The sequence below is a fragment of the Schistocerca nitens genome, chromosome 9 (genome assembly GCF_023898315.1).
Source record: "Schistocerca nitens isolate TAMUIC-IGC-003100 chromosome 9, iqSchNite1.1, whole genome shotgun sequence".
NCBI classification, from domain to species: Eukaryota; Metazoa; Arthropoda; class Insecta; order Orthoptera; family Acrididae; genus Schistocerca; species Schistocerca nitens.
In genome coordinates, this window is record NC_064622.1 from 235,073,124 (window position 1) to 235,361,481 (window position 288,358).

Here is a 288,358-nt window from a genome sequence, read left to right on the forward strand (position 1 = left end):
CGTCGTGTACGGGCTTACATGGAGAGATGGCGCTCGACGTGGAGGAGGTTTCTCGTTGCAGATGGTCGAGTTTGACATTGCAAGCGTACTCGGCGGCAGCATTTTGTGGCTCGATAAAGTAGAATACGATCGATGCTAAGCGCTTTTAGTTGCTGACACAATGGGAAGGCGTTATGCGCTGATAGGAAGTTATTCTGTGCGGTGGAACAGAATTAAGCTTTGTTTCGGCATGATATGGATGAGCAAGTCTGTAGAATCTTTGTTCACTCCCTGTGCTTTAGTTGTTTAGAGTGTTTTAGCGTACACTTAACAGCATAGAGCTCGACTATCATTTCATGAATTCGGTGTATCAGAGTGCTGGTTGCTTAAAAAAATAGATGTATGTGTGCTGAAGTTCCATCAGAAGCTTTGGTTTGATTTAAATTTTATTAACGTATCTTCAGCGGGCCGAGGTTATCGACGCACACTCTTGTTTACTAATTGTTTACTAAACTTAAATTCGCAATTATTGTTCCATGAGCTTATCAAAGCTACCGTTCACTGATGGTTTATTATTGGACAGCTCTTGCTAGAGTGTATCGTATTTTTCAGTTAAAGCAACTGGTTAGTAATTTTGCGTTGTCATTAATTGACGCTGTGTATACTTTATTTAAAGTTGGATTTTAATTTTATTAATTACTGTTATTAACGTTATTTAATACAGTCCCGAGCTTGGGGCCAGTTGTGACCTTGTTATGTTTCTTCTTACATGTATGCTCGTTTAAGTTTTCTGTACCAACGTGTAATCAGAGTGTTCACGATACGGCAGGTGGCCGCTGTTGGCATAATGTAGGACTGGGTGCGTATTGTGCCGTTTTTAACAGTCTTTGTAATTAACAATGTGTTTTGGTTACGGTACTACTATTTATTTGAATTTAAAGATTTTAGTAAGTGTTGAGAATTTAATATTGTAGGTTGTGGATTGTGGTCCTATGTACTGCCGAGTTCGAACGTAGTTTTGCCATTTTGCCCTTTCCTTATTTTCGTGATCGTTCTTTCGAGGAAATTTCAAATTTTCTAAATCTGTTCTGTTAACGGAAGGTGACAGTTCAGGTTTCGCACATCTTACGCCCTGTCTACAACTTTCCTATTTTGGGATAACAAACTTGAAACCGCACATCTTCTTTCTTGAAGCATATTTACAGCTCGTGCACCACCAACACCACTTGATCAATTCCGTTTGGAGTTTGTATCTTACTACTTTTACTATTGTTTTCTCTCTCCAGATTGTGAACGTAAATATTTAACATAATATCGATTCCACTGTCAATAGTTGACGGCTATGTTTGCATGGGAGAGTCGTTTCTTAGGGCGACTTTATTCGGCTGATGAAACATATTAGTATTCAATTACGTATCTCAAAAATGGCGGAAACTGTTCGTATACAGGCACGATACTGAAAGTGTTTGAGTTCTGCTGACGAAATTGAAGCAGAAGAAATGGTGAAGTGCACATTGTGTCCATGCAGTAATAAAAGGGGAGATAGATGCAGCAGGGCGTATGTAGAACTGAGATCACAACCTTCGAAGTTTGGTGTCTACACCAGAATCTCAGTCAACACTTTTGATACTTTACTTTCAATTATTTCACTTCATATTCCGTAACAGAATGTCATTCGTGATAGTTTTATAAGTTAAGGAAGTATTTTAGTTTCCTAAGGACAATGATACAGGATGTCCCAAGAGGAACAGTCAGTATTAAGAGATATCGTGTTGTTCTCATTGTCATATATATTATCCATCTTGCCTTTGAGGATTTTCAATCTCTCTACGACAAAAATTTAGTGATATGAGAGTAAAAGCAAAAAAATCTACAAGGGCTCTAAATAGCATGTCTTAAGAGCTGTGGGCGTTACTTCTTCGATACAGTGCAACAGGAGCCTTCTATGGCAAGCTCCTTCTTTCCATTTTTTTTGGGAGGTTTTGTGGATCGAACCGGAAAAAAATTGCCTAGTAACCATGTCTGTAAAATGCAAACCTTAAGAGCTACGAAAACGTTTTTGCAGCAGAAGAGATATGTTTCACAATAGTGAAGATGATGTGCTCATAGTTCCTCAGGTATGCACTTTAGAGTCGTATTTACTGGACATTTTCACTTGTATTAGTCAATAGTACCTTCTCTCAATATATGGAAAGCAAAGATCTTTCAGTAAAAGAGATTTGTTTCATAGTATCGAAGACGAAGAAGTGCTCCTAGCTCTTAAACTACAGGTATGCATTTTAGCGTATTCGTTTATTAGATGTTTTTGCTTTGAATGATAGTTACTGTCATATTACTTAATGCTCAACATTCCTTCTGCGACACCTTGTATATAGGAAATAATTTTTGTGTGTTATGTAAACATAGATTTTGTTTACTTTAAATAAGAAACAAAATTCGGTAAGGTCAAATCTTTTATCTTCCATGCACGTACATATAATTAACACTTATCTAATCTTCGTTACATGTGGTCATTCCATTTTAGGTCAGTCTGGATAGTTATAACTAAGTATTTTACAGTATTTATTGCTTCCAGTGATCTTTTGTCATAGTATAATCGAACAGAAATGGATCACTTCGCTGTTAATTCTTAATAAGTTTCCTTTGATTACGTTTCGAAAGAATTGCCAGCCCATACACCATTCATCTATCGTTTGCAGGTGTTCTTGCATTTCGCTAGCGTCTTTTGGTGTTGTAGCTTTCAACTGACCACATCACTGGGCCTCCAGTGTTGTTTAGCAGATTGGTAAGATAAACTGTAAATGGTAGTGACCCCATAACATCCCCTTGGACGAATCTGAAAATTACCTTTGTATTTTCCGATTTTGTCCCGTTGTGAACACTGTGTAAGGTTGAATCTGCAAGGAGGTCCTGCATCCAACCACAAATTTTGTGCGATACTGGGTAACCAAGTATTCTTTTCACTAAACGGCAGTGTGGAACCAGATAGAATGCTTTGCTGAAACAAAAGAACACAGCATCTACCTATGAGCCTTTACATTCTTATATAACCAATTCGTATCAGTACTTTACAACAATGCCTTAATAACTCATTATTCGATTATATTCACATGTTATAGTTTGCCTACTTTGGAATAAGGTCGATGAAATCCTAACTGGAATCTGACTCTTTTTTTTTTATGTCATCAGTCTTCTGACTGGTTTGATGCTGCCCACCACGAATTCGTCTCCTGTGCCGACCTCTTCATCTCAGAGTAGCACCGATGTCCTCAGTTATTTGCTGGATGCATTCCTATCTCTGTCTTACTCTACAGTTTTTGCCCTCTATATCTGCCTCTAGTACCATGGAAGTCATTCCCTGATGTCTTAACAGATGTCCTATCCTCCTGTCCATTCTCTTTGTAAATGTTTTCCACACATTCCTTTCCGATTCTGTGCAGAACCTCATCATTCATTACCTTATCAGTCTACCTCATTTCCAACATTCACCTGTAGCATCACATCTCAAAGGCTTAGATTCTCTTCTGTTCTGGTTTTCCCGCCGTCCATGTTTCACTACCATACCATGCTATGCTCCAAACGTACATTTTCAGAAACATCTTCCTCAAATTAAGGCCTATGTTTGATGCTAGTAGAATTCTCTGGACCAGGAATGCCCTTTTTGCCAGAGTTTTTGTACTTTTTACGTCCTCCTTGCTCCGTCCGTCATCGGTTATTTTTCTGCCTATGTAAAAGAATTCCTTAACTTTGTTTACTTTGTGACCATCAAATCTGATGTTAATTCTCTCGCTATTCTCATATCTGCTGCTTTTCATTACTTTCGTCTTTCTTCGATGTACTCTCAGTCCATATTCTGTAGTCATTAGATTCTTCATTCCATTCAGCAGAGCTTGTAATTCTTTTCCACTTTCACTCAGGATAACAATGCCATCAGTGAATGGTATCATTGATATCAGTTCACCTTGAATTTTGATTCCACTACTGGCTATTATTTCGATCATTGGTTGTTTTCTGTACAGATTAAACAGTAGAGGTGAAAGACTACATCCCTGTTTTACACCATTTCTGATCCGAGCTCTTCGTTCTTGGTCGTCCACTTTATTATTCCCTCTTGGCTCTTGTACATATTGTACATTGCCCGTCTCTCCCTATAGCTTACCTCTATTGTTTTCAAAATTTCGAACGTCTTGCACTATTTTACATAATCGAACTCATTTTCCAGAGCAACCAAGCCTATGGATGTGTCTTTTGATTTTTCTTTACTTTTGCTTCCATTACCAACCGCAACGTCAGAACTGCCTCTCGAATTTCTTACCTTTTCTAAAGCCAAACTTATCGTCATTTAGCACATCCTCCATTTTGTTTTCCATTCTTGTGTACATTATCCTTGTTAGAAACTTGGATGCACGAGCTGTTAAGCTGATTGTTCGATAATTCTCGCACTTGTGAGCTCTTACAGTCTTCGCAATTGTGTGGATGACATTTTCCCGAAAGTCAGATGGTATGTCACCAGACTCAACATTCTGACTTAATAACTCATTATTCGATCACATTCACACCAGTCATCATTTTCCTACTTTGGAACAGGGTATGTGAAGTTAGAACTGGAGTCTGAGGTAATTTTGTGTGTTTCTTACACCTTTTATACCAGTTGTAAAAGTTTATCGTATGTGGTTGTAGAAAGGATGTAAATTTTTCGGAAAAAATGTCGTTTGCTAAAGGCGACATCTTTCTACCTACAGGTTGTAAACCAAAATATGGAAACTCCAAACCATTGATGAAGGTGGATAGCATTTACGCACTCTTCTCTCTAAAGTAGACCACAAAGGATGAAAAATATCGAAATTTGGTGACTGATATATCCAGCGGAGAAGCGGCAATTCATCCTCGTGCGCACAAAACCAGTCCTGCGAGCTATGTAAACAGGGGCCCCTTCGTCTTCGGCCACAGCGTCAGCAGTAAGAACCACACATTGTACCATGAGATGGACGTGATCAGCGAGAAGGATCACATAACTCTTTGCAATAGTGTGACCCTGAAGAATAACCATGGGACCGATTGAATATCATGATGTGGCTGCCCAAGTGGGCATCAAACCATGACCATGTGTCACCATTAGGTCTTAAACTCGGCCAAAGGTTGGAAAAGGAGTGAAGGAAGACTTATACGATCAAATTACTTTCTTCCATCGCTCCATGGTCCAGCTTATATGGCTTCGGCACCTCGATTTCCTGTAACGATCGTTTGCGTGACTGACGAGTGCTTTCGGAATTCTGTTTCGCTCTGATGTTCCCTGATTAGAGAGCTCCCCTCGTGTGTTTTGGTGATGGTGGGGTTCGTGATTATGAAATTCACTCCTTCAGTGACTTAGCAACTGTTGTCCTCCTTTTTTCATCACAATTCTCTTCTGGGACTGTTTGTCACGATCACTCAACGCACAGTTTCGTCAAAGTTGTGACTTAGCGGATAATGCTTTTCCTCTTTCCCTGAAAGCGACATAATTCTCTGATATTGTGCCTCTTGAAATATCAAAATATTCAGCTACCTTGGCTACGAAGCACACACCAAACGAGCACCAACAATTTGTCCACATTGGAAGTCACTTAGCTCCGACATAATGCAGTCACAACCACGCTGATGAGCCAAAATATTACGAATACGTCCTTAGCTTGTTTGTCCGTCGTTGGGGCGAAATACGTCATTGATTCTGCGTATCAGCAATCAGACAGTTTGTTGGTACGTCGTGGCATTAGATGTTTACTCATAGATCATGTAATTTGCGTAAATAACAGGCCGTTGATTTGCGTACGCGATGGTGGCGCCCGGAAGTGACCCAGAAGGGTTCTAAAGGATTTACATCATGCGAATTTGGTAGCCGACTCATCAACGTGAGTTCACTATAATGCTCCCCAAACCACAGTAGCTCGATTCTGACTCCGAGACAGTTATACTGCTGAAAGATGACGTCACCGTCGGGGAAGACATCAAGCATGAAGGAAAGCAGGTGGTTCGCAGCTGTCAGCGTGTCTTCGATTACTACCAAAATCCCATGCAAGCGCAGGCGAATGTCTCCCATAGCTCAATACTGCTCCCACCAGCCTGTGTCCGTGGCGCGCTGCAAGTTTCGAGCCGCCGTTCATCTCGATGGTGGCGTCTGTGGAGTCGACCATGTACCTAATGTAGCAAAAATGTGGTTCACCCGAAGAGGTGACTCGTTTCCATTCATGGACGATCGAATCCTGGTGGTCCCGTGCACTCTAGTCGCAACTGACGATGTCTTTGGGTCAACATGTGAACCAATAGGGGACGTCTGCTGCGGAGATACATTTTCAACAACATACGGCGAACAATGTGCTCCGAAACACTTGTGCGTGCACCAGCATTACGCACTTTCGGCAGATATTACAAGGATCACCATCTATTTAACTTTACAGATGAGAATAACCTCCGAACTCCACGTACTGCGGTCAGTCGTGGACTTCCAACCACTTAGCGCCTAATGGCAGTTTTAGTGTCCTCCTACCTCTTTCCATAGATGCTCAAAACAGGAGCACGTCAACCTTCGACTAGCTTAGCCGTTTCCGATATACTCGTTCACAAGGTCTGCGTAATAATAATCTGCGCTTTATCAAGGTCGCTTATCTCAGTGTCTTTCCCCATTTGCAGCCCGTATATTCGCTATGATGGGGCGGTGTCCTTTCCCGCTCCGCTTACGTATTTTTGTTACCGCGCCACCTGCTCGCAGATCGCCAAGCTGCATCCAGCGGCGCGTTGAGCAGTGGTCATAATGTTTTCGCTTTTCACTGTACAGAAAACACTGTTCAGGCTGCGATCTTGACAAGCAACGTACATACCTTGCTTAAGCGCCGTTCGTGGTCAAATACGTAACCTGCGCACTTGACTAGCTTCTGTATACAACAGCTACATATGAATCAACATTTAATAGCAGCAAGAATGTGTTGTGATGACTGTAAGAAATGTTGACATCAGGTACCAAGAATATGCAAGGGGCATTGAAGAGTGTGTATACCCACTATGCGTACGCTGAACATCTAATAAAAGAAAATCGCCATCACACTGGAATAAAAACGAACATGGCTATCTAATGCTATAACAAAAATAGAAACGGAATTCCCAGTCTACGGGAAGAATATTTCGTACAGAAGGTCATTAATAAAGCTGAAAATATTCTCAATGACCAAAAGAGCACCAACAGAGGGTCAATATTCAAACTACTTCACGGTCTACCTTGAAGATATATTTGCAAAAATAAAAGAAGTTCAATTTACCAAGAAAATTAATTTTAAAAACTAGAGGAATTAAAATAAATAATAAACAAATAATAAAAATTTACACACACACACACACACACATTGCTTCAACTTCCACTATTCCTTCATCTCCGCCTCAACACTGAACTCCGATCTCCCAGTCTGCCTCAGTCACTTCCCATGAACCCTCACTCAGCTCTATTGCATGTAACCAAGAGCAGTGCCAACATTTGCAGTTCTCTGCCGTATACTTTATGCACAGAGAACTACTTACTGGAAGTAAGCTACACCATGTGCATTTAGCACATAAAGAGCAACATATCGCTGAATGAACAGATCACAAAAATGAATGTAAGCAAAAAACTCAAACATATAACTGTAAATACAAATATCTAGATTTAAAGGAACTTTCAAATCTCACTTTAGAATGTATAATATTCACTGAAGATGGCTTACGCGAGTAGGCGAAATACATCGAGGTGACACATGTCATGGGATAGCGATATGCACATCAGAAATAGCGTTAGTATCGCTTATGCATTGGCGGACCTGCCCATTGTACTCAGAGAAATCACTAAAACAGGTTTAAGACGTGATTATGGTCGGACGACAGGAATTAACAGACTCTGAAGGTGGTAATTGGAGCTAGACGCATGGACCATTCCATTTCGGATATAGTTAGAGAATTCAGTATTCCGAGATTCACAATGTCAAGAGTGTGCCGAGGATACCAAATTTCGGGCATTACTTCTCACCATGGACCACACAGTGGCCGACGGATTTCACTTAACGACCGAGAGCAGTGTCATTTGCGCAGAGTTGTCAGTGCTAGGAGACAAGCAACACTGCGTCAAATAACCGCAGAAATCAATATGGGACGTACGACAAATGTATCCGTTCAGACAGTGCAGTGAAATTTAGCGTTAATGGGCTATGGCAATAGACGACCGACGCGAGTGCCTTTGCTTAACAGCAGGCTGCCGCGCTTCTATGTGCTCCTGACCATCTTGGTTGCACCCTAGAGGACTGGAAAACCGTTCTGTGGTCAGATGAGTCCAGATTTCTGGTGGTGCAGCTGTGATATGGTTCTAGTGTGGCACCAACGCCACGAAGCCATGAACCAAAGTTGTCGACTGCTGGCTCGATAATGGTGTGGACTGTGTTTACATGGAATGGACTGGACCCTCTAGTCCAAATGACCTGATCATTGGCTGAAAATGGCTATGTTCGGTTACTTGGAAACGATTTTCAGCCATTTATGGACTTTAAGTCCGCAAACAACGATATAATTTTTATCAAACACTATGCGCTTCCCGATTAGTTTGGAGAACATTCTGGACAATTCGAGCGAATGATTTGGCCACCCAGATCGTCGGATACGAATACCACCGACCATTTATGAGATATAATCGAGAGGTCAGTTTGTACGCTACATCCAGTACCGGCAACACTTACTCAATTAAGGACTGCTGTAGCGGCAGCATGCCTCAGTATTTTTGCAGGGGACCTCCAACGACTTGTTAAGCCAGTGCAACGTTGAATTGCTGCTCTACTCCGAGCAGGAGGAGGTCCGGCCCTATATTATGAGGTGCTCCACGACTTTCGTCACCTCAGTGTTTGTCCGGCACTGAGGAAGAAAGTTTAGTTGGCAAAGACAGAAGTGTTCTTTTCTTTATGATAAAACGTAAGCTACCTGCACTTTCGTTCATGTGTTCATTTATCACGGTGTTTCGACGCTTTCGTCCTAGCTCTGTTATCACCCAGTGCTCTGTCCGATTTTTCTCTTGTAGGTGCGTAATTCTACATCCAGCCCCGACTTTACCGGACACGGGAACTCGGCCGCGTTTTCTCGCGCGGCTGCCGTGACTGACGCCCGGGGCAGTCGGAGTGCACGGTGTCTGCTGGCCATGCGTCAGCGGCAGGTGGGCGCGCTGGCAGCCGTGTAATGCGCTCATTACGGCGCGTCCGCGCCCCGCCGTCTGACAAACGGCGCGTCCGGTCACCGCGTCCGCAGCCTCACCCTTTGTCAGCAGCCGCGGTCAGCACTACGTCATAGCGCGCTGCCCTCCCGCGCACCCTCAAAGCACTTACCCGCCCGCAAAATTGTCGTGGCTTACGAAAGCGAGTCCACTGTGGCTGGGTGTGGAGGTATGCGATTCCCTTCCTGGAGACACATGCAGTTTCATCTATTGTAATTGCCGGTAAGGGGTAGGGAGGCAGTGGCGAACATATCTGCTACTGCATCTACATCTAAATATTCATCTGCCCTCTTCGAGGAGAAGATCACTTTATTGACTAATGAGGTGACAGGTATTTCATAACTGTATGAATATGTGACAACAATTTTAGATCAAATGAAACACACATGTCCCAGTAAAGGGTGCCCAGTCAATCGTATCAATACACAGGGTAGCACCCTCCCCCACGTCCTCAACGCAGGAGAGTATTCATGCATGCAAACGACCATAAAGGCACCGAACGGCAGTCTCTAATATTTTGTCCCAAGCATATCGCTACTTTTGTTCCATTTGGGGAATGGTTCTTGCAGACCTTGGAGTACTTATAGATTCCCTCTTCATGTTCCATACGTGTTCAATTGGCGACAGTCTTGCTGGCCAGTCTGGTTGTACACGAGGAAGAGAACGTTACATTACAGCAAAGTTATGTGGATGTGCATTGCCTTGCTGAAAAAGCACATCACCTTCCTGTCCAAGATATGGCAGTAGAATGTGGATAGCAACCAGTGGAATGCAGGACGTACTGCTTACTTTATCCTGTAAAAATACCAGCTGATGCCCCCTGCAGGCACCCTCCCCCCCCCCCCCCCATACGACGCACAAATCATGGTGGCTGCTATGGGACCTGTGTGTTGTGGAAGAATACACTCTGGAATAGGCAGCTCACCAGGACTTTGACATACGCATGTACATCCAACACGCATACAGGCAGACGCTAGTCCTGTCACTGAAGAAAAAAGAGCGGAATTACATTCCCCAGTCAATTGTTTCACAAAACCATATTAGCAATGCTTGATGCTATCGTTGCGTTAGTGATAACAATCCTGCTGCTAGAAGACCTTTCCTGTTGTCCCTGACGACACAGCAGGTGCAGGATGTGCCTAGATTTCGACTTGTCTGGATTTCGTTCCTTGATGATGTTCGGTCGCCCATCGCTGTTCGCACAATGCATCGGTCTCAACGTACGTCTGTACCACACGGACGTCAAGAACCTGGTACACTCTTATGTTAATATTAAACACACCGTTGTGCTCAACATGTGCTACGACCCTTCGATTCGCCTGTCCAGATCTGATGGACAACCGGCTCCGTGCAGAGAGAGTAGCTACTTGTCTCGACCAGGTGATAAGTTACAGATTTTGGGGAGTGGTCGTATCCGTTTCACTTTCACGTGGCTTGGAGCTTTGGCGCTCTAGAAACCTGTTGCATGCCAAAATGCACTGGGTTACAGACATTTGATAAGCTTCCCATTTTCCGAGTTTACTTATTATTCTTGGTGAGAGATTTTATATTAACTTGCGTGACCTACTGAATGGCCGTTTCTGTGGGTCCTTTCAATAACGTTTGCAGTTTTTGGTCACTGTTCTTTTATAGCCTGGTTTTGTACTACTGCGGTTTCCTATAAAGTGTTGCCTCACACCTCTGGTTATACGATTTGAAGTTAGTTTTGGGTAGCTACCAGCCTTAATTTGAAATTATATGTGAGTGTTTTTAATAGCAATGTTGTTTCAAAACGGAGTGTAGGTTGATGCTATAAACCTACGTTATCGAGACTATTTCTGCCAATTCTGGTCATGACAATTTACTATTGTAAGAGTTTAAATTTTTGTAAAGTTTTTAGAAACTGAAACTAAACTCCGTCCGGACAGCCATGAAGGCCCAACAATACTGACCGGCCGCCGTGGTATGCTCAGCACACAGGCGTCACTGGACGCGGATATGGAGGGGCATATGGTCAGCATACCGCTCTCCCTGCCGTAAGCCAGTTTACGAAACCGGAGCCGCTACTTCTCAATCAAGTAGCTCCTCAGTTTACCTCACAAGGGCTGAGTGCACCCAGCTTGACAACAGCACTAGGCAGACCGGATGGTCACCCATCCCAAGTGATACCCCAGCCCGACAACGCTTAACTTCTGCGATCTGCAGGGAACCGGTGTTACCACTGCGGCAAGGCCGTTGGCGTAAAGTTTTCAACTACCAGTAACAGTGGTGCTGTTATACATGAGAGCAAAAATGTGGCAAGGTTAACTGTGGTTTCCTCTCTTGACTGGAATTTTTTCAGCGCATGCTTTTGTGTTGACATTTCTTTCTTGAATGTTGTTTTTGTGCACACTTTTCAATCCAGAACACTGTCTAAAAACAACCTTGCACAGTAACTGATACTTCTTTTAAACCCTGATGTTGCTGCTGCCACAGGTACGTTTTAATTAGGAAGTTAACTTACCCTCAGGTACTCTAGTATTCAAACTGACGTTAGTAACTGCGATTAGTAGCTTTTTCACCCCAAAAATAGAAGCCATCTGCAGCTTAATTACTTCTTTGTTTTTGTAAACTTTTATTGAACAATGAGTAAAGAAATTACTAGACTTCTATTTACGAGAAATAAATTATTATTAAAAAAGAAAACATGATCTTATCAATAACTATCTTACATTGACATTGACCTTTTACGCAGAGTTTTTGGAATTAACTTAAAAAAGAAAGGAAATCTAATAGAACATTATTCATAAATATGTTTTGATTTTAAATAATGATCATTTGAATAAACTACTTTCCAATAGAATAATGAGAGCAATTACGTGAAACAAATAACTGTGATCTTATTTTCGACAAATACCTTGTTGTCAACGGAATACATTTTGAGCATTTATTTTTTGTATTTGGAATATATGTTGTAAGTTTTTGTGTCTTTTTATGTGCATATATGTGGCATCATGACACCTGTGACTACTTTCACCGACTCGGTCTTACTTACACTTCTAGCGCAGATTCGTCAACTCTGCTGCCACTTTCAAAATTTTGGCAAAGAGCTTCGTTCCTTGCAGTCAGCAAGTCGTTATAAAAATTCGAATTCATTTTCCTTTCTCTGTTAACGCTTTGAACAGTGCCACGTACAGATGTTTTATAAAATCTCGAATCATCAGCTTGTTCTTATTTACAATGATTTCCTCCATAAAACTCAGCAGATTTTCTGTACTATTTCAAGCTTTCCCTTGTAAACATTCTCTTCTTCCCAATTCAAAAATGGTTCAAATGGCTCTGAGCACTATGGGACTTAACATATGAGGTCATCAGTCCCCTAGAACTTAGAACTACTTAAACCTAACTAACCTAAGCACATCATACAAATCCATGACCAAGGCAGGATTCGAACCGGCGACCGTAGCGGTCACACGGTTCCAGACTGAAGCGCCTAGAACCGCACGGCCACACCGGCCGGCAACTAACAATTATTCCAAAATTTGTTCTTCCATCTTCCGTGGCACCATTCTGTCTAAAACATTGAAAAGCAATTTGTGGTGACAAATAAGACAAGTAACGTTTGTAACTTCGTGGGGTAGATTTCGACCACAACTGTTAAGCAGCTATTGAAATACTGTAATAGTCGCTGCTTAGCACATGTCCGCACAAAACAGAGGCGCAGTTGATACTAAGACTGCATCGATGTGGAATGGAAGCTTTCCAGTGGGAACAGAATTTTAAGCAAAAGGCTGATGCACGGGGTATTAAATTACCCCACGAATGTAATTAAGGGTTAAAATGACATAGAAATACTACTGTGATCGTTCACACAGCTATTCCAGTGTTAGGGTTAACCGTAAAACATATCCTAGCCGACAGTGCCCTACAACATACCTATGTGTTTATAATTAATTTGCGGGCTGATATTGCCGAGCGGTTCTAGGCGCTTCAGTCTGAAACCGCGCGACCGCTACGATCGCAGGTTCGAATCCTGCCTCGGGCATGGATGTGTGTGATGTCCTTAGGTTAGTTAAGGTTTAAGTAGTTCTAAGTTCTAGGGGATTGATGAATGGTTCAAATGGCTCTGAGCACAATGGGACTCAACATCTTAGGTCATAAGTCCCCTAGAACTTAGAACTACTTAAACCTAACTAACCTAAGGACATCACACACACCCATGCCCGAGGCAGGATTCGAACCTGCGACCGTAGCAGTCCCGCGGTTCCGGACTGCAGCGCCAGAACCGCTAGACCACCGCGGCCGGCGGGATTGATGACCTCAGATGTTAAGTCCCATAGAGTTCAGAGCCATTTGATTTTTTTTTTTTATAATTAATTTCACGCCGCATCCTCAGTTCCTCTATGCAGTAACTATTGCCTTTCTTGTGAAGGGAAACTTGCTTTCAAATGGAAATGAGACAATGGAGAAGTTTTGTTGCCACTTTTGATGTCTGAAGAGCGAATTTGGCTGTGCAAAGCTAACGTCAGAGGAAAGCGAGCCTCGGCACGGCACGGCACAGGGCGGCTCGCAAGTCCGCGGACTTTGGCTGCGGCCATAACGCGGATCCATGCGGCGTTAGCGGCCGCGCAGCACAGAGGGTTCCCTCCGGAGGCGGCGCCGGCCCCCGCTAGCCGCGACTACTGCCGCCACTGTCGCCTGCTAAATATTAAACTCGCATTAACGGCCGTGGTCGCGGCGGAGCACTACCCGTGACGCGGCCAGCTAGTTTGCAATGCATGAGCCACGCTAACGTTGCGCCGGTCACTTCCCGGCAGCCCAGGGCCCCCCTAAACATCCCTTTCAGCGTGTTCGCCCGCCGCTTACCCGCACTTAATGCTGCAAGTCAGATGGCCGCCGTCACGACTCGCATCTTAATGTGACAATGCTCTTCACAGCGTGAGCTAGGTTGTCACGCGGATGTCGAACGTTAGAAACGGATGTGGAAACAGTCGACTGTGGAAGGAATGAAGGGTAGGAATTTGTTTAGTTATGTATCATAGTCAATTTTCTACATGACAGAGTAGTCCGTTACGTACAGAGTGGTCCAAAAAAATATGTCAAAAATGTAACGGCAGGTAGAGGGGGCCGAAGTAAGCAGATGTCGTATAGGAATGTGCGTGCGGTAATGGCGGCTTGAGCCGGTATAGAGCACTGAAGACTGCGGCGTATAAAAGCGCTACGCTAGCTGGAATTCATCATCTCCCCCACGGATCTCGAGGAGCATGCATCGTTTCACCGATTCGGAGCTTTCCGACATGCATATCATTTATGAGACTGCACAAGGAAATGGATTAGCTGCTCAAAGGATGTACAGATTCCTGGATAAGATCTGCCGGATCGCCGAACATTCGAGCGTCTTCATTCGGAGTTACGCACGAGTGGATCGTTTTATGCTTCCAGGGGTGGAACTGGCGTTGGAAAATATCGCAAAAATTCTGCAGTGGAAGAAAGAATACTAAACACAGTAGAGGATAACCCTTCCACAAACTCGACAGCTGTAGGTTGCCCGTTGGGTGTGAGCCATCAAAGTATTTTGAGGACTTTACGTGAAGATGGAATGCATCCCTATCATTTGTAGAGAGTGCAAACGATGACCCCTGACGAGTATCTTCCACGTCTCGGCTTAGCTCGTTGGTACCTACAGCAGACTGCAACCAATGAATTCTTCCCTGCATATGTTTTATTTATTGATGAGGCTACCTCCACGGGGTCGGGTATGTCGAACATCCGTAATTCTCACCTGTGGGTTCTTGGTATCCCACATGGCCCAGTAGCACACGCCTACCAAGATGGATTTTGATTAATGTTTGGGCAGGCATTGTGTATAACACCTTAGTAGGACCGTACATGCCACCTAATAGTTTAACTGGCCACATATACAACATATTCCTACAGGAAGTCTTACATGAACTTCTGGGCGATGTTCCTCTAACTGTCCGCACAGGAATGTGGTTCCAGCAAGATGGAGCCCCAGCTCACTTCTGTCGGAACGTCAGGAATCATCTGGACGCAGTCTACATCCAGCACTGGACAGGATATGGCGGTCCAGTATCCTGGCCACCGTGTTGTCCCGATTTAACCTCCGTGGATTTTTTCTTGTGGGGGTCATATGGAAAGCCTGGTGTACAAGAGTCCCATCACATCTGAAGGAGATCTAATTACCCGCGTGTCTGCTGCTCTTGGACGTGTGAGACCACATGCCTGCCATGCCTGACGTCTTTTCTAATGTACGCTGATCCATGCAGCGTTGCTGTGAATCGTGTATCCCTGCTGGTGGCCGCTCTTTCTAGAACTTGTAAACTATTAATAAATTTATGATATCACTTGTACTTATATGTTTTTTTCAGTTGCCTGTGATTCATATTGCTGCACAAGCTAGCGCTGTAATGAAGTCATTTCTGCACACTAATTCCTATACGAAATCTGTTTATCTAGGCCCCCTCTACCTGTCTTTACATTTTTGAGATATAGTTTAGGATCACCCTGCGTACAGCGTGATTCTTATTAACGTTTAAAAACCATCGAGGGCGATATAAATGAGGCTGAGACAAATACTTTGATATGCGACACACTGGACCGCAAATGGCCTGAAATTCCCCAAAAGTGGGTGACAAAACCAGAACATGTGACGTCTCCAGGTGACGTACCTCGGCGTACATGCCCACGCCTTAAAGTCGCGCACTTAGGCGGGGAGCCCCACCAACGTCAATACATGGATTGGGTTGGGATGAAGTATCGAGTCTTGAGTCTGGCAGTAAATATTTTATTTTCATTGTGTTACACCGAGATAATATTTATTATTTTGTTTACCAGTTCTCGCGTGCTTACCAGGTTTATTGCAACGTGCAGTATAACAAAAGCTTGTCGTTTTGCGTCACAAGTGAACGAGCATTAGCTTCCGAACTGTGTCGTTACCATTAAATGGCCTACGTTATATTTACTAAATGAAGTCTGCAAAGAGAAAAGATGGGACAAAAGGAAAGAAACCATAAATTAAAAAAATTTCTTTCTGTTTACATCTGGTGACGTCACATCTTTCAACATCGTCATCCGCTTTTTGGGGCATTTCTCGACATGTGCGGCCAAATTTGTCATATATTAAACTATCTTAGTGCCCTGGAATTTGGTGTTAATGGGCTACGGCTGCAGACGACAGACACAAGTGATATTGCTAACAGCACAACATCGCTCATGGGCTGGTGACCATGTCGGTTGGACCCTAGGCGTCCGGGAAACCGTGACCTAGTCAGATGAGTCCCGATTTCAATTGGTAAGAACTGATGGTAGAGTTCGAGTGTGGCACAGATCCGACCAAGGCAGGGACTCTAGTTCTCAACAAGGCATTCTGTTTGCTGGTGGTGGAATGGACAGGGCCCAACTGAACCGATCATTAACTGAAAATCGATGCGTTCGGTTACCTGGAGACCATTTTCTGCCATTTGTGGATTGATGCACCGTCAACACTTTCGGAATTAAGGACGGCTACAGCGAAGCACGGCTCTGTAATTTGCAGGGAACTTCCAACGACCTGCTGAGTCCGTGCCACGCCGATCTGCAGCTATACGCTGAGCTAAATGAGGTCCGACTCGATATTATGAGGTATCCCATGGGTTGTGTGACATCGGTGTAGAGATTACTTGTCTCAGAGTCATCTACATCGCTTAGGAGGTCTTTGAACATTGATAACAATCGCTCTATAGAATAATGTTTATGTCTTGCTCTTTTGTCTCTATCCCTTACCTACTGTGGGTCGGCATGGATGTTATTTGGTTTGGTACTTTAGTTGTTAGTGTGTGGGCGGGTGCTCCTTCTGTCGCCACCCTGATACTTACCGGGACGGAATTTATGTATACCAAGTATTGCGAGTAGAATTGTCCGTGAAAGTATGCGAACGTTTTCTAAACCTATGCGAATCGTGTACTTAAGGCTGGTATTCACTCATTTGGACAGGGGAAACCGCGTAAAAATCACATCCCAGCTGGTCGGCGCACAGATACTTGTCGTTCATCCGCCGGACCGCCAGAGTCCAGGAAGCAGGGCGATAACACGCTCAGGTCTGTGGGTGGGTAAGGAACAATATTAATGTGAATTTTCTTAACAATCTATTTCCCTCTCTTCTTTTTGTATTCTTAATGAAGTACTAAGATCACACTGTTTTCCCTTATGTTTATTTCTTTTTTCTGTTATCGCCCTGACATTAAGATGGCCAACTGTAGGATACAGTACACATAGTTTTCCTATGGCATACTTCATACACTGAGCTGGGTGTTCCTTTACTGTGACAGCAAAATAGTTACACGTTTTCGTTGCTTCAAAACATTGTGACTAATGTTAGTACTGTCTTCTTCACCTACTGCCCTTAACTGCGTATACTAATAACATATCAAGTAGAAATACAAATATTAAAGAGCCCTGTTGCCTCGATTTTGCTACAGCAACTACTTCTGCTGCAACTTATGTTACTAACACTATGTCTAGTACTAACACGTTTACTACGATTTTGATGGTATGACTAGGGTCACCGACCCTCGGAGAACAGTTAAACAGCATTTTGTCTTTAGCATCACTGTTTCCCTTTACTGTACTCACACATTCACTCACTCACTCACACACACACACACACACACACACACACACACACACACACACACACACACACACACACAGACACACACACAAATGTTTTCTACTTAAAAAAAAAAAGTTCAAATGGCTCTGAGCACTATGGGACATAACTTCTAAGGTGATCAGTCCCCTAGATTTAGAACTACTTAAACGTAACTAACCTAAAGACATCACACACATCCATGCCCGAGGCAGGATTCAACCCTGCGACCATAGCAGAAGCGCGGTTCCGGACTGAAGCACCTAGAACCGCTCGGCCACAGCAGCCGGCGGTGAGGACGATGTTTGACTGATGCAGAGTGCACAGAGGGACTTTTCTTTGTGTCCGCCACAAGCGAATGTAGTGGGAAGAAAACCCAATCTGGCGTAGGATGGGTATTACATTGTGTCGTGCACTCTGCAGTTGACTTCAGAGTAGAGTAGCTGATACTGAACATGGCTTTAACAGAAAAGGCTAGTCCTTCGATGCAACTACGTAGAATACCTCCATTCAACACTCAGAACCTGCTCCTGTGCCAGTAACACTGTCACAGATAAGTCATAGCTGCTGCTCTCTCACTCCTGTTTTGGGTATGGTCTTCTACATCCTCGTTTGTACTGCCATGTGAAAACTATGCTCAAACGTTTTGAATATTCTTTCAGAACTCGAGAACGACTAATGTGTTTACGAAAGCATATGGACTATTTTACCAAGGTATGACTTTAGATTAGATTTACCTTTCATTCCAATAAATGCCTAGCGAGGAGATGCTCCAGGATGTAGAACATGCCAGAATAACACGAATACACAATAAATATTTGCAAAGGGAAACTAATATCCTAATGTACTTTCCGCAGGCCCCAAGTGAAATAGTCGACAAGAATGTGGAATTAATAAAAAAAGTCTTAAACACATTTTCATTGAAAAAGTAATAAAAGACCTGTCAAGCGAGCGAAGTGGTGCAATGGTTAGCACACTGGACTCGCGTTCGGGAGGACGACGGTTCAAACCCGCGTCCAGTCATCCTGACTGTTTTCCGTGATGTTTCTAAATGCCAATGCCAAGACGGTTCCTTTGAAAGAGCACGGCCGACTTCCTTCCCCATCCTTCCCTAATCCAATGGAACCGATGACTTCGCTTGTTTATCCCGTCCCCGAATCATCCGACCAACCAAAAACATGTTAATAATCAATACACTGAAGTGCATGTGATAAATCTTATGCTACTGTAGTCATACATTATCAAATAAAAACAATCATTTAACAGTGCTTATAGAAAATCTGATTACTGCACCGAATTCATACAGAAATCAGGTCGTAGCAGTACTTGCATTACTTCATATTTCTAGTAACATACCTACTAGTGTGCTCTAATAAGAAATTCATTATTGGAGTAGAAGGATTTTGACACTAGAAAATCCTTTAGGGTTCTCTTAAACTCAACTTTATTAATAGTTCAACTTCTTGTGGCTGCTGGTTAGTTTTTGGAATTGTGTGTTCCTGAATATAGAACACTTTTCTGGACCAAAGGAAGTGACTCGACAACTTTGATAAGATGATCTTTTTTTTTATATCGATCCCATGAATAGAGCTATGTCCTAAAAACCTGACATTCTGGGGCCATTGTAAGTAGACTGTCTTTGGACACATATTTTTATAAAACGTCCACAGATGATATATGTATTATTCATGATTGATGAAGTCGTATAAATTTCATTATACAATAAAATGAGGGCACATCCAGATTTCAGGATAACAGTCCCATCCTCAGGTGCAAATAATGTCCAAAGGAAACATCTAACAACAGTTAATGTAGTTATTCTCCGATACATGGCCCATGAGCAGAAAATCCGTCTCATATATTCCTAGGCATCACAAAAAATCTCTCTAAGAATATGCTAGTGGTACAAGTTTTAGGATGTCAGTACCGTAAGAAGAGATAACCGAACATTCGCACAAGAACATTCGCTAAACGGTACAGTACCACAAAGGGTTTTCCCAGTGCTTTTCACATCAACCAAAATCTCTTGTGGTTTTATGACACGTTTCTTTTATGTTATCCACTGAAGGCTCCATAAACTGCCCTTTTTAGATCCTAACGTATTTCATTCAGCGTCTTCTTATAGCCACATGGTTTGTAATGTTTGTTTCTTTAGTACGCTCTTTATAGAGAATTTATAGCATGGAAGGTCCTTCCCACCATGAAGTGCTCTACTAGATACATTCCTATACGTTCGATGGTCAAATATTCTGTTAAATTTGAGCCACAGGCTCTGTACAAGATCCAGCTTACTGATAAATGATACCCCTTGAGATAAAGACATTGTTGACTCTTGTTGTGCCTACCTAACAAGTAATTTATCTATTTTACTTTGTTACCTCGTGTACTTTGCTACTAGTGTTGCTAAAACTGCCTCATGGCCACTGTTACCAGTTTCTCTTCCAACAACCCCAAAGAAGTCAGGCCTCAGTTGTTATCACTGTATCTATCTCAAGTAAGAGAGGGCTTAAGAAAAAAATCTTTCTAAATTTAAAGGCTGAGTATCGACACAGATGATATTAAAATTATTCGACTTGATTCAGAGAAAGGAATTAACGGCCTGTTATTCTTCAAGAAGGATATATTATGGATCAAAACATCTTACAAATTTGTTCACACAATAACTAAATAAGGACTTTGCTAGTTATCACTATTTATTCGATGTAACTGCTCACCAATTTTATGCGAGCTCTTGAGACCTTAGAAATCACGTTGTTTTTAAGCGATCGTTCATGTGAAATATTTAGGCACACCGAAAATTAACCTTGTCTCTTTCGTTAGGTTTCACACCATCCAATTTCTTTCATTCGGTCTTTGTGGGGGGTGGGGGTTCTGCATTCTGTTAACAGCTTGGGCGTTCTGTTACGTGTTCTATTTACTACCGGAATTACCACGAGATGTACGAATGAATGCAGGGACGTGGTACAGGACACTAGAAAATGTGATTCCAGGGTTTTAGGTTACTAAAGCCCACATCTACATAATATTATGAGAAGTACTTTTACTTACTGTATGGTTCTACTACAGTCTAGACGTGTTACTTCTCTTCCAATGTTGTTTGTAAACATTTTAACTTCTTTGGTGATACTCAGTAACTGAAGATGGCCTTGTGAGCCGAAAACAGGTTAACAATAAAAGTAATTTTACAGAACAAAATCAAACTGGGACTTTTCATTTATTACTTTTACTGACTTTGGAAACGGATTACCCACGTCTTTACAAGAAAGGAGTACACATACACACTATAAGTCATCCTTACCTTGTAGAATTCTGAATACACATGGAAATGTTCATAAAATATTTCCGTGCTTGAAATGCCCTCTTACACATTGACGCATCAAAGAAACTGCTGTAGGCATGCGTATTGAAATGCAGAAATATGTAAACAGCCAGAATACGGCACTGTGACCGGCAACGCCTATATAAGACTACAAGTGTCTGGCGCAGTTGTTAGATCGGTTACTGAAGCTACAATGGCAGGTTATCAAGATTTAAGTGAGTTTGAACGTGGTGTTATAGTCGGCGCACAAGCGATGGGTCAGAGCATCTCCTAGATAAGTATGAAGTGGAGATGCAACCCTTCCGCAAATTGCTGCAGATTTCAATGTTGCGCCATCAGCAAATGTCAGAGTGCGAACCTCTCAATGAAACTTCATCGATATGGGCTTTCGTAGCCGAATGCACGACACAAGGCTTTACGCCTCGCCTGGGTCCATCAACACCGACATTGGACTGTTGACGACTAGAAACATATTGCCTGGCCGGACGAGTGTCGTTTAAAATTCTATCGAGTGGATGGACATGTACGGTGAGGATACAACCTCATGAATCCATGGACCCTGCATGTCAGCAGGGACTATTCGACTGATGGAGGCTCTGTAATGGTGTGGGGTGTGTGCAGATGGAGTGACATGGGACCCATGATTAGGTATCACGTTACGTAAGCATCCTTTCTGATCACATGCATCCGTTCATGTCCATTGTGCATTCCACCGGACTTGTGCAATTCCAACAGGAAAATGCGACACCACACACTTCCAGAATCGCTACAAAGTGGCTCCAGGAACACTCCTCTGAGTTTAAACACTTCCGCCTGCCATCAAACTCCCTAGACATGAACATTACTGAGCATATGTGGGATGCCTTAAACCGTGCTGTTCAGAAGAGAGCTCCACCCCCTGGTACTCTTAAGAATTTATTGACAGCCTTGCCGATTTCATGGTGACAGTTCCCTCCAGCACTACTTCAGATATTAGTCGAGTCAATGACAGATTGTTGCTGCACTTCAGCGTGTTTGCGGGGGCTCTACGCGGTATTAATTAGGTGTACCAGTTTCTTTGCCTCTTCAGAGTAAGATGCAGTTTGTAAACACAAAATTTTATGTAACGCTATCTAAATAACTTTTTCAAGAACAAATTCACTAGAGGAAAGCTTACATTGTGCAATGTATCGATCTATGGGCATAAATTAATATTCAAACAAAACTTTATTGGTCATCTCACCTCTCAGTAAGTTCATGATCTGGTTTACGGAAATTGTAAATCTTACAGATAAATACATGTGCATGAACTTACGTGACTTCGTCGATTATCTTAACATTTTCCTACAATAAACCTGAAATAATAACCCACTAGAACAAATACTGAATTGATCATGAGGTATCGTCGGCTCCAGCAAAGATCTCGAAGCCACAAACTTACACAAACTTAAAAATAATTATGAACAAGAACTACCCAAACGGTAATGTTGAGTACATAAAAACTGACAGTGAAAATAGCTCATATAAACATACCCGCTTCCTGAATACTAACGGCCGATGCTGAAGTTTTACTGTGGCTTAAGCTCAGAGTGCAATAACGCATAGCATGTTACACCGAATTGTTATATTGCAGTTACAAATCTGTCAGTGGGAAGGAAGCGTTAAATGACAGAAATACTGCAGGTTCCATAATTAAGTCAAAACCAAGTGAACTAATTACGCTTGACATCCTGCCAACACAGAACTCATGGCAAGCAAGTAAACCAGAAATGCAAGTATGAGATGAAACCATTCTGTACACGATATAAAACGTCTGTTAAGCTACACTGAATAGGTTGGCTGAAATACTCTTCAGACTCAGTAACTGAAGTAGTATTCTGCATCAAGCGCGTGATTACGCTTCTCGTAACGGAAAGAACTCTCAACGGCACGCCGAACATGCATCTTTCATAGCAATGTCACTACGAATGTCAGTCAAACTTCGACCATGTAATACAAATGCCTCGCGAACAGTTAACGAAATAGCTAAGCATAAAGGCAGTGCCTACAGATAAGCCAAACTATATGTATTTCTTACCAAACAACAAACACAGCAGCTGGCTTCACGTAACAGCATACGTCTCTCCTACTTCGTGATAAGCATATCACACTCTTGTCAAAAGATTTTACGAGGAGTACACACCCTGCAGGGAAGTGTTGTGATTGGCCCGCTGTCGTGGAGCCAAATCACATGCTTTCACGTAAGCTTATGTCTGCTAACCAACCTGCTTGCAGTAGATCCTCGGTGCAGAAGACCATCATTGTATAGCTCTAGCAATAAACGATTCACGAAATAAAGTGATATAAAACTGAAATTTGAAAGTGGCTGTATTACAGCAACTTGCAACACATCACAGAAAACAGTTCACTTTTAAGTTATTAGAAAAAAACGCTTTTGCAAATATCTTAACTCCCACAAAAATTTCATTTTGAAACAATTCCCGATGCACAGTTCTTTTAATTTGGTTAGTTCCTGTTGCTCAAATTTTTGTTGCGGTTTGCCCCATTGCAGATATTAATCTACTTCACTCCTCTTGAATGTGAGGACGTACCGACTGAAGTAATTATGAAGTGTTTGCCCATGTAAGTACGGGTTGTATTCGTCTCCTGCAAAACGTTTTTTGACATACACTTGGTGTCAAAAGGCATCGCCTACATATGATAAAAAGTTTCTGGCACAGTTGTTAGATAGGTTACTGCCGCTACAACGGCAGGTTATCAAGACTTAAGTGAGTTTGAACGTGCTGCTATATTGGACGCACGAGAGATGGGACACAGCATCTTCAAGGTAGTTATGAAGGGCACACACTGTCTGCAACGACAAAGCCTTTACGGTTGCCTCCAAACAGGTAGCGCATAGTTCTGAGGCACCCTCCTCGGTGTACCAGCGAGCCATAATTTGTAATTAGCGGTAATTACCAGGTACATATACCTGCGTTTAGCTATTATGAGGCAGACCGTCTGTGTTTTGTACCACAAGCAAGTGGTTGAACTTTAGAATTATTTAGCTGCAGGGTACGCTAATTAAATGAGCAGCCTCCCGTTTCGACAATCCTTCTTGCCATAAATGCACGCTAGTTCTAGATTAACCCTTTCACGTATATGGGACACATTTGTCCCACACATAAATCACCTTACTAATTGGACTGCAATCACAGTTGATGTGCTGCAGATGCTCTGCTTGAAGCAGAGATATTTGTTTTCTTTAATATCGTACATCTTTGGTGGCAACAATTACTACAACTACCATTAGTCGTCGGTTATTGTTGGTGGTTCTCACTTCGAGCAGACACACAAATTTATTCACTTATTGTGTGCGTATTGTGTTCTCTGACTTACTGTCAAAGCTTGAAAGTATATTCAAGTAAGTTTCTCTTTTACTTTAGACCATTCATTTAGAAAATAACTGTATTTCATCAGTGGAAATATTTATTTTCATTCTTTGGGACATAGTTGTCCCAATGTACCACTATGGTCATTTGTGTACTTGTTTTTGAATGTCATGAAATCGTTACTATTACGTAAAAAAACGAGCAGAATGATATTTAAAATTCAGTTGAAAATATGTTATCTTTCATTTCATTAAATAAGCGGAAAAAATTTGCACTGGTATAATTTCAAATCTGCTTTTAGGTTATGTGCTCCAGAAAAAGAGAATTTTTCGACACTGAAGAAAGTGTTATGCAGATTTTGGAGGCTTGCAGTAGTGATGACGAAGATAATCTGTTACTGGATGAAGAAGATAAAATTTTTCTTGAAGGAGATATGGAAGATGAAAGAAAAAATGTTATTATAGAAGATCCTGGAAAAGAAATACGTAGACCACCTAGCAAAAGAAGGCATCCAGACGAAATATCAGAACCAAATGCTTAGGTATCTGATTCCCTTCCCGATTTACCAGAATTTAAATGGTCCAGAACTTACCAACCAAGACAGTTCAGTGTTAACATGAATCATGAATTTGGGAAAGTACTTTTGTTTAGTGTCAGTGAAAATCGTGAAATGCCACAGCCATTTTAAATTTATTCTTCCACTGTTGGTCTAAAAGATTTGGTGCATGATATATTAATTCCTGAAAGTATTCGGTATGCAGAACAATCAGGCAACGCATTCAGGACAAATGAAGAGGAAATCAAGGCATTTCTTGGTATGAACCTGGTTATGGGGTACCATATTTTGCCTACATTTAGAAGCTCCTGGGCAACTGGAACCGATTTAGGTGTTATTTATATAGCTCAGATTATGCAACTACATCGGTTTGAAGAGATTCGAAAGTACTTACATTTTTCCAACAATGCAGATCAGTCAATAAAGGAAGACTGCACATACAAAAAATGGCTCTGAGCACTATGGGACTCAACTGCTGAGGTCATTAGTCCCCTAGAACTTAGAACTAGTTAAACCTAACTAACCTAAGGACATCACAAACATCCATGCCCGAGGCAGGATTCGAACCTGCGACCGTAGCGGTCTTGCGGTTCCAGACTGCAGCGCCTTTAACCGCACGGCCACTTCGGCCGGCACTGCACATACAAAGTGAGACCTGTAATTACCCATTTGAACAAAACATTCCAGGAATATTTTAGTGCAGTAGATGAGCATATGATCAGATTCAAAGGACATAATATTATGTGATAGTATGTCAAAAATAAGCTAGTCAAATGGGGTTTCAAAATGTGGTGCAGATGCGATTCGGAAACTGGCTACCTATTTGAGTATGTTTTATACACTGGCAAAAAGAAAATCTCAGGTCCTGAAGTAGGGCTTGGTGAGTCAGTAGTTCTGCAACTGACAAAATCAATATCCAGACTGGTATGTGAAATTTACATATATTACTTTTTTAACTCTCCAGCTTTGCAGTATTACCTTGGTTTACAAAATATTAGATCATGTATGGGACACTACGCACCAATTGTAAAAACATCCCAAAGACATTCCCTCCAGACAGGGAAATGAAAAGAGGTGATTCATACAGTCTCAGTAGCAATGGTCTGACAATCCTCAAATGGATGGATAACAAGCCAGTTATTCTACTGACTAATTTTATTTCCCAATACCACGTACGACAGTGAAGAGGCGTCAGTCTGGTTCTTCTGAAAAGATCAGTGTTCAGTGTCCTCTTATGATAAGAAAGTACAACAAGTGCATGGGAGGGGTGGACCTTATGGACCAGATGAAAGTGACTTATGAGATCGACAGGAAGGCAAAGATTAAGTATTACCTCAGAATTTTCTTTGATCTTCTTGACATTGGTGTAAACGATGTGTATGTAATATATTCAAAATTGGCAGAAGAATCAGGATTCCAATCAACGCCACCATCCCTAGAGTTCAGACAATGCATTGCGAGAAATCTAATTGGAAATTATTCAAGTCGACAAAGGAATTTATCAACAGTAGTGAGAACATCAAGTAGGTTGCAGACCAGTTGCAATCCACAGAGTCCAGAGCACCGAATGATAAAATCAGACGTAAGGAAGAGATGTGTTCATTGTGCTTCAAAGTGTGTTACAAATCGCACTTACAATATTTGTGAACAGTGTGGTGTTAATTTAGGCTTCACTTCAAGCAGAAACTGTTTTGCAGAATTTCACATCAAACAGACAACATATACGAAACAGCCTCTGTAATTTTTCGATGTATTAATTGTAATGTGTTCTGTATCTTTCCTTTAAGGAGCACAGGGACAAATACGTCCCACCTTTTTTAGCAGTACAAATAAAATGTTTGATATAATAACATATTTTGTTTATAAAACCTCCAGTTACCACAGAGATACAAAAATTGTCATCACTAGCACTTTAGTTTTCTTATGTACCTGAAGGGGTTAAATAAATGTTTTGGTAACACTAGTTGTGAAATAATTTCTCTTAGCCCGATAATGACTCCTAGCAACACATGGATCTAGAAATTTGTGACTGTGACTTTTTAATAACTACAAAGACATAATTTTATAACGAAAAAGTGGAACATTTGCTGTAGGTGACAGGAAGTGCAGTAGCAGTGCAAAAATTGGGTATCATAAGTGCCCACGATTTTCGTTACAAATTTTGCAAGTATTTTCATAGCTATTAAAATACACGAGCTCTAATTTTGAGGACTATGAAGAATTAAGAATCAGTATGGGGCTAGGAGACATTATTTGATACGTTTTAGCCCGGTATAAAAACGTGTTGTATTAAAAATTTATGTTTATTTAAATCATTATTTTCTGTTTATTTCAAACATCTTGATGAGATTACAACACCTACAAGTTGATGTTTATTTCACTGTCTCTTTAACTAAGTCTCCATATGTACGTATATCTCTTGGGGAAAATCGCGAATATAAAAATTAGACAGATTGAAGCTCGGCAGACAAGAAAGTAAGTGAATACTGCATTGCCATCCACTTCTGAGCTATATTGAAAGCATCAGATCTGTAGATCATCGCGAAGTTAATGTAAGGTAATTTTCAAAATTTCTGACAAACATACAGTCAAGAAAGTCGCGTAATGAAAACGTCTGTAAAAGAATCTTTGAAACTGAAAAGTGTGTACGAGCCACATTGCCCCACTAGTGACTGAAGTTACTGAATTCCCAATGCACTGAGAATACAACTTTACTTTTACCTACATTACATAATTACCTTTGAGAAAAAATGTATTCAGAAAGAGGATTAAGAAAAAAGAAACAGATTATGGTAATCATGACCATGGTGCAAATAATTTTTTGAGCGGTTCAACAGACCACCACCAATATTATTTCGCACCGAGTGTAAAATTTACAGTTAATTATGAGACCACTGCTATTGAATGTGAAATAAATAATGCGATGAATGTAGTAGCCCTTGTTACTCGTTTCTAGTGTACTCGTATGTTGGCGTACCTGCAAAGTACCCTACACACTCTGTACAGATCGCTCAGCCAGGCTGAAGTTTGTTTTGAATTATTCAGTAAAATATTCTCGTGTGATCTTCAGGTATAGTTGTTTGTGACATAGGTGCCAAGCAAGATCATAGCATCAGCAGAGATAGGTAATTCCTGTGTAACGTTAGCTGCCGCGCGGGGTAGCCATGCGGTCTCGGGCGCCTTGTCACGGTCCGTGCGGTCTAGGGCGCCTTGTCATGGTCCGTGCGGCTGCCCCTGTCGGAGGTTCGAGTCCTCCCTCGGGCATGGGTATGTGCTGTGAATAGCGTAAGTCATTTTAAGTTAGCTTAATTAGCGTGTAGGCCTAGGGATCGATGACCTAAGTAGTTTGGTCCAATAAGACCTTACCACAAATAAAAAAAAATTTAAGTTAGTTGTTGACGACCTGCCAAATATACATTTCATGTGTGTATTAGTCCATCACGACATTACTGAATCTGGGAATGAGGGCACTTTGTTTGGCTTATAGTGAGCTTTATCGTCGTATTTCACGAGGACGTGCTAAAATATTTGGTAGAATATGCCTTGAAGTAATCTACAATGAGATACATTTTCCTAAGTCACTGTGGTATTTCCGATAACAGCCATGGAAGACCAAGTGGAATAACATCGTGGACAGGATCTACTGATGACTGCTGTCCACCACTGGAGAGCGTATACCTCAAGCCATTAGCTCTCTCAGGCAGCGGCTCCTCGCTATCTAGGACGCGTTTCCTTCCCATCTCATTTGTGCACTTTCATTCTACATTAACGTACATTTCTAAATCATTACATCCCTGCACCACCGTGACTGGCTGGCGCCTTACAAACCAACATAGTAGCGCCCTACAGTATTTTGTGTAAGGAATATACTTTATTTTCTCGTAAAAATTTACACCTTATTATTTAACGCCCCCTAAAGATGCCCACACTTTTACTACCCTAAGTAGGCTCATTTTGCAACTGGACAATTCACACAAAGCAGTATACTTCAGCCAGGTCAGTATGTGTTAGATATCTGCTATACAGATGGTGGAGAGAGTCCGACTAAATAATACTTCAAATTTATTGACTTGAAAAGCTGTGTAATCTTCAAAAAAGAAAGGAAGATTAATGTTGAATGACCCATTGACAACGGGAATCATTAGAGACGAAACACAAGCTCGGATTACGACAGGGGGGGGGGGGGGGGAAGGAAATCAGACGTACAATTTCATATGAACCATCCTGGCATCTTCATTCGGCAATTTAGTAAAATCAAGGTAAATGTAAATCTGGATGCCTGGACAGTCATTTGAACTGTCTTCCTGCTGAAGGCGAGTCAATTGTGCCAACCCCTGTGTGATCTCCCTCGGTTGCAGTTGTCTTCCGAATTGTTGACACAATATAACTAGCGGCATAACGCAATTTGCTACTAGGGTCATGTCTAAGAGCCACAATCACTTTCGCAAGACGACTTTAGGCGGTATGCTGCCATCACCAGTTGAACATACACTGCCTTCGTAAGTTTGGAAACACCAAGTGATTATGGGCAATGGAAAGGAAATGCATTATAAAATTTCATTTCATTGAGTTCTAAATGTTTATTACCCCCCAATAATATAATGATCAATTATATTATAAAATTTTAGATTACTCAAAATAGCCACCCTTTGCTTTAATCACTTTCTTACATACTCTAGGCATGTAATGGGTCAATTTTCATAGGGTTTCACTTTAAATTGGTCACAATTCTTGGCGTAGGACCTCCCTCAAGTCTGCCCCACTCACGATTCGCCATTTTAGGATCCTTCTATCCAACTCATTGCGTAGCATATCGTCTGGGATACAAGCAGGAGCATTGGGAGACGATTCCACGTTTCCCGAAATTTTCTGAACCTCTGGGGACTTCACGTGGTTCCAACACAAGCGGAAGTATGTTTCGGGTTGTTGTCTTGCTGTAAGACAAACCCTATGCCACTGAAATGCCAACCAGATGACTTGGCATGACGCTGGAGAATGTCTTTATAATCCTTTTCTTTCATTTTGCTATCTCCTTTAAACAGATATCCGACTTTATTTACTGCAAAAGATTCCCAAACCATCACAGAACGCCCTCCTTGCTTCATAGTTGGAATTACGCACTGAGGATTCAAGCGTCCATGGAGCAAAACGCGTACAAATTGACGGAGTTTACGTCCAAATATTTCAAATTTGGATTTATCGGTGAATAAGGCTCTATCCCAATCCCCTGCTGTCCAATGTTGGTGTGTTGTAACCCTTGAAAATACTTTCTTCTAGTTAACCGAACTCTACAATGGTTTACTTGCTGGTACATGACCCTGGAGGTTGTTTTCCGCCAGGCGACGTCTCACTTTTGGCACACTTACTGGTGTATCCCTAGTTATTTTTAGTTCAGCAGTCAGTTCACGGAGAGTTGCGACTGCATTACGTTTACTGGTCAGCATGAAATACTTTGTCTGGCGTTCTGTTATTTTCCTGCGTGTTCCTGAGCAAACCCACTTTCACCGTAGGAGCCTGTACCTCGGTGTTATGTATGTTCTTGAGAACTTCATTGATTACAAATGAACAGAACTGTAAACAACGTATCTTTTCATAGTCTTGCCGTCTACTGGCACCACCTGGCGTGTTTAGCGGAACTGCTTGGACAGGTAAAGCAGTTTACATAAAACTAAGCATTGTCTGTACGATAATGTGTCGTTATTAGTCGTTGCTTGGGCATGCTATTTTCTATGCTGACTAGTAATTCACATAGATCGCTTCCATAGTGTTCCTTTGTAATATGCAGCATGGTTTTCCAAATCTATGAAGTGTAGTGTAATTAATAGACATGCACCTGATGATGACAGCATTCTATCGAAACATATTGTGCTAATGTGAACCCTTCTACTGAATGGACCTGAAGTTGAAATTTGTGTTATTTAGAAAGCCGCTATTAGTTTTATGAATTTAGTGTATTGCTTAAAATCCTTTTGCATCAAACTTCACTAGTGAACAATAACAAAAACATGAAAGAAGTAAATACCAGTTCTGCCCCAGAGTAGCAGTGCACAAATTAAGTTGTCTCTGAGACGCATATTGAGTGATGGGAGATGGCTGAATCAGTTCCAGCGATGGTAGAGCTTGCGCGTGTAGCAGGCGACCCCGGCAGGAGGCGCAGACCGAGGAGCTGCGGTGCCGTGTCGTGCGGCTAATTGGCGGGCCCCGGCTGCCGGAAACCTTGTTACCGGCTGCAGACTGCCGGCCGCCTAATTGAGATGGATGAACGGATTACTCCCGCAATCGAATAGCATATTCACGAGTTTGGATCGAAGAATACCTTCGTCTGCTTCTTTGCCTTGTTATCTTCTCTCATCTGTTTAAACTGGACTGTTATTCAGGTCCCCTAATTTGTTGGCGTTCATTGACCTGTTATCCTTATTATGTGCAGAATCACTATGACGACACAAACGTAGATATGTCACTGTTTTCGTAGCATTGAATCACAAATTAAGATTGTTAAGTGGAATTCAAAATGGGTAGTAAAACTGAAAACAATACTCATAATAAATTTGGTGTACAAAGCATGATGTTTTCAGTATAAGGCCGTCGGCCAACATCCGAACAGCTGTGAATGTAACATCACATACACTATTAATAATCATTTATCACGTATACACTAAATATTTTCGGGTTTGTTACTCCTTATAAAGACACTTATGAATTATAGCATAACTTGAACTTGAATGTATAAAAGAAAATGAAACTCCGTGATCGGACCCTGATGACGACGTGATGTCGAACAGCCACTGTGTTATCTTCTCCCATGTCGTGTCACACAGATGTGGTATGGAGAGGCATGGGGTCAGCACGCCGGTCCTCTAGTCCTTGTCGACTTTCAGATCTTTGAGCCTCTACTTCTGATTAAAGTAGCTCCCTAATTGGCATCGCTAATCTGAGTACACCCAGTTCTAGTCTTCTCACCAAGGAAAAATCCTTGGCAGAATTTGGAATGAAACTCTGGTCGCTCGTATGGGATTCAGACTGGCTCAACACTTTTTTGTTTCTTCCTTCCTTTGGATCATTGTCTCCGCTGTTATATCGTCAGTGGGTCTTTGCGGACGTTGCATGAAATCTTTCACATAAGCTCGATGAAAACTGCATATGGTCTTTTATCCAGTGCAGTGGCCAGTTCCCTGACTGAACATGCTGAGGTTCCATGCTGTTCCACCCGGCTTTGGAGATGGTTGCTTGCGTATGAACATAAATTTGTTCCTCTTTTTATTGTCCCACATTGGCGCACTGTCGGGATAGTTTAAGGTTTAACCGGGTTCTCTTTCTGTGACTACCCTGTTATTCCTTCAGAATGGAATATGTGTTCCCGCACTGTCTTCGAGTAGTATTATTCGTGTCAGTGTGAGCGGAAGTTTTACTAGATGTTTCCAGATCGTGTAATTGAGGCGGGATTTAGGTATCGGCCTGGTATGCACCTAGTGAGACGTGCGAAACAAATCTCACTGCAATTTTCTGTGTATACGTCTTTATAGCAACGTTAATATCCTGGTTTTCTGGACTTCTCTGTCTTGAGTTGTTTACTTCCTCACTCGGATTCTGCCACTCAGAGAAAAATAACCGCTTCTCTTGGACGTCAATGGATTCCAGTAGAATCAAGCAAATGTCCATTACACTGACGAGTTAAGTAAAACATATCTTTACAATTCTTTTATTTTCTCTTCGATGAGTACATGTGCAACGGATACTACATTTAAAATGCGGGTTTCGCCACAGATGAATTATGTTTTACCTTTAATGCTTGCCTTCTACTGCAACCATGTCCACCAAACGATTGACGAACAACATGACGAGATATCCATACGTGTCAAAAAGCCACAGCTACCTCCCTTTTTTGAAGTGTAGCTCTCCGATGGCGTAGTCGAAATGTGTATTTTGCCTTTTTCACACGACGGGTGATTTTTTTTCTTTTATTGTGAGTAAAGTGATTGTTAATAACGAATGTTATTAGCAAATCTGTATTCCAAATGCGTATTTTCCAATTTAAAACTGATACTAATAATAATTTTTAATTTTTAAGCGTTGGTTGTTCATTTCTATATCTCTTCCAGAGATATAAGATAACTATGTTAAATTCTAGCTGTGATTAAAATGCCACAATTACATGCATTATTATATGTATTGCCCAACAATTTTTCTAGAGTACCACCTTTTCTATCACTAAATATCGGAATCTGCAGTCAGCTGTTTGGAACGACCATTTAGGTAAATCAATCAGGCTGTTACACTGCCGAAAATCCTGTAGCCATCAGATTACAGTCTTACACTATTCTGTCAACATTTATTTTCTTTTATATTATGCCTTGCTCTCAGATGAAATGGAGAAATGTCTTGTGTCATTATTCATAGCACCTTTAAAATGCTTTTTAAACATGTACGTTGAATCTCTTCATTTCCGAATAAGTCCTACAACCTACATCCTTCTGAATCTGCTTACTGTTTCCCTCTATAAGCCCCCCTCTCCCACCCCTCCCCCTCCTCCAACTCTCCTCCAGTAGTAAATTGGTGATCGCCTAATGTCGCAGAATGTGTCCCGCCAAACAATTACTTCTTTTAGTCGGGTTTTTCCACCAGTTTCTTTTCTCCGCACTTCCATTCAATACCTCCTCATTCGTTACGTGATCTACCAATCTGATCTGCAGCATTCTTCTATAGCACCACATTTCATATGCTTGTGTTTTATTCGTGTCTAAATTGTTTATGCTCATGTTCCACTTCCATGCAAGGCTAAATTCCATACAAATAGTTTCAGAAAAGACTTCCTAACACATAACTCTGTACTTGATGTTAATAAATTTCTCTTTTCCGGGAACTCTTTTCCTGTCATTGCCATTCTACTTCTTCTCGCTACTTCGGCCATCATCAGTAATTTGGCTGCCCAAACAGCAAAACTCACCTACTATTTTAAGTTTCTCGTTTCCTAATCTAATACCCTCAGCATCTTATGATTTAGATCGACTACACTTCATTATACTTCTTTAACTTCTGTTGAAGCTAACTTTCCATCCTCCTCAACACACTGTCCATCCAGTTAAGCTGTTCTTCCAAGTCCTTTGCTGTTTCAGAATTATAGTGTCATCGGTAAACCTCAAGGTTTTATTTCATCCTCTTAGACATTAATTCTTACTCCAAATTTTTCTTAGGTTTTCTTTATGGATGCTCAGTTTACAGACTGAATAATATCGGGGATATGCTACAACCCTGTCCCACTACCTTCTCAGCCACTGCTTACTTTTCATAGCCCTCCACGCTTATAACCGCCGTTTGATTTCTGTAAAAGTTGTAAATAGCCTTCTGCTATCTGTATTTTACCCCTGCTACCTTCATAATTAAAAAAAATCCAGTCAAAATGTCAAGTGTACGAATGCTATGAATGTAGGTGCTCTACCGACACAGCTAACCAAGCACGACTGGCGACCCGTCCTAACACCTCTACTTCCACTAGTACGTCGTCTCCTACCTTCCAAAAATCACAGAGCACTTTTCCACACAAGGCAAAAGGTTCAGACTTCGAGTCTCGTTCCGACACACAGGTTTAATCTGACAGGACGTTTAATATCAGCGCACACTCGGCTATCGAGTGAAAACTGCATTCCGTTTATAAACGTAGATTTGCCATTCCTTAACCTACCTTCCAAGGTAAGTCGTAGGGTCGGTATTTCCTCACGTGTTACTACATTTCTCAGGAATTGGTTCAAATAGCTCTGAGCACTATGGGACTGAACTTCTGAGGTCATCAGTCCCCTAGAACGTAGAACTACTTAAACCTAACTAACCTAAGGACATCACACAGATCCATGCCCGAGGCAGGATTCGAACCTGCGACCGTAACGGTAGCGCGGTTCCAGACTGAAGCCCCTAGAACCGCTCGGCTACAATGGCCGGCTCTCAGGAATTCAAACTACCTTGCCCGATATCCGCTTCTATCAGTTTTTACATTCCGTGCACGTAACAACTGTCATATAGCTTGTCATAACACTGTTGGACGCAATAACACCAAAGTAACAGTCAAGAAGAAGTTAATGGACTGTAGTGCCTTTGATGAATTTTTGCAGCTTAGAGCTCTGAGCTGCGGATAGTTTAATCTGCAACCTTTTTATCCGCCAAGTACCCGACTAACCAATAGGCACAAGTTGGGCAGTATCACATATGACTTGATGGAGCCGTGCGGGCGGTTCCCCAGAGAATGCCGACCCGTGTGTTAATTACTGCCACCGCAAGAAAACCCGCGCCGCGTCGCTCGCACGCCCACCGCCGCTCTCGTAATTAATGGAAAGCGCGTGCGGCCGCATCCGAGTGGAAGGCGACGAGAACCCCTGCCAGCGAGTGTGTGTGGAAATTTTGCATCGCCAGGTTGGCGACCCTGCCCTGACGGAGGAGATTAATTTCGGCGGCCGGCTGGACGTGACGCGGTGGAGTGGATTGGAACGGAGTGAGTATCAGCGCTGATCGAGTTGGGCGCCCTTGGTCCGTGACGGCATTCATCACTTAACTCTGCGGCGCAGCACCACGGGCCCGCCTGTCGACGTGCGCTGCGGGGCTGCCTACCAGGGGCGCGCCGAAAGCAAGATTTTGCCTCACGGTGTAAGTGGTGAGCCTGATCTACTCTTCAAAACACGCGCAAAATGTCACTCTCCATAACTCCTCCATGTGTCGTATTTTAGAGTTTTGATTACGAGATTGTTTACAGCTCGTCTACGGTACTCCCTACAGAAAGAGTAATAATCAGTTGGATCTTATGTGTGACGGTTGCAAAGCTTGCTTTGTTACAGGTATGTGGAGTTATGAAGGTAATTTTAACGGAGACCTAAAAGAAGTTACATTTATTCTGAACTATCCGAGTGCCTGGCGTTGCCAGGATATATATTTCTTTCAGTTCTTTTAGTGAATCCTCTCTTCTACAGCCCTCCCTCCCGCTACTCCTTCTCCCCACTCTCTCTGTTCACACCCTCCACTCACCATTCTCTGTCAATCTTCTTCTTCTCCTCTCTCTCTATCCATCTACTACTCCTCCCTTCCTCTATTCATCTTCTCTTCCCCCACCTTCTCCATATCGCCTCCTTTTCCCTTTCCGTGTCCCTCTCATTTCACCCTAGTCCATGTTCAGTTTTTCATCTTCACCTTCTCTCTTTAACTCCTCCACCCCCTCTCTTTGTGCTGTACAGTGATATAATTTTGTAGGTACAACCAGCGGCGTAAGTGTGTAATCTGCTAAATGTGCTGCAAGTGGTGTTGGTAACAAACCAGTAATAAGTTTGAACTTCATGCACAATGTGACAATTATTCACTTATCTCAGTGTTTTCTGCGCCAATCTCCTGAACTATGAGTCCTACAGTGATACAATTTTCCATATATATTCAGTGCTGTATGTGTACACTGGCTGAAAAATGTGTCGTGAACATAGACAATACTGAAAAAGCAATGAACTAAAGCGTCATGCCTGATACGATAGTTGCTGTGAGCAGTACACGTTTTCCTTCCATGTTGTGGGGGACCGCAAGCGAGAAAATGTTTCCTAAGAATTTGACATTATCCTCACAGTTCGTTGCCATTAACTAAGTGCTTCCGTTCTAAAATACTGACTAGTACACATAATAACATTGTGTACTTCATCCAACAATTGAGCGGAAGTATGATTTAAATACATTGAAGATTGTATGAGCATTGTCTTCATTAGCTTCAGTCTTCTTACGGAACACATATCAACGAAGAAAAGTGTTTTCACAAATGTGATAAGTTTGAAAAGTCGAAGAGTAAATAGCTTTCACAAAGAGAAAATTCTTCCCTAATTCGCGTAGTGTTCTTAAAATAAGTATCTTATACTATTCACTTTCTAAAGTAGCCTATCTTCTTCCTCGTTGTTCAATTTGTCTCTTTCCAAATTTCACTGAAGTCGGTTCAGCGGATTAGTAGTGATAAATATAAACGTCGCGTATGACGTGGCAGTTTTTCATGCATCTCAGTTTATGACACCATATATTCTGAACCATGTGTTGTTAAATGATATAATTTTGCACGTACATTCACTGGTATATTGGAACACTGTCTACAAAAACTGTCGTGAATAAGGCAAGTAGTAAAGAAATAATATATTAAAACATCATATTTTATGCGAAAATGAGCATGGAAATGTAGTAATGGGTAATCTTTTTTCCTTTCACCATTATGTATGGAGTATTAGTGACCAAAAGTTTCATATAAGTCTTAAGTTACAGGTAAAGTTGGTTACAAGTCACTAAATGCTTTCGTTCTTAAATACTGAACGAATAAACTTCCCACCGTTACCCCTCTCACAGGTACGTGGTTCTTACCCACACAGTGACTCATTTCAGACAGTAAGTGATATATGTACCAGGTTTGTTTGAAACTGATCTAGTGGTTCGGGTGTGATGTGGAACATACATACATTACGATAATAGGCATGAATGTATTTTTCGTGATCCGATTTTGGTGAAATATAGTCTATATTGCTCCCCCAGCAAGTCTTTAATTTCCAGTGAAAAACCCCCTAAAAGGCTCAGTAATTTTGGAGATTAGAGTGTACAGGAATGCAGTCAAGAAAGCTTTAGTGTGTGTGTGTGTGTGTGTTTTCCATGTTCGAATTTTGATTAACGAAATCATATACATTGCCCAAGCTATGCTCAAATTACCTGCGAAAACCTCATGAAAGAAAATTCGGCTCGTAGTTTTGCTGATTAGTGTCTTCAAAGACAAACAGAAAGTCACGACGGTGCTCAGGATTTATTGTTAGTATGGATAACTTCAAAGAATTGTTAGTTACATAAATAAATAATGCCTGATGGACGATGCAACTTGTTCTAGATCGGAAGTTGATTGTTACGCAAGGGGGATGCTACTGCTACGGCCCCTAACGACTGGGTGCTCTCTCAAGGTGTATTTGAGTAAGCTGCGCTCTACCGAGGTGGGTCACTGTCGCCTGGCGTTTGGCCTCTATGTTCCAGAGATGGTTGGCAACGGATACGAGCGTTACGGGTCCGAGGTGTCGCAAGTAAGGACTCCGTGGAACTACGACTTACCGTACACTGCCCTCCAGTCTCATCTGCTGTATCTCTAACGTTAACTGTGGAGCAGGGGAAGAACAAACATTTTGGTCGGATGAGCCTTGCTGGACACCGTTTCAGACTTCTGGCAGAGCTTACTTCCCAAGAGTGAATCAAGTGGGGCTTCGGTGATGATTTGTGCATCCATGTCGTTGTACTTTCTTAATAAATGACCTGTTGACACCTGCAGATTCTACAATGAATTTCCACAAATAACCAAAAAAATTGTGTACTATAAACTGTAATTTGACAACTCTACCATATTATTCAAATGTAGTGAAGCTGAACGAAATGATTCGGCGTGGATATTAAATGCAATGCACCAAAGGCAACTTTCACAGTTGAGAAGGAAGTAAATGACTGGTTCATATAGATTTGACTATAAAGAAAATTAGAGGTCAACATCAAATACCCATTTTCAGAAAGCCTTCGACACCGACCCCATATCATATTTTCGTTTTATGGCCACTGCAATTCTCGAACTCTTGCTGACTGAAAATAAATTAACGAAGGAACTAACACTTTAAAACAAGTCGCGATAAAAATGGTTACGGAAGCAGTCATGTGACATCACCGTACAAGAAGATAAAATAAAACGTGAAATTACAACATATGCAAACACCACTAGTAGGAAGGAGAAGTAACTCTATTGGAGAGAAAGGAATGCCATATATGGTAATGACTAATTATGCGCAGGCATCCGATAAATTTACAAAATACACTATGTGATCAAAAGTATCCGGACACACCCAAAAACATACGTTCTTCAGATAAGGTGCATTGTGCTGCCCCCTACTGCCAGGTACTCCACATCAGCGACCTCAGTAGTCATTAGACATCGTGAGAGAGAGGAATGGGGAGCTCCGCGGAACTAACGAACTTCAAACGTGGTCAGGTGATAGGGTGTCACTTGTGTCAAATGTCTGTAAGCGAGAATTTCACACTCGTAAACGTCCCTATGTCCACTGTTTCCGATGTGGTAGTGATGTGGAAACGTGAAAGGACACGTTCCGCACAAAAGAGTACAGGTCGACCTCGTCTGTTGACGGTCAGATAGCGCCGACATTTTAAGAGAGTCGTAATATGTAATAGTCAGACCACTATCAAAACCATCACACAGCAATTCTAAACTGCATCAGGATCCACTGCAAGTACTACGAAAGTTAGGTAAGAAGTGAGAAAACTTAGATTTCATGGTCTATCGGCTGCTCATAAGCCGGTAAATGACGAACGACGCTCGCTTGGTGTAAGGAGCGTAAACATTGGACAATTGAACAGTGGAAAAACGTTGCGTCGAGTGACGAATCACGGTACACAATGTGCATATCCTAGGGCAGGTTGTGTGTATGGCAAGTGCCCGGTGAACATCTACCATCGTGTGTAGTGCCAGCAGTGAAATTCGTAGGCGGTGGCGCTATGGTGTGATAGTGCTTTTAATGGAGGGAGCTTGCACCCGTTGTTGTTTTGCGTGTCACGCGGGAAAAGCGAGCGCTTAAATTTTTCTGTGCGAGCCCTGATTTCTCTTATTTTATCGTGATGATCATTTCTCCCTATGTAGGTGGGTGCCAACAGAATGTTTTCGCAATCAGAGGAGAAAACCTTTGATTGAAATTACATGAGAAGATCCCGTCGCAATGAATAACGCCATTGTTTTAATGATTGCCACTCCAATTCACGAGTCATGTCTGTGACACTATCTCCCCGTTTTCGCGATAGTACAAAACGAGCTGCCCTTCTTTCTACTTTTTCAATGTCATCCGTCAGTCCCACCTGATGCGGATCCCACACCGCACGGCAATACTCCAGAACAGGGCGGACAAGCGAGGTGTAAGCAGTCTCTTTAGTAGACATGTTGCACCTTCTAAGTGTTCTGCCTATAAATCGCAGTCTTTGGTTTGCTCTACCCACAATATTATCTATGTGATCGTTCCACTTTATGTTATTTGTAATTGTAATCCCTAAGTATATAGTTGAAGTTACAGCCTTCAGATTCATGTGACTTGTCGCGTAATCGAAATTTAGCCGATTTCTTTTAGTGCTCATCTGAACAACTTCACAATTTTCTGATTCAGGGTCAATTGCCACTTTTCGCACCATACCGATATCTTATGTAAATCATTTTGCAAGTCGTTTTGATCATGTGATGATTTTACAAGACGGTAAATGACAGCATCATATGCAAACAATCTAAGACGGCTATTCAGATGGTCTTCTATGTCGTTAATATAGATATATAGATCGTTAATATAGATGAGAACGTTCCTTGGGGAACGCCGGATATTACTTCCGTTTTACTCGACGACTTTCTGTCTATTACTAAGAACTGTGACGTTTCTGACAGGAAATCACGAATCCAGTCGCAGAACTGAGGCGATACTTCGTAGGCACGCAGCTTGGTTAGAGGACGCTTGTGAGGAATGGTGTCGAAAGGCTTCTGGATATCTAAAAATAAGGAATCAAGTTGACATCCCCTGTCGATAGCACTTATTACTTCATGAGTATAAAGAGGTAGTTGTGTTTCACAAAAACCATATTTTCTGAATCCGTGCTGATTATATGTCAATAAATCGTTTTCTTCGAGCTACTTCATAATGTTCGAATACAGTATATGTTCCAAAACCCTACTGCAGATCGACGTTAGTGATGTAGGCCTGTAATTCAGCGGATTACTCGTACTTCCCTTTTTGGGTATTGGTGTGACTTGAGCAATTTTCCAGGTACGGATATTTCTGTGAGCGAGTGGTTATATATACACTACTGGCCATTAAAATTGCTACACCAAGAAGAAATGCACATGATAAACGGGTATTCATTGGACAGATATATTATACTAGAACTGACATGTGATTCCATTTTCACGCAATTTGGGTGCATAGATCCTGAGAAATGAGTACCCAGAACAACCACCTCTGGCCGTAATAACGGCCTTGATACGCATGGGAATTGAGTCAAACAGAGTTTGGATGGCGTGTACAGGTAGAGCTGCTCTGCAGCTTCATCACGATACCACAGTTCATTAAGAGCAGTGACTGGCGTATTGTGACGAGCCAGTTACTCGGTCACCATTGACCAGACGTTTTCAAATGGCGAGAGATGTGGGCAATGTGCTGGCCAGGGCAGCAGTCGAACATTTTCTATATCCAGAAAGGCCCGTACAGGACCTGCAACATGCGGTAGTGTATTATCCTGCTGAAATGTAGGGCTTTGCAGGGATCGAATGAAGGGTAGAGCCACAGGTCGTAACACATCTGAAATGTAACGTCCACTGTTCAAAGCGCCGTCAATGCGAACAAGAGGTGACCGAGATGTGTAAGCAATGGTACCCCATACCATCACGCCGGGTGGTACGCCAGTATGGGGATGATGAATACACGCCACGATGTCGCCAAACACAGATGCGACCATCATGATGCTGTAAACAGAACGTGGATTCATCCGAAACAATGACTTTTTGCCGTTCGAGCACCCAGGTTCGTCTTTGAGTACACCATCACAGGCGCTCCTGTGTTTGATGCAGCGTCAAGGGTAACCGCAGCCATGGTCTTCGAGCTGACAGTCAATGCTGCTGCAAACTGTTCGTGCAGATGGTTGTTGTCTTGCAAACGTCCCCATCTGTTGTCTCACGGATCGAAACGAGGCTGCATGATCCGTTACAGCAATGCGGATAAGATGCCTGTCATATCGACTGCTAGCGATACGAGGCTGATGGGATCCCGCACGGTGTTCCGAATTACCCTCCTGAACACACCGATTCCATATTCTGCTAACAGTCATTGGATTTCGACCAACATTAGCAGCAATGTCGCGATACGATAAACCGCAATCGCGATAGGCTACAATCCGACCTTCATCAACGTCGTGGTGTGGTGGTGTGGTTGTTAGTGTTTAACGTCCCGTCGACAACGAGGTCATTAGAGACGGAGCGCAAGCTCGGGTTAGGAAAGGAATGGGAAGGAAATCGGCCGTGCCCTTTCAAAGGAACCATCCCGGCATTTGCCTGAAACGATTTAGGGAAATCACGGAAAACCTAAATCAGAATGGCTGGAGACGGGATTGAACCATCGTCCTCCCGAATGCGAGTCCAGTGTGCTAACCACTGCGCCACCTCGCTCGGTCATCAACGTCGTAAACGTGATGGTACGCATTTCCCCTCTTTACACGAGGCATCACAACAACGTTTCACCAGGCAACGCCGGTCAAGTGCTGTTTGTGTATGAGAAATCTGTGGGAAACCTTCCTCATGTCAGCAGGTTGTAGGTGTCGCCACTGGCGCGAACCTCGTGTGAATGCTCTGAAAAGCTAATCATTTGCATATCACAGAATCTTCTTCCTGTCGGTTAAATTTCCCGTCTGTAGCACGTCATCTTCGTGGTGTAGCAATTTTAATTGCCAGTAGTGTAATTGCTAAATAAGGAGCTATTTTATCAGCATACTCTGAGAGGAACCTGACTGGTATACAGTCTGGACCGGAGGCCTTGCCTTTATTAAGTGATTTAAGCTGCTTCGTTACTCCGATGATATCTACTCTTATGTTTCTCATCTTGGCAGTTTTTCTGTATTGGATTGGATTGGATTGTTTGGGGGAAGAGATCAAACAGCTAGGCCATCGGTCTCATCGGATTAGGGAAGGACGGGGAAGGAAGTCGGCCGAGCCCTTTCAAAGGAACTATCCCGGCATTTGCCTGGAGCGATTTAGGGAATTCACGGAAAACATAAATGAGGATGGCCGGACGCGGGATTGAACCGTCGTCCTCACGAATGCGAGTCCAGTGTGCTAACCACTGCGCTTTTGATTGGAATTCAGGAATATTTACTTCGTCTTCTTTGGTGAAGGAGTTTCGGTAAATCATGTTTAATAACTCTGCTTTAGTGGCACTGTCATTAGTGACTTCATCGTTGTTATCGGGCAGTGAAGGTTTTGATTGCGTATTGCCACTGGTGTGCTTTATGTACGACCAGAATCTCTTTGGGTTTTCTGCTAGCATCTCGCGTTGAAGTACGTGCCATATTTCGAACTTCTGTAAAACTTTCCCAATCTTGGTGATTTTGTGTTCTTTTAAATTTGGCATGCTTTTTTCGCTGGTTCAGCAACAGCGATCTGACCCGTTTTGTGTACCATCGGGAATCGGTACCATCACTTACTAATTTATGTGGTATATATCTCTCAATTGCTGTCGATACTGTTTCTTTGAAAACATTCCTAAACTTTTCTACACATACATGATCAAATCGGAAGGAGTGAAGTCTGTCTCTTAAAACGGCGTTAAGAGCATTTTTCTTGGCTTTTTTAAATAGATATACTTTGTGTTTCTTTTTGATGGTTGTAGGGGTTGCGGTACTCAGCCTCGCAGCTACTGCCTTGTTGTCGCTAATCCCTATATTCGTCACAATACTCACTATTTGTCCAGGATTATTTGTTACTAGAAGGCGAAGTATGCTTTCGCAACCATTTACGCTTCGAGTGGGCTCATGAACTAATTGTTCAAAATAATTTTCTGAGAAAGCATTTACCAAAATTTCGGACAATGTTTTATGCCTGCCTCCGGTTTTAAACCATAATTTTTCCAGCATATCGAGGGTAGATTAAAGTCACCACCGACCATAATTATATGAGCGTGGTACTTATTTGAAATGAGACTCAAGCTTCCTAGGAACTGTTCAGCAACTATATCTACTGAGTCGGTGGGTCGGCAAAACATCCCATTAATAGTTTAGTCCGATTGTCGGGTATAACCTATACTCATACTAATTGACACGAACTGTCTACTTCAATTTCGCTACAAGGCAACCTACTTCTGACAGCGATAAATACTCCACCACCAACTGTATTTAAACTATCCTTTCTAAACACTGTTAGATCGTTTGAAAAAATTTCGGCTGAATTTATTTCCGGCTTTAGCCAGCTCTCTGTACCTACAGCTATTTGAGCATCAGTGCTTTCTATTAGGGCTTGGAGCTTTCGTTCTTTCCCAACACGGCTAAGACAATTTACAACTACAATACCAACCGTTTCTATAACTACCTTACTATGTTTTCCCTGCCCACCCGCCTGCTGACCTATTAAACGAAACCGGGAAATCCACCACCTGATGGCCAAGTGAAGGAATCTGCAGCCTACATGGTCACAGAACCACCTGAGCCTCTGATTCAGACCCTCTACTCGGACCTGCACAACAGTCCGATCTATCGACGATGTTGCAGATGGTGAGCTCCGCCTTAATCTCGGAAGCAAGACTGGCAATCTCTACCATGTCCACTAGCTTCCAGAAACCAGACAGAATTTGCTCCGATCCAAAGCGACGCACGTCATTGGTACCGACATGAGCCACCACCTGCAGTTGGCTGCACCCTGTACTCTTCATGGCATCCGGAAGCACCCTTTCCACATCCGGAATGACTCCCCTTGGAATGCACACGGAGTGCACACTGGATTCCTTCCCCTCCTTGGTAGCCATGTTCCTAAGGGGCCCCATTACGCGCCTAACATTGGAGCTCCCAACCACCAGCAAACCTACCCTCTATGAATGCTTAGACCTTGCGAAAAGAGATGGTTCCTCTGGAACAGGGTGGACGACTGCATCCGGCTCAGAGACATCCTCAGCCACAGATAACGCCCGAAACCTGTTCGTGAAACGAACCGGGGAGGCCCTACAATCGCCCCTCGGAAAGTTTTTCGCTGCCTGCCAGGCTTTGGAATGATCTCCCACTCGACCACGGGTGAGAGATCAACCTCAGTTCAGGTAGTACCCGGGGCGACCACAGCAGTGGACCGATCGGACACGTTGGACGTGTTTGACGTCCCTCGCATCCCCGCGCTCGATCCCACACAGTGAGCACCTGTTCATAATGCACGGCCTGTGGCGGAGTGGTTACATGACAATAACATTCCTGTAATGGACTGTCCTGCACAGAGTCCTGACCTGAATCCTGTAGAGCACCTTTGGGATGTTTTGGAATGCCGAATTCGTGCCAGGCCTCACCGACTGACATCAATACCTTTCCTTAGTGCAGCACTCCGTGAAGAATGGGCTGCCATTCCGTAAGAAACCTTCGAGCACGTGATTGAAGGTGCGCCTGCGAGAGTGGAAGCTGTCATCAAGGCTGAGGGTGAGCCAACAGAATATTGAATTCCAGGATTACCGATGGAGGGCGCCACGGATTAGGAAGTCATTTTCAGCCAGGTGTCCGCATACTTATGATCACATTGTGTATTTTCGTGACCACAAAGTTAACAGATATTTCTGTACAGAAAAACCGTTAAAAACACAATTACGCCACAACAATAACAAGAACCGATGTGGAAGTTTGGGAATATTGTACCAGATCAAATGTAGTACAAACGTTATGTTGACGACTCAGAAAAATAATCATAGGACAGACGGGACGGTATTTTGATACTAGATCCGAAGAACACTCATGGCTCCATAACAACAAGATAGCTTTCGGTTCACGCTTAGTAAACTGTTAACAGTTCGCTGAATGCCAACAAATGAATCTGAAGAGTTAATATAGAGCAGATAGGTGACGGGCGGCCCAATAGTGGGCACTGCTATCTATCAACACTGTATTTTATTGTAATTTCATTTTAATAGTAATCAATAACATTTCATTTCGCTGTTTTACTATAAGGCCAACGATTATAATTTCTTGTAGTATCTTCTACATTAACGACACATGTTGTAAAATGTACATAATCATGGATCAGTTAGTCCTTTAATTGTACACATTTAAGCGTTTTTATGAGTACACGTTTGATAACTTAGCTCTGATTGCTAAGCGAGATTGCGAAGCATATACGCTTCATATGATTTTAAGATGTGATAGTGACCGAAGCGTGCATATGTTTCTAATTTTTCATATTACCTTTAAAATTAAAAAAAAAAATTGTTTTAACTTTAATTTGCACTGTTTGCATTATTTTTAAAAAAAAAACAGTTTTACTTGATTGACCACAGATAATATAAGTAAATGCAGAGTATGCTGTTATGTTTCTATTTAGAATATGTTTTTCCTCCTCTCTGTCGTCCCTCCTGCCCCCCTCTGCTCCACCAGCTTCCACATCCGTACACAGCAATGTAGGACATTATTATAATCTCAGTCATTTATCATGTGACTACATGTACATTCACTTAAATGTTGTATTACTTCACGATGTTGAAAGTGCCTAAGTAAATTTGTTTCAATTCACAAGGCTTTTGTGGATTAATCACATCTGAAAATTTCTACTATTTACCAAAACTGGTAATGTGAATACTTTTTAAACATCTAAGCGATCGTTGACGAAATAAAATAGTGCATAAAAATGATGTGATATTACTGTAAAATCGTTTTACTGGCAAGGATAACGTGTGAAGTAACCGGAATTGGTCAGGGCCAAGAGACACTGGTTGACCAGCCAAGGGCGACGGCTGTGAGACGACGAGAACCAGGGAAGACAACAGCGATAAATGAACAATGAGGCAACATGACAGAATGACAAGTCCAGAGTGCAAACCAAATGAGGGACGTCTAACGTAGCAGTATCATCGGTCAGTATAACGAACAAATGCAGAGCACTGTCAGAACACGAGTGAGGTCCTGGTTTTTTTTTTTTCCTTTATTGTAGTTCAATTCCCCATTGGGGCGGTCTGGCAGCAACATATGCACTGCTCTTCAGCCGAAAGATATAGAACAATAGAAGACATTGAAAAATAAATGGTGATCATAGATACAAAAAAAGGGAAACATCATGGAAGACAATATACAAAAAAGGGGGCGACTCAAAAATGGAGATAAGAACGGTAAAAAAAGTAGCACACACAAAAACCACACACTGGAACAATTAAAAGAAACAATGCGCAGTGTGACCGGAGCATAAAAGTATCGATGGGTGGGTAGCACATAACAAACACTGACAGTAACTCTAAGTACACGGCCAGCACGCAATTAAAATCACAACTCTTGTTGCACAGGAGAAATAGCACTAAACACAACACTGACTTGGCACGATGATCAAAATGGACGATCTGACAGGCGCAAGGAGAAGAGGGAAGAAGGGAGGGAGGGGAAGAGAGAGGGGGGAGATGGTCTGGAGGCGCACCAGAGAGGGCCAGGTATGAAGGGACATGTGAGGGAAAGTGGCAAGGATAGCGGCAGGGGTTCAGGGGGGGGGGGGAGGAAAATTCGCTCTGGGAAGAAGGAGGGGAGAGGAAAAAAGGGGGCACTGGGGAGTGAGGGAACAAGGCTACGTTATAGTTGGAAGGAAGGGTATATGTCACGGCGAAGTTCACCATCTGGGAGGAGGAGGTGCTGGAAATTTGCCTTATGAAGGAGATGGAGGGTGTGGTGGTGGAGAGACAGAGGGATACAGCTATAGAGGCGCGGCAACTAGCGGGGGGTGGAGAGGAATGAGGAAACCAGGAGATGGGGGGGATCAAGCCTGCGGACAATGTAAAGGATGTGGAAATGTTGGAGGAACAGGAGGAAGTGGGGGAAGGGGATGCATTCATACAGGATCCGTGTGGGGGGAGGAAGGTGGATATGGAAGGCAAGGTGGAGCACATGGCGTTCAAGGATTTGGAGGGTCTTGTAAAAGTGGGTGGGTTCAGAGATCCAGGCAATGCTGGCATAAGAGAGTAGAGGACGGATGAGGGATGAGGGATGAGGGATTTGTAGGTGTGGAGGATGGTGGAAAGATGCAATCCCCATGTCCAGCTAGACAGGAGTTTCAGGAGGCAGAGGCGGGAATGGGCTTTCTGCTGAATGGTGTGGAGGTGAGGGGTCCCGGTGAAGTGATGGTCAAGGGTGAGGCCAAGGTATTGCAAGGTGGGGGTGATTTGGATGGGACGACCATAAAGGGCGAGGTAGAAATCATGGAGACGGAAGGAGCCTGGGGTGCGAACTATGATGATTGCCTGGGTTTTGGAGGGGTTGAGATGGTGGAACCACTGGTTACACCAAGTGGTGAAATGGTTGAGGTGGGTTTGGAGGGTGCATTGGGACCGTTGAAGGGTAGAATGGAGAGCCAGGAAGATGGTGTCATCAGCATACTGGAGAAGGTATGGGTGGCTTCGGCATATCAGCTGCATACAAGAGATAAAGGAGAGGGTAGAGGACAGAGCCCTGGGGGACGACAGCAGTGGGATAAAAGATATGGGATATGGTGTTGTAGAGGGTGACATAGGAAGGACGGCGTGTGAGGAAGGAAGCGACCAGACGGACAAAACTGATAGGCAGGACGTAGGTTTGGAGTTTAAAGAGGAGACTGGGCTGCCATACACGGTCATAGGCGTTTTGGAGGTCGAGAGAAACAAAAATGGTGGAGCGATGGGAGTTGAGCTGGAGGGAGAGAAGGTGAACGAGGTTAAGGACATGGTGTTCAGTGGAGAAGGAGGCTTGGAAGCCTCACTGGGTAAGGGGGAGGAGGTGGTGTTGATTAAGTTGTTGATGGGTACGGCGGAAGAGGATGGATTCGAAGTCCTTAATGAAGACGGAGGTGAGGCAGATGAGGCGATAGGAAGAGGTGGCAGAGGGGGGTTAGGTCCTGGCCCCAGCGCTACGAGCTTTATGTCAAGGCCGCGTTCGCCAGTAAGCTGGCCCGTGGTGAGTCGACTGCGCCTAGTGCTGAGGCGGCGACGGTAGCGCTCGCAAATATTAGGTCAGTGCGTTCTGGCGGGCTTTTGAACTCGTCGGGCCGGGAAACCAAAATGTGAACATTTTGGCTGATTATGTACAGCCCACGGTACAATGTTTGATATGGTGATGTGTTGTAACACGACAGAGCCCATGTCGGCACATCTCGCATCGTCCTGGACTCCTTTTGTGCACACAAGGATGAATTTTTGCATCTCCACTACGAATGCTGATTTTATTTGGTGAAAAGACCGGTACTTCATTTTAGATACATAAAATAATAAATACCACGACAGACCTACGTTTATACACTTCCTGCAGTGCTGCTGAGAATGTCACATCCAGGTGTGAGCCTGTAGCATCTACACATTCATAGAGTGCCAAGTAATGTGCAAAGACCATTTAAAAGATTTTTCAAATTGTCTCTGAACTCGTAATGCCATAATCTGTGTGGTATACCTCGCGCAAGATACGGTGGCCGATGCGCAGTGAACAAATTTCGTCCAAAGTGATGCGCTAGTTCATTCGTTTTTTCAGAAGGGGAGGCCGTTACGTGTTTTCCACCTTTGGCCGATCAGCGAATGACAGAATCGAGGCGTGCACACTGCTATCTTTCGGAAACGATTTTACAGAAAATGTTAGGTAAAAAGGTTTAATTTTCGCTTTATTTATAGCCTTATATGTCAAGTACATGATATGATGTGGCCACCAATTCTTTAATGGTCATATTTATTGTGATACTTCTGTGATAGTAAGACACTACGAGCAATTCTGCAAACTCAGCAATGAAAAGTAGAGATCACTAGAATTTTTCGTTTGGTGTATATTAGATAATATGTTGTTGCATTCGCAGTTTAGCTAACATATTGATTTTTTCTTTACATTTGGATAGAGGTGTCCATCTGCCACCAATCGCGAGAAAATTGATCAGATGTAGCCACTCATTTGCGATCGTGCCGCGCCGGTAATAAAGCCAGAGTGAAATATTAACAACATTCTTGATATTTCATAAACGCTTTCAGATAGTGAAATTAGATTTTGGAAAATAATAGCACGCAAAGAGGAGAGTATTTTACCATATCGTTATTACGTGAAACTTCATTATCTACGTCGTTATTCAAATAACTAGAAACTTTTTCAGTGGAAGACTGTAATTTTTAAGGGCCATCGATAGGTGGTGAAACGAGAAATGCTATAGGTTTTGGAACAACATAAGTGAAGACATTACACGTTTATTTTGTATTAAAGATGTGATTTTTCATGAGCTACTGACTTTAATTTTACACATTTGTGTGTGCACAACATGTTAGTGATGTAAGTCAGTGTAAACTCCACCGTGTTTTGGCAAAAGAAGCAAATTTTCACATGGCAACCAGAGAAATGGGTAGATTTTACTCATGACTCTTCTATGAAAGTTATAAATGGTTATCAAATCGTTCAAATGGCTCTGAGCACCATGGGACATAGCTTCTAAGGTCATCAGTCCCCTAGAACTTAGAACTAATTAAACCTAACTAACCTAAGGACGTCACACACATCCATGCCCGAGGCAGGATTCGAACCAGCGACCGGAGCGGTCGCGCGGTTCCAGACTGTAGCGCCTAGAACGGCTCGGCCACCCTGGCCGGCGAAATGGTTAACAAGCCAAGCCAAAATAAATAGTTGCATTTTCGGCGAAATTCTTTACGGATACTAATGAAAGAATAGGTGACAGTAGACCTTTTTGAATGGTCAACATGCAAGAGTGGGTGTGGAGGGGCTCCACTTAATATTTACCAAAAATGTGAAAGCAGGCTACAGTTTTGAGCGGCACTTTCCCCTCCAGCTCTCGGAAATTCCCCTACAGCGTTCAGAGCGACCCCCACACTACCGCTCTGCCCAAATTTCCCCAGCCGACTGCGCGCCTAGCGGCCACGGCATATTGCGCGCACTACACACGTACGTCTCATCTTTGAAAACGGCGCCATGCGGAATGGTTCTACCTGAAGTGAACATAAATGTTCAGCTCCACCTTCAAGCATTCTGTTGTTAAATCACCATCCATGAAAGGATCCAAAGACTATGCCAAAAGTAGTGCCATTTTGTGGCTCATCCGAGCGGTACCTGTACTTGATTTTTGTTCCCCTTCTATTAAGGTAACTTCCTTTTAAAAGTTTTAAAACCTCTTAAGGCGATCAGGTCCTTCACATTTTTCATTTACGCATTTTTAAAGGCATAAGACACGTAGAGCCGTTGTAAATTGAACTTCGTGAAACTTTTTAATGTGTTTGATATTTTGAATACAAGTCCTCGTAAGAAAAATAAAAACGTTGCTGTACTGCGGATTGAAATGCAAAGGCATTGTAGGTGTTACACGATGCCGACTCGCTATTGCTGCTCTTATATGGGACCACTATCAAAACTGTCTTTCCCCTGTTTCGCAGCTGGCCCTTCTCCAGCGCTGTCGCGACCACAGTATGTGCGCACGTTGCCCACCACGCAAGCAACAGCTCGGCTCGTGTGAATGAGCCCGAGCAGGCGGTCACGCTCAAAACGATCGCGTTGCTAACAGGCAAAATTCCTGATGTCTGGAACTCTGATCGGTACCAAACATTGCATGTAGATAGTGTCAACCAAAGCAACGATTTACTTCTTGGTACTTGATAGGAGAACATTTTCCTGACATGTAAATGGACTTTGTGGAATTTGTAGCGATGTTGTTATTGAAGACTGCTTTCGCTATGTTAGTTGAAAGTAGTAAACCTATATAGTACTTTGTATACATAGGTGTGGCATTCAGTCGGATATGTGCGACAGAACCGACACAACTCGTGATGAAGCAGCTAGCGCATTTGCCCGCATCTCGTGGTCGTGCGGTAGCGTTCTCGCTTTCCACGCCCGGGTTCCCGGGTTCGATTCCCGGCGGGGTCAGGGATTTTCTCTGCCTCGTGATGACTGGGTGTTGTGTGATGTCCTTAGGTTAGTTAGATTTAAGTAGTTCTAAGTTCTAGGGGACTGATGACCATAGATGTTAAGTCCCATAGTGCTCAGAGCCATTTGAATTTAGCTAGCGCATTTGTTGTTCCACAGTATAAACACAAACAATCAGAACAGTAGAACAAAGAAACAATTGCATCACACGCGCGAAAATATTAATGGTTTCATCTAACGCTTTCCCACATAATACAGTAAAAATTTTCATTATCGGGATATTAAACCCAGGACCCTTGGTACGACGATCCAGCGCTCTACCAACTTCGCCAGCCGCGGTGGTCGAGCGGTAATAGGCGCTTCAGTCCGGAACCACGCGGCTGCTACGGTAGCAGGTTCGAATCCTGCCTAGGTCATGGATGTGTGTGATGTCCTTAGGTTGGTTAGGTTTACGTAGTTCTAAGTCTAGGGGACTGATGACCTCAGATTTTAAGTCCCATAGTCTTTAGAGCCACTTTTCTACCAACTTCGCCACGGAAGCTATACACGTTAGTTAATGACGACTATGCTTTTCCTCTACTCTGAAGTTCTGACCTTGCTTTTAATTAACGTTTACGCCCGTTCTGCTGGATGGCAGCACATAGTATGAACTACATCGGAGTCTTATTTGATACTCTATCGACATACAGCGTTTGGCAGCATCTTATGCAAATGGCCATGTCCATAAATATGCCGCTTCCAGATGACTGTTATGAAACAATAACACAGTACACAGTAGCACAAGGTGCTTTATGTTTTTAAATGTTTTAGTTATGACAAACATTTTATAATGTATGTTTTCATCTTCATGAGAAGTTGGCGTGAGGTCTAACTTAAAATGAGCATGTTCTATAAAAAGAGATTTTGTAAGTGCTGAAGGTGACAGCAAAGTCTGCCGAAACTAGCTATTTTAAACATAGAAATATTTACGCGATCTGGGCTTTAGAAAGTTTTTAACGAGTAAAACAGATCGCTCCTATTGTCTTCTCTAAATAAGAAGATTCAATCAATATTCTGACGTCTGTTAATGGGGGTAATAATCAGCAGTATTAAGCCAGCCCTCTTACAACTAGTGGTTCTATCTCAGGGCTTACATTTAAAAACGCAAAGCACCTTGTGCTACTGTGTACTGTGTTGGTGTTCCGTAACAGTCATCTGGGAGCGGCATATTTGTGGACATGGCCATTTGCTGAAGATGTTTATACGTTTTTAAATAGTGTACATATGACAAACCTTTTATTATGTGCTTTTTTTAATCCACATGACAACTTGGCGTGAGGTCCAACTTAAAATGAACACGTTTCGTAACAGCAAAAATTTTTAGTACCTGAAGATAACAGAAAAGTCTGTGGAGTATTGTTGTTTTAAATAAAGAAATATTTATGTGTTCTTAGCTTTAGTAAGTTTTTAGCAAGACGTCATAATAGCTCCACTGGCTCGAGCTTACTTGACTATATAGTCGGGTGGTTTGTCATAAGGATGAAAATTACATACAATTCGCTTTAAAAACCTGCTTTTATTACTGTCTATGTCACACAGTCGGAAATGATAATGTTCTTTAATACGTGGAGTGACTTTCACACATTTGATGTGCTACCACGTATTCATGCAGCCACCATGGCTCAGGTGCTTTCTCACGAGATGTAACTCATGGATGAATAGCTGTAAAAGCTGTAAATACCGTATTAAGGGCACGGGCTAAAATATTAGTTACTCGTTTGAAAGAATAGCCTGGTCGATTTGAAGCACTTTAAATCCACATCCACATCTATAGTCCGCAAGCCACCTGATGGTGTGTTCCGGAGGAAGCTTTCTGTGCCGATGTCATTTTCCCAGTTTTCCAGATACAGTTGCGTATGTTTCGCGGGAAGAGTGGTTGCTGGTAGGCCTCGGTGCGGGCTCTAAACTCTCTAATTTCATCTTCGTGGCCTTTTAAAGCGACAAAGGAAAGAGGGAGCAATATATTGGTCAAATATTCTAGGAACTGACCCTCTCAAAACCTTAACAGTAGACCATAACGTGATGCATAGCGCCTCTCTTGCAGCGTCTGTCAGTGGAATTGACTGCAACTTCGCGACACTTTCGCAACTACTAAACGAATCCCTGACGAAACGTACTCTACTCCTCTGGATCTTCTCTAATTCCTCTAGCATTCCTACCTGGTACGAAACCCATACTGAATAGCAGTTCACGATTACTGGTCAATCGAGTGTTTTGTAAGTTATTGCCTTTTTTGATCATTTTCCGACCATTTTGTTTTACGCCTACCATACTCGCGATTAATTTAATCTGACCTTTCCACTTCGAATTGCTCCGCACGCGTACTCCTAGATGTTTTATGGAAGTAACTGATTCCAGTGACTGTCCTGTAACTTTGTAGTCTTACAGTAAATGACGTTTCTGTCTATGTATTCACAAAACGTTACATTTGTTTATGTTAAGGGTCAATTGCTGTTCCCTGCACAAAGAATCGATCCTCTGCAGGCCTTCCTCCATTTCGCTACAGTTTTCTACTGTCGCGATTTCTCTGTATAGAACAGCATGATTTGCGAAAAGCCTCATAGAACTTCCGACGTTATGCACTAGGCCATTTATAGTAGTATATATTGTGAAAAGCAATGGTCCTGCAACATTTGCCAGGGGAACGCCCGAAGTTACTGTTACGTCTGAAGACTTGGTCCCGTTCAGAACGTCATACTGTGTTCTCTTTGGTACAAACTCTTTCATTCAGTCACGAAGTTCGTCTACTGTTCCACACGCTCGTATTTTCTTCTTAAGGCGGCAGTGCGGAACTGTATCGAATGCCTTTCGGAAGCCAAGGAACACGGTATCGATCTGATAGACTGTGTCTACTGCTTCCGATGTCTCGTGCACGAATAGAGAGTGAGATGGGTTTCAGACGATCGTTGTTTTCAGAATCCATGTTTGTTTCTACAGAGAAGATTTTCGGACTCCAGAAATGTCATAATAGGTGGTGTGGGTCTGGCACCGGCCGGTCGTTTGATCCTCCATTGCTGACGAAAGCCAAGGTAGTAAACTGGTGTGTATGTGCCAGTGGGTTCCATAGGAATTATCGCAGTAAGATGAGCTGACAAGTGGAAGTGACAGATCGGTTGAAAGCAGCTACGGTGTTTGTAGGTATACAGTTTGTATATCAACGCAGACTGTACAACATGTCTACAAGGAATGGTTTTCCACTGTAAGCAATGTACCGTGACGTAACAACGGTGGTCGTAAAACGATCTCAACTGTCACTAACCGGTGATCATTACCACGCCTTGTGAAAACTAGTCGCCGGCCAGTGCGGCCGAACGGCTCTAGTCGCTACAGTCTGGAACCGCGTGACCGCTACGGTCCCAGGTTCGAATCCTGCCTCGGGCATGGATGTGTGTTATGTAACTAGGTTAGTTAGGTTTACGTAGTTCTAAGTTCTATGGGACTGCTGACCTCAAAAGTTAAGTCCCATAGTCCTCAGAGCCATTTGAACCATTTTTTTTTTTTTTTTGAAAACCAGTCGGTTACAACCAAGAAATTTATTGCTGTTGTCAGGGAATTCATGTCCATCTCGACCAGTTTCCTCAAAAATGCTATTTCTCTCAGCGGCACACAAAGCTACATGCCTTCAGAAGACTAAACAACACATAAAATGACCTGCATTGGACTACAAGGGTCTAGTATGGACCCGTGAGCCAAAAATTTACCTCTTATCAAAACGCGTCGAATCACCGGGGGACCAACGAGGCCTTTAAGCCGCAGTATGTGAAACGTATAGTTATTACTGAAGGTGGTTCTGGGAAGTTTTAAGGGTGTTACTCGTACTGTGACTACGGTCCACTCGATTAGGTTACAGTGAACCGCGCAGAATACTTATTTCAACATACACGGTGACGAAATACTGCTCTTTCTTATACATTTTCAAGATGAATGAGCTAAGAAGATTCCCATTCCAAGACGACGAAGGCCTTGGTACACTCATAAGCTCTTGGTTTCGCATGTGAAACGAACCAATGTCCATCCTTGCAATGTGGTAGCTCTAAGGGACGTGATAATCAATGAATGGCTTCAGTTAAATGTGGCATACTGGAAGAAAGTTGTGAACACTCTTTCTGTCCGAATCTAGGCCATTAATGATGCTACTATAGGATTTTTTACTATGGGGACTCGAATTTAGGCTGTAATTACAAGGAAACCACTAGGCCTATCACAAAATGAGTAACGTAGCAACATTTTTCTTGTTTCATTCTGCTACATGGTGCAATTTGATTTTAATGTTAAATGTATATATTTTTGTTTTAGATTTTAGTACGAATTGTCCGGTTTTGGTCGGCTTAGTTAGGAATTCTTCAGTTTAAGACTATATAGCTTAAAATGCATTTTTCCTGTGATAATGCAATTTTAATACGATATAGGCACATATACTGGTAGTGGAAATCTCAAGTTACAGATTATTTCAATCACCCAAAAGGAAACTTTTATGATTTTTCTAAAGTAACTTACGCTCTGCCCAGGATAAATACATAAAAGAAAGCGTGGATTTATTTTAAAGGTCTAGTTTGTGGCTGTACGAAGCTGCAACCGCTGTGACCGAACAGTGTGATAGTGATTTCATAAACAGTAGTGTTAAAGAGTGATTGTGTGCGCAGGACTTTGCGGTTGTCAGTGCGCATGGCTGTAAAAGTGTATGGAATGTTCCGCATATCTTACCTGCCCTGGGCGTTTGGGAATCGGAATACCTCTAACCTTGCTTCGTCTGTTTGCTATTGTTACTAAATGGTGGTCTCCACCGTGCTACCGACATTATATCATGATTCCCTAGAGATCACCGTTGTCAGCAGGTGAACTTGTAATAGTTTTCGGTATTATTTATTTCCTTCGAAGTTGGTTTCCTAATTATCAGAAAAGGCCTCACTGTCTTTGAATATCGTTGTCGTCAGTGAAGACAATAGGAACCACTTCAAAGGAGAACGATGAAAATACGTCACCCAGATCAAGAAAACGTCAGAGAATCCAACTCGGTGATTTTAATTTGTGCGCAATACCAAAAATTTGTCATTATGTTTTCTTGAATAAGGTATTACCAACAAATGAAAAACTCCACATGAAACTGATGGAAAATGTGGCAGATTTTCCCTATACTTCAACCTGTACTGTTCTGAAAGTAGTTAAAAGCTTGGAATTCCGTTTCAAAAATCTCATCGGGAAACCAGAGATAATGGAGCTTGTAATAGCTGCTGCATCCCGACGTACATTCCTTAGAAGTATGAGAGAGCTAGAAACATGTGGCTGTAAGATCTTCTTTACAGATGGGATCTGGTGCGGGGAGAATCACACAATGAAGTCTGCTTTGGAAGATAACGTGGCTGATTCTTTAGAAAGTACCTCTGATAACTACAGCCAACACTGACGGTACATTCATCAAATTTATGGATGGCGCTCAGGGTTCAAGGCAACTTCCTTGAGATGCGGAACGTATCATGATTCTACACATCGGAAATGAAGAACGAATTCTTGTCAGCACAAAAATTTTGTTTGGTGGGAAGAAAGGAACCGGAGATTACCACAATGAAATTAACGCGGCACTTTATTAAGTCTCGTTTAAGAATGTCCTCAGCTTATTGCCTCCTAGTTCAGTCCTTATTATAGATTAAGCAATGGTCGATCCTTAAAATTTCATGGCTGAAAGATGAAATTATACCTCAGAAAGCATCAAGGAATGTTTAACTGCCACCTGCAGTTGAAGATTTCGGAACACTGACTACGGCATAGTTGATGCTGTTGGCCAGGTAATTTTCTAACACCTATATATGAACTGGAATAAATAACTAAACAACTTCGACACGACGTAAAACTTGTTTGGTTGCTAGTGGCTTATTGCGAGCTTCACGTAATCCAGCTCAGATGAGTTTATATAATGGGAATGGTAGGAAAATCGAATACGGCGAACATATTAGGACACGATAGGAATATGGAAGCACTTACGCTTTATGCCGAGAAGCCGTACATACTGTAACTCCAGAAGTCTGGAAAAAGTCAGCTAAACGTATCAGGAGAAAGAAGACAATGCTGGGAGAAAGATAAACTGTGTGCATGTGTCCCCCGTAATATTCCAGTTATAATCAACATGATTGATAGCAGTTCCGATTCATATGGCTCTGAGCACTATGGGACTTAACTTCTGAGGTCATCAGTCCCATAGAACTTAGAACTACTTAAACCTAACTAAGCTAAGGACATCACACACATCCATGCCCGTGGCAGGATTCGAACCTGCGACCGTAGCGGTCGCGCGATTCCAGACTGAAGCGCCTAGAACCGCTAGGCCACATTTGCCGCCAAGAAAGCTGAAGTAAACCTTTTAATCACTATATATATATATATATATATATATATATATATATATATATATATATATATATATATATATTGTTCAACAACCTATATGAACAAGGTTTGCAGACACTGACGAAAGCGAAATCAAAAATGAAATTTAGGGAGGGAATCTTTGAACCCCTTGACATCAGGATACATATGCGTCAAGGTAATGGTCTCTCATCACTACTCTTCAACCTAGTGTTGGACAAGGGCATTAAGGCATGGGAGAACAGCTGTAATTACAAGGGTACTGAAAGCCAGTGCAACTAGGACGACCCATGGATGAACTAGAAGTTGGCTGTTTAGCCTTCGCGAACGACCTGGCACTACTTGCAGACACGGAACCACAGCTATCATGTTGGTCAAAGTATTCAAAGAGTGCGCAGAAACGTGAGGGCTACAGATCTCCTTTCCAAAAAATAGAGTTCTTCTGCACGAAATTAAACATACAGTGGAAGAAAATCATGTAGAACACCAGGTTACTGAAGATGAACAGAGGCTTGTACGTAAAATATTGTATGGAACTGGGGACCTGAAAACGAATGAGAGGCTTCGTCCTCGCTGTAGCCCTCAGTGGTTCACAACCCCACAACATGCTACTGTAGTCCACTCACCCCTCCGCCGCCCCACACCGAAGCCAGGGTTATTGTGCGGTTCAGCTGCCAGTGGACCTCCCCGGAAACGTCTCACACGAGACGAGTGTAACCCCAATGGTTTGCGCAGTAGTGTAATTATGGTGTACGTATGCATTGAGCGAGTGCTTGCGCAGCAATCGCCGACATGGTGTAACTGAGGTGGAATGCGGGGAACCAGCCCGCAGTCGTGTAGGCGGATGGAAGGCCTCTTTAGGGGTCATCCACAGGCTGGCCGGCACTCCGGGCCTCGACACTGGTCCGCCGTTCCTTCCCGCCCGGGGGGGTAGTGCGTTGGGCTGCACGGCGAGCCGGGAGGGCGCCTTGAACGTAACACAGTGTATCTACAATAAAAAATGTTTGTCCACCCCTATCAATATTTGTTACTACAGCACTGTAATCTAACCTGAGGTGGTATTCGCCTGTGAAACACTGTCGCTACACACCAAGGGCGACCTTGAGAAGATCCTCACAGGGGAAAGAAAAATTATCAGGAAAATTATTGGACCAAAACTCACAGACAAAGGATGCAGGCTTTGCTCCAGAGACATCACAGAGAGGTTGTCCAACCCCGCAGCGGACGTAAAAAGAACGACGAAAATTTTACGGCCACATCAGCAGAGTCCCATAGAACAGACTCACCAACAGAATTCTCAGATACATACGGAGGCTCAAAACCACTACTCCTTGGATGGCATAAGGCAAAATTTGTCAGGAAAAAGCACAGTTAGATTCAGCGGACATCACAGACAAAAGCGACTATAGACACAAAATACACAAGTGGGAAGTAAAGTCAGAGAAGACAGTACCTAAAGCCCAAAGACCAAAGTGGACCGAAGAAAGGAAGAGGGCCTCTAGCAAACGAATGAAAGAGTACTGGAGGGACAGGAAGAAGAAGTAGTCATGAATGCTTTGCAGGGGCTGCTAAAAGCCTGTAACGTGTGTAATTATTAAATGTCTACGTCATTATACTTAGAGATCGTTTTCTTATTATTGCTACAGACTAGAGAAGACAGCCACAGTCCACAGCTTTGGCGCATGGCATGGAGATGAGGAAGTGTTGATGCTCAAATCGGCGAAGTATTACATTGCCAACAGTCTCAGGTGTAATACGCCCTTACCAGCAGTGACACGAAACTGAGGCTACGTTACATGCTATTAGCATGATGCCTCCTGGAGTGACCAAATTTTTCGTATATTTCAGCTTATGTTACTTAATCAGTGGACGGTATTGAAATTTAACAACTAACAAGACTAAGCAGGGAGTCTTATCGATACCCTTAGTCATCTATCAGCTTTCATTGGTTGTGTACTATGGCGTTTCACTGCACCGACAAAGCTCGTACCAACGGATCTATGTAGACATGCCTTTCCATTTCAATTGTGTACTGTGTCGCGTCTACATAGTTCAATCGGTTGAGTACTCCTGTGAAGGGTAAGTTCCGCGTTCGAGTGCAAATCCAGCACACAATTTTGATCTGAAGAAGTTAGCAGTGCCCACTCCTCGTTGGAGGTAAAGATTCATTCTCAATTTAAATGCGTTTGTTCCCTTAAACGACAGCCCATCTCGTACAAAATAACTCGAAACGATGCGCGAACACTGTATTTGAAAGAAAAATGTTTTAGCGTGTACAAGAACGTGAAGACAGCGCACAAAATATGCTGAATGCAGACTAGTCTCGCACGGCAAACAGGGTCTTTAATTGCCGGCGGGAGCGCAGACCGCCGGCACTTTCATGTATTTCTACCTGGCTGTTTCCTCACCTTCCCTGGCCCGCAGCCGTGATTAAGGTCCGCGTCCTTTGAAGAATTCCGACAAAATTACGGTCTGGCGCGTCCAAAGGGGCGGCGAGGGGCGGCGAGAGGCCGCCTTTAACTTCCGCCTCCTAACGAGTTACGCTCTCTCCTGCGCGGGCCGACCGACGGAATAAATCCAGGATGCTCCGCCGTACTTCTGGCAACAGGCTTTTTCCGACATGCGTCACATATTTACTGGAGGAAGTGCGCCAACAATTTCTTTGCTGTTCCCTAACAGAAAATGCGTCCTACAGCACACATTACTCTTCTAAACAAGAGGTGAGGTGGTTGACAAAATATGAGTATCACTATAAAAATACGTACTAATAATGTGAAATATGACCCTGCAAGCTGAATTGCAATATGCCTTGCTTTGTACAACTTCGTAGGCAGTCCTGAAGAGACGAGGGCTACAGAGTGGTGTAGGAAGGCTATACGGGAGCAGAAATGATAAGCGAGCAAGATATCACAATAAAACTAGCTATCTCAAGGTCCACTAGGATGAAGCACAAATGAAGGTATCATAGCGTTGTGGCTCTAAGTGCAAGTGGGATGAGGCCGCTGTGGCCGAGCGTTTCTAGGCGCTGCAGTCCGGAACTACGCTGCCGTTGCTGTCCTTAGGTTAGTTAGGTTGAAGTAGTTCTAAGTCTAGGGGACTGATGACCTCAAATGTTAAGTGCCATAGGGGTTAGAGCCATTTGAACAATTTTTTTTTCAAGTGAGCTGAGTAGTTGCTGCCGGCCGTCCTGTATTGAGGTGGCAGAGGGCGTTCGTAGTACGGTGATGCTGGACGGAGAGGGGGGGGGGGGGGGGGAGTCAGAGGATGAGCATTACTGGGTCAACCAGATACTGCATTACTGCTGTCGGCTACAGACAGAAACTTGCCGTTCAGTTACCAAGCTTGATACGCAGGGGGAGGGGGAGGGGGAGGGGTGTCAATCTGCTCATTTTTTTACATGTCTTACATTTTCAATAGGTCAGAATAATTTACAGCTATATTAGCTTGCATACGTGCACGGCTGAGGGAGTATCATGCACAAGAAGTGGATCACCCTTCTTCCCAATACAGGAGGAACCAGTCGGTGCATTTCTGTATAAGCGGGAATTTCTCAGACTCTGTCGCAGTCATCTGTACCGATTGGAGGACGCTGTTTGCTTCCCCACACAATCATCGAATGTCTACTCTCAAAGTTTTAGTATTAAGCTTTTAGCAAGTGGAAAATTTCATTTCTGAAATGTATGTCCGAACACTGGGGTGCAGATGAAAGACTGTGGACAGCATTTCATATCCTGTCCTGCCATCTACGAGAGGAATTTCTTAAGTAATCCAACATATACATGTAACACTCTTGCACAGACTACAGTATCCCTATGCGAAACGCGCCAACCTGGTAAGGGTCCCACAATGATGAACAATAATCAAGAATTGTTCTTACAAATAATTTGTAAACCACTTATTTGAAGGATGAATCCCGTTTCCACCGAGTAGTGTAGTGCAAAAGTTACCACGGTGGACTCGCACTAGGGAGAGAAACGGTTCAAACCACGGCCAGCCATCTTGATTTAGGTTTTTTTTTTTATTTCCATAATCACTTAAGGCGAATGTCGGTATGGGTCCTTCGAAAGAGCATTTATTTCGTGACTGCACAACATTTTCCATATGTAGAGGTATACTAGACGTAGTAAGCGGAAGAAAGCATATAAAACTTTGGGAACCGGAAATAATGGTTGATGAATAGGAGAAACTAACAAATGATAACATTCGATGACGGACGGAATCACACATTACTTGGCACTAAGGATAAAATAATGAAATCCCGTGCCACACAAGACGCAGAGAGGAAAGATCGAAAAATAAAAAGAGTAGTACTCAGTGTTAATCACTGGTCTTCCGCAGCCTTACATCAAGATGCATTTTCACTTAATTTTAATCATTTTCCTGCCGAATTGATGCCGTTATCCGCTTAATCGCACGTCATCGAGAAGTAGAGCAGTATAGTGTTCACTATAACATATTTAAACGGGTTTTCCCGTAGACAGCGCTACCTTCGAAACCAAACCAAACCACGAGGGAACAACTTTCGATTTTGAAAAAAATGGCTCTGAGCACTATGCGACTTAACTTTTCAGGTCATCAGTCGCCTAGAACTTAGAACTAATTAAACCTAACTAACCTAAGGACATCACACACACCCATGCCCGAGCCAGGATTTGAACCTGCGATCGTAGCGGTCGCTCGGCTCCAGACTGTAGCGCCTAGAACCACACGGCCATTCCGGCCGGCTTTCGATTTTCACTGGAGACGATATTTTATTCATGTAGTCGATGAACATTTATAATGTAACATGCTCGTGCTGTTAGAGATCCACATGGAATAATTTAATTCCGTAAATATTTCGCGCAGACCAAGCGCTTTGATGTGTGCTGATAGTTCGTTTAACTTTGTTTATTTCGACTAATTTGGTCCCCTATTAGCCACTTCTCTGCTTGAAATACTTCACAAGTTTATAAATTTGATTGTTGTTGATTTACTGCATTGGTATGGCTCCCACCAATCATTAAAACAGATGATAGAATACGAGAGAACATAGATATTGCTGATAAAGTACGTGGCGAAATTGTGACGTAAGTTGCCGACGTTTTGTCGAATGGAAAGCAATGTACCAGTGTGTCAGTCGCACGATATGGAACGTATTAGAAGCCGGCTAAGGAATATATAATAAAAGATCGCTTCATAAATATAATGAAAACATTTCGTCACATAAAAGGCAAGATCAATAGTGTCTCAGGTTACTGAAAAGAGTTTAATATTATTAGAATAAAAATGTTTGACTTTTAAAATAGAATTAGTGTTACGAGTAACACATTTGGATTAATATATAATCTGTATAGCATAGCTCACTGAAAAGAGACATGTAAAGTACCGCCCGAATGTTACTATTAGGGATCTCGAAGTGTGAAATGGCATAGTGTTGGGTCCACTAAATCCATAGATGTCCTTCCATAGTGGACCAAGCGTCATCTTTAAACTTGAAACTTGATGCGTGAATTCATCACCTTCAAGTTACCACTATAGTTAAATTTTAAAATTTGACACAAAAATGTGTGCAGTCGCTAAGTTGCCACGTTTTCTTCCAAAGTACAGTTATGCAGGGCAAAAAGTTTACATTTGCTTCTTACTGTTCTAGTGAGTTCCAAAATTTTACTAAACTGTATCATTCTCACAGCAGTTGACAGAGTAAAAATTGCATTAAGGTGTGAGAGTATCAGCACTTCATAAACCATTTAAGTTGGATGCTCAGAAATATATCACAGAACAGTATCGGTTATTTTTATCTGACTTTTCATTATTAAAGAAGTTAGTAGGAAGAAAATTTTTTTCACATATTACGAGAATATATGCTGTCTAAATAACTCTAACTTGGATTTACGTAGTTGTCGATGATAGTTATTTCAAACGAACAATATTATTTTCGAAATTCTGAGAAACGCAGGTGAATTGACCACTAAAGGTACAGTGAAGTCAACATCTATATTCGCAGTTTTATCAAACATCTGGGCATTGTGGATTCAGACACCAAGTTGAGTAATAGAGTAAATCGTAATGCCGTGGTTTCCAATCTTTCTTAGACTTATATCGCAGAACAAAATTAAATATCAGCTAATGCACCAAAAACACCTTGGTACCTAACAGAGCTTTCGTTTGAAAAGACTAGTCTTTTTAAAATGACGAAAGGTAAAGAATAATTACCCAATGTTTTGTGGCAGCCAATTTACATAGTAAGTATTGTTGCAAATTCATTTCCTGCCTCGCTTGTGTTTCCATTGCTATTATTGTTGAATAATCTACTTTCATACATGGAAGTTATAGTGATTGGAAACTCTGTTACGGCTATGTTTTCGTAGTAAAAATAGTTACTCGCCATGAACACTTAGGCAAAACTTTTGCCTGTTAGTTTTACTATAGTATATGATCAGAGCACTCTCTATAACTAGTCCTAAGAAACTGTAGTTCATCCCGAAATTGAGTGTAGGCAAAACATTCGTTCCTACACTAAATTTATTACGGGTTAGGAGAGATGATTACTACTTCTGCATTGCAGCAAAATAAATAGAGAAATTACTTTTAATGGTCTATAATCCTTTGCGTAAACTATTTTTTTTAAATAAAGTTTCCTGTGTATTCACTTCCAACAGATGTCAGTGAGCAATAGACCAGAAACTCAAAATCACTTTAAAAAATGAATGCTAGTTCCTGAACAACGGAGAGATACACGTTGCGAATTAGTAATGTGAATCATGGAAAAACGAAGTGGCTCAGGGAAAAGGGAGTAATGAAATTGGAATAAAGGTGTGCGGGACACGTAGTTCACTTGATGCATGGTCGATAGAGTAAGGAAATTTATTGTGAGACTCCAAGAGGTTAAAGGTAAATTTAAGATAAAGATCTTACGGAATGGTAGTAGTTTTTAGAAAACATGTAAAACTAGAGTGAATATGTATGGAAATCTGCAGTGGAAGTTCAATAGTGAGTGATGATGGTGGTGATATAATAAATACTGTAGTATCGTGAATGAGCTACAATCGAACACTGCTTATTGCTACCCAACTTCAGCGTCCCCGTTGAATCACTAAGCCCAAGCTGAAAAACTATTTCCCTAGCATAAGACAATTGTTTTATGATCTATCATCTGTTCCGTATAGGTTTAGAGTGCTAGAGGATCGAAAAAGAAGAAAACAAAACCGAGGGAGGTGTTACACATGTGGCGAAAACGCTGTGAGCAGATAGAGTAGAACTGCCGAGATATTAATATAACAATGCAGAACGCTGTCGTTCGAAAGAAAAAAAGTCTTGTTAAAACTCAATATCCTGTTTCAGATCAGCTGGACAGAGTTAGGAAAGCGGTAAGCATCTTTTCACCCTGCAGACCTAACAAATGATTTTTAAACCACTGGTACTTGACCAATAGCCTCTACGAGCGGACTTTCGGGACCCAGAAAGCACCAGTACGTTTCCAGTCAAACGTGTCGCATTCTCACAGTAAACTATCATTTATGAACAACAACTGTTGGTAAGTAATGTTTGAACAACATTACAAGGCCTGAGGCAGATCATGCAGAGAGATAATGTCAGCATGAGAGACTAAGAGAGAAGACAGTATGATAACGAGAGGCAGAGAGGGAGAGGAGCAGGGAGTATACAGTATACTGAAGACAAGGCAACCGCAGTGCAGTGAGGAGAAGCTGAGAAACGTTAATACGGCAACTTTAGCTGTTGGAATTCCTGGCAAAAACAGCCCGCTAATGAAACTGGGTGTAGGGTGGCCAGTGGTATGGAGTGGTAAGGTGTGGTGCGGTGTGCTATGGGGTGGAGCGGGGAATGGAAGGGTCGTGGAACCTGTGACCCGTGTGCCACAGGCTGCATCCACCGCGTCTTAATGGGCTCGCCGAATTTAATTAAATCTTAATCATAGGGAACATTAGGCGCTCGGCACAAAACCAGCGCGCGACCACAGCTCCCAGAGTGCATTCGATTTTCACTCCACTACGTTGGTAACAGTGGTTGCTGCTGCGCTTCTCATGTGAAGCAGAGTACATACACACTCAGTGAAACAGACACAAATGATTTAGGTCTGTTATCTCCCTGCGCACACTCGGGTGGACGTCATACCATTGCTGGCAACTGTTTGTATAGTTGTCAGAAGTTACTACGGGAGTATGAAGCGAGAATAAACACATGATAATGAAAACCCAGAACATAGCGTTTAAAATAGATTCCATTGTGGTAATGCTTCTCAAATTTCTGTGCCAATGCTCGCTGTATATTCCAACAGATTAAACTATTCATTACCTAGATATGTACGCAATAATATCTAAACTTTGTTTGAAACAAGCAAGTGGATTAAGAAGAAGAACTGACGCAAATATGCATGTACAATATTCAGATACGACTAACAATTTGTAGAAGATATTAAATTATTTTATGGTAAAATGGGGATACTGTGTTAGGTAATATACTGTAGACACCTCATTATGTTCTATCTGCTTAAATTTCAAATTATTGGACAACATAAATCGCATTTGCATAAAATTGCACGACATTCATAAAAATTCGGCTGCTGTTGAGCTTTACAGATCTGTTTGGCATGTGACCACCTTCGGACCAAAAATACCAAGATAATAGGTGATGGCCGTCAAGTATTATTGCTCCACAAACGTCAACTGCAACTCTACCATTTACTTTCCGTAGTCTTACAGACCACGCTGAAAGTGAAGTTGTCTACAGGACAGCATTGTTGCTGCGTAACATTAAGAAAATGCAGAATGTTTAGAAAGTACTTGTACATTTTATACAGAATCACATCAGTTTTTAAATTTTGATAAGTAAAATATAGTGCCAGTAAAGAAGAGAAAATATTTGACAGAAATTGGTTAGAATGTACGCTACTCACTCAAAACGATAGATGTATCGTTTTATAACGCCGAACTGATTACTAAATATCATGCCAGGCAGTCACTCCAGTCTTAAAGGAGGCTCGGAAAATTCTGTTGTCAATAGAGAATCAATTACGCGTTGGTTAGAGGATCTCAGTGAATTAGAACATGTATTAACCACTGGATGTCATATGAGTCACAATTCATCATAGACCGTTCAGTGCCTCTGAAGTTCCCCAAATCGACTGTTGGTGATGAGATTGTGAACACGAAACGCTAAGAAACAAACCCAGCTAAATCAAGACCGTACAGATCTCGTTTACTGATGGACAATGACCGCCGATCACTTCGGTGGGTAGTTCCTAAACAAGAACTATATCATTGGAAGAAATCAGCAGTCAGTTTCAAATGCTGCCAGTAGTCCAGCTAGTACAATGACTATGAAAACGGCATAAGAAAGAATGGGGTACAATGGTGGAGAACGTGTTGACATGCCAGTCATTTCTGTAGCCACTGGTAAGCGAAGCTTGATGTGGTGTAAAAAGCGATGTCATTTGACACAGCACTGGAAACGAATAATTTGGAGTGATGAAGCACTCTGTGACCTATGAAAACTCGATGGAAGGGATTGGTTTTGCGAATTCCTGGATAAATTACCTGCTGTTACGTATAGTGCCAATAGCGAAGTAAGAAGGTCATGGTATTTCGGTATGGAGGTGTGTTTTGTGGTAGGGTGTGGTCCCATTAATGCTCATAAGAAAACGGTAAATCTGGAATGATGCGAACAAATTTTAAAACATTGTGTACGAAGTCGATTACATCAGCGTAACGATGCAGCTTCTCATCAGCACCTTTAAGGCAATGATTTGTGGACGATAACATTCATGGAACAGACTGGCCTGCTCGGAGTCCTAACCAGAACCCAATGGAAAACCTTTGGGATGAGTTAACACGTCGACTTCGCTCCAGACCCCACCGTCCAACAACAATAACATTGGCTTGTCAGGAAGAATATGCTGCCATTCACACAAAGCCATTAAGACACCACACTGAAAGTGTCCCCAGCAGATTTCAAAATCATCCGAAAGGCGAATGGTGCGCACACTCCATACTAACGTCCACTAATAGATGTCGGTTGGTTGATTTGGGGGAGGGGATCAAACACCGAGGTCATCGGTACCATCGAGTAGGAGAAGGATGGGGAAGGAAGTTGGCCTTGCCCTTTCAAAGGAACCATCCCAACATTTGTCTGAAGCGATTTAGGGAAATCACAGAAAACGTAAATCAGGATGTTTGGATGCGGGTATGAACTGTCGTCCTCCCGAATGCGAGTCCAGTGTGTTAACCTTTACGCCACCTAGCTCTGTCACTAATAGATATTGTACATGGGAAACTCATGGAGTCTGTCATATCGATTAATTATCTGTATTCTACGAATAGGTCAAACTCCACCCATCTCTCTTACTATTAGGCAGATTTGTTTGTTCCCATAGCTGAAACCATCCGTTCGCTGTCATTTGCCATCCCCTTGTAACGTGACCGTACTGACTGATACACAGAGCACATTAAGATATTGTAGAACTTCATAGTTTAGTTTAGTCGACAATTCAGAGACGTAATCTCTTTTCGGAGAATTTATCCTTCGGTGTGTGCTGGCATCAGTCCTAAAATATCACTAACCAGTGAACAAGAATGGGTGTTTGTGTGGAGGTGATGATGTTGTTGTCACTTCCATTGCGTCTTTTCAAACTCGAACTGGAGTCACATCAATCCTGATATACTGCTGGAAGGAAAAAGGAAACGTACATCTTTAAAGAGGACATCGAGTTTGACCTGACGACAGTATATGCCACCAGGGGTATAAGAAATGTAGTGATAATGGTTTCAACGTCAAGCACCAACAGATAACGCTGTGGCGTAGCCAACACAGCGCCAACTATGTTTATCCTTTAATAGCGAATGCTCAAAGCCAGAAGGCAAATATGGAAGGCAGTAGGCAACCATGCAATGCAGACACACTTGTGTTCCTAGAGCCAATGGAAATAGTTTCAAAGGGGTCAAATTGTGATCTTCCGGGTGACGGGATAATCCTTTGCGAGAGATGCCACACAAGCTGAATGTGCGGCTTCAGTTGTGCTACGACGATGGTATCAGTGGTCAAGTGAACATTTTCACACCCGTAGACGAGATTCTGCACGTGTACGCGGCACAGACGCCCGCCAGGGTCGTCACATTGCAAGAACACTGTCAGATTGGACAGCAACCACAGCACCGATAGGAGGGCTTGTGGACACAGATGTATGAACACGAACTGTTGTGAACAGGTCATTAGCAATGAGACTACGGGAATGTACACCGCTAGCCTGTCTGCCGTCCACAAAACAGCAGCCATATACACCGCTTGACTGGTGCCGTGAAACTCAACGTGGTTTACAAAACGAGCAGCAACTTCCCTGACCAGTACGATTTCCGGACTTGTCTCCAATCGATATGATAGGACTCGTCAACCAATATTCCTTATAGAACTATGTGAACATGTAGAGCAGTCATAGAGTAACGTATAGCGTAACACTATTCGACATCTATTCGACTTACTGAACGCCAGAGTCAGCGCTTACATTGGCGCCCGCGGGGACTACACCACTTACTAATATGAATGTTTCGATACGTATCAGTTCCTCGTACTTTAGAACCGCTTGTGATATCGATAGATAAATCTGGTCATCTCATGTATTCCATATGTATTGTTGCAGCAATAAATCTTGAGTAAGTTGGAAGCCTATAAAAGGGTGTACTCATTTTTTTCCATTGTAGTTTCATCAATAAATTTAAGGAAGTTTCAGATTCTTGTAGTTTCTTTGATCAGACGGAAATTTTTGTACAAGAAAATGCATCTACAAAATTTAGATTGGATATATATTATCATAGTGAACTAAAACTGAAGTTTAGAATGCAGCATTAAATGACAGATTTCAGGGACAGATAAGGTAGAATATTTGTAAATCACTACTGAAAAACCTTCGGAATTTCTGTTTCCTTACCATATAAAGGAGAAGTAAGCTGGCACATGTTTTTCACATTACAAGAGATTGAATCTGTAGAGATTTGTGAGGCAGGCTCTGACAGAAAAAAACCTCTTTTGTCATGACAGTTTATAGAGGGAAAGGTCATAGGTTTGTCCGGATTTTGCCCTGTGTCTACACTTTAGATATCAACACCTTGATTGTGACACCCAGAGAGATGTCACAGATAACTAAACTATTGAAGACAGAAGTGATCATGTTAGGCAATTATTAATCTTTTCAGGCAAAGAACTCTAGTCATCCTTCTGAGAAAATGTGCATAGTTCGTGCAAAATATATCTGTTCATTACTTAACAAGTTTGATATATGACGTTGCTGATCACTATTGTCTGTGCGATATTGGAATATTTTCTCATAATTTTCGGACATACGTTGTATACTAAACTATGTGGAGTTTCAGCTGTAAAAAGAAGCTAACAGTTCTATCAGAATCACCGTTTCAGTTTAATATAGATACATAATTCATGTAAAACGCTCTAAGCATTTGTACCGTTTAATACAACAATCGACTGTCACACGTTGTACATCACACGTATGTCAGACTGAAAACGCAGGGTGATGTGAAAGTCACAAAAATAGTAGATAACCGTTAATAATTCTCTTGTAGCTGTACATCAGATAGTTCGATACCTTTCCTGTTGAAAGGTGATTAAGACTCCTGCTTTCATCCGAACATTAAAAAGGAAATGGATACCCCAGCCTTAAACAAACAGAAATTTCTTCAAAATCTTCTGACGAAGTCGATTTGATATAATAAAGAAGCATCACGTCCAATGTTTTCACTAAAATTTCACCGACGGAGGTGAACTTTTAAAAGAGTGTCTTCTTACAGAAAACTGAAAGTAAATTGCGTAAAAGACTGGATCTAATAGTTCAATTTCCTGAAAATACGTGTCTGTACTTGGAGTGTAGTTGGAGGGCGGTTTTTGTGTCCTCTTCAGATCTTATGCCATCAGAGTTATAAGCAGTGTGTTATATACATAATAATCTATGATCAGTTTCTTAAACCACGAATATATTGATAAAATATCACTTGACGACTTTTTTTAAATCTGATTCAGGCTGCAACACGTCACTTCCATCACTGATGGCTTAATCACTGGCTTGTGTAACAGAAAAAGTGCGGGGACATGATGGTACTATCCAGCGACTACATGTAATTAATTTTTTATTTCGACAAAAGTGATCACAGCATTAATTAAAATGCAACTACAATACGGTTTGTTCTTAAAACATCTGATGAAAGCAGTAGCTTACAGCTAACTGCGAAGAGCTTCAGCAAGAAAGACCAAATCCAGATGGAACATTCCATTTGAAAAAAAAAAAAAAAAACTATAAAGGTTATTGGTGAACTAATATTGTTACATTGTGGTAGATAGCTGCATAGTGTCAGAACAAAAAAAAACAAATTTTAAACAACTTCACATGCTATGAATGTAAAATAGCACCCTTGTCAGTACCGAAACAAATCATGAATACTTTGGCACCTATGTGAGTTATAGTCATACACTGGAATATCAGTGCAGACTACGGATGTGATTTACTCCCATTGTACTGAGCCACAAATGAAAATGAAATTTAGAGATCCCTCAGTAAAATGCATAGTAATGACTAAAAGGATGGATTGAACGTGTTGGTACTTGTAACGTCTGTGTGAAACCGGCATCGTCAAAGAGATGTCTGTCATTCCATTCTCTGAATCATTCCTGTTCGTTCTGCTTCGTAGGCCTCTGTATAAATGATCACGTCCACAAACGGATTCCTACATAATTGAAGCCCCGAAATTATCGCCGCGTGTAATTCGAAATTAATGAAAGACATCGTTTGCGTTTGAGTGACGTTTGCACGCTCTGGGACGAGGACGAAACTCAACCACCGGTTTCTGTGAGGCGAGGAACAAACGCTTTTGTGATCCAGTCGTGCTGTGCTCCCAGTGGCCGTCAAAATAATGAGAGTTCTGTGTGCTAGGGTTGCAGCTAACGAGAACACTTAGAGACCTGTTCAGCTCTGTAATGTAGAAATATTTTATACAATGAGTACTACTGGAAATATTGTAGATTATTGAAGTGCAGGGTATTTTAAATGTAACAGAACGTCAGCATAACTAGTTGAAATATTATAACGACAAGTGACTAACAATTTGGCTCGTTTAGTTTGGCGTGGCACTACAAATTCTACAAATTTGGACTGATATCTAGAAATATACCACGGCCGCCTTAAGGCAGTTTATTAAGGATTAATCTCTTGAAGGCCAACTTATTTTGCGAGTAAAATGTTACAACTATGTAGAAATTTCTGAATTTTTTATTTTAGGTCTGAAAAATTAGATAAATCTCAAATTACAGTGTGAATCGAAACTTCTCTGCTTGGCATTGCTCTACATACTCTAAAATAAAAATAGGAAACCTATCTATATTTAAATACACTTCTGAAGAAAACTTAAAAATAAGTAATTTCTACTACAAAAACAATTAAATTTGTTGTGAAATGACCTATGTAACAATAAGAAATAAAATAGAGAAGCCTTTAATTAGTAACATTTTTTGTACGTGATTATCAGCAGCATTGAAAGTCCCATCAAATGTATGTCAAACCTATTTAATTTTTTACTTTTAGGAGAAGTATTTCATAAAATATTTGACCGTTCTTTTTTCATTTGGGTGCAAGGGGGTGACTATCTACAACAAAGTAATTCCAATAGAAATATATTAATGAAATTGAAGTTTATGTCAAGGGTAAGTGGAATTTCTCGTAACCGTTATTCATGGGAGCAAACTGATAGAAGATTTATAGGAAGTTATGACCTAGTACAACTGTTTTTAGTAGTAAAAATATTTGTGAGTAATGTGAAAAGTAAATCATACGTCAGGCGCAAAGCTAAAATTCATTTTACTGAAAATAGCAATTTCTCGAAATATGTCTGAGGCATTTAGTGACAATATGTTTTACAAGGTGAATACGTCACGGTGGTTAGTTTAAGCATGTTCTGTAAATACGAACCTTTCTGTCCATTACCCATGGTAACATATTTCGTATCGGACATATAAATTTCTCCAGTGTTGTTTTACTTTCCCCGCTATATGTTACAGATACTCCAGTCGAATATAGCGTGGAGTCACCTAGATGTGCAAAAAACTGAATAGGAATAAAAATTTTATGTATCAGAAAACAGTGGTAACAAACACAAGAATTATATGAATTACGTGAGTTTCAAAAGTGATACATTTAATACTGTGTATTTATGAGATCACTATATTCTGAAAGCCAACAGGTAGCCACTGTTCGTGAAGTAAGTATAGTGAGACACGCTTTCTGCGGCGGAATCACTGTAGGTTGGTCCGATATGTTTACTTTTGCCACTACATCGATCACGGCTCTCACACTTCCTAGATACAGTGACGTCAACGTAGATTACCTCCTTACCTGTGTTCGCTAGCCACACCCTTCGTTGCAGCTGTGTGACCGCCCCTGGAATTTTGTCATTCGTACAGCAGAAGTGGTCTCGCACACACAGAAACTAGTGACCAACATTTGGAACGAATAAATAATGGCAGATGAATGGAAAGAAGCAGTCATGGTATCGTCAGGCCCAGCCGCCTTTCTTCTGTTGAGCGATTTCAGTTCCTTTTCTATCCCATGAGACTATTAAGTTGCAAAAAATGATTTTTCAATGAGAGCGGGCTACTATATCGGAAAGATCATTGCGCAATATCTCCACGAATGTTATCAGCACTAGGTTAACTTTAATGTACGCAACTGGAAATATCTGACTGAGATATTAAGTAGAGTATCTATTTCTACAGGAACTCATACGTCATTAGGTATCCTGAACTTAAACAGGAATATCCCCTCGGATCAAATACAGAGACAACTTACGTACCCTTAATGCTAGACCTATAGGTGAAATTAATGATGCGTTGGCACTTCGCGAAATCGTTTTGACATATAATTGCTTTCAATTTGCTGACGAGACATATGTCAAAAATTGAGGTGTTGGCAATGGGATCACAATTAGTCTATTATATGGCAAATATATTTATCCCCACATTTCAGTTGTTGTGGTCTTCAGTCCTGAGACTGGTTTGAAGCAGCTCTCCACGCTACTCTATCTTGTGCAAGCTTCTTCATCACCCAGTACGTACTGCAGCCTACATCCCTCTGAATCTGCTTAGTGTATTCATCTCTTGGTCTCCCTCTACGATTTTTACCGTTCACTCTGCCCTCCAATACTAAATTGGTGATCCCTTGATGCATCAGAACATGTCCTACCAACCGATCCCTTCTTCTAATCAAGTTGTGCCACAAATTCCTCTTCTCCCCAATCCTATTCAGTACCTGCTCATTAGTTATGTGATCTACCTATCTAATCTTCAGCATTCTTCTGTAGCACCACATTTCGAAAGCTTCTATTCTCTTCGTGTCCAAACTAGTTATCGTCCTTGTTTCACTTCCGTACGTGGCTACACTCCATACATATACTTCCAGAAACGACTTCCTGACACTTGAATCTATACTCGATGTTAACAAATTTCTCTTTTTCAGAAACGCTTTACTTGTCATTGCCAGTCTACATTTTATAGCCTCTCTACTTCCACCGTCATCAGTTATTTTGCTCCCCAAATAGCAAAATTCCTTTACTACGTTAAGTGTCTAATTTCCTAATCTAATTACCTCAGCATCACCCGACTTAATTCGAATACATTCCATTATCCTCGTTTTGCTTTTGTTGATGTTCATCTTATATCCTCCTTTCAAGACACTGTCCATTCCGTTCAACTGCTCTTCCAAGTCCTTTGCTGTCTCTGACAGAATTACAATGTCATCGACGAACCTCAAACTTTTTATTCCTTCTCCATGGATGTTAATACCTACTCCGAATTTTGCTTTTGTTTCCTTTACTGCTTGCTCAATATACAGATTGAACAAAATCGGGGAGAGGCTACAACCCTGTCTCACTCCCTTCCCAACCACTGTTTCCCTTTCATGTCCCTCGACTCTTATAACTGCCATCTGGTTTCTGTACTAATTGTAAATAGCCTTTCGCTCCCTGTATTTAACCCCTGCCACCTTTAGAATTTGAAAGAGAGTATTCCAGTCAACATTTTCAAAAGCTTTCTCTAAGTCTACAACTGCTAGAAACGTAGGTTTGCCTGTTCTTAATCTAGCTTCTAAAATAAGTCGTAGGGTCAGTATTGCCTTACGTGTTCCAATATTTCTACGGAATCCAAACTGATCTTCCCCAAGGTCGGCTTCTACTAGTTTTTCCATTCGTCTGTAAAGAATTCGTGTTAGTATTTTGCAGCTGTGTCTTATTAAACTGATAGTTCGGTAATTTTCACATCTATCAGCGCCTGCTTTCTTTGGGATTGGAATTATTATATTCTTCTTGAGGTCTGAGGGTATTTCGCCTGTCTCATAAATTTTGCTTACCAGATGGTAGAGTTTTGTCAGGACTGGCTCTCCCAAGGCTGTCAGTAGTTCTAATGGAATGTTGTCTACTCACGGGGCCTTGTTTCGATTTAGGTCTTTCAGTGCTCCATCAAACTCTTCACGCAGTATCACATCTCCCATTTCATCTTCATCTACATCCTCTTCCATTTCTATAACAGTACCCTCAACTTCATCGCCCTTGTAAACACCCTCTATATACTCCTTCGACCTTTCTGCTTTCGCTTCTTTGCTTAGAACTGGCTTTCCATCTGAGCTTCTGATATTCATACAAGTGGTTCTCTTCTCTCCAAAGGTCTCTTTAATTTCCCTGTAGGCAGTATCTGTCTTACCCCTAGTGAGACAAGCCTCTACATCCTTACATTTGTCCTCTAGGCATGTCTGCTTAGCCATTTTGCACTTCCTGTAGATCTCATTTTTGAGACTTTTGTATTCCTTTTTGCCTGCTTCATTTACTGCATTTTTATAGTTTCCTTTCCTCAATTAAATTCAATATATCTTCTGTCACCAAAGGATTTATACTAGCCCTCATCTTTTCACCTACTTGATCCTCTGCTGCCATCATTACTTCATCCCTCAGAGCTACCCATTCATCTTCTATTGTATTTCTTTCCCCCATTCCTGTCAATTGTTCCATTATGCTCTTCCTGAAACTCTGTAGAACCTCTGGTTCTTTCATTTTATCCAGGTCCCATTTCCTTAAATAGACAAATACGTAATCAGTGCCATTTGCTGCATTGTAAAATGTTGATTACATCCGGAGGTATTGTAACCTAAAGTTGACGCTTGAGTACCACTCCTCCGCTGTTCGATCGTGTGTATCGGAGATTACCGAATTACGTAGGGAACCAAAGGAAACGGTGATGGACCTTAGGTACAGAAGAGACTGGAACAGCACATTACGTCCACATGCTAACACATTTTTATTGGTCTTTTTCAGTGAGGCACATGTACATTACCATGAGGGGTGAGGTGCACGTACACATGTGGTTTCCGTTTTCAATTACGGAGTGGAATAGAGTGTGTCCCGACATCTCACGCCAACAGATGTTCAATGTGGTGGCCATCATTTGCTGCACACAATTGCGATCTCTGGTGTAATGAATGTCGTACTCCGCGCAGCACATCCGGTGTAATGTCGCCGCAGGCTGCCACAATACGTTGTTTCATATCCTTTGGAGTTGTAGGCACATTACGGTTCACATTTTCCTTTAACGTACCCCACAGAAAGAAGTCCAGAGGTGTAAGATCAGGAGAACGGGCTGGCCAATTTATGCGTCCTCCACGTCCTATGAAACGCCCGTCGAACGTCCTGTCAAGGGTCAGCCTAGTGTTAACTGCGGAATGTGCAGGTGCACCATCATGCTGATGCCACATACGTCGACGCGTTTCCAGTGGGACATTTTCGAGCAACGTTGGCAGATCATTCTGTAGAAACACGATGTATGTTGCAGCTGTTTGGGCCCCTGGAATGAAATGAGGACCAATGAGGTGGTCGCCAATGATTCCGCACCATACATTTACAGTCCACGGCCGCTGTCGCTCTACTTGTCTGAGCCAGCGAGGATTGTCCACGGGCCAGTAATGCATGTTCCGTAGATTCACTGCCCCGTGGTTGGTGAAACTCGCTTCATTTGTAAACAGATAGAACTGCAACGCATTCTCTGTTAATGCCCATTGACAGAATTGCACTCGATGATCAAAGTCATCACCATGTAATTGCTGATGTAGCAGCACAAGAAACGGGCGAAAGCGGTGACGATGCAGTATGCGCATGACACTACTTCGACTCAGTCCACCGGCTCTCGCAATGTCCCGTGTACTAATGTGTGGGCTCATAGCAACAGCAGCTAACACACCAACTGCACCCGCTTCTCCTGTGACGGGCCTGTTACGGACCCGTTTGCGTGCTACGACCGTACCAGTTGCATACAGTTGGCGGTAGATGTTTTGCAATGTGCGGCACGTTGGATGCTCTCTGTCCGGGTACCGATCTGCATACACCCTGCAGGCTTCAGCTGCATTTCGTCGACACTCGCCATAGATGAGTATCATCTCCGCCTTTTCAGAGTTCGAATACACCATGGTCACAGTTCCTACAACACTAAACTATCACAGACGTCTGGTAACACGGTGTACCACAGTTGGTCTGCGTGCGGAGACGAATGCAGAATAACAATAGCAGCAAGCGCTATATGCGGACACTGCGACAGCTAGACCAAACTACAACAGTGCACTACAGCCACACTCGTAAACACGGTCGTCATCGTAAACATGTCCCTGCAGATGCTGCTCGCCGACCGTGGCCCGTGTTTGTTACAACACGCAACTGAACGTCTGAGGTTTCAATCGTCAACTTTAGGTTACAATATCTCCGGATGTAATGAACATTTTACAATGCAACAAACGGCACTGATTACGTATTTGTTTATGCATTCAGATGTGCTAACAAAACTAACGTGGTTCCATTTAAAAAAACGTAGGTTTGTGTTAAAAAACATACTTCCGTGCATTTTTGTATGGTTTGTATTAAACAATTACACTAGCCCCTCTCCTCACGTTCGGTCTGTGGATTCGGTTCGTCAGTATTTGATGTGGTTTACGAAATATATCCAGCGGTAACGTTAGGTGACTCACCCTGTATATTTGAGGAAATTGAGATTCTGCGGTGTAGAAACTGCCAGCCGGAATACAGATGAAACAGCCAACCGGTATTAAGACACTGCATTGTAGTTGCTAATATCGCCAGTCTACATCGTAATAAAAATTTTTTACTTCTTGTATTTCATTTATTATCATTTTACTTCCGTATGTTTTATTACCATTTCTACACAACACTTTGAATATAAGGGCGCCTCCCAAGACTCTTATATTTATTTTCTTTCTTTTGCCTTGCTGCGCCGGCCGCGGTGGCCGTGCGGTTCTGGCGCTGCAGTCCGGAACCGCGGGACTGCTACGGTCGCAGGTTCGAATCCTGCCTCGGGCATGGATGTGTGTGATGTCCTTAGGTTAGTTAGGTTTAAGTAGTTCTAAGTTCTAGGGGACTGATGACCTAAGATGTTAAGTCCCATAGTGCTCAGAGCCATTTGAACCATTTTTTGCCTTGCTGCGCCTCCTGTTTCCGTGTGTGCTCCGCGCTTCCCTGTCATCTTCGCTCTTCTCCGGGTGCTCTGTATTCAGCAGGTATAGCTCCGTGCTCGTTCTCGGATGAATACAGTTAAGATCCGGGAGTTTTGTCTTTGTATGCATTTATTACGTTTTCCTTTCAACGCGTTTTATTTTCCACCCATCTCAGTTTTATTACGGGTTTCCCATATTTCGGTCTAGTTTATACGCTTTCAGTACTTTTATAGTACAGTCCATTTCACAGCCCTGAATGTTATTATGGTTTATTTTCTATTGGATGAGAATGATATAACAGTCTTTACGAGTTTTAGGTAGTCATTGATCCGTTTGATATATTTTAATTGCGTTACTCCCCATCTCTCTTTTAGAATTTGACGCATTTAACATTTCACTGGCCTTCACTCCACCGCCACTGTTTCCGTTAAGGACGTTTCAATGTAAAATTACAGATAGTCACGGAAGCTTCCAATAATCTCTATGTTTCGTTCTAAATGATTTGAATGTTAGTATTCTGTTTATTGCGTAGCTCTATTTTCTTGAGTATTTTTGTCCATTTCTTGTGTTTAATATCTAATCATCACCGAAGCTGCATATTGATTTTACTTGTCCCTTGTCAAAAGATTTTTAATTTTTCCTCCAATCTCCTTTGTACTTGACGTTGCAACTTCAGTGTTGTGAAACTGGTTGTACTAATAAAGGATTATTCAACAGTTGCTGTGGTTTTTGTTCAACAGGAGTGCATTCTTACACCTGTGGTTGCCCACAATATAACGTGTATTGCCTTGGGTACTTATTTCGATAACAGTCATTTTGTCGTTCGTGGGACGATTTAATGGAGGAACTACAGTATGATCTTTCTCTACGAAACAGTTTTAGAAAAAGGTGTTTTGTATTTCAACACTTTCTGGGTCATCTTTCGCTTCAGTGCCATAATGGACACAGAGCGGACAGATTGATTCCATCCGTTTATTGACTTAACGTGCGACCACCACTTGTTAGTATTTCCTGTCAGGTCAAAAGATAGAATTTTAATTTATATTTCGTTGAATAACGGTAGGAAAATCTGTTGATGTCTCAGTTCTATGTGTGATACATTTGCTAGAGGGTGAGCGCTAGCGCAACGAGTTGCTCACGTGATATTCATTGTACTATTGCCTGTAAACACGTGCCACGTCAGTGCTCTTGGAAGAGAGCTGTGGCGGTGACGTGGCTCTATAGTTGTTAACGTGTAGTGATTTGCGAAGATGGAAAAATCGAGATTAAAGCAATGATTAAGTTATTCGTAAAGGAAGGTATGACAGCAGACAACATTGGAGTCGATTTCCAGAATGCACTGGGGGACTCTGCTCCTTCATATTCAACTGTTGCCAAGTGGACGAATGAATTTAAATATCTCTGGGAGAGCTTGGAAGATGATCCGCGCAGTTGTTGGCCAAGATGTGTCACTACTCCAGAAATCGTTGTAAAAGTGCACAAAATGGTCATGGAGAATTGCCGATTGAAAGTGTGTGAAATTACTCAAGCTTACCAGATGCCATCTGAAAGGGTATATCACATTTTAACTGAAGAAATAGAAACGGAAAAGTTATCTGCAAGATGGGTACCGCGACTCTTGACGCTGGATCACGCTCATGTGCCGTCACCATGGCAAAATTACACGAATTACAAGGTATGAATTGTTGCCTCACCAGCCTTATTCAAGTGATATGGCTTCGTCAATTTTTCTTACTGGGCGAAGATGCACTTCAAACGAAGAACTGATAGCCGGAGTTTACGCAAAATTCGCTAATGTCTGAGAAATTACGTTTTTGTCGACACCGCTGCTTCTAGAGAAGTGACGGAACTGAAAAGACGTACCTTCATACCAAACCTGCGTTGATCGACTAGTCATTGGTACAACATACAGTCCACGTCTTGTGCTGGACCGAAGGAGATGCCGGTCGACCAACATGGCCTGCTCACTGATGCTACATTAAATTTAATTACTTGCCGAACTACTTCGAAGTAAATGTGTGCTCTGAAGGTGATTCTAATTCTCGCCCAATGTAACCAGATTTCTGTAGCCCCATGAGATGACAGTATGGGATTTTTAGGTTTGATCTCAGGTCGAACACAGTATGTCGGAGTACATAGTACACCAGCACTTCACGATCATTATACCGGGACGCGCATGTTAATCCCAGTTTTCAACCAGTAACTCGGAAACCTCGATGAAGACCCTTACAATTAATTTATAATGCTAATCTCCCGCTGGCAAGCTCGTAATGATTAGTCTATTGATCTTTCCGATTTCAAGCAGCACAGTTCTGAAGAACACAATTTACAGTCGAACACCTTTCAATACTGGTATAGCACCGTTCGCCCCTTGCGTCTGGCCGTTCTTCCGCTAGAGAGTCCAAGTAAGAGGTTGTAGTCACATTCAACAATCAAACAGTTTGGCATTTGCATTAGAGTTCCACATACTAGGACTGAGTAATCGGGAAGTACGTTCATATGGGCTCGAGATTTACCGATACGTCGTAGTCCTCAGTAAAGTAACAACCCTGTTCGAACACTAACCCGACATTTGATCCGAACAGCGCGGTTGCAACAGATACTCTAGAAACTAGGAACTAGCAACTATAACAACAAAATATGGACATACTTAAAATTTGACACTTTCGTGCACCAAATGAGGAAGTAGCATTGAAACCTACAATAGTACGAACTCTTGTGTTTGAATGAATTTGTAGAACGAGGTTGTATACAGTTTCTGAATGTATGGATATGTAAACATTTATTAATACACTGTAGGAGACGCTGCAGCCATCCAAAATTTCTTTCCTTTTTTTTATGATTTTATTGTACCGTTACTATTTTCGGGCCTGAGCTCATCATTCGACCATAGCATTGACTTCTTTTTAATTTTATATTTGTGTCCTAAAATATAACAAAGATTTGGTGCTTGCATATACATGGTGGTCCATTAATCGTGACTGGGCCAAATATCTCACGAAATATGCGTCAAACGAAAAAACTACAAAGATCGAAACTTGTCTAGCTCGAAGGTGGAAACCAGATGACGCTATGGTTGGCCCGCTAGATGGCGCTGCCATAGGTGAAACGGATATCAACTGCGTTTTTTAAAAATAGGAACCCCCATTTTTTATTACATATTCGTGTAGTACGTAAAGAAATATGAATGTTTTAGTTGAACCACTTTTTTGGCTTTGTGACAGATGGCGCTGTAATAGTCAGAAACATACGGCTCACAATTTTAGACGAACAGTTGGCAACAGGTAGGTATCTTAAATTGAAATACGGAACGTAGGTACGTTTGAACATTTTATTTCGGTTGTTCCAATGAGATACATGTACGTTTGTGAACTTATCGTTTCTGAGAACGCATGCTGTTACAGCGCGATTACCTGTAAATACCACATTAACGCAATAAATGCTGAAAATGATGTCCGTCAACCTCAATGCATCTGGCAATACGTGTAACGACATTCCTGTCAACACCGAGTGGTTCGCCTTCCGTAATGTTCACACATGCATTCAAAATGCGCTGCCGCATGTTGTCAGATGTTGTCGGTGGATCACCATAACATATATCCCTCAACTTTCCCCACAGAAAGATATCCGTGGACGTCAGATCCGGTGAACGTGCGGGCCATGGTATGGTGCTTCGACGACCAATCCACCTGTCATGAAATATGCTGTTCAATACCGCTTCAACCGCACGCGAACTATGTGCCGGACATGTATTATGTTGGACGTACATCGCCATTCAGTCATGCAATGAAACATTTTGTAGTAACATCTTTAGAACATTACGTAGGAAATCAGTATACATTGTACCATTTAGATCGCCATCCGTAAAATGGGGGCCATTTATCCTTCGTCCCAAAATGCCGCAACATACATTAACCCGCCAAGGTCGCTGATGTTCCACTTGTCGCAGCCATCGCGGATTTCCCGTTGCCCAGTAGTGCATATTATGCCAGTTTACGTTACCGCTGTTGGTTGACGACTCTTCGTCACTAAATAGAACGCGTGCAAAAAATCTGTTATCGTCCCGTAAATTCTCTTGTGTCCAGTGGCAGAACTGTACACGACGTTCAAAATCGTCGTCATGCAATTCCAGGTGCATGGAAATATGGTACGGGTGCAATCGATGTGGATGTAGCATTCTCAACGTTTCCGAGATTCCCGATTCTCGCGCAGTTTGTCTGCTACTGATGTGCGGTGTAACACTTCTTATACTAAATGTAACTGGGTTTTCTCTTTTGATGCTAGTCAATTGTCAGGATGAGCGTGACTGCAATGGGCATTTAATTCTAAAGCATTATGTCAGGGTGAAAAAACTAAATAAATTAAGTATTCTCTCTTAACAACATGTGGGCAGGGGGGTTCCTTGGCTCGGGTATGAGGTAGAATGAAACAGCATTTTTACATAAGATGACTTTTTTTGAAATTTTGTACAACTGTTCCCTTACTCGATGTTCTGGCACGGTGAGCGGCAGCTGTGTCGTTTGCGAAGCCTTCTGCTGCGGCAGTGGCGGCGTCTGATTTCGCGTGGCAGTGTGTATCTCGTGTCGCCGTCTCGCCCAGTTGACTAGAGACTCGCAGCGTGCTGTGACCCGTTTAATTATTGAGAGCGAAGTCGTGCATCGGATGGTGATACCTCGGATGTGGCGTCCCAGTGTTTCTCTTTTCTAAGCGGCCGCGTGTGTCAGTGTTGTGCGTCGGCCAGCGGAGCGGCGCGGCGGGGGAAGGCCAGTGTCCCGGACTCGAACAACGGACTCCCGATTTCAAGTCTTTGGCTGTAAGATCTTCATCCCAGTTCACAGGTGACTGCTGATGCGAGGCAGTCTCCTTCCCGGGTACGTAAAAATCAGTCATCAAATACCTTTTACTTCTGGCTTCTGGCGGCGAGGCTGCGGCTTGCTATTCCATTACAGCGGCGGACTTGGTGCGTCTGTGTATGATGTAGTCTCTTCTTGCATGACGGTCTTCTGGACCGAAACTGACTGAAAACTACTGCTACTCTTCTCTTTTGTTGGGCCCACTGCGTCTTGCGTATTTATTCACTTCAGTTCACTGGAGATGAACGACTTCACGGTCATTGGCTCTTCTGTCACGTTGAAAAGCTTTTCAAAGAATGTTCTTAACGTTGGTCATTGGCTCTTGGAATGTAGGCGAGGGCCTTTGCTCACATGTGACAACTGAGAAACACGTGAGCCGGTCGGGCGATGCCCTGACGGCAGAATCGACAGCGTCCGCTTATGTGGAACTTGCTGACTTCACGGTCATTGTCTCTTCTGCTCTGCCCACTGTTTGCCAGTATGTAACTCTCTAAATTAAACCAAGTTTTTCATTTATTTTCTAATTTCTACTTCACTCTGATTTCACTAATTTATTTACTTATCTTAAATACCACTCAACATTCCTACACCCTACGGAGAAATTCGCCCTCGAATTTAACACTCAACATTCCTCCATCCTTCACACGGCAAAAGCAGTAACACAAGCAATGAAAACTCTCGACTTAGACGATTACACACGTTTCACATTAAGTATGTTGAAAATACTTTATCACTTTGCTAAAGCACTGTACGCTCATGAATCACATAGTTCACACATAAATGGTTATAATAGGTGTAAAAAATCTTGTTGACAATGAATTAACAAAAATAGATTTTTCACTTAGAAAATTACATAGTAACACCTGTATAATCTACCCTATATTAATGCAAGAATATCTATTCTACACTATTGTTTATTTTAACATGAGAGTGTTTAGTAAAGACCGAAGTACAATAAACAAAATTAATACACTAATGCTCACAAGTAACCACTGAAGTACATCAGTTAAGAGTGTGGTATCCAATTAACAGGGTTTTAATGAAATGGTATATTATTATTAGGCTTATTTTTTCGTCTTAAATAAAAGTAAACTGTACAAAGCAGAAACGCCAACAGAAGGGTTGCAGACATACCTGTTCCTAGCATTATAATTTTATTTTGTGTTCACTTTTTAATTTTAGGACATGTTGCATCATAACATTGGCATCGATTTTGCCTTGCTGTGAGTTTATGAACATATCTAATGACTTCAGAAGGGAACTGTCAAGGGAGTCATTGAGGTAGGACAGGGTTTGTGTAGGAAATGCTTGCATGGCGTTTTCTGCCTATAAATTACAGAGAAGGATGAATTTACATTAGTTTTACCAGTGATTGTTGCTACAGGACCTAGCTACAAGATTGTTTACTACAAGATCTACATGTATCTACATTCAACTTATTTCTTAAAAAATAATCCATTATCATTTATTAATTATTTACATTTGTATACTATCCACAGCCTACTATGATTCAACTAGGACATTCACAACCTTCGTCGAAGATTGTATGGAGCCATGTCTGGATGTTGTGCTGCCGTGGCCACTCTTTTTCCTCTTCGGGAACTTCCTCCACCCTTTGGAAAAGCAGACACTATTGTTGAAGGAATTACATCTGGAGCGCCCTTAAAAGGTTTTAAACGACTTACATGCTGAATGGTAGTTCGGGTGGGCAGTTGCAGTTTAACGTTGACTGGTGACGTGATCTCAATAATTTGATAAGGATCTCTGTAGTTTGTTACAAATTTCTTCGTTTCTCCTTTCGAAATGTATGGGGTTGACAGCATCACCCACTGACCGATTTTGTAATTTGGATATTTAGTTTGGACATTACCTAATCATTCCTGTCGTTCCAAAGCATTTGTATTAGATTTTTGAACCTTTTTCCATACATCCATCATCCGACAGAAATATTTTACTGTTTCTCCGACTTTTCCGTTTTTCTACCTGATTACATCAAAAGGGGACGGAATTTTTCTCCCATAGGCCACTTCATAAGGTGACATGCCAGTTGCTTCGTACGTTTTGGCGTTGTATACCTACACGATTATTGGTAAATACGTATCCCAATTAGAATGTTTGTTCGTTAATATAATAACTAAGCATCTTGCCAATTGTCCGATGAACTCTTTCTGTGCGTTCGTTGCACTGAGGGTGTAACGGAGTTGTGCGTAATTTACTTATTTTTAGTAAGTGGCATAGCTGTTTCATTAATTAAGACATAAAATTAGATCCCTGGTCTGTGATAATAGCTTCAGGTACGCCAAATTTAAGTATCCAGTTGTTAACTAAAGCTTGGCAACTGTATTTGCTTGCTGATCTGGGAGACTCACCATAGCTAGATAGCGTGAAAAGTGATCTATAATTGTAAGAACATACTTATTACCAGCAGGTATTTTACGAAATGGCCCGTACAGATCGAGTCCTCCGATTTGAAATGGACATGAAACCTCGGGGAGCCTCTTTAAGGGTATTTTTAAACGAGAATTTTCAGCTCGTTGTGGGCACGCAATGCAATTACGAACGTACTGAGCAACATCTTGCTTTCTGGTTTGCCACCAAGATCGCTCTGCTACACATCTTTCGGTTGTCCGCTGTCCACCGTGTCCTGCAAGGATATGATCGTGGCCTCTGCCATTATTTCTTGTCTAAGGTGTTGGAGAACAACAATTCATGGTCCAAGTTTTGTTTTACGGCATAGTACACCATCTTCAAAGCCTGTTGCTTCCTAAAGTGCTATATTCCGTCTTAGGCAATCTGCATTCGTGTGTTTTTTGCCTGGTTTATGGATAACTTAGAAATCCATTTCGGAAAGACATAGGGCCCAACGGGTAAGACGACTAGATGGATCTTTTAACCCAAGCAACCAATTTAAAGCTGCGTGATCTGTAATAACCTTGAATTTACTACCATACAAGTAGCATTTAAAGTATTTGATGCCATAAATAACACTTAACAATTCTTTCTCCGTTGTGGAATAATTTCTTTCTGCCATTGTTAGTTTCTCGAAGCGTAACCTATGGGGTGTTCCGCGTCATTAATATTCTGACTCAAAACAACTCCTATTGAATGACCACTTGCGTCACAGGATAAAATAAATTCTTTATTATAATCTGGGTAGGCTAATACTGGACTGTGTGTTATCTTATCTTTAAGGGTTTGAAATGCAGTTTCACAACCTTCAGACCAATGAAATTTGGCACCCTTTTTCAATAATTTGGTTAAGGGTCGGGCAATTTCAGCTAAATTTTGAACATATTTTCGGTAATACGATGTGAGACCAATGAAACTTTGTACTTCCTTAAAGCGTTGTGGTGTTGGGAAGTCCTTAACTGCCAATATTAATCGAGGATCTGTTTTAATTCCTTGTTCATTAATGACATGCCCTAGATATGTAACCTTTGTCAATGCAAAACTACATTTTTCCATATTTAATGTTAATTTAGTTTTTCTAAGTCTCTGAAAAACATTACCCAGACGCACAGCATGTTCATTAATGTCTTTGGAGAATACAATAATATCGTCTAGATATACACAACATTGCTGAGTTTTGAGTCCTCGCAATACTCCATCGAGTAGTCTTTGAAAAGTTGCTGGTGCATTTTTCAAACCGAAAGGCATTCTTTTAAATTGCCAGTGGCCTCCAGGGGTAGAAAATGCTGTTTTATACCTATCTTCAGGTGCAACATCCAATTGAAGACATCCGCTACGTAAATCGATTGTTGAAAGTTTATTTACTGTTACCCAAACTGTCAATGATATCTGTAATGTTTGGAAGAGGATAATCATCTGAGATAGTTTGTTTGTTAAGGTGTCTGTAGTCACAACAAAATCTATATCTTTTCGTACCGTCGGGAGACTTCTTTGGAATAATTACAATATTTGAATTATAAGGCGAATGAGAATATTCTATAATTCCACCTTTTAGATGCTGTTCTAAAAATTCATCCAGTACTGGCTGTAAATGATGCGGAACTCTATGAGCCTTCCTATGAACTGGTGGGCTATTTCATGTTCGGATCCTATGCTGTGTGATATCTGTTGCTGGCAGTGGACCTTCTGCATTAAATAAATCTTGGAACTCAACTAAAACTGCTTCTATCGTGTCTCTATCATTTCCTTTCAAATGCTCAATCTTCTGGCGTAATGAGGTTTTATAGGCGTCTGGTTTCTGACCATAATTAATATCTGACCAAATGAAATCTTCTTCTTCAAAAGTACTGACTGTAGCTACTAATATTCCCTTATGCAACTCTTTGTCCTCCACTCAGAAATTGTCAATATGTACCTGTACTTTTCTTTCTCCCTCAACATCTTGAACCCGTACAACACTTCTACGTACAAAACAATGTGATACAGCTAATTCTTCAATTTCCTCTAATGGCTCTATTAGACACACTGTATCTGTAGGTACCTTGGGATCAACGGTCATCCAGAAAAGTTTTCCTGAGCCAAATTGTATCTTATCCCGATAATCAACCTTCAAGGACGTTGCACGCAGTGTAGTTGATTTCGCCTTCAGGTTAGGGAAATCTTGCGGCAGCGGGCCCTTTGCAGCGGTGTCACCTAGCTGAAACACTATTCCACTAAGTTCTACTGTTTGTTGTCTGAGGTCGAGTTTAGAGTGATGTTTACTCAGGAAATCCAATCCTAGGATCGCGTCGTACCCGTCAGTTACCTTTGTTACCACTTCTACATATTCTTGAAATTGTACACAGTGTATATAGAAAATCAATGATGTACATCCTAATGACTACACTGTACCTCCTCTTACCCCACTCAATCCATACCTTGGTGGGTCATATTTCTTTTCTCCAATGCACTCATTACTCATTATTGATACGTTTGCGCCTGTATCCACCAGTATCCTTGCCTCTTTATCCTGTATGGTAGCAGATAACCAGCATTCCGCCTTCACATTCGCCTTAATGGCATATTTTATTGGGAATGCCTGGCGGCGGCTCCGACATTCCCGTTTGAGTTTAACTGATTTCTATTTCCAAAAACTTTCTTATACCTGCATTCCTTGAATGGGTGACCTATTCTTTAGTGCATTGAGGTTTTCTGCAGTTTTTTGCTGTACGTCCCTGTCGATCGCACCTAAAACACAGAACTTTTGCTGAAAATACATTTCGCTTCTTGTATCTGGTGGCAATCTCTATTTCTTCGAAAGCCGTCGCCACAGATACAGCTTCCGCAAAATTTTTAGGAAACTCTGCCCTGACACGACGGGACAGTTGAGGAGGTAACCCAAGTAAAAATGTATCCAGAGCTCTATCTTCTGCCTCTCGTAAAATACCTTTATTTGCTTCATCACAAGTTGTCAACCGATAGGTGTTAATATTAACTTCTCTAATCCTATCTACAAATCTTTCTAACGACTCGTTTTGCCTCTGGGTGATAGTGTTTAATTTTTCCCTATAAAATCTACAGCTGTTCTGTTTTTGGAAACGTCTAAGTGAACCTTTCTTCAATTCCTCAAATGTTTGAGCATTCCGTAATTCTCCATGTTATAATACGTGTGCTTTAGCCTCTCCTATCAATCTTAACTTTGTCATTTGTAAGAGCTGTTCATCTGACCATGACCCTAACTTTGCAGCTGCTACTAAATCATCAAAAAAGGCGATTATGTCCACGCCAGGTTTACCTGAAAAAGGAGTTACCAAGGCTGCTGCTGAGAAATATAGGGTGAGAGCGATTGAACTGGTTTGCCAAACCTCACTCAACTGTTTAAATAATGCATTATTACCATTTTTAAGCTGTGCTATTTGATTAATTAAGCTCTGAATAGCTTACTCAGTAGAAACCGCTTGTGGTGCTGACTCTGAATTTGTACGATTTCGTGACATCATTTTACAAATTATTAGTTACACAATCTTACTACGCTGAATGAAAAAGATGTTTGAATATTTTCGATAAACTCTTAAAATTATGAGAGAGAATACACTTCTAAGCAAAGAAAATATTATGACTGCTAAGCAAACCTCTATCCTTTCACACATTAAACAAACTAACTGTGGAACTTTAGTGACTGTCATTCACACCTCATATTGAGCCAAGGGATTTTTTCTCTCACACCAAATGTAGCACTTCTGATACTAAATGTAACTGGGTTTTCTCTTTTGATGCTAGTCAATTGTCAGGAAGAGCGTGACTGCAATGGGCATTTAATTCTAAAGCATTATGTCACGGTGAAAATACTAAATAAATTAACCTTTCTCTCTTAACAACATGTGGGCAGGGTGGGTTCTTCCTTCGCTCGGTTATGAGGTAGAATGAAACAGCATTTTTACATAAGATGACATTTTTTGAAATTTTGTACAACTGTTCCCTTACTCGATGTTCTGGCTCGGAGAGCGGCAGCTGTGTCATTTGCGAAGCCTTCTGATGCGGTAGCGGCGGCGTCTGATTTCGCGTGGCAGTGTGTATCTGGTGTCGCCGTCACGCCCAGTTGACTGGAGACTCGCATTGTGCTGTGGTCCGTTTAATTATTGAGAGCGAAGTCGTGCATCGGATGGTGATACCTCGGATGTGGCGTCCCAGTGTTTCTCTTTTCTAAGCGGCCGCGTGTGTCAGTGTTGTGCGTCGGCCAGCGGAGCGGCGCGGCGGGGGAAGGCCAGTGTCCCGGACTCGAACAACGGACTCCCGCTTTCCAGTCTTCGGCTGTAAGATCTTAATCCCAGCTCACAGGTGACTGCTGATGTGAGGCCGTCTCCTTCCCGGGTACGTAAAAATCGGTCTTCAAATACCTTTTACTTCGGTCTTCTGGCGGTGAGGCTGCAGCTTGCTATTCCATTACAGTGGCGGACTTGGTGCGTCTTTGTATGATGTAGTCTCTTCTTGCATGACGGTCTTCAGCACCGACACTGACTGAAAACTACTGCTACTCTTCTCTTTTGTCGGGCCCACTGCGTCTCGCGTATTTATTCACTTCAGTTCACTGGAGGTGAACGACTTCACGGTCATTGCCTCTTCTGTCGCGTTGAAAAGCTTCTCGAAGAATTTTCTTAACGTCGATCATTGGCTCTTGCAATGTAGGCGAGGGCCTTTGATCACATGTGAAAACTGAGAAACACGTGAGCCAGCCATAGCCTCTTCTGTCACGTTGAAAGGTTTCTCGAAGAATCTTCTTAACATCGGTCATTGGCTCTTGGAATGTAGGCGAGGGCCTATGCCCACATGTGACAACTGAGAAACACGTGAGCCGGTCCGGCGTTGCCCCGACGGCTGAATCGACAGCGTCCGCTTATGTGGAACTTGCTGACTTCACGGTCATTGTCTCTTCTGCTCTGCCCACTGTTTGCCAGTATGTAACTCTCTAAAGTAAACCAAGCTTTTCATTTTTTTCTAATTTCTACTTCACTTTGATTTCACTAATTTATTTACTTATCTTAAGTACCACTCAACAGTTGATTAGCCGCAACAGCAGCTAAAACACCTACTTAGGTAACTTCATTTGTTGCAGGTCGTGGTTGAACTTTCACATCTACATCTACATTTATACTCTGCAGGCCTCCCAAAGGTGTGTGGAGGAGGGCACTTTACGTGCCACTGTCATTAAATCCCTTTCCAGTTCCAGCCGCGTATGGTTCGGGGGAGATCGACTGCCGGAAAGCCTCCGTGCGCGCTCGAATCTCTCTGATTTTACATTCGTGATCTCCTCGGGAGGCATAAGTAGGGGGAAGCAATATATTCGATACCTCATCCACAAACGCACCCACTGAAACCTGGACAGCAAGCTACACCGCGATGCAGAGCGCCTCTCTTGCAGAGTCTGCCACTAGAGTTTGCTAAACATCTCCGTAACGCTATCACGCTTACCAAATAACCCTGTGACGAAACGCGCCGCTCTTCTTTGGATCTTCTCTATCTCCTCTGTCAACCCGACCTGATACGGATCCCACGCTGATAAGCAATACTCAAGTATAGGTCGAACGAGTGTACTGTAAGCTACCTCATTTGTTGATGGACTGCACTTTCTAAGGACTCTCCCAACGAATTTCAACCTGGCACCCGCCTTAACAACATTAATTTTATAAGATCATTCCAATTCAAATCGTTCCGTAAGCATACTCCCAGATGTTTTACAGAAGTAACTGCTACCAGTGTTTGTTCCGTTATCAAATAATCATACGATAAAGGAGCCTTCTTTCTATGTATTGGCAATACATTACATTTGTCTATGTTAAGGGTCAGTAGTCACTCCCTGCACCAAGTGCCTATCCGCTGCAGATCTTCCAGCATTTCTCAGCAATTTTCTAATGCTCCACCTTCTCTGTATACTACAGCATAATGTGGCTGAACACTTCCTGTTTCCTTAAATAGCGTAACTATCCGGTGAATGATCCGCACACTTGGATGATGATGTCCAGGATACCGAGCAGCACACATAGCACACGCCCGTTGGGCATTTTGATCACAATAACCATACATCAACACCACATCGACCTTTTCCGCTATTGGTAAACGATCCATTTTAACACGGGTAATGTATCACGAAGGAAATACGGTCCGCACTGGCGGAATGTTACTTGAAAACCACGTACTTATACGTTTGTGACTATTACAGCACCATCTATCACAAAGCGAAGAAAAGTGGTCCAACTAAAACATTCATATTTCTTTACGTACTACAGGAATGTGCGATAAAAATGAGGGTTCCTATTTAAAAAAAACGCAGTTGTTATCCGTTTCATCCATGGTAGCGCCATCTAGCGGGCCAACTATAGCGCCATTTGGTTTCCACCTTCAATCCTGACGAGTTTCGTTATTTGTATTTTTTTCGTTTGATGCTTATTTCGTGAGATACTTGGCCTGGTCACTATCAAAGGAACACCCTGTATAAGCTACCCACATTGTACTTTCTTCATGCAAAGCTCTCCTTCACATATTACAAGACGGAAGTTACAGTCTCCTTTACAATCCATGCTGATTAATGAGCTGAACTAAATACACTCCTGGAAATTGAAATAAGAACACCGTGAATTCACTGTCCCAGGAAGGGGAAACTTTATTGACACATTCCTGGGGTCAGATACATCACATGATCACACTGACAGAACCACAGGCACATAGACACAGGAAACAGAGCATGCACAATGTCGGCAGTAGTACAGTGTATATCCACCTTTCGCAGCAATGCAGGCTGCTATTCTCCCATGGAGACGATCGTAGAGATGCTGGATGTAGTCCTGTGGAACGGCTTGCCATGCCATTTCCACCTGGCGCCTCAGTTGGACCAGCGTTCGTGCTGGACGTGCAGACCGCGTGAGACGACGCTTCATCCAGTCCCAAACATGCTCAATGGGGGACAGATCCGGAGATCTTATTGGCCAGGGTAGTTGACTTACACCTTCTAGAGCACGTTGGGTGGCACGGGATACATGCGGACGTGCATTGTCCTGTTGGAACAGCAAGTTCCCTTGCCGGTCTAGGAATGGTAGAACGATGGGTTCGATGACGGTTTGGATGTACCGTGCACTATTCAGTGTCCCCTCGACGATCACCAGTGGTGTACGGCCAGTGTAGGAGATCGCTCCCCACACCATGATGCCGGGTGTTGGCCCTGTGTGCCTCGGTCCTATGCAGTCCTGATTGTGGCGCTCACCTGCACGGCGCCAAACACGCATACGACCATCATTGGCACCAAGGCAGAAGCGACTCTCATCGCTGAAGACGACACGTCTCCATTCGTCCCTCCATTCACGCCTGTCGCGACACCACTGGAGGCGGGCTGCACGATGTTCGGGCGTGAGCGGAAGACGGCCTAACGGTGTGCGGGACCGTAGCCCAGCTTCATGGAGACGGTTGCGAATGGTCCTCGCCGATACCCCGGGAGCAACAGTGTCCCTAAATTGCTGGGAAGTGGCAGTGCGGTCCCCTACGGCACTGCGTAGGATCCTACGGTCTTGGCGTGCATCCGTGCGTCGCTGCGGTCCGGTCCCAGGTCGACGGGCACGTGCACCTTCCGCCGACCACTGGCGACAACATCGATGTACTGTAGATATCTCACGCCCCACGTGTTGAGCAATTCGGCGGTACGTCCACCCGGCCTCCCGCATATTTTTTTAGGCTGTTCAGCCTGAGAGCATCCAAGTGTTTACAGTATCGTACGTTGATATTCCTACCAGTTTATAAAATATAAAATTTGGGGCCGCAGAACAGTTTAATTTATAAATGTCAGCTCTGTGGGGTACCTCATTTTCTTAAACTTAAATTGTGAACAATTTTGTCTCGTTTGTGTACAAAGTCCGTCAACTGCACATACGGTTCACGTCCACGCTGTCGCGGCATGCTACCAGTGTTAAAGTCTGCGATGGAGCTCCGTATGCCACGGCAAACTGGCTGACACTGACGGCGGCGGTGCACAAATGCTGCGCAGCTAGCGCCATTCGACGGCCAACACCGCGGGTCGTGGTGTGTCCGCTGTGCCGTGCGTGTGATCATTGCTTGTACAGCCCTCTCGCAGTGTCCGGAGCAAGTATGGTGGGTCTGACACACCGGTGTCAATGTGTTCTTTTTTCCATTTCCAGGAGTGTATGATAGATGGTGAATACCTTTATTTAAACCGGCTGCTGATTTGGTGTGAAAAATAAGGTGATAGTATGCACATATGGCTTACTTCTGGAGTTGCTGCATAGATAGTTGCTAGTAGTACAGGTAATTTTATCAGTTATACATTTAATTATTGAATTTGGAAAGATGGTGGTAATGGTAACTGAAGACCTATCCCCTGTGCCACTTAATAATTATTTCTATCATTTCAGACTGTAGGAGCAGTATGAAATTTTGGAGGTACATTTGGTTTTTCCATTCTATATATTTATAGTTTGAAAGATGCTTGTAACAGCAAGTGAAGAATTTCCTCTCTGTCACACAGTTATTATTTCCATGACTTCACATTTCAGAAGTTATATGATATTTTGGAAATGCAATTGGTTTTATAATTCTAATTGACAATTCAGGATGCACTCAGGCTTACCATGAACGTACATGTATATGTCTTATTAACTAACTCATCTCTACTTCTTTTCCGTCGAAATGTAATACTTCTAAGTTTCTTTTGATACTTATGTGTGTGTTTCTGTGCTGGGCCAAGTGAGTAGCGAATGTTGATTTATTTATGTTGTTTAGCCTGAGGGCATTCATACGTTCACGGTATCCTAAGTTGAAATTACATCCAGTTTGGCCAATGTAAAATTCTGGGCACACGTAACAATTTAGTTTATAAATGGCAGATCTATGGGGTACCCCATTTTCTTAAACTTAAATTGTGAACAATACTGTCTCTCAATTTATTGTTTGTGGAAAAACTAATTTTGAAATTGTGGATACGGAATAAATTTGCAATCTAATGTGACGCTTCACCATTGAATGGCATGCAGAAATGTTTCACAGAAGTTAAGCAGCTATTTGTGCTAAAGTACTGATCGATTTTCGTTTGGAGCTGTCTTTGTTACTGTATATGTTTTTAATTATATTGCAAAGTTTACAGCACTTTAGCACAAATAACTCCTCAAAAACTCTGTGAAATATTGTGCATACCATTCATTATTAAAGTGTCACATCAGACTGCAAACTTATTTCGTGCCCAAAATATGAAAATTTGTTTGTCCACAAACGAGACAAAATTGTTCACAATTTAAGTTTAAGAAAATGAGGTACCCCACAGAGCTGACATTTATAAATTAAACTGTTCTGCGGCCCCAAATTTTATATTTTACAAACTGGTAGGAATATCAACGTACGATACTGTAAACACTTGGATGCTCTCAGGCTGAACAGCCTAAAAAAATCAACGATCGCTGCTCGCCTGGACCAACACGGAATCACAGACGTAAGTATCGAAGGAAACTTAGAGATATTACTTTCTGACAAAGACGAAGTACTGTTGAATTTGTTAATAAGACATATACAGATACGTTCATGGTAAGCCTGACTGCATCCTGAACTGTCAATTAAAATTAAAAAACCAAATGCATTTCCAAAATATCATATAACTGCTGAAGCCATGGAAATAATGATTATGTGACAGAGCGGAAGCGGAGTGGAAGCAACTGATATCTGTTACTAGTAAAGGATGATTTGTTTACTCTATAGAAGTACTGTATCTCGCCCTTTTTTCTCTTTGCTGCGCAAGCTTGCACTTGCCACTCTGCTTTACTTTAATGTGCTTGATAATGTTTTCGCTTTGTTGTGTATATGGAATGTATATACTATTGCAACCAGTTTGATTACGCCAAACATGGAGTCGTAACTAAACAACTTGAAGAGAGCACGACATCTATGTTATACCTGTGTATGGACTACGCTGGCGCATAAGGAACAGGTTTTCTGATAAACGAATTAATGTTCGTTGCCGAGATGTGAACAGACGATTACTGCATGAATTTTAGATGGAACTACAAACATCGTTTAAGGTGAAAGTTTAACGATTGGTGGATGGATACGAGTCTTGAAATAGTCATTACCCTAATATGGAGCAATAAAGCTAAAATGAAGATGAAGAAGAAAGAATGGGTGTGAACAGAATGTATAGAAAAGACCTAAGCAAAGGACTGGCTAAGGGGATGTCTGCTGCGGCGTTATCGAATAATAACCTTACCGCTGGATGTAACATGTGGCGGGGCGAAGTATTATTGGGGATGGCTTCAAACCAAAGGATAATCTGATTTGTTTCATTTACTGCATACATTTTCCACGATGCGTTTTGGGAAATGATTCTATGTCGTTTTTATGTAATGTTATTGATGTATGAGGTTAAAGTCAACAGAATAACGCAGTACCTCCCACATCACAAACATTAAGTAAAAATCCTTATTAGCTGTGAGTAGAACACGATCACTGCGGCTTCCGAACAAACTCAGTTGTGTGTACAGATAGTTAATTCATTCCGGGGGAATAGAGAATTTCGGCGATTATTGCCTATTATCGGTTCAGAAGAATATGGGTTTACGTCTAGCCGGTCCTGAGAAGAAGGTATCTTGAAAGCGGGACAGACGGACAGTCGTATGACAGATTAAAAAAAATGCGTTTGATATAACTCCAGATTAACAGTTTTCACATTTTGTTCCTTGGCTTGTTTGTGAGGATCAAAATATGTGACCTAAGTGATCGAATCTTTTGACTGTATTGACTTAGCGGCTTACATTTGTTACAGAGGCCAAGAACTAACGATCTTTGCATGCCACACAACTGTCAACTAAATAAGTTGACCTGTTCGTACGAAAAAGGGATCTTAACAGTCGGACGGACAGACACGGTCGGATAACAAATGTGCAGCAAACAGTTTTTCGTGTGTCGAATTTACAGATTAATAATTTACGGATCTTTTCATTTAATTGTAATGCGGAAGTTTGTTTCCTGCGAAACATCAGATACTAGATCAATAGGTCAACGAGAAGTGCCCTATATGTTTTGATGAGTGAATTTGAAAGCTTCAAAATAAGCGAGATAAATGGCTACATCTTTTGATTGGAAAGAATTAGAAGATTTATTTTTTTGCACGCCCTAGCGGCCGTAGATCTTCATACGTGATATAAATTTCTATTTGACACCTTTACCCGTTCTTGAGAAAAAGGGCTTTTAACAGTCGGACAGACAGACAGACTGACAGAATGATGGACAACAAAGTAGTGCTTTAAGATTTCGTTTTTACCGTTTGAGATACTGCATAGTACACAGAGAAAGACGCAGTTGAAAATGAGAATGATTTCCCGAAACGCGTCGTGTACAATATAAATGAAACAAAATCGTGACTCATACCAAAAAAGGTAATTATAAACGAACCCAAGGGAAAATCTGATTAATTAAAATAGAGAGTTATGTATTCACTAATGTCAGCCTGGCAATCTTTGTACCGGCTTCTCTTAATTACGTACGAACTCTGACAATCTGACATGCAGGTACAATGTGCTAGTGATTTGAAGGTAATTTGTTTTGCAGGTTGACATCACGGATGACCTTCCATGTTTCATGCACACATAGGTGAAAGGATTACAATGTGCTATCCAGTATTCTGACATTGTTTGTACATTTAGTTACATATCTACACACATGGGAGCTTCCTATCTTCTATAGCTATCATCATTCACGACAAACCAAATTGGTGAGCTACACTGTTACGAGCAATGTTGCAAGTGTCTTTTGAGATGCAGCTAGCCCCTAATTTGGTGTATTATTAAATTCCCCAAGACAGTAAGATTCTGTAACGTTTATACGTTTCCCCTAGGAGAATGCGGGTCAAAATTAACTGTTTAATTCCTTAACAGTCTATTCATAATTTTGTGGTGACAGCAGTGACAGGAGAAGATAATCCTATCTCTCTCCAGAGTATCCTATGCCTGCACTATTCGGCTCTTCACACAAAATCACACACATTTTCCACTGCTGGCAGTAAGAATAACATTGGTTGCCATCTGACTCTTCTGAAGCTGTCATCCTTCATGAATCGTCAGCTTCAGTATTTGTGATTTTCTTGAGTTGCTTGTACCCGAAGTCCCACAACTAACGAAACTGTAACTGTTCTAATTTTGTAATGATTTTTCCAATATAATTTGTTCATACGCTCAATTTTCAAGACTGTAAAAGGTAGTACAAGCTTTGATACAGTTATTGATAGTATGCCGGTAGCTCACTCATTACGAAGACAATTTCTAGTGAACATCGCTTATCAGCGTCATATCTTGGAAAAAGGAGGGAGGAGAAAGGAAATCGTAGCAACTTTTCAAACATAATTTCATGCTTGTATTCTAACCTCTTTTGCCTCCCGCTCGGAAGAGTTCACCGGGGAATGCTGAGCAAAGTTAAAAGGAGCAGCGAGAAGACGGCACAACTTTCTCCATGGAGGCAATTAACCGACTCGAAGCAGCAAAATTAATTGTGGAAGTTCGGAACTCTCTCTAACAAACCGCTTTGGCCAGATATATATAAGCGAGCGTCGCATTCCGGTCGAACTGTTCATAAAACGGGCAGAAAACTATCCGAAACTAAGGTGGCGTAGAGCAGATATTTAATTCCAACTGGGCAGGACAGGAATCGAGGTTCAGACTAGAAGAGAAACACTTTTCCACGCACCTCATTTGCACTTACCTTAGTGATGGAAACATTGTATCGTTGTACATTAGTTGGGTTTGAGAGCAACACCGCTCAGTATGGTTGACACGCTGTTTATAAATTACACAAAATGAAAGGAGGAATAGAGCCTGTATACCAAGGAAAATTACAAGCCGGTGTGCGAACCTATAACATAACGTCGATTTTCATGGCGAACAACATTACTAACCTGTTAATGCTTAGTGCGAACGGTAATTCGTGTAATTATAGCACATCACTGGATACCGTTGACTGAGATACTGAATGCAATAAAGTTCTGTTTGAGGTATCGTAAAGAAAGAAGATTCACCAAAAACGTATTATTATGTGTCACGTAAGACTGTAGTATCTACTAAACTGATGATTTGATGTCCCAGAGTAAAATAACAATGAATTTCTCCGTGTCGTATTGACCTATAGATATCAAGAACACCTTCATTTGACAAAAATGAAAAACGAATTAGTTAATACAGATACTTGCATCAGTTACTTAGCGTATAACACTGTAAATGAAGTACAATAGAACACACAAGAAAATACAAGACATAAAGACAAATGATAAAATTAACAAATGAAAAATTGCTATACGCTAATGTACAATCTCCTTATGAAGTCAAAACTTGATGTAGTCATGAGAAAGTCGTTCGAATCACCCAGGTGGTCTCTCAATTTACACTCCTCGACAATGTGTGGTTTGGTCCGGTTCGTCGTTCCACAGTCACAGCTTGCGCTGGGCTGGTAAGCCCATCTGTGTGGCTCGTCTGCACACATCTCATGTTCTTTACGGACGCGATTTATATTCTTCCATTTACTCCATTTGAGATCAACGCCCTTGGGTCTCTGTGGAGGGTCAATAACACATCGCACTACAGATGGAGCATACGTTGTCCATGTTTCATGCCATTTACTTTGAGTGATGAAATTGCCATCAACAAGCTATAACGCTGTAGGGGTAAATTTCCGTATAGAAATCTGTTTTTCAACCCGGGAATGTATTCGTGGATGGGAATTTGAAGATCATTAATTATTTCGGAATAATTTTTCAGTAAAGTTTCTTCTCTTCTTAACAGTGGAAAGACTGTTGGTCGAGCGCTGGAAGTCATATTAGTGGAGCAGTTGTTATGCATTAAGAGAGGGTTCTCACTACTGTATATCAATTAAATTGCGGTAAAATGGGTTTAACTGTTTCTTACGATAATTATATGATTTAAACTTACCTTAATATGCTACGTAATCGCTCTTTGATAATTCTAAAAATAAAATATGGCATCTACTGAAAACAATTCAACCAAAGAGCGAATTAACTGAAAATTTGGTTAATTCCTTTACTGCTTGTGTTTTAGGTTCATCACCTTCATCTCTCTAGAACAGGGCTTCACAACATACGTGCTCGCGGAGCAAGCAGTGAACAGCAAGGCGCGAGCAAGGAGCAGCGCGAGCAAGGAGCAGCGCGGGCACGCTACCCCCACTACCGGACCAGAGCGGGAGTGGGGAGAGTCACGTGGGGCACACAACAGCTGCCGCCAGTCAATGTAAATCTGCGGCCACCTGCAGGGATATCACTCACGAATTATTACTGCAACAAATGAAACAAATAAAGGAGAATGTACATGTGCCACATAATTTTATTAGCTTAGTGTATGCCTCTACACTGGTATTAATTTGTGAACTGTTACACAATAAAAGGTGTCACTGAAGTGTGGGATTCTCGGTAATCTTGTACTTTTTGCCACTTACAGTTGCGTCTATGTTCGGAGTAATTGTTCTTGTGCATTGTAGGCGCAGCGTGCAGTTTGAATTTCGATCAGACAATGCGTTTCTCAGGCGCGTCTTGTTACATTTCATTGCAGAGAACAGTTGTTCACAAATATACGTGGAACCGAACACTGATATTATTGTAGCCGCCAGTTTGTGCAAAGGAGGAAATCTATCCTGAGGGAAGTATCTGTAGAATTCCAAAATTTTTTTCTTGTTCTGAAATTTGTCTCTGTGTTCTCCGTCACACTGCAGGTCAATAATTTCTAGTTGCAGCTCAGGACGAATCTCTTCAATATTCGCTGAATATGGAGAGGAGAACAGATCGAAATCACTGTCTAGTGCTGTCAGATTGAAAGCGTTGATCAAATTCTTCCTTAAGGGCAACTAAACTATGTGAATAACGTTCACAGTCTTTGTGAACATCTTGCATGGATGATAATTTAGGAAAATGAGCTAGATTCCCCGTTTCCAGCTGACTCACCCAAAGTGTCAATTTCATTTTACAAGCTCGTATTAGATCTATGAAATGAGTAATTGGCAGATCTTTACCTTGTAGTGAAATGTACAAAGCATTCAGATGGCTAGTTAAATCTGCTAAGAACGCGAGATCACATGTCCATGAAGGCTCTTTCAGTTCAGGAACACACATGTTATTTATTTCCATGGACATATTTATCTCATCTAATAGGCAAAAAAAATCGATTTAATAATTCGCCACGACTGAGCCAGCGTACCTCGCTGTAATAAGGCAGGCTACCATACTGGCTTTCTACATCCTCAAGAAAGCTTTTAAATTGCCTCTGTTGCAGCCCATGCATCCTTATATAATTGGTTGTGCGAACAAAAACTATGTGAATAACGTTCACAGTCTTTGTGAACATCTTGCATGGATGATAATTTAGGAAAATTAGCTAGATTTCCTGTTTCCAGCTGACTCACCCAAAGTGTCAAGTGATATTCTTTGCACATAAGTTTTCCTGGTGGATCACACAGTGAACGCCCCTTATTTCATTCGGCACGGTCAGTTTTTGCATTTTCTCCTTCAACAACGCGACGAAACCTGATTTTTCCCTGTCATCGCTGGTGCACCGTCTGTAGACACTGAAACTAAATAATTCCACGACAATCCTATATTTTCAATACATTCTTCAACACTACTTAAAATATCACCTCCGGTTGTAGTGTTCTTCATGGCTACTACATCGATGAGCTCCTCCCAACCTGAAGATCTCTATTAACACCTCTAATAAATATGGCAGGCTGCGCTATTCCAGTGATATCAAAACTTTCGTTCAGTGCTAGCGAATACGCCACAAAATCTTTATAGATATTTGCAAGATGGCTGTGGACGTCGTCTGCCATGTCCTGTATGCGACACATAATGGTCATGTTAGATAATGGCACAATCCGAAACTGTTCAACTTGAGATGGACACAAATGTTGCCGGCCGGTGTGGCCGTGCGGTTCTAGGCGCTTCAGTCTGGAACCGCGTGACCGCTACGGTCGCAGGTTCGAATCCTGTCTCGGGCAATGATGTGTGTTATGTCCTTAGGTTAGTTAGGTTTAAGTAGTTCTAAGTTCTAGGGGACTGATGACCTCAGATGCTAAGTCCCATAGTGCTCAGAGCCATTTTTTGACACAAATGTTCCGCTGAAACTACCAAACATTCTTTTATTAAATCGCCATCAGTGAAGGGGCGCAGGGATTCTGCTAAAAGCAAAGCTATTTTGTAACTCACTCTGAGAGCTGCCTGAGTTGGTTTTTCTTCGTCGTCCAGATCTTCTTCGGATAGCTTCCTTTTAAATTTAATAACATCCTCTGCACGATCTGGTCCATCACATTGTCCACTTTCGTAGTCTTTCGCGTGGTACGACATATGATATCGCTGCACATTAAATTTCCTAAAAGAATTCAGCGTTTTGTGACATACTAAACATTTTGCAACACCATCTTTTCTGTAAACAGATACAATTCCCCCCAATGGGGGTTGAACTGCGAAAGAATGGTTGGGGTTACACAACGGCGACTTGACATGATTCTTAACCAGCGAAGTGACTATTAGAACTGATCGTAGTACTTTAAACGTTACACAGTCGGCGCGAATTTACTAGGCACGTGCGGCCCTATTCAAACGTGCGCGCACATTTCCCCTCCCTCCCTACTCCGCGACCTTGCACCTGCTCGCGAGCACGTTCCTGAGCAGACGCGAGTACTCGCGCTCAAAACCGGCCAGTTGTTAAGCCCTGCTCCAGAAGGATGACGCGTTGTAATTACGTGTTACAGGTGTCTATCATCCGTCCAGCCGTCTTGTATGGGGTCTGTCTAGCCCTCTCTTTCCAGTCGGCCGATAGGGTAGCCGTAAAGATACAAGATTTTTCGTTTCTTGTTATTCTTTGATCAACCTCATATTAGTAAGAAATTCGCCAACATCAGCAGGGTAAGAAAGATTCTTTACTGCAGTTTCGTACGACACACCTTAATGAAATTGACGAAGAGGTGTGCTAACTGCACAGTAGTGAAATTATTAAAAGAAAAAACAGCATAGCATCTAATAATCGACACATTCTTCAAAGAGTTACAATTAACGTAACAATTGAGATATTACCCTTGTGCAAGTGATTAGTGCGTCACTATTCACCTTCATTTATACACATCGTATAACGTTGTGTACCGAATGATTTTGACTAAAGTAGCTCCCACTAACTAGTGCACAGTTAGCAGCACGTCATAAATCAGTGAGAGAAGAAAAATTAAATCCATCATTGCAGGTAATATTTTCTAATACAAGAGAAGCACTTCAAGAGTCATATGTTTACTGAATCGAATGCATCAGGTTATCTTTCGCCTCACTTTACTTTGGTTGAGTTCAGCGTTGATCTATATCTTTGTGGCGTTAGTTAACTGATCATTGCTGTTCAAATGGCTTGCGAAGCAGAGCTGCCAGAACAATTTACAAGCTGTGCCCTGGAGTGGCTCATTTGTGATGGCCAGCGTATCCGACGCTTGGCGGTGGCGCCATCCAAGGCCGGAAGGCGGTGCTAGAGGCGTAGAGTGTCAGTTGGTGTAGGTTATGCTCGGGGCAACAACCGATTCCTCGTGGGCGCGGTCATTGCGGATTGCTACGCTTTTGTCTGGACAGTGGCACTAAGTAGACCTTAGGAGGGGTCAGTGTTTATCCAGATTTCGCAGTCGAGTGTGCGTCTGCAGATGTAGTGCAACTGTAGCCTGAGGCGGAGACTGTTGGATTTTGTAAGACAGTATCATGGTGTGTGACCTATGGAAACCAAAGGATTAAGGCGGTACGTCTAATCGTGTCTTTTACCTCTATATTTCTGCTGTTTAACGCTTGCGTACATTTCTAGATGTCGTGGATACTAGTGGTGACAAATCGGTATTCCGTTAACATTATGGTGCTAACGGGTGTGGTTATGTTACACAATTGTGTCTCTTAGTAGTAGTTGTAATTCCTTTGTTAGACCGAGTCGCTTATCACTTCGCCATAACCTTCTGACTATATGCAACGCCTGGGCATAGGGATGTGGAATGAACTATTTCTGTATGATATAAGCAAAGTGATTTTAAACATTCGCAGTACAATGACACACATTCAAGTATGGATGTACGTAGAAACTAGTATTTATGTATGATGAATGAGTGTCCCTGAAATTTAAGAACAAATAGGCCTTGGTTGTTTTCCGAAGGCTGTTAGCACACGATGTTTGAACTAAATTTGTAGTCAAGGGCATCAAAGCCTTGTGTAAAGCTCTAGTGCCTCATGACTTAGTAAATTACAGCGTGTTACTGTTTGGAAAAAAAATATCTCTAGAAGACTAGTCTGTCAGTGCTATCTCTGTAATTTTCTCGTAATTTGGTAGAATCTTTTGGGTATCGGCCCTTAGTGATATTGGTTTCCAGGGACTAGTAATGATTGCTTTCAGATTACCTGACGGAATTTCAAATATAATCTAACGTTCGCGAATCTCCAGCGAGCCAATCGCTGTGGCCAAGCGGTTCTAGACGCTTCAGTCCGGAACCACGCAGCTTCTACGGTCACAGGTTCGAATTCTGCCTCGGACATGGATGTGTGTGATGTCCTTAGGTTAGTTAGGTCTACGTAGTTCTAAGTATAGGGGACCGATGAACTCATACGTTAATTCCCATTGTGCTTAGAGCCATTTTAACCATTTTGGTCTCCAGTGAATATTGTTAGTGTTAGACCGGCACCATTCGCCGCTGTAAGCTGAATGGCGGTTGTCTACGTAGCTGGTCTGAAGCTACTGGGGAGCCTCAGTTGCCAACCTAGCTACGGTCCAACGAAATTTACTATTCCTTGTCAAGTGTTGGTAACTTAATGTAACCTTAAGCGGTGTTAATGTTACCCCGTTGTGACAGTACATGAGGTGCTCTCATTGTCTGAAGTGCGAGGCGTGAACTTAATTGTAAGACATTCTTTAATTACTATTTCATGGTTGGTAGAAAACTGTATCTGTTGTACATAGTCGTGTAGATTATTATTATGGTTTTCTGGTTCTTCTGGTCAAGCAGTTCCTCGTAAATTTTGATTGTATAAGTGGTCAATATGATTTATGACTTTTTTTGATTAAATAATTTCAGATAAAATAAAATTTTTAAAAGGAAGTTGTTCTATTTAGCAGCGAGTTTCCGTTAATTATTTAATTGAAACCTACTTGCTAAATATCCACTAGGAATATAATCCACAGAATGTGTATACAAAGAGCAAGATTGTGATTAATGATTTAATAATTGGTAATCACTTGTGAAAGTTGAGTTTTTCCAAAAGTGCCAATCCGCATTTCTTACGCCTGCACCTTTCTCCATATTACCTTGTATTACAAAACCGAGCAAAGCAGCTCACCTTGTGTTACACTCGCTTACTTTAGCACTGAAAACTGACTTAGATGGTAACACGGCATTGTAAGGCACTTTACACAACGTTGTGGAAGCGTGTGAGGGCGAAGCAGGGATGCAGTTGAATCCAAAAGAGATCTCATAAAAAACGGCTATCTAGCTAGCCTGAGTGAACTACATTCATCCATGGGGAGCAGTTTTGTTCCTGATAGAAGTGACATTCGACCAATATCGACGAAACGCCTACAGTCATCCTTATGATTTTCTTTAATTTGTTGCAAACAGTTTCGGCACTTCATTGCGCCATCTTCAGGCAGTAATTGATGCGGAAGGGGTTGGCACACTGTAGGCGTTTTATTTTCTCACAATAGTAAACCACTGTCGTCCCAAAGACGCCCTGTCAAAAGGTTGTACATACAAAAGATATCGATGATTGCCAGTCTCCAAAGAATTGCCGCGTTGACGAAAATTGTCGAATTTTCAACTAAAAGATGCTGCAGACACTAAATTAGTAAGCGGCTTCCTCCTCGTGAGGGGTGGATGAAAAACTAAATGGACAACAATCGATGACTGAAATCTATAGTCACTGATGAAGGTAACCAAGATTGATGTTGGACATATGAAAGAGTACATTTCAGGATCATTAATTACGGTGGTGGAGAATATTTGTAACATTGTTTCGTACCGATGATACTGCACACTATCGAAACACTTTCTCTTCACTTAGGCGGTCGGAAACAACTCATCTCATAATTAAAGATCGCCACAGAGCACAGTCCTAGCAGAAACTGCCCGTATTTCCGGAGATGCATCATGCATGAATCGCCCCAGAATTTTCTAAGATTTTCATGGGTAACAGGCAAAGTAGTTGTTGCTATTCTTTGTATTCCCAAACATTTATTTATGTAAGCATCCGTTGTAGTCTCCAAACAGTGAGTACAGGGCGCCATACGTGTCACTTCGATGCGTAGCTGCTCGGAAATTACGCAGACCTCTTATGAATTTGATCTTTTCCACAAAATTTCAGCACAAGGGGTAAGCGGTCAGTAAACTGGGATCGCCATATATTCTTATAAGCGATAAATATTTTGTAGATCACTGTAGGATCTCTCACTTCTGACACCGGTCACGTCATAATAGCTCAGACGTGGGACTATATTCAGCATTCGAATATTTATTGTCAAGAAGGCGTCAACCATTCAAAGCAGTTTATTTTAAATAACATTAATGCAAGCCCCCACTAATACCGCAGATACTCAAATCCGCAAGTCCCGTGTGTACACATAACTTCTGGTCCTTTGTTGTCGTGGATTGCAAGGGAATTGAGACGTTTCTTAACTTCAAAATAACAAATGTAAACTTTTTCTTGAAATTAGTTTCTTTTATTTCAGAAATTAAAAAGAATGAAACGTAATGGAACGCACGCAGATATTGTATTTTTTTGGAGCAGTGTTGCCGCCTTCAAGTCACTCAAACAGTATAGTGTCATCTTGAAACCAAACGCCCATTTGTATCTTCTGCTGCTTACACACGTCAACAGCATTACAGGAGTGTACCTGCAACTGCCACTTTCGTCAAAGTGAGCTCCTTAAGATTGGCAGCCGTTGTTATTCTAGACGCTAGTAATTCCCATGATGTCAAACAAGCTCTACGTCAGAGCTGTGATGGGTATTATGAATCAAATTAAGTATCGTAATATTAACCGTCTCTGACATTCAATGATACAAATTATTCAGTGCAACCTCACTAGTCCCTCAGAGATTCTGGGTGCGATCGCGTACAAATCGAGGTTATAATACGTTGATTGAACTGGGTTGAAAAGGAGCGGAAAAGCTAAACCATACAACAAATATGGCTAGAAAAATAAAAAAATAGACAATATTGTCGTAACATGCAGGATGTTTTCTTCATCTCGAGACAACTTAACAGCTCAATAACTACACATCGGATTAAAAAACGGAAAATACGTGTTCAATATTTAAAAAAAATGTTATCCTGCGATATCAACGCTGCGCGCCATCCCGAAGGGGTAGGTTGGTGGCCAACTTTGAAATCTTAAATAGAAACATTCAATTGTTATTGCGCATTCGAATCCCACGGGAAAAAATAAGTAACTTTTGTATATAAGTCTTGTGACTTTGAGTTTGGTTCCGAGACGGTATTGTCTCTAGAAAAATGTACTGGATCAAGAAAAGAGAACCAGAGGTATTAATTGCGAAAAAAGCTTGTTTGCGGTGTGGTTTCGCACCTCTCATCTACCGGTTGCTCGCTTGAAGTTTGTTCTCTCACATCTCTTTAACGAGGTGCTTCTTTCTGAGAATTATTTCAAAGTAAGTGTTCAATAATGTCGCCGCTCATATCGATGCATTTATTTATCTGCACATGGAATGATTCGGCATGAGAAATGTTCCCGACGTCATTTGCCGACCTGCACAGGTGATTATCTGGATCACGTTATCGCATGTTGTTGACACTTCATTATAACATAAGAAGTAAGATTGGCAAATATTCGGGACCGCCTTTTCCGAACCAGCGACGCTTATGCACTCCATCTAATACACCTCTCTGTGTGCTACAAAAAATGTGCTGGACAGGTGTCATGTAGAAACGACATTGATTGTCGTAAGCCCAACAGAAGGTCTGCAAGCAATGCTGGAAAATTTTCATCTAAGACTGTTCCGACATTTATCACCATTTAAGGTGTCGTCTATAAAGAATGGACCAATGAGTTACTAAACGATTATTCCACACAAAATATTTACATGCCACGGAGGATAGTGTTCATCTCTCCGTAACCAGTGCGGGTTTTCCGAGTTCCAATAATGGATGTTGCGCTGATTAATCGTACAGTGGTTCGTAAACCTCGAGTCGTCAGACGACAATGTTCGAGCAAGGAAAGTGGGGTCTCTCTGTATTTGCTGAAGAGATCCCTGGGAAAACGTTACTTGCCACTGGAAATCATTGCCATGGAGTGCATGATGGAGTGAAATAAGAAACAGATGATAATATCTAAGTTTCAAAATTCGACAGACAGTAGTCTTCAACCGGATTCACGACTTAATTGTCGAGTGATATTGTGGGTGTTACGGTTCTCTCAAGCAATGGTTGTTCGACGGAGCGTTTTTCGTGGTTGTACAGTTCTCTCGATGAAAAACTGCTGGACAACGCGAGAAAAAGGAGCGTGTGATTTCACCGTTTTTGGAAAACATCGGACACAAAATGGTTATAGCATTATCGACATTCCTTGCACTTTGTCCAAAAATGAAATCAAATTTAACTTTTCTCTTCCATCGAAACAGCTTGCGTTCTGATAACGCAATCAGCCAATTAAGGAACTGCTTTAAGGAATGAGTAACGACGTGAAGCAGTGAGATAAAGTCAAATAATGAATGAATGAATGAATGAATGAATCTTTCAAAACAGCTACATGGAAGAAAATGCGATACACTGAGACTCTTGCCTCCCACTTGTGTTCTTATGTTTATGATCCAATCCAATCTTCTCGAGATAACATTTTTGAACTCAACTGTGTTATGTGTTGTTTGCAGCACTATCTGTTCCTCAACAAGAGTGTTACATTCTAAAGTTACATACTTTTACCCGTAAAATACTATTCTACAACAAAAGAGGGATATTGCTACTTATGATTTCACCGTTGACCCACGCAAACCCCCCCCCCCCCCCCTCTAGTGTTGGGTAAGGGTGTTAACGTTAGTACCGCTGGATATTTTTAAAAATATTGAACTCGCATTCTCCCGTTTTTTTAATCCGATGCGAAGTTTTCTTCAATATTTCACCATCTCAAGATAAAAAAACTCACAGTGTGTATCAAGAGATTCTGTTTGATCTTATTATCACGTCAGTGAAATTGGGGTTTGACTACGCCAAGTGTTACAATAATTATCGATGTGTGTATATCGAAGTTTTAATTATTTAGTAATAACTAAAATAGTGGCATTTATGTAATATGGGTTATTAGAAGCTATGTACTTTAAGCTAGTCCTTCAGATGTATTACACTAATTACTCCAGAAAGAATTTCTAAAAAAGCAGTCAAAATAAGGATTAGTACTTTCGTCAAATAAGGTTTCGCAGGTTAGTTGCTGAAAGCTATCTCTCAGAAAACGTATTACGTCTTTACGAACGGTTGTGGCTTCCAATACATGTTAGTAAAGTTAGGGACAATTTATAAAAGAGAAACTAAATACGAAAACCTTAACCACACGTATGTTGTTGTTGTTGTTGTGGTCTTCAGTCCTGAGACTGGTTTGATGCAGCTCTCCATGCTACTCTCTCCTGTGCAAGCTTCTTCATCTCCCAGTACCTACTGCAACCTACATCCTTCTGAATCTGCTTAGTGTATTGATCTCTTGGTCTCCCTCTACGATTTTTACCCTCCACGCTGCCCTCCAATACTAACTTGGTGATCCCTTGATGCCTCAAAACATGTCCTACCAACCGATCCCTTCTTCTAGTCAAGTTGTGCCACAAACTTCTCTTCTCCCCAATCCTATTCAATACCTCCTCATTAGTTACGTGATCTACCCACCTTATCTTCAGCATTCTTCTCTAGCACCACATTTCGAAATCTTCTATTCTCTTCTTGTCCATACTACTTATCGTCCATGTTTCACTTCCATACATGGCTACACTCCATACAAATACTTTCAGAAACGACTTCCTGACACTTAAATCTATATTCGATGTTAACAAATTTCTCTTCTTCAGAAACGATTTCCTTGCCATTGCCAGTCTACATTTTATATCCCCTCTACTTCGACCATCATCAGTTACTTTACTCCCCAAATAGCAAAACTCCTTTACTACTTCAAGTGTCTCATTTCCTAATCTAATTCCCTCACATCACCCGATTTAATTTGAGTACTTTCCATTATCCTCGTTTTCCTTTTGTTGATGTTCATCTTATATCCTCCTTTCAAGACACTGTCCATTCCGTTCAACTGCTCTTGCAAGTCCTTTGCTGTCTCTGACAGAATTACAATGTCATCGGCGAACCTCAAAGTTTTTACTTCTTCTCCATGAATTTTAATACTTACTCCGAATTTTTCTTTTGTTTCCTTTACTGCTTGCTCAATATACAGACTGAATAACATCGGGGAGAGTCTACAACCCTGTCTTACTCCCTTCCCAACCACTGCTTCCCTTTCATGTCCCTCCACTCTTATAACTGCCATCTGGTTTCTGTACAAATTGTAAATAGCCTTTTGCTCCCTGTATTTTACCCCTGCCACCTTTAGAATTTGAAAGAGAGTATTCCAGTCAACATTGTCAACAGCTTTCTCTAAGTCTACAAATGCTAGAAACCTAGGTTTGCCTTTTCTTAATCTTTCTTCTAAGATAAGTCGTAAGGTTAGTATTGCCTCACGTGTTCCAACATTTCTACGGAATCCCAACTGATCTTCCCCGAGGTCAGCTTCTACGAGTTTTTCCATTCGTCTGTAACGAATTCGCGGTAGTATTTTGCAGCTGTGACATATTGAACTGATAGTTCGGTAATTTTCACATCTGTCAACACCTGCTTTCTTGGGGATTGGAATTATTATATTCTTCTTGAAGTCTGAGGGTATTTCACCTGTCTCATACATCTTGCTCACGAGATGGTAGATTGTTGTCAGGACTGGCTCTCCCAAGGCCGTCAGTAGTTCTAATGGAATGTTGTCTACTTCCAGGGCCTTGTTTCGACTCAGGTCTTTCAGTGCTCTATCAAACTCTTCACGCAGTATCGTATCTCCCATTTCATCTTCATCTACATCCTCTTCCCTTTCCACAATATTGTCCTCAAGTACATCGCCCTTGTAAAAACTCTCTATATACTCCTTCCACCTTCCTGCCTTCCCTTCTTTGCTTAGAACTGGGTTTCCATCTGAGCTCTTGATATTCATACAAGTGGTTCTCTTCTCTCCAAAGGTCTCTTTAATTTTCCTGTAGGCAGTATCTATCTTACCCCTAGTGAGACAATCCTCTACATCCTTACATTTGTCCTCTAGCCATCCCTGCTTAGCCATTTTGCACTTCCTGTCGATCTCATTTTTGAGACGTTTGTATTCCTTTTTGCCTGCTTCATTTACTGCATTTTTATATTTTCTCCTTTCATCAATTAAATTCAATATTTCTTCTGTTACCCAAGGATTTCTATTAGCCCTCGTCTTTTTACCTACTTGATCGTCTGCTGCTTTCACTACTTCATCCTTCAGAGCTACCCATTCTTCTTCTACTGTATTTCTTTGCCCAATTCCTGTCAATTGTTCCCTTATGCTCTCCCTGAAACTCTCTACAACCTCTCGTTCTTTCAGTTTATCCAGGTCCCATCTCCTTATATTCCCACCTTTTTGCAGTTTCTTCAGTTTCAATCTGCAGTTCATAAGCAAGAGATTGTGGTCAGAATCCATATCTGCCCCTGGAAATGTCTTACAATTTAAAACCTGGTTCCTAAATCTCTGTCTTACCATTATATAATCTATCTGATACCTTTTAGTATCTCCAGGATTCTTCCAGGTATACAACCTTCTTTTATGATTCTTGAACCAAGTGTTAGCTATGATTAAGTTATGCTCTGTGCAAAATTCTACAAGGCGGCTTCCTCTTTCATTTCTTCCCCCCAATCCATATTCACCTACTATGTTTCCTTCTCTCCCTTTTCGTACTGACGAATTCCAGTCACCCATGACTATTAAATTTTCGTCTCCCTTCACTACCTGAATAATTTCTATCTCGTCATACATTTCATCAATTTCTTCATCATCTGCTGAGCTAGTTGGCATATAAACTTGTACTACTGTAGTAGGCATGGGCTTTGTGTCTATTTTGGCCACAATAATGCGTTCACTATGCTGTTTGTAGTAGCTAACCCGCACTCCTACTTTTTTATTCATTATTAAACCTACTCCTGCATTACCCCTATTTGATTTTGTATTTATAACCCTGTAATCACCTGACCAAAAGTCTTGTTCCTCCTGCCACCGAACTTCACTAATTCCCACTATATCTAACTTTAACCTATCCATTTCCCTGTTTAAATTTTCTAACCTACCTGACCGATTAAGGGATCTGACATTCCATGCTCCGTACCGTAGAACGCCAGTTTTCTTTCTCCTGATAACGACGTCCTCTTGAGTAGTCCCCGCCCGGAGATCCGAATGGGGGGACTATTTTACCTCCGGAATATTTTACCCAAGAGGACGCCATCATTATTTAATCATACAGTAAAGCTGCATGTCCTCGGGTTAAATTACGGCTGTAGTTTCCCCTTGCTTTCAGCCGTTCGCAGTACCAGCACAGCAAGTCCCTTTTGGTTAATGTACAACGCCAGATCAGTCAATCATCCAGACTGTTGCCCTGCAACTACTGAAAAGGCTGCTGCCCCTCTTCAGGAACCACATGTTTGTCTGGCCGCTCAACAGATACCCCTCCGTTGTGGTTGCACCTACGGTACGGCCATCTGTATCGCTGAGGCACGCAAGCCTCCCCACCAACGGCAAGGTCCATGGTTCATGGGGGGAACCACACGTAGGGAAGTGATAAAGTAAATGCTACTAAAAGGATCGAAATGGAAACACTCGAATAATTTCCAACAACTTTATGTAGTGGCACGGAGCCTGTTATGTTACATCTGAACCAATTTTTACTACGTAGAATTTAGTATATGACAAACAAATCAGTTTTCATTTTAAGCAATAGATTTGGAATTGATCAAATGGTAGCAGTCGATCTTAGATTTATGAAGAAGTGGAGAGTTAGACCGAATAACCAAGTAGGGTATATAGAAACACCACACAAACTTCATAAAGATTCTAACCAACACCCCAGGCAAAAAAGAGGTGTGATTAAAACCTAGGTAGACGGGGCGTACAAAATTTGTGAACCGACTTATTTAAAAGATCAGGCTGAATACGTACGCTCGACATTAATGTAGAATGGTTATTCTAACAAAGAGATTGATAGAGCACTTCGCTATAGGGAGACAATCAGGATCAACGAGGCACAACGACCGCCCAAGGGGAAAGTTTTTCTTCCGTTTATTAGCAAGATTACAGATCTCATGAGAAAATATTGTACAAGTATGGTGTGGAAACTGCCTTCAGATCCACCAGGTACATAAAATAATTTTTAAGATAGACAAAAGATATACGACATCATTCGGCTTCACCGAGTGTTTATAAAGCTCTATGTAGTTGTAGACTGGTTTACATTGGCTCCACAAAACGAAGTGTAGTGTCAATACCCTTCGGATTGAAAACAAGATTCATTGCTGTCTGGGACATGTGGATAAATCTGCCAAAGCCGAACATGTGTACCAAAAGGGTGACAATGAAATAAAATTCAGAGAGATGAACGTCATATAGAAAACGTGGCATTATCGTGCGAGTATGTATAGGGAGGCTATTGAAATTGATAAACACCACAATAATGTTAACAGAAAAGATAAAGGTGTTAAATTAGTTAAAATTTGGATGTCAAAGTTGTACCGTAAGATTGACGATCGATTACATTCGATCAAGAATACAGATGTTACCAGAGAATATTTCGTAGCCGACGTCATGTGATGGACTGTGGCGCCCACTGCACTGACTATATATTCCGTGCTCCTTCGGCCACTGGTTGCATTTCGCCGCCTTGCCTCTGAATATATCTCCTGCAGTTGGAGATGAAACCTTAGGAGAAAGTTTCGTACGACTACCACACCCTCTCAGCCGGGAAGTTTCAAGTGAAGTCAGTACCGACCGTGAAACCCTACATTGTATGATCAATACGACTGGTAATATTACTGCTCTGTGTTGACGAAAGTTTGTGAGATTCCAGCCTACAGTCCAGAGTGGGTTGTGTACTTACCGATGGTAGTGAGCACGGTGAGGGAGTAGAGGAAGGCGCGCGCGAAGTTCCAGTCGTAGGGCGGCCCGGGGGTCCTCAAACCGCGGGTAACAGCCCCGGCGCCGCCCCCGCCCCCGCCGCCCCCGGCGCCGGTGGCCGCCGCGCGCTGCTGGAGCGCCGCCTCCTCGCCCAGGCGCTGCACCAGCTGCTCCTGGAAGCGAGCGATCTCCTGCGCCGCCAGCCGCGTCCAGTTGTCGCGGTACAGGATGTTGAGCGACACCGTGATGTCCCAGATGTTCTCCACGGTGCGCGCGCGCGACTCGTCGGCGGCGCGCTGCAGCCAGTTGCTGGCCGTCGGCCCGCCCCCGCCGCCCCCGGTTCCGCCCCCGATACCGGAGCTGCTGCTGTTTGCGCCGTGGAGCCGGCGCGATTGCTGTCCGCCGAGTGGTAGACCGGCACCGCCGCTCGATCCTCCGCCCTCGATGGCCAGGAAGACGAACGCGCCCAACAGCGTATACCTGTGGCACGATAAATGTTATACTTCTGCTGTCTTTTTCCTGTAGACTTCATCACTATTGGTAACAATAAATATCTTTACACTTGTGTAGAACACTTGTATAGAATCTCTGTTTTGTACAATATACGGAAACATGTACGGTAATGTTCAACAAAAAACCTACCATTTTTCTGGGAACATATTCATTCATAAGACTTATAATTTGACGACAATATCAGTAAATATTTCTTTCGCAAGTACAGTCTTCTTATGATCTGATGGAAAAGTAGAACATATTACGGTTATTACCCTACGAACTGTCCTAGTGGCCTTTGCGTTTCTCCACTGACTGTTCAAACTCTGTCTATATTCACTTCGCAAGTCTTTCTATTGGAAGCGTTTACCGCCGTAACCCAAGTAGAAAGATTGGAAGTAGCAAGGGTAGTAAACACAGTGCCACGGATAATGAATGCTTCTGAAAATTAGCTACCCAAGTAACCTTTTAACAGAAACTTTCAGATGTAGACCATGTCGTGTGTGGTGCTGACATTTGGCCGTTGTAACACTATGTACCAATCAGAAGACTATACAGCAAAGCTAATATGTATAAATAGGAAGTCTGAGTAATCTGTAGTAACTTTTGCAGTAATAATTGAATCGATTATTAGTACAAGGGGATAAATCCACAAAAATTGAGAATGCAGTTATCGTCGATTTCTGTTTATTGAGACACAGACTCATCGTCACGTCTTAGAAATGAAAGTGTTATAGGATTGAAATCATGCTGAACCAATCGGTAAATTTCGATTAATTATTCTGAAGATAATGTTAATAGGAATAGCTCAGAGTTTGAAGTTCAAAATAAGAAAACGAAAGAAAAATCAGCTTGGGTATGTTTTTAATACAGAGATATACAATATGAACACATATGAAGATATGTTTTATTGTTGTCATGAGGGCCAAGTTAAGAAAGGTCCTAATGACGTGTGAATATTTCTGTATCATTACATTGTGAACTTAGTCCCCGAAAACGTAAGAGATCATCACGTGTTTAGCAATGCAAGTGGAGGCCAAAATCAATCGGTTGTAAGAATGTTGTTGTTCATACCAGACTGGTACAAAATTGGTAAAATTATCGGTAGAGGGCACTCTTAGTTGCCACCTGACAGCGACATAAATGTCATAAACAGATGCTAGTAAATGTGCGACCGCGTGCTTATTTCAGATCAGTATCTGTTGCTTACCATCAAATGCAGCGGCCGTGATTGCACTCCAATTTATGCAACAAAAACAAGTGAAATAGCGAATTTTCAGACATGGTGAGTCCCTTTAAAGAGAAAGGTCTTCGTTTCACCCTGAACAATGCAAAGAGACTCTGGAAACAGCTCTCATTATCTATTGGCCCTGAGTAGTTTCTGTACTACGAATGTTGATCATAAAAGGTAGGGCAAGTACTTGCTAAGCCCTATATTGGACTCGAAGTCCTTACCTTCTCATTAGTGAAAGTTTGGACATATTCTCCAGATAGAACAATGATCATCCACCAAGAGAGGCATGCGCTGGGAAAGTTACCATAAAGAGAAAGAAGAAACATGAAATTGAGAGACTACTGAAATACACTCCTGGAAATGGAAAAAAGAACACATTGACACCGGTGTGTCAGACCCACCATACTTGCTCCGGACACTGCGAGAGGGCTGTACAAGCAATGATCACACGCACGGCACAGCGGACACACCAGGAACCGCGGTGTTGGCCGTCGAATGGCGCTAGCTGCGCAACATTTGTGCACCGCCGCCGTCAGTGTCAGCCAGTTTGCCGTGGCATACGGAGCTCCATCGCAGTCTTTAACACTGGTAGCATGCCGCGACAGCGTGGACGTGAACCGTATGTGCAGTTGACGGACTTTGAGCGAGGGCGTATAGTAGGCATGCGGGAGGCCGGGTGGACGTACCGCCGAATTGCTCAACACGTGGGGCGTGAGGTCTCCACAGTACATCGATGTTGTCGCCAGTGGTCGGCGGAAGGTGCACGTGCCCGTCGACCTGGGACCAGACCGCAGCGACGCACGGATGCACGCCAAGACCGTAGGATCCTACGCAGTGCCGTAGGGGACCGCACCGCCACTTCCCAGCAAATTAGGGACACTGTTGCTCCTGGGGTATCGGCGAGGACCATTCGCAACCGTGTCCATGAAGCTGGGCTACGGTCCCGCACACCGTTAGGCCGTCTTCCGCTCACGCCCCAACATCGTGCAGCCCGCCTCCAGTGGTGTCGCGACAGGCGTGAATGGAGGGACGAATGGAGACGTGTCGTCTTCAGCGATGAGAGTCGCTTCTGCCTTGGTGCCAATGATGGTCGTATGCGTGTTTGGCGCCGTGCAGGTGAGCGCCACAATCAGGACTGCATACGACCGAGGCACACAGGGCCAACACCCGGCATCATGGTGTGGGGAGCGATCTCCTACACTGGCCGTACACCACTGGTGATCGTCGAGGGGACACTGAATAGTGCACGGTACATCCAAACCGTCATCGAACCCATCGTTCTACCATTCCTAGACCGGCAAGGGAACTTGCTGTTCCAACAGGACAATGCACGTCCGAATGTATCCCGTGCCACCCAACGTGCTCTAGAAGGTGTAAGTCAACTACCCTGGCCAGCAAGATCTCCGGATCTGTCCCCCATTGAGCATGTTTGGGACAGGATGAAGCGTCGTCTCACGCGGTCTGCACGTCCAGCACGAACGCTGGTCCAACTGAGGCGCAAGGTGGAAATGGCATGGCAAGCCGTTCCACAGGACTACATCCAGCATCTCTACGATCGTCTCCATGGGAGAATAGCAGCCTGCATTGCTGCGAAACGTGGATATACACTGTACTAGTGCCGACATTGTGCATGCTCTGTTGCCTGTGTCTATGTGCCTGTGGTTCTGTCAGTGTGATCATGTGATGTATCTGACCCCAGGAATGTGTCAATAAAGTTTCCCCTTCCTGGGACAATGAATTCACGGTGTTCTTATTTCAATTTCCAGGAGTGTATATCGCAGGTCCACAGTAGCAAGTCTTTTATAGCCGCCTTAGGAATGGCCTTCCACATAAGTGGATAAAGATGACTAAACAGTGACCATTCATCTTTTATAACATGTTTCGTATTCATTTTGGATTGAACTTAAGGCAGTTTTGTGAATAGTTACTATTAATTTAATATTAAAAATATTCGGTGATTTAGGATCTAATGCACTAAGGAACAGTTAAGCAATTTGGTTGTCATTTAAATGCACTTCATAGCATTATTGTGTATGATTATAAAGCATTTTACTGTGTAACAGTACACTCAACATAGACAAATTTGCTTTATATTACATTTATTGCGCTCGAGAAATTGTCATTCGTTAATTGTAACTTCTTACCTTTATGTAATTTGAATAAAAGTCTTAAAATGTATTTGTTTTCTCGCTTATTTATATAATGTGAGATCTCCACGTGATAGAGCTCGCCATATAAGCTACAAACATTTTTCATACTAGGAAATATTAGCATTCCACATTTCAGAAAATGAGCTTTTTCAAAAGGCAGGAAGAAATTCACCGTCAAATTATGAAACAAGGTTCTGGAATATTTTTTCTTCCTACTGACTAATTTATCAAGCGTGAGTTATCGCATTTTAGAAGTAAGTGATTAAATTGTGGTAGCAGCGTACGTCAGAAATCCTTACCCTACGACGCTGCAGAATATTGACTCGACTTATTATCCAGATCTAAATCTGTTGACCTCTTCTCTAGCAACGCTTCAATAAGTTATGAAAAGTGACAGTGGATTTGGACCAAGACTGACAGAATAGACGAAGATCTTTGCACTGCAGTAGGTATTTCCGAGATGGAGGCGGGCACAACAGAATTTCCTATCTTAGTTTGCACCGTTAGTGTAAACACAATAATGAAATTAGAATTAATTTAATACCTTCAGTGGCCGACGGGCGTTGATACATATCAACGTGGACAGGTGAAAATGTGTACTCGGAGCGGGACTCGAGCCCGGGACCTCCCGTTCACATAGCAGACGCTCTATCCATCTGAGCCACCGTTGGGCAGAGTATAGTGCGACTGCAGGGACTACCTCGCGCACGCCCCCCGCGAGGCCCACATTCTCACCTTTTGTGTCCACGCACTACATTCGTAGTGTCCCACCACAAGACACTCATTACTCGTGGAAGACATTCTTACCAACTCCCGTAACAGTTCGGGGAATATGTGTGCATCCGCACAGAAGAAGAAAGTCAGGGCCGGTATTGCCAGAACTATATATTTATATGGATATGGTGTCTGTTCTTTCGGACATGTCCGAAAGAACAGACACCATATCCATATAAGTATAAACACAATCACAGTTCGTGAAGGTATGTTTCGTCCATGCAACTAATTGAAGGCAGTTTGTTTATTGTCATGCGCGTCTTTTATTTGTGAAGCATCTTCAGTGGCCTGTAATACATGATTGTTTTTATATATAGAATAAACGTATATGTGGTAGATACAGACTGCAGGAGTCAGAGGTGTGTGTAGCCGTCCAGCACGCAGGAGATCAGACACGTTGGCGCAACCTTACTACGATGACGACAGATGCCTCACGCCGAATGATTGTGTTTTTGTTAACTGACAGGTCTCTGTAGGCGTTCTGCAAGCGCCTATGTATATCTCCGATACGAGCACTTTGGTTTTCACCGAAAGATAGTCAATGACAGATCTCTACTTCGAACGCTCCTTTGTTACAGACGCCATTTTGAAGGCTATGTGTAGCGCCGCTACCCATCGGAATTTCATGAAATTGTAGGGGTTGAAGCAAATATATTCCATCATGTAAGACAATACACTCCGCAATTTTTCAGCAGAAACTGGCAGAGAAAAAAATCTGTTGCATTACTTACTTAACCCTGAAGACGCATGTTGTTTGCATTGCAGTGCTGGATCATGCATTATCTTGCTTGAATATGCCATTTGGTAGTGTGGTCATGAAGGATGTGACGGAAGATTTTATCGCCTTGGCATACACTGAAGAGCATTTGTCTTTCCTTCAAAAATTACCAAATCAGTACTGTTGTCATATCCAAGGGTCTTTCACACCGTGACTCGAGGAACTGTATGAATTTGCAGTATTGCTGCTTCCTGTGACCCATCACGGACCCGTTGACATTGATTTCACAGCCACAAACAGAGGCGAGACTCATCGCTGAACAGAAAAGAATGACATTCGATATCGTCGATCAATCTGTCTCTGCACAATGAAATTCGTTGTTTTCAACGGTACAGTGTGTAATGGTAATTGAATTACGCAACCATTACGGCACCTCACCTGAACCTCTCCATACCAGCAATATTCTACTGTGTTTCTATAAAGTAGTTAACATATCTATGAGACAACATTCAGATTTTATTTTTTTAATGTAGAGGTACTTTGATTCATCGATGATATTATTCGTATGTGTATTCTTTCTTTTGTCACTATGATCTTCGACGTACTTGTAACTCTGATTTTTGGGCGCGTAAGCGATTATTAGTTAGTTAGAGAATCGGACCTTGAGAAAGTCTAGTCTTGGACGTCAATATGAAAAGACGCATTTTGTAGTCAGCTTATAAAATGTGAACTTTAACAGTGAGGAAGATGTTTTCAAGTATGTTTTGTATTGTGAAGTGATGTTTTGTGTGTTACGTGATATAGCAACAAAAGCAATAACTTAACTTCGGAGTGTTGATTATTTTTTTACATCACCATTGTGCTAACTTTGTAAGGTTTAATCTTAAAGAATGGTTTGTAAAACACATCTATAAAACTTTTGAATATAGCAGAATAGAACCTAGGCCTCTTAGCATCCGAGATTCGAGTCATCACCACCTAGATTTTCGACGATTGAGCCATGATTTCACAACGAGACCAGCGTGAGAAATACGAAAATATGAGTGCCTAGTTTATTCATTATTACATGAAATGACCTTATTAACTATGCTCTAATGACACCTGCCACATAATAACTTTGTTGTTGCCCGAAAATGCAGTATTTAGCAGCGTGAGCAACACCACAATCATGATTGAATTTTGACCTTTGTTGTGGTAGGGTTGTTAGAAGTGCTATCGGTAAACAGTCAGCACCAACTCCAGTGCTCAACCCAGGTTTCCGTAATCAATTCCTGATAACGCTATGCCTGTAACTTATGGCTGTGTTTAATTCGTGTCATGGTATAGGTAGTGCTTCTGCAAGGTTCAATGTTTACTCTTCTTGCCACACTGCTGTTCTGAGTCAGTCTCGTCGCCTCCAGTTCTGCAGTTATTACAGTACGACGAATTGTTTGTGCGATCTGTCAGTATGATGCTTCCAAATACCTCATTCCAATGATATAACGATTCTCACAATCCGAAAGCTGGGTGTTTCTGCACGTGCATGTCCTGTGGGCAAGTTTACTACGACCGACACCTGATATGTTCCAGTGATGGTAGACACACGCGACAGCCGTCATGTATTCACCCCCATTCTTCATCTATAAGGGGCGTTTAAAAAGAAACGAGCCGGAGGCATAATTACAGAAAACAGTACCTGTATGTCAGAAGTATTGACCCTGGATGTTGAGACACTTGTCCCACTGTGACACAAGATGGTTAATGGCTGTCTCTTAGAATTCCCGGCGCTGCGATGTTAACCATTTCCGCACGTACAGCTGGACGTCGTCGTCGGAGGTGAATCGTTTGCCCCCTCAGAGCCTTTTTAAGGGAACCAAAAATGGCCTAATAACAGGGAGAGCGGTGAGAACTTTATGGAGGGTGGCTGAAAACCTCCCATTTGAATTTTAGCAGGAGTGCCGCGACTGTGTTATCCTAATGAGGCTTTGCATTGTCAGGGAGCAGAATGACACCACAGGTGAGATTGCCTTGTCGTTTGATTTGATCGCTTGGCGAAGGATGGTCAAGGGTGCGAGTAACGCTGGGTATTCACTGTTGTCCCGTGCTGCAGGACGTGAATCAGAAGGGGACCACCTTGCTCAAAGAAGAACGTCACCTCAGACGACGACGTCCAACTGTACTCGCAGAACTGGTTAACATCGAAGCTCCGGGGATTTTGTGAGACAGCCATTCACCGCCTTGTGTCACAGTGGGACCAATGCCTCTACAGCCAGGGTAATTACTTCTAACATACATGTATTCTTTTCTGTAACTATGCCTTCGGCTCGTTTATTTTTGAACACCCCTTATATATTAATGGCGTTTCCTGAAAATAGGCTGGATATCCCACAGACATTGAAGTGCTAGAGTATCACTTTGGTACCATTCGGTCAACGTTTTCATGATGCAATAGATTCCGTTTCCACCAGTGTATAAGCAACGACCCATGAACTCCAGATGTAACTTCAGTGTACTCCAAGGGTGGCCACTGTCCACTGGGATTATTAAACTACAAATTTACTGAAAACGTAGTTGGTAGAGATCGAGAGATAGTCCTGTTGCAGAGGGAAAGAAGAAGTGAACCAACTGCACACTGCTGAAGGGGCTGTCCTCTCATTGGCCTAAGCAGACTAAGTGAATCCACACGAAGGTATAGTAGCCCATTTCCTTCCTAATACTGCGACACCTGCACCAAACATCAACGGTGAGTTACGGAGATATTTATTTTACTCTAACTCGGGGTGTACAACGCTGTCTGTTCAACTAGGAGGGACCTAACTTGCTGAATATAGTCCGTATGGAGTAAAACATATCTGAAACTCGATACCTCCAACGGCCTAAAATATTTCTCTCACAAATTAAGTTACGCGGCCTTCACGGTGGTCAAATTTATACGTTTCCTAAGAAGACGATAACAGTGATATCATGCGTGTAAAGAGCAAATCTGGTGTGACGCATTTGGTGCCTAAGTGGAATTTATGCATGGTCAAAACGATGAACCACCTGCGACGTATTCATTTATGTCCGGCACTTTTCAAGAGATGGCCAAAAGTTTGCGACCTGTTCAGCGTAGCGCATTCTAACGCAACGCATCTAAGTAACGTATTTCCAGTTAGACGATTCCAAATCAGAAATACGTATGTGAAGGCCTGTCGCTGGACAAAATATCATCGAGGCTTAAATTTCCTTCCAAGTGACAGCAGCTTGAAGTCAGACGACACGAAGTCTGTGACACGTATGTACAGGGTGCCCGTCGTCAGGAATATTTTCTATGAAGTTTCGGCAGATATTTACAATTTAATCATCGCAATGTGTATCTGCTGATAGCTCAAACAAACATTTCTCATATCGTCTTTCCTGCGACGCCCAGTTCCAACTAAAAGCGTCAGTTGGTTTGTCATTACAAACAGAATGATTTTTAAAGCGAGGTTTTACATGCTCATTCTATAGAGCGATCCGAAATAAGTCTAGTGCGATATTCGTTTTGTCGATATGTATTAATAGGGACACTAAACCACCCTGAATAATCAGTACTCCAGCAGGGACGACACCGCCTTGACACGCGCTAATTGCTACCTCCATGCAGCTCTGTCGCTGCTGGTTATACGCTACGTTTTAATATCCGCGTTAATAAACACCGATAAAACGAATATAGCACTAGACTAGTCTGGGACTGCTCTATCGAATGGCTCTATAATATTCCACTTTAACAATACTGTTGTTTGTAACTACAAACAAATTGACGCTGTCCTTCGAAACAGTGCTTTGCATTTAAGATTTGATGAGCAGTGTGTGTTTGGGCTGCCTTCAGCTTCACACTGAAATACCGACATTGAAAATACCTGCTCAAATACCAGTGAAAATAAAAAAAATTCTGTGCGCGTGCGCGCCTCTAAATACTTCTCAAATATTTGCATTAATTCAATAAAATACATTCATGTAAAGCCTACAACTGACGTTCTTTTTATTTGGAACCAGAGAGGATGTGCCGCACTACGGTTAGGAGAGACACCTTGTATAGTTGAATAATTCGTATTTCTAACCCCTCAGTTAATAGATAAGTTTTAGGTTCCAACTCAGGCCAACTCTCACTTAGTGTTCCACGTGATAATGCGATAAAATCTTCATAGTGTATCACAGTAACTTCTTTAACCTGTGAAATCAATAAAAACAACTCCGTCTTGGGAAAGACTGGCCGAAATCATTCCTCAGTTAAAAATATACCTCACACAGTATTCCTTCGTACAAGGCCACAAGGTTACACCAATTTGTTGAAACAGATTCTTGTATCTCGTACGATGTGATGAACCTACATGTAATATATTACAAATTGGCACACAACATCTGTAGTAATGTTAGGTCGTCATTAATAGTGATTATGAAAACTAAACTCCATCCGAACAGACCTCGCAAAGCCCATTGGTACCGAGCGACCGTCCTGTCATTCCCAGATGACAGGCGTCACTGTATGGCAATATAGTGGCGCAAGTCGTCAGCACACCGATCTCCCGCTCCGCGTCAGTTTTCGTTCTCTATCAAGTAGCTCCTCAATTGGCCTCACAAGTGCTGAGTGCACTCCGCTTGCCAACAGCGTTGTCCAGCCCGACAGCGCGACTACCGCGGCAAGATCGTTTACTTCACGTAGATTATTTTCAAGTAAATATTGCCTCGTTTTACTGAAACCATCAACTATTTAACCGACGAAAATAAAGGTAAAGCCTCCTTAAAGGATTATATAAAGACCAAATGTTTTTAGTTGGTGATGAACTATGGAAAAGAAACAGCATTCGGAGTGGCCGCATCACAAGTTTCAGCTACATACGCTCAACGCGACTAAAAGGTCATACGGAAGAAATTATCTCCCTGTTCTGTTGGCTCCTGACGTAGGTTTTGTTCATTATATGACAGTTTTTCTTAAAGTATCAGCGTCATATCTACGGCGACAACAATTTCTCCTCAGCGATATGTATAGGGTTGTACTGAATACATAGTTGTTAGGAATGACTTCAATTCCTATTTTTCTCTCGACCTCTGTGTTTCTCACGCATCATTTTCTATTTTAACTGTCTGATACTCACAATTTGTAATTTATCGTTTTACCCTCGTATTCATTACTTTATTCACTAATTTATTAACGTCTATCAATTTTAAACAACCTAGAGCAAAAATATTAAACACAACACTTACTGTATTCAACGATGATTAAAAAACATACAGTAAACTGGCTGTAAGAAACTGAGAATAACAAGCACTGAGTTAAATGTAGCTAACTGGGATTTACAAATACAGATAATTCTCTCCGGGCTCCAATTCTAGGCATGATACTCTCTGCCTTCTTCCTAAAGATTCATTCGCGTTCTGTGTACACTGCTTATTTTCAAGCTCATTTCCCAGTTCAAAGTTTAAGGAAGTTATAAGAATATATTTTCTCGCTGCTCGCACTTTTCACTGGGAAGAATATTTTAAGAAACTTACTCACCGAGAGTAGAACTACTTAGGGTAGCGGTGTTCTTTGCTTCAAGAAACTACACTTAGGAAATAAGAAACATTCAGCAGTATATCTGTGAAAATAAAAATATTTACAGATTTGTATTTAATTGAAAGCTGGTAGAATTTGCTTGACGAGTACGGCGATCGATTGGGAAGATTCCGGTACATTCTGAGATGTTTTAGTGCTGTGTGGAAAAATATAGTTCTTACGGGAATGGTTCAAATGGCTCTTAGCACTACAGGACTTAACTTCTGAGGTCATCAGTACCCTAGGACTTATAACTACTTAAACCTAACTAACCTAAGAACATCACACACATCCATGCCCGAGGCAGGATTCGAACCTGCAACCGTAGCGGTCGCGCGGTTCCAGACTGAAGCGCCTAGAACCGCACGGCCACTCCGGCCGGCTCTTACGGGAATGATCAACTCTATTCTTTAGTAGTAAATCAGCTAGCTGGTTCAAGTAGGCAACGAGAATTAAATATAGAGTAATCAGTTGTGCAACTGAGAGGTACTGATATAGAAAATAGGTGCAGTAACAATTCTGGTTGCTGGTGTAAACGCCGTGCACTCAGCCAAGGGCAGCTGTACGAGGAACTCTTTTTAATAGCGTGGCGTAAGTCACGCCCCAGGCTAGCCACCGTCATGGTCATGAGACGGTGGTGACCCTGGGTGCACACCTTCCCAGACTTCCTACCCTTACTTGATCAACCAGACAGGAGATCCCATATGGCTGTTGTTGATAGATATAATTTACAAGCCATGACAGTAACTGAGTAAAATTTATTTATTCAGGAAGTTATAAATTTAATGGGATAAAGCCCACAACATTAAGGAACAGAGCCAAGAGGATACTATTGTCTCCCTAAAGCCTCAGCCAAGCTACGATGCTCCTGCTTAGGTGGGAGGTGCCGTACTTTTGCCGGACCATACTTCATTAAGATGTTTACTACTATCAGGTATGGAGCCTTTGAAAGATTTACTCGCTTTAGCTTTCAGGATCAAAACACTTTAGCAAATAAGTCTATGTAAGCAAAATGTCCCTCACTACTTAACAGAGGCCCCATATTCGTGAAGATTGTTTCGCCTTTAAAAAAAGGTCAAACTTTTGAAGGTAAATAAAAGCTGTATGGGGTGGTATAATTTTTGGACAGGAGCTGAGTGACTCCAAAAGCAAAGTCTGGTCATATCGCAGTTCAACGAAAAGAATGTCAGGCCGCTTGGCGCTTCAACAATTTCAGCTGTGGACGCCAAGAGATGTTCAAGCACATTAGCTGATTTACTAAACTAAAATGGGTTGTGCGATCCAAATGATGTAATAGTAGCAGCAATTAAAAGAAAAAAGACACAGAATTTAGAATGGTTCTTTTTTGTACCGTTTACTTTGATGTTTGTAAAATTGTATCTTTATTTTACCTTTCCTTTTTCTTTATGTATTTCAGTATTCTTCTCTCAGTAAACCACGAACTAGTGGTAAAGGCCTTAATTACATATTTAGGAGCATTAAACCTTCTAGCGATATTTCCTAGAGCCTAAGACAGATGCTCCGGACTTGCAGGTATTTATATTCACCAGCGAACCATTTCAAGGGATCACTCTGTGCTGGAACAGTTGTTCCCAGCACTCTTAGATCCGTGAAATGGTGAATGGTACAAAATCATACTTTCTTCAATTTTTGTAGTAGATAACACATAGAGAATTTTGCGAACAGGGGTGTAGTTTTATAACGAAAATTCCCATCTGCAGACCGAATTTCTAAAGCCTTAACGTCGGAAATTGTTGACAACAAAATCATATTTCCTGGAGCTGAAATGGTTTCTAACGAGCAAATATTTTGAATACTACTTAGCTCAGGTAAATTTCGCAGAATTTTCATATATATCCAACTGTCAATGCAAATACAGTTCATGTTTATAGTCTGCAACGAATGTTGCAACTATTGGTGGCATTAGGCTATGGAAGAGCAGGAGCAAGATGAATGGAAGATATGTGAGGAATGGTTAGCTGCGAAAGATCAAAATTATTGGAAACTGTATGTTGGTCATAAGAGAAATGAAAATGACAAAAAAACCCAAATATGTGTCCTGGGGAAATGTTACACAGAATAGTAAGACTTACATTATGTCAAATTGAAGTGAAAAAAGAACTTGATATATTAAGACATACCGCCCTTGCAAATGATTATGACAAAGATATAGTTAATTCCATATATAGCAAAACTAAAAGGAAGATAAAAAGGAGCGAGAAACGGCAGGTAAAACCGACATCCGAAAAGGATAAGTACGCCACTATGAAATATAGAGGCAAAACATCAGATAAAATCGAACATATATTCCGAAGAAACGGGTTAAAATTGCATTTAGTACTTCTGATAATTTCAAAAGACTAGTGTGTCATAACTTTCCACGGAAAAGCAATAAATATAGTAAAGCGGGGTTCCATAAAATACCATGTCATGAATGCGTAAAAAGCTATATCGGACAGACAATGAGGTAAGGATGAAGAACACCACGTATCCCAGTATTAAGACAGTTCTAGGCTTACAATGCAAGAGGAGGGTCATAATATTGGAAAAATCGACGAACAGCTTCAAATTCTACACGAAGTTACAAAAAGTAAACCATTAGACAATTTCGAACAACTGGAGATTTATGTTACGAGACGCAGAGAACCTGACAAACTCCTCAATGAACCGAATGAATTTGCAACAGTAGCATCCTTCAACATTTACGACAATCTGTACACCTGAGCGAATCGTTTTTTATTACGTATAGCAATGGTCTCTCCTTGTTCTGAAATGTTATTTGACTGACTTAACGATCTGTTCTGTAATTTTAAATTTTATATACATTTGACCTAAATATTAATAGTAAATTTGTCATATTTTAGACTTTTGAAAAACAAAGAGTACCGTATAGAGGACGCGCGCATCCAGCGCAAAGACGGGGAACAAATTCCAACAAATATTTATATGTATATAAGACCGGTGTTTTACATTTAATAGCTAGTTTGACAACGTATGAACCTGTGTTTAGTGTATGGCACTTTTAGGTATGAACTATATATATTTCGCATAAATTCAGTTAGATCACTATTAAGCCTGGTTAAATATTGTACTTATTTTTAGGTTTTAGTATACATTGCTTCCTGTTGCTATACAGGGTGTTACAAAAAGTTACGGCCAAACTTTCAGGAAACATTCCTCACACACAAAGAAAGAAAATATGTTATGTGGACATGTGTCCGGAAACGCTTACTTTCCATGTTAGAGCTCATTTTATTACTTCTCTTCAAATCACATTAATCATGGAATGGAAACACACAGCAACAGAACGTACCAACGTGACTTCAAACAGTTTGTTGCAGGAAATGTTCAAAACGTCCTCCGTTAGCGAGGATACATCCACCCTCTGTCGCATGGAATCCCTGATGCGCTGATGCAGCCCTGGAGAATGGCGTATTGTATCACAGACATCCACAATACGAGCACGAAGAGTCTCTACATTTGGTACCGGGGTTGCGTAGACAAGAGCTTTCAAATGCCCGATAAATGAAAGTCAAGAAGGTTGAGGTCAGGAGAGCGTGGAGGCCATGGAATTGGTCCGCCTCTACCAATCCATCGGTCACCGAATCTGTTGTTGAGAAGCGTACGAACACTTCGACTGAAGTGTGCAGGAGCTCCATCGTGCATGAACCACATGTTGTGTCGTACTTGTAAAGGCACATGTTGTAGCAGCACAGGTAGAGTATCGTGTCTGAAATCATGATAATGTGCTCCATTGAGCGTATGTGGAAGAAACTAAAATGAGCCCTAACATGGAAATTAAGCCTTTCCGGACACATGTCCACATAACATCTTTTCTTTATTTGTCTGTGAGGAATGTTTCCTGAAAGTTTGGCCGTACCTTTTTGTAACACCCTGTAGAATCTGAAGATGGTCATTGTATGGCCGAAACCGGTTATGACTGTGTCATAAGAATGTGATTGCGTCTATAAATATACAAAAAAATTTTACTAAATATATGTCAGGAAGAAGAGAAATATATACGAGGAACAAGATTAAAAAGGGACTGGTAGACAATAGAGAAACTAAGAAGGAAGATTGGAGAATAGCAGAAATACAACGAAAATATAAAAGAAGATCGTGAATAGCTGAGACAGATGTAACTGTGTACGATTAAGGATGAGATAATGCCAAGTGTGTAACTAAATGAACTACAAAAATATTTAAAAAATGAAGAGTGGAGAAACAACATGTCCAGGAGTTTCCTCTGATCTGATAAAGTATGCAAATGAATAGGAATTAGCATTACTGCGTCTTCGGAAAGGCTGTATAATCGAATTATATAAACTCTTGGAGAATAAAATCATAAGAGGAAAAGAACAGAGTGGCTTCACTGCAGGCCGATCCGTTGTAGATGGCACAGTTAATAAAAGAGGCAAGTCAAAGAAGAAGAATCAGGGGAAGAGACTTAAACATGACTTTCATAGATTTACAAAAAGCTTGTGACCCAGCCCCATTAATGTCTCTATCGATATATTGACGACAGCACTATAAGCAAGATAAAGGTTACTGCAGTTTGCTCATTTAATACTAAGCTGGCATTACGTTAATTTCTTTGATTTCGAGCATTTCCAATATGGTCATATTCCGTATGCTATACAGTATAATTGGTTAGTCAGGCAGAGCTGTTGCCATGAGATTCGATGAACATGACAGAATTTGGAGATGAAAATTGGTAGAATCAACTTTTGCCGATCGTTTTTAAAAGACAACAACTCACATGATACAGATTTAGATTCCGTTAAGCACAGCAGAAAGATGACCCTAGTGGAATTCTGAAAACCAACAGACGTGTCAGACAACAACAACTTAGTATCAAACGACCTTAACCAGTTTTCCTTTTCCTCCTCTGTTAAATTATGTATCAGTTACAAATAAGATTAAAATTGGTAATTCAGATTTATTAAACACATCTCCACAATATATTTTTGTTTTTTTGTTTTTCAGTTCATTTAACTGTTTCGTATGTAAACCCCCAGCAAATTATATTTTTTCTGTTACTCTTGTGTAAGTAATTTTATCAATGTTCGCGACATTCAGTGGTCATCTGAAGATGGCCTAAGTAGGAAAAAACAGGACTGTGACCAAAAAAATGTAATTTTCCGGGATATTATAAGGGATTTCCTATTTAATATTATTACGATTTCAAACAAGTACCGATGGAAAACTTAGTCAATAATTGAAATAACTGTTGTAAAATTTTCTACCTACTCATGTGATGTATTTAACCGACGGTAGGAAATAAATTTATCGACTCTGAGAACAGAAAGGTGTCTTATTAGGTGTGGAAAGGGTGTAAACAAGTAAGCAAAATCAAATTAAACAGCTGAAAGCTTCAACAACGGAGAGTGTCGTGTATACAGTGTACTCATGGTACTACGCAACGGTATGGCCGTCCGGAAAGTGAACAATCATCTTAGATTTCTGCCCTAGCAGCGATCGATTGAAAGTAAATCACTAGTTCTCGTCTGGTTTGATGACTTCTTTGTTGTGCGAAGTATTTCTTTGACAAAGGTACTGTGCTCAATGGAGTTAGGCGCCCTTAGGCGTCAATTTTCCTACCAAAACTTGCATTGTATCTAACATCATTGACACGCAAAAGGCCGAGTAATTTGTTGAATGGTCAACTCTTATTACTTACAGAGATACTGTAATATGTATTGTTTAAATGGTATCACAGATATACAAGGAGTGCACAAATGAAGCGTGTGTTATGGTTTGTGTTGAAATTCCTCTCGAAAGTCGGCTAGGAATTTACTTAGTAAGACTATCGGCCAAGCATAGCTACACCTGTTCATATTGCTGTTTGATAGTAGATTCAGTAATTTCGTAAACATAGCTTGAAAATGTGTTAAATGATCTGTTGAAACGTGAACATTAAAGCATGCCATGCGACTTTACCTATATTATGAAGGATAATTATCGATATCAAACCCTTGTGCAAAATAAAAAGAAGGTAGTTAGAACTCTTAGCAGATATACAAAGTGGTCAGAAATAGTCTGAAAAGCTTGTAAAGGGGTTGCAGGGTAGATGATGCTGAGAAATACGAATAAAGAAAAAAATTAGATACTTTGCGCACTTTCCGAGTTAATCAGCCATCAGGCCGTTGCGGCTCACCAGATACCAACAGTATCATGTTCCCATAGCGTAGACCAGCTATCCTCAAAGAATAGGGAGGACGGTAGTGGGGGGGGGGGGGGGGGTGAATGGGGCAAGTGTAGCAGATCGTGGCGCTGGCATTCATGTTTCGTAAGAAAAATACTTCTGGTGAACAAATACTGCTAGTGTCAGACTTTCATTTCCACGAACCAAGTTACAGAGCTCCCGCATCGTTAATCTGCTGCCTTATTCCACAAGAGTTGACCAGTAGCTCCTGCCAGTAGGAATGCTGAGAATAATCATGAGTAATATTTCATCGCACAGCCACTGTCACCGACCACCACCGGGTTAGCTACTGCCACACATTTAACAAGCGCTAATGACAATAGGCCGCTTCACACTGTGACCGCCACTTCCTTGCGACACTGACTGCAAGTAAACACTGATAATCGTCGGCATTGTAACTGTCCACTCGATTCCAGCCTGGCTTCCGTAGTCAGCTGAGAGACAGGGAGTTAGCTAGAAGTTGAATTCAACTGCGTCTTCAGTGTAAGAAGTTCACTGGATTTAAAAGAAGCTGATACACGTTCCGTCGTTCCCGTGGATATGTGGTTGATTCGCAGTGGTAACTGGGCATGCTATGGAAGTGATTCACTTAGTAACTCTTGAGTGTATCTTCTCCTTCGACAGTATGCAGTTCCAATAAGGCAAAAGATTCGATTTTAATTAAAGTACGTTCTTCTTTCACCACTTCTCTGTTCTTATCGCCAACTGTAGTTACAAACGCAAAACCAATAGTGCGTAACTATCAATTTGATTATCTGACATTAGGGTTTACCTGCATTCTTTCGAATAATGAGCAACGACTAAAATGTGTACTTTATTTGGAGATTTTTAGCCAACAATGGCCTGAAGCACATAAAACTAAAGACACCTTCAGACAAGGCATCCTGACCATATAAGTAACTATATAGAAATTTTTAAGCGTCAGCAGCAACAACTAAAGGGAAATAACAGATTCCTCAAAAAACAAGTATCAGTTTCTAAGATATCCGTAACTGCAAAATCCTAATCATCACACGTTAACGGCGAGAAAATACTTGTTGATGCAACAGCAAATGTGCAAAATCATGCATGGGGAAAGGTTGGGAGAGAGTTTGAAGTGAACACTACTGACTGATACACTGTGGCTCTTCATATTGATGCAATAGCTAGAGACATAAAATATAAGTTGCTACCGCATCGTCATGATAGCTCAAAATTGCCTCTACGACTTGATGGCACTACTGATGTCACAAATCTTTTCCAGCTTCTAGTTTTTGTACGCTACTGCTACGAAAGTGAAATGCACGAGGTCTTTCTGTTTCGTTGAGCACTGACGGGAGCTTTCTTGTGACTTCACTTTTTGTCGACAACTGTCTGTCATTGATAAGTTGTTGTTAAATATACTGATGAGATGGGAGCATTTCTTGTAACTGAAAGGGGGTTCATGACAACAAACGGATGTGCTGTTTCACTTTCTGTCAATTTCACACATTGCATAATACATTGGGCGGGATTAGTTTCTAAAGAAGTACAGCCGGAAGCCAATAAAGTGCTGAACGATGTAGCCAGTATTGAAAATTTTGTGACAGCACTGGCTCTAAACATTAGACTATTTTGTATTTTTGGCAAGGAGATAGGTTCTACTCATGACTCGCTTCTATGGTACACGGAGGTACGTTGATGTCTTGTGGTAAAGTTCTTCACACTTTGTGGAACTGAAGCATAAATCTTGTCTTATCCTACTGAACAGCGCTCTTATACTGGCCGATCTGCTTCTGTGTGAAACCCTGTTTCTAATATTGTGCCACTTGGACAACGATTCTGACCAATAAAGTGACCTTCATATATCACTTCATGGTCTAAATAGCAATATCATCTTTGTAAGTGAGAAGACGCTTGAGTTTATGAAAAATTTGGTCTTTGGAAGACCCAGATGGGGAAGGGTAACTTTGAGATCTTTTCTTAGTCGAAATGATTTCTTGTTGGAAAATGAGTTGATTGTAAGTAAAATTTGTAGAACAGGAGCAATCTATCTCGAAAACCTCCAGTGTAGATAAATGTCCAGAACCTTCATCTGAGTATGACGGGATCCACAATCCGTTCGATACGATTATAACAGACCACTGTTCAAGAGAACAGGAGGAGATAATCGAACTATCAAGTGATAAAACACCTAGGAATGAATTTCAGTCAATGTCTCTTGAAAATTCCAGGTTTGCACACTCTGAATGAATATTCCAGTTTAGCAGTGGAGTTATTAAACTTCGCGTCAGCTTACTATATGTCAACATTTTCAACAATGGCATTAATCAAAACGGAGCATCGTCTCAACTGCAGTTGGAAGATGTATGTGAGTTACTGTTTTCAAGATCGAACTGAGACCAGATCTGGTTTCTGTGCCAATCCAAGCACACACGGGACACTAAACGTGCCTATTTCAGAAAATTTCTGAATTTCGTCGATTTGCATTTTTACTCTTGTTTATTTCGTTTTTGGATGATCAGTTTTTATACAACGGTTTACAAATTGGTATCTAAATGTTAAATATTCTTCTAGTGTTATTTGTACGAAGTGATCTTCCAAATACTAAAACATTGTAACTGAATTATAACGAATATATATGGAAACACCCAAAATTTAATTAACAAATATGTAAAACAATATGTAGTGAAGTACATATATTTGCTCAGATCCGAAAACTGCACACACAGCCGTGGTTATTTATAACCTACTTGTAATTAATAAGTTCCACCACTATTGAATAATAAAATGTATGGTAATTTTTTTTAAAAAGTTTAACTCTGATGTTCACAAGTACACTCGCTAATTATTATTATTATTATTATTATTATTATTATTATTATTATTATTATTGACGTCGTATATATAGTTTCAATAACGAAACGTAAGTAAACAATGTCGTGGGCCATTTTGGGGCCAAATATGTGAAGTGCTGAGGTAGGAAAGAAAAATAGGAGGTGGAGAGCAGAATAATTTATTTTTCAGAAGTGGGTGGAGCGACGGAAAAAGTTTCAGTACCTTGGCGTAGACCATAGTACACGAGACTGCGCAGTCTCTGGCTCGGGTTCCAATTGTAGTATCGCCCTCTTGTTCCGTTCGAAGCAATGAAACGAGAACGCTTTTGGCGCCCCCGTTCCTGGCGAGTTGATTGATTCTCCGTTCGTAACGGCCACATTGGCTAACTTTAATCCTAATTAACTCGGCAAAGGCGGAACGTATCGAATTTCTTTCTTAACAATTATATCTCATCACAAAGCTACCCTGAATGACCTTTACAAGCTTTTCAGACTTTTTCCGACTATCCTGCGTATTAACGTCAGATGACTGCGTCTTTAGGTGTCATAAGTTGTGAGAAACCGTATCTCGCTACTGGTAACTCTTTGCGAAATGTTATAAATACGAATGATGCTCGCAACTCATCACGTACAGGTATGTCACATATAACTGGTTTCTTCCGTATTTAGACCCACAAACTGCAATAATGTTCCATTGATAGTTCAGTAGCCACCTGAATCAGTTATAATTGCGCTTGTTGATCGTTCGTTAGTTACAGTTTGCCACTAGGATACCAACATGTGCTCTAGGAGAGGACTGATGTGTTCTGGGAAAGAGCGCCAACTTCTGCTGCTTGAGCAAAACTATGTGCCATAGTCAGCTGCATCAAAATATTTGCCATCATATGTGTTATAGAGAATTTGCGGACATTTAACATCAATATAAGCTCTGGCACTGAACTTCAACAATTTTTATGGACGCACATTTCTACAACCTTGTCTTCGTCTTAATGGAAGTAAATCGATGAGCAAAAACATTATCACAAGCTTAATTAAGGGCTGATTCACTTTTATAACACAGTACCGTACAACAGGAGCGATTCTGCATAATAGGATTTCGACAAGTCCTTGGTGGATTTGCGTAATTATAAGGCTAACAGATATCTACGCTTGGGTCACCCAGTTGCCGTAAGTTAGTAGGAAGTGTTTTGTGGGTGTGAAGCGGCTCCCGATACCTTCCGAGATGTATGCCACTGGGTTAAGATCAGTCAACTTTGATAGCCCACAGATCAAAGAGTTCCTTATCGTGCTCCTGAAACTACTGTGTAGCGAGTCTGGGCTTGTGATATGGACGGTCATACTGCTTGAGAATGGCACCGCTGTTGAGGAAGACATCGAGCATGAAGGGATGCATGTCGTCTGCGATAACATAGTTTACAGCTGTCTGATACGCTCGATTATTACTACTTGTCCCTACGAAGCCTTCGGATATGTTCTCGATAGCATTACCCTCAGCCCTAGCACTTAATTTCTTTGCGTGATGGATGCTCAGAGCTTCTGTACACCTGGGTGACGGCGTGTCCGGACACTACCAACGACGTGGTATATCTATAAACGTGATACATCCGACCAGGTGAAACGTTTTCATTGGTCTACAGTCCAATCTCGACTCTTGTGTGCTCGGTGCAGTCGAAACTGGCCATGTGTTTCGTGAATATAGTAACGAATGGTCTTCTATTGTGGAACCTCAATACTTTGCGATGAAAGCTGTGCTTTTAAACAGCTGTTGATGCACCAGAATTGTATTCTGCCACAGTTGGCGACCTATCCTAGTTTACGGAGTAGGCAAGCCTCTGTCTTCCACTTACTGTGATGGAGCGTGGACGTTCATATATTATAGCCTATGAACCGTGCCGTGAATCGATAATCGATAAATCGCGTCACACTCACGGTAGTATTCACCTTTGGCCAGAGGGTGTGGGTGGCAGCCTGGTATGCTGTGCCAGGACGAGGCTCGCTCTCTTGAGTTTTGACTGTGAGACAGTGAAGATGGCCGAGGAGTAGAACCGGGAGTGGGGTCGCAATCCCACCCATCGTTGGCTCGAGTGTCCACATATTCTGTGGCGGTGTTCCGTCGCGGCGTGCTGGCCGTGGTGACTTGGTTAAGAGAGGGGCTACCGGGGTTAACAGCGTTCCTGAGGACAGCACTTAGCAGGGACGGAATCCTACCACTGGGGGAAGGTGGCTCTCAGTACAGACGTCATCTTGAGCTGTCTAGCAGCTTGTAGAAATCTTATCATGTAAAGAGATGGTGTCTATGTTCCTTGTCCAGTCTAGCTTGTGAAGCGTCCCGATTAGGCCGTGGTGACGGAGTTGAATTTATTCTTTTGAACTTCAGCCGAATTGTATTTATTCCACTATTATTTGTTACGTTGTCAAGGAAAATTTCGATTTTAATAAACTGTATTTAAATTTTATGTCAGGAATGAGGTTCACATCCTATTTGACGAATTTTTCCAACCCCAAGACAACCAAGCGGCAAGCTGCGTTTCAGGCTACACGTGGTTTCGCCGTACTTCAGTCGCTTTCCATAGATGCTCATGCCATAACGATGGTAACAGTGGACCACCTCCGTCGTCTCTTGTATGACCATTCTCAGACACCAGGCTAAAACAACCTACTCTTTGTCAAATTCACTTACGTCGTCAATGGAATTCCCCATTTATCTCTGCTCAGTTTACTCGTGTACTCCTAGACGTGTTAAGCAGACAAAACACCAACCACCTGGCTTTCAGTCTTGCAATGGTCATCCGTCATAGTGTTGTGGCTCATAAGTATGTATAGAAGTAAATTACATCTATTGATGAAAGACCATTAATATTATGTCTCGAGACTTAACATTCTCAACTATGTTTACAATAGGCTTCACGTTCTCATTAGTATTCACGATCTATTGGACAGTGTGGGTAACTAGATGGTCCAGGCACACTGACTTTACCACAGCCTGTATTCAGCGTCAACATGCAAATGCGCTAGTATTCAAGAGTATTTAAAGCGTGTCGGTCGGAAGCAGAAACCAATGCTGTCGTTATCGTAATGCGAGAACGAAGCGACGTATCTGAAAGCCAAAAGGGCATGATCACTGATTTTCAAGGCAAGGCACAAGACGGCTAAGTTTGTATACTATATAAGGGCCGCCGTGGTTAAAGTTTACCGTGTGTGGAAAACTGGTGCTACCCAAATCTGGCGCCGAGGGAACTGTGGTGTACCACGGGCCATATATGACTGGGGTGAACCACGAATGTGGAAATGTGTACAGGCTAATAGACGTGAAGCTGCTCAGTAACTGACCACGCAGATCAACCGAGAGGCCACCAACAGGGTCTCCCCAACGACCGTTCAGCGAACGTTGCTGCGTATGGGCCTCTGCAGTTGGCGCCTGGTTCATGCACCCATGCTGATAGCGGTTCATCGGTGATGAAGGCTGGAATTCGCACGCCAGTACCGCAACTGGATGTCGACTGAGTGGCGAGAGGAGGAATTTTCATAGGAATCACGATTTATTCTCCAGCGGACAGATGCCTTTCGTGTATACAGCGCGAAACGTCTGAAAGCAAACCAGGAGGGATCGTCATGGTCTGGGGAATGTTTTCGTGGCGTTCTCTGAGTGACCTTGCCATTCTGCAAGGAACAGTGGATCAAGAGAGTTGTGAATGTCTTCTTGGTGATCATGTCCACCTCTGCATGCACTATGTTTCTTCTCGGAACGATGGCATCTACTAGCAGGACAACGCAACGTGTCAAACAATTTCAGTGTACGTGCGCTGTTTTAAGATCGCCAGGATGCGTTTACCGGCCTCCCCTGGCCACCAAAAGTCCCGGATTTAAATAGAATCGAGAGTCTTCGGGACCACCACGATCGGGCTGTTCTAGACATGGATTCTTAACCAAATAACCTAGGGCAGCTGGCCATGGAATTGGCGTTGTAATGGCTCCACATCCGTATCAGTACCAGGCAGGACCTCACCCGCTCTCTGGCTACTCGACTCGCAGCAGTCTGCGCTGCAAAAGGTGGCTGGTTATGAAGTCTTTCAACAAGTGGTCACATTTCAATGACTGGATAGGATATGTGAAGTAAATGGTACTAATGCTGTTTTGTAAGGTGAAGTGTAGTCATGGAGTGACTACAGGTAACTTTGGGATCACTTGGACAGAATTTGCATTCCGTGGGATGAATTTATTTAAATGTGAATAAATTTACGTTGTTGAGGATGATTGCGTGAAACATTCCTGTAACTGTCGAATACACTATGAACGGCATGGTGCTTGACGCCGTCACTTTTGTTAATTATCTAGGCGTAAAGTTTCGAAATGACATGAAATGCAAGTCAGTTGTAAGAAAGACGATTGTCGGCTATAGTTCACTGAAAGATTTCTAGAACAGTGCTGCACATCTACAAAGGTGATCGCTTAGTGAACACACGTGAGACTGATATTTCAGTACTACTCCAATGCTTGGGATTTCCACCAGAAAATACTAAAGGTAGACAAAGAAGCGTTTCAGAGATGTGGTGGTACATTCGTAATCGATCGGCTACGTCAATACGAGATCGATACTGTTGTGTTGGCAGAAGAGCCAACACCGTGTTACTAGAAGAGGCCGAAATGCACGCTTTTTAGCTCACGCAGGCTGGCGTGAGAAGGAATAACTATACTGACGTGAGGTGTGGAACATGACAAGGAATGAGAATTCAGAAAGCGGACGTAGCTAGTTTGGTACTTAACTTTAATCTATTGATGATGAACGTCGCTCTTGACGGTACATGAGTCACAATATTATCTGTTCAGAAGACATAGTAACTGAATATGGCGCCTTGCTAGGTCGTAGCAAATGATGTAGCTGAAGGCTATGCTAAACTGTCGTCTCTGCAAATGAGAGCGTATGTAGACAGCGAACCATCGCTAGCAAAGTCGGCTGTATAACTGGGGCGAGAGCTAGGGAGTCTCTCTAGACTATACCTGCCGTGTGGCGGCGCTCGGTCTGCAATCATTGACTGTGGCGACACGCGGGTCCGACGTATACTAACGGACCGCGGCCGATTTAAAGGCTATCACCTAACAAGTGTGGTGTCTGGCGGTGCCACCATAGATACGTTTCTGCAAATCGTCGGATAGATGCAAACGAGACAATCTTTTACGAAAAAATTCTGTTTGAACAGTGTAGAGCCGGGTCGGCCACGGCGTACGAATCTTGACACGTGCTCAGTGTGCTGCACACGTGCAGTCCGCAGCTCTGAATGTCTCGGCACTACCGGTAGGTCTGGGCTTTGCTCAGTCCTTCTCGGTGCAGCGCAGTGTTTCCCTTAGCAGTGTGATGTCAGACTTCCTTCCAGCATTTGGTACGGCTTATTTTAGTCGGTACGACTTTCTTCAATTCGGCAATCTCATGGTGTATGCCAGTTTAGATTTCTTTGTTTGTTTGTGATATAAAGGATGTTCACAGGTCCCGTGGCTGTTTGCACAAAAAGTGGCAGTCTAACAATGTATCATCGCAATCCCCTAAAAATGGATGCGAATCACAAAGAAGAAGGATGTGATCTCTAAATATCTACTATGTAGTCGCGTATTCAACAGGTATTGTGATTTCGCTATGAAATTCCATTACAACACCATGCAGAAAGGATTGAAAGCCATAGTTTATGATGAAGAAGATAAAAATTAAACCGATCAGCAGATGATTTGTATACGGGATTCATTGTTGTGTACGTTAATAAGCACTTTGTGTTAAATATAAAGGCATGGAACACTTGATGCATTTGGTGAAGCGAATAGTGAATTTTCTGAATTCATGTGCGTTACTACATCTTCAGGAGCAACAGATTTTGATGGAAATGAACGAAGAGTATGGAGAAGTTTTATATTACTGCAGAAAATGTTGGTAAAGTCAAATGATCTCCCTTGAACGAGTTTTTGATTTAAAACCCACTATTATCGAATTTCTAAACGAAAAAGGAAAGCAAGAACGAAACTATCTTCGCCAGTCCATATATGGACGGTTTGCGTCGCGTGTAAATTTTATAATGTCTTCAGCGTGCCAGTAAATACTACTAAAAGTTAGTTCGTTTGTAAACTATGTTGTTGAGGTATATGAAATATGAAACAATGCTGCATGTGGCGCTTTCGCAGGATCGTCGCCCCCCCCCCCTTTCCCCCAACACACACACACACACACACACACACACACACACACACACGCTTCCTTCACGTCCCGCTCAGATGTCGTGACATGAGAGAGGGTGAGGGTGCTCTCAAGCGATAGAGCCTGACATGCATGCACGAGCAATGCACGTGAGCAGAGATGTTCATCGTCGCTGGTGTAGAAAATCAGTGTTTGCGACAGGCTACAGAATGATTCTTTAGTCTCCAGAGTGCACCTTTTTTAAGCACCTTAATGGAGCTAAATAACGGCTCGTACAAATGTTAACAAGCAATCACCTCTCCCTCATTCCATTTGCAAGTGGAACGAGACAGGGATTCAGTGGCATTGGTGAAGCGTACCTCCATTCATGCAGTTACAGCAGCTTGCATTGCATGATTGTAGTTACAGATGTATAGATCCACAGGGCCCAAAAGTTGTTGTGTATCGCAGTACAACAGAAATAATCATAAGGTTATGTCTGTTATCCTTTATGTATGAAACAATTAAATATTGGAATTATGGATAAAATGAAGTGAAATAATATTTGTAGCTAGTCGCATATAAAGGTAGACAAAACGCAGTTAATTTAAGAGCATTATTTCAACATTCATTCTACGCCCTATTTTCAACTTCTGAATCATATGTATCATACTAATGTTCTGATAGATGACTGCATATTTATCTCTGACTGTTGCAATGAAACAATAAATCTCTGCTCTGAAAATACACTCATCAGTTGGAACGCACCTAACAGAAAATATTGGAGTTGTTCAAAGCAAGATTGCTCAAATATGTTAGTCAAAGGCAATGGCTTGTGCACGTTATGACGGTGCTTAACGTGGTAATAAATAACTACAGTCAGCTGGGCTGTTGTGTCAGCAAACAGCCCAACGGACTGGAAAATCAGTCTAACCTGCCCCGCCCGCTTCTCCCAGCCATTTCTCCCGTCCGCCACCCCCCCCCCCCACCCACTATTCTCTACAGCTTTTGTTTGTCATAGCAGCCGCAGCGGTCTATAATTTAGAAAGCACATATTCCCTTTTCACGTCGGCTGCCGCCTGTGAATAGTTGTTAAAGTCACTTTGCAGAATGAGATTACACGCTTCACGCACCGCAAAATGTCAATACCAGGCAGCAGTTAACAAAATCCACGTCAATATATGGGATTATGTCGCTAATTTGTGATCCATTGTCAGTCCAGTTGAGTATTTTGCTACAATGCAAGAGAAGTAACCGATATCTGTTCACGGTGCTCGGACATCACATCGTTAATGGTAATGCACTTACACATATATGTCGGGTAGCAGAATATACATACACACGGTGTAGGAGTGCTGTTTGTAGCCCCTACGTAATATTATTAACTGTAGGAACTCTCAGAATCTTCACGTTCCTTCGCGATACTTTCTTCACTTATTATTAGAACTGTTTGCGTTATTTCAACAATGTTATGTTTCCTTTTTTGGCAGCTTTATAAATGCCAATCGCACTCATCAATACACGTTTCACGTGAACCAGTTTGAAAACCATCGTCAGTTACTTGGAGGATTGACATTACCTTTTAACATCAGATTATATAAACAGCCGGATGCAGGTAACTGGTAGGTACACCGACCAAGGTTTCGACATCTAATAGGGGTAGAGTGAAATTCTGATAAGTCCTTTAAAATAATATACAGAAAATTAGGTATGACAAATAAAACACATGAACCAAGACGACAATTTTCATAACGAACGAAGGCTGCATCGGTAAAATTACATTGCTAAAAAGGAACGGCCAAAATTTAGAGCAGGTATGCTCTAGTCGAAAGCAAAGTAAGACATTCTAGCCTTTGCCACGTATTCCCACATGGGAGCATCTGACTGATCGGAGGCGCTTCAGTCTGGAACCGCGCGACCGCTACGGTCGCAGGTTCGAATCCTGCCTCGGGCATGGATGTGTGTGATGTCCGTAGGTTAGTTAGGTTTAAGTAGCTCTAAGTTCTAGGGGACTGATGACCTCAGATGTTAAGTCCCATAGTGCTCCGAGCCATTTGAACCATTTGACTGATCGGCCCAGAGGCTTACATTAGTGCTACGAAAATAACGCCTGCCGCACCGCCTATCAGGCGTTGACAGTAACATGTGCCTATTTGAAACATCATAACAGAAATGAATGAAGAAAAACGACAGTTAATTTAATAACAAAATACAAAAGAGTTTAGTATATTTCGAAAATGCACAGTAGTGAAGCAGATTGAGTATAATAGAGCCATCTGTTATGCTTTACATAAATTTCTATTACGTAATGGACAGAATGATATAGAGAAAAATTTTTCGAACAGCAGTACAGTCCACAAGATATTTGTATGAAGGTAACTTCAGCAGCACATATCTGTGAGATTAGAAGATCAGAAGAAAATGGTATTTCGAAACCAGAAGCAGGGAAAATGTAGTAAAAAATGGAGGGAGCAACCTTCCACGAGAAGTTAATTGAAACCATTGACAAAATTTTTGTTAGTAGTTGTAACTGTTCAGTGAGAATGAGGCCATCGGTTTTAGGAATACTCTCGAAAATCTCCAGCACTTTGAGTATATGAAGTCTATGACCTTTCCTTTCTCTATGTAGAATGGAAATTTCTTAAACGCTTTTCCGTTTGTGTCCGGCAGTTAGCAGATGATCAGCAAAAGTGTAATTGTGTATGTAAGTGCCTCTTTTTTAAAACAAATGTTCCTTGAACGTAATACTGAAAGGCCTTCAAGTTTGTTCTTTGTAGACTGACATTACATGAAACACATTACGATTACAGATCCTGAGATTGATATTTTAAGGTGTTAACAGATATTGCAGTCCCAAGTAGTAAGAGTGGTTATTAAAGTTATTAAACCAGATGATGGCAAAATTATTTACAAACTAAAAACATACTGTATGGACTTGTAGATCAAACGTGGCGGATATAAAAGTTTACCTAATTCATGCCTTTCTACAGAAGACTGGCTTCTCCAGAAACCTAGGCGAAATGTTTAAGAGGCATTGCATATATTCAGTTGCACAATTCACAGCTGAACGTAGGCTATCGCACCCGTTATAAATTTAACATGAACTTCACATTGGTTGAATAGTTCAGCTTGTCTATGGTATATATTTTAGATCCCGAGTAACAAGGTTATAATATATCGACGACTGTGAATCCCGTAATGAATGTCGTACACGCCGCAGTACATCTAGTGTAATGTCGCCGCAGACTGCCACAATACGTTGTTTCATATCCTCTGGGGTTGTAGGCACATCACGGTACACATTCTCCTTTAACGTACCCCACAGAAGGAAGTCCAGAGGTGTAAGATCAGGAGAACGGGCTGGCCAATTTATGCGTCCTCCACGTCCCATGAAACGCCCGTCGAACATCCTGTCAAGGGTCAGCCTAGTGTTAATTGCGGAATGTGCAGGTGCACCATCATGCTGATACCACATATGTCGACGCGTTTCCAGTGGGACACACTCTATTCCACTTCGTAATTGAAAACGGAAACCACGTGTGTACGCTTACCTCACCCCTCATGGTAATGTACATGTGCGTCAGTGAAAAAGACCATTAAAAAGGTATTAGGATGTGGACGTAATGTGCTGTTCCAGTCTCTTCTGTACCTAAGGTCCATCACCGTTCCCTTTAGATCCCTAAGTAATTCGGTGCTCTCCGATACACACGATCGAACAGCGGAGGAGTGGTACTCAAGCGTCAACTTTAGGTTACAACATCTCCGGATGTAATTAACATTTCACAATGCAACAAACGGCACTGATTACGTATTTGTTTATATGTTCAGATGTGCTAACAAAACTAACGGGGTTACATTTAAAAAACGTAGGTTTGTGTTAAAAAGCATACTTCCGTGTATTTTTTTATGGTTTGTATTAACCAATTACACTAGCCCCTCTCCTCACGTTCGGTCTGTGGCATCGATTCGTCAGTATTTGATGTGGTTTACGAAATATATCCAGCGGTAACGTTAGGTGACTCACCCTGCATAGTTGAAATATGGCTTCCCAGCCACTGACCTTCTTCTGCGAATGCACACGCTATGCCCGAACTCGTACGGGACGTGGTAGATTAATCTGCCGCGAGTAATGAGTATGATGGGGAAACATCTATCAGGTTCACTACGAATGTAGTGGTGTGGACATGTTGGGAATGTGTGTCTCACTGGGAGCGTGCAAGAGATAACTCTCTGCAGGCGCACTGACCTCTGTGCCCTCGGTGGCTCAGATGTTCTAGGCGGCACGGTAGCTCAGCGTAAGGCTTTCGACTTATAATAAATAGTTAGTTATTTATATAATTTGAAGTAATTCTGGGACGGATTCTCTCAAGAAGGTTACAGCTGATTTCTCTCCATCTTGTAACCATCTGTAGTGACTACGATGTTGATGGGATATTACGCTGCAGCTGTGTTATCTTTTCCATAAAAAATGTAGAGTATTTTTAAATTTTTTTCGAAAGACTATTTATTGTTGCGGAGAAGGCTAAAATGGCTCTGAGCACTATGGGACTTAACATCTATGGTCATCAGTCCCCTAGAACTTAGACCTACTTAAACCTAACTAACCTAAGGACACCACACAACACCCAGTCATCACGAGGCAGGGAAAATCCCTGACCCCGCCGGGAATCGATCCCGGGAACCCGGGCGTGGGAAGCGAGAACGCTACCGCACGACCACGAGATGCGGACTGCGGAGAAGGATCTGAAGCAAATGAACTTAGGTTATAGTCTAATTAGTTTAGTACCTGACGGCAATATAATAAGCAGACGTTGGAAGACAGCGCTGAAGAACTGGTTTTCTGGAAACGTAAACGTACAATTTAAACTATCATGGCATTGTGTGCGCTTATATGAGAATTGTCTTGTTGTACAATAGGAAATGTTCAAATGTGTGTGAATTCCTAAGGGACCGAACTTATACTAAGAACAATACACACCCGTGCCCGAGAGAGGACTCGAACCTCCGGCGGGTGGGGCCGCGTAGTCCGTGACATGGGGCACGAGACCGAGCGGCATCTCCGCGCGGAGTACAATAGGACAACATTTTCATAATTTTGAGCAAAATAGCAAAATAAGGAGTATCCAATGAAGAATCTGTTGAGTGTTTGGTTTAATAAACTGATGAAGTAACGATGGCAAAATAAAGAGCAGCTGACAGAAGAGCAGTTAAAAATTCAACAGAATAATTGATGTTGTGGAGGTGAAACTGGAGAAAGTGGAATCACGATCAGAAATGATGTTATTGGATGCACTTTCTCATTTTGAGAAGGCTTTGACTCGTCTAGGCTGCCCCTGTTCGTAACAATAGCTGTTGTCGTTTGGAAGACAAACAATGTATCAGTAGTCTACAGTCACCTGAATGTAGTACTAAAAATATTGCACACTTACAGGATCAGAATCTCCGATGAGGGCTGTATCTAAAAAATAGGGCATATTTCGAAGGCTTCCAGCCAATACTAGGTTTACAATAATTCATAATACATGTGACCTCACAGTTTCTATAATAATAGATCCTGTCCTACAGTTTAATACGAGATTCATTGGTCAGTTTATAAGGCTCTGTAGTAGAATGTAAAACGTAGTCATGCTGGATACTGTAATTAACTTACAATAGTAAAATATAAAATTAATTCATAGCGAAAAGGTTATCTGACGCGTGCGTAACAAGTGTTTGATTCTATACGTCTCGCGCATGCGCGCCGCGCTCTGTGAGGCAGACCGCTAAGCCCTCGCGGTCCCCAGTCTCTAGTCACACGACGAGGCCCATACAACGGGCTTAAAGTGAATCTGCTACAGCTTGTTTTATATAAGTAACAAAACCTTATGGTTATGCATCAAGTTTTATAAAGTCGACGCGGGACAGGGCCTGTTTTAGGCAAACATTTAAATAATATTTTATGTAAGTACTACACGTTGCATCCTGTAGGATGACCATATCTAACACAATTTACTAGCGCATTATAATATTAACTTGTTGCAGGTTCTTTCGTCATCATCCCTCTGTTCTTTGTTTTAAGTTCCACGATTTCTTTTCGCCGTGTTACTCTTTAAGTCTCCGATTTTATCGCCTGTTTTTATTATTTATTCTCTTCATCTTTCTAACAAAGGCTGTAGGCTGAAGAGCAGCATACTAAGCTGCTGTCAGCCCGCCCCCTTCGGGGGGAATTGAAATTCAATAAAGGAAAAAAAAGACAAAAAAGCAGGTTCTAAGACTCGTAAACGGTTAGTGAACATTCTCGCGCCGTAGATCAACGCCTCGTGTTCTGTGTGTGCGCCGTCGTTTGTGCTTAAGTGGTTCAGTGTTATTCGTTTTGTGCACCTACGTTCACGTGTGACAATTTTCGTCTCTGTCTGTGTCCAAGTGACTGAACAATTTTATCTTGGACTCTACGCCCGTCAACGGCACCTTGTATTTTAAAAAGTGTTTGTCTCCGTTTATATGTCCACCATCTTTTTTTCTCTAATTGTCTTCATTTGTATCTTTGTGTTTCTCTGCGGCCAAAGAGCGGCGTAGTATGCTGCTGCAGGCCTGCCTGTACAAAGGTTTCAAAATAACAATAAAGAAAAAAAAGCAGGTTCTGAAGAAAACGTTATTACTAACTTTGACACCTAGGTAAACGTTAAAGGTAACCTGCAACTTTAGGCTGTATATTCTTATATAAATAGATGTTAGACAGGAAGAACGGACAACTTTATCTTAGAAATAAATTTAAAATAGCTGTTATCCCTAGCTAAGCCCAAGTTTTAAGGAGGTTTTTGTTGGTTGTGAGGTAAGTACCGAAACTGGTAATCCTACACCATTCTTTTTCAGCTGGGAACTCCTCTTCCCTCCTGCCATCTCGCCTGGTACTTAACTAGCAAGAATCGACTGGATCTCAAACAGCCCGCTCTACTCCTCGGTATGAAGAATGAAAAAACAGTAACATGATGTACAGTATACACAGTGTTTTAATGGATATAGGTACCGATATCTCTGCCCATGGCTTAGGACAGGTTGTTGAACAATATTACATCAGTATTTGCCATTTTCAGAATAATAAATGTAGCTATTAGAAGCAGTATGTTTTTAGGTTGGTTAGTACCTCCATGCACATGACTCAAGACCAAGCTACTAATGCTTATTTGCCCAGGTCAGCAGGTCAGGTGCTGAAGTGTGGATGATGCCGGCCGAAGTGGCCGTGCGGTTAAAGGCGCTGCAGTCTGGAACCGCAGGACCGCTACGGTCGCAGGTTCGAATCCTGCCTCGGGCATGGATGTTTGTGATGTCCTTAGGTTAGTTAGGTTTAACTAGTTCTAAGTTCTAGGGGACTAATGACCTCAGCAGTTGAGTCCCATAGTGCTCAGAGCCATTTGAACCATTTGAAGTGTGGATGCGTGGACGCAAAACGGTTATTATATACTGACAGGTGCAGTTCACTTAGTGCAGTGATGACAAATCTGAAAATATGGTTGTTTACAACATTTTTACATAAAAGAGACACGGAAGGTATGTGGAACACTAATATACGTATATACTATTAATATAGTAATGCAAACTAACACTAACGTTATGAATCAAAACATGTATGTCCGAAAAATTAGGTCTAAGGTCGTGTATGAGTTATGAAATAAAATGAAAGATAGAGCTCAAAACCTTTATTTCCCCGAGTAGATGCGGCACTGCTAAATATATGTGCAATGAAAACAACCAAAAATTCTTCACTTAATACTTCAAGAATTGTCTTTAATTTGTGTATAATCCTACGTTTGAAGTACGAGGACACCTGCTGTTAGTTGTTTTTTTTTTTTTTTTTTTTTTTTTGCGAAATACATTGAAACGAGTAAAACCTTCAAAAGATAATATGCAACAGGCGCTAATTAATTTCCTTACGGTGTAATATTAACTTAATTAACGGCTGTCCTTATCTTCACGAGGTCAATATTCAACCGTGTGCGATCTGTGCCAAGGCTGCCACCCAACGATTTGATTAAGCTCTCCGTGCTGCTCGATCCTGTGCAAGCCCCTTCATCTATGAGTAACTACTGCAAACTACACCCTTCTGAATCTGCTTACTGTATTCATGTTTTGTCCTCCCTCTCATATTTTTGCCAACGACGCTTCCCTCCAGTACTACATCGGTGATCTCAAAATATATCCAATCAATTGATCCCTTCTTTTAGTCGAATTGTGTTACCAAATTCTCTCCTCAGTTGAATTCTGCAGCTCCTCCTTAGTTATGCGATCTATCCGTCTAATTTTAAGCATTACTGTGTTGCCCTACAGTTCAAAAGCTATTTTCTTCTTGTGTAACCGTTTATCCTTCATGTTTGACTTGTATACAGGGTGTTACAAAAAGTAACGGCCAAACTTTCAGGAAACATTCCTCACACACAAAGAAAGAAAATATGTTATGTGGACATGTGTCCGGAAACACTTACTTTCCATGTTAGAGCTCATTTTATTACTTAATTTTATTACTTCTCTTCAAACAGTTTGTTACAGGAAATGTTCAAAATGTCCTCCGTTAGCGAGGATACATGCATCCACCCTCCGTCGCATGGAATCCCTGATGCGCTGATGCAGCCCTGGAGAATGGCGTATTGTATCACAGCCGTCCACAACACGAGCACGAAGAGTCTCTACATTTAGTACCGGCGTTGCGTAGACAAGAGCTTTCAAATGCCCCCATAAATGAAAGTCAAGAGGGTTGAGGTCAGGAGAGCGTGGAGGCCATGGAATTGGTCCGCCTCTACCAATCCATCGGTCACCGAATCTGTTATTGAGAAGCGTACGAACACTTCGACTGAAATGTGCAGGAGCTCCATCGTGCATGAACCACATGTTGTGTCGTACTTGTAAAGGCACATGTTCCAGCAGCACAGGTAGAGTATCCCGTATGAAATCATGATAACGTGCTCCATTGAGCGTAGGTGGAAGGACATGGGGCCCAATGAAGACATCACTAACAATGCCTGCGCAAGCGTTCACAGAAAATCTGTGTTGATGACGTGATTGCACAACTAAGTGCGGATTCTCGTCAGCCCACACATGTTGATTGTGAAAATTTACAATTTGATCACGTTGGAATGAAGCCTCGTCCGTAAAGAGAACATTTGCACTGAAGTGAGGATTGACACATTGTTGGATGAACCATTCGCAGAAGTGTACCCGTGGAAGCCAATCAGCTGCTGATAGTGCCTGCACACGCTGTACATGGTACGGAAACAACTGGTTCTCCCGTAGCACTCTCCATACAGTGACGTGGTCAACGTTACCTTGTACAGCAGCTACTTCTCTGACGCTGACATTACGGTTATCGTCAGCTGCACGAAGAATTGCCTCGTACATTGCAGGTGTCCTTGTCGTTCTAGGTCTTTCCCAGTTGCAAGTCATAGGCTGGAATGTTCCGTGCTCCCTAAGACGCCGATCAATTGCTTCGAACGTCTTCCTGTCGGGACAACTTCGTTCTGGAAATCTGTCTCGATACAAACGTACCGCGCCACGGCTATTGCCCCGTGCTAATCCATACATCAAATGGGCATCTGTCAACTCCGCATTTGTAAACATTGCACTGACTGCAAAACCTCGTTCGTGGTGAACACTAACCTGTTGATGCTACGTACTGATGTGCTGTAGAGCAATGACTCGCATGTCAACACAAGCACCGAAATCAACATTACCTTCCTTCAATTTGGCCAACTTGCGGTGAGTGGGGGATGTACAGTACATACTGACGAAACTAAAATGAGCTCTAACATGGAAATTAAGCGTTTCCGGACACATGTCCACATAACATCTTTTCTTTATTTGTGTGTGAGGAATGTTTACTGAAAGTTTGGCCGTACCTTTTTGTAACACCTTGTATATTGCTCCATTACAAACAAACACTCTTAGCTAAGACTTCCTAACACTTAAATGTTAATTAATTTCTCATTATCAGAGACACTTTTCTTCCCCTTGTCAGTCCGCATTTTATATCTTCTCTACTTCGTCCGTCATCAGTTATTTTGCTGCTCAAACAGCAAAACTGATCTTCTACGTCCTGTGTCTCGTTCTCTAATCGAATTCCTTCCACCTCATCTGATTTAATTTGCCTGCTTTCCATTATTCTTGTCTTGCTTGTGTTGACGTTAATCTTATATCCTCGTTTCTAGGAACTTCGTTCAACTGCTCTTCTAAGTCCTTTGCTGTCTTGGACAGAATTACAGTGTCGTCTGCTTGAACTTTAATCCCTACTCCAAAATTTTCTTTTGTTTCCTTTAGCGCTTGGTCAGTGTGCACAGACTGAAAAACATCGGCGATAGCCTACAACCATGTCTCACTTCCTTCTCAACCACTGCTTCGCTTTTCTACCTCTCGATTCTTACAACTACAGTATGGTTTCTGTACAAGCTGTAAACATCATTTCGTTCTTTATATGCTACATCTCCTACCTTCAGAAATTTAAGGAGAGTATTCCAGTCTAAGCTGTCCACCGCTTTCTCGAAGTCTAGAATTGCTATAAACGTAAGTTTACCTTTCCTTAACCTATCTTTTAAGACACGTCGTAGGATCAGTATCGCCTCGCGTGTTCCTACGTTTCTGCGGACTCCAAACTGACCTTCCCTGGTGTCCTGTCCGCCATCACAAATGAATTTTCGTCTCCCTTAAGTGTATGAATAATGTCTTTCGCCTCATCATACATGTCTTCAACCACTTCATCGTCACAGGAGCTATTTCACCTACAAATTTCTACTTCGGTGCTCAGTGTGGACTTATGACTGTCTTGGCTAAGATAATGCGTTCTCTATGCTGTTCATAGTAGCTTACACGAATTCCTATTTTCTTATTTATTATTAGCCTACTCCTGCATTAACCCTGTTTGATTTTGTATTTGTAATCTTTTATTCAGCTTACCAGAAGTCCTATATCTCACGCCATCGAACTTCATTAATTCCCACGACATCTAACTTCAAACTTACTATTTCCATTTTTAAATTTTATAACCTACCTGTTCGTAGTAGCTAAAAGAAATTATTCAGTTAGTTAAGAGAGACGAAAATTTAATAGTCATGGGGGATTGGAATTCGGTAGTAGGAGAAGGAAGAGAAGGAAAAGTATCGGATGAAAGGAATGAAAGAGGAAGCTGCCTGCTTGAATTTTGTAGAGAGTATAACTTAATCATCACTAACACTTCGTTTAAGAATCATGAAAGAATGTTGTACGCTTGAAAGAGACCTGGAGACACCAGAAGGTTTCAGATAGATTATATAATGGTAAGACAGAGATTTAGGATCCAGGTTTTAAATTGTAAAACATTTAAAATTGGCAGATGTGTACTCTGTCCACTATTTATAGGTTATGAACTGTAGTTTAAAACTGAAGAAGCTGTAAAAAAGCAGGAATTTAAGGTTATGTGATCTGGATAAACTGAGACAAACAGAGGTTGTAGAGAGTTTCACAGGTAGCATTAGGAAACGACTGACAAGAACAGGGGGTAGGAATACAGTAGAATAAGAATGCGTAGCTTTGAGAGCTAAAGTAGGGAAGGCAACAGAGGATTGCGTAGGTAAAAAGACGACGGCTAGTAGAAATCCCTGGGTGACACAAAAGATACTGATGAAAGGAACAAGTGTAAAAATGCAGTAAATGAAGGCGAAAAGAATACAAAAGTCTCAAAAATGAGATAGACACGAAGTGCAAAATGGCTAAGCGGGAATGGCCAGAGGACAAATGCAAAGATGTAGAAACACATAACACTAGAGGTAAGATAGATGCTGCCTACAGGAAAATTAAAGAGATCTTGTGAGAAAAGAGAACCACCTGTATGGATATTAAGAACTCAGATGGAAAACCACTTTTAAGCAAAGAAAGCAAAGCAGAGCGGTGGAAGGAGTATGTGGAGGGTCTATACAAGGGCAATTTACTTGAGGGCAATATTATGGAAAAGGAAGAGGACATAGATGAAGATGAGATGGGAGATATGATACTACGTGAAAGATTCGACAAAGCTATGAACGATCTAAGTTGAAGCAAGGCCCCGGGAGTGGACAATATTCCGTTAGAACTACTGATTCTGAAAGACCTAATTCGAAACAAGGCTCCAGAAGTAGACAACATTCCGGTAGAACTATTGATAGCCTTGGGAGAGCCAGCCACGGCATAACACTTACCTCTGGTGAGGGAGATGTAGGAGACCGGAGAAATACCCTCTGACTTCAAGAAGAATATAATAATACCAATTCCAAAGAAAGAAGATGCTGACAGGCATGGAAATTACCGAAATATCAGTTTAATAGGTCACAGTAGCAAAATACCAACACGAAATATTTTTACAGACGATTGCAAAAAATTGGTAGAAGACGATCTCGAAGAAGATTAGTTTGGATTCCGTAGAAATGCAGGAACACACGAGGACGTATCTTACATCGTACGTTAACAAAAGACAAACCTACTTTTATAGCATTTGTAGACTTAGAGAAAACTTTTGACAAAGTTGACTGGAATATTGCCTTTCAAATTCTGAAGGTGACAGGGATAAAATACAGGGAACGAAAGGCTGTTTACAATCTGTACAGAAACCAGATAGCAATTATAAGAGTCGAGGGGCACGAATAAGAAGCATTGTTTGAGAAGGGACTGAGACAGAGCTGTAGACTTTCCCCGATGTTTGCAATCTGTGTACTGAGCAAACAGTAAAGGAAACACAAGAAAAATTTAGAGTAGGACGAAATGAAAACCTCGAGGTTTGCAAATGACATTGTAATTCTGTCAGATCCAGCAAAGTACTTGGAAGATCAGTTGAACGGAATGGACAGTGTCTTAAAGGAGGATAGAAGATGAACATAAACAAAAGCAAAACAAATATAATTGAAGGTACTCGAACAGAATCAGGTGATGCTGAGGGAATTAGATTGGGATATGAGACACTTAAAGTAATAGATGAGTTTGTGATTTGGGCAACAAAGTAACTGATGATGGTCGAAGCAGAGAAGATATAAAATATAAACTGGCTATGGCAAGGAAACCGTTTCGGAAGAAGAAAAGTTTCTTAACAGAGACTATAGATTTGTCACAAAGTCTTTTCTGAAAGTATTTGTATGGAGAGTAGCGTTATATGGAAGTGAGACATGGACGACAAAAAGCTTAGACAAGAAGAGATCAGAAGCTTTTGAAATGTGGTGCCTCAGAAGAATGCTGATGATTAGATGGGTAGACCACCTAAATTACGAGGACCTATTGAATAGAATTGGGGAGATGAGAAATTTGCAGCACAACTTGACTAGAAGAAGAATTCGGTTGGTTGGACACGTTCTGGGGTATCAGGGGAACACCAACTGGAGGGAAGAGTGGAGGGTAAAAATGGTAGAGGGAGGCCAAGTAATGAGTTTACTAAGTAGACTCAGAATGATGCAGGTTGCAGTAGTTACTCGGAGGTCAAGAGGCTTGTACAGGAGATATTAGCATGGAGAGCTGCATCAAACCAGTCTTTGGACTGAAGACCACAATAACAACAACAACAATTTTCCCGTCCGATATAGCGTTGTAAAATTCCACACTCTTGCTCGTAGAACAGCAGTTTTGTTCCTCCTGATGACGACAACCTCCTGAATACCATTAATCCATATGGGAAACTATTTTACCTCTGGAGTATATTACCCAAGAGGATACCATCGTCATTTCACCATACAGTAGAGTTGCACGTCATCGCGTAAAATAATGGCTGTAACTTCCCCTTGATTTCCATCATTCGCAGTACGAACATACGAAGGCCATTTTAGTTGATGTTGTACGGCCAGATCAGTCAATCATCTAGATTGTAGCCGCTGCAACTACTAAAAAATCCGTTGCCGCTCTTCGGCAAGAACTGCGGTCTGGCCTCTCAACAGATACCCCGCCGTTGTGGTTGCACCTACGTTACGGCTATTTGTATTGCTGAGGCATATATATATATATATATATATATATATATATATATATATATATTGATCCATGCAGATCAACCGCTTTCGTTACTGGTACTTCAAATTGTCAGCGTCGTAATTACTGAATCCCAAGGGGCCTCGTGGATTACCTCAACACACACATTCTTCATCCATTCAAATTTATTATCAAACCGCCCAGCACACCATGTTTTAGTAAACTTAGTTAATACTATTCCGGAAATTGTTTTGATTAAATATATGAAACAAGAACTATTAAAAAATTTTACAGGTGAAAGTGCGAAAACCATAACTTGTCACAATGTGGACTAGCCTATATATTAATTTGTTTCTTGTCACACTTCGAAAAAGTGATCCAAAGTTTTGACTAGTATTGTTACCAGCCACCATTAAAAGCATTGGTGTATCTCTCTAATGTAGTGCTTTTACATCCTTTTACTGGTCTCTGTGTCTTAATGTCTCTGTTCTCAACTGGTGTGCATGGCAGAGAACTTTCCACTGGATATTGAGAGCAGAAGCGTTTGGGCTGAGCTGTTTTCTTTACGGTACTATTCCTTATTCTGCAACCGACATTCCTTCGGAGCTCACTTGTAGTAGCAGCGAGACAACCTTAAAATCCTCAGCTGACGAAATATGAGCTGTGACCTGTATTTCCGACAGTTAAAAAGCACATGTCGGTTAAAACAAATAAAAATATCACCCTTTTGGATAAGTGTGCTATGAAATGCGCTATATGACAACACGTCATGGACCCACAAAAAGGCTCACCCTACCAGTATCCCGCTAGAACGTATAGAAACGGAGAGGCTCTTCAGACACTATGCTGGTCCAGTACTACGAAGAAAAGATAGTTCAAATTGACTACAATATCAGGAACATCATTGATGGTATATGTTCCCATTCCTTAGAATTATGTTTTTTTTTTGACTCTTTGCGTCCTACCACCTTACACATGACCCGCCATGACTTCCACAGGTGTGCCTCCTTCATCTCTTTATAGTACTTGCACCCAATGTCCTAGTTATTTACTAGATATTTCCGGTCTCTGTCTTACACTTTTCGCTTCGATATCTGACTTTAGTGCCAACAAAACCACTCATTGAATCTAAACACATGTTCATTTATTGTTTTGCACATATTTTTTCCTCGTTGAGTATGTCGAGTACTTTCTCATTCAAACGCTTCGCTTCATGTAACTTGACAAAATTTGTCACTTGCTCATCGAGAGATATCCACCTTTACCAAGCTTTTTTTTTTCCTGACAAGACTGTACTAATACTCTGGGGAGAAGATAGACCAAGCCAGGGGTTTTATTTCATTTATTCGTATGTACACTATTTTTAATTTCCTTTATGCTGTGTTCTTGAGTTCCTGCGTAGTTATCGTTGAATGCGTGTTTGGAAATAAAAGTAGCGTGCACACAGAGAAGGTGGCAGGCCGTAATAGCAAGCACGGAGCGAGAACGCTGGGTTGGAGTTTCAATGCCAATGAATTTTTCCCCATTCTACATTTTAAACGAGGGCAGTTCCCTAGTTGATGTCGTTTTAGACACGACAGAGAAGGGTACACGCCGTGAGAAGGACAGAGAAAGCGAAGCCTGATATGAGAGAGTGGTTGGACTATAAAAGCAATCAAGCTCTCCCAACACCCCTTTTACTTTTTTTAAAGTAAGGGACCGTTCTCTAGTCAGCCTCGTCTAGACGCATCAGGGAAGACACCAGAGCACTAGATTGATACAGATAGCAAGGCATGAAGAAGGAGAGTGGTGACCTCAAATCCAACGAGTCTCTCCCCCACTTTTTAAGGTGGGGGGGGGGGGTGGGGGGAGGGCGTTCTCTGGATAGCGTGGCAGTAGGTACGACAAGGAGGGAGACTGGCTCAGACAAGGATGAGAAAGTGATAACGGGAATGAAAGCTTTCGGTTGCTCAATTTTAAGTGGGTATGTAATTGATTTTAGTCCAAAAAATCAGTTTTTCAGCAATATTATTTTCTTCATCTACACGATTTAATCTATGTTGTGAGTGAATTTTATCGTGATATCAGCTTTATAAATACCTTTAAATTGTTAAACTGGCTAACTATGCACTGGCGGCCACTCTCACCTTTTCTGACTTTTGGGAAACTGTTTGCTTCAGCGGAATTTTTTTCATTGTGCAGGCTTTTTCCTTTTGATATATTTGGCTGGCATCTAGTTATTTGCTGAGGAAGTGTGTTTACGGAAAGACACAAAATGCAAATGAAAACCTCAGTAATTTAATTTGGATTAGATGTTCAAAAAGGATACTCTGTGGATTTTAAGTACTTAAAATAGGTACCATGATGCAGTTTTATGTTACTATAATAGAAATAATGGCATAATTGATGTGCTGAAGAGAGGTGGCATAGATCCTGCTGTGTTTACAACAAAAGCATTTTAGACCATCGACAAGAGCAGAGTGAAGAAAGCTAACACATCAGTGTCTTACCTGCAAATACAGGCCAGGAACATTCGAAGAGCAGAGAAGAGAAACCTGGAGGATGAGGCGTATCAGTAAGGAGGATTTTGAAATTGAGGTAAGGTTATTACATGTAGAAGTATGAGAAGAAAGTCTTTGAACCTGCAATTACATTCTGATTTTTAGATGACTGTATATAGAAAAAAACTTAATTTTTGATGTGCAACATTTCTCTTCATGATACAACTTGTAACATAAATAAATAACTGCAGTTCAGTTGCTTTATAACGTCCTCAGAACACTGGAATAAAGTTTTCAGGTTAATTGCGTGATTAGAATTTGAGTTACATCGTTTTATAGAAAGGACAATAAAAAAATTCTAAATTCAAATCTCTGGCAAAATTTAATCCTACATATTTTATTACATTTTTCCGTTAAAACACCAATATTTTGCTTTACACACGCTAAAGTTTAGATTTGTACATTAATGAATATGGCTGTAATAATTTTTTTAAGTAAATGTGTACGTTTTTCGACACATCCCCCTTAAATTCAACGAATCTTCCCCCCTTCCCTCCTCCAGCCCCACACTCCTAATCTTACAGACAGAGGAGTCATATTACTAGGAGTTGTGCCTTCGAATCACTTCGAGCTCAACTGGGTAAGTTACTGGACTTGCTAGTCAGAGCATTTCTGTCCGGTCTTGAGAAGCTGGTGAGAGAATGAGTTAGTTTTATGAATTACCGTTTCCAGACCCGTTTACTTTAAATCAGTTACGACAGGGGCGCATTTAGTGTTGTTAACAGGTTCCACGGCGAATTTTCGATATAATAAGAGTTTAGTAGGCCCTTAGCTCTCCATTAGGCAGACCTACTTGGCTACTCTGTCACCAGTGTTTTACAGTAGTGAAAAGTAATTAATAGGAGGGTATACTTTCCATGAGTGTCGGTGAAGAATGCGAGAGAGTAACATTTTATCAATTATTATCAGATTTATTACCGTTCTCATCTCGTGGTCTCTGGGTGTTTGTGTTGTTGTCGTCATTTCATCATCGTCATTCGTGAAATGGGCTAGATTGGATTGTGTAAAAATTGGACTGTATAAAAATTGGGAGTTTGTACGGACGGTGATGACCACGCAGTTAAGTGCTCCACAAACCAAACATCACATTTCTTCCCCAAGTGAGTGCCTCTTTGAATGTTAATGAATCCAGTTTACAGAATAACTCGTTATTGCTCTGTTTGTGACTGTTCCTCGATAAAAAACGTAGAGAAGCCAGAGGGTATTGGGGCGAAACAAACGCTGTATCGTTAGAGAGATACAGAGGCGAGTGTGTGTGCCGAGACTTACCCCAGTACACTACGACTAGCGCCACGTCATCAAACGCGTCTGTGCATAGCACACAATTATTGCACCATAGTTTAAGAATGAGATTAAAAATTAAATTTGCTTTTCCAAACTATGTCAGCATGTGATTTAGTATATTGATGTTTAAATTGTTAAATATCAGATTGATCAGATGAATACGTGTCCCAAAATACATCGTCTTAAGAAAAAAAATAAGTGGCGCCAAATAATAAATGTATAAAGCGAAAAATCGGTCAGAATGTGAAAATGTATGTCAAAATTAACTGTTAGAAGCTGCAACTTGATCGGAACAATATTTTGCTCAATGTCGTCGATTTTACAAAATAATTAAAGGTGCTAAAGATTAGACTTAGAAATATGAAAATTGGTGTGAAGCTTCAGTTCAATATAAAAGCAGTAACTATGAGACCCCATTAAGCTACCTCTAATAGTTATCGAGTAAGTTATTGAAAACTAAAGCTTTAATGAAAACTCCCTTTTATTTGTAGTTAATTAAGAATCATTTATATTAATAATAGAAAGTTATGATTATAGTACCTCATGATATCCATTAAATAATAAAGATGCAAGACTTTGTTATAAGTAACAATCAATACAAAGTTGTAGTTCAGATGCCACGTTCTACTGTCAGTTCCGTTATAAAAGTTCTATACAGCGAAGTTTAAATGCAGGCGAGCTAAAGCTTATTTCTCTGATTAAAGCCTACTTATCTCCATTCATAAAAAATTAGGAGGATTCTAAAATGATTCATGACAGCGTGATAAAATAGCGTGTCCGAGAAAGTGGCGATTTAGATGCTCTTCTTGGTCATAGAGTGGATGACTGCAGCTGTTTCCGTCGGCTGTCCGCTGCACCCCTGTTTCCCTTTTCCGCGTCAGAAGAATGACCATAAAGTATGTATTGGTAAAATACTAGTGATATCGTGTTGGTGAAAGGTCGATGATTAGAATCCATTAATGCCTGAAAATAATCGGCTCCATTTGCTGCAAATTAAAGATATTAAGTTTTCAAAAGCAGTAGCATCGAAAAATAATTCGTGGAACCACATGAAATTAGAGGATCACTTAATGAGCACTGATCGATACCGAACCAAGTGTACAAGGCATTGTTAGCAGCCCCTTGTCTGATGATTTCTTGGCAGTCCTACAAAACTAGTGGCTTCTGTTTATTTGAATGTTAACTAAATATTGTTTTAGAGTGGAGTTTTTCGTGGCGACTGTTTTGAATAGAAATATCCGCAACAAATTTGTTTGTATGCTAAACCTCTGAATCGTTCTCACAGTGGTCATCGACCGTGTGATTCTTTCAAGCTTAGTTGGCTAAATAATGTTTTGGAGACGTCACGATGTCATAGAATGCCTATATGCCACCAGAGATTACACAGATGTCTGCCGGCCGCTGTGGCCGAGCGGTCCTAGGCGCTTCAGTCTGGAACCTCGCGACCGCTACGGTCGCAGGTTCGAATCCTGCCTCGGTCATGGATGTGTGTGATGTCCTTAGGTTAGCTATGTTTAAGTTGTTCTAAGTTCTAGGGGACTGATGACCTCAAATGTTAAGTCCCATAATGCTCAGAGACATTTGAACCATTTTTTGCAGATGTCTGTGGCGGAGAATCTTTAGAAGCCATCGTGATCCATTAATTGGTACGCAACTTGGGTAATATTTTTTCTCCTTTTTGTGCCTTTCAGTACTGACCGCCTGTGTAACCATGCCCCATTATGAGCACAGCCACATTGAATATCGTGATTTTTACAAAACTGCTGCTGCCGAACACAGCGTCATAAACAAACATATCGTTACAGTTGATAAAGTGAAAATAGTATCCCATGCGCCTGTCTATTGGTATTCTGTCGTTAAGAAAGACTTCTAGATCAGAATGTTCAACTACTACTTTATCGACGTCAGCGGCTGTAACCATAATGGGCCACGGAAGAGAGCACTCGATGCTGAATGGATATACTGAAATAGGCTAAATTGACTTCTGTCAGAATTTGCGTCGCTATTAATGATCCTCCATCACAGACATCGGTGTAATGTATGGTGTGACACTGTAATCCATGACTCCGTGAAAAACTATATGCGATAGCACCACATGACCCATTAGTACGAGAGCTACCCCCACCCCCCACCACCCACCCCCTTTTAGAGATATTCGTTGAAAGCTTGAGGTGACAAATAAATCAGATGCTACTAGAGAACCAAGAAACATTTATCAATTAATATTATTTACAATATCTGTTGTATTTCTGTCTGGCATTTAAGGGAATTTTACCAACAAAAGCATTTCGCTTTTACCTCCAAAGCATCGCCAGCGGTCTTTTCATACGTAGTGACGATCTAAATTTTCCTGTTTATAACATGGAAAACATTTTTCCTCACGAATGTGGTGCATAATTAACTTACGTGGGTTAATACTCCTTTTTCTATGTTGTGATGTCCGTGGCTTTTCCATTCGTTGTTAGCAGACGCATACATCAAGAAAACTTATTTGCACTTTCACACTTCCGGACATTTTGGCTTTTAGGGACGCACTTTTTTATGTTGTATTCCCATTTGCTGCCCTTCACTTTCGTAGATTTTTACGAAATATGTCTTCATAGAAACTGTACAGTGGTTTCACCTGTTTTGCAATAAGCACCATTCTTTATTGTGTTTATCTGGGTTGTAGTTACTGCCAATTTCGCGAAATCTGTGTTTTGAAGTACAGCCTTGTGTGTGCGTCTGCGTGTGTGTGTGGGGTGGGGGGGAGGAGGGGGAGTTCAACAACAGAACAGAACGCTACCTACTATCAGCAAGAGGGGGGGGGGGTAAGTCTATACTGTGACGAAAGCTGTTTGGGCTGTTTGGGGCACACTCAGCTAAGTAGGTAGGTGGTTATCGTGGTTCTCTTTGCTGCCCAACCGCCCCAGGTTTGAAAAGCGAGAGCGGTTGCAGTAACTCTTGTGTGGGGCACTCTGTCTTCGAGACTTGGTAAGAAGAGGTGTCTGCCTCGGGAAACCTGCGGATTGGGGTATCTGAAAATATGTAGAGTGAAGTTTTCAGTTAATAATCTTTATTTCTGTGTTTTCGATATTAGGGGGAAATCACGTGAGTCACTGCAGGGATTATGTTACTATGCTTTTTGTCATAAACAATTAGAGTGTGAGTTGGTTGAAACCACGTGGAATGCAGTAGAACCAAAGCGTCGTTCTCACATACGGCTTCTAAAGTGGAGTAGAGTTCGACGTATAACGTTGGGAAGTATAATTGCTTTAAACATAGTGGCGATATCTTTTATTTTTCATTATTTTTGGTGAGTTGAAGGCTGGTATTTTTTTCGCCCACAACTCCACATGATTGGTGGTAGGAATCAAGTGCATTCGTTTATCAACTTTCTGGAAATACCTGCATCTTCAGCTTTTAGACTTATGTGTAGGGATCTCTAAATGTTAGATCAGGATATCTCTTGGTGTCCACAGTTACAATGTTCAATCTCATATTACTTTGTCCACAGAGATGCATTCCTTGTTAGCCACTGAATGGATCTGATTTTGCAGAATGTAACGAACACCTAAATGTGTAGGTTATTTTTATTGATTTATGCCCTATGTAATTCAACGTATTTTTGCGGTGTGCTGTGTGCTAAGGTTTGAGCCAGGGCTTCTTTGTTGAGTATGCAGTACCCTCGGTAGCAGTTTTATAAGTAGTGGTGAATCACTTTCGTTTGTAATTCTTTGATGAATCAAAGGGCGTATGATTGCTAAGTTTTCTTTCATATACACCATGTTTCTTTTGTGTACATATCTACATCTTCTCCATATGACAATCTGCGATAGCGTGCATTGCCGTTATTGCTCTTCTTAATACCTTGATGAATTAAAATTTTGCTGAGATAGGGACCATGCATTAATATTTACATCTACATCTACATGGTTATTTTGCAATTCACACTTAAGTGCCTGGCAGAGAGTTCATCGAACCATTTAGATTATGTTGCAGTGGTTTCTTTCAACATAATTTACTCACATAAACTATACTTCGGCAATAAAGCATTTCAACTGTGAGTCCAAGAGACAACGCCGTCTTATGTGTTATGATCCCATCCAATTCTTAATGCATTAATAAAGTAATAAGATAGATTGCTGTGGATAATAGTACGTGTCGTACTCCAATTTTTTTGCTCTGTGATCCGAGTAAGATACAATTTTCCATTGTACCTTATGAGAAATTTTGTCAGAGTGAAATCAGCATAGGGTCTAGGTTCCCTCACCCATCTATACATAACGCAGGAACTTTTTATATCTATCACAGTAAGAGAATTTAGCTTTCACTTTCCCGTCATCAACAAAAACTAGGTTCTTCTACTGTCCACACATTTTTCACAGCGGTGTTCAATAACTAAAGCAACCCTTTTTTTCTGAAAGCAGGTAGATTTTAACCAGGATTCCAATACACTGCATTACTCTCCAATCTTTTGGCTGTAAAATCTTATTTCTCAGCATAATTTCCGTTCAATGCGACGGCCTTGCGCCCCCTTACAGGGAGGGCCTGTACGCCAGCATTGTACCACTGTGCTGGTCGACGTAGGCGCCAGCGTCTTAATGCATCAATAACCGCCCCATCATCCACGTACTGCTCCCGCGGAGAACATCCGTCATTGGACCAAACAGATAGAAGTCGGAACCGCGAGACCGAAGCTGTAAGGTGAATGAGGAAGAACTGTCCTCTGAAGTTTTATGGGTGCCTCTAGAGGGCGCAGACTTGTGTGAGTCCCTTTGTGCAACGAGATCTTTCTTGTGATCCGTATATGTCCTCGAATGAGTGTGTCCGCTCGTTCCAACACTGCAACAGTCGCAGCTGTATGCTGCCGGCCAGCAATCGGAGTCAGACATGTTTGCGGGACCATGTCCAGAGGATGACAGCGGCCTCACCCAAGGACTCACAGTGCTATCGTTCACTGCCAGTTCTCCGCGGACATTGTGCAAGAGACTCTGGATTTCTGCGATGCTCTTCCGCCAAAATAAACGCAGTGACAGCTCTCTGTTTGGGAGTCATCTCCGTCACAGACGCCTTTTCGAAGCCGCCGCCACCACCTAACGGAATTTCATGAAGCTGCAGGGACTTAAGTGGGAATATTCTACGATATCCCGCAACTAACTCCGCAGTTTTCAAAAATGGCTCTGAGCACTATGGGACTTAACATCTGAGGTCATCAGTCCCCTAGAAATTAGAACTACTTAAACCTAACTAATCTAAGGACATCAAACAAATCCATGCCTGAGGCAGGATTCGAACTTGCGACTGTAGCGGTTCCAGGCTGAAGCACCTAGAACCGCTCGGCCACATCGTACGGCTCCGCATTTTTCAACCGAAAATGGCCGAGAAAGAAAATATGACGTCTAACATATTGAAAGCCCCTCAGAGACTGGGAGCTCTGTTGGAAGATATACCCTTTTATTAGTTTAGATGTTCTTTAAGGAGCTAAATTTGTTAGTAGTGGCTCACATCCGATTTGCTAACATCTGACTTCGCCCATAAGTAATTTTTTCCGAAGTGTCGAGAACCACTGTTACGGAAAAAATGCTACAGTGTGAACAGGTGTGGTGGGCGCCTACTCACCCTAGCAGCAGCGAGCAGATGCCCAGGTTGGTGAGGAAGCCCTGCGCGAGGCTGGCGCCGCGGCCGCTCAGGCAGAAGCAGCGGTTCTCGCCGCGGCCGCTGGCGGCGCCACCACCGGCGCCGTCGCCGCGCCGCCGCTTGGACGCCTTTCCCGCGGCTGTCGCCGCCTGGACGCCGTTCTTGTGCTGGTGCGCCGGGTACGGCTCGTACGGGTAGGGCCGGCCGCCAGGCTTGTCCATGCTGCGGCTCAGCACCTCGCGTCCTCGCCACTGTGGCGCCACGTGCCGCGCTCGCCCACGCTCCTACTGTGCATCCTACCGCGAGTCACACGCGCCGTCGCTGACGGAGTTCCAGTAAACTCGCTTGTATGCCAGCACCTCTCTGACGTTTCACATTATCCGCCTGCCAGAGCCAAACACACAACTACCTTCACAAAACACTGGCACTGAATGTTTCTGTTCGTATTGTCCCACTACATCCAGATGTCCACTGACTACTTCAATACAAAAATCTCAAATGACTCTTGCACAAAGACTTTCTTAGTGGGTATCGCAGATATGAAAGTGTATTCGGCCGTTCAGTCACAGTAGTGCCGTAATTTCACGTACACCAACGGTACTAGTGGCGCTTACAATTGCATTAAGGAAATCCCATCGAAGTCTGTTTCATTACTGTACACCAATTCAAACCTAATACATAACCAAATTTTGTCTCCTAGTTTATTCACAAGATCTTCACAACAAATTACTCAACGAAAGGCAACTATAGACATCGCACCGCATGTGAATTTTTCATAAACGACTTCATATGGATCATTAGAGGGATTCTGACCTTGAAAGGTTACATGGCTAGATGCTGCTTCACATTTTGAACAGTACGTGTTCACGTTTCAACGTTGAGAGCTATGGAATTGTGATATGCATACCTCGGAAGAAAAGTCACTTTACATATTGTTCTGCACATCTTGGCGATGAAATCAACAGACTCAATAGCACGTAACTGATCTTTATTCAGAAAAGCTCTGTTTCACACTTGGGCTACAATACGGAACGTATTTTTTATCCTGCATTTATCCACAGTGATATTATCTCTTGTGTTGAGTTTTTAAGCGGCAGTGACGAGGTGCTTGTAACGAACTATTCACCACGTTTTCTAAATCTGCTTAATTCTTCTTCTTTATTCCATTTCTGCGATCTGAAACAGAAAGAGAAATCGACATTGGTCACATGATAAATCGATAACATTTCACTTACATTAAAGAAAAAAATGTTTTCAGTATTGTTAGAGGAAGAAAAAAAAGTTATTGGCAATTTCTCTGCCTCTAAAATAGTAATTTCTGTGACCGGTGTCTGCATCTCTAACTCGAATTAAAGCATGTCACAATTACGCCGGAATTTTAGCGAAGTGAATCAATTTATGAGAATATTTTATATTTCTGTCAAAAAATAGTAATCTTTTATCCCATGTGGGCATCTATATCGTTCTGTTAGTGCTAGTCTGCGGATTCAGCACAAAAGACAATTCTGCTCCAGGCAATGAGATTCCAGACCGTAAACGTGTCTAGAGTCGCCCCTGCATAGCCAAATAACTGCTTGCATAAGGGACAATGTTGTACCAACGCGTTATTGATTCACTCAGTTTGTGAAGTTCTTTTTCTTTAACCAATCAACCATTTCATTCTGAAACTGTAATCTTCTGTTTGTCTGTACATGTACAACATATCTATCGATTTCTGTTTTATTAGGACTTTACCTTCACGGTGCGCGAATTTATTTGTCTCATAGTGCATAAGACATTTCTCGAGAGTTTATGGCTGACCGGAAAAGTACGTAAGCGTGATGAAATAACGTTGCCTATCCTGCATGCCTTTATCGACAGTCTCTCATTTGGCGACCACATGACACTATTGTAAGGAGTGTTGGCTCAGGTACCGTGGTGTGTCTTATCATGCAGCATTGACGCCGCGGCTGCAGAACACAGTTTACACAGTTTTGTCGAAGAAATTGAAATTCTCGAGATGGTAGTTGTGTGTTTCACATCAGAGCTGACGGTTCAATATTGGTGATTTATGTGACGGTATTAATTTATAGAGGCTTACAGAAATGTTTGTCAATGGAATTGTGACCATGTGAACGAAACTAAGAACTTGACTAACTTACGTTATTGCCTCAAAATTACATTCTTCTCTGTCGTTCATTTCAGAATAAACAGGTAAGAAAAAACTCAGTACTTCAAGCGGTAATTGGCTTATATTTAGTATTTCATTACTATAACAGCTAAACTTGAGTTTCATAAACTAAGGAAATCTTTCAAGTGGTCTCATTCATACATACGTGTTCTTCAATTTACTTTAACTTGAAAAACATAATCAGTTAACCCAGGTAGAAACCAACGATAACGTCTGAACTGAATTACACCAAGAATCTGTTAAGACACTACACGAAAGAAAACAGCACAGGTTAATGATTAAAAATACAATTTAATTTGTACAATATATATATATATATATATATATATATATATATATATATATATATATATATATATATATATATAAGTGCCAACAAATGTACTATAACTCACAAATGATTTGTAAAATTGTGGATCCCTCCTAGAAGTTGATATCTCTTATTATTCTGTGGGGGTGAATAATATCACTAATGCAAGAGGGTGTGTAATATCACTAATGCGTCAGGCTCTTACAGAATAAGAATAATTTACGTCATTTATGCAGAATTTTAACTGATTCCTCTGCTGTTTGTAGGTAGAACAACGTTATAATATATGAAAAGCACTACATTTCTTATGTTCTAGGGGATTAATTTATAGCGTTAACCGGTTTCCGGCATACAAGGCCATCAGAATTATTACTGACTGTTGTTGCCAAACAATTTACAGTGCCTGCAATATACATATAGTAAATCATATCTTTGACAATTTTACTTAAATAATTGGGTTTTGTTTATTAATGCAAACTGTTAGGTAGGCTCTGTTCTCCTGTTTAATGTTTCTCCAACTTTTCTTCGTTTATATTTATTTATTGTTCCACTTTTTATCTTTTAAATTGCACCACCACCACACTGACGTTTACTGTGTATTTGTGCCTCCGTGTAGATGTATAACATCTATTTCAACGTTGTTTACAAACTTTGTAACTTCTTTTGCGACAATAGTCAGTTAAAGCCTGATAATGTTCTCGTAAGCCAAAAATCGGTTACTACAATAAACCGTTCTTGTAGAACATAGGCAATATACTGTTTTCCTTTTATTACGCGAAATTTCTCTGCGATTGAAAATGGAAAGCAATTTTGCTCCGCAAATTACTCACGGCGTAACAAAATGAATAGCACCAATAACATTCTTTGCTCGTGTATACTAGAACCACATAGAGCATAAAAACTTATCAGCTACGATAGACACAGATTTAAAACTGCGTTGGTCATTTCTGGCAAATAACTGTTTGAGTACAGGAAGAAACTATGCTATTTAAACTTATAGCAATGTGATATTTTTTTTTTAATTTTGTGGAGTGATTAGTATAAAAGTAACACGTAGTTTTCATTTTTACCGGACAATTTAATTGTATTTAAGATATACAATGACATATATAGAATTAATTCATATCTGAGTGGGGTGTTCTGTATCGATAGAAAAATGAATAAAGACCTATGTTGGAATGGTGAAGGCATGAAACCAATTTGGTAAGACATGACCATTCTGGTGGTACAAAACGAATGTGTTCATGAATTCCCGACACCAGAATATAGATTCCTTGAAGAAATATTTCTTGCACTTAATGAGGAACATATATTTCCCATAATGACAAGGGGCGAGCATTTTTTACACCAGTATTATGTTTTGTTGGAGAGATGGCGATCTTATACACTTCTCTCAGCAATTACCAGCGTGGTCGAGCAGTTTATACTCTAAACTGAAAGATATGGATGAGATATTCTCGATATTTGTCAGATGTAATGTGGACAAATCTTGTACATAATACTCAAAATGCAATGTTAATAACACGTTCTTAGCAGTAGCCTAACTTGGATATACTATTTTCAAATTAATTTCTGTTCAGATTGTATCTGTGATTTCTATTAGGTTACCACACCACGATAAATACTACAGAAACGTTGAAACTAGTACCAGACATGGTTACCTACTGTGATAAATGGGGGGGTTGGGTTATTTGGCGAAGGAGACGAGACAGCGAGGTCATCAGTCTCATTGGATTAGGGAAGGAGAGGGAAGGAAGTCGGCAGTGCTCTTTCAAAGGAACCATCTCGGATTTTTCGTGGAACAATTTAGGGAAATCACGGAAAACCTAAATCAGAATGGCCGGGCACGGGATTGAACGGTAGTCCTCCCGAATGCGAGTCGAGTGTGTAGCCACTGCGCCACCTCGTTCGGTCTACAGTAAGGCACCTAACATTGATAGACGATATTATGAAGCACACTCAGAATGGTCTTCGTGTAGACTGAAGCACCTGCCTCACCTCAGGCAAAACGACATGTAGAAAGGACAAGCTGAAGTCAGTGTGGACTAAAATGAACTTACATTGAAATGATGTAGGCTCAATAACAGCTCTGACCAGTACACAGTTTTATAACGCAAGGACGGTCGCTTTTGTATCGGGACATGTACTACTTCTTTCACTTCGCGTGTTTTCCAGTTTCGAGGGTTTCACAGAAATGCTTCTAAATATTTAAATTATGTGACACGCTCTAGAGGCATAACACCAGTCGGTTTCTTCAGCTGTTCAGGCCAATATCTAACATTTGTCAGCGTTTGAAGACACAACTCAGAGAACACATGAAGGGGTGGACAAAAATGTGCTAACACAGCGAAAAATTCATGTTGAACATAAATGAAGGTGCTAGCTAAGCCTGCAGGTTGGGCCGGACAGTGAACGAGATGTGTGCAATTTTATCAAGTCGTTTCATCACTCAGTCATGGACAGAACAGTATTATCTGTAGTTGTGAGTGCATTCCGTCGTAGTGAAGTGAATTCCAAAGCGAGGAAACGGCTGGTGCTCATATTGTGGTTGCTTTCGTAACGAATGGAACGGAAGTGTTTGGTGTTTTAAGAGGCACCCACCGTATTTAAGAGATATACCGCATATAGCAAAAGCAAACAAAACATCACCCGCTAAGTTACAACGCGGAGGAACTTTGTATTGAGTGATGGTGACATAATGTCAATGAAGAGGATTGTGATGAGACATAAGAGGAGGGGAGCTGCAAAAGTCGCCTACCGAACGAATGTTTAAATGGCAGTCACTCTCACCACCAAAGGAACACGAAATGCGCTCCATAAGCTGAGAATTGCAGGTAACACTGGGATTCTCAAACCACTCATCAGTGCTGCAAATGCCCGAAACAGGAAAAAGCGCTACCCAATCACAAAGCCTGGAATATAGAGAATTGGTCTAATTGTTCTTGTTTCACACTGTTTTAAACTTCTGCCATAGTTTGTATCCCGAGAGTGAAACATGGTGGGAGGAGGGAGGTCTAAGGCGCTGCAGTCACGGACTGTGCGGCTGGTCCCGGCGGAGGTTCGAGTCCTCCCTCGGGCATGGGTGTGTGTGTTTGTCCTTAGGATAATTTAGGTTCAGTAGTGTGTAAGCTTAGGGACTGATGACCATAGCAGTTAAGTCCCATAAGATTTCTCACACATTTGGACATTTTTTGGAGGAGGGAGAGGTTCGGTGATGATTTGGACAGCCACATCGTGGTATTCCACGGGTCCCACGGTTACGTGCAACGTCACATTACTGCCAAGAATTATGTGGCCATTTAGGCAGATCAGTTCCATCCAGTCGTACAATGTTTGCTCCCTAGTGGTGACGCTGTGTTCCAAGACGGCAGCTTTTCTGTTCATGCAGTTCGCATCGTTCAGGACTGGATTTGTGAGCACAACGATAAACTGTCGTGTCTACTATGGCCACCGCAAACCCAGATGTCAATACTACTGAGCCTTTGTGCTCTATCTTGGATCGCTATCCATCATTGTTACCTCACCTTGCCACTATTTTTCAGAGCGAATGATGTAATATTCTCTTGGAAACCACACAGGAATAGTATCTACCCATTCCGAGACGACAGAAAGCTTTTAGAATGCCAAAGTTTTTCCTACGCCGTACTGGGCATAACAACGTGTTTCAGTTATTTCGATATTTTGGCCGTGCCCTGTACAAGAAGTAGACTGTTTTCCACCATAGCAGGTACCAGCGTCACTTATTGTCCGCAAAGAATCGCTGTGAGGTAAGAAACACCGACCTATAAAAAGGGTTAGGGTGGGGATGGAAAAGAAGTGTAGCCCAAGATGCGCGAACAGTTTTACTTTATTCGTCTATTGTTTGAGAATGATAGCACTTAGTGACTTCTAACCTACTTAACACTTAATGTCAAACAGTTCTGTAACTTATTGTGGCTGAAAACACCTCGGAATGGTGAATGGAGGAAAAAACTTACGTTTACTAGATTTACGCTGTATATGCAGTATGACGTGTTAATTTATTGCTTCTCTACTATTATTCGTTCACGCCACACACTTTACAGACCGTATTAACATAGACCACTAAATGAATCTACAAAGTTCATTATTGTACGACACTTAGTTTAGAGCATATGACAAAATAAACACTTCATGCATCACGTTTAAATTTATTACTTCTTTGCCACTAACTCTACTCGAAACACATTTCGCAGATAGTACGCGTTTATGCTGCTGAATGAATCTACAAAATTTTATCGTTGTACGAAACATAGTTTAGGAGGTATGACGAGGATAAAAACGTCCTCCTGAACCTCTATGTCGATTTCACACAAATCTGGTACAAATATTATAAAAGGAAATCAATAAGGTTCCTATTCGAAGGACTTGCTGCAGCGTATATTCGAAGCAGCGGAACTACGATGCAGGTTTATAAGCACCAATTTATCGGACAGTTATTAATGTGGCATTCGTGCCTTACCGAACTGCGTGCGATAAATGCGGAAACGTAAACTACGGCTACAGTATTACCACATGCGTCAAAATAGGACAAACATGCGCTTGTTATTTTCTTCTCTCCGAAGGGGAACACCGGTAGACAACCATCGGAAAGTGAAGAATGTGTACGAAGCAGTTTCTCTGTCGAAAACCTTCAAAACTGCGATATGTAATGCTTCTCCTTCATGAAAACGCACGTCTCCATATCGCAAATATTGAAACGCACTAGTAACGCCAAGTCACGTGGGAGACACCCCAGCACCCGCCCTATAGCCCTGAGCTCTCCCTTTGTGAATATCACGCCTTTGGTCCCGTCAAAAACCTTTCGACTAATCGTATCGGTCGGGGACGTGCAGCACGCAATTACGGACCTCTCCACGCAACAGGACGCTATGTTTTACGAAACTCTCACAGAAATTTTGTCTGATTTGAATAAGACTCTGGACTGGACTCCCCTCAAACGGAAACTTTTGTTCACCCCTCATTCTTACTATCTCTAAGGAAATATTACATCGCTAAGAACCAGTAACATCTCACTAGAGTGGTGGTGATAACGTGGAGAGGGACTGTGAAATGAAGAGATGGGACAGAGAGGGAGAGCAAGGCGGTAAACAAATACATGGGGATGGAGGAGATGAACTGAGAGTGGGGGAGGGGAAATGGACATAAAAAGCGAAGAGAAGATGACAGGGGGTGGAGGAGATGTACCGATAGAAAGGGAGAAGGCGATGGGCAGAGAGAAGAGGGGAGGAAGTGATGAACACAGGGGGAGAAGGACATAGAGAGTGTAAGGAGATGGTGGAAACGGACTTAGTGGGCGCAGGAGATTGACAGAACTGAATTATCAGATGAACAGAGGAGGAGGAGGAAACGGACGACAATGTGGAAAGAGGTAGTATGAGCAGGAGGAGTTGGACTGAGAGTGGGAATCTGGGTGTGGATTATTTGGGCAGAGGGCGAGAGGGAGCGGGTGAGGAGGAGGGAGCAGAGGAGACGGAAAAATGGAGGGGAAGGAGGAACTGGACGAATAGAACTGGAATAACAACATATCCGGGCAACGCAGGGTCCATAAAAATGTCTCAAATTGGTTACGTCCTTCATTTGCTTAGTCGAATGAATGTGAAATAATCACTCAGATTCAACGAAACAACTCGCCTCCTCTCGTGAGGTAGAGCTATGATATTTCGCAAAATGAATACTACGGACGAACAGAGAAACTCTTCATTCACATATGCGTATAAGAATATTGCTGGTATGCACTCGGGGCGAGTTACGCTGAATGACGACGTAGTACTAGTTTCAGGACAAACAGATACGAAGCAGAGATTAATAGGAGGTGTTGTGAGCAAATAAGCGCACCAAAGTGACCAGTAGCAGATCTCATGCTGATTCAGTATAAAACCGCGTCGAGCCTTGATAATGACCTTAAGTGAGGAAGAAGTGTGTCCAAGAGTCTCTTGTACATTTACATGACTTCTCTGCAATTAACACTTAAGTTATTATCAGAAGGATCATCGAACCACCTTGAGACTATTTCTCTACCGTTCCAGTATCTAACAACCAGCGAACACTTGAGCTCTCCTCGGGAACTCGAAATCCCGTCTTCTATTACACAAAAAGTGATTGTGTCGAAAACAAAAGAATAACATCCTACACGTGTTCTGTAAGTACTCTATCTAGTATATCTGTTGCACCTTCTAAGTGTTCCGCCAATAAAACGCAGTCTTCCCCACATGTTCAAGAGATCATTCCAATTTAAGATTTCCACGACCGCAATCCTTAGGTATTTAGTTGAATCGACAGACTTCAGATTTGTGTGATTTATCGTCTGACCAAGTTTAACGGAGTCCTTTTAGTAATAATGTTGATGATATCACACTTTTCTGTGTTTGTAGTCAACTATTAGTTTTCGTACTATATAGATATCCCGTGTAAATAATTTTGAAATTGGTTTTGATCTTGTGATGACTGTATTGATCGGTAAACGGCAGCATCATCTGCAAACAATCTAAGAGGCCTGCTAGATTATCCACTAAACAGTTCATATAAATCGTGACAGCAGAGATCCTATAACACTTTCTTTGGGAACGTCAGATGTTACTTCTGTTGTATGCTGTAACTTTACGTCAGTTTTTACGAACTGCGATCTTTCCGACAGGGAAGCGCGGATGCAGTAGCACAACTGACACAACATTCCACAGGCACGCAACTGAATTAAATGGAGCTTGTGAGGAACGGTGTCAAAAGCCTTTCCAAAATCCAGAAATATGGAATTTGAGATTCCATGTTGATAGCACTCATAAGTCTTCAGGAATGTTACAGCCGTCTGAAGTCACCAACTCACGACTAGGCCCGGCAGAGCTGGGACGTTCACTACTGTCTTTCGCCTGTTGATCTACATAGTTTTAGGCATTTTCTGTGAGCTTAAGATCGGGTGATATAGCGAGCTAGTCGAGTTACGATAGGATGCGTGAGTATTCATCAGAGCAGAACTGTTTGTACGTCGCCCTGTGAACACAGCTGTAGTCACATTGGAAGATGAGAGTGACCATAGCGTACTGATTTCGAAGTGGAGAAGTTGAAGGAATATGCTGTAGTTGTATCATTAATGAATGGCCCAAATGGTGGTACTAACAATTACCTCTAAATATCATAGAAACTTCTCCAGCTTAAACTTCGCCTTCCACCCGCTGTTGGTTAAACGCCTCACTGGAACGTCGGTGCAATCGACGCCCTGTCTCTTTTGTTTAAAAAAAGCAAAATCGCGACACTCTACACTATAGTGAGAAACTGTGTAATTTTTGTGTGGTTTGTGCCGTCCAAGACGTGCAGCTTCATGTGCCCATAAAAATCCTAATGTAAGCATTTCCCATTGCAAAGTTCACTCAAACGTAAGCTGACACCGACTTGCCTTCACTGAAAGCAGCAGTTACTGTATGGTTTGCAACCGATCTTTATTGACTGGGTGTTATACGGTGTCTCGTGCTCGTCAGTTAGGATCAGTTTAAGACCACTGTTGCTGCACCATGTTACATGGCTACGAGGGGTCCAACAGTTTTTTCTTTAGTTAATTAGTTAGTTCCATATTCCACAGATCATTTTGAACAATGGATAGTAAAAAAGATGTACAGTTATGAGTTAGTAATTCCTTCTCACCTCGTTTTACGTATTGCAGTAATAGAAATTCTTGTATGGAATAGAATGATTTGTCAAGGAGAAGCTTCCTCAAATTGTTTCCAAATTTTACTTTGCTGTCAGACATTTTGAATCACTGGGTAAATGATAAAAAATTTTTGTTTTAGCGTTGTGCACTCCTTTTGTGCTGGAAGACAACCTTAATGTGCAGTAATGAACGTCATTTTTTTCTCCTGATATTGTATTTACCTACATCATTGTTCCTTATGAACTGTCGTGGTTTATTTACAGCAAACTTCATGATGGAAGAAATACACCGTGAAGCGGTAGTCAGAATGCCAAACTCCTTGAACAGTTGTCTATAATTTATCCAGGGTGAGCACCACATATTACTCCTACAGAATGGTTTTGAGAAAGCCATTCTTCCTTAACGATGAGTGACCCTACAACATTATTTCTTACATCATTACAGTGGAAGTATGCAAAATAGTCAACTTACTGATTTTTCTCTTCCCGGGATATGCAATGATTCTAATAGCAAATGTGACTGGACTAAATGGTTTTAGAGTTCTAAAGTGTGCTTTTATCAGTTTATATACTCATCAATATAGACGCCTAATAATTTAGAAGTTTCTTCTCTATTTATTAGTTCCTCACAATTATCATTGGTGTAGTATCACTAGATAGGCAGAATTGATTGTGCTGTCTTTCTTTAAACTGAGGGTGACACCATACTTCGAAAAGCTATCACTCATACTTTTAATAACTTTCTTTACCATATCTTCTCTTTCTGTATGTATGCTTGGACTGATTACAATACTAGTGTCATCTGCAAAACTAAACAATTCCACTTGTTGTACAAGTATACTAGGCAGAAGATCGTTTACGTATATGAGGAACGGTAGTTGACCTAACATTGAGGCGTGGGGAACCCCATATGTGATTTCTCAATAGTCGGTGGAGCGCATTGGTTTAATTACTAAGTACAACTTCCTACAGTCATTTGATTAGATATGGCATTATGCGTTAGTCGGCTGTACCATAAATTCCAAAAACTTCAATTTACCTAGGAGAAAACTGTGATTCATACAGTCAACTGCCTCGTATAGGTCTCAGAAAGTAACATCCGGTGCTGTTTTATAATTTAATGTTACTAAAATCTGGTGAGTGAGCACGTAAATGTCCTGCCCAGCAGAGCACCAATTCTAAATCCCAAACTGTGATTTGCTGAAGATTTTGTTGTTGCTAACCTTATGTACTGGTCCACAATACATCACCTTCTGAAATTTTGGAAAAAGATTTCAGTAGATATTCCCTGTAGACACGTTGGATTGTGCGTGGTCATACATCAACAAATCGGGCAACTTTAATTATATTCTGGTCATGGGGATATCCCAACACGACAGCTGCTTTATCTGCTATTCGGTCTCGTCTTCCTGTACACCCATGTCACTGCACTAATTCAATGAAACCGACTGACACATACTCATCACATCACAGCCACGATTTACGTCAACGATGGACGTAAAAATGATTTACTGATACCAATTCTGTGCCGTCTGCAGCGCTCCAGTGAGACCAGTGCGCACCTTTAACATGCTGATTGGTATTTTGTTCGGTGTGTGTCAGTTTTTCACTTTTTTTTTTGTCTCATCTGTAGAGATGCCACAGTATGCAGTATGTACCTGAGACCACATATGTTGTGAATGCAGCCTAGCTTGTAATTGTGGTAACAGTATCTGACTTATATATGTACAGATGATACGCCCAGCAGTGTGGCAGTGGCTTCAAGCACGAATGCAGTCGTACGTGTGAGGACAGAGTGTTCGGCGTTGCCGGGTTGTAGAGGCTCGCGGCTCGAGGTTCAAACGCTGCGTCCGCGGCGCGCAAACACTCTCGAGGCAGGCGTCCGCCGCCTCGTCGCTGTTAGGCAGGCAGCTGCGTTTCCCGACACAGTGTCCACAGCAAAGGCCGCCACGCCACGCGCGGACAGACGGCGCTAGCGCCGCCGCAGACCACAAACAGCGCCACCTGCTGTGCTGTGCTGTGCCAGCCTTACCCCCCTGGGGCACCGCCGCCTCTGTCACGGCCCGTGCCGCCGGACATCAACTGCCGGCCTTCCAGCCTGCAGACTGTACACTACAGCGACGCCACACGAGTACAAAATCTTACTAAAATGTCAACGGCTGTAAGTAATAAGGACACAAACACACAAGAACACGGAAGAAAGATGGGACACAAAAAGTAATTAATGTAGAATAATGAAATTTCGGGAATACATTTTGCTAGTTAACATATTTAAGTGAGTAACACTCCAAGATTCTCCATACTTCTCTCCAGTCTCTAACTAAACTAAACTCCGTCCGAACAGGCCATGGAAAGCCCAACGGTACCGATCGGCCGCAGTGTCATCCTCAGCCTACAGGTGTCACTGGGTGCGGCTATGGAGGGGAATGTTGTCAGCACACCGCTCTCCCTGCCGTATGTCAGTTCACGAGACCGGAGCCACTACGTGTCAATCAAGTAGCTTCTCAGTTTGCCTCACATGGGCCAACAGCTCTCGGCAGATCGGATGGTCACCCATCGAGGCGTTAGCCCAGGCCGACAGTGCTTTACTGACGGGAACCGGTGTTACCACTGCGGCAAGGCCATTTGCCCAATCTCTGACTGATCTTTGGTGTCAAGTCATAAGCGAGTGACTGCGTGTGAGATCGCTCTCTAAGTTTTTATATATTTTTAAGTTTCAGATACATATTTTAACGGTTTTTGTGATAATATTTACTATATAAGTGACTTATTAGTGGTTTCTTCATTCACCTCTGCATTTCTTGTGTTGTGACCTGATATTTGTGTTTCGTATCGAGCAACGTAACCTCTTACCCGTGTTTACATACCGCGCTGACCAGTTGCAGCTGTAGACGCGCATCGAAAGCTAAGTACTAATTAATTGTTTGTATATAGTGGTTTATTTTGGGACTTTAGTAGTCTTCAACCGGTGTTTTTGGTGTTTTCTGGTGACATAATTTCAGAAGAAACGTTTGGGAACTGTTTTCAGCTTCGTTACTGTTTCATTAGACGTTTGATTCTCTTTCTGTATTAGTCTTTTGTTATATTCACATTTGTTGTTTATTAATACTGTTAATAATAGTATTTACTTCCCTTGTAGAGTAAGTTTGTGATTATTGTAGTCAGGTTTTTTAACATCTTCTTATTGTAGTAGCGGAACTTAGAAAAAGTAAAATTTTACCTTGAATGAGACGTGTGGGCTTTGCCGTAGGTTCGTGAGTAGTGGATTGCGGTGTGAGACTTGTTCGAAGTATTTTCACTGGGGGGGAATGCAGTGGGGAAGCCAGTGGGCATTCTGGTGAGATCCTCTCCTGCAACTGCAGGTTATGTAGCAAGAGTAAGTTGATAGAGGAGCAGGAGCGTAATATCTGTGCCCTTCAGGTGCAGTTGAAAAACGCACAGGAGGAGCTAGATAGGATGAGGAGGGAGAAGGGGGTTGGGGAATGGGAGCTGGCTGTTGGCAAGAGATCTGCTAGGAGAAGAAGATTTTCAGATAGTTTTACTATTGGTATTTACAATAGATATGACCAACTGTCAGAGTCTAGTGGAAAGGAATCTCTAGTAGCTGTAGATGTAGGAAGTATGCAGCAGACCTCAGTAGTTACGGTGGCTAGAATAGTTGCAAAATCGAAGAGGAAGAAGAAGGTTCTGCTGTTAGGAAGTTCTCATGGCAGAGGTGTAGGCCATCAGTTGCAGGAAATGCTGTGGAGTGAGTACCAGGTCACCAGCATTGTGAAGCCTAATGCCGGATTGGCTCAGGTGACTGTTAACATAGGGGGGTTATGTAGGGATTTTACTAAAGAGGATCCGGTAGTGATTGTTGGTGGGGCTGGTAATAATATTGATAGGGATGGGAAGTATGACATAGATGGTGACCTGGGAAAGATAGCCACTCAGACTGGCAACACGAATGTGCATTTCGTGGAACTGTTTCAGCGTCACGATCGGCCTCATCTTAATGCAGCCGTCAGGCATAATAACATGAGACTTGGGGGTGCGCTGATGACAGAAAACATGGGTCACATTTCAGTGGTGTCGGTGGAGTCTATCAGCAGGACGGGTTTCACTAGACATGGCCTGCACCTCAACAGGTATGGGAAGGGGAGGTTGGCAAAGCTTATAGGTGACAGCATAGGGGGGGTTGGTGGGATCACTCATGGGAAAATTGCTGGAGTAGTGGGCGTTAGAGCTGCACCTTCTTTAGATTGAAGTCAGCTAATAGGTATTCCTGCTTGAGGGAAGTCTCTCTAACAAAGGAACCACTTTTGACAATGCTTAGGTATCGGAGTAATGAGGGAATTAGTATATTTCATCAAAATATACAAGGTATAAGAGATAAAGTTAGTGAACTGCTTAGAGATGTTCACTCTGAAATTATTGGTATATCTGAACACTTCTTAATTAAGGAGATAATTCAGAGGCTTCCTTTACCAGGATACAGGGTGGCTGGCAGCTTTTCGAGTAGCTCTTTGCGGTGTGGGGGAGTAGCCATGTATGTGAAAAACGGCATTCCATTTGAATAAATTGATGTTTCAAAGTACTGCACTGAAAAGGTGTTTGAATGTTGTGCAGGTGTGGTAAAATTTAATGGAGCTAAACTTCTGACAGTTGCTATTTATAGATCCCCAGACTCCGATTTCACAACTTTTTCGCTAAAGCTAGAGGAGGTTCTTGGTTCACTTTATAGGAAATACAAAAAGTTGGTTATATGTGGTGACTTCAATATTAATTGTATAAGTGATTGTGAAGAGGGTCAGCAGCCTTTTCAGTAGTTGCAAGGGCAACAGTCTGGATGATTGACTGATCTGGCCTTGTAACAATAACCAAAACGGCCTTGCTGTGCTGGTACTGCGAACGGCTGGAAGCAAGGGGAAACTACAGCCGTAATTTTTCCCGAGGACATGCAGCTTTACTGTATGATTAAATGATGATGGCGTCCTCTTGGGTGAAATATTCCGGAGGTAAAATAGTCCCCCATTCGGATCTCCGGGCGGGGACTACCTAAGAGGATGTCGTTATCAGGAGAAAGAAAACTGGCGTTCTACGGGTCGGAGCGTGGAATGTCAGATCCCTTAATCGGGCAGGTAGGTTAGAAAATTTAAAAAGGGAAATGGATAGGTTAAAGTTAGATATAGTGGGAATTAGTGAAGTTCGGTGGCAGGAGGAACAAGACTTCTGGTCAGATGACTACGGGGTTATAAAAACAAAATCAAATAGGGGTAATGCAGGAGTAGGTTTAATAATGAATAGGAAAATAGGAATGCGGGTAAGCTACTACAAACAGCATAGTGAACGCATTATTGTGGCCAAGTTAGATACGAAGCCCATGCCTACTACAGGAGTACAAGTTTATATGCCAAGTAGCTCTGCAGATGAAGAAATTGATGAAATGTACGATGAAATAAAAGAAATTATTCAGATAGTGAAGGGAGACGAAAATTTAATAGTCATGGGTGACTGGAATTCGTCAGTAGGAGAAGGGAGAGAAGAAAACATAGTAGGTGAATATGGATCGGGGGGAAGAAATGAAAGAGGAAGCCGCCTTGTAGAATTTTGCACAGAGCATAACATAATCATAGCTAACACTTGGTTTAAGAACCATGAAAGAAGGTTGTATACATGGAAGAACCCTGGAGATACTAAAAGGTATCAGATAGATTATATAATGGTAAGACAGAGATTTAGGAACCAGGTTATATATTGTAAGACATTTCCAGGGGCAGATGTGGACTCTGACCACAATCTATTGGTTATGACCTGTAGATTAAAACTGAAGAAACTGCAAAAAGGTGGGAATTTAAGGAGATGGGACTTGGATAAACTGAAAGAACCAGAGGCTGTACAGAGTTTCAGGGAGAGCATAAGAGAACAATTGACAGGAATGGGGGAAAGAATTACAGTAGAAGAAGAATGGGTAGCTCTGAGGGATGAAGTAGTGAAGGCAGCAGAGGATCAAGTAGGTAAAAAGACGAGGACTAGTAGAAATCCTTGGGTAACAAAAGAAATATTGAATTTAATTGATGAAAGGAGAAAATATAAAAATGCAGTAAATGAAGCAGGCAAAAAGGAATACAAACGTCTCAAAAATGAGATCGACAGGAAGTGCAAAATGGCTGAGCAGGGATGGCTAGCGGACAAATGTAAGGATGTAGAGGCTTGTCTCACTAGGGGTAAGATAGATACTGCCTACAGGAAAATTAAAGAGACCTTTGGAGAGAAGAGAACCACTTGTATGAATATCAAGAGCTCAGATGGAAACCCAGTACTAAGCAAAGAAGGGAAAGCAGAAAGTAGGAAGGAGTATATAGAAGGTCTATACAAGGGCGATGTACTTGAGGACAGTATTATGGAAATGGAAGAGGATGTAGATGAAGATGAAATGGGAGATACGATACCGTGTGAAGAGTTTGACACAGCTCTGAAAGACATGAGTCGAAACAAGGCCCCGGGAGTAGACAACATTCCATTGGAACTACTGACGGCCTTGGGAGAGCCAGTCATGACAAAACTCTACCATCTGGTGAGCAAGATGTACCAAACAGGCGAAATACCCTCAGACTTCAAGAATAATTCCAATCCCAAAGAAAGCAGGTGTTGACAGATGTGAAAATTACCGAACAATCAGTTTAATAAGCCACAGCTGCAAAATACTAACACGAATTCTTTACAGACGAATGGAAAAACTAGTAGAAGCCGACCTCGGGGAAGATCAATTTGGATTCTGTAGAAACACTGGAACGCGTGAGGCAATACTGACCTTACGACTTATCTTAGAAGAAAGATTAAGGAAAGGCAAACCCACGTTTCTAGCATTTGTAGACTTAGAGATAGCTTTTGACAATGTTGACTGGAATACTCTCTTTCAATCTCTAAAGGTGGCAGGGGTAAAATACAGGGAGCGGCAGGCTATTTACAATTTGTACAGAAACCAGATGGCAGTTATAAGAGGGGCATGAAAGGAAAGCAGGGGTTGGGAAGGTAGTGAGACAGGGTTGTAGCCTGTCCCCGATGGTATTCAATCTGTATATTGAGCAAGCAGTAAAAAACAAAAGAAATATTCGGAGTAGGTATTAAAATCCATGGAGAAGAAATAAAAACTTTGAGGTTCGCCGATGACATTGTGATTCTGTTAGAGACAGCAAAGGGCTTCGAAGAGCAGTTGAATGGAATGGACAGTGTCTTGAAAGGAGGATATAAGATGAACATCAACAAAAGCAAAACGAGGATGATGGAATGTAATAGAATTAAGTCGGGTGATGCTGAGGGAATTAGATTAGGAAATGAGACACTTAAACTAGTAAAGGAGTTTTGCTATTTGGGGAGCAAAATAACTGATGATGGTCGAAGTAGAGAGGATATAAAATGTAGACTGGCAATGGCAAGGAAAGCGTTTCTGAAGAAGAGAAATTTGTTAACATCGAGTATAGATTTAAGTATCAGGAAATCATTTCTGAAAGTATTTGTATGGAGTGTAGCCATGTATGGAAGTGAAACATGGACGATAAATAGTTTACACAAAAAGAGAATAGAAGCTTTCGAAATGTGGTGCTACAGAAGAATGCTGAAGATTAGATGGATAGATCACACAACTAACGCGGACGTATTGAATAGGATTGGGGAGAAGAGAAGTTTGTGGCAGAACTTGACCAGAAGAAGGGATCGGTTGGTAGGACATGTTCTGAGGCATCAAGGGATCACCAAGTTAGTATTGGAGGGCAGAGTGGAGGGTATAAATCGTAGAGGGAGACCAAGAGATGAATACACTAAGCAGATTCAGAAGGATGTAGGTTGCAGTAGGTACTGGGAGATGGAGAGGCTTGCACAGGATAGAGTAGCATGGAGAGCTGCATCAAACCAGTCTCAGGACTGAAGACCACAACAACAACAAGTGATTGTGCAAGGAAGAGGATGCTGGTAGACCTCCTTAATTCATATAATCTTATGCAAACCGTATTCTTTCCAACCAGAGTGCAAGGGAACAGTAGAACAACCATAGACAACATTTTTGTTCATTCCTCATTACTAGAAGGGCATTCTGTTAGCAAAAAGGTGAATGGCCTTTCAGATCATGATGCACAAATTTTAACTCTAAAAGATTTTTGTGCTGCAACACGTGTTAAATATAGTCATCAGCTGTTTAGGAAAACTGATCCAGTTGCTGTAGAGGGCTTTGTAAACCTTATTAAGGAACAAGAGTGGCAAGATGTTTATAGCGCTGATACAGTAGACGATAAATATAATGCTTTTCTCAAGACTTATCTCGTGCTCTTTGGAATTTGCTTTCCGTTAGAACGTTCAAAACAGGGTACTAGCACAAACAGGCAGCCTGGGTAGCTGACTAGAGGGATAAGAATATCTTGTAGAACAAAGTGGTAATTATATCAAAACGTTAGAAACAGTCAAAATCTAAATGCAGCAGCCCATTACAAACAGTATAGTAAGGTGCTTAAAAGTGTTATTAGGAAGGCAAAAAGTGTAAGGCGTGCAGATAGAATAGCTGTCTCAGGATAAAATTAAAACCATATGCTCAGTCGTAAAGTAAGTGGCTGGTCTGCAGAGACAGGTCGAGGATATAGAATCAGTGCATAGTGGGAATGTGCGTGTTACTGATAAGTCGCATATATGTACAGTATTTAATAATCACTTTCTGAATATAGCAGGTGAACTAAATAGAAACCTAGTCCCAACAGGGAATCATATAGCGCTCTTAGAAAAAAGGGTTCCGAGACTGTTACCTGAAATGCTCCTCCATGATACTGACAAAAGGGAGATTGAGTTAATAATTAAATCACTAAAGACCAAGAACTCTCATGGATATGAGGGGGTATCTAGCTGAATACTGAAGTATGGTTCTATGTATATTAGCCATATCTGAAACTTTTCCTTTAGGAGTGGTCGGTTTCCTGACCGATTAAAGTACTCGGTAGTGAAGCCACTTTATAAAAAGGGAGACACTGATAATGTTGACAATTTTAGACCTAATTCTCTGCCATCGGTGTTTGCTGAAGTTATCGAGAAGGTTGTATATACAAGGTAACTGGAGCATTTAAATGCACATAATTTGCTGCCAAATGTTCAGTTTGGTTTTAGAAATGGTTTAACAACTGAAAATGCTATATTCTCTTTTCTCTGTGAGGTTTTGGACGGATTGAATAAAAGGTTGCGAACGCTAGGTGTTTTCTTTGATTTAACGAAGGCTTTTGACTGTGTTGACCACAAAATATTACTGTAGAAGTTGGACCATTATGGAGTAAGGGGAGTAGCTTACAATTGGTTCGCCTCTTACTTTAAGAACAGAAAGCATAAGGTAATTCTCCGCAATATTGAGAGTGGTAGCGATGTTCAGTCCCAATGGGGCACTGTTAAGTGGGGCGTTCCCCAAGGGTCGGTGGTGGGGCCACTGCTGTTTCTCATTTATATAAATGATATGCCTTCTAGTATTGCAGGTGATTCAAAAATATTTCTGTTTGCTGATGACACCAGCTTGGTGATGAAGGATCTTGTGTGTAATATTGAAACAGTATCAAATAATATAGTTCATGAAATAAGTTTGTGGCCTGAGGAAAATAATTTGATGCTAAATCACAGTAAGACTCAGTTTTTTCAGTTTCTAACTCACAATTCAACAAGAACCGATATTTTGATCAGACATAATGGGCATATTATAAGCGAGACGGAACAGTTCAAGTTCCTAAGCGTTCGGATAGATAGTAAGCTGTTGTGGAAAGCCCACGTCCAGGATTTTGTTCAGAAACTAAATGCTGCTTTATTCACCATTACAACAGTATCTGAAATGAAGCTTCAACACGAAAAGTAGTCTGCTTCGCATATTTTAATACGCTTATGTCGTATGGTATTATGTTTTGGGGTAATTCTTCTGATTCAAAAAGGGTATTTTTGACTCAAAAACGGGCTGTTCGAGCTATATGTGGTGTAAGTTCGAGAACCTCTTGTCGACCCCTATTCAATAGTCTCTGAATTCTGACATTGCCCTCACAGTATATATTTTCTTTAATGTCGTTTGTTGTTAGCAATTTTAGCCAATTCCCAAGAGTTAGCAGCTTTCACTCAGTTAATACTAGGCAGAAATCCAATCTGCATGTGGAATGCACTTCCTTGACTCTTGTGCAGAAAGGAGTGCAGTATTCTGCTGCGTCCATTTTCAATAAGCTACCACAAGAACTCAAAAATCTTAGCAGTAGCCCAAACACTTTTAAGTCGAAACTGAAGAGTTTCCTCATGGCTCACTCTTTCTATTCTGTCGAGGAGCTCCTGGAAGAGCTACAAAATTATGCAAATTCCAGTATTACATTGTTGATTTTCTTTATTTAAACTTACGACTTGTCACCTGAATAAGTTTTTTTATATTTCATTTTATCTGTTTCTAATATCGTGTTATAATTTCATGTATTGACTCGTTCCATGAACATGGAGACTCCTCCTTAATTTGGTCCAACGGAACAATAAATAAATAAATAAATAAATAAATAAATAAATACCTTCATAGCAACCTACTCACCCTGCCCTCCTTTTCCACAATCTCCGATATCATCTCAAGCTCACGTCAACAGGGTTGTTCTTCCTAACCCACATGTGCGTGCCGATATATACCCATTCTCGTAGCTATATTTCTTGCCTCCGACCACTTTCCATAGATCTAGGTTACAACTTACCTCAAAACGTATTGATCCTCCAGCATTCCTTCCTCATTAAGCATTCACTTATACACATCATCCCCCAGTCCATCATCACCCCCTCACCACCATCCCCTCCCTTTCTGACATAGCACTTAATCGACGCGCGTAGTCTATGCAGGCGTGAGCTGTCGCCAGCTCACCGGCCGGCAAAGATGTAGCGCGAAGATCGATTGCAGTCGCTCGTACTAGCATGGCTATCACGTGAGAGGCCAGAGACAAACTTGCAGGCAACCAACACCCTCTCGATCGCAAGCATTTAGGCTGCCGCTGCTGATTGGAGGTTCTCAGTCACCAAGCTCACTAGCTCAGTCACTCAGTCATTGACGCATTAGCACTCACTCCCGTTTGGCATCTGTCATTCATTGCAGAGTGGGCTTCGGGCACAACAGTACATAGCGTCAGATTATAGCAAGATTACCAATATAGTCTGCAAGAGGACTATTACGGAAGAGATTGTACCACAACACACGGACTATATTAATGTTAAGTAGCCAGATAATGTAAATAAAGAACCGTATTAATCAGGTGTTCATTTGTGTTATAGGGGAGGATACCGGCCACACATAACCATATCCTCTCCTTCGCTTCCATGGCACAAGACCCTTCAGTGGCGTCGAGGACATTACAGTGACGACGAGGATAATTCAGTGCGATTGAAGACAGTTAACTTGTCTGGAACTTTTGCTTCCTTTTGATGTGTTTTACCATGTATGGGTGCTCATTTCTAGTTGTTAATTTGTTGTTGTGCTCTTGCATGCATCCCAGGAGCTGTGCTGCAGAACTAATCAAATTTCTCTTTTCAGAGACTTTGTTTGTTTTTTTGCTACAATGTATTTGTCTAAACCATAGCTGCTCCGCCCCCTCCAACTTTGCTTCCGCGCCTCAGAGCAGACGGTCAGCGTGATGCATCTGACGCAAATTTCAGTTTTAGAACCTTGCTGCACAAACTGCTTCGGCCGTACAACCGCACAACAAACCAGCCAAACAAGTGCCACCGACCAGTATACCAACGTTCCGGCAATTTAGGGACACAGAACAGGAAAGGCTCGAGTACCTGACTCAGTTCCAAGCGTATCGCAGAGGTAATTAATGTTCAGTGTACTGTATAGTTACAATACTTACTTTCGATTGGGGGGTCCCCATTGTTCAGATTAATACAAAAAGTATTCCCAACCGCATCTCCCGGCGAACTCAGCTATGTGCAAGTGCTCGCTGCATTAACGAAGTACTATGATCAGCAAGTCCAAGTAGATACATCCAGGTATCAGTTTCTTTCCTTGCAGAAAAAGCCGGAACATACGTAGTCTCAGTGGTGCACAGAATTAACGGGCATGACTTGGAAGTGCAAATTTAAGTGTATTTGTGGCACCTTTTACAGTGATCTCATGATACGTGATGCTATAACATGCAATGTCCCAGATAGTAGAATACGGGAAAGATCCTACAGTACTTTTATCCTTCACATCCCCAAGTATTTCAGATATTAGAGCAATATGATTCGGGTGCCATAGCAGCCGATAAGTTTTACCAGGCCCCGATTTGTCAGGTCGGATCGCCCCTTGTTCGCGACCGCCCCATGCAGCCATAACAACAAGCGCATACACAGCTGCTCTGGCAGCCACGAAGACACGTAAATAAGTCTGTAAACTTAGTGAAGTCCTGCCCTAGAGGTTTTTCTCGCCATAAAATACAGGACTGCCCATCACGTAACGCAATGTGTTACACGTGTGGAATGTCCAAGGAGTTTATTCGCCAATTTTGCCCGGTCGCAGAAAAAAAAAAAAAAGCACCAGGCTCGCGCACATGCAGAGAAAGCTGCGTTTTTAAAATCTACAACAGGTTCAGACAAAAGTAAGATTGTAGTTGTGGCTTCTCCTCGTCCTAGTGCTGTACAACGACGCTCCAACAAACTATTTAACTCATTACGCATTGCTCGCCGTCGTGTGAACTTTGCTAGACACAGGTGCCTCAGTAAATTTGCTTAATCTGCCAGGTACGAACAGTTAGCCTGAAAACGCCATTCTAAATCTAGCAAGCGCCTCACTGCTTACAACAGACAGCAAAGTTCAGCACATGGACAATGTATTTTGCCTGCCAATCTACGACAGTGAATTTTACTGCGTACAAATCAAGGGAGAGTGAGAACATATTCGGTTTAGATGCCTATGATTTGTTTGGCTTAAGCATCGAAGAAAATGTACCCTGAGTATCGGCTTTTCATCCAAACGACAATGTAGCTAGCTTGCTTAAAGAATTTCCTGAAGTATATTCAAAAGGAATGTGAAAAGCTAATAACTTGGTAGCGCATGTTGCATTGAAAGGCAAAACACAGCGTAAGTTTTTCCCACCCGGCTCCATTGCATTAAGAGACAAGTAGCCAGTGAATTGAAAGAATTGCAAGGTATATTGTTATTACTCCCACTGAAGGTAGTCAATGGACAACTCCTATCGTTTTGTTGCCTAAGCCTTCTGGTCGGATTCACATTTGCCTTGACTTCAAGTCTACAGTCAACCCACAGACATAGAGGAACACATTGACAGAATTGGTGCAGGACGTTACTTTCCGAATACAGATTTGCTTGAAGCCTGCTTGCAAATTCCATTGGATGGACAATCATAGAAAGTGTTTTTTTGTACATACACACTTAGGACTGTTTAAGTATTTGCTTTTACCCTTCGGCAGTGCTTACGCCACGCCATTTTTTAACGTTACTTGGAACAGCTGATTGAAAAAGTGCCATTTTGTTCAAACTGCCTTGACGATATTGCCGTCAGACGTCGTACAGTAAAGGAACATGTTGTAGCGGCTCCTTATTAGTTAGAGGACCTGCACAACCGCCACGCAAGATGGGCTGCCCACCTCCCCTTCACGAGCGCGGAGAGAGACAACGCCGGCGGATACAAACCAAAAAAGGTTTTCCAAATAAATACGGGACTACTCCTCCAGACAACATGTGTTCCAGCCATCGGAACTGATATGATTCAAGTAGCACTCCGCCGACCCCGCTTTATAAGCACGCCCGGACAGATGGATCGGCAGTGGTTACGTACCGCTACGAAGAGTTCCAGTCAGTACTTAGCCGGCGCTGGCATAGTATACAATCGTCGTAGCATTGCAGTAGCATGCTATCTTTTGTACTTGGTAGACTAGATTTTGGTCGGTATTTTCTTCCATTGTCTTGTTTTCCCTATGTGGTTTGAGACCACAAGAGGTGTGTGGTTTCCTTGTTGTTCTTGTGTTTAAAACTTAGTGTATGCCAAGAAGGTATTATTCATCAATTATGATAAAGTATGTTCAAATTGAGTACCAGTTCTTCTCTGCCCACCGCAGTACACAACAGCACACATTGCCAATTTGCGTTCTCTTTTTTGAGTGTTGTCAGAAGCAGGACTCAAGTGTCGTCTCGAAGAGTGCGCCTTTTTTCAAAATGAAATACAGTACTTAGGTCATGTGATAAACAGTCAGGATGTGCACCCCTCCAAACTCATTTCCATGCAATCCGTTACCTGTCTCTTCCACGCAATTTTTCTGAACTATAGTCAGTACTCGGCTAGATGACATACTGCATTCGGTTCATACCGAATGCCGCTCAGATTGCGGCTCCATTGCATCGCTTCAGTCGGAAAAATGTGCCCTTCCTGTGGACTGAAAACTGTCAAGACGCGTTTAAGAACTGGTGCAAGAAACAGACCCATTGCTTTTGTCACAACTTTGTTACCTCAAACGCAGTGCAACTGTTCTCAAATCGAAAAACAGGCTATCACTATTGTGTACTGTGTGACAAAATTACATCACTATTTGTATGGTCACAAATTACATTCAGTGACAGATCACAAGTCTTTGGAGTCCTTGTTTCATCCCTCTAAGTCGGTTTCTACACGTACTGCCCAAAAATTGTAACGCTAGGCTTTGTAGCTTTCGCAACATCAGTACGAAATAGTGTACAGATCTACGGCAGAGCATGGCAATGAAGGAGTCCTAACTTGCATTCCGATTGGCCGAGAGTCTGATTCTGATGCATCTGCCGCAGCTTGTTGCGAAATCGATGCGCAGTACTCTGAATTGCTAGAATCTTTTCCCTTGCACTACAGAAATCTTGCACAACCCACAGAAGCAGACCCTGATCTCATGATTTTGTTGCATTAAATTCGCACGTCTTCGCCTCGTTTATTGAAAAGTATCCAGAACTCACTTGCACGTCGGCGGAATCTTTCGGTTCAACAGGGTGTGGTTCTAATTCCAAATGAGAGTGGACATTCACGTGAGCTTATTCTCGAAGTGTTGCGAAAGGATGTGTTGCGATTGTTCCACCAAGGACATTGGCGAAATATTCCCGCTAAAGACTTCGCGCGACGGCAGTATACTTGGCAGAACATGGACGCCCACATTGAACAGATGACGTCACAGCGTTGTGCATGCATGGAAAACCAATTCACTCCACCATAGACATTCTCAGCTTGGCCAAAGACTCTGCACACTGATTTAGCACGACCATTTTAGAATACTTGTTGGCTCTTAGTGGTAGACTCTTTCAGCTAGTTCCCATTTGCTGTGCCTGTGAACTCTACCACATCATCATTCAAGCGTTATTCACCATATTTTGCACAGAACGGTTGTCAGAAGTACTTGTGTCTGACAACAGACCACAATTCGTTTCATGTTATTTTGAACGGTTTTGTGAATGAAATGGCATTCGTCATCTAAGAAGTGCTACGTTTCACCCCCACTCCAACGGAGAAGAGGAACACTTCGTACGCACTTTTAAACAACAGATAGGGTAGCTTCGCACCACCCAGACACGGGAACAGGCGCTGCAACTCTTTCTCGCTTCCTGTCGCTCCCAGCGAGCGGTTCTAGGCGCTACAGTCGGGAACCGCGCAACCGCTACGGTCGCAGGTTCGAATCCTGCCTCGGACATGGATGTGTGTGATGTCCTTAGGTTGGTTAGGTTTCAGTAGTTCTAAGTTCTAGGGGACTGATGACCACTGCAGTTAAGTCCCATAGTGCTCAGAACCATTTGAACGATCCTGTCGCTCCCACCCACGAGACGGACCATCACTGGTGGACTTTCTGCATGGCTGTCTCCATCGGACGTTGCTACAGTTGCTACAACCATCGCAACAACCAGCGCCAAGAACTATATGCAGATATCACGATGTTGCGGTTTTCAAGATTTATGGCAACTGTGGGCGCTGAGAGATGGGTGTGGTCCAGGAATGCAACTGACCTTTTCATGTACTTGATTGCAGGTCCAGATTGTTTGCAGCGCCGCTACCAGAACCTAATTTGTGCCTGTCATTTATCCCTTGATTCTGCTGCTTCTCTACCCCCAGATTCACGGTCTCAAGGGACAGCTGGTGCCATCAGGTCACCCCAAGAGGAGCAGATGAACGATGCGCCCTCGTCCCCGCCGTTCCCGCTCGGCGACCAGATGGACGTGCACCCGCCGTCGACGTCATCGCCCAGGACACGCTCTCAGACCTGACACAGGTTTTCCAGAGGATGTTCCCGTTGCCTCGCAAGCCAGAGGGTAAGGTACGGTTGGGAGTACGCCATCCTCCACTGTCACAGCTCCCAGCTCATCCCTACGTCCAACATCCTGCATCCCTCCCCGTTATCGTTCGCATCTTCCCTACACAATAACGGTGTGGCATTTCGGGAGGGGGGCGGGGGACGAAAGTGCTGGTGTAACCTGTCGCCAGCACACAGGTCTGCAAAGATGTAGGGTGAAGATCGATTGTAGGCCAGAGACCGACTCGCAAGCAACACGCTGCCAGCGCCCACTGACATGAGGGTATTAGTCATTCATCTCACTAGCTCATTTACTCAGTCACTGTCGCACTAACTCACACTCCAGTTTGGCATCCGTCATTCATTGCAGACTGGGCTGTGGCGAAAAAAGCACATAGCGTCAGATTATAGCAAGATTACCAATATTGTCTGCAGGAGGACTATTATGGAAAAGCTTATACTGCGAGACATTGACTTGCTTAAAGATAAATGGCTTCCTGTTCTTGTAAATAAAGAACCCTGTTAATCAAAATGTGAAGATGTGTTGTACAAAGAGGATACCGGTCACCAAACAACCTCCTCTTCCTTGATTCCTATGGTACAAAACGCTAAATAGTGCCTCTACTCTCCATCCTGCTATGCTACCATTACAGCATTTACTAACGTCGAAGGATTTGCCTAACCATAATCATCACCATCATCACCATGCACACCGTGGTCTATTACATGTATGAACTAAATTCCTAAAGGAAATAATGTTGTTGTACCTAAATCCCATTATTGTTACTTGTTATAAATGTAAAAAGTTGTATGTATGTATTGTTCAAAATTACATGTCTGAAAAACACCAAAATGACCACTGTCAGCCTAATGTGTTTATTAAAACAAATTGTGTGAGTAAGTGACGAAAACTGATCTGAATTTTGAGAGAGTGTAACAATATTTCCAAAATATTGAAAGTAATTCAGATCAGTTGTAAGAAGGGCATTCGATAAGTATTGGACACATTGTTTTTCTGCATTCAGGTTTTATTCAGCTTTCCAATGCACCATGTTATTCCCCGCTCTTTCGGCTACAAAACCTATTGAGCCAACATAATGTCCATTCAATGCGACGGCCATACGCCATCTTAATGTGAGGGCCTATATGTCCACATGGTACCAACCTACATAGCGACGTCGGAGCCAACGTCTCGTTGCATCAATAACGTCAACAGCATTCATGTACTGCTTCCTGCGGAATGTATCTTTCTTGTGGCCAAACAGGTGGTAGTCGGAAGGTGCCAGATCCGAACTGTGGGGTGGATGAGTAATAAATTTGCATAACCTAGCTGCGATGATGATAGGGGCCTCGCCCAGCGACTCACAGTACTTTGGTTCCCAGCCAGGTCCCCGTAGACTTCCTGCAAGCGCCTCTGAATATCTGTGATACCTTGTTTTTTTTCTGTTTGGAAACCACATCGCTTAAACATGCCATTTTGAAGGCTATGTATAGCGACGCCCCCTATAGGAACTTTATGAAACATTAGTGGCTAAAGCGGGAATACTCCACGGTGTCCTACAACAAATTCCTAATACTTTCAACCAAAATCGACCGAGAAAAAGATATGTTGCATTAATTATTGAACTCCCTTCGTACAACCTTCCATTAGCATGGCAAAAAGAAAAAAAAGCAATACAATCCCCACAAATACGATGACTGAAGTTTCTGTGCTAGTAGACAGCGTGGTGTCGTCCGAAGAACGAGGTCGGAAGCTAAAGCTGGTACCTCGAGACGCAACCACAAGAAACACTGTCGCTATCAAAAGCTGCGACGAATGAATGAAGTCGGCGCAGACACGTCCTCAAGAGTTCCATACGCCTCTGCTACAGTATTCTTACTTAAGTCAGAGCAGAGTGCCGCTCACCCACTCTGAAATTAATGTCGAAGAGGAACTGCAGCGTCTCGCTACGAGCAGCACTGTAATAGCTGTGTCAGAAAGAACTGTATGATCAATTGTAATTTGAGAGAAGAGCCTATTATCTCTACAGAATCGAGTGAAATGTTAGTCTTAATTGACAATAATAAATGCACATGACCTTCTTGTGGGCACGGTTGTCACGAAGTAAAGCAATGCATCTCATCCTAATTATAATAAAGTGATCAAATATTTTTGCGTGTTTTAGTATCGAACCGGCATCCTCCAGAAGTAAATGCAAGAAACCACTGGGCCGCCAAGAGTAAATTCGTCTGGAACAACAGAAAATGCTGTTCCAAAGATTCTTGAACCAACTAATCGCTTTCAACAGCGTGGTGCAGGTAGGTAGTAAATAACGGTACATTCGGCGAAGTTCTTTGTGAGACGAGCATTTGTTAGACATTGTCATGCTGACAATATGAGGTTCATGGTTTGAATACACATCCATTTTTTGGGGGCTAAATGAGTACAGAGTGAGTCGAGTGTGCCGATGTGTCATGTAACAACGCAAGCCTAATGTAGGTTGGCTCTTTGCCGCATGCAAGCCCTGGCTGCAAAATGCTTCCATAGCACAGTGTCACGACGTCCCGCTCAGGCGCTGCAGCTCACCTGCCGATCTCTGACCAATGAAGGCAGTGAGAGAGTTGGCGTACGTGACAGCTACGGCAGATGCCCTGCAACAAACCTATTTCAGCGCGTGTAAATATTGACCGTCTGGATAGGTTGGTCGTCATATAGGCAAGTCATCGAGTCGGCGCTCGCTGTACTGTAGACATCCGCCTTCGAGGTCGCTACCACTCCATCATCTTTCTGATATGATCGCCATCTGCGGTCCTGATGGCCTAAGGGAGGACCTGACGCAGCAAGCCACCGAGCATTCTCCAATCCCAGAAGCTGCCAGCCAGTCGGCATCGCCTGCAGTCAGTCCCCCGGTTTGCCTCTTCACACTGTAAGCCGAAGTCGTCAAGTCGTGCAAGTGCTGAGTTATAAGTACTAGTAGCCAGGCTTCATCACCTCTACGCTTGAGAGACACGTTTCTGGCTCTAGCAGAGCCTGCCTCTTGTAAACAACATTGGTAGTTACATAAAGGCTACTATTAACAACGAACTGCTTATGACTCGCCATCCGCCACCAGAGAACATCCGCCAAGACTTTTACAGCTACAGAGAGTGTGAAAATAAATAAAATCTGTTGTGGAACAAAGTTAAATTGTATATTAGTGAAGATTAAAAGCGAAAGAATTATTTACGATAGGAAAGAAGTCACAATGTCGTGAGACGAAGGATGTTGTAAGAGGCGCTCAATTGAAGACGAGAGAGGTGGAAAAAAGTATGTAAAAGATTTATTATTTAAAAAACAGTCTCAAAAGTGGTCAACAAATTTATCCCACTGTGAGACAAGACGATCAATGCCTTCATGGAAAAAGGTTTACGGTCACCTACGGAATCGTGGTTGTATCCAGGTGTGATTCTCTTCGCCCAAAGCATATCGACAGCCCCAAACGTCCTTCTTCGGGACTGTATGGAGGACGAGCACGGACTTTCCAGAGAAACTCCTATGCGTAATCTAAAATACCTTAGCGCTATTATTGTGGACAATAGTCTGCAAAAAAATGATGCCGTCTGTCAAATTTCCTGGGCATTCGGATTTTATGGATGCTTCAGTTTTTCCAAAGAGTACACGTACCGCTGGGCGCTAATTGTGGCGATAACTCTCCATGCTAATTTTCGTACTTTGGAGTCCGGAAAAATATGGGTGTGAAATCTTATGGGACTTAACTGCTAAGGTCAGTCCCTAAGCTTACAGCCGGCCGTTGTGGCCGTGCGGTTCTAGGCGCTTCCGTCTGGAACCGCCTGACCGCTACGGTCGCAGGTTCGAATCCTGCCTCGGGCAGGGATGTGTGTGATCTCGTTAAGTTAGTTAGGTTTAAGTAGTTCTAAGTTCTAGGGGACTGATGACCACAGACGTTAAGTCCCATAGTGCTCAGAGGCATTTGAACCATTTGAACCTAAGCTTACACACTACTTAACCTAAAGTATCCTAAGTACATACACACACACCAATGTACGAGGGAGGATTCGAACCTCCGCCGGAGCCCTGAAGTATAACATTTCTGGCCGGCAAAACGTACGAACACAGCATGCCTGCGTAAAATAATTGTTCTGTAGCCAACTGCATACATTTATTCTATACGGGCATTGACCGTCTTGTCTCCCAGATGGATAAATGTATCAACGATTAGGACGATTACTTTTGAAATAATAAAGGTGTACTTACTTTTTTCCCATCTATCTAGTTTTCATTTGACTGCCCCTTATATATTTGTTTAATGTCCTGTCGGTGACCAGGTCACTGGCGACAAATCACAAACTCTTACGTGGTAAAGAAACATTTTGTCCAATGGAAACATACTGGAATTCGCATATTTACGGAAGTCACAGAAACCTAGATTAATTTTGGAAGAACGTTATTTTGACCTTGCTGCTCCTCGAAGTAAGGACTCTGTATCATCCACTTTGACGTCGCTCTCAGTGAGTTTTCACAGGTCCATGGACACATAAATTAGATTGGATGAATAAATTGCATTTAATTTTCATCCCAGCAGGTTCATAGTGAGGACATCCTTCAGAATTTATGACATGCCACAAAACAAGAAGACAGAATAAATATTTACAAAAGAACCGAAATAAATATTGTAATCCACCTTCTACTGATTGCAATTGAAATGGCCGTTGTGGGTGTAGAACAGGAAAAAAGAAATATTGAGCACAGATTTGTTTTAAGGTAGTAAATTACTTGTCACACAACATGTAAATTTTCAATACAGTCAGTTACACATGATAATTCTTACGTATTGTATCCATGCATCATCAAAGAGAGAAATTAATTTTCAACACTTGGTTACAATGACCGTACTACAACAATGAATTTGTACAGATTGAAGATTGTGCCAATACTCGGATTACTTGATATTATTAGCAATATATACACATCAATTGGCTCTTCTAAGAAACTCATCAATGTAGTAGTAGAAGTGGACCACCAATAAATACTTCAGTCTCCTCTTAAACTGGACATTATTAGTATTTATACTTTTAATGACTGCTGGCTATTCATTAAAAATGTGTGTCCCTGAATAATGGACACAATTTTAAATCAAGGTAAGTGACTAAATCCTTTTGCAAACTTATCTGATTTCTAATACTGCTTCCATGTGCTGAGCTGCTGGTTTGAAAAAGAGGGATACTTTTACTGACAATACAGTACTTGGTTTTATTTCCATTTAACCAACGAAAGAAGTGCATTAAAACTCTATTCCTTTTTAGGCGACGTAGACGACGATGATCATACTACAGTAATAAAAACGTAAATAGTAACGAAAACTCATTAAAGAAGTTTGCATTCTTAATTAATAATTGGCTCCAGTTTAAGGACTAACAATCGCGTGTATGATGGAAATAGCTCTATACACTTACTGTATGTAAGACTCGAGTGGGGATTTTCGACAACAACACTAGTCAGAATAAAAAAAAAATGTGTCATAAAGTAGTGAAGATAGTGAGTCTGAGCAGCAGCGAATTGAAACTGAAACTTTTTCTCTTGTATGCAGTGACTGTAGTTGTGTAACTTGCACCCCCTAATTACCAAATATAAACCATGTGCATCCTACCATATATAAAACAGCAGTGTAAACAGTTTGTATTAAATTACAAACAGTGCCATGAGTAAGGTGTTAAAAAAGCGGCCACAACTTCTAACCATAGGTTGTTTACCTGTATGAGGGTACTTCAGCCCCCCTGCCTACCAGTAATTCTGTTTTGCCTTTAAAAGAATTTGCGGCCGCTAATAACCATGGAAACAAAGCTGAAGATAGGTACCAGCTTAGGTTTGACAGCAAAAGGTCGTTATCGATTGTCTTCTACTTACTTACGTCGATTGATGATTCGTGCAATGGACATCAGTGGTGAAATTTTATCCTCCCATTAGGCAATTTCAGTACTGGAGACGTCTGACAGAATGGTCGACCTACTGACGCACAATGCACACGCTTCGAAACAACTGAACAAGCGTCCCCGGATGGCAGACATGCGTGTTGCGCGTACGTGATCGAGCGGCGTGCTGGGAAGTGTGACGTTTTCGCGGGCAATAACTCAGTGGTGTCGTGATGGTGTTGCTGACGTTTCCGGTGCCGCTAGCACCGCCTCCCCATCCCCTACCCTCTTCCCCATTCCAATATTCCTCCCCCAAACACGCCCACTCCCTCCTCTGCCCTGCAGTTCTCCATTGCGCGGCAACCGAAGGAGGAAAATTGTGTCCGCGAATTTATGTCCGCGGTAACGGCGCCAGACGGGTACAGATGGCTCCCTGCGCGGGTGGCAGCCCGCAGCACCGTGTTCCGGGTTGTGAGCGCGCAAGGGGCGGCCGGCGGCTGTCCATCACGTCAAGCGACCTCAAGCCAGGCCTTGACGTTCACGTTGTTCATTACAGCGATAGTAAAACGGTATATCGCCCACACAGCTCAGCAAATACTACACCACTATTTATTCTCTTCTACTCCAGTGTTCAATGGTAGGTCCAATATTCTTCTCCTTGTGCGTGTGTCATTAGTTGAACACCCCAGAAGGTTAAAGCTAATCACGAGTACTGTGTGCAGTACATCTACAACACATATCTCTCTGAGGATACCACTTAGACTGGTTGCCGACAGACAAGTTACATTACTACTGTACACCATGTGTATGGCGATGCGCATGCACTGCAGTATCATGCATAACAATTAGTATCCTATCTGTGACCACCCATATAATAAAAACGTTCGCAGTCTTCGTCTTTATTGCTATTGTCTAGCAATGTAAGAAGGTACACTGCACTCTGAGCAATGTCTATGCCCTGTTGCACTGAAGAAAGATCTGAAGAGTTTTCTGTATTAACCACCACAAATTTTCTAAAAATAATGCAACATCGCAATCTTACTGTGCAATATAGTAAACGAAATGCGCAGATATGTTCCCTGTTATGCTTCTTTCTCTTTTCGTTAGTCATGCCACTTTAATTCTCCCTCTCTGTAGTCCTTATAATCAATGAAAATCCACTACTTTTCGCTTCCCATCCAATTTTCACTTCCATTGCTGCCAGCGAACATGTTATATCTAACTGCTTGTGATTGCATTTTATTATTCCACTTTCCAGAGCCGAATATCAACAATTTTTGTTTATGCTACACGTCTGTTACTGTCTTCACTACTTATTGCATAATTGTTTCCAAATATCTGCCCTATTTTCTTGTAACATTCATATTTGATTGAATTTCGAAAGAAAAAAATACGAATAATATCTGACTTAATCTAAGGGTAAACCGACTGGCAATAGTACAGCCAAGACAAATGAGTAAAGTAATCGAATAAATAAAAAAATTACTGCTTTTGTCTGCAAAAGTCATTTGTATCCTATGTTGTTAGTTATACTTAAGTGCTAAATTAGGTTACTTAATCTTTAGAAATCTGAAGCCAAATATGTGCACTAAATGGAAGCAAATAGACTATAAAGAATTAAGTGAGGTAACTCCCAATATAGCAATCAATGATGATCTTGGTTGTTTCAAGGTCTATGAAGCTATATCGTTTTATGATACATGCAATTGCTAACGAGAAAACCTGCCACATGGGAAAAATAAACGTTGTTTGCTTTTAGTTTCCATCTTTCCGTGACATAAAGAGCAGAAAAGTGTTGAGCTTTGTCTCAGTAATGTTATTTAATTAGACAAAATATGTTTCAATGCTTTTAAAAGTAAATTACATAAAGATTTATTTTAGGACGTATAGAACTTCATAACACTATTTCTTTCTTAAGCAATGCAAAAAACTTAATCTTTCTAAGACTTGAACAGTTTTGTACCTTGATCTGCTCTTTCTTCAATAGTGATATATGGTACATGCAAAGAACATTTATATTTTTTGTCTATTGAGGCATAGTGATTGAAGTGATAGCCTTTTTCTATTATCCTATTTATCAACTTCACCACTGAAACTCCACCTGCTCGAATGCAGCGGAGTAGCTTGTTAGAAATGAAGAGGAGCCAGCCCCGAATAGAATCCGCATGGTGGATTAACGTCCCTGGCTAGTGCAGCTGGCAGCTTGAGTGTGTTTCTAGACAGTTTCGAACGCTTGTCTAGGGAGATACTGATGCAGAGTGCTGGGCTCGCGTTGCTGAGGCGAACAGCCGCTGTAGGTCACTGGCGATGACGTCAGTGGTGCATCGTGTTGTACCGACATGGCTCCTCGGCTGCCCTTCCGGCAGCAGTTGTGCTATGAGCACCACTTCCCTTGGTGTCATATAATTACGAAGCCTCTCGCCCCACTCGGGTCACGGCGACAGAATGAGAAGACAGGTGTTCGCGGTGTACAGACCTCTGCACTCTAACAACAGTTGGCTGGCGGCTGGTTTCGCGGTGCTGAGACCAGCTAGGATGTGAGCGTCTGAGTTAGCAAGCGCAGACGGGAGTTATGCAGATATGTGAAACCAAGTCCCATGACGGTCGTACCGCAACAGCAGGTGCTGCCCAGTCTCGAAGCCATGCCTGCAGCTTGGGAAGCCAACTGGCCTCACTATCGTACGTTGCTCTGGTGTCATAATGGTACTGCTGACTTTCGGCAATGAAAAGTGACCCCTGCCTCAATATCCAGAGTTACTTGTATGGTTCCGGTGCCAATTTGTTTCGTTAAAACTGGGCGTCTGCCGAGACAAGAGACTTGCCTGATGTGGTGACACCGCACCACTTGGTACACGGTTACGGCTGTGGAACGTCGTTTACCTTGAGCTCAGATATCCTCGCTGTGAAAAACACTGGTGTTTCTATCATTGTAAACGTCATGTCGTCACACCTGCGGCTACCGGGGCGCTGCTGTTAACGCAACGCCCTATGTCACTTTTCCTCACTTTTGTGAAAAACTAGTAGTTTTCCGCCAAAAGACTGGTATGACACTACACTGGTCTGGTCCCCAATTTCCACATCAGAAGACACGATCCACTAACAGTTAAAATACTATTACTCACAGAACAAAATTTGCTCACTTCGCAGAGAAGAGTCGCATACTTAGATAAATGACGACTGCGAAGACGGGAAGGGCATCTGTACTAAATTTGCCAAATCTTGAGTATATCGGTTCCTGTACTAGCTGGGATTAACGCCACTTAGAAGGATATAAGAAGAAGATTGTTGAAGCTACAATATGTTAACACGATTGCAATTTCCCGATTTCAGTTTCAGCTGAACGACAGTGACCCTCAGATCAATATCGTTCTGAATGTAACTCAGATTATACTTACTAAGGAATCTGTACCAATGTACATCACCGTCATTAAGTACAACACGTCAGTAGTAGAAATTTGGTCAAAGCTTGCATGTTAAGACTACACATCACTTTATCTTACTCCCCCGACGATGTCAGGTCTTAGAAACTTTGGTAAATAGAGTAAATCGAATGGACAGCACGATGCTCACACTTAAATGGTATGTTGCAACGCATCTCGAGCCTATTGTGTATGAAACATCTACCAAACCATAATTTTGAGAGACTGAAATCAATTTCCCCATTGTTTCCTTTGCCAGAATTGTAATGATAAAATTATAAAAAAAGTTTAGAACAATTTCGGAAGAAATTAATGCTATATTAGAAATAATAACCTTTCTTTTCTGAATCCGTGCTTTAGCGCAGAGATATCGTTTCTCACATGTTTCTCTTGACAACCATCATTTGTTCTGGTAGTAAGAATCAGCTAAGGCGATCGTTGTCGAGTTTTTCTAAAACTGCGGTAGTCGCCGTTCGTTTGTAGGAAATACTGCATTCCTTGCGAACGAGTGTAGTTTGAACCGTTTTGTCACTATACAAGAAGTCGCTAGAGGAAAACAGCGATCTTCGTTATTGCAAGTCTCGTTATTCAAGCCTTATTACAATGTATACAGAGCAGATTTAAGTGCGTTCAAAATTTCAGTTACAATTCAGTGTGTAAAGCTATGACTGAAAACAACAACAGCATCTTCCCATGGTATTCATTGCTACCACAAATATTAAACTTTATTTGCTCCTAAATCTTTCTAGTGACCTACTCCCTGTATCGAACGCTATAAATCAGAATTTTTTTCTAAATGCGGTTTACTATCTTAACCATGTCTCTCTCATCGAATCAAAACCTACCCCATTGAATCAAGGTGATAACCTGTGCAGTGTAGTAGTTTCGCCAGCCACACCATGTTAATTAACCCCTCAACTTACAACTGCGTATGAGACTTGTATTCTGGTATTCGGTCCAGATGGGATTATCAAGAGCCTGGTCCTTGGTATTTCGGTCAGGTGAAATGTAAGCTGTACGATACTGGCAAGTATGTTGCTAGGGTAGAGTGTGTACGAAAAAAAAAGTAACGTAGTGAAACAACATGGACTACAAGACATGTAAAGTTCCATTACATATACTTGTATGTTTCGAACGATATCACGCCCTTGAAGATTTTTAATTTGTGTTGTGGCTTTGCAAGCGGGCTTATTATGTTAACTGTGAGTGTTTTCTGCAATTGTAGAAAAATGGTATTGATTTATATTATACTGTATCGACCAATAATAAATATTTTCGTTTACTTCTAACGCTATTATTACATGAGTTTATGATTACTTATCAGGTATTTAACAAAATTACGCCAATTGGATCATAGACATGTACATTCATGCTGTCAGTCATGTGTATTTGGTACAACGTCGGAGCGATTTGTCGAATTGTGGAATGGTTCGAAGGTCGGGCAATCGTGTTTGCATTTTGGGCCCAGGCCTTGGAACTTAAATCGTGGGTTAAGGGTTAAAGAATCTTAACAGTGCTACTAAAGTTAAGGTAATTAGAAACGTCGGTAAATAATGTTCTACTCATATTCAGTCAGTAGTGCAGGAAGTTTTTCCAGGAATTGTTCGTATGGTCCTCGCTGATTATGCTTCGTCTCACACTACTGTAAATCACGAACTTCGATGTAATGGTGAAACAACATCCTCTTTCTCAGTTTCAGAATCACTGACTGTCGGCCAACTGTGTTAAATGTAACTACTATATCGAAAAATCAGTCATCCTGTAACCACATCATATGAAATGGTTCGGGTAGTTACGTGCAATGAATGGAGTGCAAGCTTAAACAGACGGTCACCGCGACAATCTAACACAACATTCGTAAGGTGCGCGGTTCCATCTGATGGTTCGCCTACATCATGCGGCAAATGACATTAAGACTGCCAATACACTATCGTACATCTACTAATTTGGATCATCCTGGTTTCAAGAGGACTCTAAAAGTATCGAGGAGCTCCATGTCACCTTTTATCAATCTCTTCGAGAAGGTCTGGAATGTGTTACATGTGACACATATCATCCCTTTGACGTAAACCGTTCCATCGATTTACACGTTACATTTTTTCTTACGACACATTATAGTTTTGATGTCTGTTAGGTGATTCACATGGGGTTATATCTATGCCACCATTTCAAATCCAACGCAGCTGATAATGCGATAATTCTGGTCTTCTTAAGAATGGCACTACGTGCCTGAAACTGGCCAAGAAATAAACATTACTTGGCCAGTTTCAGTCACGTAGTACCATTCTTAAGAAGACCAGAATTATCGCATTATCAGTTGCGTTGGATTTGAAATGGTGGCATAGATTTCTATTGAGGAACTGTTTGTTGGCTTTTTTAAAAGCTAGTCATACGGTTGCTAACGATGTGTAAAGTACTGATGACATTGGTTATAACATTTGTTTCACAAATACAATTTCTTTGTCATCTGGATCTGAGGCAGCTGCATCCATATCGACTCATGTGAATCGCCTAATCGATATCGCAGAAAAAGAACACAAACACACACAGAGCCACTAAAACGATGTATTACGTGAGGTTTAAAACTTATTGTTATGCTAAGAAAAGAAAAAGCTGTGGAAAAAATTAAAATAGCATAGGAGATTGGTGTGGACTTCTGCTCATGGGAATAAAAAGGATTAGCCATCCACTCTGCAATACATTGAAACTCCAGCCCAAAGCTGATGTGGGAGCCCAAACAATTCAAAAAACTTTAAACCCGAAACACACTGTTCCCGACAACACACGAAATAGAGGACAGATCCTTACCTAATTTACTTCTGCCCATTTATCACAACATTAAATGCACTCAGTTAAAGTGTGCCGTACAGTGGTTTCCACGTCACAGGTGTCACAGGAAAGGCAGCAGTTGGAATAGGAAGCTGTGTGCCAAGTGTGAGAGGACAGTGCTCAGTTTGGAGGTGGCTCAGGGCCGCATTATCCCCGAGGAGTGGCCACGGGGGAGGAAAGCCACGGCTTAATAGTTGGCTTCACCTACCGCAGTTTGTTGTCTGTCATACACCCCTCCTCCCACAACTGCAAGTAATTAGGTAATACCGCCCACCCATTCCAAAGCACTGTCAGGATAATCAAACACTCTAAGTTGGCTGCAGAGCATCCAGTCTGCCCTACAGACCAGGTTCTGTATATGCACCGCTGCTCATTGTAATTCATTTCTTTTTTCCACTGTACTCGTATGATTACAACAGTCGTCTTGAGTACCTTGGCGGCGGATTTGGATACTAAACGTGGCCCAGCAGCATACCGGCTCAATGTACAAACTATTCTGTCCAATATCTGTTTGTGAGCAGTGCGGGAGTGGAAGCCGTAAGCGGAATCCGGTGGACGTCAGATATGCAGACCCTCCTGCTGGGACTCGGCGCGGACGTGGACGTGACCGCGCGCGGGGACCCGCTGACCGCAGGCTCCCAGCAGCCACGCTCCCAGATCTCCCGACGCCAGACGTCGGCAGACCTGCCGACGCCACCCCGCCCCGCCCCGGGCGCCGCTGCTGAATCAAACATGAGGCGGCGCCGTCCTGAGCCTGCGCCTGCGGTTGCAGCGTAAACACGCCGCCTCCTCCTCCTCCTCCTTCGCCTCCACCTCCAGGTACCGCCGCCTCTCAAAGGACAGGGCACGGATTTACAGCGGCCGCAGGTTCTCCCACTCACAGCGAATGCCGAAGGCCAACTGCCGCAGAACAGATTTTCGTCGGTAGGATGAGCATGGAAGAAACTGGATCGCTACCTGAGCAGGGATGATGCCAGTATCTGTTTACATGATGTAAAAGGACACTGATGGGAAAAAATCACCAAGAAGGAGTTGCCGAGATAAACTAAATTTAGTGTGTTTCCACATCTGAAAGACTACGGCTATTCAAATTTCGCGCCAATCGCATAATATCGGCGCTACTAGAGCCACTGAGGATGCTAATCACATTTCTTTTAAATACACGCTGTAAAGGTTGTGAGTCTCTGGTACATTTTACACTACTACCCATTAAAACTGCTACACCACGAAGATGACGTGCTGCAGACGCGAAATTTAGCCGACAGGAAGAAGATTCTGTGATATACAAATTATTAGCTTTTCAGAGCATTCACACGAGGTTGGCGCCGGTGGCGACACCTACAACGTGCTGAGATGAGGAAAGTTTCCAACCGATTTCTCATACACAAACAGTAGTTGACCGGCGTTGCCTGGTGAAACGTTGTTGTGATGCCTCGTGCAAGGAGGACAAATGCGTACCATCACTTTCCGACTTTGATAAAAGTCGGATTGTAGCCTATCGCGATTCCGCTGTATCGTATGGCGACATTGCTGCTCGTGTTGATCGAGATCCAATGACTGTTAGCAGAATATAGAACCGTGGGTTCAGGGGGGTCATACGGAACGCCGTGCTGGATCCCAACGGCCTAGTATCACTAGCAGTCGAGATGACAGGCATCTTATCCGCATGGCTGTAACGGATCGTGCAGCCACGTCTCGATCCTTGAGTCAACAGATGGGGACGTTTGCAAGACAACAACTATCTGTACGAACAGTTCGACGACGTTTGCAGCAGCATGGACTACCAGCTTGGAGACCATCGCTGCGGTTAGCCTTGACGCTGCATCACAGACAGGAGCGCCTGCGATTGTGTACTCAATGACGAACCTGGGTGCACGAATGGCAAAACGTAATTTTTTGGATGAATATAGGTTCTGTTTACAGCATCGTGATGGTCGCATCCGTGTTTGGCGCCCACATTAGAAACGTGTATTCGTCATCGCCATACTGGCGTATCACCCGGCTTGATTTTAAGGGGTGCCATTGGTTACACGTCTCGGTCACCTCTGGTTCGCATTGACCACACTTTGAACAGTGGACGTTACATTTCAGATGTGTTACGACCCGTGGCTGTACCCTTCATTCGATCCATGCGAAACCCTACATTTCAGCAGGATAATGTACGACAGCATGTTGCAGGTCCCTTACGGGCGTTTCTGGATAGAGAAAATGTTCGACTGCTGCCCTGGTCAGCACATTCTCCAGATCTCTCACCAATTGAAAACGAGTGGTCAATGGTGGCCGAGCAACTGGCTCGTCACAATACGCCAGTCACTACTCTTGATGAATTGTGGTATCGTGTTGGTGCTGCAATGGCAGCTGTACCTCTACGCCGGCCGCTGTGGCCGTGCGGTTCTAGGTGCTTCAGTCTGGAACCGCGTGACCGCTACGGTCGCATGTTCGAATCCTGCCTCGGGCATGGATGTGTGTGATGTCCTTCAGTTAGTTAGGTTTAATTAGTTCTAAGTTCTAGGCGACTGATGACCTCAGAAGTTAAGTCGCATAGTGCCCCGAGCCATTTGAACCATTTGTACCTGTACACGCCATCCAAGCTGTGTTTGACTCAATGCCCCGGCGTATCAAGGTCGTTATTACGCCCAGAGGTGGTTGTTATGGGTGCTGATTTCTCAGGATCTATGCACCCAAATTGCGTGTAAATGTAATCACATGTCAGTTCTAGTATAATATATTTGTCCAATGAATACCCGTTAATCATCTTCACTTCTTCCTGGTGTAGCAATTTTAATGGCGAGTAGAGTATATTGGACGTGGTGAGTTGATGTTAGTCATGAATGCCTTCAAGACGACAAACGTGCCACACTCAACAACTCATTGAGTAAACCGTGTTAGAATATGGATACGAGAAGATCTATGTTCCTACCGCGATATTACAGATAGACTAGGCACTAATGTAGCGACTGTACGTCATTGCTGGCAGCGGTGATCACAAATACATATGGTCGCAAGAAGAATGGCTTATAGATGACCACGTTGCACTACCGAGAGGGAAGGTCATCGTGCTCGGCGTACGGTCCTGGCGCATTTTACTGCATCTGCAGCAGTTAGCACGACCGTGCCACAACGAGCTGTTACAAATCGGTTGCTTCAACACAGATGCGAGCCAGTAGGCCTGTATCGTGCCTTCATCTGTACCCAAACCCCCGCCGTTTACGACTTCAGTGGTGTCATGTGAGATATCATTGGAGGCCAGAGTGGGGGTCTATTCTATTTGTGATGAAAACCTCGGTGCCTTTGAAGGCCGTGTGTTGCTTAGAAGGAAGCCAGGTGAGGATCTGCAGCCATCCTGTCTGTGGCCTACACTTAGTGGACCTACAAGTGGAGTTTTGGTCTGGGTCGTAGTTTCTTATGACAGCAGGAGCTCCTTCGTGGTTTCCCCAGGCACTCGACAGTAAATCTGTGCGTCAGTCTTGTGATTTGACCTGTTTTGCTGCCATTCATGAACAGTTTCCCAAGAAGTGTTTTTTTGAGAGGCTATCCCTCGCTCAAATACATCTTTTGTAACCCAACTTGCTCCACAGAGACTCGACATGTTGTCTTGGCCACCTAAATCAGCAGATCTGTCTCCAATCGAGAACGCAAGGGGCATCATCGGAATGTTACTCTAACACCATCCACAACCAGCGTTATTCGCCCTTTTTTTGAGCGCATCAGGCACGGAACTCCATCCCACAAGTTGACATCAGGCAAATATACGACACAATTCATGCACGTCTTCATGCTTGCGTTCAACGTTCTGGTGGTTACACCAGTTATTAATGTACCCAGCATTTCACATTTGCAATGGATTTTCTTCCGCTTATATTAAACGGTAATCTTGCGGGATAATACTTAAATATGTTACCTGGACAAATGTATTTGCGAAATTTACTTACTCTACATATCTAATTTCTTGTCGTGAGGATTTTTTTCCGTCGAGAGTACTTACGCCAAGAGAGGAACTGATGTGTTATAGAAATCATATCTTAGAAGAATTATCAAATGCAGGCATTAAAGTATTTAATTTAAATTACTTGACATATTTTGGGCACATTTAAATTTAATTTATCTTAATCTCGAGGTGCTTTGCATTAAACATACTCATATTTTCCAGTTATCATTATGATAAGAGGTATTTCTCTGGAAATTTAGGAGAGAAGATAAATTTTATCATTGCGTGAGTTGGCGGTGGCTGTGGCACTTAGGTGGAAGGCGACAGTGCGCTGATGATGAATCCAAGGGAGTAAGCATGCGAAAATTATGTTAAATGGTTCAAATGGCTCTGAGCACTATGGGACTCAACTGCTGTGGTCATAAGTCCCCTAGAACTTAGAACTACTTAAACCTAACTAACCTAAGGACATCACACAACACCCAGCCATCACGAGGCAGAGAAAATCCCTGACCCCGCCGGGAATCGAACCCGGGAACCCGGGCGTGGGAAGCGAGAACGCTACCGCACGACCACGAGATGCGGGCGATTATGTTAAGAAACACTGTTCTAGATAGCACTAGGATCTGGGACCCAGGTCACGTATGAATTTCCCTGAAATATTAGTGATCACTCAGAAAGTCAATGAAACGTGACTGAAGTCCAGTTAGGCACGTGCGACAGAAAATGCTAGAGAAATCCCAATAATGAGAGTAAAACCGTATTTTTAGCAATATCGTAAAATATTGTGGGTATATTCATTAGTATTCTTAAACTTCCGACTATTTACAAGATCTGATGTCTTTGGACCGTGGTAGTGTTATATTTATAATTATTTATCTTATTATAATTTTTTGTTATTATTAGTTTCTTTGTATGTTATTAAGTTTTAGGTCCTTCGGAATGGTTTTACATTCACTATTTCTTCGAATATTATGGTACCCTACTCCTGAGTATTTAATCTCATCGGTCATCCTTGACAACCCATTTTGTGTGAATTACAAATGTTTCAAGAATTTCTCTCCTACGTTTTCCTCCTAACGAAAATTTTGTTAATGTCGTATATCTTGTCACACTCTCCGAAAGACATTCAGCTCTTCAGAAAAGAGGCTCCAGCATCATTTCTCTTCTATTCCTCATTCACACATCCCTTTCTTTAACGCTTTCATTCTTAATTATATTATTAAAATCTTCACCTAATATCATACTTTTCCAGTACCCTCATATCAACGTTTATGCTGATCCACGGTTCATTTTAATGTAAGGTTATAGTATCCGGGTATTTATCAGTTCCATATAGTTCCAGTAATTTTTTTTCTATCTGTAAACTTCTTCTGTCATAACATTTTCCTGTCCGACTTTGGTCGCGCCGATGCACACCCAGTTTACGGCTGAATGACGAAGACGTCGCAGGTACTCAAGTGGTGAGAGCTGGCAAAGGGTGTTATCATGAATTTCCTCCCTGAAGTACCTACTCTGTCTGTTGTCTATGACTTACCGAAGACACGCAAGAAGAAGAAGCTTTTCCGTTTGTTAATAGCACTACTACAGTGCCCACATGCCTATTGATGAAAATCATCACCCGGAAGCACACCATATGCAAGAAGAAAAGGCTTTTCCGTCTCTCATTAGCACTACTACGTTGCCTACATGGCTATTGATGAAAAACATCACGCGTCCGTATATTGCAAACTGCGTACATTGCGTAAAGAAAAGGGACAATTTCGTTAGAAGAAGCCGGACGTTGAAGCCGAGCGGCTCTAGGCGCTTCAGTCGGGAACCGCGCTGCTGCTATGGTCGCAGGTTCGAATCCTGCCTCGGTCATGGATGAGTGTGATGTCCTTATGTTATTTAGGTTTAGGTAGTTCTACGTCTAGGTGACTGATGACCTCAGATGTTAAGTCTCATAGTGCTCTGAGCCATTTTAACCATTTTTTGAAGGTTAGACGAACTGAACGCCGATGTCTTGGAAATGTTAACGTTAAAGTTGCAATCTATCGGTAATCCCATAGTGCCAAATGAAGAACATCATACTGGAAGACATCGCTGGGTAAAAAAGAAGGAAATATAGCTATAACATGTCTTGCAAGTACTGCAGTTATAGTGTTCTGTACTATTTCCTGAATAGCCTGTCAAGTTCTATTTATCTTTCCACTAAAAAACAACGAAATATCAGTGCAAAAGATTCATTTCGCTGAGAACAGTCACTTTGATAGATCTCGACTCTATATGAAATGTTTCTGAGGCTCCTCCTTTTACAACTTATCAATGGCTACCTGTGATGTTCATTAAAGTAACAGCTGTCTCTCGTTGAGAACCCTTAGTATAATTTAATGAACCTTCCATGTGTTCTTATGTGTTACCTCGTTTGCATATTCAAATTAAAAACGTTCCTTCTATGTCTCTCGCGTGGTTTTCTTTCTTTTCCTTTCCTAGAATAATTACTGAACTACTCTTATGGAACGTTATTGGTTTTAATTTTTTGTTTGTCTACTACAACAGACGCTCTGACGTAAGTATGGAAGCCACAAGACCCTGTCATATCGAAAATTATGTAGGCTTGAAATTGTCACCATTAGATCTCAATATATCTGACTAATTTTGTAATATTTATCAATGAGTGTGCAACCATAGTTATTTGTAAACCGGTCACGTTTTCTGTTCTGCTAAAAAGTTACGGTGTTCTGGAGCAAATCACACGGAGGAATGGAATTCTACTGTTGCGAATTCCCTGCCACCCTGTGATCGGGCTTCACTTAACAAGTTTCGCGGCCTCCGGTGGTGACGCTGATAAAGTCAAGCAGACATCACTCTCATCGTCATTATCATCATCACATACATTTTTGTTTTAGACATGTTTGCCTGTTCCGGAATTAAGCATCTTAAAACTGATCGCACGATCTTCTTCGTGGTCTTCGTATTGTTCTTCTGCCCTTCATTTAAGTTTCTCTTGGTATTCGGCTTTAACCCATACGTAGTAGAAGGGGTAGTGTTATTCCTTTCAATGTTGTTGGAACTGATATTTCTGGAACATGGCACACGTGTCTTATGTTACGCTTCTTACTAGGATCTGGTAATTTGCATCCTGCCTCGTTTCTGCCACTTGAATTCACTCTAACCCTTCTAACGCCCACAACTCGGACCCATAGAGTAGCAAAGGTACGGTAGTATCATTACGAAAGTTACGTACTGTCTCTTCCCTTTATTCAGGAGCGTTCTCTTAATCATACCTAACATGTGTAAGTATCATTGCCGCTTCTTTCCAGGACCGTTATCTTTATCGTAAGAGTTGTGACAGCTCATGTAGTTGATTATACGGACTTGTTCCAATAAGTTATTCTCTACTATGATTTCAGCTTTAAGACGTTCTTAACCATAAAAGCCCATAACGTCTGTCTTCTTCCTGGATATTGTTAGATCACATTATTTTACCGTCACATGTGAGGACGATACAGGTCACTGAAAGCTGTCTTCCGTATACGCGAGTGTAAGCTGGTCACCTGCAAAAAGAAGCGAGTTAAAGCTGTAGATTTTGGTTTATAGGAATCTTCCTGTTTCTTTTGCCATTTGTCGACAGTGTCCTTTATATAATATGCTAACTAGTGTGGGCGATATAGGGCACACTTGTCCGACTCCTTCTGTTATTGTTTCCCTCCTGTGCTAATGTCTGCGCCGACGTAGATCTTGATAACGTGATCAGCACAGAAGCTCTCAACGGACGTTCTTAAATGCTGAGGATGTCGCGTTCTCCTAAAATTTCTCATAACTGAGATTTCTTCACCATGCCACAGGCCTTTACATAAACCACATGAGCTACATACGTAGCGAGATTTAATTCTCATTGTTTTTCCAGTAAGAGAGCACAGTATCTCATCAGTGCAACTGACGGGCACACAAGGAACACATGGCGCGTGGTCAGAATAACTTTCGTGCGTCAGCGCCATCTACCGTGGCGACGATGCATTTCCGGACACATGCTGATAGGACCATTTCTCCTCCATTTCCAGTTGACGAAAAAAAATTGGAAATTTGTGGTAAGGTCTTATGGGACCAAACTGCTGAGGTCATAGGTCCATAAGCCTACAAACTACTTAATCTAACTTAAACTAACTTACGCTATAGACAACACACACACCCATGCCTGAGGAACAACTCGAGCCTCCGACGTGGGGAGCCGCACGGACAGTGACAAGACGCCTTAGACTGCGTGGCTACCCCGCCCGGCTTCCAGTTGACGGTTTTACTGATGTTCACCCTGTATATTGGCAACTGGCCACTAAATTTCATCCTGGAAAATAAACAGGAGGTTGCAGTTATGCTTCAGCAGTGTGTTCGTCGCGCCTGAAAACGTCTGTCAATTCGCCGATGAAACATTGTAGGAGTTTCACAGCGCACGTCTCGCCCGAGAACCACTTCAGCCACAAGTAGCTTCTTCTGCCAGAAATTGCTCACTTGAACTAATTCTGGGACTCGCCTCCTTGAAACCTTTGTCTCTTCACAACGACTATTTTTTTCTCCGGCATGCTTACATTCTTCAGCGTCATTATGTTTACGCCTCCGACCGCGTGTGCGGTTGCTACTCGCGATCGGCGCTCACGCCGGGCCGCACACTGCAGCCGGAGGGGCCTCGGCGCGCCGACCTGCTCTCCTGAGCTGGGATTTGGCGCAGCAAGTGTTTCCTCCGCCGGGAGCGGCGCGGCGCGGCCCAAGCCGCTGGCTGACGTATCGACTGGCCGCAGGCGCATCCAGCAGCGCGGCTGCCGCCGATGAATCAAACATGAGACAAGGCGAGGCGGCGGCGGCAGCGGCGGCCCACACGTGCACTCTCCGGGCCGCACGGATCAAGAGGCTGCTATTCATCTGACGGCGCCTCGCTTCGCAGATGACTCGGAATCCATACACTTTTCGCACCATTCTTTACACGGCAGAAAGCGCAGTACGCAACATCCAAGAAACACGAGCAATGTATTATTGCTAATAAAATTGCAACACAATGAAGATAGCAGGCAACAGACGTCAAATTAGCACGACGTGAGGTTCTTGGATATGCAAGTGTTTATCATTTAAACACAATAGTACAAAGTAGGTAAGGTTACTATGATATTCCTGACTGTGGACACCAGTATTTTATTTTGCTAGAAGCTCCCTTGATGCACCTTGATACACGCGAAGTAGCATATGTTACAGAAGTGGAGTGAGGCACAAGCGACAGATGATGCAGTATGTACCAGTCGCGTGGGAGAGTCCGCCAATTGTACTGACCTTGCTTCTGATTGGTCGACACTTTCGGGTGCTAGGCGCTAAAACGCCTAAGTTCTCATGTTAATTATTTATGTATTTTCCGTTGTATTTAATCCAGTTTTTAGTGTGACACTATCCCATGGCTACCATACGAGTCTACCTTTTTTGCTTATTAAATTTCGCTAGTTTTGAGAAACATAAGAGTAACGACATTGCAACCGAAGTGCTTCGGACACCATCGGGTCACATTGGCGCACCTGGGAGACGAAGTATTTCGGTGGCGCCAGCAGTCAATGTGTTTGGGGCGTTCTGGAGGGCCGGATACGTAACTCTGTCTCGAGCGTTCTTAAGGGACTGTCATGTCGTACTTTATACCAGAAATTAAGATGGAAAAGTTACAAGAAAGTCAAAAATGTGTGAATACTTAAATAATAACCAAACAGGGTACATTAATGAGAAGACTCGCCTTCCATAACTGTCAGTACTACAGATCTTGCCCTCTATAGATGCAAGGGGCATCCCATAAACGCACAATCACAGGTTCCAGATGACAGCATAGCAGCCTCCGCCGAAGAAGATCCCACGACCGACAAGCTGTCTTCTGCGCTAGGTACACAACTTAAGCAGACAACGGTTGGAGACTGTTACTCAATATCTCCAGATCTTTCCATCTACCAAATCTGAGTTCGAAAGGACACACGATATATGGTACGTTGGTAATAGAAGGGGAGAATGTGCAGTGTATGTCTTCCAGTGACTTAGACGTTGGATGTGAGAGGCTTAGCTACATAATCATCAGCGTCCTTGCAAAGTGGCAGCAATTACTGTGTCCACTCATATTAACGCAACCACCTGTCAGAGGCCTGAAGAACCATGTCTTGCAGCACGGACTGCTGCGATGCGTGCAGTAAGAGAGCGAATGAGGTTCTGGGAGGTACCGACATGAAAGTGGAGCTGTGCTGACTTCCACGCCATTGTCAGCTGTGCTGGATGTTTCGGTTGAGGATCCATGGGGAAATAGTCCGATCAAGGTGGCTCCACATATTCTCGATTGGGTTTAAATCCTCGGAGTTTAGTGGCCTGGGTATTACGGTAAACTTTGCTCGCCCGGCTAGCCGCGCGGTCTAACGTGCTGCTTCCCGAGCCGGAAGGCGAGTCGGTCCCCTTCACGAATTAGTGTCGAGATCCGGTGTGCCGGGCAGCCTGTGGATGCTTTTTAAACGGACATTTGCATGTCCTTTGCCGCCAACGTTAAATTATCGAATTTTGTGACCCATTATCTTGGAAACTTTTTAAGACAGCATTTTACAAAATTCCATAGATATTGAATGCATCTTACTAGATACGCTGAACTAGAATTATTACTAAAATTGCAATGTGGGTCATGTTACACTCAATTTTGTTACAGAATTTTGTAAATAAATGAACGTAAAAACAAAACAACTCGCGATATTTTAATTGGCTTCAAATGGCTCTGAGCACTATGGGACTTAACATTTATGGTCATCAGTCCCCTAGAACTTAGAACTACTTAAACCTAACGAACCTAAGGACAGCACACAACACCCAGCCATCACGAGGCAGAGAAAATGCCTGACCCCGCCGGGAATCGAACCCGGGAACCAGGGCGTGGGAAGCGAGAACGCTACCGCACGACCACGAGATGCGGGCGATATTTTAATTATTCTAGTTCCATATGTGCTGAATCTCACACTTGGCATGCTGTGAAAATATCATCTCTCTACCATCAGTACTGTTTTAGAAAATGGGTCATTTATTGCAAAAAAATGTGGTTCAGAGATATTGAGGTTTAAAACTTTTTTGTTACAAATTCTTATGCAGACTTACATTTCTGCGTCTTTCTTGCACTACAATTGGCCTGCTCCATAGTGTGTGTCTTCTTCGGTGTCACAACAGCCCAGTGCTTGCCTCCTCCGTTTCGTTCTTGGTTCTTTTGTCATTTGCTGAGCAGCTAACTTTGTTTGAAGTACACAAAGCTCATCCTGTTCTCACAGTCCTTTAGCTGCATTCTGTCTCAAATCTTACCCCTAACTTCACCAGAACTTTAAGGGGAGCCGGAGGTGGTCAAATCCAAAAACTTACGATTTTTTTTTGCTACCGAAAATTAATTGGAACATCCCTCTTTAATGTAAACTTTGAATTATTGTTCTACTCGCCCTAGAAGTGGAGTTACTACCATTTTCCCCACGCCTGCAGAGGAAATGGGCGGCCGCTGAATGCATCTAACACCCTCTCGTGACATCCTGGCGAACTGCTTGGGATTTTCTCGGCCGGTTACGCATACAGCGCCTTATGTTACGCATACAGCGAGTGTGCAAGGGTTGGCTACATTGTTTTCTGTGACAAATATTACCCGTATTTCCTTACAACTTACTCCTATTTTCCTCAGAATTTCGAACATCTTGCTACATTTAATATTGTCGTACACTTTTGTTCTGGTTACGATGCCACGTTTTAGTAACCGTGTATATAAGAAGAGGAAGAACGTAGGGAAAAGAAAATTAACACTAATACCAAGTTGCGATACTACAATGAATAAGAGCGCGGAACATCGTCTCTTTGCTGTTTACCGTTTCGAATTAGTTCAGTGTTGCGCCTGTTGTTGATAGTATTATACTTCTTGTGTAAAGCAGGTAATATGCAGTATGTACAAGAATCAGGAGGGAACAATAAAACCAATTTTTCATGACTTAGCACAGCCAGAATTGTTACACAAATGTCTACACGGAAAGACGCAGAATCCTAATGAGAGCGTAAACAATTTGATTTGGAAAGTGATTCCTAAAAGGGTGTTTGTAAGCATAAAAACACTGCACTTTGGCATTTATGATGCAATAGCAACCTACAACCAAGGGAACAGTGTGAAGTGTGAAGTTCTGAAGGCATTAGGATCTACAGATGGGGTGAACACTGTACGAGCACTAAGAAATATTGACAGAGAAAGGATAAGAGGAGCGGAAAGAAGAGAAAGGCATATGAAGTATGACGGAACAACAGGCCAGAAAATAAGACAGAAGAGGAAGCTTTTGGAGGATGAAGAAGAAGACCCTGATAATCCCTTCTATAGTGCAGGAATGTATTGAGAAACGTTGATAGCCATTTCCCGTAAATTAGAATTTTTCGAATATAAGGAACATTTTCTCAAAATCCACTCAAGCTAGAGAGATGAAATTTTCATACAGCACTCCTAGTGGTCAAACTTACATTTTAACACAGCCATTTGGCAATATGTTCAGTAGTTTCACTTCAGTTTAATTATAAAGCAATTATTTGTAAAAAAATTTGGGTCATTAATAAAAAAAATAATTGGAAGGAAACTAGAAAAGATACTCCAAAATCCCTGTGTCATAACTGCAATACTAAACCACTCTATATGTAAAAAAAATTCAAATTTTTCTATTTGGTAGTTTATTCATAAATGTTCCTCAAACTTAGTGATTTTAACATGGGCAGCATAGGCGCCTCCGGCTCCCCTTAATGCTTTCATAGTTCCCACCATTAAAAGTTATTACAGCATCAGGAACTGCTACATATTGAGTCATAAGACCAACAAATACATTTTTAGGCACACGGCACCACACAACATTATTCAAGGACTGATTCACATTCTTGGTCTTCGCATGTAAACACATCTTTACTAGCTCAGGATTTGCGAGATCTCTGTAAATAGGTTGCATTACCTCTATTACTGCCAAAGGAAGACAATGTTTATTAGCATATTCATGCAGGGTGCCAGACAATTCAGCTTGCCTATTTTTACACCATGGCTTTTCATCGGTTAGTATTCGATGTAAGGTAGTGCTCCACACAGCCCTTTCCATCTTGCGTTTCTTGAAGTTACTTTTACGCTTGGTCATTTTATTTACGTATAAAAAGCAATAGAAGTTAGCTTACTACAGAAATAGCCGATAATCACACTACTTTCAACGAAAACTAGTATCAGAAACAAAGAACTGGTTTGTGTATTCGTAATGCCAACTTCTGAGACGTAGGTGTAGACAAACAAAAAAAAGAGCAATTCACAGCCTCTAGAAAGTGTAGTTCGCACTACATAAGTGCTCAACTGTGGCTGTAGATCCGTAGCTGCGAGATTTGACAGTCACGCGTCAACATTCAAAATATTATTTGAAGGTCCCACAGTTGTCTGATTTTAATGAATTTTATACCAAAATGTTCCGGAAAGTCCAAATTACATTATAGAGTAGAAAACAGAAAATATCAAAATTCAACCAATATCACGTTCAATGTCCTCTTAAGGCGGTTTTCCATCTGCGTCGGCGAATGCGGGCTGGTTCCCCTTATTCCGCCTCAGTTACACTATGTCGGCGATTGCTGAGCAAACACTGTCTCCACGTACGCGTACCCCATAATTACTCTGCCACGCAAACACTTGGGGTTACACTCGTTAGGTACGCGACGTTCCCGGGGAGTCCACTGGGGGCCGAAACTCACAATACCCTGTGTTTGATGTGGGGAGGCGGTGAGACGGGTGGACTGCTGTGGCCTGTTGTGTGGTTGTGAACCACTGAGGACTACGGTGAGACGAAGCCTCTCCGTCGGTTTTAGGTCCCTGGTATAGTACACACACACACGTACGCACACGGTAAACTCATCCTTGTGCTCATCGAACTACGCACGAGCGCTGCAGGCTGCTGGTAGATGTCATCGTGCAGGGGCTGAACAAACTGATGAAGGGGTGGACAGGGTCCCCAATGATAGATACGTATTTGTGTTGATCCACTGTCCGTTTAAAAATGGCGTCATCGCCCAGCGAATGCCACGCAAACATTCCCACATAATAACATTCCGTTCTTCCAGCCTGGTCCTCTTTGCTGTCAAAAGTTTCACTCCGAAGACGCCAATGGCCATCTGTCCAGTAGAGCATAAAACGTGATTCAGCAGGGAGGGTCACTTGTCGCCACTCGATGAACGTCCATTAGCGGTACTGGCTTGCCGATTCCAGCCTTCATCGCAGATGATCTCCAGTCAGCGTGGATGCGTGAACCAGAAACCTGCTGCGGAAGCCAATACGCAGCACACTGTTCGCTGAAAGCTGGTGCAGGAAACTCTGTTACTAGCCTATTGATTCATCGGGGCTGTCAGTTACTCACTAGTTGCAGGTACGTTCGCCCAAGTATATCTCCGCAGCCGACGTTCACGTCTGTCTTCCATGGCTCTTAATGCAGCCTCGGCACCGGTTCTGCATATAGCCAGTTTGTCATGCGCAATATACTTTAACCACGGTGTCAGTGAACAGTTTACAAACTTTGCTGTTTCGGAAATACTTACACTACTGGCCCGAAATGCAAATGATCATGCCCTTTTGGATGTCAGATAAAAAGCTCCGTTCCCGCATTACAATGACTGCGCTGTCCGATTCAGTGTAAGGTGTCGTGCAAATCATGAACCAAGTGATCTGTTGGACCGGTTTTAGTACATTTAGCGAGTCGGAACAGACGAGAACCTCCATGATATGTTGCCTTTGAATCAACTGCAGTGCTGTCCTAAGGCCATAGAAATCCGCATTTGTCAAGTTTTCAGGAAGATATAATTGGAAAACCTCTAAAAGGAATTTTGAAAACCATAGCAACTGATAACAGTGACTAATAATAGTTAAATTGTATATGTATTTTTGCACGCTTTTTCTGTACTTTAATTCGAAGTAAAATGTCGTGACACGTTGCAATGGATGTTCGCACAGTATACAGAGTGAGTCACCTAAAACCGATGACTTTCTTTGCTGTGAGGCATCCGTATATACAACGACAAAACCGTGCTACGTACATGTAACTGAAGAAAACAGTTTTGTTTAAACGTAATCCGGAGTACAAATTTTCTTGTACTGCGTCGAATCTAATATCAAGCCGGCCATAGTGGCCGAGCGGTTCTAAGCGCTACACTCTGGAACCGCGCGACCGCTACGGTCGCAGGTTCGAATCCTGCCTCGGGCATGGATGTGTGTGATGTCCTTAGGTTAGTAAGCTTTAAGTAGTTCTAAGTTCTAGGGGACTGATGAGCTCAGCAGTGAAATCCCATAGTGCTCAGAACGATTTGAACCAACCTGATATCACATTTGTCCTCTGAAGATTTTAGTCACCAGGTTCTGGTTGCGTATTCGGAGTGCTGATATATGACATGCGAGACCGACTGTAGCACGTATACCTTGTAAGATGTCCATGATTAGGAATTTGTTGCTAGCACACTCGAGCAGATGTAATTTCGATGGATTGCTCTCCCGCTGACTGCGATGTGTAAGCTGTAAGAGAATCTCAGACCAAAGAGCAGTGTTGTCAGCAGTAGGAACTGTGTGGCAGTTGTAGTAGTAGTTGCTAGCGAGCAGTCGTGTGTATCGAGTTCGCTGGGCCGGTCGTGGGGAGCGATGGCGGAGCCTGAGCGTTGTAGTATAAGGTAAAAGCAGCCCAGCGCATAGTGTTGTTATATCAAGTCCCATGTAAATGTTTTTAAAAAAATCTCTTAATAATAACCTTTCTTATAAAAAATTAACTTTTGATAATCATTCATCTCAATTTGAAGAACTTACTAATTTCTCCAATCCATGGTCATCCCGATTATTGTAAAGATAAATCAGTTGTTTCCTTTTATACGTGACAAATCTATCGGCCAGCATTGAAAAGGGCTGTGCCAGAAAAATTTCTTATAGGAGCAGATATATACGCGTTATCCGGCGACCTTATTGAGGTAAGAATTTTCAATGTACTCGGAATGATCTTTCAGGGCCATGACACAGCGCTGCTGACGTCTAAAATTCACCAGTTTAAATTCACAGTCACTATTGAAAGGTTATAAGTGAGCGACAATTTTATTGAGAAGTTAGTCACATTGTATTATTGGTAGGTTACGAAATTTTACTATTGGGTGGTTTTGGAGTGTATGTATTGGAAGGTTACGCTGAATGTGAATTATATGCTTATATTCTTTCTACTGTTGGGAGCTTACACTAAATCTGAATGATATATAATATTATTTTTACTGAGGGTGGTTACAACCTTACGGGTTGGTCGCAGGGTGCCAGCTCTTGAGCAACCGCTTAAAATTAGGGTGGGCCGCCAAAATGCCAAAAATGCGAATGATGAAGCAATGTTAAAATTTTTAGGGCTTGTCGAGTTAAAAGGGTGATCAGGCGAATACGGAGTGGAGATTAACCAGCCTCTCACGCAAACTCTGAACAGGGCTGTTTCGACAGACTGCGGCTGGTATCCGAAGACCCACGTGGAGGTAGGAAGAACGTACGGATCCCTTCGGAAATGAAACTTACACCTTAGAGCGCATAATAAATAGTGTTTCTCTTACAGATACTTCATTAGAACGCTGATAGAACTGAGAAGACCGTGGAATGCTTCCTGTAAGAAAGATGAACGCTTATGAGCGCGTGTCGAATTTAGACTGTGGTCTATAGAGACTGCAATTTATTCTTCTGCAGTATTGCTGCACGGATAGGCGGGGACCCACGACAAGCGTGTGGATATTGAACCGATGGACTTTGAAGGGCCACAGTCAACGCTATGCAGAATCTCAACGTAACCACACAACTAGCGCCAGAGAGGACAATAGTTTGTTCCGGGGTGTGGATCGTACAGCAACAACGCCTTCCGTAAGTCAGTAAATGGGATTGTCCACAGTAATTTTGCGAAGTCGTGTGGAGTACTATGAGGTTTCATCACGGTGATCATTGTTCCATGTTCCCTTGAGGTGAAAGTAGTGAAACAGAGGTTGTTCCGTATGCTATCCAGACGTCTCACCATTGAATCATCTTGTCTTGGATTCGTTAAAGTCTGGTATACCAACAACTACCTACTATGATGGGTGACATCTTTCATGGACGTGAAAAGAAACTGAGTTATGTGCACATACCTGACAATGAAAATCAGTTTCGCTCGGCGCCCTGTACGCCAGATGAAGCAGCTTATGTGCTAAAATGCACAAATTCTTTGTAAACTCAAACGACATAAATATGATGTATTGTTCCTATTATAATTTTTTCTGCTATAATTTAGTTGCTAACCTTCGTTCTTGGAGTAGATATTCCAATGACTAGTAGTGCACACGATATGCTGTGATAAAAAACAGTTATATATACACGAACGTCTAGTCTAAAGAAATGTATGAATGCCACTAGAATTGACAGGTCAGAAATAATAATTAAATTGTATATGTATTTTTGTACGTTTGTTTTCTGCACTTAAATGCGAAGTAAAATCTTGTGGCCCATTGCAATGAATGTATGCGCAGTATTCAGGGTGAACCACCTAAAACCTTAACCGTAAATACTGCGGCTACGTAAAGCGCTCGTTTCACAGATTTGATTAAGTTACCACACCGACACTTTTACAAGTGTAGCACACATTAAAGAACAACCCAAGCGGAGACACCAGTCATGTGGATTCCGACCAGTAACGAGACAACTGGTCATCACGGGTTGTTTTCAGAATGACCACGAGCAACAGCAATACACGCTTCCAGTCTAGTATGGAACGAATGCAACACACGTGCTCGCATTTCAGCGAAGCCGCGCGTTATAGCCGCGTGGTCTAGGGTCCCTTGTCACAGTCGGCGCCCCCCCCCCCCCCCCCGTCGGGTCGGAGGTTCGAGTCCTCCCTCGGGTATGCGTGTGTGTGTGTTGTCCTTATGGTAAGTTAGTTTAGGTTAGTATAAGTTGGGGTAAGTAGTGCGTAAGCTTAGGGACCGATGACCTCATAATTTGGTCCCGTAAGACCTTAACAGAAATTTCCAAAATTTCAGAGGAGTTGTCCGAACAGGCTGTAACAATAAGATGTTACATGTCATCGCATGTAGTTGGTGTGTCGTTTTAGATAGCGTTTTCCAGCTATTCCCGCAAAAAGAAGTTGGCAGGCGTCAAATCTGGTGAACGGTCCGGCCGACGTACATGTCCTCTACGTCCAATTCAACAATTTGGAAACTATTTGTGGAGCACTTCGTGGACTCTGGTCTAGACAGCCAACATTTTGTTATCAGAGGTTTCTCCTAATCTGCAGAGGAATGTCTTCTAGCATCCTTGGAAGACGGTCTGCTAGGAGACTGCGATACTTGTGTACGTTCAGTGTTCCGTCTACGAAACACGTGCCTATGAGATGACAGTTCGCAATCCCACATCACACGTTTACACTGCAGGGACGCTGACGCTCCACCTGGTGAATGCAACAGGGATTGAAACTTCCTGGCAGAGCACATGGCCGCGAAAGGCAAAGGTCCCGAGTTAGAGTCTCGGTCCGGCACACAGTTTTAATCTGCCAGGAAGTTTCATATGAGCGCACACTCCGCTGCAGAGTGAAAATCTCATTCTGCCAGCGGGGATTGTTAACAGACTAACCGTGAATGTTTCGGTAGTTTACCTGGTCATGATTCGCAAATGTGGCTTCATCAATAAACAAGATACTTGGTACATCTGGAGTATCCAGTCTTAACGCCCGTGTAAAAAAGTTAACACGATTCTCTTAATCGTTTCCATGCAGCTCTTGATGGAGAGAGATGTGACAGAGATAGATCCTAACTCGATGGAGAACGCATTGGACACTTGCCAAACTAATGCTGCTTTCACGTGCGACTGTGCGAGCTGACGTATGGACCAATTGCAAAACTAGCAAGAACATTAATGATCCCCTCTTCTGCCGCCACTTGTTTCACTCTGTTACGTTGCCTAGGTGTCACACTACCACATTCATATAACTGGTTTACGAATTTGCTAAATAACTGCTGAGATGATTGACGTATATTGGGATATCTTGCCGCAAGCACCGTACAAGGACGAACTGCATTCTTCCTACACTCTCCATACACCACGAGGATGTCGGCTGATTTCTGCATTGAGAAATACAATCATCCGCTTATGACCGACAGCCTGGACTGTCACACGCTTACTCTGTAGCAAGTTTCAGTGCACTCAAAAAACACACAAGCACACTCTAAGCAAACATAACAATATCGTGACTAGCAAGAACGTAGGTTGCATCGCACCCCGGTTGAACGGCACAATCAAGTGTCAGTGTGATAACTTTTCAAATTACGATTTTTCGTAAATCACTCGCACTATAAACCTGCAACAAAAAGAACTGACATTCTAATTTACCCTACTTTTGGTCTATTAATGTCAATAGACCCTATTCCATTTGAAAAATTGTGTGTTTGCACGTGAAGTACACATTTTAAGTATTATTACAGTCTGTTGATTGGCTTAAAGTAAGAACCACTCAATATCAATTCATTCTGTAAAAGCCACACGTCAGTAGCATTTTCCATTTCCGCAGTATCTGCGGTACACGCTTTAAGTGAGTCGCCCTGTTCGTTTCGCGTCGCTAACGAAATTCGTAACAATTTACATCGTGCTGAGAACCTACGGTATACCACACAACGGCGCGCAGTCTGTGTGGACACTTGTCTTACTACAAACTATCCCATTTCCTGCGCTGGGGCTGTACGATCCCGCATAGCAGAGCGAACTATTTGTTTGTCCTCTCCGGCCATAGTCGACTGGAGTCGTTGAAAACGTGCAAAACGTTGACTATGGTCCTTCTGAGTGTGTAAGGGTCCGCATTTCTCTCGTTAGGGACAATATTCGAAATTAAATAAAGGAGGACGATGAGAAAGCCACTTGAAACTTGTTAAACGGTGGGACGTAATTTTCAGTATAACTAAATTACTTATATATGACAGCAGAACGAGAATATTGAGATAAACGAGTAAACTTCCTGTTCATATGAGAATAAACTCTTTTACATATTTATTTCTAAAGTTATTGATGATCAGAGAGAAATTTCAGGAATTATATTCCACAACAAACTTGACGTAACTGAAAAGATTCTCTGTTATGTTAGTAAAAAGTGCGAAGTGCACTCGGAAAAGCTTGGTATATTATTCAGAGTGGATATTCCCAGAATGACATAGAGACCTCGATTAAGACCGGTAGGTGAGAAAAATGAATTTATGAGGAAATTTTTCGAATACTGCAACTAACTTGAAAGACTAACAAAAAAGTAAGTGGAATAATGGAAATGGACAATAAAACGCTTCAATTAATAAAAGAGCGTAGATGCATAATCATGGCCTTATGAGGATAATGAGGCAAGATCATTTACCATAGAATTTGGGGATCAACGACTTAAAAGAGATGAAGCATAATAAGAGCATGAGAGGATTACAGAGTGCAAGCAAGCTTAATAAGGAAAGAAAGAGGCCTGTACGGAGATACTGCCTGAACAAGGACGTTTGCAAAGAAATGCGTCACAAACTGGTAATGAGGCTTAGAAAGAACGTGTGAGAAAGAGTGCAGAGAGAGAGAGAGAGAGAGAGAGAGAGAGAGAGAGAGAGAGAGAAAGAGAGAGAGCGATTAAAACTCGGATGCAGCTCAGTGGGTACTCTTCACGAATAGTACTGTAGAGAATACCGTCCCGATGCCCTTGCAGTGACCATTCAACATACAAAGAGTACTGTACTACTGTAACAAATTCATGTTTAAACATTAAGAACATATGTGTCACAGCAACAGACAAAATGTGTGAGAACAACAGGTGTCTCGAACTGCTGAACGACACGAACAGGTGCTCACTACCGAACGTGGGAAGTTCTGTTGATTGGCTTAAAGTACGAACCTCTCACTATCAATCCATTCTGTGAAAACCATACGTCTGTAGCATTTCCCATTTCCGCAGAATCTGCGGTGCACGGCAATATGCGAACAGCATCGAGTTGCACAACGAAGCATCTTCAAAATTACCACACTTAAATGTTCCTGTGACGATGAGTAGATGCGCTACTGGGTAGCGCATAACACAAGTATTCTTTAAAACAATTTTTTTTTCGTACTAAGAAAACAGATATTCCGTACCTTCAATGAATTACATAATTGTACATGAGCTCTTGCACTTTAAGGTGCTAAACGCTAGGGAGTAAACTATCAGGGCAACAAACTGTGATGCTAATAGTTCAATATTTCTGTCTTTCCTAGATTTTCTCTGGTGTAACAGGGTCTACAGATTTTATAATTGGGCCAATTTTATTCTAACTTTGCGTTTGGATATTCTACTAGTAGCTTCAATCACCAATGGACCTAGAGTAGGAGGGAAGTTGTCAGACGCTCTGCATCAGCATAAGGAGAAAAATCACCTAAAATTAGTTCTCAGCCATCACTGTGTACTGGGCCAACTGTCGTCAGGCCACCGCACGGGTACCAAATACGTGTGAGGCTCATCTTAATACCAACCAAAGTAGTGCACTGCGCGTTGAGCTGAACGAGCACATCACCAGTAGGTATCTTACGGTGTAACTAATTACAGCCGTCAGCCTTTAACGCCAAACCTTCCTAGTTTCCTCATGTTTATGAATCAATAACATCACATGCTATACTTGAAAAGCTCTGACACTGTACCCTGATTCTCAGGACTCTGCTACACTTCACGAAGTTGGTGTGTAAATAGTAGTTTAGATGTAAATTAAATTATCTTCTGTCTAGAGGCTGATAGCGAATTGACGATGTTAATTAATTTTGCAAATGAATATCTCGGCCGTAAAGCGTTCGCCTTGCCTCTACTAGCAAGTACTTGAGATACTTCTGACGTCTTTATCGACAAGCAGAATCGGCGAGTCTTTAAGGGGAGATGAACTTCCTACATGCCTATAACATGTAACAACTGTCTAAAGAAAATTTTTCGCAATTGTTTCCACTAATTGTGAAAGCAAGATGCAAGAGGAAACCATTACTCAGCCCAGCAGCAAAATTTTGATTGACCATCTTTCCGTCTGGTCCCAGCGGAGGTTCGAGTCCTCCCTCGGGCATGGGTGTGTGTCTTTATCCTTAGGATAATTTAGGTTAAGTATTCTGTAAGCTTAGGGACTGACGACCTTAGCAGTTAAGTCCCATAAGATTTCACACACATTTGAACATTTTTTTTTACCATCTTTCCCCCATGTGAGCTTGCGTTACGTATCTAATGACACGGTCGTGGACGGGACTTTAAACTCTAATCGTCCACTTTTTCCTTGGATGCTTCCTTTCGTAATTCTTTTTCACATACTTAATTGCCACTCACAAGGATGTGGCATTAACTGTATCCCGAAACAAAAGTTATGTGAAGTTGAAAACATTTGGCAAAGCAGTCAGTTTTTTTTCAGCAAACGTACAACTACTGCTAGCTTTTGCGAGACTAATACAAATAATACGACTACGATAGAATGAAAATCTTGAATTTTTCCAGAAGCTTGAGAAAGTCTAACAGTAGCACTCCATCTTGTTCGGTAAACATATGTAGTGGAACTAATCTGAGGAGAGAGAATACTTGAGAACATTCTAAAAAATTTAAGCTAAAGGGCAAATGGCCAGAGGGCGAACCATGAAAGTATAATGTGCACAGCGGCAGAAGTTGCTAGCATCCTTTCCTGACAGCCTAAATGTCAGTTCGTGCGTAGATGACCGTCTCGTGACACTGTACCTACATCGTAAGTCATTTAAATTACTTATGGACGAGGATCTACCCCTGAATGCTTCACTATGGTCTCGGACTGACAGCCTCCACAACAGGGCGAAATTTGACAGTATTTATATTATTGTACTATCGGCTACTTTCGGTCACTTTCGTTAGTCTGGCTCTGAGAACTATGGGACTTAACATCTGAGGTCATCCGTCCTCTAGAACTTAGAACTACTTAAACCTAACTAACCGAAGTACATCATACACATCCATGTCCGAGGCAGGATTCGAACCTGCGACCGTAGAAGTCGCGCGGTTCCAGACTGAAGCGCTTAGAACCCCTCGGCCACACCAGTAAGCCGTAAGTCTGGCAGAACTAATATTACACGAATGTTAGTACATTAAGGGCGTTTTACAAACACTCTCACGTGATCCGTTTAAATTTATTGAAGTAACTGTATATGAATATTTGGCCCATAGAAATCAGTACGTTATACTAGATGGAGAATGTTCTACGAATAGGAAAGTGACCAATGGCGTGCTCAAAGGAAGCATGAGAGGATTGTTAATATTCTCAATAATCATAAATGATCAGACTGTAAGTTTGTCTCTTAGCTATTCTGTCGTTTAGATGATAGAATCGTCGTCCAAGGAATGTTTTCGCAGTTGCGAATCTGGAAAGCCATCAGCCGTATAACTGAATAACGATAACGAAAATTTGTGCTGTACAGCAACTCGAACCCTTATATTCCGCATATCGCGAGCGGTCGCCTTACTCTTAGGCTATCAGAGTACGGCCCACCGCCACACCTAAACTTCCCTACGTCGTCAGCCACGTGTCTACATCCTGCATCCGTACACCCATAGTGTATACCCTCTTGCAGGGGAAGCGTTTTAATTGAACGTCTTTGCCCTTGCGTTGACGGATAAGAAAGGATGCATAAATCTCCGAAGGAACATTACAGCATACTTCTCAATACCACAGGTACTGCAATATCTTATAGAATCATTGTTAGTTGTTCGTGTGGAAATTCAAAGAGATTTACATAACATTCCACATATTGTAATAAATGGCAGGTCTGTTTAAATGGGAAATTTAAGATTATACCTGTAAGAAAGAGAAAGGACCTGACAGCAAGCGACTGAAAGAATAGTGGCGAACATCTTGAGCACATGAAATCTTAGTATTTAAGCGTAATACTAAGTAGGGATAAGAAATGAGAAGGTTATTGGGGAAGGTAATTGGAAGACGTAGATTTGTAAGAAGTGTTCTTTGAAAGTCCCGTTTACCTGTAAAGGAAATCGCATAGAAGACGCTATTGCGATCCATTCCACTGTTGCACCATTTGAAGTTCTTATCAATTGGGTATGCCACCAGATATGGCGAATTCAGAGAAATATAATCCATTCGAAACTGTAAAAGAAATCTCGGGGCACTTAAATGGGATATCTTGAGGAAAGAGTACGTGGTCTTCGAAAAAGTCTGTGCGATCACTGTCTATGACGCGTAAGGTTTAGGATGTATATAGTGACATAAGTCTCTCTTCTTCAATACGAGAATGGAATACGGCATAAAGCTGAAAACAGTAGTGCGTGAGCTGTACAGTGGCTTGTGGAGTATAAATGTAGATGTGCAACATTACGTCAAGTGTGGTTGCGTAGGTTTTGTTCAGTTACCCTACTGTATCAGCTGCGATCCCCTCCCGAACAGTTCCAGTCCCTTCTCTTACCCTACCTTGTGGCTAAAGCGTCTCTAACTATATGTTGATCATTATTCGACGAATCTGCTGTAACTAGACAGACAGGCAAGTATTTTCATAAACAAGACTCGTGTTATCCACGCAGCTTATAAAGCTTCGATAAGTGTTTAATTGCATTCTCGGTACTATATGAGTAGTCTGTTTCGAAAATGTACCCATCTACCTGATCTCGATATACAAATGAATATCTGTTTACCACACTGGCCTGAAAATGAAAACTACGTCAACGGAAGGCACCAAAGTTGAAATACATTTCTGTAAACAATAAAGGGATATGTATTATAAGAGTAATGAACGAGAAAAAAAGTGTCATTTTTGAATTGGAGAAACTTTTTATGTTTTCTGATTATGTAATGTTTAGAGATCAAGCTTCCATCACGGCCCAGTGTTCTCTGGGTGCTGTGTACCACGCTCTTCAAATGTCTTTCAAAGAATACAGTCATTTCTTTTTTCCCTAGGCTGGTCTATTTTCGAGCATTTTGTGTACTCTAATTACGAGCATGGAGAAACATCGTGTTTATTGTAACCTACGTCAATGGTATAATTTTAATTATATTTAACTGGAAACTTTTTCAGGTATATCTGACACATATTCATGAGTTAGTGTTTTCATATTATCCGTTCTCGTTACGTTCCACTATATAATGAACTTGTTTCTTGATTAGAGCTGAGTTTTCAAACATATAAGTGTGTTTCAATGTCTTTTCTGCAAAACGTCTGGGGGTAATACATCACAAAATGGGTAATTTGTTACAGAAAAAATGTTCGGATCACTTCCCGGCAGCGTCAGGCGACCTTCATGATTCTTCGTGCTTGGATCGATGACATTTCACTGAATTAGGGGAATTTACTGTGTACAGAAATGCAATGTACGTGTAATAATGTACTGCTTGTATGACTTTGATTGTGTATTTTATTATATATACGCGTAAGAAGTTTTTCCAGTATCAGTCGAAGGTGGCTACAAAGTTGAAAGTAGGTACGTGTGACAGAATACGAAATGACAGACTTATGAATAAATAGCTTTCGTAGATGAAGAAATAGTTTTATCTTCCGCAAGGCTCATCACAGCTTTGCTCTGTTGCGTAATGGGTGCGGTGTTGCCGCTGTGAGCGTTACACTGACGTGCAGAGAAATCTACTTCTTCTCGCGTGTGTTCCGTACATTACAAGCTAATCAGACGTCTATAATAATGAGCTTGTCAACAAAACTGTAAACATTGATGCTTGTGCAGGAACCTGCCTTTCAACAGACAAATGACGTTCCACTGATAGAATCTCTCGGACGGTTTTATAGCAGCCCGGCTCGGCTGTGCACTGGTAGCATTCAGTACATACGGTCAGACGGCTTGACTGGTGTATCGTATTTTGTCTGTCGCCATTGCATAGAGTTATGAATAAATTTCAAAGAACAACATTAAGTAACTGAAAATCGTTACTTCCGCCATGTAAACAGCTCACGGCAGGGAAGTTGTCTTGAATTATGAATCTTACGCGTTCCACATTGAATTGGCGACTAGAGTGACATCCTATCGCAATGATGGGAGCACTTCGTGAGGTAAATAACATGTTTACCAATGCAAATATTATGCGCGAATCAGGGATTTATGTGTGTGAGAGTGATTCAATACACACTGTAGAGCCAAAGAAACGAGTACACCCACGTAATGTCGTGTAGCGCCCCCGTGAGCACGCAAAAGTGCCGCAACACGACGTGGCATGGACTCGACTATCGTCTGAAGTAGTACTGGAGGGAACTGATACCATGAATCCTGCAGGGCTGTTCATAAATCCGTAAGAGTACGAGGAGTGGAGATCTCTTCTGAACAGCATGTTGAAACGCATCAGAGATATGGTCCGTAATGCTCATGTCAGTGGAGTTTGGTGTTAAGAGGAAGTGTTTAAATTCAGAACACTGTTCCTGGAGCCACTGTGTAGCAACTCTGGACATGTGTGGTGTAGCATTGTCCTGCTGGAATTACCGAAGTCCGTCTGAATAAACAAAGGACATGGATAGAGGCAGGTGATCAAACAGGATGTTTACATATGTATCACCTGTCACAATCAGTTGTAGATGTATGAGGGTTCCTATGACAATCCAACTGCACACTCCCCCCATCATTACAGAGCCTCAAAAGGCTTGAACAGTCCCCTGCTGACATGCAGGGTCCATTGATTCATGGGATTGCCTCCATACCCGTATACGCCCATCCGCTCGATACAATTCGAAACGAGACTCGTCCGACCAGGCGACATGTTTCCAGTCATCAACATTCCAGTATCAGCGTTGACGGGCCCAGGCGAGTGTGCCTTCGGTACCGAAAGCCCATATCGAAGATGCTTCGTTGTATGATTCGCACGCTGTCACTTGCCTATGACCCAGCACTGAAATGTGTAGCAATTTGCGGGAAGCTTATTCTTCTGTCAAGCTGAAAGATTCTCTTCGGTTGTCTTTGGTCCAGTTCTTGTGGGACCTTTTTCTGGCAGCAGCGATGTCGGAAATGTGATGTTTTACCGGATTCCTGGTATTCACGGTGCACTTGTGAATTGGCCGTACGGGATAATCCCCACTTCATTGCTTCCTCGGAGATGCTGAGTCCAATCGCTCGTGAACCGTCTGTAACACCACGTTCAAACTCACTTAAATTTTGATAGCTTGTCATTGTAGCAGCAGTAATCGATCTAACGACTGCGTCCGACGTATGTCACATTATACAGGCGTTGCCGCCGGCAGTGCCATATTCTGACTGTTTATATATCTCTGTATTTGAATATGCTAGCCTATACCAATTTCTTTGGCGGTTCAGCGTATATCGGCTGCGGTGGCACAAATGAAAAAAAAGGGAAAAGGAAAGTAACGCAAGATGTTCTTGTTCAACTCTTGGTACACAACTGCTCTCGTGCCGCTTAGTATGCACTGTGATGCATTGTTGAAACTCATTGCCGCATTTCTTTGTCTTGGATCCCTCATGGCAGACTTATTCACCCTGCCGCGCGGAGAATCCCGTTCACATCCAGATTTGATTCAAGGAAGGCACAAATCCTAAAGTTGGGTCATATGGTGTTATGTTGAAACAACGTATTGCATGAATACGATGTAAAGTTTCTGAAGTAGTTTTTCGGAAACTAGTTTTACTTGTATCATAAAAAATAAAACACAAAAATTTTGTGTTCGCCGTTTCTTCGTTATGCAAACGTTCTCGAACGATCGCAGGGAAACTATTGGTGAAACATAAGTGATTACTTCAGATGGTATGTCTCACACCACAGCCTGATCTTTAGGTGGTTATCTTTTCGTTACGTGAGAGATTAATTCGACGTTAAAAAGCAGAGTGAAAAGAAGTTATCCAACCAGGAGCCGACTGCACAACCTTTCACTTTTCATCCTTACGCTCCACCGCTACACTACCATATCAGCCAGATGCTGATCAGTTCCCCCTTGCTGCAGTTTCTGGGCACTGAGCTCTGTCAAGTTAAGTCGGCTGTCCGTTGACTGGTAGTGGCATCGTTATAACAAACTTTCATTCATCGTAATTCAAATAATTTGTACGAAATAATTATCAATTATGTAAAAACTTCTTCTTGAACAAATATATCAGTCACAAACGGACCAAAACCCGTAGAACTGTTCCTGAGATTATCCTGCACGGTCGCAAGCAATCGACTTCAGTTTGTATATACACTATAGACATTTTAAACCACAGATAACTTCCAATCAAGTTGCACAGCACGAAACTTTGTTGTTGTTGTGGTCTTCAGTCCTGAGACTGGTTTGATGCAGCTCTCCATGCTACTCTATCCTGTGCAAGCTTCTTCATCTCCCAGTACCTACTGCAACCTACATCCTTCTGAATCTGCTTAGTATATTCATCTCTTGGTCTCCCCCTACGATTTTTACACTCCACGCTGCCCTCCAATACTAAATTGGTGATCCCTTGATGCCTCAGAACATGTCCTACCAACCGATCCCTTCTTCTGGTCAAGTTGTGCCACAAGCTCCTCTCCTCAAAAAATGGTTCAAATGGCTCTGAGCACTATGCGACTTAACTTCTGAGGTCATCAGTCGCCTAGAACTTAGAACTAATTAAACCTAACTAACCTAAGGACATCACACACATCCATGCCCGAGGCAGGATTCGAACCTGCGACCGTAGGGGTCACGCGGTTCCAGACTGAAGCGCCTTTAACCGCACGGCCACACCGGCCGGCGACCTCCTCTCCTCCCCAATCCTATTCAGTACCTCCTCATTAGTTACGTGATCTACCCATCTAATCTTCAGCATTCTTCTGTAGCACCACATTTCTAAAGCTTCTATTCTCTTCTTGTCCAAACTATTTACCGTCCATGTTTCACTTCAATACATGGCTACACTCCATACAAATACTTTCAGAAATGACTTCCTGACACTTAAATCTATATTCGGTATTAACAAATTTCTCTTCTTCAGAAACGCTTTCCTCGCCATTGCCAGTCTACATTTTATATCCTCTCTACTTCGACCATCATCAGTTATTTTGCTCCCCAAATAGCAAAACTCCTTTACTACTTTAAGTGTCTCATTTCCTAATCTAATACCCTCAACATCACCCGACTTAATTCGACTACATTCCATTATCCTCGTTTTGCTTTTGTTGATGTTCATCTTATATCCTCCCTTCAAGACACCATCCATTCCGTTCAACTGCTCTTCCAAGTCCTTTGCTGTCTCTGACAGAATTGCAATGTCATCGGCGAACCTCAAAGTTTTTACTTCTTCTCCATGGATTTTAATACCTACTCCGAATTTTTCTTTTGTTTCCTTTACTGCTTGCTCAATATACAGATTGAATAACATCGGGGACAGGCTACAACCCTGTCTTACTCCCTTCCCAACCACTGCTTCCCTTTCATGTCCCTCGACTCTTATAACTGCCATTTGGTTTCTGTACAAATTGTAAATAGCCTTTCGCTCCCTGTATTTTACCCCTGCCACCTTTAGAATTTGAAAGAGATTATTCCAGTCAACATTGTCAAAAGCTTTCTCTAAGTCCACAAATGCTAGAAACGTAGGTTTGCCTTTCCTTAATCTTTCTTCTAAGATAAGTCGTAAGGTCAGTATTGCATCACGTGTTCCAGTATTTCTACGGAATCGAAACTGATCTTCCCCGAGGTCGGCTTCTACTAGTTTCTCCATTCGTCTGTAAAGAATTCGTGTTAGAATTTTGCAGCTGTGGCTTATTAAACTGATTGTTCGGTAATTCTCACATCTGTCAACACCTGCTTTCTTTGGGATTGGAATTATTATTTTCTTCTTGAAGTCTGAGGGTATTTCACCTGTTTCATACATCTTGCTCACCAGATGAGAGAGTTTTGTCAGGACTGGCTCTCCCAAGGCCGTCAGTAGTTCCAATGGAATGTTGTCTACTCTGGGGGCCTTGTTTCGACTCAGGTCTTTCAGTGCTCTGTCAAACTCTTCACGCAGTATCGTATCTCCCATTTCATCTTCATCTACATCCTCTTCCATTTCCATAATATTGCCCTCAAGTACATCGCCCTTGTATAGACCCTCCATATACTCCTTCCACCTTTCTGCTTTCCCTTCTTTGCTTAGAACTGGGTTTCCATTTGAACTCTTGATGTTCATACAAGTGGTTCTCTTATCTCCAAAGGTCTCTTTAATTTTCCTGTAGGCAGTATCTATCTTACCCCTAGTGAGATAAGCCTCTACATCCTTACATTTGTCCTCTAGCCATCCCTGCTTAGCCATTTTGCACTTCCTGTCGATCTCATTTTTGAGATATTTGTATTCCTTTTTGCCTGCTTCATTTACTGCATTTTTATACCCAAGGATTTCTGCTACCCCTCGTCTTTTACCTACCTGATCATCTTCTGCCTTCACTACTTCATCCCTCAAAGCTACCCATTCTTCTTCTACTGTATTTCTTTCCCCCATTCCTGTCAATTGTTCCCTTATGCTCTCCCTGAAACTCTGTACAACCTCTTGTTCTTTCAGTTTATCCAGGTCCCATCACCTTAAATTCCCACCTTTTTGCAGTTTCTTCAGTTTTAATCTACAGGTCATAACCAATAGATTGTGGTCAGAGTCCACATCTGCCCCTGGAAATGTCTTACAATATATAACCTGGTTCCTAAATCTCTGTCTTACCATTATATAATCTATCTGATACCTTTTAGTATCTCCAGGGTTCTTCCATGTATACAACCTTCTATCATGATTCTTAAACCAAGTGTTAGCTATGATTAAGTTGTGCTCTGTGCAAAATTCTACCAGGCGGCTTCCTCTTTCATTTCTTAGCCCCAATCCATATTCACCTACTACGTTTCCTTCTCTCCCTTTTCCTACACTCGAATTCCAGTCACCCATGACTATTAAATTTTCGTCTCCCTTCACTATCTGAATAATTTCTTTTATTTCCTCATACATTTCTTCAATTTCTTCCTCATCTGCAGAGCTAGTTGGCATATAAACTTGTAATACTGTAGTAGGCATGGGCTTCGTATCTATCTTGGCCACAATAATGCGTTCACTATGCTGTTTGTAGTAGCTTACCCGCATTCCTATTTTCCTATTCATTATTAAACCTACTCCTGCATTACCCCTATTTGACTTTGTGTTTATAACCCTGTAGTCACCTGACCAGAAGTCTTGTTCCTCCTGCCACCGAACTTCACTAATTCCCACTATATCTAACTTTAACCTATCCATTTCCCTTTTCAAATTTTCTAACCTACCTGCCCGATAAGGGACCTGACATTCCACGCTCCGATCCGTAGAACGCCAGTTTTCTTTCTCCTGATAACGACATCCTCTTGAGTAGTCCCCGCCCAGAGATCCAAATGGGGGACTATTTTACCTCCGGAATATTTTACCCTAGAGGACCCCATCATCATTTAATCATACAGTAAAGCTGCATGCCCTCGGGAAAAATTATGGCCATAGTTTCCCCTTGCTTTCAGCCGTTCGCAGTACCAGCACAGCAAGGCCGTTTTGGTTATTGTTACAAGGCCACATCAGTCAATCATCCAGACTGTTGCCCTTGCAACTACTGAAAAGGCTGCTGCCCCTCTTCAGGAACCACACGTTTGTCTGGCCTCTCAACAGATACCCCTCCGCTGTGGGGAAGCTTGCGGGCCTCAGCGATACAGATAGCCGTACCGTAGGTACGGCTATCTGTATCGCTGAGGCCCGCAAGCCTCTTCACCAACGGCAAGGTCCATGGTTCATGGGGGGGGGGGGGCACGAAACTTGTCAGACGTAAAATATTTCACACACCACGATTTTTAATATAGCAGCTGGTTAGGAGTGAGCTGTCATTGTTGAATGTCGATAGGAAAGTGTGCATCTTTTCAAGTGGTGAAACAGGATTGAAAATTGTATTACAAACCTTCATAAACACAATATCACATAATATTTGTGATTTAATACTGAATGAGTAGTCTTCTGGGTCCAGCTTTTTGTCAGGAGCAGTCAAATGTCGGAATAAAAGCTGTTACATTGTTAGCGCTACCTTTTAAAGAGGCATCCATTAAAATGATGTAAATCGCTGAATATTCGTGACAATTAAGTATCTAATTTCATTTGAATGTGAAATTATGTGAGAAGAAAGTGCAAGCTTTGCAAAGAATAATGTAAGGGGATGCGTGGATCCATACAATCTATCAGGTAAACCAAAGACTCTACATTATAATTGACTTCATTCCATTGATAATAAGCTACAAGAGAACACACATATTAATAACGTCAATGAAAATGTTATATAAAAGTGAGCTACTCAAATTACATATTGACAGAGCGAGAAAGAAAGGAAAAGAGGAAACACACATGTTCACTGGAGTTCTGCTGAAATACAAACATAAGTAATGTAGGCAGAGGGAATTCATATTCATTTAATAAGAGTATATTTCAATTAAAATCATTTTTCATGAACGTTTGTTCCGCATTTCTAGTTTAATTGTGGTACCACCAACGGAACTCAGCATTTTAATAAACAAATGTAATCGTCAAGATCTCATTTCGATAGATGTAATAATAATAAAGGTCCAGTTCCCTTGAATTGGGATTGAATATTCTCATGTGTGTACGCGTAAACCATATAAAAGAAATTTATGCACCAAAAGTAATAACTTCAGAATTAATACTTCTCTAGAAAGAAACATTTAAAACAAATGTAAGCAAATTTGAACTCCCATCCTCAAATTGTAAGGGCATTTTCCAAACGAAGACGTGAAAACAAGGGAAAACAATACAATAAAGGAAGAGGCCATATTCACATTACTGTCTTTCTTTTTTATAGAAATGAAAAACGCCAGGATGTTCATGTTCTACATCTTCACTTTAATAACGGGATAATTAATTAGCATAATATGCCTGTCATTTACTTCCTATCCCACTATGCTGAGAAGGCTAACTAGAAGACCTGTCTTTGAAACGTGTCATTCATTCGAGAGAAAAAGTTGGAACATTAACGTTATATTTTTCGCAAAACAATACAGCTATTCTTAGCGTAATAAGAATTAAAGAACTCAGGAATTACATACTTTTGTAACGTATCACGCAAAATTAAAGGATATCCACATCCGACACTGTAACCATAACTATATCTGCTAAGTGTTTTCACGTTTTTCGAATTTCTTAATAGGGTAGTAAAAGCTATGACGACAGGCTAACTTTATAAGAAGACAGATCATAAGAAGCCAGTGACCAACAATTAACAGTTTAATTTATATGCAAGTAGAAAACTAAATCCTCTCGCGTATTACTTCATGGCGACACACGTAGTTGACGTGTGAAGTTTGACCATAAACAATTGTACGAGTGCAACAAGGATCACAACTACTTAAGCCCCTTCCATGTATCTGACGACGACCTAAATCTATTCCAGCACCTGTTAGATGTTGGTTATTATGTATTTACAGTTGAAGGCGTCTGAGAACATATTTTGACATTAAAGTGCACAGTGGAAGTGAAAGACAAAAATCAAGGCTTTTTTGTGTGATTTGTTGACTTAGGATAGGGCAACAACAATTCAAATGGTGCAAGGTATTTGAAATCCTCATAAAAATAAGTATACGCTAAAGAGAAAGACAAGTAATATACTACACGTGTCATGACCAAGAAGGGAAAATACGAATGGAAGAATACGAGAGAAGCTCTAGGAGTTCAAGATATGTAAGAAGGAAATACAACCTTTCTCCTCTACTGCAACCTGTATATTGAAGAAGCAACGAAAGAAATAAAAGTAACGTTCAGAAGTCGAAATATGTTTAAAAGGAAAAGTACACATATATTCATCTTTTGGATTTGCAGTTCTTGTATTTCTTTTGAGTGTGGTGTTGAAATTCTTGGATGCAGGTTCCGTTTTTTATGCAAAACACAATTTTTTGTTGTTACCCAAACAACTTTCGGCACCTCTGTGCCATTTCGGTGGGTTTTGTTTATTGAAAAACTGTTAAAAGTGAACATCTTTTAGGTTGTAACTGATCTAACAAAATGAGGCCTAAAGACATTTCTTGTTTGTTTTTGCTGTTATCTTGATTTTAAATTATATGGTTTTGAAGGAACATCTGTACGGTGTCCTGTACATGTTCAGCTGTCAGTGCAGGACATCATTATGTGGCCTTGCAAAATGATATGGTCTAAAATAAAGGTAAGAACAGAAAGGGAAAAAAAAATGTTTTATAAGCTGCAACCTAAAATACGAGGGCGGTTCAGAAAGTAACCGCCGATTGGTCACAGTGCGGGTTGTGGGGGGAGTAGCGACGCCATCTCTGCGTTCACGCACTCAACAGGTCAGTCGGCATCAAGCCGTGGTCGAGTGAACGTCGTACCTGCGCTAGTTTAGTTTTTGTGGCAGTTTGAAATGTGTGCTGCAATAGAAAACCCCGCCAAATGTGAAGTGCGTGCTGTCATAAGGTTTTTTACAGCCAAAGGATATTCTGCAGCAGCTATTCATCGTGAGCTTTGTGCCGTGTACGGACCAAGAGTTATGAGTGAAGGAGTTGTCCGTGAATGGGTACGTTTATTTAAAAGTGGACGAGAAAACGTTCATGATGAAGAGAGGAGTGGTAGACCATCATTGGTGACTGACGAACTCGTTCAGACAGTTGATGCAAAAGTTCATGAAAATCGACGTTTCTCAATGTCAGAGTTGTCTACAGGTTTTCCACAGATTTCTAAGACTCTCTTGTACGAGATAGTGACAGCAAGATTGGGTTACCGTAAGTTCTGTGCACGATGGGTGCCCAAAATTCTTACCGACCACCACAAAACTCAAAGAATGGCCTCTGCATTAGACTTTCTGTCACGTTATGAGGACGAAGTAGAACCATTGTTAAACAGAATCGTGACCGGTGACGAAACCTGGATTAAGTACGTGAACCCTGAGACAAAAGAACAATCAAAGATGTGGGCACATTCAAATTCGCCTACCAAACCAAGAAAAGCCTCACAAGATTTTTCTGCCAGAAAACTGATGGCAACGGTGTTTTGGGATGCCAAAGGGGTGTTGTTGGTTGAATTCATGGAACGTGGTACGACCATTAATCAAGACGTGTACTGTGAAACAATAAAAAAGTTACGACGGGCTATACACAACAAACGCCGTGGTATGCTGACTTCCGGTATCGTTTTTTTGCGCGATAACGCCCGTCCTCATTCTGCTCGCAGAACAACGGCCCTTCTTGAGTCCTTCAAGTGGGACGTTATCAACCATCCACCTTACAGCCCAGACCTGGCGCCAAGTGATTATCACCTCTTCATGCATTTGAAGAAATGGCTCGGGTCACAGCGGTTTGATGACGACGAAGAGCTCAAAGATGCGGTCACAGGCTGGCTCCAGGCACAAGCGGGTGATTTTTATGCAGAAGGAATTTCAAAGCTTGTGAAGAGATACGATAAGTGCCTCAATCGCTATGGAGACTATGTAGAAAAATAGTGCAAAGATGTAGTTGTAAGATGTATATATTAAAATATTTTTATTTAACTTGGTGTATTTTTTTAAATCGACCGGAGGTTACTTTCTGAACGGCCCTCGTATGTTCACTTTTTACAGTTTGCTAATAAGCAAAACCCACTGATGACAGCACAGGTGTGCTGAAACATGTTTGGGTAACGACGAAAAGCAGTGCTCAGCTTAAAAGGCGGAACCTATATCCAATAAAGAACATAAAGTATAATATTCGTTGACGGAGTTGGTGCCCTTTCTGAAAATTAAGAAAAGTAGCACTACCTGTTGAATGGAATTATCTGTCTAATGAGTGTTCTATTTCATACCCTACTGATTTACCACGCCGCTACTGGCCTAGATGTCGATGGAATGTTCAGCATTTTACTTTTCCGGAATATATTTTATATCTCTGTGCAAACCTAGGGCGAGCAGACTGAAATTACGTATCTTACTACTGTAAACTTTAATCCTGCCATTCGCACATGTTACTGATAGCGAAATGAAAAATAGATGCCCTATTTGAGCTTCTGTCTCTGGTAATAATATTATTTCTTTTTTTTTTTTCAGTCACCCCGAAAAAGGGTTTCATACTGCTCCCCAGAGTAGTCTACGCAAGACACATTATATCTTCGAGCTGTAGCCTCCTGTTGTAGTTCGGAGTCCTAAGCTAACTAGGACATGTTAACTTATGTACAGAGGCTAGATCAATAAACCTCTCCAATCAGAGGGTTGCCCCTTCATCTACTGAAGTAGCTGCTGTCCCTTTTCACGAACCATGTATCAGTCTAGACTCTTCAGAGCTACCCCTCAGAAGCGGTTACACGTGCAGTGCATCGTTAACACATTTAAACCACACGTCTGCGGAAAGCTACATGGTCGGGGGGTAAAGGTAATAATGTAAATTTATAGTTGTTCTCTCAGAACTATTGTCTTATTAATGTAGTAGTATAAACCCTGTCACATATCGTTCTTTCACGTCAAATATATCACAGCTAGATAAAGGTTTTGATTAACTTGTAGTACGTCTTTGTTCCCACGATACGAATGGTTTGTGGCATAATGGTAAACTGTTTATAGCTTTAGGCCACTCAAAGCCTCACTAATTAGCGCTATATGTTGGCGAATGTGCGAATGAAGTGATTTAATATGAAGATGATTCAATTTGCGTCTGATATGATTTACAGAATTATCGCAAGCATTGTGTAAGACTCAGCGCACAGTGGCTATTTGTGGGAGAGCAAGACATACAGCTGCTACAAGAAGACTTCATCCTACTGCCTACTACTTGTTTATCTACAGAACAAGTAGCACATTCCTCCAAACCCTAGACCTTCTAAGTGAATGTAGGATATGTCCGCTTCTGTCATAAATGCAAGACAAACGCCTCTAGGAAATAGCGTCTGGAAGGCAATCCGGTTGCCTTAGAAGAAATAGTCCAATATCAAAAAGAATGTGGCAGCCGGATATGAAAATATTGAGCTTAAGGTGTTTATGGGGGGAATTTATTTACCTTATAAACAATAAGGAACCGAGAAGACTTGGCAACATTTTTGAATCGGCATGTCCCTCTGACGAACTAATGAGAGTAACCATGTAAAAAGAAAAGGTGGAAGAGCAGAAGGAAGTTTTGTGGGAGATTTCTGTACGAATGGAACCTTCGAGAAGAAGATTGGTAAGAAATAACGGTTCTGATTGTGTCTTGAAGGAGTCACGATGCGTCCTTAGCTACTGCTGTTTTGAGTTGGTAGCCGTCCCAATGACTGTCATTTCCAGTAGATCACACTCTGCTGATGGCAGCATAGCTAACCCTCCGTTTTATCGGTACAGCACAGTATTCACACCATGGTGCACTATTATATTATTTAAGGTTAGTCTTATTCTCAACTATAAATTGTTTCTTTTTTCTTGTTTATTTTAAAGTAACTTACCTGTAAACGACAGAAAACAATATTTTTGTAATTTTTGTCAAGTAGATGCACTGGCAATATTAGGATTGTTGCTTGGTATAAATTCAACGATATTGCCTGAATGGTAGGGTTCTTGTGAGTACACTCGAGAATAAGAGCGTCGATAGTGAACAGCAAAACAGTACAGAGGTGACGTAGCTGCGGATAAGAGAGAGTGAAAGTGTGTTTGGTTCCGGTACAGCACTTATAAGTACAGGAAAGCTTTGTGGCCATGAGCAGAATGCAATTCCTGTGTATCTGAGAACAATGTCAATTTATGAAGAAACTCGGTGCGAACTATAAATGGAGACTAATGTTTGACCAAAGCACACTTAAAATTATCTACAACTGGAAGGCGAGCTATGGTTGGTGTTATTGTTTTCACTGAGCTGATATGTCGCGCCAGCAGCTTCACAGTAAGAGTGAACCGTTTCAGACGTCCAGTTCTGTGTAAAGCTTGCAGTGACTTAGCGTTTTCTTTCGTTAGTACATTTATTATATGAAACTTAATCAGAGGTATGCAGTACTTATTAACACAAGTCATACTTCTCTCAAGCAGGGTCCGTAATTCATTTTTCTAAGTTCCGAATATCACATATTGAATAAAGAAATATTTCAGTATAAAAATAGGAATTATGCTTGAAGGGAATGCTACATTATTCTTCTAAATTGAGTGATCATTTCTCATTGGTTAATCAAAGTCATTATCTAAATTTTACAATAAAACAATCTTAAATAACTTTTGAAAGTAACTTCCAATAACTGCTGAAAGTATTACATGTGGCAAAATGTAGTGTTCAGCTTTAATTTAATAATTATAATAGGCACTTTGATGTGTGTTAGTCAGTTTATATATCGATGTCTTCGCCATTGTATTTCAACGATCCCTCACCATTTTGATGTTTTTTTGATGTCATTAGTATCTAATTTTATGTTTTTGGTAATGAATCATAAACATTTGGAAGGGTTGATTAGTAAAACTGAGTAACGGTAAAGACTACCGTTCAGTTAATTAATGTAATTAGTACCAAATCACGCAATGCCATAACTAACTCAGGTTTCATTTCAAGTAACTCTAACATTTTGAGCATGTAGTTAGATTTGATTAACTAAATTTTTGGGTCATCTCCCTACTCTAATGATCTCCTGCATAAATAATGACCCTTATCGCCCATTTGCGTAGCACAAATTGTTACCTAAGCATAAGTTTAATTAAATCCCACTGGTTTCCGGAATGAGTTGACCACTTTAGGACTGGCAGTAGCCTTTTATCTTTATGTGATTAAATTTTCGTCTATTTCAGTTTCATTAAATAATAAAACGTCCATTAATCAATGAAAATTAATTTTTATAATTACACTTCTTTGCACTACTGGTTATTAGGACAGCGTATCCACATGCCATGTTAATGATTAGTTGTGCATTTTTCCAGATAATTTCGGTTTACTTCCTTCGGAATTCATGCCTTTATGACAAATAGGTACACGTAATCGCAATAGATTCCAACGTATACCAAGCAGTATGGAATGGTAACACGTTGCAGTGGCTCATGATCTGCCACACACCATGGAGGACATGAGGCCCACGTACTGTCGCTGATTCGCCCCTGTCTGCCACTGGTTATAAATCACTGCTGCTTGCTTCTGCTGACGACGTCGTTCATCTCCATTCTACCCAACGGGAAGCGTTAGCCTCCTGCACATGCACATGTCTCTAGTGTCAGCCATGTATAACGTCCTCAAAGTAAATTGCTGCTTGACAGTCGGTTAGTGTTTGTTTTGTAAGTGAAGGTACTGTCACATTGCTTATGCCTTTCATATAGGTCAATAAATGTTCGTCGTGTTATTTCATTACCTGATAGCCAATATTTCCATGCCATTTTCCTGTTTGATGGCTGTATGCTCACCCTAGCATGCTTTAATTTGAATATACTAAGCAGCCTGGCAACTATATAAATGATTTAACAGTAGATTTCAGCGCAAACTAAGCCAGTCGTATGTGCTTTTTTTATGAAGTCTATTAGGAAAGTAAGGCCCAATGAGTCGTGAAATGGAAACGACAGCGAAAATCGGACGAAGTTTTCCACAGAAGTGTTAGACAGTTTTGTTAGTGCGCCTGTTGATCGCGTCACGTCGCTATTTTCTGTTCTCACACAGCGAGCACATAAAGCTGCCTAGAACAATAGTGTCTCCCTCCCAGTATGGACGCTCGATGAAAGGTTTCGCCTGATTTCATGCAACCCCACATAACGCATTTCCTTTAAGACAATTTTCGGCTGATGGCGGCAGGGGCAATGAGGACGCCAATATACCATTTTCGATGGGAAGTGCTTGATCTAACACGAACATCACACAGACCGGACATGGGTCCTTCTGTTGTTCGTTCCAATGACATGAAGCGCTCGCTATGAAGACAACATTTTGTCGCAGACGTAAAAACTGTAGACCGCGAAGAAAAGTGTCGAAAATCACAGGCGGCTGCCTTCCATGGTGAGGGTATTGGAAAGTTGGTACAACGCTACGACAAATGCAAATGTCATTTTCTGAGCGGCGACTAAGGATGAAGCAGCTGGAAGGTGTACCAAAGTGTTGCAAATAAAACATTTGATTTTCCTGTGGTTTCCATTTTCCGACCGATCGGACCTTACTTTCCGAATAGCCCTTGTAAACATAAATATAAATCTGGAAAGTGTTATTGCAGGAGTCACTGACAGCTGGAATTTATTTAATGAAAAGCAATATGGAAAAATACTGTAGGGTGTAAATAGAAAACTCTTTCATTTCGTTTAACATTCAATATACTGATGAGAGATATTTCACCCATTCTGCTGACAGACATGAAGTATATCTGTTTTCACACACGAGGTACATACAGACCACGTTACGAATTACAGTGTGTACTTCAGACTTCAAAATAGTCTCAATATTATATTCGAATTATTTATTTGACAATGGCTGTATTTGGGATATGTGACTATGTGGAACGTATTTGGTGATTTGTAATGTAGCTGTAGCGTATTCTGTGTGTAATCTGGTATACAGGGTGATTGCGTAATGATGTTACAAATTTTCGAGGATGATGGAGAACGGTAAACGTATCAACATAAGGTAAGGGGTCATAGTTCGTAAACGGCCGTGTCGAAAATTATAAGCGAAAATATTTCTAATACCACCACCAGCGGAATACATGTACCGGCATTAAATCGTACGGTAGACACCTTTTAGATGCGTTAGTATGGCTCAAAACATTAAAAAAGTCCAGTAAACAAGGGCTCTAAAGCCGATAACTTAAAGAGCTATGAGCACTTGTTCATCTTCGCTACTGTGAAACACATCTCATCTACTGAGATATTTACTGGATTTACTGGACTTTATTTTTGGTCCATACTACTTTCTCGAAAATATGGAACCTTAAACCTTAGAGTTAGCGGTAATGGAAATATGTTCCACAATATCGAAGATAAACAAGTACTCGTAGCTCTTAAGTCTAGTATTTTAAAGCCCATGTTCACCATACTTTTATTGTTTCGAATGTTTGCTACACATTTTTTTCTTGCTTTGGTTCACACTACCACCCCTGGAAGTTGTCTATCCGACATTCTTAGGAACAACAGTGCCAGTAAATATATTCCAGTGTCATATCTATCATAACGGTTTTCGATTATAACTTACGACTCTGACGTATCCGTAACAGGTCCCCTTACCTGAAATTGGTGCATTTGCCGTTCTCCATCATACCTCCAAGTTTGCAACATCATACCAGATCAACATGTATTTGTTATTTTTCTCATCAACAACTAAAACGAAATTCTCTGTTCATGTACGTTGTCCGAATTTTGTATTCGAATTCTTCATAATGGCCATGAAGACCGAAACCAGCTGGGCTCTAATGAAATGAAGGAGATTTATGTGTACAGTCCGTGTTTCTGATCCGGAATGTTCTTCATTAGTCCGAATCTGAATTTCCTGTGAATATGCTGAACAAATAGATAAATGTTTCAAGTTTGTTTCTGCTGCGACAACTACGATGGTTTTTTGTCACTGTTTCATATTAGACAAATGTAACTAGTTCATTTCCTAGATTAGGTAAGAAATAATGTAGTACAAGGGAATAATTAGAGCCATATCCGTCGAGTTAAGAACTGGGTAGTAGTATTTTTAACAGAGATAGAGTACTCTGCAGTGAGTTACGTAGGATAACCTACGTATAAAGGAAAACACCAAAATTATCGTTTCTTTATTTATTTTGCAACTTTTTAAAGTTTTCTGGGACTGAATTCTGGCCGGCCGCGGTGGACGAGCGGTTCTACGCGCTTTAGTCTCGAACCTCGCGACTGCTACGGTCGCAGGTTCGAATCCTGCCTCGGGAATGGATGTGTGTGATGTCCTTAGGTTAGTTAGGTTTAAGTAGTTCTAAGTTCTAGGGGGCTGATGACCTCAGATGTTAAGTCCCATATTGCTCACAGCCATTTGAACCACTGAATTCTAAGTTGTCATTACTCTTCCAACGAACGTCGTAGTTCCATTACTCCATTTACTGGAGGCCATGTTCCAGTCTTTATCGTACAATCTATAGTCTATCGTAGTGAACAGCCTCGTGTACCGGCATATGCTCATATGTGCGGGAGCGCGCGTCATCGTTACACATATACCAGAATGCATTCTTCCGCTTTCGTTTATACAGGCTGTAATTAGTTTACTCTGCAAATGTTTCATCACGAATAACAATCTCCCGTTCCCTAAATTCAATCAACGCGAACGTATATACGCTGGGATTATTGAATGAAGTTCCAAATAAACGTGGATGGCGAGCCCGCTTCCGATAGAAATCCTTGTTTCCGTGAGGCATCCTTTGTTGGCGTTGGCCGCAACGTTGATGGACAAACTCCGTGCACAAAATATATTTGTCCGCTGTTTGCACACAGCGAAAGAAATCAGTTGACAGAGTAATGCAACCTTTCCCAATGCATTTCCGTTTACGCAGTAAAGGAATGCCGTCAGTGTAGTAAAACCAATCCACTGTATGGATATTCGTAAATTTCGCAGGAGTATTGTCGCATAATCGTGAGAATCTCTGTTGTATGTCCTATATTTACGGATTACTTTAATTCATTATATGATTCGAATGTAGTTTTAAGTTTTATTTGGTAAGGTTGATAGACCGGTGATTTTGAGAAATCATTTTAAATTTGTTGCAGTAAGCACATACATATTAACGTTCGAATCTGTGAAGAACTTTGAGGTGAATTAAATGCGGCTTCATGTGTTCTTGTTTTCTTTTCTTCTTCTTTCTTTTTTCCATACTGCTATTCATTTCCTCTCCAAGTTTCACATATACACTATTTACTACTATGTTCTCTGTCTGAACAAAAAAAAAAAAAAAAAAAAAAAAAATATCTGACTTCTGTATTTCTAGCAGTCAGAATGAAAATGAAAGCCAATAACATATAACTGAAAACTAAAACCAACTGGACGTTCTTGGTGATTTAAAAGGTTCACTTCAATCCACCAATCTTGTAATGCAGCCAGCATCGTTTAATAAAACGAAGAATTAACGTAAACTGATGGTATTTATGAAGTTTGATTCATTGATAGGTTGGTTGGTTTGTGGGATTAAAGGGACCAGAGTGCAACGGTCATCGGTCCCTTGTTCCAAAACTTAAAAACTACCACACAGAGTAAAAAAAACGGATAATAGAGACAACAGACAACACAGGACAAGAAAAACTCAGACAAAAAACAGACATAACAAATTAAAATCACACGGAGTGTGGCGGTGGTTGGCCGACCATAGAACAAAAAAGGAAAAGCCGACCACCGAGAACACATTAAAAACTCAGATTAAAACCGTAGGCCAAAGGCCAGAATCAACACAAAGCAATAAAATAAAACATAAACACTCAAATTAAATGATAAAAACCCCCTGCCCGAATAAAACGTAAAACTAAGCCAGCCATAGCAGGGTCATCAGTTAAAAGGGCAGGGAGCGTATCAGGCAGCGCAAATGTCTGCCTGACCACAGCTAAAAGGGGGCAGGCCAACAAAATGTGGGCCACTGTCAAAGCCGCCCCGCAGCGACACAGATGAGGGTCCTCCCGATGCAGTAAGTAACTGTGTGACAGCCAAGAGTGGCCAATGCGGAGCCGACAAAGGACGACTGAGTCCCTGCGGTTGGCTCACATGGATGACTGCCACACAGTCGTCGTCTCTTTAATGGCACGGAGTTTATTGGGTGTGATCCGATCGCGCCATTCAGCATCCCAAAGCGCAATAACTTTTCGGCGGAGGACTGCTCGCAAATCAGTCTCTGGGAGGCCAATGTCCATAGATGGTTTACTGATGGCCTCTTTCGCCAGGAGGTCAACGTATTCATTGCCCGAGATACCGACATGACCGGGGGTCCACACAAAGACCACAGAGCAGCTGCAACGGGCAAGAGTATGCAGGGACTCCTGGATAGTCATCACCAGACGAGAACGAAGGAAACACTGGTCGAGAGCTCGTAGACCGCTCAGGGAATCACTACAGATCACGAAGGACTCACCTGAGCAGGAGCGGATATACTCTAGGGCACGAAAGATGGCGACCAGCTCAGCAGTGTAAACGCTGCAGCCAGCCGGCAATGAACGTTGTTCGGAATGGTCCCCTAGAGTAAGCGCATAACCGGCACGACCAGCAACCATCGAGCCGTCAGTGTACGCAATGCCCGAACCCTGATACATTGCATGGAGGGAAAGAAAGCGGTGGCGGAAGGCCTCCGGAGGGACTGAGTCCTTCGGGTCCTGTGCCAATTCCAGCTGAAGGCGAGGGTGAGGCACACACCATGGGTGTGTACGCAGAGGTGCCCTGAAAGGAGGCGGAAGAAGTAAGGCCCCAAGCCCGGAGAGAACCTCTCGGACGCGGACCGCGATCGTACTGCCAGCCCTGGGTCGACGTTCTGGAAGATGGACGTGCGACTCTGGGAATAGTAACCGATAGTTAGGATGCCCGGGCAAGCCGGAAACATGGCCAGCATAAGTGGCCAGCAAACGTTGGCGCCGTAACTGAAGTGGAGGGAAACCTGCCTCCACTAGTATGCTGCCAAGGGCTGGTACGGAAAGCACCAGTGGCAGGGCGTATCCCGCTGTGGAGGATTGGGTCCAGCACCTGCAACGCAGATGGGGATGCTGAGCCATAAACCAGGCTCCAATAATCCAGACGGGACTGGATTAACGCCTGGTAGAGCCGTAACAGGGTAGATCGGTCGGCGCCCCAGCGGGTGTGGCTCAAGCATCTCAGAGCATTTAGATGCCGCCAACACGCCTGTTTAAGCTGCCGAATTTGAGGCAGCCAAGTCAGACGGGCATCAAAAACTACACCCAAAAACCTGTGGGTCTGCAACACAGCAAGGAATTCGTCAGCAAGATAAAGCCGCGGCTCAGGATGGACCGTTCGGCGCCGGCAGAAATGCATAACGCGGGTCTTGGCAGCCGAAAACTGAAAACCATGCGCTACAGCCCAAGACTGCGCCTTGCGGATAGCGCCCTGTAGCTGACCTTCAACAGCTGCAATGCCAGTAGAGCTGTAGTAAAGGCAGAAGTCGTCAGCATACAGGGAAGCGGAGACAGAATTCCCCACCGCTGCAGCGAGCCCGTTTATTGTGATTAAAAACAGGCAGACACTGAGGACAGATCCCTGTGGTACCCCGTTCTCCTGGACTCGGGAGGAACTATTAGAGGCCGCGACTTGCACGTGGAAGGTACGATGCAACAGAAAATTTCGGATAAAGAGCGGCAGAGGGCCCCGAAGACCCCATCCATGAAGCGTAGAAAGTATGTGATGACGCCATGTCGTATCGTACGCCTTCCGCATGTCGAAAAAGACAGCGACCAGGTGCTGACGGCGGGCAAAGGCAGTACGGATGGCCGACTCCAGACTCACCAGATTGTCGGCGGCGAAGCGGCCTTTACGGAATCCACCCTGAGACGGAGCCAGAAGGCCCCGAGACTCCAGTACCCAATTCAAGCGCCGGCTCACCATCCGTTCGAGAAGCTTGCCCACCTCCAAAGGGCTCTTGCCCGGTTTCAAAACGGGGATGACAATGCTTTCCCGTTATTGCGACGGAAACTCACCCTCGATCCAGAGACGGTTGTAAAGGTCGAGGAGGCGTCGCTTGCAGTCCACTGAAAGGTGTTTCAGCACCTGACAGTGAATGCGATGTGGCCCAGGAGCGGTATCAGGGCAAGCGGCAAGGGCGCTGTGAAATTCCCACTCGTTGAATGGAGCATTGTAGGATTCAGAATGGAGGGTGCGAAAAGAAAGGCTCCGACGTTCCATCCGCTCTTTAATGGAGCGGAAGGCCAGTGGGTAATTGAAAGAAGCGGAACTAAGAGCAAAATGCTCTGCCAAGCTGTTGGCAATTTCGTCGGAGTCTGTACAAACTGCTCCATTCAGTGAGAGCGCAGGGACGCTGACAGGGGTCCGATAGCCATAGAGGCGTCGGACCTTGGCCCAGACCTGCGATGGAGAGACATGGAGGCCAATGGTGGACACATACCGCTCCCAGCACTCCTGATTGCTTTGGCGGATAAGGCGGCGGGCCCGCGCACGCAGGAGCCGTTTGAAGGTGATGAGGTGTTCAATGCAGGGATATTGCTTGTGACGCTGTAGCGCCCGCCGGCGATCTTTAATCGCCTCTGCGATCTCAGGCGACCACCAAGGCACAGTCCGCCGCCGAGGGGACCCCGAAGAACTGGGAATGGCAGATTCTGCGGCAGTAACGATGCTGGTGGTGACTGAGTGAACCACCGCATCAATGTCGTCACTAGAGAGAGGCTCAATAGCGGCAATGGAGGAGAACAAGTCCCAGCCAGCCTTATTCATAGCCCATCTGCTGGAGCGCCCAGAAGAGTGACGCAGTCGCAGTGACAGAAAGATTGGAAAATGGTCACTACCACACAGGTCGTCATGCACACTCCATTGGACAGACGGTAAGAGGCTAGGGCTACAGATCGATAGGTCAATGGCGGAGTATGTGCCATGCGCCACACTGAAGTGTGTGGAGGCACCATCATTTAAAATAGAGAGATCGAGCTGCGCCAATAAATGCTGAACGGTGGTGCCTCGACCTGTTGCCACCGACCCACCCCACAGAGGGTTATGGGCGTTGAAGTCGCCTAGTAACAGGAAAGGTGGTGGCAATTGGGCTATCAGCGCAGCCAGGACATGCTGCGCGACATCAACATCCGGTGGACGGTAAAGACTGCAGACAGTAACAGCCTGTGGCGTCCACACCCGAACAGCGACAGCCTCTAAAGCTGTATGTAGAGGGACAGACTTGCTGTGAAGAGAGTTAAGGACATATATGCAGACGCCACCAGACACCCTTTCATAAGCTGCCCGATTCTTATAATAACCCCTATAGCCACGGAGGGCGGGGGTTCGCATTGCTGGAAACCAAGTTTCCTGAAGTGCAATGCAGAAGAAAGGGTGAAGGCATATAAGTTGGCGGAGCTCAGCTTGATGGTGGAAGAAACCGCTGCAGTTCCACTGGAGGATGGTATTGTCCATGTCTGAGAAAGGCGTGACGGGACTGGGAAGGCAGATTACGCCGCTGGGTCACCTGCTGCCTCCGAATGAGCACCAGTGCTAGTGCTTTCCATGGCGTCTGAGGGACCAGCGAGATCGAGGTCCTCAGCGGACGCCAGAATCTCCTCCTAATCCTCAGACGCAGTGCTTGTAGGGAGCGGTGGGATGGGTGCCACCGCAATGTCGTTAGCCTTGGTGACATGTGATGCTGGAAGTACAGCGAGATGACATGTGCCCGAACTTCCAGCATTTAAAACACCGCATTGGAGGAGGGATATATGGCTTCACATCACAGCGGTAAACCATCTCCTTGACCTTTTCGGGTAAAACATCACCTTCGAAGGCCAAGATGAAGGCACCGGTGGCTACCTGATTATCCCTCGGACCCCGATAGCGAGATGACATGTGCCCGAACTTCCAGCATTTGAAACACCGCATCGGAGGAGGGATATATGGCTTCACATCACAGCGGTAAACCATCACCTTCACCTTTTCGGGTAAAACATCACCTTCGAAGGGCAAGATGAAGGCACCGGTGGCTACCTGATTATCCCTCGGACCCCGATGGATGCGCCGGACGAAGTGAACACCTCGTCGTTCTAGATTGGCGCGTAGTTCATCGTCGGACTGTAGAAGAAGATCGCTGTGGAATATTATACCCTGGACCATGTTTAAACTCTTATGGGGAGTGATGGTGACGGAAACATCCCCCAACCTGTCGCAAGTGAGCAACCTCCATGACTGGGCAGAGGATACTGTTTTGATGAGAACTGACCCAGAGCTCATTTTGGACAAGCCCTCCAACTCCCCGAACTTGTCCTCTAAATGCTCCACAAAAAAACTGGGGCTTGGTCGACATAAATGATTCCCCATCTACTCGCGTACACACGAGGTACCGGGGTGAATAATCTCCACGGCCTTCTCTGGACAAACGTTCCCCCCATGGAGTGGCCAGGGAGGGAAATGATCTCTGATCAAATTTCTTTCCATTGAGGTTAGACCTTGATCGCTTAGAGACTGCTGGTGGAGGCCCACCAGCGAGAGATGATGTACCACGCTTCATTGCGGGTCATCAGCCCTGATGCAACCCATTCCGACCAGGGACTCTCCCCACGGGAGCCACCCAGCTGCAGCAAAGACCACCTGGCAGGATGGCCTTTGCCGGGAGTCCCGATGCCCCAAAGGGATAGGCATCTACTCCTCAACATACGTGGGGAGGTAGCAGCTCAGGCATTAGCAGTGCGATCCCTGTGTAGTCAGGGGGCTACCACCAAGAGGGTACATGCCGACCCCACCAAACGGACTGGCTACCGTGCTGGATGCGGGTGTCGAAATATCCATGTACATCACGAGGGCAAAGATGGAAGTGCACAGTGGAGGGAAGGGATGCTATCCGGAACACACTGCAGCGGATGTGGCCGGAAGCTCGATGTAAGTCCAACTCCATGAAAATATCAGGTGTCCCAGATCTTAGGGCAAAATGGATTTAAGATGCACCACGTAAGGTGTCCTTCCCCAAATGGTAAGCACTAACGGAAAAATTTGGAAATAGAGTGGTCAAACCCCTCAGGGGACCGTCACATTAAAGGCCGAAACAGTTGAGACTCCTTTTAGTCGCCTCTTACGACAGGCAGGAATACCGCGCGCCTATTCTTACTACCGAACCCGCAGGGGGGGATTCATTGATACTAGAGGACAAAATGCTGTTTGTTGCATTAGCTACTTACGACAGCTGTTTTCAATGGCTTTAAATGCGTTTTGACGGTATCTGATTGTAGGAGAGGACTGAGAAAGTCACAAAACATATGAATTCTTATCAAACTCAATTTAGTTCACCAGAGGAATTTAAGCGTTTTGTTAAGTTGCTCCTCCTTTGTGTCATCACTCCACTGAGGAAATCTGCTCACCTGTCAAAATATGCATTAATCGGAATGCGTTTCGCTTTCGACTTCTCGACAGACTGAGCTGTGGTAACAGAATGCATACCGTGGTTCACATCCGCGATCAGCCATCCAGGTTCCCCTAGATCGCTTTAAACAAATAATAGGTGGCAAAATTCCTGTGAAAGACACAGCCGGCTTTTCTTACGTAACCTGAGTTTTTCCTTTGTCTCTAATGAACCCATTGCCGACAGGGCATTAAGCGGTATCCTTCTGTCCTTCCTTCAACGTAATATATACAGAACACGACTAAGTTGAAACCCTATGTGGAAAAAATTATTCTGCTACCAATATGACGCTTGATCAGGGTTAGTAGCCGGTATGAACAAAAATAAAGAAAACGAAATTTCACAGATATGTACGCCATCTATTTGCTACGTACAGTAGTTATCAACTGTCATCTATGAATGAGATAACAAACCGCAGAAATTACTCTTTTTTACGAGGCAAAGAGTTCTGGTGTCAAAGAACTTACTAAAGGATAGTGTTGTCGAACCTTTGACACTTGTGAGTAGATTCCAGAATTACTACATGTATCACAATCTCATGATTACTGATGACCACCTCTACGATGACTAACTTGAAAAGTTCCTTCCTGTTTGCTCCTAGGATGCCTGAGAAATTTCCCTCAGGTGCCGGCTCTCAACATACTTGCAGTAATTTTCAGATGAGGCATGTAGAACAGTCTCACATGAATCCTTTTCCGTGACACCAGTTTTAGTTCCATGAGTCTCTCCATTTTAACTGGCATATTCAAGTCTCCAATGGCTATAACAAAACCAGGCAACCTATTCCTATTATTCTCCAAGTTTACTCTGAAACGCTGTGTTTCTACAGTTCCTGAAGCGCGTCGTCTATAAAATCAGGTTTGTCCCTCTTTGATGCTGAACTTCACACTCTAATTATTTCACATTTGGTATCTGTAATAGCCTCACTAGATACTACAGAGTGAATCAGAACATCATGAACAGAAGCTTGGAGGTTGTTCAGCGATATTTTCTGAGTGAACTGGTATCAAGGACCCTGTTCTCCGGTGGCTCGCTACGGAGTATTGATATAATTAACATTATATACTCCAATTAAAATAATTTACTCCAGTTACCTTAGCTTTTGTGAAACAATTTTCGGAACGAAATAAAAGCCTGCTACTACGTTCAGTAAACATGCAGGGTATTGTTATTAACGTTGAAAACCCACGAAACGCTGTAGACGACACTGAGACAAGTATTTGGGGCCCAAAATGACGGGGGGAAATATTCGGAAAGTGGATAGCAAAGGTTGAACACGCGTCGTCATCAGTTGACGTTCCCCACCACACGTGCAGCGTCGAGCCTACTCTTGCTGGTAGGGGTCACTGGTAAGCATCGCTCCCCTAGACCACTCTGTCCTTGTAAATGTGCACCTATTCATCGCAGTCTTGTGTTACCACGACAGTATCTAGCGGATAATGGAAGAACGAAAAGAGTAGCATAACAGAGCGATGCGTAGCACTGACCCCTACCAGAGGGGGTAGGGTCGACAGACTCAGCCGTTTCACGTGTGGTGAGGTACGTCACTTCTGACGTCATATATTTAACATTTGTTATCCACTTTTGGCGTATTCCTCGACTGTTCCGTGTCTGAGCGTTATCTACATCTCTTAAGAGGTTTATAAACGTTAATAACAATCATCCTAAGTACAGGTATTCATTAATTTGATTTTGCGACTTGTAGTTGGAGACATCCCAAACAAATGCGACTCATCACGCTCGCATTCATCTACTTCTACATCATACTCCGCAAGCCACCTAATGGTATGTGGCCGAGGATACTTTCGGTACCACTATCTGATCCCTCCAACCCTGTTCCAATCGCGAATAGTAGGAAGATTGATTGCGGTAAGCCTCTGTATTGGCACTAATTTCTCGAATTTTCTTCTTCTGTTCAATACGCGAGATGTAAGGGGGGGGGGGGGAGGAAGTAATATGTTCCTGACTCCTTCTGAAAAGTATTGTCAAGAAATTTCAGTAGTAAGTCTCTCCGCGATGCACAACGTCTCTCTTGTAACGTCTGCCAGTGGAGTTCGTTTAGCATCTCCGTAACACTCTCGCCAAGTAAACGATCCCGTGACGAAACGCACCGCTCTTCGTTGGATCTTCTCCATCTCCTCTAACAGTTCTACCTGATAGGCATCCCCGATAAATGAACAACACTGAAGAATCGGGATAACAAGCGCCTTATAAGCCACTTCTTTCGTGGATTAGTTACATTTCCTTAAGATTTTTCCGACGAATCTGAGTCTTGTGTCAGCTTTTCCCACTATCTGCTTTATATGGTAAAATCACTAAAGGTCGCTCTGGATTGTTACGCCCAGGTATTTTACGGCAGACACTGTCTCCAGCTATTTGTCATCAATAGTGTAGCTGAACGGTAGAGGATTTCTTTTCTTATGTATGCGCATTATGTTACATTTATTTACGTTCAGGGTCAACTGCCGAAGTCTGTACCATTCATTAATTCTCTGCAGGTTGTTCTGCAAATTCTTACTATCATCTCGCGTTGCTACTTTGGTATAAACAACTGCATCATCTGCGAATAGCCTAAGAGCATCCGACGCTTTCTACTAGGTCACATATATATATTGTGAACAGCAACGGTCATATCATACTATCACACTTCCCTGTATTACATCACATATTACTTTCACCTATGTCAATTTAGGTGAGTTAATAGCGACTTGTTGAGTTATGCCTGCAAGAAAGTCTTGAATCAAATCGCTGGTCTGCTCTGACACTCCATAAGTTCGTACTCTTTTTAATTAAACGGCAATGCCGGACGCTGTCAAATGCCTTACTAAAAAATCAAGAAACACGACATCAGCCTGAGCACCTTTCTTCACTGCGCTGTGGATCTCATGGAGGAACAAAGTGATCTGAGTTTCGCAATATCTCTGTTTGCGGAATCCATGTTGATTTTTTATAGAGGAGCTGTTCATTTTCCAAAAATGTTATACTTTTTTAGTATAAAACATGTTCCATAGTTATACAACAGATTGACGTCAACAATATAGGTCTATAATTGCATGTGGATCTGTCTACGGCCTTTCTTAAAAACGGGAATTACCTGCGCCTTTTTTCCAGTCGTTAGGTACCTTTCATTGCTCAAGCGATCTACGAAAAGTTACTGTTAGAAAGGGAGCAAATTCTTTCGCATAACCTAGGTATGTCATCTGGTCCTGAAACCTTTCCACTATTAAGCGATTGTAGACGCTTTTCAGTTCCGCGATCGGTTATCTCAATATCTGCCACTTCGACGTTGGTACGACGATTGAAAGTAGGGACAGTGTTACGATCTTCCACAGTGAAACAACTTCGGAAGACCGAATTCAGTATTTCGGCCTTCTCTCTGTTATCTTCCGTTTCGGTGCCGGTGTGGCCGCTGAGAGAATGAATAGATGATTTTGACCCACTTACTGATTTTACATACAACGAAAATTTCTTAGGGTTTTTACTCAGGTCGGTTGAAAACGTCTTACTTTCGAAATCATTGAACGCTTCTCTGATTATTCTCCTTACGCTCATTTTCGCATCGTTCAGCTTTGTTTGTCAGCTAGGTTTTTACTTCTCTTGAATGTGAGATGAAGTGTTCTTTGTCTACGTAGCGCTTTTCTGTTCAAATGTGTGTGAAATCTTATGGGGCTTAAATGCTAAGGTCACCAGTCCCTAAGCTTACAGACTACTTGACCTAAATTATCCTAAAGACAAACACACACGACAATGCCCAAAGGAGGACTCGAACCCCCGTCGGGACCGGCCGCACAGTCCATGACTGCAGCGCCTCGACCGCTCGGTAATCCCGCGCGGCAGCGCTTTTCTGACGTGGCTATTGAACCATGGTGGATCTTTCCCATCCCTTAAATCCTTACTCGGAACATACTTGTCTAGGGCATATTGAACGATGCCTTTGAGTTTTTTTTCCATTTGTTCTCCACAACTTCGTCCTCATCACCGAATATTTGATGCTGACTGCTCAAATAATCTTAAATTTTGTGTCCTATCAGCCTTGCTGAGCAAATATATCGTCCTAGCTTTCTTAACATTTCTTGTAGAACCCGTCGTCATAGATGCTGTCACAGCCTTATGAAGACTGATACCTTCCTTTACGATAACTGATTCGATAAGTTCAGGTGTATTTGTTTCCAGGAGGTCAAAGAACTTACCTACACAAGTTGGTTCTCTAACTATCTGCCCAAGGTAATTTTCAGAGTGGACATCTAGAACAATGCGACACGATTCCCGGTCTCTGGTACGAGTTTTGATGGTATAACACTCCCAATCTATATCTTGAAAGTTGAAGTCACCCCTATTATAACGGCATGATCAGGAAAATACTAATGATATTCTGCAAGCTCTGTCTGAAGCGTTCTACAACTACAGATACCGAGCGAGGTGGCGCAGTGGTAAGACACTGGACTCGCATTCGGGAGGACGACGGTTCAATCCCGCGTCCGGCCATCCTGATTTGGGTTTTCCGTGATTTCCCTAAATCACTCCAGGCAAATGCCGGGATGGTTCCTCTGAAAGGGCACGGCCGACTTCCTTCCCCATCCTTCCCTAATCCGATGAGACCGATGACCGCGCTGTCTGGTCTCCTTCCCCAAAAACCAACCAACCAACAACTACAGATCCTAACACAGGTGGTCTATAAAAGCATCCGGTCACCATTTTTGACCGTTATTTGATACTCAATTTCACCCACATTAATTCACATTCGGAACCCGTGAAAACCTCGCCAGATTTTATCGAATTTTTACTGCAATAAACACGCCGCCACTTTCGGCGGCTAACCTATCCTTACGACAAACATTCCAGTCTGAACTCAGGATTTCGTTGTGATTGATGTCTGTCTTCAACCAGCTTTCTGTTCCAAGTTCTATCTGTGCACATAATCTTCAATAAGCGATACTAATTCTGGGACCTTTCCTTGGATGCTCCTGCAGTTTACTAAAATCATATTAAGTTTTCCTATCTCTCATCTGCGAGGACCAAGATTCTCTGAGGCCGCTGTGGCTGATTTAACAGGCAAATTGTATTTGCTCCCAAGGGAGTGGTCCTATAACTAAAAAAGCCCCATGTGCACGCCACACATACTCCGCTACCCTGGTAGCCGCTTCCTGCGTGTAGTGCATGCCTGACCTAATAAGGGTAACCGTACAATTCTGCACCCGATAGCGGAGGTAGAGAAATACGCATCAAATACCGTCGCAGAGCGTCTGAGCCTCTGGTTTAGACCTTCTACTCTGCTCCAGACTAGAGGACCGCGACCATCCTGGGTTAGATGCTACAAATAGAAAGCTTAGCTTGCGGCCCGCGTGCGTTGCTAATTGACTTCATCAAATAAGCTAGCCGCCGAAAGGAGCCGAGGATGGCCTCAGAACCTAAGCGGCAGACGTCATTCTTGCTGACATGTGCCAATACATGCAGCCAGCGACAGGCAGTGCGCTCGATAGCTGCCGTCAGGGCCTCCTCCATATCACGGACGAGACCTCCAGAAACATACCGAATGCACACTGGAATTCCCTCTCCCTTGCCTGCCATCTCCCTGAGGGGCTCCATCACCAACATAACATTGTTGGAGCTCCCAATGACTAGGATACCCACCCTCTGTACTTGTCCAGACTGGGCAGGAAAATCGACCGCTGGCCAAACAGGAGAGGCGTCCCGTGTTGGATCAGAGTTATCATCAACACTGGGAAGCACCTCGTATCTATTGGCAAGTCTTAAGGAGCCAGCCGCACGGCCCGCTCCCTCTTTCGCCTTCCGCCACCACTGTCTGCTACCCGCTCTGGTGTGAGGTCGGACCAATCAGATGTTGCGTATCGGAAGTTGCAGTGACGTCCGGGCCACCAGTGGCTTCCAGTGACACCAAAAGTGTCGCAGGTCTCGTCTCTGGCGCCCAGACGTCACCACAACTTTCGGCATTAGCTAGAAGTTTGTTGAGGGTAGTCAAAGCAACTTTCAGCTGTTTACGGACAGCAGCCAACTCTTCTTGTGTTCGCTCACAACAAGCACAGACCATAGACATATTGTACTGCGTATGAAATAGACATAAGGTTGGAAATTGCGCTACTGAGTTTGAAAATATACCAGTGGAGAAGAAATTAACATAAAAAGTCGGTGTGCAGATTTCTCACTGAAGTCTGAGACTGTAAGCTATTAAACAGAATTAAATTTCTGTACACGGAAAATTTGCACTAGGAAGCCGCCCTACACAAGGATATTCTCAAGACGCAAAAACAAAAAATACGATTAATATTCTAACCAATAGTTTACACAGTAAAATACATACGTACAGTTCACTTCTTGGCAGAACCAAGTGATCAAAAAACAAAGACTAAATTAATGTCAAAAAGATATTTCATATGTGATGGAATTACAAGTTGACCATTTTCAGTATTTTTCCTTTTTTTTACTGTGAACTCTTGTCCCTTGTCGGATTTCACGTTTCTACGTCAACGGAAAGTAGTCTAAAGGTTTTGATGAGTTAGCTTGAGAGTATAAATGTAAGTTGTTCGAATGGCCGTATATTTTGATGGCAATGAGTTTGAAGTTTAAACATTTTACACAGAAAAGGGACCATAGACCTTAGTCTGTGACATCAGTTTGAATTTGATACGTCTACCCATTCACAATGATAAGGGTTCATAATAATTGGACAGGCAGACGGAGGACAGAAAAAACAAAGCGATCCTGTAATGGTTCCGTTTCTACAGATTGAGACACGAAATCCTAAAAAGCATGTGAACGTGGTAATTACTGGTTTAATAAACGACGTTACATTAATGTGGCCAGGGTAGATTGTTAGACAGGGCTAACAGTAACGTAACGATGCTGAATGAGGAGATCAAAACGACCATCCGTGGTTCGGACGTACCTCACGCTTCCCCTCCTGACAGCCAGTGGGGGAATTCAATGGTACGAGTGTGCAAGAGAACAGAGCAGACCAGCACAGTTCACGTGTGTGTGTGTGTGTGTGTGTGTGTGTGTGTGTGTGTGTGTGTGTGTGTGTGAGAGAGAGAGAGAGAGAGAGAGAGAGAGAGAGCGGGGTGCCGTGCCGCACATGGAGTGGAAAGCTTTCGCTCTCAAAGGAGCCCACCCCTTCCTCCCTCCAGCAGCCCGGATGCCGCTGTTCCAGGTCCAGCTCCAGCTGCAGCTGCACCTACCCACACTGTCACGGCGTGAGAATCTCCCTTACGCAGAGTGCGTTTGAGTAGTGGCTGAAAGAGAATCTTCCGGATGTGGAATGCGTTTGAGTCCCCCCCCCCCCCCCCCCCACACACCCTTTCCGACCCCGGGCGGCACATCATTTTATTCGCTGCACCTTTGAAGCGTTACCGGAAGCCCATTACAAAAGGAAGAGGAACAACGCTCCGAGAGTCGGCCCGCGCTGTTGCAAAATCTGTGCCAGGCTCCCCTCTGCTCCCTCCTTCAGTATCGATTCTGCCGCCGGTCACACGACTGCGTTCCTAGCATTCCAGGCCGCATTTCGTCCAGTTTTAACTATGTGTCTGACCCTATTGCGCTCAGGAAGGGCGCGAAATAGGGGAAACAGTGACAAGGAAATTACATTAATTACACATATTTTATACAAAAATATGCTGACTGGAAAATATAGAAGTAGTATGAAGAAATGTCCCAGGAGTCAGCGATATTAGGGAAATATGTAGAATCAAGCAGACTGTTTTTCAACAGGGAACGTCGCGGTAAGAAATACCTTCCTGCTGCGTTGTGGTGTGCAGTTTAGACGAAGGATATAAAACATTATGACCATTTATTTAATAGCGTGTTGGTCAACTTTTGGATACGTTTATCCTTGGTGGTTTTCTGTTGTGACGTCATCGTAGAACTGTGTCGTGGATCAGTACTGTCGCTCACCAGCTGTCATACGTGTGATGTATTTGCCACAACATTTTTTGGGATTACGTTGTTAAATAATCACTTTCTATGAAACAAGGAAACAATTCAATGCAACGCAACACTACTACCCAACCATGATATCATTGCACTTGGCCTACCATGGCCATTATCGTAAACATGCGGTGACGTTACAGTAAAATGGTTCAAATGGCTCTGAGCACTATGGGACTCAACATCTTAGGTCATAAGTCCCCTAGAACTTAGAACTACTTAAACCTAACTAACCTAAGGACATCACACACACCCATGCCCGAGGCAGGATTCGAACCTGCGACCGCAGCAGTCCCGCGGTTCCGGACTGCAGCGCCAGAACCGCTAGACCACCGCGGCCGGCGACGTTACAGTAAATAAGCACATTGGCGACTAAGGGAAACCCATCGTAGTGTCAATCATCTAAGGTCAGTTCTTCATATACCACCAAGTAGTTTAGGGTGTCCTTGTGAAATATCGTCAGTAGTGTACTGCGAAGGTATTCCTAATCATGAGTACCATTGAGAGTGGAAAATAGACGAATATATCGCAAAAGTGCACACATTCAGGAGTACAAGGGCTTACATTTAAATTTCTATTTTTCCCAGGAAGGATAAAAGCTGAATCTTGTGGGCGAAAAAAATGGTAGGAATGTCATAAAGAACAGTAAAATACATTTTGAAAGAATTTGACTAAGTATAAATAAAGGGTAAAATATTAAAACTCACAGTAAATAAAGAGGTTATTGAAAAGTAGTTTCTGTAGATGACTTCGATGAAGCACTTATAAGATGTCAATTTTTGGACTATTGTGAGCAGTAGATGGATATCCCAAAGTAGATAAAGCTACTTATATTTTCAAAATCTGAGATAAATTGTCAGGGGGTGGGTGATGGAAAAACTTAGAAACATTTTGAAAGAAATGGAAATTCATTAAAAAATCCAAGAGTAAGAGAACCACTCTAACAGAACGTTCCGAGAGAGTTGCAAAGTGTGACGAATGCTTGAGAGCAACCAAAAATGTTGAATAGGGTCCAAATAAACCTTTGATAGTCACGGATGAAACGTGGGTGGATACAAATTATATCCTGAAAAGCGCCTGCAACATGATGAAGTTCCAAAAGCAATGATTAATAGCAGTCCAGGCCAAAGAGCTGTTGTTGTCAAAGCTGGAGGCTCAATTGGTTTCATTGAGAGAGTAAATTTACGATTGAAGCCTAGTGGAAGAAGCAATAGAGAATATAATAATCAGTAATCTATGCTGGTCTAGGGATTGAATATGAATATGCAGCACATGACGGCTGATATGGAAACTGACACGGCGGATGGGACTGCAACGGATTCTAGTGAAACAGATACGACAGATGAACGGAATGGGGTCTACCACGTACGTTATGGAAGTAGTGGAGCAATGGGGCTTCAAGCACCAGCGACGTCACAGCCTATCTCTGACGTCACAATGACGTAATGATGATGTCACAATGATGTAATGATGATGTCACAGTCACAACCTATCTATGACGTCATAATGACGTAATTACGACGTCATAATGACGTCATGATGACGTAATGATGAATTACATCATAATGACATCGTGATAGTGTAATATTTTTATGAAGTTATGATGACATACTTGGTGGAGTTTTGCCAACAGCGTTGACCTTATTTCCACATGTTTTGATACTGACCTTACATAATATGACGTTTTTGACTCACTGCGACATCATTTTTTTATGAAGTTATGATATACTTGGTGGACTTTTGCCAACAGCGTTGACCTTATATCCACATGTTTTGATACTGACCTTACATAATATGATGTCTTTAGTTCACTGCGATATCATTGACAGTGCCACAACCTACATAGCTATATTTTGTTAAGTCATGAGGATGTCATGGTGATGTACTTGATGGCACTGACCTTGCATAATATGACGTCTTTGGCTCATTGTGATATCATTGACATATTTTTGCTCTTCTCCCCTCCTAAGTGACATTAAATTTTTTCATATATTCTGCATGTATAAAGAACATCAGAGATGTGTAAATGACATCACTTTTCTCTAATTACACAACTCAATATGACACAACATGCCATTGCTAATGAGCTCCATCGTAGTGCTCAAAATGTGTATCCTAAGCGGACAGTTATTACCAAAGGATTTGATGACTTGCATCAAGCTGATTTAGTGGAAATGAGTGCATATTCTAAACACAATTCAGGTTACAAGTATATACTAACACTGATTGATGTGTACTTGAAATATGCTTGGGCAGTTGCTTTAAAGACCAAGTCTGGAGATGAAGTTACAAAAGCTATTAAGAAATTGTACAAACATAGTGAGAGGGTACCTGCATTTTTACAAACAGATTTTGGGAAATAATTCTATAATTCAAAATTTAAAATGTTAATGATGCGACTTAACATCCATAATTATTCTGCTTATTCCAATCTGAAGGCCTCAGTTGTTGAACATTTCAACAGAACATTAAAAGGACTAATGTTTAAAGAATTTACAGCTACAGGCTCTTACAGGTGGATTAACATTCTACCACATTGAATTGATAAATATAATAGAACAAAGCATTCCACAATTAAGATGCGACCCTGCAATGTTAATGATAATCACCTTTTATCCACAGTATATAATAAATTACGTACCATAGACAAATCAAAGCAGAAATTTAAAGTAGGAGAGTTCGTAAGAATCAGTAAAAACAAAGCCATTTTTGATAAAGGATACACACCAAATTGGTCTACATAAATATTTAAGATAATTGGAGTCCAAGAAACAGATCCTATGACATACACTCTGCAAGATTTTGAACTAAATAATATTGCTGGTGCGTTTTATGGTCATGAATTACAGAAAACAAAATACCCCAATACTTATCTAGTAGATAAAGTATTGCACAGGAAAGGAAATAAGGCATTTGTGAAATGGTTAGGTTTTGATAGAAAACATAACAGTTGGATTACAGTAACAAAAAATGTAATTTTATTATATAAAATTACAGTTATTTTTAAAGAATTATGTAAAATTATAGTTATGTTTTAAAGATATACCAAACGAACAACTGCTTCTTCAAGTTCCTAATAGTTACACCACAAATGCACACCATCACACAACACATCAGGAGTTTTAAAGCATTTACAAAAAAAGGTCTGAATACTAGGAAATGAAAATAAGCTTCACAGTTTTCACAGGATTCAAAATTGTCTAACAGTTCACACTTGCCTGCTTTTATGAGGGTCCATTACACTCTTTACTCCACACTGTTCGGCATAATTTTTTAAGTAGTACTCTTTGTACCACTTCACCAGCAGATTTGTGTTCAATTTCGCAGTTACTGGTTGGTACCTGCCAATACCATTCAACATACGTATAGCATGTAGTGAAGGGCAGCCTTTCTCCTCCACATTAGTTATTAGGCAGTCAGGTAAGAACTCTCTTACCCATTTCACTTTTTCAGTACCTTTAACAAGTACAGTGCAGTTCGTTGGTACCACTTATTTGATGGAGTTTAATGCACTATCCAGCGAGATTGGTTCAAATGGTTCAAATGGCTCTGAGCACTATTGGACTCAACAGCTGAGGTCATTAGTCCCCTAGAACTTAGAACTAGTTAAACCTAACTAACCTAAGGACATCACAAACATCCATGCCCGAGGCAGGATTCGAACCTGCGACCGTAGCGGTCTCGCGGTTCTAGACTGGAGCGCCTTTAACCGCACGGCCACTTCGGCCGGCTCCAGCGAGATTCCAACTGAATTAATGTTGTAGTCGTGATGGTTCTCTGCCAACCATTTTGCTGATTCGATATCAAGTTCGTAATACGGTGTTGTACATTGAAGAATGTAACTACCAGAGGCAAACACTGTTCCATCATCGCACAGCATTTGGAATGCTAAGTCCTTAGGAACAAATTCATTCGCACATGTCTTGAAGCCTTGACAGTCGAAGATTACAGTATACATCTTGAAAGAAGTTTACACATACACACACACACACACACACACACACACACACAAACACACCAGAATTGTGAAGAGTGAACTGACTAATATGCTTCACAAATTTGTGGTATAAATATCATTTTAGTTTGATTGAGATAACTTACAGATAAATAAATATAACGCCTTTAGCTCATTGCAATGTCGTAAATAGCTCCTTTATTCCCTCCTCCAAGGGCTGGCTATATAATAAAGAGGTGAGTATTTTTAAGCAGCTTGTTGAGCCTATTGTCAACCTTTTGCATATGCTAAACATTTCGTTAGGCAACAGACTGATACCACTTATCGATTAATTATGAGTTGCTGGTTGTAACTAAGACCACAAGCTCGCTGACCTATGTATAACCTTTTCAAAGTGCGTTTCTCCATTGAGTTAACAAATCATTACTTTTATTGACCTATGTAGATAACCCTTTGCTAAACATTTCGTCAGCCAACAGACCAGTATTGCATATCGTTTGTTTAGCTGATACTGGGTGTAATTAAGACTACTAGCTCGCTGACCAAGGATAACCCTCTGCATGTGGTAAAATTTCATCAGCCAGCAGGCTGACGTCACAGTTCAAGCTGTTGACCTGGTGGATAATCTGTAAACATTTCATCAGCCACCTGGCCGGTATCAAATCGATTAATTAGCAGGCTTTCTGTTATAATTAAGACTCCTAGACTGTTGACCTATGGATAACCCTTTGCACACGATAAAATTTTATCAGACAGACCAGAATCGCATATCGTTTAATTAGCTGACACTGGGAGTAATTAAGACTACTAGCTCGCTGACCTATGGATAACCCATTGCATGTGGTAAAATTTCATCAGCCAGCAAGCTGTCGTCACAATTCAAGCTGTTGACCTGATGGATAATCTGTAAACATATCCTTTGCCAACTGGCTGGTATCACATCGAATAATTAGCTGGCTTTCAGTTATAATTAAGACTACTAGATTGTTGACCTATCTATAACCCTCTGCATGGGGTATAAATTTCATCAGCCAGCAGGCTGATGTCACATTTCAGCATGTTGACCTGATGGATAACCTTTTAGTTTTCTAGAAGTTGCAAAGCATTATATCCTCTAACCTTCTGGATAACCTTTTAAGTAAAAAAAGTAGAACTTTAGAGATATCCTGGTGGAGTCTGTATATAAGCTCATTCACAGATCAGAGAAGTTAGAGTTCTACAAGTCAATAGTTGTGTTAATGATCTTGCTGCAAAGACCTACAAAAATGTGAGTATATGTTATTGCTTTAAGCATAGTTAAGCATGAACATAAAGATGAAATAGTTTATATTATATATTAACAGAGGAATCCTTCATTGTAGAACCTTAATGCTCTTGGCAGTGGGGGTAGAATACAGGAGGCAACAACGAGGTTGTCAACATTACCTATAAATGAGAAGTTCATAATACTACGGGCAAAAAGGGTTACTACACCCTTTGGTCCGGCGGTGCTTGTGGAATTAGAAAGCACAAAAGTCTTTCTTCCTACTCGGTTTTCTATGAAGAGCGAGGAAGATTTGGAGTACCTCAACAGTGGAAAAGTTCATTTAACATATAATGGAAGAGTTGAGGAAAATAATATGGACACAGTTAGTTTTTGTGTAGACTAAGAAGAGTGTTTATAGTGTGTTTTATAGTGTGTTTTATAGACTGTTTTATAGTGTGACTAATTACTTTGCGTTTAGAAAGAAGAAAAATGTCTTTAGAATTTAATAAAGTATGTGCACATGGGAATGTGAAGGTTGTAGATGTTAACAGTCTTATGGATGATGGGTGTGACAGAAAACTTAAAGATGAGGATACACTCAACTTCAGATTTAGATTACACAGTGTCAGTAACAATTTTTTGAATATAAAAGGCTTCTAGGAGAAGTAATTTTGAAATAAATAAATGACATGTTCTGTAAAGGTGAGCATTACTTAGCTTATCTGAGATACAGCAAACTCCAATGTACATATGAGACTGAACTTTTCGTATTCAATCCAAAAGAACTTGGAGTACACTACTTTAAAGAATTGTTATATACACTCCTGGAAATTGAAATAAGAACACCGTGAATTCATTCTCCCAGGAAGGGGAAACTTTATTGACACATTCCTGGGGTCAGATACATCACATGATCACACTGACAGAACCACAGGCACATAGACACAGGCAACAGAGCATGCACAATGTCGGCACTAGTACAGTGTATATCCACCTTTCGCAGCAATGCAGGCTGCTATTCTCCCATGGAGACGATTGTAGAGATGCTGAATGTAGTCCTGTGGAACGGCTTGCCATGCCATTTCCACCTGGCGCCTCAGTCGGACCAGCGTTCGTGCTGGACGTGCAGACCGCGTGAGACGACGCTTCATCCAGTCCCAAACATGCTCAATGGGGGACAGATCCGGAGATCTTGCTGGCCAGGGTAGTTGACTTACACCTTCTAGAGCACGTTGGGTGGCACGGGATACATGCGGACGTGCATTGTCCTGTTGGAACAGCAAGTTCCCTTGCCGGTCTAGGAATGGTAGAACGATGGGTTCGATGACGGTTTGGATGTACCGTGCACTATTCAGTGTCCCCTCGACGATCACCAGTGTTGTACGGCCAGTGTAGGAGATCGCTCCCCACACCATGATGCCGGGTGTTGGCCCTGTGTGCCTCGGTTGTATGCAGTCCTGATTGTGGCGCTCACCTGCACGGCGCCAAACACGCATACGACCATCATTGGCACCAAGGCAGAAGCGACTCTCATCGCTGAAGACGACACGTCTCCATTCGTCCCTCCATTCACGCCTGTCGCGAAACCACTGTAGGCGGGCTGCACGATGTTGGGGCGTGAGCGGAAGACGGCCTAACGGTGTGCGGGACCGTAGCCCAGCTTCATGGAGACGGTTGCGAATGGTCCTCGCCGATACCCCAGGAGCAACAGTGTCCCTAATTTGCTGGGAAGTGGCGGTGCGGTCCCCTACGGCACTGCGTAGGATCCTACGGTCTTGGCGTGCATCCGTGCGTCGCTGCGGTCCGGTCCCAGGTCGACGGGCACGTGCACCTTCCGCCGACCACTGGCGACAACATCGATGTACTGTGGAGACCTCACGCCCCACGTGTTGAGCAATTCGGCGGTACGTCCACCCGGCCTCCCGCATGCCCACTATACGCCCTCGCTCAAAGTCCGTCAACTGCACATACGGTTCACGTCCATGCTGTCGCGGCATGCTACCAGTGTTAAAGACTGCGATGGAGCTCCGTATGCCACGGCAAACTGGCTGACACTGACGGCGGCGGTGCACAAATGCTGCGCAGCTAGCGCCATTCGACGGCCAACACCGCGGTTCCTGGTGTGTCCGCTGTGCCGTGCGTGTGATCATTGCTTGTACAGCCCTCTCGCAGTGTCCGGAGCAAGTATGGTTGGTCTGACACACCGGTGTCAATGTGTTCTTTTTTCCATTTCCTGGAGTGTATATTACAGACCTCTTCGATATCAGATTCTGTGTTCTGTAGACATGACCAATGTGAAGCAGAGTATCATTTGAAAACAGATGTCTCAAACAGAGAAATCAAGTGTGTATATTCAAATTGTAAACAATTACTTATCGGTACAGATAGACTGTACAAACTGTGGGGGCATGGCTGCAAGTGCTCTACCGCAAAAGCGAAGAAGTAAGGAAGCAGATGTAGAATTAGAATGGATTGATAGACAATCAGCATTCCGAAAACGTATTTGTACTGGTGAAATATATAATCACCACATTCAAGACCCTCGACTTTTTTTGGAAAGATGTTTTCCATTGTTTAAGACAAATGTTGAAAAAAACATCAGGCTTTGAAAATCAAATGTTCTCTTTTGTGCATATTCCTCTCACCAATATCTGCTGAGGAAAAGGAAATTTATATTTCTTCTAAAAATAAAGAGTTTTTTTATTTCTGATGATATATATGCATGGTACACAGAACATGTTGTGGAGGCAATCATGAAAAAATTTTATTCATTTCAAGAGAGAGATTCAGGTTTACCATTAAAGGAAATTGTAAAGCTTTGCGTAAATCTTAATGTAAATAAATGCTTTCGAGTTGGGAGGAATGATGAATTGCCTGATGTAATTAGAGACAAGAGAGTGGTAGTTAGCATACACAGTAGTGATAATGAATGTTTTAAATCGGCAGTGTTATGTGATTTGTATCCAGTGAAACAGAATAAATAGAAGTTGTCTAATTATAAAAAAATTTGAAAATGAACTTAATTTTACTGGAATTCCGTTTCCAATCGAGTTTAAATATCTTACTCAAGTCGAGAGACAGAATCCAGGTATATCAGTTAATGGCTATGGAATTCAGTATGATAATGGTGATTGGATGGTTGCAAGGAAAAATATTACTCAAAATAGAGAGTTTAATTTTGTATCTATACATATAAGCAAACAAAGATATAATTGGCATGCAAATTTATTAGTACTTCAAACTGATTTTTCTAATATTTACCACCTCTACTGCATAACCAATCTATCTCATTTGATGAGATCTTCACTAACAAGCCATAAACAATCGATTCACTTCTGTGAAAGATGTTTGTGTTACTTTTATACTAAGGATAAACTGAAGGTGAATTAGGAAGATTGTATTAAATTTCAGGCTGTGAGAACAGTAATGCCAAGTAAAGAAACTAAAACTATTCAATTTGAAAACTACTACAATAAGGAAAAGGTACGATTTGTTATTTATGGTGATATTGAATATATGTTACAACCTCTTACAACATGTTCTCAAAGTAGTGAGAGATCTCATTCAGAACCTGTTCGTTTTCATATTCCATACAGTGTTTCAATGTATGTACATTGTACTCATGATGAAAAATATCCAATTTTTACTTGTATAGAGGGTTAAATTGTATGAAGTGGTTTACTGATAATCTAAATGCAATTTCGGATAATATATTACATATGAATGATCAGGACAAAGAATTCTTTGAAAACGCTAAAACGTGCCATATATGTAAAAAACACTTCCTTACAACTGATGTAAGAGTCAAGGATCATTGTCATTTTGCTGGAAAATTTCGTGTAGCAGCACATCAATCTTGTAATTTAAATTATAAGCCTAGTATGATAGTACCAGTAATATTCCATAACTTAACTAAACATGATGCTCACTTTCTTATGAAAGATTTATGTGAATGCAAGGTATCTGATGAGGAGAAGGAAATTTCAAAATAGAATGAAAGTTGTGTCACCTTAATACCTACAAATACTGAGAAATAGAAGTCATTTACAAAATATGTGAGAAAAGTAATAGTTGATAGATCATTTGTCTTCATTAAATACCGATTTATAGACTCTCAAAATTTTTTAGCTTGTTCATTAGAAAAACGTGTTTCATATATGGATAACTGCTGTTTACAATTAACAAGAAAATACTTTAATGATGAAAATCAGTTCAGTTTAGTATGTCAGAAAGGTATCTTCCCATATGAGTATATCACTGATGAAATGAAATTGCAAGAAACAAAACTACCTCAGAGAGAACATTTCCAAAGTCTTCTAACTGGTGAAACTGTATCAGACTTAGAGTATAAACGTGTCTGTGATGTATGGACTCTTTTTAAATGTAAAACTATTGGAGATTATTCAGATATATACTTAAAATCTGATGTTCTATTGCTAGCTGATGTATTTGAAAATTTCAGAAAATTATGTCTTGATACATATAAATTAGATCCTGCTCATTATGTAACATCACCAGGTTTAGCTTGGAATGCTCTTCTTAAATCTACTAATGTAAAATTGGAGTTAATAACAGATGTAACCCAATTACAATGTGTTGAAAGAGGAATCAGAGGAGGTATTGTTCAATGTTCACACAGACATGCTGTAGCTAATAACAAGAATATGAAGACTTATGATTCTTCTAAGGAAGAATCATTCATTGGATATTTTGATGTAAATAATCTGTATGGGTGGGCAATGATGCAATACTTACCTGTTGGTAATTTCAAGTGGTTAACAATAGATTAGGTACAAACATTCAATGTAATGAATGTATTGGATGAAGCTAATGTTGGATACATATTAGAAGTTGATCTGAAGTATCCCAAATAATGTCATGACCAACATCAGGATTTTCCTTTGTGCCCCAAGAAAATGAAATCTCCTAAGAGTAATAGTAAAACCCCACCTAGATTAATGTGTACACTTTATGATAAAACGAAATATTTTTACATTACAGAAATCTTAAACAAAGCCTCTCTTTAGGTCTTGAATTAGAAAAGATTCACAGAATTCTATCATTTTCTCAGAAGGCATGGATGAAACCATATATTGAAATCAACACAAGAAAAAGGATTCAAGCTAAAAACGATTTTGAAAAAAACTTTTTTAAGTTAATGAATAATAGTACCTTTGGTAAGACTATGCAAAATGTAAGAAAAATGCGAGATGTTCGATTGGTAACCTCATGGAATGGTAGGTATGGTGCAGCAGCATATATTGCCAAACCAAATTTTAAGAAGAGGGTTATTTTCGATGAAACTTTAGTTGTTATAGAAATGGCAAAAACATCAGTAGTATTTGATAAACCGATTGCAATAGGAATGACAATCCTTGACATTTCTAAAATGTGTATGTTTAACTTCTATTATAATTATATGCTGAAAAAGTATCCTCTACAAAAAGTGAAAATGTGTTTTACTGATACTGACAGCTTTGTATATCTTATATCTACAAGTGATTTGTATAGTGATATCAGACCTGACATTAATTGGTTGTTTGATACCTCTGGATATCCATCTGAAAATAGATATAATATTCCAATATGTAACAAACGTGTAATTGGTTTAATGAAAGATGAATTTAATGGAGAGATTGTAACTGAATTTATTGGTCTAAGAGCAAAAATGTATGTATTAGATACTGATTCCCATTCTACTGTAAAGAAGGCGAAAGGTGTGAAACGGGCATCTCTGAAGCGAGTAAGTATTGATGACTATCGTAGTTGCATATTGGATAATGTACAAAAAAATGACTACACAATACATTATTCAATCTAATTCTCATATAGCACACACTATAAAGCAAAGAAAATTAGCATTATCATATGATGATGATGATAAAAGGTATGTGAAAAAAATGGTGTATATACATTACCATGGGGACACTATAGGATAGAAAAACTTTCAGATGTATAGCACAATATGTAATTATCAAAAATTGTGATATGTAAAATGTATACTTATAAAGTTAATAAAAATAATAAGTCTATATAAATTGTTCAGTATTTTATTAAAAAAAATACACCTTACCACTTACATTCACAGTTAACAATTATCTCTAACATCATTGAGATGAAGTCGATAACAATATTGGTACCATTTTAAATATTCATCATCTTGCATAAATTGTGGTAACAGTTTAAAGATTTTTGGAACTGAGATTAACTTACGTAAGAGCTTGACAGGAAATAGATAACAATCTAAACCATTTAGATTCTGAGGTTGTTCCAGATTTTGATATACTAAATATAGTTTTACAAACGTTTATTGACTTTAACCACTGAAACACCATAAAAACGTTGCACTTATCGTCTTGGAAACCATAATCTTCAAGTTGTATGAGATTTAAGTCATCTGGAATAATATTCTTCAAGCACCATAGAATTTCCATTTGCAGATGATTTCTAGAGTATGCAATTGTTTTACACTCACTGTGTGCTAGAAGAAAGGTTCTTATAAGACTTTCCAGTGTACTTGCTGAATCAGGTACAGTATGAACACTTAATATTTTTTCCGCATCCTCAATCAAGTTCACCATTAAACAAGTCACAATATTGCATGTTGATTCAATGATTAATACCTTATTCAGTTTGATTCCGTCTGTTACAAGAGTGGTACTAACAGTAGAATATAACTTTATAAGCTTATATCTGCACACGTTTTATCACACAGTTGGTAGTGGGGTTCATATCAATAATAACATCATGTATTACAAGACAGTATGCCATTGTGTTTCTTTTAAAAGGATTCTTTGTTTCTATCTCAATCTCCATATCTATTATGGAGGATTTTATTGATTCATTTTGATGTGAACAATCAATAACAAATATGGGGTTGTTATGGAATTCAATTGGACTCAAAAGTGGTTTACTTAATCCATTATGGATATATATGAGGGCTGAAATCTTGAATATAAATCATATGCTCGAGCCAATGTTTTGGTTTCAAAATCACATAGAAAGTTTTCTTCTGGATATCGCGCGAATTTCAATACACTTTCAAATTTGTTATATCTACACTATCAAATATACTAGAATCATTGTCATAGGCTTCCCTATCAACTTGAAAACCCAAAATTACATATCTAGCAGTTTCCAGATGTGCTGTGAACTTAATTTGCCAGGACCAAAAATTAATCTCTGCTGCTATGCTTTCTATTAAATCCCAATGACGAAAGGCAAGTCTTAAACTTCTATCATTTTTCAAAATATTCCACAATGGAATTTGATTTTTATCTGATACATGCACATGAGGCATTTCCCACCACACTTTTCCAGTATTATTTGCACATCTGGATCTGATTTAGTTGCTAATACAGAAGATGTATCATTCCTGTTACGAATTAAAATTAATTCATGTTGTGCATTGAGCATAATTTTTTTATAACCTTCACAAAAGCCATATATCATTTTCAAAGGAATACAGAAGTTAAAATGACCTTTATTATCTACAAGTTCTTTGATGTTTGCATCTGAGCCCCATCCTGCGTTTAACAGTATATTGGAATGATCAGGTGTAAAAGATGCAGTTCCCTTCAGAAGTGTAGTAATTCCAGGATTACGAACATGGTCAACAACTTCATTATTAAGACGATATTGAAGTTCTGAAAATAAGAAAAGTGCACAGTTTTTGCTTCAATTAGCATCTGTTGCCTTAGTTTTAGCAGTATTTACTATTTTTCCTTCAATGAATAATCTACTTTCTGAAGGTAATAAGTAACTGTTTTCATTTTGAATGACAATTGATACTGAATCATTATACCTAAATACTGATTGTCCATAAGGTTTGTACGCATGGTTCTCAATTCGATGAATTGTATCATCGAAAGTAATGTTTTCACGAACATTCAAAATACTGCTCATCGCTCCTTTTTCACTGTTTAGCAATCAGCGCACAAGTGTTGTTACCATCCATGATGTTATAGTATTTATACTAATTTGCACCCTAATGACATCAATAGCTGTTTACTGTATAGAGTTAAAAGCTTTTTTTATTTTTTCTTACTTTTTTGATAGTGACACCACTTCCATTATTCAAATTACAGTTCTCCTTATACACAATTCCCATTACTTAATTCGTCTCAAGTGAAGTCTTGCAGTTATTTCGTCTTCATCTAGTGGTACAACTAGCCCGTCTTGGTCACAAATAGATATTATCAAATCTGTTATGTATCTGGTAATGACTGGCATATAAATGGGTGAATTTGGCGTTTCCACAATCTTATATCCTTGAGGTACTGTTGGCCAAAACTGGTGAATAACATGAGAAGGTTCACCATTAATATAGGAACCACCTGATATATTACATTCTATATTTAAAACATTTATGTTCTGAATATTCACAGGATGTTTAGCTGTTGAAACAATGTTATAATCTTTATTGCCTTTAATCACTCCTTTTGTAAATCCTAGAAGAGATCCAAGATTGTTATTTAAAATCAAAGTTTAGTGCAACATTGTGTTTTATTTTGCATCGATTAAGATGTTTATCATAATCAAAGGCAAGAAAAATTTTGAGAGATGAACTTGGTAATTTTTCATTGTATTCATCTTTTTGTATTAACAATTCAGAGAAAATATCTTGCAGTTCGTGTGAACCAGTTGGAATGACAAACTTCTGGAATATTTCATTATATTTAGAAAAATAGAAATTGTAATTCTGTGGAGAAACATTAGGTATTGAATTGTATGAAAAATAGTTCAGAAGCGCTATTCATAGACACCATTTGATACGTCCAATGCTGGATTAAATTTTGTTACCGGCACTGATTTTTTTCCACTAACAATTAATGTCTTACCTTGTCCAATATCCATTGTGTGAATGCATATGTATGTACACTTGTAGCTCCTTTTATTCTTTACAAAGAAATTTCAAACACAGGTGACCACAATTGTAACTATTAATTGCTTGAAAGGTGTTGTAATTATATTTAAAAGTGCAATGATTCAAATATTTTAAGATTTCATAAGGCAGTGGTAGATTACCAAAGCTATCAAAGTAGTAGACAGTATCATTCTTCTTTTTGTATGCAACCCAGTGTGATCCAGGCTCTTTTGAAGTGTTCAAGATCACAATTGCACTTTCAAATTTTTTTGCTGTTTTAGGTAATGTGTCTCTCATGAAAACACCTTATAAATTAGGTATGTTCAACTTTTTTGTACAGAATCTCAAATCGATATTTGTAAGAGGTCAATCTGATAAGATCAACTGGATTTTTTTTAGTTCCTTTATTTAGATAAAGTCCCATACCATTCTTTTTGTATGGGGTTAAATAAAGGCCTTTACCATTTTGCAAAGCTATAGCTTCAATCTTTCTATTATGTTTTTGCATCTCTGCCAACTGCTTACGGGCACTTTTTGCATCATTAACTGCTTTAGCTATACCAGAGGCTCCACCTGCAAGACTTCCAATAGCAGAAAGAGCTGCAAAAATTGGTATAAGAGGTAAAGAACCACCAGTTTTTGGAATAGGTATAACATGAGTCTTATTCTTTTGTAAATTTCGACTCCTGTCTTTCGAACACTGTCTACCGCTATTTTATGAGCAATTTTAGCTGTACTAAGAAGATTCCCATTCTTCTTTAATCCCTTCATAGCTCTACTTACCTTTGTAATAACCTTCTTCAATGTGTCTTTCTTCCTCCTTGAAGAATTTTTTGCACCCATCCCCAATTTAACTTTTGCTTTCATTGTTCCTGCAACTCCTAATGCCGCCAGTTTCTCACCAAGCTTTGCGGATTTTGCTTTAACACGTTCCCAAGCTTTCTTTGCTAACATTTCATCAGATTTATGTCTTTGTGAAAGATTATCTGGAAATGTGGCGTATGCTATGTCATGCTCTTTACATGCATCATCTAGTGGATTGATACCACCGACACCGCGTAGTAATCTCTTCTGTAGTTTGGTACCTGGACCACAATAATTGTATCCTGGTAGGTGCAATTCTATAGGTAGTTTGTTAATAGCTGTGTTTAAAATACCTCTGCCAACCTTCCTCTGAGCGTGTCTAGCCATTAAATGATTATGTTGGTAGGAAAAATTTACTTTTATATACATTACACCAAGCATCTGTAACACTTTTAACCAACATGCGCTTGAAGAAACATGTACTCCAACTACCAGTGACAAATATTTCATTTGATAATACAGATGGTAAGAGGAAGAAACATGGTGATTTGTTACCAGATACTGCACGATGAATTATTTGCGGCCCCTCAAATTGTAAAAACTAACGTTGTAGTGAATCTTCTAATTCATGAAAATGGTCTAAAATTTCAGAATCTTTATATATATTCAAAATCGCTGCGTCAAGCGAAGTATAAATTTCTCACAAACATATTATCTGGGCTTGAAGGGATCAAATTCTTTACATTTTCAAACAATGAAGATGTTATTTTACCTTATAAAGCCTTACCATCTTCAGTTTATGTTTTTGATGATCTTATATGTGACAAACAAGACAACATAAGGGCTTATTTTTGCATGGGGCGGCATTATGATATTTACTGCCTTTACCTATGTCACACATACAGTTGGATCCGAAAGCAACTGATCAGAGGTAATGCTAACATGATTATACTATTCAAACAAGATGAGTGCAACTTAAGGCATGTATACAATGATCATGTTAATACAGATATGGATTATGCTCAATTTCTAAACTTGTGTTAACAAGTTTAGGATAGTGAACCACACAGTTTCTTAGTTATCAGCAAAGATGATAAAATTCACAATGGACATTATCGCAAGAAGTTTGATGAGTACTTTTGCATTTAAGAAGACTTCGCATTACTTTTATTTAAGTTTGCACAATGCAGTCCTCTGGAAACGTTCAGCTTGTTCTGTCTGAACCACAAGGAGTGAATGATGTAGCTACAAAGCAATATGTTGACAATTTCTTAGCTTCAATCAGTAAATGGATTCCACAGCTAAAATCACTTTTCAGTATACTACATCTTTCACATGAAGCAGTCAACTTTGGAAACAAACGTGTTTCAGGTTTGCAAGATCCACTGGAGAACAGTGATGCATCTACCAAAAAGTATGTTGATGGTTCCATAACTAGTCTTACAAGGTTTGTTGACAATATAGTTACCTGGAACACACTTAATGTTTTTTTAAGTGCATTCGATGTCTTAAGTGATTCTATCAGACTTAACTCAAAACGCATTAGCAACCTTTCTTCTTCTAAGGAAAATAATGATGCTAGCACAAAGAAATATGTGGATGATTCATTTATACAGCTTAAGAAGCAGTCTGAGCAAAAAATTGACTCGAAAAACAAGAGCTTCTTAGAATCATATGATAGAACCAATGTCATTCGACTTAAAGGTAAACGTCTAATTGGGGTCATGGATCCATTAATACCAAGTGATGTGGCTGCAAAGGGTTATGTGGATGGAAAATATAATCAGTTAGAAGTAAAAATCAGACCACTTGTCGATTCATTTAAGATTCCTCAGAATGATTTACTACTGAATAATTTATTAGTCAGGGAAGGTGTTCTTGATATAAACAATGTGAGAATTGAAGATGTTTCTGATCCAACTAATATGCATGTTGTTGTTAATAAGAAATATGTTGAAAATATTGTAAAAAAATCGATCAGAAAGTAACACGTATGTTAGAAAATGATAATAATATTCGAGTTAAAATGTCACAGCCTAATATAAATATGTTAGATCTCTTTGGTGTAACAGATCGAGTGTTTGATATACAACATAAGCATCTCGTAAATTTGCGAGAACCAATAATAGAAACCGATGCAGCTAACAAAGCATATGTAGATAAAACACTCTCTAAAGTAAGTCAGAAATTCATTTTACGTATAGATAGCATACCTTCCACAAATCTCAGATGAGATGTAACCTCACTACCTGTTTCCATCATTATCTAGTGCCAACCATACAAATTTCTCGAAATGCATCAACAGGCTGTAAACCGCAATATAAAATTGAAAAGGCAAATTATGTCTGCTAGAAGAAATATAAGTAAAAAAATTTTATCCCTTAAGGAAAAAGAAATTAAAAGAAAAAAACAATTGGAGGAAGAATTGAAGCCAATTTCTGATCCTCTGAGAGAACTTGTTTCTATTAGTAAAAGAGAAAAACTTTCATATCCTACATTTACATCATCTCATTATAAAGAGGAAGTGATACCAGAAAATCTTATTTCACCCAATGTTATATCATCCGATCAAGAGGAAAAAGTGGAAGATGATGTGAAACCAGGTATTCTTCACCTGATAAGACATTAGTATCCTCAATATTAAGGCAAATTCCTCCTAACGAACGTGATGAAGTGTATGGTAAGAGATATGACCTCCATAATGGGTGGATGATAGGGAATGAAAAAGCGGTAATTGATGGAGTGGATATAATCATTAATGATGTAACATACAATGGTTCAAATGGATTACGTAATCTACTTCTTAGAAAAAAACCTTTAGCTAGAAGCTATACAAAATCTGATCTTCTTACATATGCCAAAATTTTAAAAGCTACCAATTCCCATAAGATAGGTTATTCTGCTCATAAACCAGTTAATATTAATAACAGTATAAAATATAAAACAATCATACGATGCATTCTCCATTTAAATCGGTCTGATGTAAGTGAACTTCGAAAATCATCTCGAGCAAATTTACTAAAAGCACATCGTCAGCTAAGTGAGGAAACTTTGGAAAGTGAACCTAGTATTCATAGTGGTAAAGGAATTACTGTAGATGAGAAAGAAACAGAAGATAATGTTCCAGAATTAAAACAGTGGAAGACACATAGCAGCAATTTACCTCCTGATTATGTGTACTTGGATGACCCAAATGAACTTGTGGAACGCCTTTTCTTTTTGCATGGGTCAAAAGCAGCAGGTAATTCATCATAGGACAATGAGATTATTTCTATTGAAGAAGAATTATGGGAAGCTGGAATAGTTATGTAAGAATTGGTTATCTGATCTTTAGAATATATAAAGAGCAAACAACTGCATAACACATGTGCACTAAGAATTGTAAGCAAGCTACACAATGTACCTTACATTTGCTGAACATCAAAAGACTTTTGAGAATGGTAACTGGCCCATCGACTTTTTGAAGCCTGAAGACCTAGCAGAGATGGGCTTCTATAGACCAAATCACAACAGTAACAATGATACTCTAAAATGTATGTATTGTAACATTGAAGAGAGTAACTCGCAATTTGATGACATACCATTTCCGAGACATATATGTCCTACATCATACCATCTTGCTGGTATCAACACATGTTGTACTTGTTGTACAGTTAAAAAACTCTCTTTGATGCATACAGCACAACCAGCATGGCCTCAGTATTGCTGTCAACAAGTACGTCAACAGTCCTTCCATAATTGGCCCTCGTATATCCCAGTTAAGGCTGATGAACTGGCTGAAGCAGGTTTCTTCTACTCTGGTACTGCTGGTCACACGACCTGCTTCTACTGTGGTGGGACACTGCATGATTGGGTTGATGGTGATGATCCGTGGAGGGAACACTATTGCTGGTTGCCTCGTTGCATGTATTTATGGTTGAAAAAGAAACCTGATCTGTCAGATGATGAAGTAGATTTAAGTAAAAGTGTAAAAAAAATTAATAAAATTTTGTAACAAAATTTTTTGCTTACATTAAATGATATCTGAATAAACATATAAGCTTGTTTTTATTGCACACCTTGTGTGTGTGTGTGTGTGTGTGTGTGTGTGTGTGTGTGTGTGTGTGTGTGTGTGTGTGTGTGTAACCTTGTTCTGTAACACATGGGGTGAGGTAGTCGCAATGCTTAGAGGAGGGGACAAGAGGAAAAATCTGTCAATGATATCACAATGAGCTAAAGACGTCATATTGTGTAACGTCAGTGCCATCAAGTAAGTCAGAGGAGGGAACAAGAAGAAAAATCTGTAAATGATATCACAATGAGCTAAAGACGTAATATTATGTAAGGTCAGTGCCATCAAGTACATCACCATGACATCATCATGACTTAGCAAAATATAGCTATGTAGGTTGTGGCACTGTCGATGATATCGCAGTGAGCTAAAGACGTCATATTATGTAAGGTCAGTATCAAAACATGTGGAAATAAGGTCAACGCTGTTGGCAAAAGTCCACCAAGTATATCATAACTTCATAAAAAAATGATGTCACAGTGAGCTAAAGACATATTATGTAAGGTCAGTATCAAAACATGTGGAAATACATCATTACGTCATCATGACGTTATTATGACGCCATAATTACGTCATTATGACGTCATAGATAGGTTGTGACTGTGACATCATAATTTCATCATTGTGACGTCATAATTTCGTCATTGTGACGTCAGAGATAGGCTGTGACGTCGCTGGTGCTTGAAGCACCATTGCTCCACTACTTATGGACTATCTGCTTCATAACCTTAATCAGCAAACTTGGTACAGTTTTCATTGCACAACTGTAGTTGTATCGACAGTCTTACCTACCTCAAGCACGATTACGCGCTGACTCACGATACGTCGGCCGAAACGCTCCCACTAAACTAATACACTGGGTGATCCTAATTAAAGTTAAACTTTCAAAACGCTGTAGAAATAATACCACTGGTCAGAATGACGTCAAACTGCAACTGAATATTATCGGAGAAGGGGAAACGTACGGCAGAAGAAAAAAAAAATTATGTGAAAATTGATGAATACATGGCGCTGTATGTGTCAGACTACGTGCATGAAAACACCTGTCTCGCGCACAACCCACTGAATTTGGTGAAACAACGCCGGCTACATGATTCTAAATGTGACCCCGGAAACACTTCAATCAGTTGTAGAACATGCTGTTTCTTGATTTCAAATTGTTGCAGAAAACGATGAACAGCATACTGAACATGTTTTGCGCCAGTCACACGGAAATTAATAATCCGATGTGACCTTTGATTGATGCTTTTTATGCCATTTATGGGCTCAGGACAATGAAAAACCCTTGTGAGTGATGCATTTTATGCGGTTCTTGTCCTCAGGACAATTAAAATCCGATTTTTCTCATCTGATTTGATATGACCTAGGTGTGGTGGATGGGCTTACGCAACTAACAGTCTCACACTTGTACACCCATGCACACTGAACAGTATAGTTTTTTTAACGTCAAACGTACACCTTAGTCATGGTTGTATGATTCATTTGTCATTTGTAGTCGACCACTATTAAATTATGATGCTTATAGCGCTATCTATTGCTACTTTTTATAGCTACATATTTTTCTCCTGCCAAACGTCATTACTGTTCTCCGATTAATATTCCGTTGCAATCTGCCGTCATTGTGACCAGTGGTGTTATTTCTACAGCGTTTTGGAAATTAAACTTTAATTCTATTCACCTTGTACATACCGACAGCTATGTAAATATCAGTATTAGTCTGTAATAACAACGTACCTTAAATATACTATGCCATTAACTTAACTCCGTCCGAACAGGCCTTGGAAGGCCCAAATGTACCGATCGGCCGCCGTGTCATCCTCACTTCAAAGTCGTCACTGGATGCAGATATGGGAAGGGGGGCGGGCATGTGGTCAGCACACCGCTCTCCCGCCCGACTGTCAGTTTACGAGACCGGAGCCGCTACTTCCCAATCAAGTAGCTCCTCAGTTTTCTTCACAAAGGCTGAGGGCACCCTGCCTGCCCACACCGCAGGTCAGACCGTATGGTCACCCACCCAAGTGCTAGCCCAGACGGACAGCGCTTAACTTCGGTGATATGACGGGAACCGGTGCCACCCAAGTGCTAGCCCAGACCGACAGCGCTTAACTTCGGTGATATGACGGGAACCGGTGTTACCACTGGCTGTTAGCCTATGTAAATAGGCACTAACAAAAGTAAAAGGCCTCCGACAAACATACATTGTCAATCTATCACTTTGACATCCCACGTTGGTACGTAGTACTCTCACAAGGATGAGTTGCCTCTATCTAACAAAGATACTACTGTCCTGTAACAGATATATCGCTGCCTCCAACGATGCTACAGTCTACTTTAGTCTCTATGAACCGTAAGCAAGTCCTACCAAATCCAAAAAGAAAAAAAAAACAGTAATGCACTTACTTTGTAATGTACGTATCCCTACAGAATAACCGACAAGATACGTTAGAACGGAACAAAGAGGACATCGCCAAAGTGGGCACAGAAGTGTCTCTTCGACCCTTCTGTGTGCTCATTTAGCACGCTGACGCATGTGTCTCTTAAAGAACAGAAGAATCAGAACTTTCTCTAAGTATAACAGCAATCACCCTTTTTCTTCAAAGTATAATACACCACCCATTCTTGAGGTGCTTAGCTACAATTCATAAACTCCCGCTTTCTCAGTCTAATTCTCCCCTGAGCCATTGCTATGCTTCAAGCTCTGCTCCAGTTTTTTGTCCATACTTAATGCAATTTTATTCCCCTTGTAGTTAAGAAACCTCGATAAATTATTTATGTGGGACAATTCCCCAATATGACATGACTCTATATTTCCGCGAACTTTTCACGGATTGTTGCTTTCTGTGCGCTACTGCAACATCAGTCCTCCCTATTAATCCAGCGTCAAAACCATTTTCTGCCGGTATTTACTTCAGTGTTTTTATTTATTCATTCTTATTCTAAGAATTTAACGGAATGTAATTAGCCCTAGGCAAAGTGTTCTTGAAGAGATTTATTTTATGTTTATGGTGATGGCGTGAGATGTTACTGCACCTGCGATTTTCTAAATATTTTTGTCTCAAGATAGTTATTCTTTTTCGCGATCCTTAAGCCAGGACTACTTAACAGGAAGCAGAAATTTTAATGTGCTGGAAAAGAGAAATGTGTCAGCTTGCTAAATGAGAAGACAGAAGTATCCGAGAGTCATCTCTGTGCCCACGTTGACGATGTTCTCCTTGAGAAGGAGCCACAAACATTTTCTCCCCTGCGGTGCTAGGTTTTCATGTGTCTTGTTGGTTGTTCTGTATGAATGTACACTTTGCATACAGTGAAATATTGTTCTTAGTTAGGAGGGTTGTTCAGTAAGTAACTGGTACGCACTAAGGGCGTAAGATTCCTGGGAGTGGAAGGACAGGGCCAAACAGAGGTTGAACATAATTCGTATGAAGATTTATATCAACACTTGTCAGCGAAGTAATTTTACTAATTAAGCCAACAAGGCCTTGACATATTAAGATAAAACAATTAAATTAAATAAAATTACTTACAACGATTACTGATAAACAATCAGCAATTTATGAAATATTTCAGTGAGATCAAATAATAATGGGTGGTTGTGGTACTTCAGTTACTTGCTCTCCACCCTATAAAAGTCATTCGTAGAACATAAAGTATGAAAATCTCTATTTTCAAAAAATATAATTCTCTTCTCAAAAGCATACAAATCTGGCGCAACACTTGTTACTATTGTTGAAATGGTTACAGCAAATTGTAATAAGAGAACCAAGGTAATATTTCGCCAATTCAAGACACATAGAAGTCTGTCCAAAGATTCTGAGTAAACAGTCTTCAAATAGGTAGTCCACAAACATTTCTTGCTAGCAGTTAGCGCTCGTGGAGCCGTAGCGCCTGCTCCGTTCACAGCCACCGTCTACCATCAAGTTGTGAGGTCTGACGATGGTCTAAAACATACCGAAACAAGTAACCTAAAAAAAAATTATACTTAGGGCAGGCCCGATACGTTGCTCACCGCACTTCTTTTCTAGACAACCAGTGAGAACACTCCCCAAGGCAGAAACATAGAATGATAGCCTGATGAGCAGAGAAGTAATGTTTAAGTAAAACGTGTAAATACATGAATGATCAGATTACAAGCTGCCATGGCGTGCAAAGTATTTGCGAAAAGTTGTTAAAAGATAATAAGAAACTGGTCTAGGCAACCAGCCCTACTTACACCCGACAGTGAAGAATATCAGCTGCCAACCGACATTCAACTTCAAATCACGCCACGAGAAGGAAACGGTTAAAATTTAACAGTCGCGAGGGACGGAAAACAAAAGTGGAAGGAGGACACGAATGGTTGGCTGATAAACTTTACGTAGTAAATACAAGATTGGACTGGAAAAACGATTTGGCCCGGTAATACGCGTAAGCTTACTGGGGTCCAAACAACTGAAAATGCAACATGGGGATTTAGTACACAATGTACCAGGCAAGAAAATACTTTGAACGTCCTAAATAATGACACATTAAACACTAAAGCAATTTACAAAACCCCAATAATTTAAAACAAGCCATCAAGTAACAACTCTATGAATATTACCATATGGAATCTATTATGTTTTCATACGAGCGACATGCTTCTCAAACTGCCTGGCCAGACACGGGAACGGAGAACAACAACACCAGCAAGCTGAACATATGGCAATATGTTACACATCGTGGAATACTCCCGCTTCAACCCCTACAGCATCATGATGTTTCCGACAGTCGGTGGCGCTATACGTAGCCTTCAAAATGGCGCCTGTAGCAGAGGTCCCTTCGAAGCAGATAGCTATCACTGAGTGTCTTTTGGTGGAAAACCAGAGCAACGAAGATATTCGCAGGCGGCTGCTGAATAATTACGGAGACCTGGCAGTGAACAAAAGCACCGTGAGTCTTTGGCCCCGATTCATCTGTCATCGTCGCAAGAAGGCCACGCAAACTCGTCCGACCTCCCGCATGATGGCGTGACGCACACAGCCATGACTCCTGCAGTGTTGGAACTTGCGGACACACTCATTAGTCGGATCACAATAAAACAAATGGACCTCTCAGTTGGAAGTGCTGACAGACACGTCCACCAGCTGCGGTACTCAAAGCTTTGTGCCCGCTGGGTTCCTCGTTACCTAAAAAAAGCCCATAAGGAGAAACGAAGGACCATCTGTACGGAATTTCTTGTGTTTTATGAGGCTGATCGTGACAATTTTTTGTGGCACATCGTCACAGGCCATGAAAAAAAGAGTTCACCAATTCGAACCGGAAACAAAATGCCAATCCATGGAATGGTCCCACACTAGCTCTCCTACGAAGAAAAAGTTCAAAGCCGCAGCCTAAGCCGGTAAAGTTATAGGGAGTCTTCTGATACACTCTAGGCGTTATGCTGTTTTCTGTCCTCCCTCGTGGCGTAACAGTAGTCTCTGAAGTAAATTGTGTTACCCTCAATAAACTGAAAAAAGACTTTAGCGTGTTCTTTGCCACAATAATGCAAACTAAGTTCTTATTCTCAAAGACAACGCAAGGTTTCACACAAGGCTGTGCACCCGAGGGGAACTCAGGTAACTTCACTAGGCTGCTCTTTCTCATCTGCCCTACAACCTGTATCGCCTGCCACCCGACATCCAGTAGAGTGGTACCACATGGGCAAACTGGCTCTACCAGTGAGTTGGCAGGGGGCCGTCGCATTGAGTGGACATTATTCTGAAAAATAGGGTTTTGTAGCCAAAAGAGTGGGAATGCCGAATTAAGCCAATGAGCCGTGCTGCGGCTCGCTTTGGTGCTGTTTGTAGGTTTCCGCCCGCACTTGGAGGCCACACTGTATCCTTTAGTCGGCATGGTTGGCGTTGTTTGTCTTCTTCTCGTCTTCACTGACGCCACTCGTTCCGCAAACGTTGCCTGTCCGCTGGTGGCATCAGCGGTGGTTATCGATATGTGGTAACTGTTGCCCTATCTTTAGGGCAACGTCGTTGTTTTTCAGTGTCCTGTGAGTGTGGCAAGTCGGTTGGGGAGTCAGAAGGAGAAAGGTCCGCGCAGTGCGAGAAAACGCCAGGACTACTGGCGGTAAGCATGGACTGCCGGATGGAAGGGCTGTGGTCACGAGGGTACAGGACCTCGTCATAAAGCGGATTCAGCAAGTTTTAAGATAAGTGGATTTTAATCCAAATAGAGCAGAGTCAGTCAGCCATCTGGGCCCGCAGTACGTATGTGATGTGACAGATTATCATCGCGCCGTCACGTGTAGTTTTGTGGACCTGAGAACCGAAATGGTTCAAATGGCTCTGAGCACTATGAGACTTAACATCATCAGTCCCCTAGAAGTTAGAACTACTTAAACCTAACCGTAGCAGTCCCACGGCTCCGGACTGCAGCGCCTAGAACCAGACGGCCACCGCGGCCGGCTGACCTGCGAACCGCTTAGTACTGTGTTAAGGGGACTTGGCTCAGTGTTTAGACGGTGTGGTTACTCAACTGTGAATTAATAAAGCAGTGAAGTGATTTGTTTCATTCTGCCAACCGTCGTCAGAGTTGTCATAGTTAGTTCAGTGTGCGTTTGTGTGCCTAATGAATTTGATGTCACTCATTTGGTACTTGCTTTTGTCTCGCTTTGTGATTGTTTTCGCAATGGCTTGTGGTTACTGATTCTGGTTGGTTACATTTCCATTTTGTCTCGCACGCAAGTCGAGTGTGGTTTATTTACTGTTAGTTTCTCTGGTGTTCTGTACTGTGACTTGTTCAGATTTTCGGGTTTGTGGAATCGGACGGAAATCCGGTAATGGTTCCTTTCTCGTTCCAGGCGCTCTAAACACAGTATTCTGGGGACGTAGTGCAGACCGTCGGTTCCGGCTTTGGCATATTGTTACATCGTTGCATTTGGTTTATCGGACGTTAGGTAGCTTCAGCAAGATTATCGTTAGTCATTCATTAGACTGCCACTAGTCTGAGCTACCTACCATCTTGTGAATTTAATGCAAATCTTGGCTACCTGTCTCAGCGCTCGCGAAATCGTTTGTTGCCGGACCTTCTCAGAGGTCAATTCCTGGAGCACCGTCTGGATCAGTTTCTTGTTCATTTCTTTTTAATTAACTATTGCTATTGTATTCGCTGTTTTACAGCAGGTTTCAAAATTGTTTTTATATTATTGCCGTTCCTGGCGTGATTGTGGTTATTTGCTTTAAAATCCTATTTGGTATTCGTATTTTAGGAGTAATCCCTAAAACTTTATTTAGTGCTATTCCTGGCGTCTGATGCCTTCTGCGGTGTTTGTGGCGACTTACTTTTTAATATTTCAATACCCATAAGTTGTAATTGCAGCGAGTTCTTAAACATTCTTAATTTATTGCCATTCTTGGCGTATAAGGCCTTCAGCCGTGATCACAAGGGCTTGTTTTTTTTTTAAAACATTATCTGTATTTGTATTTTATGGTGATGCGCTAAACTGTAACGCCCTGAAAACACTATTATTTACGCAGTTGTTTATTCCTTCATTAATAAAGTGTGGTATTTTTTTTCTATTTTAGAGTCTGGAATTACAGTTTTAAAAATAAATGTGTGTAACTGTAAAAGGCAAGCAATAGTAACTGATTACGGCCCCGTCCACAATCCTATCCCAATCCTGCCTTCCCTTGACTACCACCAGGTTTCAGCCAACTGCTTTCAGAAAAAAAATTTGCTGCATTAATTACTGAACGCCCCTCGCACTACAGTAGACAGTAGCGTCGTTGTGAGCTGTGCTACATGCTTACAGGATAGTAGTACGTGTCTCAAGCGAAAACATGTGGCCTTGTGAGAGTAATATACGCCAATACGAGAAGTTGAAGGAAGACATTTATGTTAGATAATGGATGTTTGCTTTTGGCTTTTTACTTCTGGTAGTCTCTAAAGTCCTAGAAACTCTGTGGAATCCTGAACTACAGGACGGTGATAATGATTACACTATTGTCAGTATATATAGTACTGCGTTGTATTGATTTATTTTCTTGTGTTATAGCACCTGATGAGGGGATAACCTTGTACCGACACATATTGCAGTAAATATATCACGCTCATTATTCTCCGTAAAGTCTTTCGTAGTTTTCCGAAGGCATGTTGCACCGGATGTCTTCACAAAGATAAGGCTTATAACATAAATTATGCGCCGGTCGCTGTGGTCTAGCGGTTCTAGGGGCTTCAGTCCGGAACCACGCGGCTGCTACAGTCGCAGGTTCGAATCCTCCCTCGGGCATGGATGTGTGTGGTGTCCTTACGTTAGTTACGTTTAAGTAATTATGCGTTCTATGGGACTGATGACCTCAGATGTTAGGTCCCATAGTGCGTAGAGCCATTTGAACCATTTGAACCATAAATTATGCATCAATGTATAGTGGGCACCGAACTGGTAACCAATAGCATCCCACAGCGTTCTTATATGCCGAATGAAATGGCCAAGACTTCATGGGTTAGCTGTCACGTTAATCAAACTACTGTAGGATAATTTTGGCCCTGGGACACGGCAGTTATTCTGGTGAAAGAAGCTGTTGTCATCAGTGCCAGAGTGGCCGAGCGGTTCTAGGCGCTACAGTCTGGAACCGCGCGACCGATACGGTCGCAGTTACGAATCCTGCCTGGGGCATGGATGTGTGTGATGTCCTTAGGTTAGTTAGGTTTAATTACTTCTAAGCTCTAGCGGACTGATGACCTCAGAAGTTAAGTCCCATAGTGCTCAGAGCCATTTGAACCATTTGTCATTAGTGCAGGCAACAAGCACAAAGAGATTCAGGTAGTCTTTAATAACTTTCATGTAGTCCATACTTGTCGTGGTGACTCTTATTACTGTCGCATGTACCATGCAAGCCCAGGTGAATGTCGTGCATACCATAATACTGACCGCCACCGGCCTGCGCACTTAGAATGATACATATATCTAGGAGACGTTCGCCTCGATGGCGGGATATCTGGACACGATTATCGACCTGGTATAACAAGAAACGTCATTCATCCGGCCTGGCAACATGTTTCCATTGATCTACGCTGGAATGTCGATGATCCCGTGCATGTCGCAATTGTAATGATGGTCGTCTTTTGATCAACGTGCGAACACGTACGAATCATCTGCTGCGAAGCTCAGTGTTCGTCAGTATGTGCTGAACGGTGTGCTTCGAAACAGCATTGCCATAATAAGGCGTGTCATTACAGACCTCTGCATCTGTCCTGCTCTGCTAAGCAGGCGAGCCTCCGACAAACTGCTGTGATGGGACGTGGACGTACTACAGATTGGATCGTGGCCTACTCGTAATTTTACCGTCATTCAAGCACATTGCATACATGCTGAAAGCAGTAACACGTGATTAGACAACCTGCTTCAACAGTTCCCTGGTGGTCCTCTTCAACCCCAGAGCATAAGACTTCATCCTTTGTAAATGCCGCTTGTCACTGATACATTCTGCTACGTTCTGGTGCATTTGATGCTTAATGTTGGCATGCTGTGGTAAAATTTTGTGTTTTATAGATTGTAGAGTATTTGCTGATTAGTTATTTTAATCCTAGCAATAACAATGCATTTGGTATAACCAACATTACCAACGGATAGGGGGCTACTTTGTGACCACTCTAAAACAAATTTGGAAAAGGAAACAAAACTCGTCGATTTTTGTTGAGTTATTTATACAGAGCTGCTGATGTGCAATCAGGTTTCAGGACCTACCGACTTTATGACCACCAAAATTTAGTATATAAAAATTGCGGATTTGATTAATTGTTGTTGACGATTACACTGAACATACTTTTTATTGATCTGTGGAAGTGTTACTGAGGACCTTAACTGAGAAATACTGAAATTTACCTTCATCGGGGAAAGTGACGCCTGCGAATGAGATTTAAATTTTTGGGTCAAGTTAAACTGAAAAATTTAAAACGTGTATGGAATCTGATACAAAAATTCATAAAAAATATATTTTTTGAGAAATTACTAGCTACGAAAATACATAAAAGTGAGCATAAAGTATTCTCCTCCCCCCCTCCCCCCCACCACCAACTTGGTATGGCGTGATTTAATGTTGTCTACAGGTCCCAGGATGGTTCGTGTTGAGCCGAAACAGGTCGTTTAAAAAAGTTACAGCAATAAATAAGGATAATAAATCTGTCTCAGAGACACTTTTACGTTCTCCTGTGCTGCGTTAATGTCAGGGAAGTGCCGTGGTATGCACAAAACTTGTCTAAAGAGACATTGAAACTATTTGTTTTCTCTTTTTCAATCATCTCCATATCAGGTGACGATCCTCGAGCCGTCCATCAGCATGGAAACCTCGAGGAGCAGACTGCCTACCGTTGATGATTAACGACACTGTGGGAGCAGTGTCATTCCGCACACGCGCTGTGAAATGGCGTCCGGGCTGGGTTCGGCTGCCCCTTAAACGCGATGCCCACGTGGAGCCGCCGAAGCCCCGGTAATTACTGGGACGGCGGTCAGCAATGACCGCAGATGCCGCAACGAAGACTTAAAACGCGCTGGCAGCTCGCAATTAGCGGAATAAATTACGGACGGGGCCGGTGGAGGAGGGGGAGGGGGGGATATGCGTGTGTTCCATGTGCTTGTGCTTGCGTGTGTGTGCGTGCGTGTGTGTGTGTGTGTGTGT

The 288,358-nt window shown here is 41.9% G+C and overlaps 1 protein-coding gene across 1 annotated transcript; it reads right to left on the minus strand.

Moving 5' to 3' along the window:
- Positions 1 to 35,595: 35,595 nt before the first annotated feature.
- Positions 35,596 to 210,550, minus strand: LOC126204154 (tyrosine-protein kinase Abl-like). The gene is made up of 4 exons (XM_049938562.1): positions 210,536 to 210,550; positions 202,669 to 202,868; positions 114,214 to 114,571; positions 35,596 to 35,709 (listed from the first exon to the last, which is right to left on the minus strand). Exons 1-4 carry the CDS (start codon positions 210,548 to 210,550, stop codon positions 35,596 to 35,598), a joined length of 687 nt encoding a protein of 228 aa, XP_049794519.1.
- Positions 210,551 to 288,358: the final 77,808 nt, after the last annotated feature.

Coding starts and splice junctions, on each gene's coding strand:
- LOC126204154 (XM_049938562.1), bottom strand. Junction 114,572..202,668: donor GTGGCTGCTGGGAGCCTGCG/GTCAGCGGGTCC, acceptor ATCGTGCCACAG/GTATACGCTGTTGGGCGCGT. Junction 35,710..114,213: donor CGGCGCTCCAGCAGCGCGCG/GCGGCCACCGGC, acceptor TTTGAAGAGTAG/ATCAGGCTCACCACTTACAC.